Source organism: Saccopteryx leptura, chromosome 1 (genome assembly GCF_036850995.1).
Source record: "Saccopteryx leptura isolate mSacLep1 chromosome 1, mSacLep1_pri_phased_curated, whole genome shotgun sequence".
Lineage (NCBI taxonomy): Eukaryota > Metazoa > Chordata > Mammalia > Chiroptera > Emballonuridae > Saccopteryx > Saccopteryx leptura.
In genome coordinates this window covers 47986573-48274930 of record NC_089503.1, presented here as the reverse complement: position 1 = coordinate 48274930, position 288358 = coordinate 47986573, and the positions used below count along the sequence as shown (strand labels likewise).

General features: G+C 40.5%; 2 protein-coding genes across 5 annotated transcripts; one reads left to right on the top strand and one right to left on the bottom strand.

The window, feature by feature from the left end:
* The first annotated feature begins 110892 nt into the window (after nucleotides 1-110892).
* On the top strand, nucleotides 110893-239869 carry USP47 (ubiquitin specific peptidase 47). 3 transcript variants are annotated; one of them, XM_066365610.1, is made up of 29 exons: nucleotides 110893-111833; nucleotides 140777-140836; nucleotides 149183-149386; nucleotides 152879-152992; nucleotides 155141-155279; nucleotides 162961-163057; nucleotides 166996-167141; nucleotides 167980-168059; nucleotides 170541-170690; nucleotides 185200-185295; nucleotides 185372-185524; nucleotides 203106-203261; nucleotides 205789-205920; nucleotides 206345-206421; nucleotides 206963-207018; nucleotides 209404-209516; nucleotides 210126-210230; nucleotides 214150-214357; nucleotides 217477-217592; nucleotides 220525-220644; nucleotides 223500-224277; nucleotides 229106-229281; nucleotides 229620-229700; nucleotides 230959-231074; nucleotides 231423-231541; nucleotides 233497-233627; nucleotides 235115-235162; nucleotides 235253-235383; nucleotides 236616-239869. In XM_066365610.1, the coding sequence occupies exons 1-29, from the start codon at nucleotides 111795-111797 to the stop codon at nucleotides 236788-236790; spliced, it is 4116 nt and encodes a 1371-aa protein (XP_066221707.1). In that variant the 5' UTR covers nucleotides 110893-111794; the 3' UTR covers nucleotides 236791-239869. The 3 variants fall into 3 exon arrangements, with proteins under 3 accessions (XP_066221707.1, XP_066221700.1, XP_066221716.1); XM_066365603.1 differs by having other exon boundaries at nucleotides 110897-111833; nucleotides 203094-203261; XM_066365619.1 differs by lacking the exon at nucleotides 140777-140836 and having other exon boundaries at nucleotides 110901-111833; nucleotides 203094-203261.
* A 3323-nt stretch (nucleotides 239870-243192) lies between these two features.
* On the bottom strand, nucleotides 243193-287671 carry DKK3 (dickkopf WNT signaling pathway inhibitor 3). 2 transcript variants are annotated; one of them, XM_066365549.1, is made up of 8 exons: nucleotides 287515-287671; nucleotides 286680-286924; nucleotides 280126-280263; nucleotides 275909-275992; nucleotides 248117-248209; nucleotides 246779-246923; nucleotides 245850-246006; nucleotides 243193-244693 (listed from the first exon to the last, which is right to left on the bottom strand). In XM_066365549.1, exons 2-8 carry the CDS (start codon nucleotides 286890-286892, stop codon nucleotides 244477-244479), a joined length of 1047 nt encoding a protein of 348 aa, XP_066221646.1. In that variant the 5' UTR covers nucleotides 286893-286924; nucleotides 287515-287671; the 3' UTR covers nucleotides 243193-244476. The 2 variants fall into 2 exon arrangements, with proteins under 2 accessions (XP_066221646.1, XP_066221639.1); XM_066365542.1 differs by lacking the exon at nucleotides 287515-287671 and adding an exon at nucleotides 287058-287186.
* Nucleotides 287672-288358: the final 687 nt, after the last annotated feature.

Below are 288358 nucleotides of genomic sequence, written 5' to 3'. Positions count from 1 at the left end.
TGCCGGAGGGGAAGAGAGAGACAGAGAGGAAGGAGAGGGGGAGGGGTGGAGAAGCAAATGGGTGCTTCTCCTGTGGCCCAGGTCGGGAATCAAACCCAGGACTTCCACATGCTTGGCTGACGCTCTACCACTGAGCCAACCAGCCAGGGCTCTGACTTAATGATTTTTAACTTTTAAATCTGTCCATGAGTTAACTATATCAAGGCATACAATGAGAAGAAATGAGGAGGTAGGCTCAAGATCAGAAAGTGGTGAGTGAATAGGCAAGACCAGAGCTGAATATCTTGTGTAACAGTCGAGTGAGCACTGGATCAGAGCCAGACAATGGGACAGTCACAGAGCTGAGCACCTGTGAGAGAACAAGATGCATCAGATCCTCAGCTGATTAGATTTGTCAGCTCTATCAGAACTAATTAGGTTACAGGTTCTAATGCATGCTAACCAAACTTACAGGATACTGACTAATAAACCAAATGCTGAGCCATTAATTTTCAAGGAAATATGTAAATGACCTTCCCTGGACAGTGTGAGAGATAAGCTGACAATATCTTAGTCTCTGGCTCTCAATTTTTCTAGATCCTCTGAAACATTCTCTGTGAGCAATGCCAAACACAAACATATGCTAGTGTGGCTGGTTAGGCTAGAGCTCTTTCTAGCCATCACATTCTAGACAGACCTTCCTGAGACTACTTTGAATTTCACAGCAGTTACATCCATCCAGTCTTACTGTTGTTCAATTAGTACTTATTGATGCTGCCTGACCAGACAGTGACACAGTGGATAAGAGCATTGGCCTGGGATGCTGAGAACCCAGATTCAAAACCCTGAGGTCGCCAGCTTATCTGGCTTGATCGTGGGCTCATAGACATGACTCCATGGTCACTGGCTTGAAGCCCAAGGTCACTGGCTTGAGTCCAAGGTTGCTAGCTTGAGCAAGGGGTCACTCGTTCTGCTGGAGCCCCCCAGTCAAGACACATATGAGAAAGCAATCGATGAACAACTAAGATGCCGCAACAAAGAATTGATGCTTCTCATATCTCTCCCTTCCTGTCTGTCTGTCTGTCTCTCTCTCTCTTGCTAAAAACAAAACAAAACAAAAACAAAACTTATTGATGCCTACTATATGCCCAGCAATGTGCTAGCAGCTGGAGCTATAACTGGTAAATGAGAGTGATGTGACCTCAGTTCTTGTGAAATTTACATTAGTATGGGAAACAGACTACTAACAGGGAAACAAAACCACAACATTGAGTATGAGGGGTATGAGGCATCGGGTGCTGTAAGAAAGGGTAATGAAGGCTTCCTTAGGGTGAAAATATGAGTTTTAACCTGAGATCTGAAGAAGCCAAACTTACAAAGAGAGATGAAGAACATGGGGCAGAGCCCGGGATCCCTGGCAAAGGTAAGGCGTGTGCAAAGCCTCTGAGCTGGGTAAGAATTTGGTGGGAAAGATGGTCAAAGTTACTGGAGTATAATGAGAAAGGGGAGGAAGACTTGTACAAGATGAAATTGGGGGTAGATCACACAGAGATTTGTGTGCAATAATAAGGAGTTTGGGTTTTATTTGTAGTGAAATAGGAGTCATGAAAGAATTTTGAGAAGTAGGGTGATGTGATATGAGTTGAGTATTTTTTAAAAATCACTCTATTAGAGTTAGGGTGCATTGTGACTTCAGGCATGGATGGTGTTGTTTTAGATGAAGGGAAGTCAATTGAATTGAGAGATATTCAGGAAGAATTGACAGGCTTACTGCTAGATTGGATATGGAGGAAGAAAAAAGATACATATGACTCCCAGGTTTCCAGTAGTTGGTGGGACTATCAATAATAAGAGAAAGACAAATCATCTACAAGGAAAGGTTTCTTCTATGGAGGTCAATAATTTATGCTCACAAAACTCTGTTACTAGAGACCCCCCCCCAAAGAATCTCTAGACCTATTCAAATCAATGGGAAAAGGTCAAAAAGAGTAGCTGACAATCATGATCCTCCTAAAAAATAAACACAACACACATCAGCTCAGATAACAAAGTCAAGGACAATCTCTCTCCCCTTTTAACCTCCTTCATACGGTGAAGCAATGCAGCACTGTTTTAATTTACCATCTCAGTTAAATCATAATATGAAGGTCACTCCTTAGACACTCAGACACAACATTATTAAATCCTATCCACTTATCATTATTATTGTTGCTGTTATTAAAATTTTTATAGGTGTCTCTGAAGACCTTTTGAATGAACTAAAAATTCAGAGAAAATTAAATCTTATTTTTATGAAAATAAATGTTCTAGTTCTTCTGCAAGAACTAGAATTGAATCAATTAACAATTTTCAACAGATATTTTTTACTTCACCACCATTTATTGTTTACTTTGTGCTAAGCTCTATTTGAGCATCACAATTGCTCCATTGAATTTTTAAAGCCTTTAATAGTGAGCAGTATGAAGACTATGTAGCACACTAAAACATTCTTAGGATAAACAGCAGGGTACTATGATTCTGATTTGACATTAAACTGAAAATCTAGCTACAAAATGATACCAGTCAAGTGTGTGGTGTCTTGAACTGGGGGAGGCTACAAAAGTGAACGCGTGAAAAAGCATCAAGCTGTACAGATACAGGCCCTTCGCAGCATAAATGTAACACCTCCACAACAAGTTCACGATGCCTGGGTTATGATGACCATTTTGCACATTTTTTCATAAATACAAACAAGAATTTATTTTCTTTAAATTTTATTCAGAAAATTAAATTTAACAGGGTGACATCGATCAATAAGAGTACATAGGTTTCAGGTAAACATTTCTATGGCATTTGAACTGTTGATTGTGTTGTATACCCATCACCAAAGTCAAATCATTTTCTATCACCTTATAATTGTTCCTCTTTACACTCTTCCCCACCTCCCCTCACCCTCACCTCCTTGCCTTGGTAACCACTTCACTTTTATCTGTGTCCATGAGTCTCAGTTTTATATCCCACCTATGTGTAAAATCATACAGTTCTTAGCTTTCTCTGATTTACTCATTTCAGTCAGTATAATGTTCTCAATGTCCACCCATGTTGTCGTAAATGTCACTATGTCATCATTTCTTATGGCTGAGTAGAATTCCATTGCATGTATGTACCACATCTTCTTTATCCAATCCTCTGTAGAGGGACAATTTGTTTCCATGTCTTGGCCACTGTGAATAATGCTGTGATGAACATGGGGGTGCATGTGTCTTTATGTACCAATGTTTTCAAGTTTTGGGGGTAGATATCCAGTAGAGGGATTGATGGGTCATATGGTAATTCTATTCTTAATTTTTTTATGGAACCACCCTACTTTCTTCCATATGGTTGTACTAATTTGCATTCCCACGAGCAGTGAATGAGGGTTCTTTTTTATCCACAGCCTCTCCAACAGATGTTATTACCTGTCTTGTTGATAATAGCCAATCTAACAGGTGCAAGGTGGTATCTCATTATAGTTTTGATTTGCATTTCTTGAATAGCTAGTGAAGATGAGCATCTTTTCATATATCTGTTGACCATTTGTATGTCCTCTTGGGAGAAGTGTCTGTTCAGGTCCTCTCCTATTTTTTAAAATTTATTTTGTTTAGAGAGGAGGAAGAGGGAGTAAGAAGGGAGAAGGAGCAGGAAGCATCAACTCCCATATGTGCCTTGACCAGGCAAGCCCAGGGTTTCGAACTGGCGACCTCAGCATTCCAGGTCGATGTTTTATTCACTGCACCACCCCAAGTCTGGTTCTTCATTTTTAAATTGCATTATTTATTTGTTTGTTACTGAACGTTGTGAGTTCTTTAGATATTTTGGATATTAACCCCTAATCAGAGCTGTTGTGTGCAAATATAATCTCTCATTTAGTTGGCTACCTTTTTGTTTTGTTGTCAGTTTCTTTTGCTCTACAAAAGCCTTTTAGTTTGATATAGTCCCATTTGAACAAGAATTGCTAAAAACCATGGGCAAAGAAAAAAAATCTGTGTTGGCTGTTGGATAATAGAAGATTCTTTTGGCCCTTTCCTATATGTGATTTGGGAAAATATATTATCTAAGAAGTTAAGGAAGAGTAGAATATAAGCTGATTAAAAATAAATCAGGCCCTGGCCGGTTGGCTCAGCGGTAGAGCGTCAGCCTAGCGTGCGGAGGACCCGGGTTCGATTCCCGGCCAGGGCACACAGGAGAAGCGCCCATTTGCTTCTCCACCCCTCCGCCGCGCTTTCCTCTCTGTCTCTCTCTTCCCCTCCCGCAGCCAAGGCTCCATTGGAGCAAAGATGGCCCGGGCGCTGGGGATGGCTCTGTGGCCTCTGCCTCAGGCGCTAGAGTGGCTCTGGTCGCAACATGGCGACCCCCAGGATGGGCAGATTATCGCCCCCTGGTGGGCAGAGCGTAGCCCTTGGTGGGCGTGCCGGGTGGATCCCGGTCGGGCGCCTGCGGGAGTCTGTCTGACTGTCTCTCCCCGTTTCCAGCTTCAGAAAAAAAAAAATGAAAAAAATAAATAAATAAATAAATAAATCAGTACCTTCCCCTTTCAATGTAGACTGAAAGCACAAAAGAGAAATTCACTATTTATTGTTTGATCTGGATCATCTTCCTCCCCTTCCCAGCTCTACGTATTGAGGTTCCCACCCGCTGGTCAGAAAGGAAACTGGGAGCCCCAGCCCTACAAGGCAACTAAGGCATGATGCTGCTGCCCATGGTCCCTGTTCCTGGAAAGCTTCCAGCAAGACAAAGACAACTTTGTGCCCACTGGGCTCCCACTGCTGTGTGCCCCCTCCCCATCATTCTGGATGATTTTGGCTGCAAGTTACAGAAAATACAACCAAATGGCTTGAAGATTGGAAAAGTTCATTACATCATATATCTGGAATTCCAGGTAGGGTGGGCTCCAATGCACTACAATCAGCAACTCAGTGATGTCAGCAAGGGCTCAGAGGTTCTTTCCATAAATCTGCTTTCCCATGGCTGTCCGCTCACCCCCAGTCTGTAGCAGTAGTAGTCAGACACAAGTAGTTAGAGACCACAGTCAGAGAGCAAGTTCTCGGTTCATATTCAGCAAAATAGTGATATTGTTTCCTTTGGGGTTCTCTCCTTAAGAGGAAGGTTATTTTTCTCCAAAAGCCCCCATTGGATTTCTCATGTCTCTGAAACAGACAGCACTGAATCACATGACCATCACATGACCACTTTAATATTAATCCCCAGAAAATAGGATGATAAAATTACCGTGAACAACTCTGACTAATCATTTGGATTATGGCTGATATGGGGTGTCAACCCTAATATCTTTGATACCCCTCATACATTTTACCTGTTAAAATATATCTTAAATGTGCCCACCTCACTGGTTTTCAAGTTACCACAATCTCTTGCCTGGACTATAGCAAAAGCCTTCTAACTATTCAAGCCACAAGTTCCTGATGGGTAAGGACCACCATTGCATACCCAGCTCAATCAAGGAACCAGAGTCAAGCTGCCTAATAAAGTGCAGAAATTAGAAGTCAGGACAGGGAGAGAAAAATGAGCCAGACATAGAAGGAAGATTTATTCTGGTGTTGAACCATTCTTTGCATGTGACACTGCACCAAGATTAGACTGTGTGGTACTTTGGCTTAGATATGGGTTTAAATGTGAGTCTCAGAACTAAATGTACTTAGTAATTAGTTTCTCCCGGAAATGCCAAGTTTAAATCTCAGAGAAAACCACCAGCCAAAGTGAAAAAAAAAAAAAAAGAAAAGATATCTTTCATTCATCCAATACATTCTTGAGAACTCGCTCTCTCCGAGGCAACGTGCTCGACACAGGGGACACAATGGCGAATGAGACTAAACCGTCCCTGCTCTCTCCGAGCTCTCAGCGGAGCAGGAAAGGCAGTCATTAAACAATTAATTACAGACTAATTATTTAATTGCAGTTTTGAAAAACGTTGTTAATAGAGAGATATAGGCAACTGAGACCATAGAACGGTTTGAGGTGAGAGGTGTGAAATCAGAAAATGCTTCCCCAAGGAAGTGACATTTAAACTGAACGGAGTCTGGCGCAAAGGAAAAGTAAGGACACACATGCAAGGGAGAGGAAACTGTACACAAAGACTCGGGAATGAAACAGGGAAGGACTGAAAGACAGTGTATCCAGAACAGAGAGAGGAAAGAGGAGCAGGACAAGAGGAGCTGGGGGAGCAAGGGCAGCGGGAATGGTGAGCAGGGTAGACCAGAGGACCTATGCACTAGAGGTTTAAGCAAGTGGTATGATCAGAAGCCAGGCGATGACATGACAAGTAATGGGGAAGACACCCTCAGAAACAAAGGGTAAATAAGGTGTTTCCAGAATTCTAGGAGAAATGAGAGCCTCTTGCCAGCAAATGGAGCTCCTATTAATCTGTTTATATTTGTCTAGTTTCCCTTCCCACCTGGCTGTCATAACACAGTCACCATAAAGCCACAGATCTCAGTAAGTTGCATAGTGTTCTCTTTATGGTGCCCTTAGGGCTGAGGTAGCCCATGTGCAGGCTCGAGATGTTCCCTGGTACCTGGGAAATGGGTCTCCCCCTGGTCCTGGCCCTGTAACCAGCCTCCTTCTTACCCTCAGCTTTTGCATTCTAAACAGGAGCCTTGTCCATTCCTCCAGCTTGGCCTGTGCAGAGGGGTTAATGTGCCCGTTAATTTTCCCCATGAGGTAATATGCACAATGAGGCACAAATGAGAAGCAAGACGTGAACACTGTCTCCAGCTGAGAAATCAATTCATACTTTAAATTACTCTCGGTGACACAAGTAACACCGGGTTTCTATTTTCATTCATCCTGATTTGTAGAAAGTTGTCCTCCAGAAGCACGCAGCCCCCAAGAGTGCCCTGGGAGGTTTCGCTGCTGCACCCCAGTGGCCCACAAGGAGGAAAGCCAGAATTGACAGCAGGGCATCCCCACGGTGGGCAGGCAGCATGTACCACCCAGCATGGGTGACAAGGCCTTCTGGGCCTATGCTACTGCTCAGCGTCAGCCGCAGCGTCAGCCAGCCAAGCTCTGGCAGGCTAACACCTGGGGTTCGGAGGCCACGCTCCTCTCCTCATCACCTGATATCTCAGCTGATTAACTGTCTGAATTATTCATCCATTTCACACACATTTACATGAGTATCAGATACTCTGCTTGGTTCAGAGAAGAGAAAAAGATTTTTTAAAAGACCCCCACACACACATACATTACATTGGAGATTAGAGTAATAAAAGCAATCCGTGTGTAAATCCCAGCTCTTCCGTTTAATAGAAAGGTAACCCTAGGCCAGCTATATAGCACCTCCCTGTGCTTTGGGTTCCTTACTTGTGAAATGGAGACAATATTTTTCAAAATGGTTATAAGCGTACATGTATATAAGTAGAATTAAGATTCCAAGCCCCTGCTTGTCACTGTATCACACAAAATACATTTCATGGATTGTCACCAAATGTGGAGACAATTACTGGGATGATCTTATGTAAAATGTCAGCTATGAGAAAAGGTCATATATTGTATAACTCCATTTATAAGAAATACTCAGAAAAGAAGAAGTAAAACTATCATTATTTGCTGATGACATGATACTGTACATAGAAAACCCTAAAGTTTCAGTCAAAAAACTACTGGACCTGATAAAAGAATTTAGCAAGGTGGCCGAATATAAAATCAATATTCAGAAACCAGAGGCATTTTTATATACCAACAATGAACAGTCTGAAAGAGAAACGAAGAAAACAATCACCTTCACTATTGCAACAAAAAAAAATAAAGTACCTAGGAGTAAATTTAACTAAGGAGGTTACAGACTTGTACTCAGAAAATTATAAAACATTGATAAAAGAAATCAAGGAAGATACAAACAAGTGGAAGCATATACCGTGCTCATGGTTAGGAAGAATAAACATCATTAAAATGTCTACATTACCCAAAGCAATCTATAAATTCAATGCAATTCCTATTAAAATACCAATGACATACTTCAAAGATATAGAACACATATTCCAAAAATTTATATGGAACCAAAAAAGAACACGAATAGCCTCAGCAATCTTGAAAAAGAAGAATAAAGTGGGTTGTATCACACTTCCGGATATCAAGTTATACAAGGCCATTGTACTCCAAACAAAATTGGACAGCTACCTGCAAAAACATGAAACTAGATCACCAACTTACACCATTCACAAAAATAAACTCAAAAATGGATAAAAGACTTAAATGTAAGCCAGGAAACCATAAGCATCTTAGAAGTAAACATAGGCAGTAAACTCTCTGACATCTCTCGCAGCAATATATTTGCTGATTTATCTCCACAGACAAGTGAAATAAAGGACAGGATGAACAAATGGGACTATATCAAACTAAAAAGGTTTTGCACAGCTAAAGACAATATAAACAAAATAAAAAGACAAACCACACAATGGGAGAACATATTCGACAATACGTCTGATAAGGGGTGAATAACCAAAATTAATAAAGAACTTGTAAAACTCAACACCAGGAAGATAAACAATCCCATCAAAAAATGGGCAAAAGACAGGCGCTGGGGATGGCTCCTTGGCCTCTGCCCCAGGTGCTAGAGTGGCTCTGGTCGCGACAGAGCGACGCCCCGGAGGGGCAGAGCATCGCCCCCTGGTGGGCGTGCCGGGTGGATCCCGGTCGGGCGCATGCGGGAGTCTGTCTGACTGTCTCTCCCCGTTTCCAGCTTCAGAAAAATACAAAAAAAAAAATGGGCAAAAGAAATGAATAGACACTTCACCAAAGAGGACATACAGATGGCCAGTAGGCAGATGAAAAAATGTTCAACATCACTAATCATTAGAGAAATGAAAATTAAAACCACAATGAGATACCACCTCACATCAGTCAGAATGTCACTCATTAACAAAACAACACAGAATAAGTGCTGGCGAGGATGTGGAGAAAAGGGAACCCTCCTGCACTGCTGGTGGGAATGCAGACTGGTGCAGCCACTGTGAAAAACAGTATGGAGATTCCTTAAAACATTAAAAATAGAACTGCCTTTTGACCCAGCCATCCCACTTTTAGGAATATATCCTAAGAACACCAAATCACTGATTCAAAAGAAGAAATGCACCCCCATATTTATGGCAGCATTGTTTACAATAGCCAAGATCTGGAAACAGCCCAAATATCCATTAGCGGCCGAGTAGATTAAAAAGCAGTGGTACATATACATAATGGAATACTATGCGGCCATGAAAAACGAAATCTTACCTCTTATAACAACATGGATGGACCTGGAAACTATTATGTTGAGTGAAATAAGCCAGGCAGAGAAAGAAAAATATCATATGACCTCACTCGTTTGAGGAATCCAGTGAACAATGTGAACTGAGGAATGGAATAGAGACAGAAGCGAGATCAAAGGGACCAGAGGGAAAGCGAACAGAGGGAAAGGGATGAGAGGATGGGATCAGAGAAGGGAAAGAGATTGGTGAAATTATATATACATAACACAGTGTTATATAGAGAGCAGAAAAAGCAAATCCTGGAGGGAAGGGGGAGGACGTTGGGGGGAGGAGGGCAAGGGATGTTGAGGGGAACACGGGAGTGAGGGGGATGTATTCAGCGGGACACTTGAATCTATGTAAACACAATAAATTAAAAACAATACTCCAAGTAGGCAAATCCATAGAGACAGAAAGAAGACTAGTAGTTGCAAGGGGCTAAGTAAGTGGGGGAATGGGAAGTAACTGGAATGGTTACAGGATTTCTTTGAGTGATGAAAATGTTCTGGAGTTAGATCACAGTAATGGTCATACAACTATCTGAATATTCTAAAACCACTAAATTGCATACTTTAAAGGGATGAAGTTTACGGTATATGGATTGTACATTAATGAAGCTATTATTTTAAATATGTGTGAATGCCATGTGACATATGTAAACTTCACTTTGGAAATATCTCAGAAAGAAATATATGTAACATGAATCAAGATGATATGGATGGAAAAAAGACACTGAATTTTAACACGATGCAGAGTAAGAATTACAGGTAAGAGGGCTTGCAGGTGTTGGGATGCGATCACGATGCTTCACGAAGAGACAGCCCATCTCCAGTTGGACTGGCCCCATTTCAAATGTCAGTAGCCACCTGTGACTAATGCTATCATTATTGGATAGCACAGTCTTCGAAGGAAGACCAAAAAGGAAGGAAGGAAAGAAGGAAAGACACTCTCAGTAATTGACACCTCCTGCAGACTGGCCATGCTACACAACACTACCTCGTTCCACCTCACCAACGCCCTGCAAGGGTCATGGCTCTAGCTCCATTTTGATGTTTGCGCAAACTGAGGCTTAAAGAGGTTAAGCACACTTCAGGAAAAAGGAGTTTTGTTTTTAAAAAGAGAAGAGGGAACAACTAAGATTAAAAAGGGGGTGGGAGGGTATAATGCCAGTGGCCGAGGCCAGGCAAGTTCACATTGCATTTGGGCAGATGGTAGAGGAACTATGGAGCCAGAAAGCATCCGGCCATATCCATTTATTGGAGCCTCACAGAGAGAGGCAAGAAAATAAACAAAGGAAAACCACTTTTCACAGTGGAGGACAAGAAGTCAGGAAAATTGCCCCTCACGGTGGTGGCTAAGGGAATTAGGGAACTACACCTCTCAGTGGCGGGAGACTGATCTGGGAGAATTGCCCCCAAGGGAAAGCACCCATAGCTTTTCATAGAAACACACGTGGCTTTCTGCCACATGCTCATGCGCTAATCGTGCAACGTGTTTGCAGCCAGGAAGCCAGCAAACAAGCCTAACACAGCTGTTTTTCCCACAGAGTGGAATGATGATCAAAGGAATGTCCCAGAGGATGTATGTGGAAGGTCACTTAAGAATGACAAAATCCCACAGGATAGAAGATATATTTTACACACAATGGCAAAAGAAGTAGGGTTAGTTTCACCTTGTTGTATTCTCCCTGTCAGAACCATAGGGTGGCTGCTCTATTATCAGCTGTGGGGTCAACTTGAACATGAGCATCCACAGAAATGTCTCTCATCTCAGCAGAAGCTGAGATCCCAGCTGCAGTGGTTTGTAAGGATGCCAGAAAGCAGCCCTACCCTTGCCATTCACTTGGCACCTCCCAGCTGCCTTTTCCCCAGACATTACTCCATGCCACACCCCCAGAGCAGCAACAGTCCTGACCTCTTTCTCCTCCCCGGCTCCCTTGTGCAGCCCTTTCTTTCTCTTTGCCTTTTCATCACCTGCTTCCTCTTCTCTCTGGGTCTTTATTTCCAAGCCTCTTTCCTCTCCATCTTCATAAATAATCCAGCCGAGGCACTTCCAGCAGCTCCTCTTTCATAAGTGGGCCTCTCTGAGATGCCTCCTCCCTGAATCATTCATCACATAAGGTAACTGGGAGAGAGGGTGGTCCAGCTCCCACTGCTTCTCCTGTGGCATTTTCCCCTAGACATCACACAGGCGTGTGTCAGACAGATACTACTGGAGCTCTATCCGTCACACTATTGCCTCTGCCCCAGTGACCAACTCCGCAGGCTCCCCTACTTGCAGGGAGACACTGCTCTCCCTAACTTCTTAAGATACTTTTTTACAACATGAGGAATAGGAAAGATGGAATAAAGCTGATTTCTAGTTTAGTTTCCAACTTGCAATACACCCCAACCAGCATTAAGTTAGGCAGCCACGAGTCTGAGTCCTTCCTCTGCCACTTCTTAGCAATGTAGCCTTGAGCAAGTTACTTAACACGCTTCCCCTACCCCAAAAGCTTGGTTGCCTCATGTTTTAAAGTTAAAATTCTTTTAAAGAATGGAGAGATAAAAAAATGAATTAATAAAAGAACAGCTTGTGCAGTTGCACAAATGATTAAAAGACATAAGGCTCCCTGTAATGCCGGTGGCCGAGGCCAGGCAGGTTCACCTTGGATTTGGGCAGGGAGGAGGAAGTTGGGACTGCAATGATTTTGTGGTTCAACGAACCCAGATATTCAACCATGCCCAGAACCTACTATACCATTTCTATTATATGGTAAAGACTTAATGCTTTCTCCCTGAGGTTGGGAAACAGATAAAGATGTCCACTTTCATCATTGTTTTAAAAAGAAAAAAACTCCACTTTACTGAGAAGGAATTGACATACAAAAAGGTATCTATATTAAATGATACAACTTGATCGGTTTGGAAATAAGTACTCACACGTGAAACCAGCACCACCATCACTGCCATCAACATATCCATGACCTTCAAAAATGTCCTATTGTCCTCTTTATTTGTGTGTGTGTGTGTGTGTGTGTGTGAGATAAGAATACTTAAGATCTACTTCCTTAGCAAACCTGTAAGTATATAATACAGTGTTATTAGCTATAGCCATTGTACTATACTATTCATCTTGTAATCTGCAACTTTGTACCCTTTGACTAATACCTCCCTGTTCTTCCCTCCTCATTTCTGGCAATTCCCGTTCTATTCTGTATTCCTATGAATTTGACTGCCTCAGATTCCTCATTTTATCCTGTGTCTAGCGTATTTCACTTAGCATAACATCCTCCAGGTTCATCCACATTGTTTCAAATAGCAGGATTTCATTCTTTTTTAAAGATAAATAATATTCCATTATATGTATAAACCACATTTCCTTTATCGATTTATCCACTGATGGACATTTAGCCTGCTTCCATGTCTTGGCTATTGTGAGTAATTCTGCAATGAACATGGGAGTTCAGATACCTCTTTGAGATCCTGATTGCAATTTCTTTGGATAAATACCTAACAGTGGGATTGCTGTATTACATGGTATTCTCTTTCTTTATATTTTGAAGAAACGTCATACTGCTTGGCATAGTAGCTGCACTAATTTATATTCCTACTAACAATGTGTAATGATTTCTTTTTCTCCACATCCTCATATTTGGGTTTATATATATAAATATATAATAGCCATCCTAACAGGTATAAGATGATATCTCATTGTGATTTTGATCTGCATTTTCTTGATGTCTAGTGATGTAAGCCCTTTTCATATACCTGTTGGCCATTTGTATGTCTTCTTTGGAGAAATCTCTATTCAGTTTTTTCCCCTATTTTTTTAAAATCAGTTTATTTCTTTTTCTGCTACTGAGTTGCAGAAATTCCTTATACATTCTGGATAGTAATTTCTTGTCAGCTATATGGTTTGCAAATATTTTCTCCCATTCCATAGGATGCTTTATTATTTTGTAGATTTTTCCTTTGCTCTGCAGAAGCTTTTTAGTTTGATGTAATCTCATTTGTCCATTTTTTTTTCCTTTGGCTGCCTGTGCTTTTGATGTCATGAACAAGAAATCATTCCTTAGGCCAATATCATGAAGCTTTTTCCTTAAGTGTCCTTCTAGAAGTTTTACAGTTTCAGTTCTTACACTTAAGTCTTTAATCTATTTTGAGTTGATTTTTTAAAAATTTTCCATTGATTTGAGAAAGTTAGAGAGGGAGAGAGGGGAAAGAGAAAGAGAAGCATCAGCTTGTTCCACTTAGCTGTTCCATATAGTTGTGCACTCACTGGTTGCCCCTCATATGTGCCTTGATCAGGAACCGAACCTTTGACCTTAGCACAGCAGGATGACACTCTATCCACTGAGTCACTGGCTAGGGCCCATTTTGAGTTGATTTCTGTGTCCAGGGTAAGAGAAGAGTCCAATTTCATTCTTTTGCATGTGGACATCCAGTTTTCCCAAGATCAGCAATTGAAGAGACTATCCTTTCCCTATTGTGTACTCTTTGCACCTTTGTTGAAGATCAGTTGACTTGTATCTGCATGGGTTTATTTCTGGGCCTTCCGTTCTGCTCCATTGGTCTGCATGTCTATGCCAGTACCATAATATATTGATTACTACAGTTTTGTAACATATTTTGAAATCAGAAAGTGTGATGTTTCCAGCTTTGTTTGTTCTTGCTTGCTTTTTTTAAATTACTTTAGCTATTCAGGGTCTTTGTGGTTTCATATTAATGTTACAATTGTTTTTTATATTTCTAGAAAAAGTGCCATTGAGATTTTCATAGGGATTGCATTGAATCCATAGATTATTTTGGGTAGTATAGATATTTTAACAATATTCTTTCAACCCATAGACACAGGATGTTTTCTATTGATTTGTGTCTTCTTTAATTATTTTCATTTTACAAGTCTTTCACCTCCTTGATTAAGTTTATTCCTGAGTATTTTTTTTATACTATTGTTTTCTTAATTTCTCTTTTAGTTAATTTATTGTTGGTGTGTAGAAACACATCTGATTTTTTTCAGTCTTTGGTGCTAATAGGTCAGGTTTCCTACAACCAGAAAGGATAGAGAATGGCAGAAGTCATGAGTACTCCTGTCACATAAACCCAGCAGGTTCCAACGCATCAAGCTGGCCCAGGGAAGAAGATAGGAAGCATATTCACAAAGGACATCTGCCCATCCTGATGGGATGCAGCAGGATCGTGTGTGTTTGTTTTTCTTTGTCCCTGCAACCCTTGCCAACCCACAAGTCTCCATCTCCTGTTCCTAAAACTCGTCAGGCAACTAATATCACTCTCCCCTGTACCTGCAGTATATATCCTTCCTTGAGGGTCTCTATCTTCTGTGCCTGCATCTAATATCAGACCTCAAATGTCTCATTCTATGTACAGTATCTGCATCCTAGTCCATCCCTCAAGTGTGTCTTCCTTGAGCTCCCACCTATACCAGCTCATGTTTGTCTATATTCTGTGTGCCTCCAGTCCATCAGTGTCTTCACTTCCTGTTCCTCTAGCTGCTGTCTGAATTTATGTGTTTCCTACCCTGTGTGTGAAGCCCATGTGCACCTCAAGTGTCTATCCACTGTGTTTCACTTGGTTGTGGTTCACCTATTAAAAGACGTCTTGGTCCTTCCAGGTTTTGCCCATTGTTAACAAATCTGCCTTATACATGATCTTAGTGGTTTTTAATTGGTATATTTCACACCATCTGGGTAAATGCATGGGGCACAATCACTGTACCATATGGTGACACTGTGCTTAACATCACAAGAATCTGGCAATAAGTTTCCCATTATAATTTTTATAGTCTTGCATTTTATATTTAAGGCAATGAGTAATTTTGAGGTAATTTATGTCTAAGGTGCAAAGTTCATATCTTTGTTCATTTATTTCCTTATGGTTACCCATTTGTACTCTCATTTGTTGATGATGACTAAACACTAAAAAGATTGTATTTTCTGTGTTGATGTGTCTTTATTCTTTTGACTAAGATCAAGTTGTCTGTATTTAAATAGTTCCATTCATAGAGTCTCTATTTTGTTCCAGTTATCTATGTGTCAATTCATTTTAAAATAGCATATTCTTTTGATAATTGTAGTGTTATAATAAATCAAATTGGCAAGTGTGAGTTCATTGACTCATTCTTCATCAGTTTTGTCTAGACTACTCAAAGTTTAAAATGAGTTTGTCAATAGCTACAAAATAAATTGCTAAGATTTTTATTGGGATTCACTGACTCTTTAAATCAATTTTAAAAGAATTGACATCTTAATAATACTGTGCCTTTTGATCATGAACAAGAAATAAATCCCAATTGATTTATTTTTCTTTCACTGCTTTCAAGAGTGTTTTATATTTTTCTTTTTTAAGACAATTTTTATTCAATTTACTTAAACTAAAAATATTTCTCTCACCTCCCACCCTCACTACCACCTCTTGCAACCACCAATCTGTTCTCTGTATCTATAAGCATTTTTTTAGAATACACACACATAAAGGATATTATACAGTATTTGCTTTTCTCAGTCTCTTATTTCATTTAACATAATGCCCTTGAGGCATTCAAGTTATCGCAAGTGGCAAGATTTCATTCCTTTTTTCGGATGAATAATATTTTACTGTACATATATATGCCACAATTTCTTTTTCCATTCATCTTTCAATAGACACTTAGATTGTTTACATATCTTAGGTATTATAAATAATGCTGCAATGAACATGGGGTGTGGATATCTTTTTAAATTAGTGTTTTTGTGCTCTTCAGATAAATACTCAGAAGTGGAATTGCATGATCATATGGCAGTTCTATTTTTAATTTTTTGAAAAACTTCTATACTATATTCCAAACTGACTGTACCAATTTACATTCCACCAAAAGTGCACAAGATTTCCTTTTTTCCTACATCCTCATAACACTTGTTATCTCTTCTCTTTTTGATAATAACCATTCTAACAGGTACAAAGTGATATTTGATTGTGGTTTTGATTTGCATTTCCCTCATTACTAATGATGTTGAGCATATTTCATGTACCTTTTGGCTGTTTATATGTCTTCTTTGGAAAAATGTCTATTCAGATCGTCTGCTCATTTTTTATTTAAAATGTTTGAGGTTTGTTTTGCTATTAAGTTGTATGAGTTTTTTTGTATATTTGGGGTATTAGCCCCTTACCAGACATATGATTTGAAATTATTTTCTCCCATTCAGTAGGTTGCCTTTTCATTTTGTTGATGGTTTCCTTTACTTTGCAGAAGCTTTTTAGCTTATATAGTCACACCTGTTTATTTTTGCTTTAGCTGTCAGATTTTTTAAATCATCATCAAGACCTATGTCAAGAGCTAACCACCATATTTTCTTCTAGGAATTGTATAGTTTCAGGTTTCACATTCAAGTCTTTAATTCATTTTGAGTCCATTTTTGTGTATGGTGTAAAATGGTAGTCTAGTTCTATTCTTTTGCATGTGAATGTTCAATTTCCCCAAAACCATTTATTGAAGAGCCTATCCTTTCCACGTTATATAGTCTTGGCTCCTATGTCATGAATTAATTGACCATAGGTGTGTGGGCTTATTTCTGGGCTCTCTGTTCTGTTCCATTGATCTATGTATGTGTCTGTTTGCCAGTAGTATACTGTTTTAATTACTATAGCTTTGTAATATAGTTTGAAATCAGGGCATGATGCTTCCAGTTTTGTTTTTCTTTCTCAAATGGCTTTGGCTATCCACAGTCTTTTGTGGTTCCATACAAATTTTAAGACTGTTTGTTTTATTTCTGTGAAAAATACCATTGAAACTTTGATAGTATTGAATTTGTTTATCACTTTGGGTAATATGACCATTTTAATAATATTAATTCTTCTAATCCGTGATAATGGAAGGAATGCCTTTCCATTTATTTGTCTTCTTCAGTTTCTTTTATTAATGTCTTGTAGTCGTCAACATACAGGTCTTTCACCTACTTAGTTAAATTTATTCCTAGGTATTTTATTTCATTTGATGCAATTATAAATAAGATTGTTTTCTTAATATCTCTTTCAGATAGTTTGTTAGTAGAGTAAAAATATGAAGATTCAGTATTTTCTGTTTTGTAATTTTTTTCCCAGTTTTATTGAGAAATAAGGTATATATCACGATGGTTTGATATACACATATTATGTAATGATTACTATAAGTTTAGTTAAAATCTATCATATAAAAAAAGAAAAAAATTTCTTTTATATTGAGAACTCTTAGAATCTATATTCTTAACAACTTTTTTATCTATCATACAGCAATGCTAACTATAGTCACCATACTGTACATTACATTACTAGTACTTATAATCAGAAGTTTTACCTTTGACCACATTTTTTCAACTATCCCTTCCCCCACCTCTGCTTCTGGTAACCACAGATCTCTCTTTTTCTATGAGTTTGGCATTTGTTTTGTAGTGTTTTTGTTCCTCTCTTTCTCTCTTTTTGTCTTCTCTTGTGTCTTAGTTAACATTTCAATACATTTGATATTGTCATTTGATGCTTAATGTAGATATAGTGATAAACTTTGATTCTTTTATTTTTGTCATTTTTCTATCTATTATACATTTTTTCTTTGTGGTTACCATGAGACTTGCATAAAACTTCTTATAGTTAAAATAGTCTATTTTCAGCTGATAACAATTTAACTTCAGTCACATACAAAAACTCTAAACTTTTACTTCCCCACTACAAACACTTTATGTTACTAATGTCAGAATCGACTCTTTTTATTGTATATTAATTAATTAATTTTTATGGCTATAGTTGTTTTTAATATTTTTGTCTTTAACTTTAATCCTGGGGTTCAAAGTGGTTTACTCACCACCATTACAGTATTATACTATTTCATATTTGTCTATATTGTGTATCTGCTAACAATTTTTTGTGATTATAGTCATATTTACCTTTATCCATGCAATTTCATCTTCATATATTTTCCTGTTCTGTTTAGCATATTATCATTTCAACTTGAACAACTCCCTTTAGCAATTCTTGTAAGGTAGGTCTAGTCATAATGAACTCTTTCAGTTTTTGTTTGTCAAGAAAAGACTTTATTTCTACTTCATTTTTAAAAAACAGTTTTGTCAACTATAATATTCTTGGTTGGCAGTTTTATTATTCTTTTAGCACTTTGAATGTATCTTTTCACTCCTTCCCAAGCCTGTAAGATTTCTACTGAGAAATTTACCAATATCCTTATGGGAGTTCCCTTATATGTGATGAGTCACTTTTGTCTTGTCACTTTGTCTTTGTCTGTTCCAGTCAAGATGGCAGCATAGATATACATGGTACTCAGAACCTCCCACAATCACATCAAAGTTACACTAAATGACAGAGCTTCCAACATTCAGAATTCCTGACATCTAGCTGAGTAGAAGTCCTACAACTAAGGATATAAGGAAGACACATTTAAATTTGCTAGAGGGGTGGAGATGCAGAATAAGCTGGTCCCACACCTATGTGTGGCAGTTAAAATTGGGAAGAGGTCTCCCTGAAGGAACAGAGGGTCCCAGCCCCCCCATAGGAACCCCCAGCCCCGGGTTCCAGTGCTGAGAAGAGAAGACTCCATAACTCTGGCTGTAAAAACTGTCAGGAACTGTGGCTGAGTGAGAGGGAGGATTGCTGAAGTCCCAGGCATTTTTCTTAAAGGACTCACACACAGACTTACTCAGACTCACTAGGTCTGAGTTCCAGCACTGAGGCAACAACTCACAAGACAGCAGGAACATATGAAGAGGAACTGAATTGTCTGGCTTGAGGTGAAGACTGGAGGGAAAACTTTCTCCCAAACAAAAGTGTTGGCAGAGGCCATTGTTTCACAGAGCTGGCAGGCAGGTGCCATATCTGAGTCCCCATCAACCTGGATAACATTGTTAGACCTGTTATAGAGATTTCCTGAGACTCTACTCCACCCAACTTTTGGGTTCACCTAAGCCCCTGGTCGGCTAACTGTGGCTCACAAGCCACATGAGGCTATTTGGCCCCTTGAGTGTGGCTCTTCCACAAAATACCACGTGCGGGCACTACCTCGATAAGGAATGTACCTACTTGTATAGTTTAAGTTTAAAATATTTAGCTCTCAAAAGAAATTTCAATTGTTGTACTGTTGATATTTGGCTCTGTTGACTAATGAATTTGCCAACCATTGACCTAAGCCATTTATAGTGGATTTTTTATACAAAGAGCCTCTTGTATCTCATGCTTCAGACTTTCTTAAAATCTCTCAAACAAGCAGAATTTGGCCTGTGCATAGCCATTACCTCTTGCTAAATGGTTCCAGACCAGGAACTAGTGACAGCCAGCCTCAGTTAACAGCTTCACTTCTCCTACGTACCTTCAAGCCCAGAACAAGTAGCAGCCATCTGTAGATTGCTCTGTAGCTCATGCCAGGTGACCCCAGGCAGAGCACATGAAGTAGTGGACATCTCCTGGGAGGCTCCAGAGCCAGTGCACAAGTGGACAGCTTCAAACCACACTGGATTACAACCTAAGCACTTCCACAAGTAACGTACTCAAGAGGCAGACTTGGTGGGTCCCAAAGCCCCACTAAAGTAAGTCCTGCTTTGTGGGGTTGGCCCCTGGACAGCAGTTTCTCCACTGTAGTTGCAGCTGGTCTTCATAACCAATTGGCCAATTTTACTGTGGATGATTTTTAAATCAATGATTCTTTAGGGAGACAAGAGCTGGAACCTCCTGTTTTACCTTATTGATTACATCACTTCTTTTCTCACCATTTTTATTCAACAAAGTACTGTAAACTTTATTCAGCATAATAAGGTAAGAAAAGAATGTAAAAAGGAAAAATAAAAGTATGCAGACTGGAAAGAAAAAAAAATAATGTGTCTTTATTTTCAGATGTCATCATGGTTTGTATAGAAGATATCAAAAAATATACAAAAGGCCCTGGCCGGTTGGCTCAGCGGTAGAGCGTTGGCCTAGCGTGCGGAGGACCCGGGTTCGATTCCCGGCCAGGGCACATAGGAGAAGCGCCCATTTGCTTCTCCACCCCTCCGCCGCGCTTTCCTCTCTGTCTCTCTCTTCCCCTCCCGCAGCCAAGGCTCCATTGGAGCAAAGATGGCCCGGGCGCTGGGGATGGCTCCTCGGCCTCTGCCCCAGGCGCTAGAGTGGCTCTGGTCGCAATATGGCGACGCCCAGGATGGGCAGAGCATCGCCCCCTGGTGGGCAGAGCGCCGCCCCCTGGTGGGCGTGCCGGGTGGATCCCGGTCGGGCGCATGCGGGAGTCTGTCTGACTGTCTCTCCCTGTTTCCAGCTTCAGAAAAATGGAAAAAAAAAAAAAAAAAAAAAAATATATACAAAAAAATAAATTCTAGAACTAAATAAGTAAGTTCAGAAAGGTCACAGGGTAAAAGATAAAAATATAAAAATCAATTATATTTCTCCCAGACAAGAAAAAAATTTTTTTTAAAAGTTCATCACCACTAAACTAGCATTATAAGAAATGTTAAAGGGACATCTTTAAGAAGACGGGAAAAAAATTTAAAAATATGAAAAATAAAATGGCAATAGCTACATATCTAGCAATAAATACTTTAAATATAAATGGATCAAATGTTCCAATCAAAAGACACAGGGTGGCTGAACTGAGAAGAAAACAAGAGTTACATATGCCACCCACAAAAGACCCACTTTAGATGGAAAGACACATCAGATTGAAGGTTATAAATGGAAAAATATATTGCGTGGAAATGAAAAAAAAGTTGGTGTAGCAATACTGATATCAGACAAAATAGACTTTAAAATAAATTCTATAACAGGAAACAAAGAGGGACATTTCATATACAGTAGCCAAGATATAAAAGCAACCTAAGTGTTTAGTAACAGATGATTGGATTACAAAAAAGCGGTTCACACATACAATAGAATATTATTCAGCATAGAAAGTATGAAATCTTACCATTTGCAACAATAAGGAAAGACTTAGAGGATATTAAATTATGCAAAGTGAAGTAAGACAGACAGAGAAGACAAACTCCATATAATTTTACTTATATGTAAAATCTAAAAAACAAAGTATTGACCAATCAAAAAATAAATTGTTTTTTGTACAAGAAATGAAAACACTGAACATAAAATTAAAAATAAAGTACCATCTGCAACCATTAATAAGTAAAATAAAATACTTCAGTATAAAACATATATAATGTCTGTATGCTGAAGACTATAAAACTCTAAAAAAGAGATATAAATAAATGGAGAAACTATGCTCACATATTTTAAAACTCAACACAGTAAAAAGGTCAATTCTCCATAAAATTATATGTAGGTTTAATGAGTTCCTATCATAATCTCAGCAAGGTTTTTGAAGACATAGACAAGCTTATTCTAAAATGTATATGAGCCTGACCTGTGGTGGCGCAGTGGATAAAGCGTCGACCTGGAAATGCTGAGGTCGCCAGTTTGAAACCCTGGGCTTGCCTGGTCAAGGCATATATGGGAGTTGATGCTTCCAGCTCCTCCCCACTCTCTCTCTCTCTCCTCTCTCCCTCTCTGTCTCTCTCCTCTCTAAAAATGAATAAATAAAATAAAAAAATTTAAAATGTATATGAAAGGGCAAAGACCCTGGAATGACTCAAACAGTTTAGAGAAATAGGAATAAAGGAGAAGAAATCATTCTAACCAATTTTAATATTTCTTATATAGTGACCATAATCAAGACTTTGTACTATTGACAGAGAAAAAGACACAGATATCCATGGAACAAAATAAAAACCTGGAAATAGACCCACAGAAATCTATCCAATTGATTTTCAAGAGGTAGAAAAGCAACTCAATGGAAAAAGGATGGTTTTTTCAACAAATCATGCTGTAACAACTGGTTACTCATAGGAAAAACACAAACAAACAAACAAAAAAAATCATTTCCGCTTAAACCACTCACCTTAGACAGAAAACAGTTCTGAATGGATCACAAATTGGAAGCAAAATGTAAAACTATAAAACTTTTAGCATAAAACATAGAAGAACATCTTTAGGACCTATGTTTTTCTCAAAGTTTTTTAGTTTTAACATATGATTGAATAACTGGAAGAATATAAGTGGAACAATACTATCAAGTAGCCATTGCTTCCCTTCTGTGTTCCAACTTTCATGAGACATTGTTGCCTGTAGCCCACCTTAACTAGAAACATACTAGAAAGGGAATTCTGGGAAACTATATTTCAGCCTAGCTTTTGATGTATTAACTCAACTAGCCTAATATATATATATATATATATATATATATATATATGAGGAAAATCTGTGTTGAAACCATATAATACCTCACCATACCACACAACATACTAAATAAATCAATTCTGAATGCATTATATAGCTAAATGTAAAGAAAAAGGCAGTATATCTCTTAGGAGAGACCATAGTGAAATATCTTTATGACCCTGAGATTGTCAAATATTTTTTAAACAAAAAACACATTACTACTCATCAAGAAAAGGACTGATAATTTAACTACACTAAAATTTGAAAATTCTATTTATAAAAAGACAAGACATAGACAGGAGAGTTAAGGGTATAAAAGCAATCCTCAGGCTGGCAAAATATATCTGTAATATGGATATGTAACCTACAAAGAACTGTATCAAGAATATATAGAGGGCCCTGGCGAGTTGGCTTAAAGGTAGAGTGTCGGCCCAGCTTGTGGATGTCCTGCATTCAATTCCTAGTCAGGGCACATAGGAGAAGCATTCATCTGTTTCTCCACCCTCCTTCTTCCCTCTTCTCCCCCTCCCCTGCAGCCATGGCTCAAATGATTTGAGCAAGTTGTCCCCGGGTGCTGAGGATGGCTCCATGGTCTCACCTCAGGTGCTAAAATAGCTCAGTTGCCAAGCAACAGAGTAGCAACCCCAGATGGGCAGGACATCGCATCACCCCATAGGGGTCTTGCTGGTGGATCCCAGTTGGGGTGCATGTGGTAGTCCGTCTCTGCCTCCATGCTTCTCACTTAATTTGAAAAGAAAAGAAAAGAAAAGAAAAGAGAAGAAAAGAAAAGAAAAGAAAAGAAAAGAAAAGAAAAGAAAAGAAAAGAAAAGAAAAAAGTATAGAGGTTCAAAACCCTGGGTTTGCCTGGTCAAGACACATATGGGAGTTGATGCTTCCTGCTCCTCCCCCCCTTCTCTCTCTCTCTCTCCTCTCTCTCTCTAAAAATAAATAAATAAAATATTTTTTAAAAGGTTTTTAAAAAACTATGTAGAGAAAATGTCTTTTAAAAAGTGGTGGTACAGTGAACAGAGCATTGACCTGGGATGCTAAGGTCCCAGATTCAAAACTCCAAGGTCACCAGCTTCAGCACAGGGTCCCTGGCTTGAGCATGGGATCATTGTGATCCCATGACCACTGGTTTGAGCCAAAAGGTTGCTGACCTGATCTCAGAGTTGCTGGCTTGAGCAAGGGGTCACTGGATCGGCTGGAGCCCCCACCATGGTCAAGGCATGTATAAGAAGTGATCAGTAAACAACTAAAGTGCTGCAACTCTAAGTTGATAATTCTCATCTCTCTTCTTTACTCTCCCTCTCTCTCACTCTTTCCTCTCTCTCTTTCTCACTAAAAAAATAAAAAGAAGAAAAAGGCAGATATTTAAATAGAAAAGGAAGATTTTTCAAATCTCCAATGAGCATATAAAAAGATGTTCTTCAAGAAAATGCCAGTTACCCTGATTTATCAATGTCACTGCATTAAAATTAATAAAAATAAGATTAAAAAAGTTAAAAAAAAAAAAGAAAATGCCAGTTAAAACCACAATTATATACCAAGGTACACCCAAAAGAATGGCTAAGATATAAAAGAAAAACAGTATCAAATGTTGTCAAGGGTATGGAGCAACTGGAATTTTCACCTTCCTGCTGCAGGATGTACAAATTTATACAACTACTGTAGAAAACTGGCAATGGCTACAAAATGTAAGTGTATTCATAACCCATGACTCTGTAATTTCATCAAATGGTAGAAATAATCTAAATGCTCGTCAATAATAGAAAGGATAAATAAATTGCAGTATATCATACAACAGGATATAGCAATGAAAATGAGTGAACACACTTGCTATATGCAGCATCATTATCAACTCTCACAACATAAAACTGAATAAAAGTAGCAAGACACAAAGAATATTGGGTGATTCTATTTCCACAATTAGGGTCAAAACATTTGAAAATCTATGTTAAATTCAAAGTTATGTGTTTATCTAAGAAGAGGGGAAATAATGACTGGAAGGTGGCACTGGGTGTCTTCAGAGATGTGCTAACGTTCTATTTTTTAACCTGGTTAGTGTTTACATGAGTGTGTTTCCTTGGTGAAAATTCACTGAACTCACTTAAACTTATGTGCTTCCTACATGAATTACCTTTCAACAAAAATCATATTAAAAAGTTAAATTTAAAATAGTGATGATCAGGAAAGACTAGACACAAAAGCAGGAAGAAACTTAGATATAGATTGCCCAGGGAGGATGTCAGGAAATACCAACCCCCCAGGGGGTCAGATGTCAGGAAGTGAGGACCTCATCATGTGTGAGTGCCAGACACCGTGCCAGGGAAGAAAGCCAAGACACCAGACCAAGAAGAGGTGAAGCTAGAGGATCCTGAAAATACAGTTGCTGAAATATAAGATCAGAAGCTGAAAGGGAAGGAAGTGGTACCCAGGTGATCATTTAATACAAGCATTATTGAGCAATGAGATGATCTGAAATGGTGATTTGTTTTAACCATTCATATTTGTCATATTTTTAGTTTTGCTGTGCGGTACTTGTTTCTGAACTAACACAGATCACCTTGCAACCTTAGACTATAGAACTTGACTTCTATCTGGCAATTCCCAAAGGATTTTAGTGGAGAAGGGGAAAGAACTTGTCACCATGATAAATACTAAACATTCAAAACCGACCTTTTTCTGTCTCTCCTTGGTCTTTGAAAAACTGGGAATGTTTATAATACAATCATAAAGTAAAAATAAAGTCATTCATCAAGAAACCTCATATATTTTCTTTATGTCTGAAGGTTGTTAAATCCTAATTATCCTGAACTATTTTCACACTGCTGAGCAGCCTCCACTTATGAAGTCAGTAATTAATATTCAGTTTGCCTAGAGCTTTCAGATTTGCATGTTAATTATTGATTTCTTAATCACCAGGATGAGTATTTGAGAGCTTTAGAGAACACTGACATTTGAGTAAATGTTACAGAGCGATTGTCCCTGTAGATTGGGGTTTTTAAGAAAATATTTTGCAATCTTTTATTTTCAGATTTCCTCTCCACCTGTAGCTCTGATTCTTTTCCTGAGGCATCTGCTCAGCTTGGCGTTGCTGTTATTGATAGGATTGCTAGGATGAATCTGGAAAGGGATGGCATTATCCCTTATGCTCTCAGCCTGACCATCTCTCTGCTAATGTCATTCTCTCCAGCAGGCGAGAGGAGGAACACTGGCAACACGAGCAGAGTAGACGCAGACAAAGTGGGACTAGCTTGGCTAGACATTGAAGAAGTGACCTGGCTGTAATGGTTGATCTAGTTGACATCTGGATTATGTAAAGCACAGAATTCAGAGACTCTGGTTGGGAAATTGAGAAAATTGATGGCAGGAAGTTCTGATGGCAAGTGACACTTGATGCTCAGGGAGCAGCAACAGCATTAAGTTGTGTCCAGTCAAGTCTTTCATAGCAGGACTCCCACCAATCATGAAAGAATCCAAGAAACAGGTCTATCCAGTGCCCAGAAAAAAAGGAACTGACAAGAACTGAACATGTGATCATGAACTTAATTAACTGGGCTGGTGTTCATATCAGAGCTCTGGAGGCCCTGGCCGGTTGGCTCAGCGGTAGAGCGTCGGCCTGGCGTGCGGGGGACCCGGGTTCTATTCCCGGCCAGGGCACACAGGAGAAGCGCCCATTTGCTTCTCCACCCCCACCCCCCCCTTCCTCTCTGTCTCTCTCTTCCCCTCCCGCAGCCAAGGCTCCATTGGAGCAAAGATGGCCCGGGCACTGGGGATGGCTCCTTGGCCTCTGCCCCAGGCGCTAGAGTGGCTCTGGTCGCGGCAGAGCGACGCTCTGGAGGGGCAGAGCGTCGCCCCCTGGTGGGCGTGCCGGGTGGATCCCGGTTGGGCGCATGCGGGAGTCTGTCTGACTGTCTCTCCCCGTTTCCAGCTTCGGAAATAAAAAAAAAGAGAGAGAGAAAGAGAGCTCTGGACTGAGTGGAACTTAAAGTGTCTTCTGACCATGATCTTTTCAAAGTTGCAGTAAAAACAACACACACACACACACACACACACACACACACAGAGGCTCATCAATATGGGGCAGCTCACAGAGTATTTCATGACTGAGGGTCTGGAAAAAAAGACCATATGCCAAGTCCATCCAAGCCATGCTTGAATCAATCAAGAGGAGACTAGTCAAAAGCCAGGAGATGTGGTTGGCCAAATGCTGGAAAAAAGGGGTAGAAGAAAAATCATTCCAGTGATCTAAAAGGTTGAATAGCAAACAGGCAAAGAGAGATGTGTGAATATGGAGTGGGGCAGCTTAGAAACTAGTCTTGAAAATATAACTACTAAATCCTTTTACTTGCTTTTTGACTCCCTACTGCCCAAATAGTAAACAGGTATCAAAATGAAAGTCTTCCACTAGGCAAGTGTTAAGGGTTAGGATTGGAAATGTTGTGGCTTAGGTACTCACTCTCCAGGCACCAATCACCCTTGAATAGCTGTTCTACAACAAGTTGCTAATGAACTTCATCAAGCATGGGGTTAATACAATACAAATTTCATTCCTGCTGTCAGGATTGGCTAATTAACGGAGTAGGCCTAAAGTCAAAAAGCTACCCCGAGCAGCTTACCTTCCCTAGAAGTGCAGGGCCTTCTCCACATTGACACCACAGGAAGTGGTAGAGGGGAAGGAACAGGAGCCTTCTCTCACTAAAACATAGTCCTCGATTGAATCAATAATGAGAACTATATCTGCTTTTAATAGGTAAAGTCACAGACGGAGCTGGACAAGATGAGAGGAATGAGGTTTGACAGAAGGCTACTATGAAATTGCAGGCTCCTAAGTTGTGCTAACCACTACATTGATTCTATTGAGTGAGTTGATCCAAAAAGGACATTTCCTGACAAGAAATTTAACCAACAGAATAGTGTATAAATATCAATGGCCTATATATCTTTAAGTACCCCAAATTACCTTAAGGTGGTTTTCAACAGATTGGTTGACCATTCTTCCACCATATGAGAGAAATGTGTTTGGGACACTCAATTATAGCTGGTATTTTTTAAATTACCACAGATAGTAAACATTAATCCACTTTTTAAGCAACTTTTTGCAACATTTCAACTGGGACATTGTGCCTGCAATTATCCTATAGTATGAAGCAACTCAAAATAGAAGTCAGGTGTTTGGCCACGTGCACATCCGTTATCACCTTTCTATTCAATTCCATCCTTTTCCTAAAACATTTCTGCGTGGCTTCAAAGTGACCCAACAGAACTTGAGGTAGTGGTCACTTTAAGATGGCTTCCCAACAGCTTAATTATGACCCTCTCCTGACTTAACTGCAGTGGTAAATTGTATCAATAGCTGCAAATCTTCATTCTCCCTGAACCCATTCCCTTTCAGTGTGATGTTCCAATTCCTCCTACTAAAAATGCAAAGAATATTCCTGTGCCCACCTCAACTCTACTTCCAACTTGGGTTCTATCATGTGACTTGCTTTACCAAAGTGAATGTGAGTGGGCATGAGTGAACAAATATTTGAAATGAGCTTTTTCTGGTCTTGGCTCAGAGGATCTTCTGGGTCTCTGACACACTCTCAGCTAACTCCCACCTCCATTTCAGGACTGTAAGAAAAACTCAAGTGCTTTCCCATACTTCTTGGGACAACAGGGACTCTGTAGAGTTGCTAAGGTCCTCTCTGCCCCTGGTATTCATCTTTTATTTTCCTGCTCCCACACCATGGCAGCATGGGGATTACCAAAAAGTTGCCATCTTCCAAGATTCCACTGACTCTCAGATCCCCGATATTTTCTTCAGGTTATGGCCCCTTCAAAACCAATCTGGAGCCTGACCAGGTGGTGGCACAGTGGATAGAGAGTCAGACTGGGGCACAGAGGACCCAGGTTCGAAACCCCGAGGTCACTAGCTTGAGCGCAGGCTCACCCAGCTTGAGTACAGGGTCATTGGCTTAAGCAAAGGGTCCCTCTGCTGTAGCCTCCCAGTCAAGGCACGTATGAGAAAGCAATCAATGAACAACTAAAGTGCCACAATGAAGAATTGATGCTTCTCATCTCTCTCTCTTCCTGTCTGTCCCTATCTGTCCCTCTCTCTGACTCTCTCTCTGTCTCTGTCAAAAAAAAAAAAAAAATAGAAAACCAATTTGGAGCTCACACTGAGGAAACCATCCTCAGTGGCCCTCACCTGCACATACTCCCTTCTTTTACTCCAAACTCTTTTCTCTCTTCAAGTGCATAGAGTTTTCTTTTTCTTCTATTAGTAGAAATAGGGATAAAAGGAAACTGGCTAGTCAAATATACTCCCAAACCAATTTCTTTTTTCATAAGTAAGAAGTGAGGAGAAAGAGAAACAGACTCCCACATGCACCCTGACTGGGATCCACTCAACAAGCCCACTATGGGGCGATGCTCTGCCCATCTGGGGCCATTGCTCTGTTGCTTGGCAACCAAGCTATTTTTAGCACCTGAGGCGAGGCCATGGAGCGATCCTCAGCATCCGAGGCCAACTTGCTCCAAGAGAGCCATGGCTACAGGAGGGGAAGAGAGAGATAAAGAGAGAATAGGAAGAAGGGGAAGAGTTGAGAAGCAGATGGTCACTTCTCCTGTGTGCCCTGACTGGGAAATGAACCCAGGACATCCACACACTAGGCTAATGCTCTACCACTGAGCAAACCGGCCAGGGCCCTCCCAAACCAATTTCTATGTTAAAATAATTCATTCTGTTTTTGATATTCTTTTCATTTCTGCAATGGCCTCTTTTCCCTGAAAGCAAAAGTCTAGTTTGAATGATGGAAGGGTAATACAACAAATAAGGAAACTGAGGCAGCAACAACACCAGCATAAACCAATTACTATTTTCATTTGTTCATTTGTACATCAAATTGATAAGTGCCAAATCACAGACAGGTTCAGCTAAACAGACAAGCATCAAACCAAAGACAAAAGCTCAAGAGCATCAAGTCATAGACATCAAAGTAGGACAAAGTTAGTAGAAACCTCAAGCCATAGAGATGGTAAGAAAGAAGAACCCCCTGCTGTGGCAGGGGCATAGGACTCAGGGGAAGGAAAATTGGGGTTCATTGTGCAAGTGCAAGAGCAGGCCACATGGATAACACTGTGGCCATGGCTGGCTATTTTGACATACTCATGCTTTAACTGTGCTGTGAACACCTTTTATCTTTCTTAATGCAGCTGTGTTCATAAACCACTGCCTAAGGAATAGTAAACAATCTGCTTTTCTCCCCCACATGGAATATCAACCAGTGCTCACTGCTTTTTTCAGTTTTGCCAACTTCACGTGTCTCACAGATGCTTTGGTCATGTAAGTATAGGTACAAATATTGCTATCCCACCACTCTCATCTCATTCAACCCTTTAACAGAACCATCCTGATATTTTGAGGGTTTTGATGATTAGAACCAAGCATTTCATGGATAAAGCGTCGACCTGGAATGCTGAGGTCGCCGGTTCGAAACCCTGGGCTTGCCTGGTCAAGGCACATATGGGAGTTGATGCTTCCAGCTCCTCCCCCCTTCTCTCTCTCTTTCTCTCTCTCTCTCCCTCTCTCTCTCCTCTCTAAAATGAATAAATAAATAAAAAATTAAAAAGAACCAAGCATTTCAAATGTTAATGTATTTATCAGTCCTATGTCAATATGATAAAAAAAAATGGAAGCAAAGCCATATCCAAGCTTATGAGGCCCAACACATAAAAGGATACAATATGACCCCTTCCCCCTCCAAGCCATCCTTTTATAGTAGTGGAGGCTCTTCCTTCTTTTGTCTCCTCTCCCCAAATTTGTCCTTAAGTCCTTGTCCGCTTTTCCTAACGTGGGTCCAACGACCAGCATCTCCACTCCCAGTAGAGTCAGATGCCTCTTCCCTGTGCTCCATGAAACATCATGCATCTTTTTTGTCACTACTTCCAATTATTTTAATACTCCCTATTTACGAGCCTCACTGGACTGTGAACTTCCAGACGAGGTCATTTTTGTCCCTTCCCTAACTCATTCATCACTGCATGCCCAGGCTGGAGGTCATGTGTGTAAGTGTACAGGGGCGAGTGTACATCTCTCCTGGGGAAAGGGAGTAGGAGAAGGGGATGGGAGGTGTCTAATCTGCATATGCACCCCAGAACCAGCCTAGCACAGGGACTGGCATAGATTAGACTTTAGAACTCGATAGCGGTAGTCAAAACACACTTGAAAGTAATTGCAATATTACTGATCCAGTCCAAAATCCTGGACCACGATTTTGGGGACCTCCCTGGTAGAGCTGTAAAAATCTCCTAGTGATACTCTGCTCTTGACCTTTACCCATGTCCCTGACCACGAACTAAACCTCCCATGTACTCACGTGGTTCCAGTATTGACCCAGACTTGTTCTGCTCAGCCATGAGTCTCAAAAGCCTAGAAGAAATAGCTGGAGAAAAAAGAAGAATTTAAGTACAAAACACCCATCAGAAACAAACTGTGGTAGACTAAACATCCTCCATCTAAAAGATGATGCGCAAGCACTTTGAGCGCCTTCAGCTGTGAAGCAGGTGCGAGGTGCCGTCTGGGTCTAGGATGATCATTATTTCCGCTGTCTGGCCCACTGAAGACAGAATCCACGACCCCCGTGCATCTTTTCTTCCATCTTTGACATATATTATTCTATGAATATTTGATGTTTCAATCTGTGTACTTTGGGAAGAATGGTGGTGATTACAAAAGAGTACTTTCTGTTCTCCTGGGCATGTGATGAATAGCTGGTTTCCAAGCCCGCCTCCAGGAGGAGGAAGCCGAGGGGGCAGTACGCTAGCTCGGAGCCATGCTCACGCCGTACCACTTTTGAAAGGCAGGCTAAATCCTTTCAAGATAGAAAGCAGTGGGTTTTCCTCTTCCCCATTTCAGCAATTATCCCTTGGCTGTTTTGTTTCACATGGATGTAGAGTGGTTATTTGGGATTAAAGGAGCAATTGAACTTGTTTCAAAAATCAGTTTGAGATTTCTCACCTCCCTGGCAAACATGTTATTACTGCCTTTGCAAAGGGGTATTTACCTGCCTGTCAGAAAAGTACCTTGTTTTGGTTTTGTGTGAAATCCTCTTTTACTTCCGAAGACCCGTCTGCGGAATAAAATGGGTGCTTCTGACAGACGTGTCCCCAGGGGAGGCGCGAGTCTTCACCCTGCCCGGGCGGGTCCTGGCCTAAAGCAGCTCCATTTTGTTGATGAAATGCAGTGATGGCCCTGTGTGCTTTAAACACAGAACTCCACGTATTTTTTTCATTTCCAAGGTCTCTGAGGATGCCCTCGGTCACGTGCTAAATAAGAGATTCCTTCCCTGAACATGCCCTTTAGTTGTTTGGGTTTTTTTCCAGAAGGAAGTACTTGGCATTGAAAACAGAAGAGAGTTTTCACTCTGTTGCTGCGGAGTCCCTAGGACGTGGGTCTCTCCTGTCCCTTCAAAAGGCTCAATGTGGGTGTCACATCGTCCTCGCGTGAGTCACCCAGGATTCAGGCTACCATCTCCTGCACTTAGCGACAAGCCTGAAAGTGTGTGTGTTGTCAAGAGCCAGCTCTAACATTAGTGTCAGTACCTGTCTAGAGCTCTGGACTTTCAGACCTCTTTTATCGTCCTTACCTCTTTTAAGTATTTTAACGATCTGAAGAGCTAGATGCTTTCCCACTCTCCAGATCAGAAAATGAAGGCTGGTAAAGACAAGGGTGTCCTTGTCGAAGTCGAAGAACTGTGTGGATGACCTAACCCAGCTCTCCTGAGTAGATACCCGAGACTTCTTCTACTGCCAAATAAAAACCATTACCAATTAGACTAAAAGTTATGAAACTGGGGATTGGACGCAGGTGTGCCATGCCCACAGTTCCTGGGGGGGGGGGGGAGGCTCTAAGATGCAGGCAGGGCTGGGGACAGCTGCACTCCTCCACACAGCCCTCCTCCAGGCTCTGGCCCTGTGTGGGATGAGAATGGAAGAAATGACTTTTCCCCCAGGAATAAATCGTGTATATGAATGTGTGGCACTGGGCGTGTCACACTTGGGGGAAGGTAAAGGGAGGAGGTATCTAACCTATATCGGTACCTCAGGAACTCTGAGAAGTCAAGGTAGCAGGGACTCCCCCCCTTCCTTAAGTATTTTAGGCTCACTAAGAGAAACAGTGAAAGAGTTTTAGAGAAAGGTGGTCAGACCATAGCCACACATTTAAGACAGTCTTTGAATAGTGTACATTTATTTTATTTCAGAGTTTCTCAACTTCTGCACCATTTTATCTGAGACTTGAAAGTCCTTATTGTGGTGGCTGCCCATTGTATTGTAACATGTCTGGCAGGATCCCTGTCTTCAACTCATTAATGCCAATAGTAACCCCTCTCCCCTAGTTGTGACAGCCAAAAATGTCTCCAAGATAGGCTCAAATGACTCCAGAGAAACAAATTATCCATCTCCAATGGACAACTACTGCTCTATTTCATTGTATTTAATGAACACTTCTCTGTCTCCCTTAACTGAGGGCTACCTGAAGATAGGAGTTATGCTGTACTTACCTCTTCAATTCTCAAATCAGGCAGACACAGTAGAGGCCTTTCAATTCACAGTGACCACTTAAATTGACGTGTCGTTCCCATGAGTGATCCTCTGAGGGTTTGTTCTTCACAGTCCTGGTCCCTTGGCTGTAGTTTATTAAAGAAATGACGGATACCTAATTCAAACTCAATGAATCAGATCCTCTCTCCTGTTGGAACTGAGACTGATAGACTGACTGACTCTATATCAGCATGGGCTAGTCTTTCGCATTGATTAGTTGGGAGCCTTTTGTGATCAGCCTCTTGTGCCTACCACATGAATCAAGACACAGAGAAAGCCAATCTTCCAAGAAATGAGAAGAAAAACATGTTCCAGCGGAAACTAGGGACCAGATGAGAGCATCTCTGGGTCCATGATGGTTTTTCAGTCACATTCCGATGATATTTTCCAGTCCCTTCCTCAGGCTTGGCTGTATTCCTGTACTGAGTTCTAGGAAACATCTCTCCATCTTTTTGACAGACTTCCTTTTGTTATGTAAAACAGCTTAAGTTCAATTTTGATACTTGTAATCAATGAAACCGTAGTAATTCAGGGTATCTGGCACTGAGTTGATATCCAAAAGTTTTTATTTAATTAATTGGTTAATTAATTAATGGGCCAGCAGCCAAAAACAACTAAGTAGTGAGAGCAGCAGGGCGCTGCAAAAGCAGGAGGGATAGACTCATCCCTCAAGACAGTGCCCAGCCCCCCCTGGAAGCAGAGGCAGGCCCAGACACTGGGAGTGGCACTGGGTGGCACAGTGAGATGGGCAGTGATAACACCTGAGAGGGTGTTGACAAGAATCTAGTCCTCTGGGATTCTAATTCAAACCACTGAGTCTTTCCAAGTTGGGCCCAACCTGGGGTAATAAGGCTCCAACTAGCCTGTAGGAAATCTATTTATTCAGCTAAAGCAGCTAGCTGTTCCTAAAGCATTTCAGGGAAACCCCCAATTCTTAACCATATTCACCACAGTGCAACTTGGTTCCCAGCTCCCAGGAGGAGCCAAGGTTACTTGTGGATGCCAGTCTGCAGCAGACTGGAATTCAAGGAAAGTTCTCCCAGCTCTCCCCCTGGGCACACCAGGATGCATTTAGTTCTAAAAGGCAAAGGACATATAGAGAGGGGACCAGGCTGAGGTCTTAAGTGACCTAAGGCAAGCTAAATCCACCCCTGCATGAGCAGACAGAAGAGGCACAGAAGTCCCTGGCCTCCTAAAAGACGAGCAGATTGACCTGGGTGGAGGGACCAGTTCCAGGTGTAACCAGGAAGTCTCTGTCTCATTAAGTAACAGTGGCTACTGATTGTGGCATCAAATAAATGAAGTCAAAACCACAACAGTGACTTATGAAAAAGTGCTCAACATGACTAATTATGAAAATGTGACTCAAAGCCACAATGAGATACCACCTCAAATTCATTAGGATGACTACTATCAAAAAGAAAAGAAACAAACAAAAAGAAAGAAACAAGATAGAAAGAGAGAGAGAATAAGTGTTGGTGAGGATGTGGAGAAATTGAAACCCTTGTACAGTGTTGGTGAGAAAATAAAATGGTGCAGCCACTGAGGAAAACAGTAGCAGTTCCTCAAAAAATTAAGAATGGGTAAAAAAATTAAGAATGGAATTACCATGTGATCCAGCAATTCTACTTCTGGGTATCTACTAAAAAGAATTGAAAGCAGAGCCTCAAAGAGATAGCTGTACACTCATATTCAGAGCAGCATTTCTCACACAGCCAAAAGGTGCAAACAACCCAAATGTCTATTGGCAGATGAATAGGAAACAACGGCGGCGTAGACACACAATGGAATATCATCCCACCTTCAACAGGAAGGAAATTCTGGTACATACTACTAAATAAATGAACCTTGAGGACATTTTGTTAAACGAAATAAACCAGTAAAAAACAAACCCCGCAGATGCTGTATGCTGCTTCCTATGTGAGCTACCTAGAATAGTCAGATTCATAGAACGAGAAAGTAGATCGTGGCTGCAGGGCTGAGGGAGGCGGGAATGAAGAGCTGTTGTTTAAAGGATATAGTTTCAGTTTTTCAAGATGAAAAGAGTTCTGGAGATTGGTTGCACAACAGTGTGAATGTAACTGAACATTACTGAACAGTACACTTATAACAGTTAAGATGATCAATTTTATGTGTATTTTACCACAATTAAAAACAAAAACAAAAACAACTATGATGGCTGAGAGAGTCGCCACATGCCAAGGCTGAAGAAAGCAGATGACCTGCATGTGCTCCCAGAGCAGATGGCTCTCTGCGAATGGCTCACAGCATAAGGCAAACAACTGCCAGCTCAGACTTGCAGGCAAGGGACTTTTCTGCCTGGGTAGTTGTTCATAGAGTACAATGTTTCCCTGTAAAACCTCCAAGGCACCTGCACAGCAGTGTCTGTGTCCATTCTTGCTAATCTTTTATACCACCTGGGGCTGTCTGGGGAAGCGTGATACAAAGGCAACCCAAACAGGGTACACAGTCTTCTATGTCAGCCTTGTGAGTGTGGGCTCTCCTTGCTACCAGAGGGTCATAGGAAGTGGGGTCATAGAGCAGAGGACAGGTAGATAAGAACGTGGGTACTGTTAATGCTGGAGACCACTGAGATTGCAGGGTATCAAGGTACACGTTACCACTGTTGTATGTTTTGGTTGTGAACGTTACCTTTGGTGGCTTTGAAAGAGTAACCTATAGCAGTGGTCCCCAACCCCCTAGCCGTGGACCAGTACCAGTCCATGGGCCATTTGGTACCGGTCCACAGAGAAAGAATAAACAACTTACATTATTTCTGATTTATTTATATTTAAGTCTGAAAGATATTTTATTTTTTTTAAATGACCAGATTCCCTCTGTTACATCCGTCTAAGACTCACTCTTAACGCTTGTTTCGGTCACATGATACATTTATCCATCCCACCCTAAAGGCCGGTCCGTGAAAATATTTTCTGACATTAAACCGGTCCGTGGCCCAAAAAAGGTTGGGGACCACTGCTCTAGGGTGCCCCCTACAGGCTTCCTTTCCCTACCAAGGTAGTTCTTGTTTCACCCAAACTCCCATTTCCCATTTCTGTTCTCAGATAACCATCAGAACCTGATGTCTCCTTAAGATCCCAGGTCTGTGAGCTCCCATCACTTACCTGCAGACCCCAAAGGAGGGGTCAGGTTGTGGGAACTCTGATAAGGGATTATTGGGGATAAAGAGGCATTCAGAAATCTCCTGGAACAGAGTCACCTATCCAACCAGTGTAAGAGGACAGCCCTTTAGCTAGAACAACAACTCAAAATCCTTCTACTGACAGGCCAAAGTGATCAATGTTTCCTGAATTCCCCTTCTCCCATCCTCCTTCATCCAAGACAGCACTCGTGGGTGATAAGTTGCTTATTTGTACAGTAGTGCCTCCCAGTTTTATTGCAAATTAAACATTATAAACAAACAATAGATGTCTCTAGAGTAAATATACAGCTTTCAGACCCCTCATAAATTCTTCAAGAGGAGCTCCGAGCAGTTTATAACATCCATATAATTTTGAGTGAGTTGCAGCCTTGTGTGTGATGTTAGGGAGAAGACTGCCCACTTAGCACAGCAGTTAGAGTGAGACTCTCCACTCTCCCATGTGGCTGTGAACTTATTCAGGGTTGGGGCATGGTGAAGTTCCAGTCCCACACTGGCCCATCCTCAGCTTCTGTCCATGCCTTTTGATTTCTTGTAAGATTCTCTTTCTCTGACAAGCTCAGAATTCACCCCTGTTCACCAAATATCAGAATTCTGGAATTAGGGAAATTGTATCCACTCACCCACAGTGAGCACACACAATAAGGCCATATGTCTGATGTGGGGAGACCAAGACCCAGGGAGGCAGAGAAGCTTAGCAGTAAGCAGCAGAGCCAAGACTAGAACACAGATCCTCCGACTCCTAGCTCAGGGCTCTTCTTCATGCACTGAGGGATCCAGGAGCCCAACTTAAATGAAAGGGCTTTTAAGTGCTAGGAATACTCAAAACTCTGGGCAATCGTGTGCCGTAAAGGGCAGAAGATCAGAAGAAGGAGCAAAAAGGAGAGTTGTGGGAGATCGAGTCAGAGTGCCAAAACCAAAATCAAGAGCAAAGCGGAAGGAACAGAACGAGACCAGTGTGTGGCCAGATTGTCATTCCCGATGGAAGACACAGGAGACATACAGGCGTGCAGGGCTGGCCACGAGCAGGGAGATGGACAGGAAGCTCAGAGATTTCCAGTACTGAACTTGGGAACACATTCAGACCTAGAACATTCCTCTTTTCCATGGGATAGGATTAGTGCCCTTTAAGAATCTCTACGCACAGTCAACTCTTTGTCAACAGGGTCACCATTCAAGCAGGTCCTAGGCTCAGGTGGGAGACTTCCATCTTAGGAGACTCTAAGAAAAGGCCCCATCACACATAGCAAATGGAAACTTGGGGTCTCCAGTAGGCTTCATGTAACCCTGACAGGGACTGTGTCCAACAGAGGTATGTGCTTGGATATTAGCTCTTGCCTTACCATATGCAAATGAAGAAACTGAGGCTCAAAGAGGTCAGTTTACTGAAAAAGACACAGCTGGTATCCAGAAGACTCCTTATTTACTCTGGCCTTCAGATTCCCGTTCCATGGTTCCGCCACTCCACCAGCTTCCCCTAATCTCCCTAATCTTCCTGCCTCCCTAAACAAGTGTTAGAGGGGACAATGTTTTCTTAATTCAACTTTAATTTTTGAGGATGTTGTCAGTGTCGTGAGACCCTTTGAGATCATGGTCAACACTCTAAAAAGTTCTCTCTCTCTCTCTCTCTCTCTCTCTCCCTCCCTCCCTCTCTCTCTCGTGCATCGAGCCCAAGGAGGGGTGACAGAAAAGAAAGAGTGGTAGAGAGCAGCAGGTCAAGGTGAACTAGTGGTGGCTCCATGCATCGCGGTTCCCTAGCCCTTCCCCCGCTTCTTGTGGGTCGTCTCCTGTGGAAGGTAGGAAGCACCATGAAGACAGCTGCTTTTTCTCTTTCTATTCCCTTCCTGGGTATCCCCATTTGACGCTAGTCAGTTAAGGCTATCTTTCCTAAAGAAAATCATCTTTAACACTGAAAAATTGTTTTTAAAAATAAAAATAAAAAAGTGAGGAGGAATCTAAATGTCCAACAAGAGGGGAAGAATCAAGGAAATTACATTGTAATCTTTAGTTAGGATATTATGTAGCCTTTAAATATAATATTTCTGAAGTTTGTAACATGGGAAAACATGCAGTCTTCAGTAACAAGAACTGTAAGAGCATAGAGGGAATGCTGGATAGAAGTGTACTTAACTACCCACCATTGGTTGTCTGAGGAACATACTATGGGACATTACCATGGGCTGAATATTTATGTCCCCCCACAATTCACATGTTAAGATCCTAAAACCCCAGGTGATAATAACAATAGGTGGACCCTTTGGAAAGTGATTAGGTCATGAGAATAAAGCCTTCAGTAATGGGATTAGTGTCCTTATTAAAGAGACCGCAGAGAGCTCTCTCAACCCTTCTGCCATGCTAGGACACAGCAAGAAGACTGCTGTCTATGAATCAGGAAGCCTGCTCTCACCAGACACCAAATCAGCTGACCCCTTGATCTTGGATTTTCCCGCCTCCTAAACTATGAGAGATCAGTGTTTGTTATTTAATCTACCCTGCCCACAGAATTCTGTTATAGCAGCTCAGTTATATTTTTCTCTACTTTCTATTTCTCTAGTTTTCGATTCTTAGAGTGAATATAACTTTAATTTTAAAAATGTAAACTTTATTTTTTATTTATTTATTTATTTATTTTGTATTTTTCTGAAGCCAGAAACGGGGAGAGACAGTCAGACAGACTCCCGCATGTGCCCGACTGGAATCCACCCAGCTCGCCCACCAGGGGCGACGCTCTGCCCACCAGGGGGCGATGCTCTGCCCCTCTGGGGCATCGCTCTGCCGTGACCAGAGCCACTCTAGCGCCTGGGGCAGAGGCCAAGGAGCCATCCCCAGCGCCCGGGCCATCTTTGCTCCAATGGAGCCTTGGCTGCGGGAGGGGAAGAGAGAGACAGAGAGGAAGGAGGGGGGGGGGTGGAGAAGCAAATGGGCGCTTCTCCTATGTGCCCTGGCCGGGAATCGAACCCGAGTCCCCCCCACGCCAGACCGTCGCTCTACAGCTGAGCCAACCGGCCAGGGCCTAAACTTTATTTTTTTAAAAAAGTGTCTTTCCAAACGTTGCCAAAAATTTAGAGAAAATAGAGTTGGTGGTTAAGACTCAGTCTCAAGTAGACTTGTTGGAGTCCCAGGGTTTGTTGTTATTTCATCCCTCTGTGCCTCTATTGCCTCCTTTGTACAGTTTGGATAAAAGTAATACCTATGTCTCAATGTCATTGTGAGGGTTAAATGGGATAAAGTATGAAAAGCACCTTTCCCAAAACCTGGCACATAATTGCTTCTTAAGTGTTAGCAATTATTACTATTGTCATTGTTGCTACTGTTGCTAAATTCAGTTGGTGGTGGTCAAGAGCACATACAGGATAGGATCAAGAACAGCCTAGGTCCTCCCTCTGGGTAGACTGAACCCCAAAGATACTCAATGAAAATGGCAGTGCTAGAAGGAGCTTTGAGCTTTTCAATTCTTAAAGAATTGAAAATACACTGCAGTCTGCTGTGAAAGCTCCTATGCAAAAGACATTAGTCTGTTAGCTGAGCCACCATTCTGCTTCACTGAGAGTTTTTCTAGCTCTAGACCCTCTCAGGACAGAACTGCACTCTCTGAGAGGCTCACTGTGTATAAATGTTCCTAAGGAGAAGGATTCTTAAGTCATTTTCTAGATTCATGTGTGTTCTTTTGATTAAAACTTAAATTCTTGCATTATAAGGAACATTCCTGCTGCCAAGAGCATCCATCAGTAAATGATGAGAGATTGGACAGGATAATAATAGAATTCCAAAGAGCAAGTGACTTTCTCTGAAGAACATGACTATTTTGTGTCCAAGAAGTTCTTTTAGCTTCTTGGCAATAAAGATAGGTATCTGCAAAACCATCAGTAATTTTTCCAAAATGACAGATTTCTTTAGAATAAATGCCCTTTATCCAGGTCCATAAAACCTTATCTGACCACATTTTAGCCATCACATCTCTGGAGCGAGAATTGTATTGTTCACTTATAGACAGTCTGGGGTTATTAGGTACTTCGAAGGCACTCTATGTGGGGTGGACCCCCCTTGCTGCTTACAGACAGACCTTAAGCTGAAACTGGTATCCACAGTGAAGAGGAATCAGGGGGTTGCTAACAATAACACAGCTTAGCAATGCTAGTGGGGACCTACGGGACTGAAAGTTACTGTTTGCAAGATATGTTGATGAAATACTGTTGGTTTAAAATAACTACGAATCCACTGAGCTCAGTGCTTTCTGCCATTGTTTAAGCTTAAGGATGACAGGCTCAGTCCAAGTTAGTATGCCTTCCTTCAGAGAGATCTAGAACAGGCCTGACCTGTGGTGGCGCAGTGGATAAAGCGTCAACCTGGAAATGCTGAGGTCGCCGGTTCGAAACCCTGGGCTTGCTTGGTCAAGGCACATATGGGAGTTGATGCTTCCTGCTCCTCCCCCTTCTCTCTCTCTGTCTCTCCTCTCTCTCCCTCTCTCTCTCTCTCTCTCTCTCTCTCTCTCTCTTTCTCTCTCTCTGTCTCTCCCTCTCCTCTCTAAAATGAATAAATAAATAAAAAAAAAAGATCTAGAACACTTTGTGCATATGTCCATGAGGGGCACTCCAACCCATGATTAGGATGATCAGTCCTTGTGGGGAAACTGAGGAAGCTCAGTGACTGAGAACACGGACTGGATATATCAACTCAATGTTTCATTTCCATGTGTCAGTGTCTCCTGATACACATTGCTACACTTTCACCCATTTCCAATGCTAGTGGAAAAAAAATGCTTACAGAGAGTAAAATCCATTTTATGGAGTGCAGGTTTTAATGAAAACAGAGATGTATTTACCCCCCCCCCCCATATATCCTCTGCCTTTTGGCAATAAAATTTGACTGCATCTGAAGGAGATTTTCATAGTTCTATAAAGAAAGGCAGCTTATAGCATGAAAAGCTTATAGCTTTTCAGAGAAAAAAGAAAAATTGAAGCCGAGGGTGGTTAAAAAAATATTTCCCATATCCCTTCCACAAAATGAACTCTCTTATCCATGCCCAGAGTCTTTGAGATTTGTAGTAGAAAATCCTCCCCGTATTTGACAATTTCATTTCCACGGTGACTGACACATTTCAAAAGCGCAGTGAATGACTTTCCTCCGGATTTCTTTCCAGCAGTATTGTTATTATTGCCATCCCTGTTAGGTCAGGCACTTGTTTTGCCTAAAACAACAAACCATCAAAAACTCACAGCCTTCAAGGTTCTCCCTAAGTTATCAGTACACCTATGACGGATTTTATTATTTTTGCATTATTGTTTCTATCAGACTAGGTCTCTCCAGAAATCTGAAAAACTCCCTTTACCTTTGTGAACACGAAAGCATTCCAGGGCTCCATATATTTCCCCCAGACAAATGAAAACATTATTACCTGGAGAATTCAGACCCAGTGTTGCTTTCTCTGAATTAACAGGAAGATTCATTCTGCACTGCCTTCATTCTTCCCTCCAGCTATGAGCAAGTCTACCATTCTGGATGGGAGACTTCGAGGCAATACATGGGGGCTCTCTGTAATGTGGGTCAGCCAGCAGAGGAAGAACTACTATTGTGGGCAATACTGTGAGCATCTGAGGGTAGGAACTAAGGGCTTATTTGTTCTCTACCCTTCAGCACCTAGTAAAGGGTCCTTGAATCCATCTCTACTGAATAGGCTGGTTCCAGCAAGAGCAACCAGATGGTCCAAGACTCAGGTTCCAACAGATATAATTTATTCTGCACTGACTTAGGTAAAGCAAGGCCAAGCAAAGGTGCTTTTCATACTTTATCCCATTTAACCCTCACAATGACATTGAGACATAGGTATTACTTCTATCCAAACTGTACGAAGGAGGCAATAGAGGCACAGAGGGATGAAATAACAACAAACCCTGGGACTCAAACAAGTCTACTTGAGGTGTGATGGGTAGGGGAGAGAGTGCTGGGGTGTGATGGGTAGGGGAGAGAGTGCTGGGGTGTGATGGGTAGGGGAGAGAGTGCTGGGGTGTGATGGGTAGGGGAGAGAGTGCTTGGGTGTGATGGGTAGGGGAGAGAGTGCTGGGGTGTGATGGGTAGGGGAGAGAGTGCTGGGGTGTGATGGGTAGGGGAGAGAGTGCTTGGGTGTGATGGGTAGGGGAGAGAGTGCTGGGGTGTGATGGGTAGGGGAGAGAGTGCTGGGGTGTGATGGGTAGGGGAGAGAGTGGAGGGGGTGACGGTGTACTGAAGTGAAAGAATTTGGCATTGGGAGAGATGCATACAGACAGGTGATGACAATTCTAGTGATCCATCCACTCCTAGAAGGGCTTCAGTTAGTAATGTGGGAAAGGGCATTTCAGGAAGGAGATTTCAGTACCTCTCCACCACCATCCTCAACACGGAGGGAAGAAACTGAACTAGGTATAAGTCCCAACCTCAGAGTAGAGTTTAAGTCAGTCCCCAGTCCTGGAGAGAGATGATATCAAGGCATGATATCCAGGTGATACAAGGCACAGGTTGAGACAAATGCCCACTCTGGCAAAGTCTAATACTAAATCAGGAAGTCCCAGTATCAGGCAGCTCTCAAACAAACAGAGCTCATCCTTGCCACTCAAATATCAAGTCTCGGCATGTGACTTAACTCCAGGGGCCCTCATTGATGCATGTCAGGCTACTCCACGTAAGCTGTGTCCTAGCCAGGAATGGCTAGAAGATTAATGAGGCCCTGGGCCTATAGGTAAGAGGAACTGAGGGAGGCAAAGACACAGCAATGGAAAACCTGCAGTCCCTCCTCAACTGGCTTCTAATGAGGCTTCAGAAACATGGTAGCTCAGGCTTGAAATAAACTAAAACAGTATTCTAGCAGAATTATTATTAAAAGATGACCTCGGCCTGATTGCTTTTCTTTGTTATTTAATGGGAAAGAGCAAGTTGTACAATATCTTTCTCAAGGCAGCAAATCTAAGTTCTGGACTCCTTAAGTGACATGAGGCCTGGGAAGGTTGGTGAGTAGGCTGGATGTGTCTTGCTTTGGGGAATCTTGCCCACTGTTGGCTGTACTCCCTCAGAGTAACAAGGCAACCAGATGGTTTTACCAAGGCTGCAAAGGCAGGAAAGCTGGCCAGGTTCCCTAAATTAGTGCTCTGGGGCAAGCTATGTTGGTGGCTTCTGGGAGTCAGTGAGGAGAGGAAAAGAGAAAGACAGTACTCTCAGTGACCACGGCTCAGAGAGTAGGAAAGAGAAGTCACAATGGAAAGAGGAAAGGAGACTTATTTATTCAAGATCCAACGTGTCTGGGGATTAATGATGGATGGGCCTCTTGTGGTCAACTGGAGTCTAAAAAGGGACACAGACTACCCTTCTCTTCTCCCACCATCATCCAACTCCACGTTTTTTAAGATTATATTCTATACCCATTGTATCAGTCAGGGTTCAATTAGGGAAAGAGACTCCTCCAGGTTTTCCAAATAGGGACAATTGTAATATAGGGAATTAGACGTATGCTCAAGGATTGAAAGGACATGAAGAACAGAGAACAGGGTAGCAGCTGCTGGAATCAAGAAGCAACCAGAGCAGGGAAGTGGCTGCCAACAGTCTCCGCGGTCCCCAGCTCACAGCAAGTGATAAGGGAGATTGCCCAACGGTGCTGCAAACCCTAGGAACTGCAGAGAGCTACCGTCGCAGCCCCGGCAGCAGATGGTTCACAGGCACTCACCCCGAATCTTCTACAACCTCTCCTTTGCCCCCTTCTCATCAGTCACAGTAGTGCCTGTGAGAAATGGCTTCTCCTGCTCTGCCCTACTTCAACCTGGGCATGAGTTTACAGAATCTAACACAGAGCCATCCTGGAGAGAAACTCTGGGAACTGCACTTGCAGACTTCTCTGTAGTGATGAAGACAGACTGTAGAAGCAGACAGAGGGGATAATGGCATTAACAACTATCTGGCACCCTCACCGATAATGAGGGTTTTGCCAGTGTTTTTAATCCTTGGCATGTAACCTGTAGATCTGAAGTGTGTTTGTGGTTCCGTTTGGCATCTACCTCCTTCCTCAGGCTTGCGCTGAGTACTGCAAAATAGTAGGGGTTGCTAGCTTGTTGATTCACTCATTTTCTGAATAGCTGCTGAGCCCTTACTACGGGCAGACGCTGGTCTAGGTGCGGAGAACCCTGGTGACAAGACAGATGAGGGCCCCGCCCTCAGTGGCTTAGGTGCTAGCACAAGATAGTAATAAAGTAAACAAACTGAACAAGGCAATTTATTTTTCTTAACAGCTTTGTTGAGGCATATTTTACAAATCATAAAATTCACCCATTTTAAGTGTGCAATTCAATGACTTTTAGTAGATTTACTGAGTGGTGCAACAATCACCATGCATCATTTTTAGAAAATTTTCATTGCTGCTATAAGATACCTCATATCTGGCCCTGGCTGGTTGGCTCAGTGGTAGAGCGTCGGCCTGGTGTGCAGAAGTCCCGGGTTCGATTCCCGGCCAGGGCACACAGCAGAAGCGCCCATCTGCTTCTCCACCTCTCCCCCTCTCCTTCCTCTCTGTCTCTCTCTTCCCCTCCCACAGCGAGGCTCCATTGGAGCAAAGATGGCCTGGGCGCTGGGATGGCTCCTCGGCCTCTGCCCCAGGCGCTAGAGTGGCTCTGGTCGTGATGGAGCGACGCCCCAGAGGGGCAGAGCATCGCCCCCTGGTGGGCAGAGCGTCGCCCCCTGGTGGGCATGCCAGGTGGATCCCGGTCGGGCGCATGCAGGAGTCTGTCTGACTGTCTCTCCGGTTTGGCTTCAGAAAAATACAGGAAAAAAAAAAAAAGATACCTCATATCCATTTACGGTTAATCCCAGCCCCAGGCCACCACAAATCTTTTCTGCCTGTACACATTGGCCTTTTCTGCACATTTCATTTAAATACAATCGTGCCAATCACTTCAATTTGATATAAACACAACTTAACTAAATCATTTAAATGTGATAGAGTAACTGGAGCAGGAGAGGGGTTAACCTTAATTTGGATGGTGGGAGAAAGCGTTCTTGAAAAAAAAAACTAACATTTGACTTGAAATATACCTTTTCATGTATATCAGTTATATATTGTCAAGAGCAAGAGGTAGAGATGGTCCCTAGCCAGTTAGCTCAGTGGTAGAGCATTGGCCCAGCATGTGCAAGTCCCAGGTTCAGTTCCCGGTCATGTTGGCCCTGGGCGCTGAGGATGGCTCCATGACCTCACCTCAGGTGCTAAGTAGCTCAGTTGCTGAGCAACGGAGCAGAGGACCCAGATGGGCAGAGCATCGCCTGGTAAGGAGCTTGCCAGGTGGATCCCGGTTGGGGTGCGTGAGGCAATCTGTCTCTCTGCCTCACACCTTTCACTTAAAAAATAAAAAGAGGTAGAGACTATTAATTGGTACATAGAGTAAATACATTAAAATACACCAATACAAAAATAAAACAAAATACACAAATATGCTAAAATAGTGGTTTGGAAATGGGGTGCAAGTTCCATTACCTTCACAATAATCATCTCATGGCAACAGTCATGCCCCCAGAGGGTGTGGTGTGGAGGCCTGTGGGCTTTTGGAATGGCAGATTCGGGTGGAGAGAACTTGGGCAGAGGATGGCGATCAGGAAGGAAGGAATCAAGGGCTCTGTTTTCTCACTAAAGAACAGAGTCCTCAAATGCCAATGACAAACGTGGCCCAGCACCTACCAGAACACTCCAACGTAAGGAGAGATGGAACCAAACGACAGCATCTGCCTCCACTCCTCCTCTGTCCCAGGAGCTCAGTCAGGGTGCAGCAAGCTCTCAGTCCTCAGAGCAGTATGGGGCAGACAAGAGTTAAGGCTTTGGAACCAGTTTTTTCAATCCTAGTTTCTGTATTCCCTTGCAATGTGATTTGAATTGCTGTTTCCTCGTCTGCAAAATGGGAATATAAATTCTTATCCTGACAGACCATTCTGAGGATCAAATGTGATGATAAAGGTAAGCATTCCTCCCAGTGCCTAACACATTGTAAGGCCTCAATAAATTATGTGCTTTATTATTTTGAAGTGAGGAGCAGTGGGCTAAAAACCCAGGTAGGAAAGGGAAGCCTGAGGTTATATACTATTTGGTACATTAATTTTGACTGATTTAACTACTTCAGCCACCACACTTACTTACAAAGACAGATCCCAGTCCTGCTTCCAGGTAGAACGAAGTAAAATGACTTGTCTCTCAGAAGCAGCCAGGGACAGGTGAGACTGAACTGAGTCTGCAAACACAGGAGCTTAGAGCACAAGGTGACCATGAGATTGAGAACCCTCAGCCTACCCAGAGAATGCACTAACATCTTGGGGAGTCTACAGGATATCTACTGAGATGGACTGGGGGCTGGAGCCACCTTATCTTAAGGGTAAGAAACCTAAAAGATATAAGGGTTAAAGCTATGATTATTGCTGCTGCTGCTGCTGTTGTTATTTGTTATTATCATTCTCCCACTTTAGCCCAATTTGGCAGGTGAGTAAACTAACCAATAAGAGCAAGGCAGAAAGGGAGATGGGAAGTTTAGAAAGCTGTGCACCATGAAGAGCTAAAAAATAAATTTGTGGGAGAGGGGTAGTCAAGACCAAGAGGTCCCATGACCTGGGGAGCCTGAGGCATAGTCATCACATCACCACCACCTCTCCAAATTCCCCTTCAGGGCTTTTTATAAAAACAGAGATAAAAACCCTAACAGGGTTGTCCTTAGCTAGGAAAACCCACAAACAGGATGAAAACAGTACCTGCAGTCTCTTGGGTCACTGCTTGCACACTCTCATCTCAGAATTCTGGTCAGCAAACAATTCAAATTAAATATATGGAACTATCCATCACTTAGCCCCAGGGCTTTGAAAAGGTGTTATTAATTAGTACTGACTAATGAAAAGCCAGCCACCACTATCTTTCTCCTCCATCTTCCAAGGGGGCTGATTTTACTTGTTTTCCAAATCTGGAGAAAAGACTTTTGAGGAGCCCTGCCATGTTAAGATTGTACCCAATTGTGTCTAGCCCCAAAGGAAAATAACAATGGGCTCGTATGAGAGGGGAGATAATGAGAAGAGGCTCCATGATTACTAGACAAAGAACTGTGTGTTAACCTCTTTCAAGAGCAAAGCCTCAGCAGTCATCAGAACCAGGTATAAATCCTGGTTCTGCATATTAAGCAAGTGCCTTAATTTCTCTGTGCCTTGATTTCCTTCTCTACAAAGAGACTGATAGCAAGCAGTCCCTATGTCATAAGGTCATAATGAGCATTGAGAGATAATTAATGCAAATTACTTTGTAGAGTACCTACCACATTGTCGGTGCAATAAGAGTTGGTTATTCCTACTGCTAGATATATATTCAAACATAATCGGTTGTCATGCGCTGTGCTGAGAGCTGGAGTACGGGCACACCTGGTGCGGTGGTTTGGGGAGAACAAACATCTAAATTTCAATCCTGGCTCTGCCTTTTATTAGTTGTTACAATTACTTAATTCCCTTAAGCTTTGTGAGCCTCAGTTTTTTTATCCAGAAAATGGAAGTACTAGTATATATCCCAGTATTGTTATGAAGATTAAATAGAATAAGGTCTTTAAAAAGCACCTTGAAGATACAAGAGGAAACATTGTTAATCATGTGGATTACCTGGGCATTTTGCTTCTCTTCTTCTCCTCATTCGGTCCACTCCTTTTAGGTCTATTATCTTTACTATCTTGGTACCAACCAAGAGTGAGGGAAGGGAAAGAGGGCAAATTGACACAAATCTCAGTCCATTTTTATCAGGTATTGGTAATCCTATAGTATCTCTGATAAGAGGAAAAGGTGAAGGGTGAAGATGTGATTGATCATACACAGGACCTAGAGAGGTAGTATGTTTCTACTTTCCAGGGTAAATATGGGTTTGTACAAAGAGATCAGATTTTCGAATCAGATTGGTGTTACAACTCTTTTCTTCTTTTCTTTTCTTTTTTCTTAGTTTGAATGCAGTGGTTAACAGAGGAAAGGACATGTAGGGGAGGGTGAGAGAAGGTTGAGGAAGGGTGGAAAGAAGGACTAATATAAGGTGACAGAAATGATTTGACATTAGGTGATGGATATTATACAACATAATTGACTAATCAAATGATGGAGTGATATTTGTCTGAAATCTATGTACACTTATTTTTTTATTTAATTAATTGTGTTTACATAGATTATAGGGTCTCCCCATCTTAGAAAATCTGTATTCCACTACCTTTATACCTGTGCGATCATGGGTGAATTACTTAACCTCTCTGAGCTTCAACTTCATCTATACAAGAAGAGTAAATATACCTCACATGTAGAGTTGTTAGGTTTAAATATAAAATAGGTAAAACAGTATCTGGACAGATGAGGTGTTCAATAAGTGGCAATCATCCTAAATTGAAATGTTTATTTCAAGTCGTTCAAGTCCTAAATATGGTAGTAATTTTTTAGCACTACCAAGGTCTTTTTACAAAATACAGTAAAGTTCCAACCAGTTGACAGACTCAAATGCAACTTCTCGTTATTCCCTCCTTCCCTTCAGACCCATGCTTCTTGCCCCTTCAGACACTGCAATATAATTCATCACATCACTAGATCACACATTATAGCTCTTTGTGGCATCTCCCAAGCTTCTTGCTTTCAAACTAGCAGTTTTGTCTTTCACAGCAGCATGTATCTACAGGATTAATCACTCTCCAGCACCAGGGTTCTGTCAAAAAAGGTATACTGTGTACACACAAGCACTCTGCACGGCACCTGAGATACAGAATTGTGGAATGAACAGCTCCTGGCCCTCGAGGGAGACAGAACTGTTCCCATCAGCAGTGCCATGGACCAGGATTCCAATGGCGTAATACCCAAAGCCTTGTTAGAATCAACACTGTACAGCCAGAGTAGGTGACCTTTAGGTTGGGCTTTGGAGGATGGGGAAGAGTTTGACAGATTGTCAAGGGCAGGAAAGGAGTGATATGTGCAAAGGCATGGAGATAGGAATAGTGAGAAGTTTGGATTGACTGGAACATGGAAAGTTGGGAATGTGGTAGGGGAAGGGATTACAGAAACAGTATAGGAAAAGATAAAGATATGAACTAGAACAGTGGTACTGAAGGTAAAGAGGAAGAAAAATATATGACATATCTGAGTCATAATATATGACTGATGATGTTGCATCATCAGTTCTTCGCAACCAAAGACATTGGCAGAGGGATGAGGAGGAGTGCCTAAGAGATCTCTCAGGTGTCTTGCCTGGAGGACTGCATGGGGGGTGGGTCCACTGATTGACATGGAGCAGGAAGAAGAGGTGGGGGCGTAAGTTTTCAGCTTAGCCTGGCATTTGTTGAATTTGAGATGCATGTGGGGACCTTCAAGGCCAAGGTAAGTTCCCAAACAGAGGTATATGTCCAATGTGTAACTCTGTTGGAGCTCTGGGGACCATCCTGGTTTGAATGTACATCCTTCTCTCTGATAAGTGGTCATGTTCAGTAGACCTGCAGGTGTGCCTGGACCAGACAGAGGGTTTGAGAAGTCATTTTCACGAATGCAACTGCTTAAGTTGGAGGTAGAAAAGGCACTCCTTGCCCTGGCCAGTTGGCTCAGTGGTAGAGTATCAGCCCAGCTTGTGGATGTCCTGGATTTGATTCCCAGTCAGGGCACACAGAAAAAGCAACCATCGGCTTCTCTACCCCTTTCCTTTCTCTCTGTCTCTCTCTCTTTCCCCTCCCACACCATGGCTAGATTGGTTTGAGTGCATTGGCCTTGAGCACTGAGGATGGCTTCTGGAGCCTCTGCCTCAGGCACTAAAAATAGCTCAGTTGTGAGCATGGCCCCAGATGGGCAGAGCATCAGCACCAGATGGAAGTTGCCAGGTGGATTCGGTCAGGGCACATGTGGAAGTCTATCTTCCCTCCTCTCACTCAGAAAAGAAGGGGGAGGGAGGCACTCCTTGGACCCCATAGCTCCCAGCAGAGAGAAGAGCTTGTGGTACAGCTCCTGGGTTGACTCTTGGCACTACTCTTTTCTTCCCTCCTCATCTTTTCTATCATGTTCATATCTTCCTTGCTTTCATCTCCTCTTGTTCCTCCTTTGCAGATTCTAGTGAATGCTTGATGAATCCTGGCTTAGCGAATAAGCTAAAACTTCCACTTACAAAACAAGCTCTTGCTTTTATCTTCCTCTGTGGATTTGGTTTTGCTAGAATCAAAGTAACATTAGCACAATTTGTTTGGATTAGAATGAAGACTTCTAATCCACTCCTTTGCAGTATTCTGTATTTTAATAACTTTAATAATTACTGCTTCCTTTTTCTAATTAAGAGCTTAGAGACAGAAACCTTGGAGAGGGGCCAAAACGGTGGTGTTTGGTGTTGTAGAGGATGGGAAGAAATGTTTGCATAGCAAAATTAGTACTTAGAGCCAGTAAGAAGCACCTGAATATCAATTCTGCAAGCGTTTATTGTGCCCCACTGTGGACAAGCTTGGAGATTCTGATGTAGCAGAAGATTCCTCCTTCCTGTTTGGGGTCTAGCTAGGATGCCCCAGGTTGCACTCTGACAACAATAGCATAAATTCCATAACAACAGACTCCTGGGAATGGCCTAGGCGTCCCTGCAGCATAAGAAAAGTACAGGTTTCCTCAGTTCTACCTCAGTGTTCCAGCTTCAGGGATGGGCACTGGTGGTTGAGCAGAAGTTCCTTTGGGGGAGTTGCCTTCACACCACAAATGTGGCTTCAAGCTCCAGTAGCAACTCTGTATTTTAGGGTGTGTCCTCTCCACCAGAAGCTAACCTAAAGGGCCCAGCAGGACCCTCAAGCTGACCATTTCCTCACCTCCCGGCATGGCATGGGTATGGAAGACGTGACGAAAGCTCTATCTTCTGGGCACGAGGGAAGCCTGAAACTTGGCTGCAGAGAACCTCTGGAGGGGCAAAGAGCCCCTCCCTTGAGGAGCAGGCAGGAGCTTAGAGGAGAAGATAGGTCTTCTGCTCCCACGCCAACCCAGCCCAGACACAGTCCTCACACAGCATGTCTGTTCTGTTTGAAGCTCGGCACAAGAATGAGCTGGTCTGGGCTGGGGTCTCCTACCTCTTGGACCAAGAATTACTATCCTCTTCCTTCTTGGGGCTTGTCTTCAAGAATTAAGTAGCTTTTATTTTGAATTCTCATACACAAGATTTCGTTACGCCCCTTTCCCTCGATCATACTGCATCTCCTCATTTAAGAGAATCTATTGTTAATGATTCCAAGGGGCCTGTGCCTTTCTCAGGGAGACCCTCCCAAGAATTCCACTTTCACTCTTCTAAGGAATGCCAGCCTCAGGGAGTCAGAGATGGCTTCCTGCATCCCTCCCACTAAGGAAGAGAAAAAATGCACAGATTCAATCCTTAGTAGGCCACCCCTCTGATAGGGTCTTGAAACCCTAGAGATAAGTCTGATGCCAGCTTTGCCTCAAAAACATAAACAAAAGAATCATTGTCTAAGGGAAGAATCTGACTTGGGCTATAACACTTCTATAAGACAAAACAGACTATGTGCTAAATACAGGTTCAAAAAAAGCCCTCATTAATTCTAACTCCGTGGATTTGGGAGTTTCTCAAAGGAGGTATTTGATCTGGTTCTTTGAGGATAAGAAGGGTTTAACATTTGGACATCAAGGGAAATGGCATTCCAGGATGGGATTGTAAAATGAACCAGCCAGAGAAGCTTGAAGATGCAAGACTTTACAGCTGAAAAATAAATTTTAAATTTTTTAAAAAAGAAAATGCAAGTTCTATTTAGAGAACAATGGGAGACCCAGTACTAATAAAGAAAAGTGCTCCCCTGGCTGGTTGGCTCAGCGGTAGAGCGTCGGACTAGCGTGCGGAGGACTCGGGTTCGATTCCGGCCAGGGCACATAGGAGAAGTGCCCATTTGCTTCTCCACCCCTCCGCCGCGCCTTCCTCTCTGTCTCTCTCTTCCCCTCCCGCAGCCAAGGCTCCATTGGAGCAAAGATGGCCCGGGCGCTGGGGATGGCTCTGTGGCCTCTGCCCCAGGCGCTAGAGTGGCTCTGGTCGCAACATGGCGACACCCAGGATGGGCAGAGCATCGCCCCCTGGTGGGCAGAGCGTCGCCCCCTGGTGGGCGTGCCGGGTGGATCCCGGTCGGGCGCATGCGGGAGTCTGTCTGACTGTCTCTCCCTGTTTCCAGCTTCAGAAAAATGCAAAAGAAAAAGAAAAGTGCTCACACTGAGCAGGGCAGGACACGAAGCTGGAATGTATGATGACATCCCCCACAGGCCTTGAGTGCTGTGGGAAGAAGCTTCTTCATTCTCGAGGTGTTGGGAAAGCAGCGGGTCAGGTTTCTTCAGAGAGGAGTGAGCCAACCCTTCCTCAGATGAATGAGCTTTCGGAGGATCACTGCTCATCCATGTGAAGGATGGAGAAATTAAAACAGGCCACCAGCTTAAGAGCTACTGCTACCTGCCTGGAAATGAGAGACAAAACCAGCCAAAGAAGAAATGGCTCAGAGAGAATCCGTAGGTTTCTGCAACTGACTGGCTAAGATATCACTGTCTGAGTATATCTTTGATCTTCTCACCAGAGTCAAGCCACATGAAGGCAGGCACCATGTCTTTTCATCTATGTAGTGTTTAACACAGGTGGCTCTCATCAAAGAAGTCATAATCTGGAGGCGTTAGGTGGGCTTCAAGGGAATCTGCAAGTCTCCCCAAAATTATATGCAGAATTTTGTGCCTGTACATATGTACACCTTTCTGTTGGAGAGGGTCTGTATCTTTTATCACACCCTCAAAGGGCTCTGTGACCTCAAAAATGGTTAAGAACAACTATTCTAGAAATTCATCACCTTCATAAATGTTTCTGACTCTCGGTTTCTGTTTTCATTCCTTCTCTGCATCCCAGTCCGATGCTCTATCCACTGCACCACCGCCTGGTCAGGCTTCATTCCTTCTCTAAGTACCAACTTCCTATTTAAAACGGGGGAGCGTGGTCAAAAACATCAAATGGGTGCTGTGAACATTATTATATTTTATTTGTAGTAAAAACACAAGATGTAAATTCAGTTATGAGTCTAAGGTATGCTGAAACTCTGAAAGGCATTTTTACTGTCCATACCTGACCTCATTCTCTGATAACACATACCTTTTCAGAACCTACTCTCTAAGAGCTGACGCTTCTAGGAGGAGGGGAATCCATTTTAATTAGAACTTAATGCTTCTGCAGCAAGGGCCTTTGAAGAAGCACCTTTCTGAGAATGCCAACTTGCACCTTGTAATTGCAGCCAGATAATTAGGACAGAACTCTCACCTGCTGCCCATTCCATTTCCACATAGGTGGCAGGGGACAGATGTGGTATTTCTGGGAGACTGACATTTTCACCAAACATTGAAAGAGATCATATTGTACAAGCCCAGGCTGAAGAAGGGGTTTGTGCCACTTGTGAATGCCAAAGTAGTAAGGGAGTCACAGTTTGGATGCCAAACTATTAGATTTTCTGTAATAGGCCAGTGGTTTATGGGGACTACACAAGAGTATTTAAAAGTGAAATTGTACTGGTCTGTGGTGGCACAGTGGATGGGGTATCAACCTGGAACACTGAGGTCGCTGGTTCGAAATCCTGGGCCGGCCTGGTCAAGGCACATACAACAAGCAAGCAATGAACAACTAAAGTGAAGCAACTATGAATTGATAGTTCCTGCTCCCCCACTCTATCAGATCAATAAATAAAATGCTTTAAAAATAAAAACAATAAAAATAAAAATGGGACTTGACTGGAGAATCTAGAACATATGTCCCCTAGAAGAAGAAAATAGCCTCTGACCTCAAGAAAATATGGAGTCGCCTAACCTGTGGTGGCGCAGTAGATAAAGCATCGACCTGGAACGTTGAGGTCACCGCTTTGAAAGCCCGGGGTTACCCGGTCAAGGCACTTAGGAGAAGCAACTATTATGAGTTGATGCTTCCCTCTTCTCCACCCACCTTTCTCTCTGTGTGTCTCTCCTCTCTCTAAAATCAATCAATAAAATTTTTTTAAAATAAAAATAAAATTAGTTAGAAAATGTGCAGTCTAGTTGGAGAGGTAAGATACACACAAAGGAAAAAAGAACTTACTCGACCAAGGTCCAAGGAAGTGTATGATGCTCAGTGCAAGGTAAATTATTTACATAAGGGAAACAGGAATTATAGGAATTCAGACAGAAGGGCTGCTGCTATGGAAGGAGGTGCACAAAAGAAGGGGCATGAAAGAGGGCCAAAGGTGTGGAACTAGCATGCTGTGTACCACACACGCTCACATTTCCCTCATAGCTTGTCCTCCAACAGCTAGGAGTGTCTGCCGTGACCAGATACTTGACCCAGTCATTCTGCACATACAGGGTGGGGCAAAAGTAGGTTTGCTGTTGTTTATATGGAAAATAATGAGATAATTAATAAATAATAATACAAGAATAAAGTCTGTTTCGCGTCTTCACAATCATAAACCTACCTCTGCCCCACGCTGTATTATCTATCAATCCTCACCACTGTATGTGAGGTATGGATTATTATTCTCACTTCATGAATACGGAACTGAAGATCTGAAGGAATAAATAACTTTCCTAGGACCCATAACTATTAAGTGACTGAGCCAGAATGAAAACCCAGTTCTGTCTAACTCCAAATATTAAATTCCTTTCACACCACACAGTGTCCCTAAAAAACTATTATGCTGAATGAAAGAAGCCAGATACAAAAGGTCACATATTGTGGGGCTCCATTTATATGCAACATCCACAATTGTAAATCTATTGAGACAGAAATGCAGTGGCTGCCAGGGGTGGGGGGGAGAGGAGAATTTCAAGAGAATTCCCTCAGACAGCGAGGTGCCTGAGTCAAGCAAAGCTGCCTAATAAGCCAACATTTTCTTCCTGACTCAAGTGAAGGATCTGGATAAAGGTGTGCGCCTCTGTCCCTAGTTGACAGTGAGAATCCCTGGCACCGTCACCCGCGTTTATTAATCACAATAGAAAGCGCTGTCCAAGATGGTCCAAAATGCTCCTGAGAGTATTTATGAGGGGTGAAGGCCACCCCTGTATTCAAAAGACACAAAATTCTATTTAATCATTTTCAAATAACTCCACAGACCCATAATATATAATTTTTTGTGGTCATTTTTTGGTTGCTCAGGAGGAACTGAATCTCTGGGACTCTGAAACACAGAGCATGATCTCTTAGCTAAGGAGGGTGACTGGCCAGCCACCCAGCATCCCTTCTGACTGGGCATTGTTCTTGCATTGAGGAGGGCAGAAATTCATGAACAGTGTAAGGGGTCACTTGAGATATTTAATTCATCTGTTCTGCCTTTTATGTGAACAATTATAGGTAACATGAAAATGGGAACTTACCAAGCCCTCAGAACATACCCATAGGCAAGGGTCAGTCATCCAAGCAGCAGTAATCCTGGACACAGACCTTATTTTAAGGCTTCATTCTCCTCTTTTCTTCTGTTTGTCTTCACCGTGAGCTACTCTCAAAAGCATTTGTACCTTTTTTTTTTTTTTTTTTTTTTTTAGTGAAAGAGACAGACAGGAGCAGACAGACAGGAAGGGAGAGAGATGAGAAGCATCAGTTCTTCATTGTAGCACCTTAGCTGTTCATTGATTGCTTTCTCATATGTGCCTTGAATGGGGGGCTCCAGCCAAGCCAGCAACCCCTTGCTCAAGCCAACAACCTTTAGGCTCAAGCCAGTGATCATAGGGTCATGTCTATGATCCCACGCTCAAGCAGACGACTCTGTGCTCAAGCTGATCAGCCCACACTCAAGCCAGCGACCTTGGGGTTTCGAACCTGGCTCCTCAGCATCCCAGGCCGACACTCTATCCACTGTGCCACCATCTGGTCAGACAGTTATCTGTACTACTGACATTGGCTTTTGTTTATTGGGAGTTTCACACAGCAAGCTGACTCTAAAATACTTGCAGCCTTTCTGGAAGCAAGAAGGAGGAGATGAGTGTGAGTGGACTCTATGCCTGCTCTACCTTCCTCATCACCACAGCTCCCTCAGGCAGCCCTGGCGGAGAGGATATGTTTGCCCTGGTGGGCCTGCAGCTCAGTTTCCCCCACAGCATGGGTTCTGTTTCTGTTCCTGGAAGATTTCCCCTGAGAGAGCCTGGGATACAAGAATCAAACTCTTTAGCCGCCCATCCATACCCATTATTGGGGTCACAGAAGTGCCCAGAAAGGTGTGCTTCCTGGGGATCAGCACAGTTTTGCATGAGGCCAACTATGATGCAGAAAGTTACATTCTGTGTAGAGTCCAGTAGGAGTTCTATTGAGTGTCCGATTCAGTGGCACACATAGAATTCCATCCTGTGCCTAGTGTAAGCCCTTAACAGGTGCTCTATACAATGACCACTTGAGCTTAATGACGTATAATGTGCTCTATCATGGAAAAAGCCAGTGAATGACCTCAGCCATCCCAAACAGTAGTATCTGGTCAACAGCTCTATGCCAGAAGTGTTCTGAGCTGTGCCCAGTGAGAAGCCTAACATGGTACTAAGTATATAAATGAATAATGCCCAATGAGTGCCCATTTGATGACCTGTGTGGCACCCAATGAAAGGCCTTCAAAAAGAGTCACACAACTAGGAAGCTTTTCTCCTCCACAATTCCCTGAGACTGGCTCTCTAGCCTCATGATAACTCCCCATGGCCAGCCTCCCACAGGCCCTTGAGGTCTTTAAAAAGCCACATAATATTATTTTAGCAACTCAGCCTGAGTGGTGGTGGAGCAATTGGTCGACCATCAACCCAGAACACCTAGGTCACCAGTTCAAAACCCAAGACCAGGGTTGCCAGTTCAATCCCAAGGTCGCCGATTCAATCCCCAGTTAAGAAACATATGAGAAGCAATCATGCACGACTAAGTGGAACAACGAGTTGATGCTTCTCTCTCTTTCTCTCTCTTTCTCTCTCTCCCTTCCCCCTTTAAATAAATAAATATTAAAAAAAAAACAAAACAAGAAACTTGTTCTTGAAGACAAGCCAAGAAAATATAAAACCCCAAATACCAAAGTAACAAACTTTTGTTTTGAGGGTTTTTTTTACATTGCTTTTAAAATAACATGCAATAAATACTCATAAAACAGAACAACAGCAAACAATTAATACAGAAATCTATAAAGTATAAAGTGAAATTCCCTGTTCCCTCCCATTTCCTATCAACCCTTCTTCCTAGAATTAGCCACAGCACAGTTCATTTGGTTCGTGTCTTTTCAGATATGTTCTATGCACTACATAAACATACTACATACACAATTTTTTTACTCATACAGGGTAATACTAATTCATTCTTCTGAAGCATGTTTTTTTTAATGTAATACAATGTGGTCGCCTTTCCATGTCTGTATATGTGTGTGTGGTTACTTCATCATCCTTGATTAATGCATTTTATTCCAGTACAGACATACTATTATTTATTTAAACCAGCCCTCTATTGGTAACATTTAGATGATTTTTGCCTTTTCATTACCACAAACAACATAGCAATAACATCCTTTAAATTTTGATAATATTGTAAAATCACCTTCCAAAAAGATGATAACAATCTACACCTCTTGATGACAAACACAATAAAAATCTTCTCGTTGTTTTTGAAAAGCCATCAATCAACTCCACTTTAAAATTCTGGAGGTAGGAAGCTCCTAATGCAAGTTTCAGGTTCGGAATGGGAGTACCCAGGCCCTGGCTAATTGCCTCAGTGGTATAGTGTCAGCCTGGCATGTGGATGTGCCAGGTTCGATTCCTGGTCAGGGCACACAGGAGAAGAGATCATTTGCTTCTCCACCCCTCCCCCTTCTCCTTCTTTCTCTTCCCTTCCCACAGCCACAGCTCAATTGGTTCAAGCACATTGGCCCCAGGTGCTCAGGATGGTTCCATATAACCTCTGTTTAGGTGCTAAAAATAGCTCAGTTGCAAGCGCAGCCTCAGATGGGCAGAGCATTGGCCCCAGAGTGGGGTCGCCAGATGGATCCCCATCGGGGCACATGCGGGAGTCTGTCTCTCTACCTCCCCTCCTCTCACTTGGAATAAGAAGATGAAAGAAAAAGAATGGGAGTGCCCATTCTCACTAGGCTTGGGTATAGTTTCTGTGTTTTGTAACACATGAACTGGAATCCAGTCTTTGGCACTCTCTCTCAGCCCAGGTGTCGAACATCTCCCAGCTGCCAGCAATAAAGACCTGTCCTCAGCATACAGGAGGCAGGCTTGGCTCACGTGGCCATCAGGGCTGCAATGCTTCCGCTGCACAGGCCTGTCTCTGGAGATCCCCTGAGTGATGGGGCCTCCCTAAGTGAGCACAGAACCAGAAGCCAGCTCTAATTCCCACAAAAGTCATTCCCTCTGCCTGACAGGCTTCTGATCAGGTCCCTGGCTCCCCCCTCAGTTCCCCACCTGAAATGGAGCCCAAATAATGAGGGCTCTTCCGGTCTTCTTGCTCCTCTCTGCCCTTGCTCACAGCCCTGCATCCTCTAGCTCCACCCTGCCTTACCCCCAGCATCTCCATCACCGATAGTCACTGTGAGAGTCTTGAGATGACACTGCCTTCTCACTTCTTTTTTTATTGTCTGGACTGGATCAGAATTCACTGCATCCTCTAGAATCAGGGATGTGGACAACTGACCACTCTGACTGCTATCATAGTTGTCATACCTCCTTCTACCAGTCAGCCTGTGTTCCCCTTTCTCCTCCAGTGTCTTGGCCTCCCCTCACATTTCATTCATTTAAAAAATATGTATTATATGTTATGCACATTTTCTATCAAATTGAAAAATTCCTGAAATAAATTACATGTGCATCAAGCTCTGTATTTCTATTGTAATATAGATGGCAAGTTACTGAAATTTTATGACTATATTACCATAGACTAGCTAGTTCAGTCTTTTTGCTGGAAGAAGTGCACTCCTAGACAATTACCATCACAGTACTCTATCCCGTCCCATTGATATTGTATAAGTACAGCCAACATGTGTTAGGTACTCAGCAAGTATTGATTTAATGTGTGCATGTGTTAATAATGCTCGCCAAAACAATCCTACAAGGTAAGTACTATTGTCATCCCTAGTTTATCAGTGAGGATTTGAGGCTAAATAATTTACCTAAATTCACCTAAGCTGTAATTAACAGAGCCAGTATCCAAATCTAGGTATCTGCTACCAGAGCCTACACTCATAACCACTACGGCATTCTGCCCCTCCATTGCAGTTTTCTGCATCAGATCCTTGGGCAGAAGCCAGAAAAATTCATCAATGGCAGGTTCAGGAAAGCCTGAAAGATGAAGGGTCCAGGACCTAACATGAGAATAACAGCTCTGGGTTCTGGCCAATGGAGCCTTTAGTATAAGGCTCAATGATCTACAGCTGTGGGCGGCCTTTGTCTAGAATGTTCCAGTGATATGATGAGAGAGTAGTAAGAGGTCAGTGCAAAGGACACAGAGCTCTCAGTTCTGTCCTGCTGCCACGAGTCCTACTGATGAGAGATGGCCATTTAGATTTATTCTTCTTCCAACCCCAGTCATCTCCAAGCTTATCTTCATGGTGGTTAAGAGCTCACTGTGAGAATTGCAGGCAAGGACTCTGCATCAGAATCTATGTCCATCCAAACCTTGGTTCCACTGCATCATAGATGGGTGACTGTGGGAATAAGTTACTAAATGTATCTGTGTCTCAATTTCCTAGTGCATAATATGGCAGAAATAATAGTATCTTTCCCAGAGAGTTGTGTGAATTTATGTAAGGGAGTTCATATAAAGTATTTTTAAAGTACCAATAAATGTGAACTATTTTAATATCATCTGAAAGGCTGGCTGACCATTTGGGAGCAGCTGAAGTAGTGAACATAAACCACAACCAAAAGATTTGTTCTTGCCTGACCTGTGGTGGCGCAGTGGATAAAGTGTCGACCTGGAAATGCTGAGGTCGCCAGTTCGAAACTCTGGGCTTGCCTGGTCAAGGCACATATGGGAGTTGATGCTTCCTGCTCCTCCCCCCTTCTCTCTCTCTCTCTCTCTCTCCCCTCTCTATAATGAATAAATAAAATCTTTAAAAAAAAAAAAGATTTATTCTTGTACAGGTGCGGTACAAGCTGCACTCAGAGTGGGGAGAGATAGGAGTAGCTTCAGGACTTACCTAGTCTCTGAGCCCACCTCTGGGCTCCTCTGCATGAAAGGGGATTGGTTTTGTTCACATACAAATCCATGGGGACTCCAGAAAACCATAGCCTAGGGGAGCAGGAAGAAACGTCAGCTGTCTGCAGTCAGCCAGTCCGTCCCCTGCTTCACAGCTGAAGAATGAGTTACTTGCACAGGGTCACACACAAAGAGTAGCCTTAAAACTGCTCAGTACCCAACACTGCCTCTGCTGGAAGAAATTAAGAATTCTGCTGCTTGATCTAACTTATTTAGCAAATTGTTTAACAGATTTAAACCATTTATACAAAATCATGAGATAAATCTCTTTTCAGCAAACACAATCTGACACAGTATGAAATAGCCAAGGGTAGGTCTGTCTTGCAAACATCTTGCAGCCTTAATTACCAAATAGCTCAAATGATGGCTAGCCCCTCACATTTATCACAAAAAGAAACTTCTCAGATAACTTATCTGTGAACAATAAGAAATAAGGGAAAGGGAAATCTGCTCTTGTCACAGGAATTGCTGTATTAAAAAAAAAAAGAAAGAAAAAGACATCAAATTTCCCCACCAATTCTGCAGACTGTGAACCTAGTGTCCCTCCATAGTTGCACCAATCTCTTCAGCACCAGCTCTGGGGCACAACCCATTGGCCAGTATCTGGGGCAAATGTCCTCTACAAGGATGGCTTTCTCTGTCCCAGAATACGGTCCAAGTTTCTCAAGAACATTAATCAGACAAAATGTTCACAGAATTGAGACAGCAACATGACAGCAAGGCTGTTGATGACGGGTGTGATTCCAGGAAAAGAGTCAAAGATCTAGCAGTTCATTCCAGACCCAGCGGTACTTCTTAGAAACAGTACAACCTCAGAAAAATTCCTATAGCTTTCTAAAACTCAATCTCCTCCTCTTTAAAATGGGAGAGATAGCTGCCTACATCACAGGGTGTGAGGATTAAACAAGAAGTATTGAGGAAATTCACAGCACAATGGCTGGCACATAGTAAAACTTTAAATACTCTTTTTTTTTTTTTTTTTTTTTTTTTTTTTGGTATTTTTCTGAAGCTGGAAACGGGGAGACAGTCAGACAGATTCCCGCATGCGCCTGACCGGGATCCACCCGGCACGCCCACCAGGGGGCGATGCTCTGCCCCTCCGGGGCGTCGCTCTGTTGTGACCAGAGCCACTCTAGCGCCTGGGGCAGAGGCCAAGGAGCCATCCCCAGCGCCCAGGCCATCGTTGCTCCAATGGAGCCTTGGCTGCGGGAGGGGAAGAGAGAGACAGAGAGGAAGGAGGGGGGGTGGAGAAGCAGATGGGTGCTTCTCCTGTGTGCCCTGGCCGGGAATCGAACCTGGGACTTTTGCACGCCAGGCCGATGCTCTACCACTGAGCCAACCGGCCAGAGCCAAAACCTTAAATACTTTTTAAGTTGAAAGTGTATGGCAAATAATTTCCTTCCTTCTGAAACTGATCTGGAGTAATCTGCTCCTTCTCTCATTCATACACAAATAAGGAAGAAATTCAGCTTCTCCTAGGCTCAACAGGGCCAATCTTTGTTCTAATGCTGCCACCTGCTGCTGGACAGCCAACATCCCAGGCTGCTATTTCAAGGGGATGCACTGAAGGAAATGGGGGCGACTACCTGGGGTCTATCAAAACAAATCCCTCCCCAGTACACTTCCCTTTGACTCCATCCTTCAGGTCTGTACCAAGCACACACCTGACTGATCTGATCTTGGGATACAGACAAATTTCCTTGGCAAGAGGACAAGACAGAAGACAACATTTTCCTTCTAGGTCACATTTTCCAGCATTGGGAACATAAGGACAGCCAGGAGTTGAACTGCATGAGGTCAAAAAGTAGTATGCATCCTGCAGACATGGTTTGCTGAAACTACATGATATTGGCCCATACCATGTTTCATTAAAATTCAATTACCTACCAATGCTTAAACATCAGATTTCACCTTGACAAATGCAGGTTTTAAAATTGTTGAAAAAACTAAAGATACGGCAACATACGACCCACATTCCTTTGTGACAGCAGTTAGCTAGAGCTGAGTAGTAGAAGTCCCATTAGCCTGGGCAGACCCGCTCGAGTCTGACACCACTAATCCCTACTGGATATTCCACTTGGCCTGCCTCCCTTAGTAAGGTTACCTTGCTAACCCCTGACTCCGGCTCTACACAAACTGTTGTCTCACTAAATCCCAACCACAGAGTCTTACACAGGGTAGGATGGCCAAATAGAGTATTAACACCTTCCAGCAATAATATTAATTAGTAATTACCTCGCACTCAGTCGGTGCCAAGTCTACATAAGAACATTTTGTCCCTAACTTCTGACCTCAAAAGGTATTTTCATCTTATTGTGCATTTAGATCTTACATCATAGCTTTATGCATTTGTTGTCCTCTGGGCCAAAAACCATAAAATCAGTAACATATCTAATTCATAACAAATATTACTTGCAGAAATAATCTGTACAAAGTAGAATTTGCAATGGCAAAAGCTTCAAATACTAAAATTTATTTTAAAATAACATAAAAACAAATCTTCTAGGTAATATTGAATATAGCAAAATTTGAACTCAAAATTTTATATAAAACAATAGAATCTACACAAAATTTTGATCTGATAGCTTGACCCAAAAGAATTGTACTTGCTAAAAATAATCGCCAAAGGGAAAACTCACAAAAGCAAAAGTTGTAGTCAGTAAAACTTGACAGGAGAAAAATTTTAATTAGTTGAGTCTGTCAAAAATTGCATATGGAAAAACTGACCTTAATAAAAAAAAAATTAGTGAAATAAAAATTTTGGGGGGAAAAAGAGGGAAATGTTATTAAAGTTATTAAAGAAACTGTATTGAGTTTTACTAACTGCACTTCTCTCAATACCACAAAAAACCCGTATGGATAACCCAGCATGTATGCTTCCATATATTTGTCTGTATTTACATAAGCACACATACCTACACTCACATGGGCAGAGGCTTCTCCTTGTCTTATAAAAATGGAGCCATATTACATACAGTTCCAGGCATCTTGTTTTTCTCACCTAAGGATATCTTACAGAAATCCTTTCAAATCAGAATGGGTTCATTTGTCTAAAAGAAAGTCTAGGCGAAGGATTGCTAGTTTGAAGGAAAAATGTTTTTTATTTTTAAAAGAAGTTGTCAGGTCCCCTTCTAAAGAACTGAAATAATTCACATTTCCTTTGGCAAAAGATGCAAATAACCTGTTTCTTTGTATCCCCCCAGCAGCTGGCATTACTCCTTCTCTCACCAAACTGGTAGAGGTCATGATTAAGTATTACTTTAATTCACATTTATCTAACTCGCGATAAATTTGAGTACCTTTTGCTGGCAATTAAATTTGCTCTTCCACAAAATGCCTGTTTATACAACTTGGCCATTTTTGATTGGGTAGTTTGCCTTTATTTGTCATGTGTAAAGAATTCTTGGTATATTTTCTTCACAAATCTTGTCACCTGAATTACCATTATTTTTTCCAAATCAGTCCTTTATTTATTGATTTTGCCTATGATATCCCTGCCATACAACAATGTAAATTTTTATATAGTTAAATATGATTAAACTTCTGGCTAAAAGTGTCTCTCCCCATCATTTCCAATTCTTAGAAAATCTAGGAATATAGTCTTTCAATGTATCTTACAGTTTTTTTTTTTTGTTTTTTTTTTGTTTTTTTTTTATTATATATATAATTTTATTTTTTTAATGGGGTGACATCAATAAATCAGGATACATATATTCAAAGATAACAATTCCAGGTTATCTTGTCGTTCAATTATGTTGCATACCCACCACCCAAAGTCAGATTGTCCTCTGTCACCTTCTATCCTGTTTTCTTTGTGCCCCTCCCCACCCCCTATCCCTCTCCCATTCCCCCCTCCCCCCCCCCCCGTAACCACCACACTCTTATAAATGTCTCTTAGTTTCACTATTATGTCCCACCTACGTATGGAATAATACAGTTCCTGTTTTTTTCTGATTTACTTATTTCGCTTCGTATCATGTTATCAAGATCCCACCATTTTGCTGTAAATGTTCCGATGTCATCATTTCTTATGGCTGAGTAGTGTTCCATAGTGTATATGTGCCACATCTTCTTTATCCAGTCATCTATTGATGGGCTTTTTGGTTGTTTCCATGTCCTGGCCACTGTGAACAATGCTGCAATAAACATGGGGCTGCATGTGTCTTTATGTATCAATGTTTCTGAGTTTTGGGGAAATATACCCAGTAGAGGGATTGCTGGGTCATAAGGTAGTTCTATTTTCAGTTTTTTGAGGAACCACCATACTTTCTTCCATAATGGTTGTACTACTTTACATTCCCACCAACAGTGTATGAGGGTTCCTTTTTCTCCACAGCCTCTCCAACATTTGCTGTTACCTGACTTGCTAATAACAGCTAATCGAACAGGTGTGAGGTGGTATCTCATTGCCGTTTTGATTTGCATTTCTCTAATAGCTAAAGAAGATGAGCATCTTTTCATATATCTGTTGGCCATTTGTATTTCTTCCTGGGAGAAGTGTCTATTCATATCCTCTTCCCATTTTTTTATTGGATTGTTTGTTTGTTTGTTGTTGAGTTTTATGAGTTCTTTGTATATTTTGGATATTAGGCCCTTATCTGAGCTGTCGTTTGAAAAAATCATTTCCCATTTAGTTGGCTTTCTGTTTATTTTGTTATCAGTTTCTCTTGCTGAGCAAAAACTTCTTAGTCTGATGTAGTCCCATTCATTAATTTTTGCCTTCACTTCTCTTGCCATTGGAGTCAAATTCATAAAATGCTCTTTAAAACCCAGGTCCCTGAGTTGAGTACCTATGTCTTCTTCTATGTACTTAATTGTTTCAGGTCTTATGTTTAGATCTTTGATCCATTTTGAGTTAATTTTTGTACAGGGGGAGAGACTGTAGTCCAGTTTCATTCTTTTGCATGTGGCTTTCCAGTTTTCCCAGCACCATTTATTGAAGAGGCTTTCTTTTCTCCATTGTGTGTTGTTGGCCCCTTTATCAAAAATTATTTGACTATATATATGTGGTTTTATTTCTGGACTTTCTATTCTGTTCCATTGGTCTGAGTGTCTATTTTTCTGCCAATACCATGCTGTTTTGATTGTCGTGGCCCTATAATAGAGTTTGAAGTCAGGTATTGAAATGCCCCCAGCTTCATTCTTTTTCTTTAGGATTTCTTTGGCTATTCGGGGTTTTTTATAGTTCCATATAAATCTGATGATTTTTTGCTCTATTTCTTTAAAAAATGTCATTGGAAGTTTGATGGGAATTGCATTAAATTTGTATATTGCTTTGGGTAATATAGCCATCTTGATTATATTTATTCTTCCTAGCCAAGAACAAGGTATATTCTTCCATCTCATTATATCTTTTTCGATTTCCCTTAACAATGGTTTATAGTTTTCATTATATAAGTCCTTTACATTCTTTGTTATGTTTATTCCTAAGTATTTTATTTTTTTTGTTGCAATCGTGAAGGGGATTGTTCTTTTGAGTTCCTTCTCAGTTGTTTCATTGTTGGCATATAGAAAGGCTATTGACTTCTGTATGTTAATTTTGTATCCTGCGACCTTACTGTATTGGCTTATTGTTTCTAGTAGTCTTTTTGTGGATTCTTTGGGGTTTTCGATGTATAGTATCATATCATCTGCAAAAAGTGATACCTTTACTTCTTCTTTTCCGATATGGATGCCTTTTATTTCTTTGTCTTGTCTGATTGCTCTGGCTAGAACTTCTAGTACCACATTAAATAAGAGTGGAGAGAGTGGACAACCCTGTCTTGTTCCTGATTTAAGGGGGAAAGCCTTCAGTTTAGTGCCATTTAATATGATGTTAGCTGATGGTTTATCATATATGGCCTTTATCATGTTGAGATATTTTCCTTCTACACCCATTTTGTTGAGAGTCTTAAACATAAAATTGTGTTGTATTTTATCGAAAGCCTTTTCTGCGTCTATTGATAAGATCATGTGGTTTTTGTTCTTTGTTTTGTTGATATGGTGTATTACATTAACCGTTTTACGTATGTTGAACCATCCTTGAGATTCTGGGATGAATCCCACTTGATCATGATGTATTATTTTTTTAATATGTTGTTGTATTCGATTTGCTAGTATTTTGTTTAGTATTTTAGCATCTGTATTCATTAGAGATATTGGTCTGTAGTTTTCTTTTTTTGTGCCATCCTTGCCTGGTTTTGGTATGAGGGTTATGTTGGCTTCGTAAAATGTGTTTGGAAGTATTGCTTCTTCTTCAATTTTTTGGAAGACTTTGAGTAGAATAGGAACCAAGTCTTCTTTGAATGTTTGATAAAATTCGCTGGTATAGCCGTCAGGGCCTGGACTTTTATTTTTGGGGAGGTTTTTAATGGTTTTTTCTATTTCTTCTCTACTGATAGGTCTGTTTAGGCTTTCTGCTTCTTCTTGACTCAGTCTAGGAAGGTTGTATTTTTCTAGGAATTTATCCATTTCTTCTAGGTTGTTGAATTTAGTGGCATAAAGTTTTTCATAGTATTCTACAATAATTCTTTGTATATCTACGGTGTCCGTGGTGATTTCTCCTCTTTCATTTTGGATTTTGTTTATATGAGTTCTTTCTCTTTTTTCCTTGGTAAGTCTTGCCAAGGGTTTGTCAATTTTGTTGATCTTTTCAAAGAACCAGCTCCTTGTTCTATTAATTTTTTCTATAGTTTTTCTGTTCTCTAATTCATTTATTTCTGCTCTGATTTTTATTATCTCCTTTCTTCGGCTGGTTTTGGGTTGTCTTTGTTCTTCTTTTTCTAGTTCCTTAAGGTGGGAAGTTAAGTGGTTCACTTGGGCTCTCTCTTGTTTGTTCATATATGCCTGAAGTGATATGAACTTCCCTCTTATCACTGCTTTTGCTGCATCCCATAGATTCTGATATGTCGTATTGTCATTTTCATTAGTCTGTATATATCTTTTGATCTCTGCACTTATTTCTTCTTTGACCCATTCATTTTTTAAAAGTATGTTGTTTAGTTTCCACATTTTTGTGGGATTTTTTTCCTCTTTTTTGCAGTTGAATTCTAGTTTCAAGGCTTTATGATCAGAAAATATGCTTGGTACAACTTCAATTTTTCTGAATTTGCTGATGTTGTTTTTGTGGCCCAACATATGGTCAATTCTTGAGAATGATCCATGTACACTGGAGAAAAATGTATACTCAGTCACTTTGGGATGAAATGTCCTGTAGATGTCTATCATATCCAGGTGCTCTAGTGTTTTGTTTAAGGCCACTATGTCTTTGTTGATTCTCTGTTTGGATGACCGATCTAGAGCCGTCAGCGGTGTATTGAGGTCTCCAAGTATGATTGTGTTTTTGTCAGTTTTTGTTTTAAGATCAATAAGTAGCTGTCTTATATATTTTGGTGCTCCTTGGTTTGGTGCATATATATTAAGAATTGTTATGTCTTCTTGATTCAGTGTCCCCTTAGCCATTATGAAATGGCCATTTTTGTCTCTGAGTACTTTTCCTGTCTTGTAGTCAGCATTATCCGATATGAGTATTGCTACACCTGCTTTTTTTTGGATGTTATTTGCTTGGAGTATTGTTTTCCAACCTTTCACCTTGAATTTGTTTTTATCCTTGTTACTTAGATGAGTTTCCTGTAGGCAGCATACAGTTGGATTTTCTTTTTTAATCCATTCTGCTACTCTGTGCCTTTTTATTGGTGAGTTTAATCCGTTTACATTTAGTGTAATTATTGATACTTGTGGGTTCCCTATTGCCATTTTATATCTTGCTTTCTGTTAGTTTTGTGTCTTGTTTGATCCTTCTCTTTTGTTTTTCTATCTTTTGTTTTTATTTGGTTGTATTCCATACATCTTTCCACTGTTGCTATCTTTTTTATCTCATGTGCTTCTGTGGTGGTTTTTTCAATGGTGGTTACCTTTGAATAATGAAAAGGGTCCCTACCCTGTTCATTGTAGCGAACTATTTTGTGAGTACTTTTGCACTCCATCGTCCTTTGCTACTGTTAATCTCCATCTTCTCCCCCTCTTTCTTTTTGTTGTTGTCACAGTTTAAATTTGGTTTTATTGTGTTCTTCTTGGAGCTTTTACTTGTGGCTCTGTTTTTTTTTGTTCTTTGTATCTGATTGGAGAACCCCCTTTAGTAATTCCTGGAGTGGGGGTTTTCTGATGATAAATTCCCTCATCTTTTCTGTATCTGTGAATGTTTTTATTTCTCCTTCATATTTGAAGGATAGCTTTGATGGGTATAGTATTCGTGGCTGAAAGTTCCTCTCTTTCAGGACTTTAAATATTGGGATCCATTCTCTTCTAGCTTGTAGAGTTTCTGCTGAGAAATCTGATGATAATCTAATGGGCCTTCCTTTATATGTTGTATTCTTCTTTTCCCTGGCTGCCTTGAGAATTTTTTCTTTGCTGTTGGTTTGTGTCAATTTCATTATGATATGCCTTGGAGTAGGTTTGTTGGGGTTAAGAAAACTTGGAGTTCTGTTTGCTTCTTGAACTTGAGGCTTTAGTTCTTTCCACAGGCTTGGGAAGTTCTCATCTATTATTTGTTTGAGTATGTTCTCCATTCCATTTTCTCTCTCTTCTCCCTCTGATATACCTATTATTCTTATGTTATTCTTTTTGATGGAGTCAGATAATTCTTGTAGGGCTATCTCATTTTTTTTAATTTTTGAGTCTCTTTCTTCTTCTCTCTGTTGTGCCTCAAGTTGCTTGTCTTCTATTTCACTAATCCTCTCTTCTATCTGACCTGTTCTATTAGCTAAGCTTGTTACTTCGTTTTTCAGCTCGTGAATTGAGTTTTTCATCTCTGTTTGATTTGTTTTTATAGTTTCAATTTCCTTGGACATATATTCTTTGTGTTCATTGAGTTGTTTTCTGAGCTCCCTAAATTGCCTTTCTGTGTTTTCTTGTATATCTCGGAGGATTTTTAGGATTTCTATCTTGAATTCTCTGTCATTTAGCTCCAAGGTTTCCAATATATTAAATTTTTTCTCCATAGATTTTTCCTCATCTAGCTGTGTTACCTCTCTTTCTTTTGTATCCATGATATTCGATTTTCTCTTCCTTAATGGCATCTGAGGGTGGTTTTGTTGATAGTATTAATGAGATTTAATAAAGAATAAAAAGTTTAAAAAAATAAAAAATAAAAAAAAATCGAAAAAAAGTTGTTGTTTTTTTAAAAAAAAATTAATAATGAAATAAAGAAAAATAAAATAAAAGAAAAATTAAAAAAAAAAAAAAAAAAAAAAAAAAAGGAAATTATTCCCCCCCTCCTTTTTTCCTCTCCTCTCCTCTCCCCTCTTTCTTGATAAAATCTTGTGGTGGACTGTGAATTATAACAAACAATGCCTGTGATGGAGGGCCTGAATTGGGGAAAAGTAATAAAGGGGCAAACAAACAAACAAAAAAAAAAAAAAAAAGAAAAAAGAAGAAAAAAAAAGAGCGTATGGACCCACAAAAAGCAAATAAGAAAAAAATTTGGGTCAAGAATAATATGATTTGCTTTTAGGTGTTGGTTGTCTAAGAGTTATGATGAGAGGATTAAGAGGAAAAAGGAAAAATGGGGGGACAAATTAAAAAATTACTATTTTATTTAGTGGAACAAGAACTAGATAATATGGAGAGCCAGGGATGGGAGCACTGCTAGTGAGTTAAAAAGGTGAAGTAAAAACCCCCCAGAATGCCACAAACATAAGTTTGAGTCCCAGATAAGATAATTTGTTTGTTATTGAGGTTTGAGTGAGAGGAGATGTAAAGGAGAAAGGAAGAAACTAATATAGAGGGAGAAAAGAAAGAGAGAGAGAGAGAAAAAAAAGAGGGAACCACTAAAAGAAGAAAAAAGAAAGGAGAGAGAGAGAGAGAGTTAAGGGTTTTGGAGTGCAACCCTCATAGAGAGAAAGGAAGAGAAGAGAAAAGATAATGGGAGATGTAACACTTATGGGTAGTGTAGTTCAAGGAGAAGAGAGAGTAAGACCGGTAGAGAGTTAATCGGCCAAATTGGAGGAGGAAAAAAAAAGTATCAAGAATGAAGATAAGAGAAACAAACGAACAAATATAATAAAATGGGATAGGTTATAAAGTCTGCAGATTATTCTTGATTTTGAGAGGTTATCTTCTTGCTTTTTCTTTTCTCTCCCTCTTCCTGGTCGGTGACTCTGTACCCCGGGTTTTGCCCCTTTGCCACGCTCAGGTGGAGGTTTGCAGTTGATAAGTCTCTATGGCAATGTCATGTATTGTGCTTTAGTCTCGTTGGCAGTCTAGGCTATTAGCATTTATAGGCTCCGACAGTGAGAGAGTCCGTGTTCCTAGAGCCTTTCTCCTAGTCTTTCCTTCCTCAATTAGTAGCCTGATAATCCAGCTATGGGGTTGCTGCTGCCTCTGCCTGGATAGTAAGAGGCTCAAAGAGCTGGCAACTCCCCACTCTATTTCCACTCAGCACAGGGCTCTGGGTAAGGCTCAGTCAGTCAGAGCTGCTAGCATAATCAGGCGGGCTTTCCGGCCATTCAAAGACCTCTGGCTCTGCCACTCTGTCCGGTAACACAAGCGGGTGCCCACTTCCGGGGCTCTTGGAGGAAACTCACTCACTGGCTGCGCGCGCAGACCAGGATATCCGGCCAGCAGTCTCACACTCTGAGTGAAACCCCCAACCGCAGGGAAAAGTTGCAGCGTTGGAATTGAGTCTCGCTCCGTCCCCGTGCGCGGCTTTTGCAAGGCGCTGGGGCGGCCCGAGATTCCGCTTTGGCCCACACAAAGGCCCCTGACTCTGCTCCTCTGTGCGATGACACGGGTGCGCACTGCCGAGGCACTCGGAGGAATCGCTCACTCCTTATCTGCGCGCGCAAACCAGGATATGAGGCCGGCCGCGATTCCCTCTGAGTGAAACCCCCTCCAGCACGGAAAATCTCCACCGTTGGAATTAGTTCTCACTCCCTCCCGTGCGTGGCTTTCCCAGGGCGCTGGGGCTGCCCAGAGACTCTGCCCTCGGCCCACAGAAAGGCCTCTGACCCTGCCTCTCCGTGGGGCAACACGGGCACTGACTCCCGGGGCCTAGGAAGAAATCTCTCGCCCACTAACTGCGCACCAGCCAGGAGACCGGGTAAAATGGCCGCGCCGCTTGTCTTTCTTTGTTTGGGTTTGGCGCGAGTATTAGCTTGTATTGCCCGGGTTGCCACAGGATCAGATTTTCCTCGGCTTGGATCTCCGTGCCACAGCCTGGTTCGGCCGTTTGTATTCACCCCTTTTGCCCGCCTCAGTTTCTATATTCACAGTTACCAGAGAAAGCCACCCTGTTTAGGTTAGTGAGGAAGGCGGAGCATTTCTTACTCCCTATTTCCTTCGGGGTTTGGTTATATATTTAGCCAATTTTTCACTCAATCATACCTTTGGGTGTATTGCGAAGCATCTGGAAGCTCCAAGTATAGGTTTTTCTGTTTCTGGTTGAAGATCTTGTTGAGTTTTGGGGGAGATTTATCGGTATCGCTTTCTACCCCGCCATTACTCTGACGTCATCTCGTATCTTACAGTTTTTAAAACTATCTTTAATTTATTTTAAATACACATAAGACAAAGACCCTTGTTTTTCTTCCAAATGAATATCCAGTTTTGCCAGAACCATTCATTATAAATACATCCTTTTCCCACTAAACTACCAACTTTAATATAAAAGGTACTTATATATTGCAGGATCTATTTCCAGAGTCTTTATTCTATTCTACTAATCTAGTTACCTAAGCAATATAATATTTAATTTACAGTATGTTCTGACATCTTGTAAACTTTCTCTCACTAGTCTTTCTATCATATTTTTCTAGGTCATTTTAGGCATTTATTTTTCTATATAAACTTTGACATCATTTTATAATTCCCCCCCAAAAAAAACCCACTGGTATGCTAATAAAAATAAAATAAAATTTATATACTAATTTAGAGAGTTAGAAATTTTAATGTTAAGTCTTCCCATCCAAACATATGGTATTTCTATTTGTTTGTATCTTGTTTTATGTTCTTCTATATGACACATGACTTCTAATGAATTATTTGCTTCACATAAATATTCTGTCTTTCTTGTTAAATTTCTTCTTGTTTTATAACTTTGTTATTCTTTTGGGGTGTTTTGGGGGGGTTTTTTGACAGAGACAGAGAGAGTCAGGGAGAGGGACAGATAAGGACAGAAGACAGACAGGAAGGAAGAGAGATGAGAAGTATCAACCCCCCATTGCGGCACCTTAGTTGTTCATTGATTGTGTTCTCATATGTGCCTTGACCTGGGGGCTATAGCAGAGCGAGTGACCCCTTGCTGAAGCCAGGAATTTTGGGCTCACGCCAGAGATCTTGGGCTCAAGCCAGGGACCTTGGGCTTCAAGCCAACGACCTTTGGGCCCAAGCCAGACACCATGGGGTCATGTCTCTGATCCCATGCTCAAGCCAATAAGCCTGCTCTCAGGCCGGCTACCTCGGGGTTTCGAACCAGGTCCTTCACGTCCCAGTTCAATGCTCTATACACTACACCACTGCCTGGTCAGGCTAACTTTGTTATTAATTACGTTCTTGTTAATATTTCCATCTGTCACTATTTATTTTTATAATAGATTAAAACTGCTAACTTTTGTATATTTATGTTACAACTAAATATCTAGCCAAATTATTTTATTAACTCTAAGAAGGTTTTTACTATAGCTTCTTGGATTTATGTACATAATCATATGATCAGAAAAAGAGATTATTTTTCTTCTTTTTCAAAGTATTTTTTACCAATTATTTAACTTATTCATTATATTTACACAATGCTCCAAGAAAATGTTAAATATTAACAGTGAGTAGGCATTTCTGATGAAACTAAGCATTCTTATCTAGTTCTTGGTTTGATTTAAATAGTTTTACTATTTTATCATTTAGGATAATATTTGCGGTTAATTTTTGAAAATAATATTTACTTTATTGAGAGGTTTTATTAGGAATAGTTGCTAAACTTAATCAAATGTTTTTAAATTGATACATCAATTTCTTTTCCTTTAATTTATTAATGAATTATGTTGATCAATTTCCACTACTGTACTTTTTGTTCTTGGAATAAACTGTATTTGTTTTACCACTCTTAGATATATTACTAGAATCTATTTGCTGATATTTTAGAAATTTTGCATCTATATTAATTACTATGTGTTGATTGTCCATGATCTAGACTAGTTTATAAAATATTTGAACTATCTATTCAATTTTTTTAATTTTTTAGGTGAGAGGAGGGGAGAAAGTGAGGCACTCACACATGTGCCCAACTGGGATCTACTCCACAACCCTGTCTGAGACCAATGCTCCAGTACCGAGGTATTTATTTTTAGCGCCGGAGGCTGATGCGTTCAGCACCAAGGCCCATGGTGGAACCAAACTGAGCCACTGGCTATTGGAGGGAAGGAAGAGGGAGAGGAAAGGGGACAAAAGCAGATAGTTGCTTCTTCTGTGTGCCCTGACCGGAATCGAAACTGGGACATCCATACACCAGGCCAGTGCTCTGTCCACTGAGCCGCCGGCCAGAGCTCTATTCTTTAAAAATGAGATGAAAACTCAGTTATTAATCTGTCTAATCATGTTGTCTTCTTCAATCATAGCTTTCTTTTATTTTATTTTATTTAGAAAATTAACAGGGTGACATTAATCAATAAGTGTACATAGGTTTCAGGTGAACATTTCTATAGCATTTGAACTGTTGATTATGTTGTATACCCATCATCCAAAGTCAAATCATTTTCCGTCACCTTATACATATTTGTCCCTCTTCACACCCTTCCTCCCACTCTCTGCCTCCTCTCCATTCACTTAAGTCCCCTTCCCGCTCCCCCACATGCCCTTAAGCCTCCCCCACATTCCCTTGCCCTGGTAACCACTTCACTTTTATCTATGTCCATAAGTCTCAGTTTAATCACCTTTTCAACATCTTGAATGGAAACTGGTACATTCATATTTTCCACTTCAGCCTATTTCTTTTGAGGATTTATATTTTTCTGGGAAATTAACTGTTATTTCTGTTGTCAAATGTATTGCCATAGAGGTGCATGTATTTTAATTATTTTAATCCACACTGGCCAGTTGGCTCAGCAGTAGAGCATTGGCTTGGCATGTTTAAATCCCAGATTCAATTCCTGGTCAGGACACACATGACAAGTGACCATCTACTGCTCCACCACCCCCTCCTCCCCTCCTACAGCCATGCCTGGAATGAGCAAGTTGACCCCAGGTGCTGAGAATGGCTCCATGGCATCGCCTCAGGCACTAAGAATGGCTCAGTTGCCGAGAAACAAAGCATAGCCCTATAAGGGACTTGCCAGGTAGATCTCAGTCAGAGCACATGCAGGAGTCTGTCTCTGCTTCCCCACCTCTCAATTAAAAAAAAAAAAATTAATCCTTACCATTTCCATTTTTATATACTTTTTGCTCTACCTCTTGAACCAGGGACTTAAAACCTAGTCTTTCTATCTCTAGCCCCAGTCCTCATGTCATTGTCCCATAATACACTTCAAAAGGCTAAATCTGTAAATGCAAATCATTGCAGCTGATTAGATTGAAAAGATTAGTCAATTACAGAAATCAGATTTTTACAAAGTTTTAATCATTCTCATTTTTGCTTCAAATAACTATCATGGCATAAGCAGAATCAGCAATAATATATTCATGCTTAGTAAAATCTTGGGGAATTTGAGTTGTCTTCATTTGACAAGCAGATTCATTGTTTCCTTCATCCTAAAACTGGTTTTGACCAGTACCAATAATTTCCATGAAAGAAAAAAAACCTCTTTATCTGAGACTATAAATACTATTCAATTCTTGAAAATGGTATTCAAACTAACATGAGATTCCATTCAGTTTAATAAAATACTACCTAATTAGGAATAAGCTTCGTATCTCTAGAGACATACTAATATCATTAAAAAGAACATATGGCTGAGAAAGTTGTATGTACATTTATAATTATGCTCCCTTCTGAATATGAAAGACTAATTAAAATTATTACTATCTTTAAAGCTTTTTCTCAAAGGAAATGTTCTTCATTCTAAGCTACGTATACTCTTTAGAAAAAAATATATTTTAAAAGAAATCCTGAAATTCTACAAATTGTATCCAAAGGAGGACTCCTGTCTTCCTTATTATATTTCTGTAACATAACATCAATCAGTGTGGCTTGCATGTGCTTGCTTACTTTTTCTCTGTGATAATTTTTTAACAAATTTTTTTCATGATCCAATTGAAGAGATAAACCAATTCTTTATATACATCAGGCAAAAAAAAAGGAGGGGGAGGACTATCTTGGGCCAGGCAGGAAGGTGCAGAAAACTCCATCCTTTGGACTTAGCTTAGACACAAATTATCACTCATCTATCCATTTCTCTTTGTCATCAATATCAGCATCTTTTCTGCCCTCATGGTCAATATACTGTACTTCAATTTGTCCCATGCTATTTTGTTTCCCTTCCAACTCAGAGTTCCACTATCTTACTTCTCTTGCTCTGAGCATAATCTGATCTCTGCTGAAACTGTTCCTTCAAAAGCCACCTTTCTTGTTATAAGTTGAACTGTGTCCCTACCACATTCCTGTCTTGGTCCTAAACCCCCATACCTCAGCAGATGATCTTATTTAGAAATAAAGTTGTTGCCTGACCTATGGTGGCGCAGTGGATAAAGTGTTGACCTGGCAATGCTGAGGTTGCCAGTTCGAAACCCTGGGCTTGCCTGGTCAAGGCACATATGGGAGTTGATGCTTCCAGCTCCTCCCCCCCCCTCTGTCTGTCTCTCCACTCTCTCTCTCTCCCTCTGTCTCTCCCTCTCCTCTCTAAAAAATAAATAAATTTTAAAAAATAGAAATAAAGTTGTTGCAAATATAATTAGTTAAAATGAAGTCATACTGGAGTAGGATGGGCCCCTAATCCAATATGATTTGTGACCTCATAAAAAGAGAAAATTTGGACATGCACACAGGAAGAACACCATGTGATGACAAAGACAGAGATTGGGCTGCTGTGGCTACAAGCCAAAGAATGCCAAGACTGCCAGAAAACCACCAGAAGCCAGGAAGGAGGCACAAACAGATTCTTCCTCGTATCTTCAGAAGGAATCAACCCTGCCACCTCGATCGTCTAGGCCCCAGAATTGTGAAATTACACATTTCTATTGCTTAAGCCACCTACTTTGTAGTACTCTGCTATGGAAGCCCTAACAAACTAATATATTCCCCTTCCAAATTTAATGGTATTTTCCTTATACTCATCTACACTAACTTCTTACTTTGACTGGTAACAGTAGCCACCAGCCCTTGCTGGATATCACCCCCTCCTCTGAACTCCTTTTACATTTAATTTATATTAGTCTTGAATCATCACTTTCCACTCTATTTCAGTCCCTTCCAGGACCATGAGTTCCCAGAGGGCAGGAACCATGATTCATCTTAGAACTTGTCACATCACTTAATGCAGTATCTAGCATATGGTAGGTATTCAGGGGGTTGGCTTAATTTTTCAAGTCTCTACGCAAATTATTGTATTAGCCAAACTGCTTGTTAGACTATTTGAAATTCACAGAGCTCAGAGCAGCTAAACTTTGAAAGTAGATTCAAATCACCAAAACCACCAGGAGACCTGGTTCACTTGGGTCTCATTCTCAACCAGTAAAGGTGGTCATTATGCATAGCAACCCTGCCTTTTGTTCCTATGGAGCGCTCCAGGCTAGACTACTTCACTTACACCAAAAGCCCTTTCTCAACATTCCCACCCCACCCTGAAAGGTCAGAACATGTCATCACCCTTCTTTATGTCTCAGTTTATTAGATGCTAGGTAGATGACTAAACCCTTTGCAGTGATAACAAAATAACTGGGGCCAAAGTACTTTGAACTTGACGAGATTCTTTCACCCCAGTGTTATAACTATTCCCATGTCCAAAAGCCACCACTAGGAGGCTCCGGTATGTCTCTGAAACCAGGCTCTTCAGATTGGAGAAAAAATTCCAAAGGGAAAGATTGGAGAAAAACTTCAAATTCTTGATTTCTAATCCCAAAACAGAAAAATGCAGAGCAATAGCTAACTATTCACCTGTGTGTACAGCCAGGGCGGCATCCTAAAGCCTGATGAAAAATAAATCCTTATCTTGTCCCTGCATATTTGAGATTCCTGGTCTGGCAGTTATGTGGATACTGAGGTTTCCAAGCAAGACGGAGAATGAGCTAAATGAAAGGATCAGAGAATTGAAGCTGATAGTTTGAATTTTGAACCAGATCTGGTTACTCTCCCCCAAAGCAAGCAGGTATAGAAACTACCAGAAATTCTATACTAGCTCCATGATAGTATTATTTATTGTTGCTGTTAATACTAACATTGCCAATAAAGATAGGTACGATTTGTTGAAGACATGCTATATATACTGGGCATTGTACTAGATTTTCTGTATATGATATCATTTAACCCTCATGCTGCTTCTATGAAGAATTATGATTATTAGGAAACTAAGGTTCAGAAGAATAAATAATGTCCCAAGGTCATACAGCTTCTAAGTGATAGGCATTCCAAAGCATAGTAGAAAAAAGAGCAAATACATGAAGATGAGGAAAGGCAGGGTACTCACAGGGACCCACAAGCAGTTGGGTATGAACAGAGCATGGAGAGCGAGCACAGAAGGGGGAGTTGCCCTTAGATGCCAAGTTAGGCAAATGATTTTACCTTCCAGATTATTTGGAAGCATAATGACCACCTTTACTGGTTGAGAATGAGACTCAAGTGAACCAGGTCTCCTAGTGGTTTTGGTGATTTGAATCTACTTTCAAAGTTTAGCTGCTCTGAGCTCTGTGAATTTCAAATAGTCTAACAAGCAGTTTGCTTAGAGACTTGAAAAATTAAGCCAACCCACTGAATACCTACCATATGCTAGATACTTTTTTAAGCAAGAAACTAAGGTGGAGAATGGAATGGGAGGGAAAGGATAAAAGGCAGACAGACCAGCTGTAACACTAGTAATAATACTGGAAAAACATGATGACACCTTTGCCTGCTCCATCTCTTTGATGATGGAGGAAAAGTGTTGGGCTAGAGAAATATACTTAGAAGATAAAATCAACAGGTCTAGGGGGAATATTGCATAAGGTTTTAGCTGACGTCTCCAACCTCTTCTACTGTGCCTCAGGCCCACATATCTAATAGCCCATGAGTATTATGTCAAATGATGCAGAGGAAACAGGAGAATAAACAAAACAATATTTCTGATCATCTTCTAGTTGGGATATACCAGTGGTTGGCAAACTCATTAGCCAAATATCAACAGTACAACGATTGAAATTTCTTTTGAGAGCCAAATTTTTTAAACTTAAACTATATAGGTAAGTACATTGTGATTAACTTAATTAGGGTACTCCTAAGCTGGCCAAAGAGCTGCACTCAAGGGGTCAAAGGGCCAAAGAGCCGCATGTGGCTTGTGAGCCATGGTTTGCTGACCACTGGGATAGACCATAGCCAATAAACAAGAAAAATGCCCAGTACATATGTGTTATGCAGACAGATTAAGGTGATATGATAGGGTTTGGCCTCCATTAGAATGAGTGGTCAAAAAACCTCTTGGAGGGCATGCCATTTAAGCTCCCAAGTCCATGTGAAAATCAAGAGAAAGAACTGTCTTATTGGGTTGGGAGGCTCCAAAGCAGGCCAGTGCAGATGGAACAGAATGGGCAGAGGAGGAAAGGGAACAAAGTAAGATCAGAGAGTTAGACAGCAACCAGATTGCACAGGTCTTTGTAAGGTTAAAGAAACTTAAATTTTATTTGAAGTATAATGGGAAGATGATGGAAGGTTGTACTCAAGGGAGTGATCTGTATGAATTTAAGTAGCTAAGTGATCACTCTGGCTTCTATACAGAAAATGTAGGCAGGACAAAGGTGAAAGTAGGAAAACTTTTGTCAAGAAAGGGGAATGGATTGAGGATTTGTTGTATTACATTGAATGTGGAAGGTGAGAAGGAAAGACTCAGGGATGACTATTTTTTGGCTTTGAAAAAAATGATGAGGAGGACTGTGGAGGCAGTTTGGCAGGGAAAAATCAAGAGCTTAGTTTTAGACATGTTGAGTTTGAGACGCTTATTAGAGACCCGAGGGAATGTGCCAGCTTGACAGTTGGAAAATACAAGTCTGAAATTCAGGAGAGAGTCTGAAGACAGAATGCACACTTCAGAATGATCAGCCTATAGATGGTATTCAAAGCTATAGAACTGTCTTAGTGAAAAAGAAAAAGCAGAGAAGAGGCCAAGGTCTAAGCTCAGAGACACTCAAATACTTAGAAGTCAGAAGAAAGCAGAAGTGTTGGGGAAGGAGATTGAGATGGAGCAGCCAAAAGTGAGAAAAAGCCAAAAAGAGTATGGCATCCCCAAAACTAATAGAAGCAAGTAGTCAAGAAAGGATAAGGAAAAAAATAAATAAATAAAAATAAAAAAGAAAGGATAAGGGACCAATTGTGTCAGTGCTGCTAACAGTTCAAGTTATAAGAGTACAGAGACCTACTCTTTGGATTTTACAAGATGTATGCTACTGATGCATTTGACAAGAGATCTAAGGGTCTCAGGAGAACAGGAAGCACAAAGATCAATTAGGTCAAATGAAAGGAAGAAATGGAGTAAGCAAATGGCCTCAATATCCTCAGGAAAAAAATCACATGGTTGCTATTTCACCAAGGCTCTTTAGGAATATTAGTATCATGCTCACTTTTTTTCTTCTTTTTTCCTTTTTTTTTTTTTTTTTTTTTTTTACAGAGACAGAGAGAGAGTCAGACAGAAGGATAGATAGGGACAGACAGACAGGTATGGAGAGATATGAGAAGCATCAATCATTAGTTTTTTGTTGCGACACCTTAGTTGTTTATTGATTGCTTTCTCATATGTGCCTTGACTCGGGGGTTACAGCAGACCAAGTAATCCCTTGCTTGAGCCAGCAACCTTGGGTCCAGGCTGGTGAGTTTTGCTCAAACCAGATGAGCCCGCACTCGAGCTGACAACCTTGGGGTCTTGAACCTGGGTCCTCCACATCCCAGTTCGATGCTCTATCTTCTGAGCCACCACCTGGTCAGGCTCATGCTCACTTTTTAAGGTGAATATTTTTATCTGAATGTATTTTATCTCATCTTTTTTTTTCAACTTGATGCAAACACATTTTCCCTCCAGCTATAATTGCTAAGTACTATAGTTATAATACCTGAGACCACATTTTTTTTTCCTGAGACTTCATTATTGTCTTCCATAAGACTCACAGTCTCCAGACATTTTTTAGCATCAAATGAACTCCATCACTAGCATCCAGCATGTTACAAAATATACTCCCAGTCCCTTTTACATTTTTTTAATTTTCTTTTCTTTTTTTGTGTGACAGAAACAGAGACAGAGAGAGGGACGAACAGGAAGGAAGGAGGAGAGATGAGAAGCATTAATTTTTTGTTGCAGCTCTTTAGTTGTTTATTGATTGCTTTCTCTTACGTGACTTGACCAGGGGGCTACAGCAGACTGAGTGACTCCTTGCTCAAGCCAGTGACCTTGAGCTTCAAGCCAGCAACCTTGGGCTTCAAGCCAGCGGCCATGAGGTCATGCCTATGATCCCATGCTCAAGCCAGCAACCCCGCACTCAAGCTGGTGAGCCTGCGCTCAAGCTGGATGAGCCTGCGCTCAAGCCAGCGACCTCAAGGTTTCGAACATGGGTCCTCCACGTCCCAGTCCAATGCTCTATCCACTGCACCACTGCCTGGTCAGGCCTCCCAGATCCTTTTAGCCATAACATGCTTCTTCCCATCAAATTCAAATCAGAGGCTATTCATCCAAATGTACTATTTCTCTTTCTGAAGAGCAAGTAGGTAGCCATGGCTGAAGAACAAAAAAAATCTGAGTAGCCTTCTCTTTTGTCCACATGGCTCCCAGTTCTCTTAGAAATTTTATTTTATTTTATCTTATTTTCTCTCTCTTAGAGGATTTTAAGTTGCTCTGACTGAAGCAGCTGTACTTGTGAACTGTTTCTCCACTTAAAGATCTCTGCCCGGTTCCTGCAGAATTATAAAGTGGTGATGCCTTTCCCCACTCCCATCCCTGACATGCTCAGGAGTTGCTGAAGAAAAATATCTACAGTGACTGCTGTGTCTCCTGGGAACAAGTCCCAATTTTTTTTTATGTCATTTGAGTTGGAAAACTCTTAACTGTGATCAAAACTGCTGCCTATTTTCTTAGGGTTTGAGAAGCCCTCTTATCTTTCAGGCCCTCCGCCCAAAATTCATCCTCTGAGTTCCATGTTTCCAATTCCAGCACAGATGGGCTGGCTGACAAAGGAAGCTCTATGCTATGAGGACAGCTGTTTATTTCAGAGACAGCAACTCCTAATACAAGGCCAACAATGATTTTCTTGTGGGCCTTTTTCTGCTTTCAGAACCTGCTAGAAGCCTATCATGAAAACAGTCCGAGGCAGTTTTAAGATCTTCATTGCAATGATCTCCAGAAGTACTAGCTACCTGATGTTCACTGTCTTCATCTTTGATAGACAAACGTATATAAACATTTGCACAGCTTTTTGGCCTTGTCTTTGTCTTTGTTTCACTCTTCTGGGGGAGAGATGAGGTTTCTGTAAAACCTATTAGACCTTATGTCTGACAATGAGACCTGGCTAAGACCTTTTTTTTTTTTTTTTTTTTTTTTTTTTTTTTTTTGTATTTTTCTGAAGTGAGAAGCAGGAAGGCGAGAGACAGACTTCTGCATGTACCCAACCAGGATCCACCTGGTAAGCCCACTAGGGGGCAATAATCTGCCCATCTGGGGCTTTGCTCCATTGCAATTGAAGCCATTCTAGCATCTGAGGCGGAGGCCATGGAGCCATCCTCAGTGCCAGGGCCAACTTTGCTCCAGTGGAGCCTTGGCTGTGGGAGAGGAAGAGAGAAATGGAGAAAAACGAGAGGGGTAAGGGTGGAGAAGCAAAAAGGCACTTCTCCTGTGTGCCCTGGCCAGGAATCAAACCTGGGACTTCCACATGCTGGGCCGACATTCTAACACTGAGCCAACCAGCCAGGGCTTGACTAAGGCTTTTTAAATATGTTTTCTCTTCTTTCCTTTTTCAATAATTGCTAAGAATTAAAATGAAAACTATTTGATACTGATAAATATCAACTTTGATGGGTTGGATAAGTGCCTAGATCCTTTTTTGTCATGTTTAAAATGTTTCTTTTAAGCATCTTTTTTTTCTTTTAATAAGACAAAGTATTGGAAATGTTTGAGATTTTTTAAATTCACATTTTCTGAATATAATATCATATCTTCATTTTCTGTTTTCTTTTTTTGAGAGAGACAGGAAGGGTGAGAAGCATCAACTCATATTTGCTTTCACTTTAGTTGTGCACTAATTGTTTCATATACGTGCCTTGACCGAGCGTGAGCCAATGTCCCCAGCTAGCAGCCTTGGGCTTTTCATGCCAGTGACCTTTGGGCTCCAGATCGAGAGCTTTGCGATCATGTGTATGATTCCCTACTCAAGCCAAAGACCTTGTGCTAATGAGCCCATGCTCAGAGCCAGCAACCTCGGAGTTTCAAACCGCGACCTCAGGATTCCAGGTCGACACTTTACCCAGTGTGCCACCATCATTTTCTTTGCAGCTGAAACATGTTAATGATCCATAGAAACCTTCTATTTCTTATTTGATTTTCTGGCTTATCTTTTTTTTTTTTTTTTTTTTTTTGATGATGACTTATTTGGAATTTTTTGTTATAGCCAACAGCATTTTCTCACTGGTGCTCATCTGGTTACAACGGATGATAATTAAAATATGACAAACAACAGTAAGCTCTATTCATCCATATAATAAACATGTATATGGTTTTCACATGCACACACCTCCACACTACATGTTACCCAAGAGGTTTGTTGGAAAAAGGCAGATACAGGTCCTTGAAAAGAGATAAATCAAGCTAGTATATGAGCAAGTACATCATAGGTAGTTGGCCTGAAGATGGTTATATCTAAAAGTAAATCTGTAATATTAACACATAGTACACATTACAATAATTTGATTGCAAATAAGTATTATTTGATATGTCTAGCAGCACTGTAAGATGATTCAGCTGCAGCCAGTCATGACTTGATATACTTTAGGTAGAAATGGTTATTTTCCTAAGCATTTGCTCCCCAAAGTGCAGACTGTGATTTTAATTTTTAAGCAGAAAATAAGTTTCTGTTGCCAAGTTGCCAACTTTATGAAGTATGAAGTTTAGAGAAGAAAGTGTTTCTACTATTTGATAAAGTGTATCAAAGTGGTACATGATGTTTTGAGTAAGAAAGTTAAAGATCCATGCCCTAGCCGGCTGGCTCAGCAGTAAAGCATTGGCCCGGCATGTATAAGTCCCAGGTTTGATTCCCAGCCCGGGCACACAGAAGAAGCACCTATCTGCTTCTCCACCCTTCCCCCTCTCCTTTATCTCTGTCTCTCTCTTCCTCTCCCGCAGCAAGGCTTCATTGGACCAAAGTTGGCCCCGGCGCTGAGGACGGCTCCATGGCCTCTGCCTCAGGAGCTAGAATGGCTCCAGTTGCAATGGAGCAATGAATGGCCCAGATGGGCAGAGCATCGCCCCCTAGTGGGCATGCAGGGTGGATACCGGTCGGGCACATGCAGGAGTCTGTCTCTCTGCCTCCCCGCTTCTCACTTCAGAAAAAAAATTTTAATAGTTTAAAAAAATAAAAGAAAGTTAGGATCCATGATGAAACTTCATCTGAGACCATGCATCTAGGAGAAAAGCTATTTTAAAACTACAGACACATCAAGTCACAAAATAGGTGCCAATTTACACTAACAGCTTTAGCCACCTAATAGTAGTATCATAAAACCAATAAGCCATGTTTGGCTGGTAAGGTACTAGTAAATATCTACAGAAACTTTCCCCTAAGAATTGCATATTATCCATAATAGTCGTTTACACTGTGTAGTATGTTTCTACTTTAAAAATGTTTTTACATCTCATACCAGTAAATGAAAAAGGAAGTTACAGGGTGTGCCAGATGCAGCTATAGTGTAAAACAAGAGGGGAAATGTGTGGACCATTAGGCTGCGGCTACACGCCGGGCAGCTTTGTCTTTGGGACACTGTATTATGTGAAGATAAACCCCAGATTATGAAGCTGGGCTCCAATAAAAACATTATCAAATAAGGCTGGCAAAACTCACTAAAAGTCAAGACAAGAGAAGTACATTGGATATATGAATCAAACCTCTATGCACTGACCTGCACAATAACAGGGAAGGATTAAAAATAGAACACAAATCTAGATGCCACTGGTTAATTAAAAATGCTTGTCATTTCATCTTTAAGTCTGCCACTCCAACTCCTCAGAGTTGACAACAAGCAAATAGAGAGTGGCTTCCAGAGAGGACATAGTAGGAAGGAGGGAGAAAAAGCGATGCCCAGCATGCGCACTGAGCCACTAAGCCACACGGCATCCCTCCGTACAAAGGTACACAGAACTGATCCCAGAAAGGAATAAACAAACAAAAACCTGGGCAGTGGGCTGAGGCAGCCTTCCTTTCAGAGTGTCCTCTTTCTTGGACTCTTTCTCACCTTGACTACTACCCTCCTCTTTACAGTTCTTTAGTTACCCCACCTGAACCCCAACCAAACTCCCTAACCCCAACCCCACTCCCAGAGTTTGGAAATAGGAAAAGATCTTCAGTGATTCAGTTGAGGTTAGATAGTCTTAACAGAATCAGTTGTCTGGAAGTAACCTTACAAGTCTTTTTTCTCTAATTCTCATCCTTTGCCTCAATTCTAAAATAATCCCACACACAGCATCCAGCCTCTGAGTCAGTACCTCCCCTGATTGTAAATCAAGGCCTCCTGGGGCAGCTCATTCTATTTCTGAACTGTTCTAATCATTAAAAGGTTTTCAGTCATATTAGCCAAAATTAGCCCCCTACAATTTCTCCGTACTTACAAAACATAAAGTAAGGCCTTTTCCTCTTGGCAGCCTTTTACATTGTTTGAAGGCAGCTGTCACCTTCCTACTGAGTACTATATCCCTGCAGTTCATATATGCTTAACTGCTCCTTATATGACATGATTTATAGGCTTCTAACAATCTTGCTCACCCACTCTTGAACATGTTGCAGCTCAATAAAATCCCTCTTCAAAAGCATTGCCCAGAATGGAACACAATATTGCAAGAATAGCCCAAATACAGAATGAAAGCCATTGTCTACCATTAAAAGAATTGCAAGCAACAAGGATCATATGAACAAGAGAAGGGTTTCTAGTGTTGTTATCAGAGGGTTTTTGTTTCTTTTCCTTGCGGGGGTGAGGGTGGGAGGGAGAGTCACATCTTGACTCACTCATGCTTTTCATTCTGTGGTTCTAGAATTAAATTAAAAAACACAAATGAGAATCGGCTGTATGCAAGGCTCTCTGCTAGGGAAAAACATATGAGTAAGATACAGCCTTGAAGAGTCTACATACTCTTGTTCATCCCTTGCCCGGTCCCCTTCATGGGAATCATAATTACACAGGGTCTTTGATAAAGTAGGTTTGTATTAGTCATCTGTGTTAGAACACTTGGTAGGGCTTTGGGGACCCTCAGGAAGATGTGCTTGACCCGGCCCCAGAACAGCTGGCTGTTCAAGTCTGTGTCCTCATGTGTTTACATCAGGGTCCACTGACAGCAGCACCACACCAGCCTGGCTCTTATACAGTCTGCATCCTCTTGTCAATCTGAGAGCCTCCTCTGCCTTCCTCCTCCCAGATCCCGGGATACTACATACACATTGAGTATTCATTCTCCCAAATGACAAAGACTCTGAAAGGAAAGGTGGGCTTCACAGTAACTGCTAACTGATGATAGCTTTTGAATACAGGGCTTCTCTATCTACCACATGTCCAGAGCTCCTTGCATTCTCTTAGCGGTAATTGTTGGCTGCAGAAGGGATGGGAGGTTGCAGCTGCCACCTGTGACTACGGATACACAAGCTGAGGCTATTCGGTTACCCCCAACTGGCTTTTATAGAATATAGAACTGAGAAGTCATGGAGATCAGTCTACAGTGGACAAAATGAGGTAAACCCAGAAAGTTAACTGACTCATCTGAAGTAACAGAGGGACACTAGTGATAGAGCGTGGACTAGCTTTTTTTTTTTATTACAGTTTGCATGGACTATCTTGATTCCCAGCTGAGCGCCCCTTTTTCTAAAGCAGTGGTCCCCAACCCCAGGCCATGGACCGGTACCAGTCTGTGGGCCATTTGGTACTGGTCCGCAGAGAAAGAATAAATAACTTACATTATTTCTGTTTTATTTATATTTAAGTCTGAACGATGTTTTATTTTTTTTAAATGACCAGATTCCCTCTGTTACATCTGTCTAAGACTCACTCTGGACGCTTGTCTCGGTCACGTGATACATTTATCCGTCCCACCCTAAAGGCCTATCGGTGGAAATATTTTCTGACATTAAACCGGTTCGTGGCCCAAAAAAGGTTGGGGACCACTGTTCTAAAGGACATCTTTAACAGCCAAATATTTTCTGTGTATTTGAAGAAGGGGCCTGGGAGCGAAAGTGACTCTATCTCTTCCACTCAGTATTTCAATAAAGAAGTTTCCTGCAAACTAAACTCCTGCCACATTTAGTGTACAAGCTATGCCCCTTCATTGCTAACTGAGCATCAAAGCTGTGCCAGGTGCTGGGCTCCCACACCTTCCCCCAGCAGAGAGCGAGGAACCGCAGCGCAGAACCTGCCCGTCTGGGATTGCCGGCTCTCCCGGCCCGGCTCGCCAGCCCCAGGACAGGGGGAAGGGCACAGCGGTAGGGCTGGGTCGGCCACCGGCGGCGGGGCCGGTCCTGTTTATCCCGCTGCTTTCCGGGAAGAAAGAAGAGCACAACGTTCCGATGACCCCTCGGGACTCTGATTCTACTGCGGGCGCGACCGCAGGGAACTGGCCTCAGAGCCAAGCCTTCTGCTCCGCGGAGGAAGGAGACCCAGGCAGCGGCCGCTGCGCTTGACTGCTGGGGCCAAAGGACCACGCGCCACGCCCTGTCTCCGGGCCCCGCTTAGCTCGGTTGCGAGGCCTCGCATTCTCCGGTTCACCCTGCCGGCTGCACTTCCACCGCCTGCGCCGCTTTCACCCCTTCCTCTTACTCCGCAGGCCGCAGCTCTCCGGTGCTGACCCGACCCCTCCCTCGCAGGGACACCGCAGGCACCTCCCTCTCCTCCCTCTTTCGGCCCAGGGAAGACCCACTCAGAGAGCCCCCACCATTCGTGAGTAATGACTTACAGGAAGTCAAATTCTGCCCTGAAAGGTCTTGTTGTGAGCCCCTCAGGTTAAGATATGTGTATCTCCCCAGGAGTGAACTATTAAACATAATAACAGAGCTAACGGGAACCTAATAGCTGCCAGTCTTTGTTCTAAGTTACCAGTAGTATGCTCATTTTACAAACTAGGAGCCTGAGGCACCGGGTGGTTACAAAGACCTATGGGTAAAACAGCGATGGTATGTCCATACAATGGAATACTACTGAGCAGTATAAAGGAACAAACTACTGATACGCTCAGTAACATGGACGAATCTTGAAAACATCATGCTAAGGGAAAGAAGCCAGACACAAAAGAGTATGCTCAATGATTTCATTAATATGAAACTCTGAAAGAGGCAAACCAATAGCAACAAAAAACAGATCAGTGGTTGCCTGTGGCCAGAAATGAGCAGGAAGGACAGTATAGGGGTGATGGAAGTGTTCCAAAACTTTATTGTGACGGTGGTTGCACAACTCTGTACATCTACCCAAATTCATCAAGCTGTACAATTAAAATGAGTGATTTTTGTTGTATGTTAAGTGTACCTCAAAAACTGCCAAAAGGGAGGGGGAGAAAATTAAGCAGGACAAGAGAACCTTGGATAATAGAAGGATGAGGATACAGGGAAGGTGGGGAGGAGTAGAGACGTGTGAGAACTAAGAAAGAAAGACAGCACAGAAGCCAGTGGAGAAACGAGTCCTGGTGTGTTGTAGGTGCCAAATAAGTTCTTGTTGACTGAATGAACAGCAGTGTCCAGAGAGAGGAAGTGGACAACATTTCACAGAAAGGTTGTGGAGGACAAAAGCTCTGAAGAGGCTGCTGAGAGTTGAGATGAAATTAGGGGCCGCAGCCTCCATAGAAAAAGTCACTTTTTCTCAGCTTCAGTGTTCTGAGACCTTCCAAGGAGTGAGATGTTTGAGCTTGCTGTGCTCTCAACAGATAATCTGCCCTAGAGTTGTCAACCATAATACGTACAACATAAATAAAAACAATGGGATATTAGGTTTGTTTGTGACTGTCCTGTTTACAAAAACCATCCTAGTTTTTAAATTATTAAAAAATGCTTATTTAATAATGTTCTATTATATTACAATATTTTGAAATATTTTTAATACTGCTTGACCAATAGCTTGAAAAGAAAACTAATGAGCCTGACCTGTGGTGGCGCAGTGGATAAAGCGTCGACCTGGAACTGCTGAGGTCGCCGGTTCGAAACCCTGGGCTTGCCTGGTCAAGGCACATATGGGAGTTGATGCTTCCAGCTCCTCCCCCCTGTCTCTCTCTCTCCTCTCTCTCTCTCTCTCTCTCTCTCTTCTCTCTAAAAATGAATAAATAAACTAAAAAAAAATTTTTTTTAATGAATAAATAAAATTTAAAAAAAAACAAAAAACTGATGATTGATGCTTCTCATCTCTCTCCGTTCCTGTCTGTCTGTCCCTATCTATAAAAAAATAAAAATAAAAAAAAACAACAAAAAAAAACCTAATGATTATCTGTTTCATATTCTAATCTTTCAAGATATAGCCTCAAGGTCTTAGAAGAGTGACAAGCATTGAAGATATGTCCTCTGCGGTGTGAAGTTTCTGACACTGGTTTACATGGATATGATTAGCAGTGTGCTGTGGTATTCAGCGAAGCCAGCCCACAGGGTAGGCTTTCCAAACCCCACGCTCTGGCTTGCAGGACCTGAGTCATGATGACTGATGGAAGAAGGTGTTGCCCATAAGCTAAGGGCTGGTGGGCTGATTAACGGTCTCAGCATGAAGCTCTGGGCCTCTAACCCTGACAGATCATTAGCTCCCAGAAAATGTACAGCCTTTGGAGGCTGTGGTTATTATTACAAACTAATAAATACATGAAATCATAAAACAGAGCAAATGGTTTTTTTATGTGCTGGGGATATTTAAAAACTAAGCTACATATTTCCTTGAATACAGAGTCCTGTTTGTAGCATAAATTCTGCCTTAGCTTCACAAAGCAGGAGCAGGGACCATTAGAAGAGTCATACTTCACCGTTAATGTTGCATTAAATTTAACCACTGCAGTCATGGTTAAGAAGATATTTTTATTATAGTCTGGTATTGTCAGGACCTTGCAACTTAACTTGTTCAACATTCAAATTAATTATACTCATATTGATTTTTTTACTTGAAGGATATGCATGTCTTAAGGTTGATAAAACTTAATCCTAAAGGTTATTTAAATGTTAGAAAAAATAAAATCCTCAGACACAGAGTAATACATAGTATATGGGAAAAATAATAAGCCCTCATTGGAAGAAAGCATTATTCAGCCACTGTTTCTTTGTTGTTAAGTAGAATATGTTCCAGTGAAAAATATAGTACCACTACAAACTGATAGTATGTAAAAATGGAAACCAAAAACCTGTGCCTACTGAAATCATTGTCGATTTCTTTAATTTTTACTTTATATCATTTAATTCATATAAAATATGAATTGGCTAATAAAAAGAGACAAATACAGTAATGGGGAAAAAAACAAAAAAAGGGCAAACTGCAACCATTCAAATAATAGGGGCCACTTTAGTGACTAAGATGGGACCAGGGCTCTGGGCTCCTGGTAACAAGGCCCAAAGGGAAATTTGATAACCTGACATAATTGCCATCAGAAAGTACAAAATGTACAAGAGGTCCTCCAAGAAAACTATTAAAATTTAGAAACCTGTTAAACTTGAATTATGTCCCACTCTCATTGGCCATTAGACTGTGGCTCCTTAGTGACATTCTGCTATAAACTGAATTGTGTAACCCCTCCCCCCGAGTTAATATTTTGAAGCCCTAACTTCCAATGTGATTATATCTGGATATAGCCTGTAGTAAGTAATTAAGGTTAAATAAGATCATAAGACTAGGATCTAATTTCAAGGCACTGTGGTCTTATAAGAAGAGGAAAAGATTGATTTTTTTAAGTAAATTCAAAATTACCTTTGGATATCTTCTTTGGAGAATGGTCTTTTATTAGCAAATTTACTGTGCCTTTTATTAGTTTTTGAAGATTCCAATTGTGTTTAAAGTTTCATTTGATTGATGGTACTGTCATGCTTAAATACATAGAGTTAAACATGACTAAATCAAAACAGCCAAATATTTCAATTTTAATGAGACCTGAAAGCTCTAATTTAGCTTAATATCTTCAAAAAACAAAGTTAAGATGAATGTTATGCTGATTAGAGATATTCGTCTCTTATAAATATCAATACTGTCTAGTATTTCAAGATGAAAATTAGATAGTATTCTTAAAAAAAAAAGGGAAGCAGCTTGACCTGTGGTGGTGCAGTGGGTAAAGCATCCACCTGGAACACTGAGGTCACCAGTTCAAATCCCTGGGCTTGCCTGGTCAAAGCATACACAGGAAGCAACTACTATACTATGAGTAGATGCTTCCTGCTTCTCTCCCCTCTTTCTCTCCCTCTCTCTCTCTCTCTCTCTCTCTCTCTCTCTCTCTTGCTCTCTCATTCTCTCTCCCCCTCTCCAAAAATCAGTTATAAAAAAAGAAAAAAAATCAATAAATAAAAAAAGGAAAGCATTCCACCTCCCACTGAACTGAATCTTGATCACTAAGAATGAGTGAATAACAAAGGCCTCTTACCATTTATTCATTCATTTAGTCAGTTGACATTTACTATAACTTACAAGGGAGTGATTTAAGAAATGGTCTTCAATGTCATGTCTGCCTGGATTTAAATCTTCACTCCATCACTGACTAGACTTCTAAGCCTGTGTATTAGTCAATATGAGCCATAATCGAGTCCATTTGGGCTTTTATAATAAAATACCATAGACTGGGTGACTTATAAAAACCAAACATTTATTTCTTACAGTTCTGGAGACTGGGAAGTCCAACATCAAGGCACCAGCAGATTGAGTGTCTGGGAGAGCCTGATTCATAGACAACTGGCTGACTTATTGCAGTATGTTCACATGGCAGAAGGGGTCTCTTTCATAAGGGCACCAATGCCATTCATGTGTGCTCCCCTCTCATGACCTGATCACTTTCCAAGAGCCCTACCTCCAAATGCATCACATTGGGGATTAGGTTTCAACAAATGAATTTTGAGGGGGATATAGATATTCATTCTATAGTATATGGTAACAAATCAAAAGTAAAATCTTGAAGCATCAGGTTTATTTCTCACTCATGCTACATTTCTGTCCTCAGGGAGAAAAAGTTGTTCTCATATAAACACTTAGAAGTCCAGGGTGACGGAGATTGCAGCATCTTGTAGCTGTGCATGCATTTCAGCTTTCTGAGCACTGGAGGGTCTCATATCAGCAATTAAATGCTTGAGCGAGAAGCGACCTATAGCCCAGAAGTGACATATATCAATTCTACTTCTAGCTTATCGACCATTACCAGTCACAAGGCCATGTATCTACAAGACAGTGAGGAAAATGACCCTTTCACATATTTAGAAAGAGAGGAGATCTAGGAGGGGTGAGCACTGAAAGCCTCTATGACATCTTGGGCAAATTACTTAACCTTTTTTGTGTCTCCATTTCTTCATTTAGTAGAATAAAGATAATAAAAGTGTTCTTATAAAGTTATGGTGAGGATTAAGCTAATATACATAATGTACTTTGAACTGTGCTTAACACTGAATATTCAATGGATGCTATTATTATTTTGTACCAGTTATTATGCTAAGCAGTTGGGACAAAATGAGGAATTAAATAGCTCTCTTCACCCTAGGAGTTCACACATTAGTAGCAAATAGAAATATATAAGTAAACATTCTGCAGGAAATCTGATTAATATCACTCAAAAATTAAGTAATGACTCAGGAAGCAGAAAGGCAGAGCAATATGAGAAGATGGAACACAGGCTATGAAATCAGGCCCTTGGCTCTGTCGTTTATTGGCTGTGACTTAGACAAGTGATTTAATCTCTCTAAGCCTCAGTATCCTTCTCTGTAAAATAAGAATTTAAAAACATTCACAGTGGTTATGAGGTTTAAATATGAAGCAGCATAATGTGCAACATGTAGTTCGATGAATAGAAGTTATTATTTTGAAGATATTCTTAAACATTGTACACAAAAACTGTTTCTGCTGTTCTAGTCATCTCAAACCAATAAACAAGAACGAGCGCCTATGTACTACCCATATTCACTGGGGAATATAAATTTAGCTAGCTTATCTTTTTCAGGTCACATCACTTTAAAGTAATAAAAAAAAGTAAAAGTAAACAAAACAAACAAAAACCTACATGGTCCCAAGCAATATATTTCTTGATCTAGCCTGCCAGCTCTTCTGCCCCTACTCTAGCCAAAATCCCGCCCCACCCAGATTCTTCCCAGTCATTTCATAAGTCCCCAAAGGGCAACCTTGTGGTTTGTCCAAGATCTAGTCCTCTTTTTTTCCTCTCCATTCATCTTCCTGCATTGAGCAACCAGAGAGGGCTCTCCACCATCCACCAGCTCCACTGCCCACTCACAGAAATGCGTAAGGCGCGTGGGGTGCGGGAAGTGTCACGGTAGATAGCAGTCTAAGAAGTTGAAACAACATGGGCAAAAATCCTAGGGAAGAAAAAAGCTGACTCCTCTCAGAAACTGAAAGAATATGTCTGAAATGCAAAGATCTAGGACAGTGCCCAAGAGGAAGCTGGTGAGTAGGCAGGGGCCAGATCAGCAGGGGCCTTGTTGGCTTTGTTGAAGACTCTGGTCTTTACCTCATGAGCTATGGGAAATATGAAAAGATTGTGACCCAAAAAGTTACATGATTCTTTGTTTAAAGATTATTCTGACTGTTGTGTGTGAAAAGGATTGAAGGGAGGAAGTAGAATTAAGAACATATTTTATTAGTCTTAATTGAGAGACAATAGTTGTTGGCCTAGCTTGTGACAGTAAAGATGGAGAAAACTGGTCAGTTTTGAAATACTTTTAGGAGTTAGAATCGACAAACAACTAAGGCCTGAAAATTCAAACAACTATCACATATGAATTTAAGTTTAAATAGGGGAAAACAACATAGTAAGGTTCAGAAAGTTCTTATTTAGAAAGGGTTATAGAGGTTACTTTGAGATAGTAAATTTATGTAGAGACAAAAGGGTATGACAAGGTCAGATTTTATGCCTAAAACTTAAAATTCTGGGTTGTTGGATATATAATGTATATGTATATAATTTTGTTTTATATGAAATGTAACAGTTTACATCTGACACATTAGTTACACATATATTTATAAATATATGTGTATTATGAATATATGTGTATTCAAAATGTAACCTTAAGAACAATGATGAACACTGAGATGTTCACGTCATATTCCTGTGTGGAACATTGAGCTATACATATTAGGCTACTGGCCTGGTTAATTTGCTTGGGGAATAATGGAAATAGAGAATGTGTTTATGTTACATAATTGAAATTGTACCTACCTATTTAATGCTACTCTGTTTCTTCTTCCTCATTCCTGAGAGAAAAAGGACATTTAACAACCATTGGAAACCACTGGTTTCCAGAAAAGCCAGACACAAACAGAGCAGCTGGAGAGAAAAGTTTCTAGCTGTCCTCATTTCTGTCAACCTTCTGGAATCAGATTCTTTCCTGGCTCTTGAGAAGGTCTGAATAGTGAAAGATGAGTTGTGGCCATCTGGTACTTCTGGGGAGGCGCCACTGGATCATGAAGAAAACACTGGGCTAGGAGTTACGAAGTAGGGGTTCTAACTTCAGTTATAGACCTGGCGTCTTGGATTGCCTTGAGGAGATTACTCGAACAATCTGGACCTTGGTTTTTCAGCAGTGGAATTTGGACTAAATTTGGTCTGCTGTCACCATAATATACTATGATTCAAAGAGAGACTATGAAGCTTCCAACTAACATTTCACAGACAGTTTCTCTAAAAATTTAATTCATCTGACAAATGAGAACCCACTGTGTGTCAAATATTATCATATACATAGGCACACAACAGTGAAAAAAATAAAAAACAGACCAACATCCTCATGGTGATTATATTGTAATGGCTGTAGTGGCTCTATACGAGTTGTGGGTCATAAGGAATAGTATCTTTGTTTGTTAGGGTTTTTGTAGCATTAATGATGGAAAGTTTGTTCTTTCAATATTTATCACAGGCACTAGCTCCTTCTTCCAAGAAGCCGTTCCTCTGAAAACTCAAATAGGGCTAAGTTTTTCTCTAAATGTAAATTATACCACTTTGTGCCATGTGGTTTATTCATGAGGTGTATGTATATGTAAATTAATATTAAGTGAATTTAAGTAGTTGATACATATTGAAATTCTATGTTGTTGTTAGACATCTCAATCAGACCATAAACTCCTGTGGAAGTGACCTCTTCCCCGCAGGCCCCCAGCACAGTTCTGGGCCCCAGGAGGTGCTCAGTGCATCCCAGCCCACGACTGGGCTGTGGGAAAAGCTGGATCTGAAACCCCACCGCCCAGGAAGAGCTTTCGGAGCAGGATTGCCTACAGCTAAAATTCCATTCCTGGGCTCTTGCCAGTTTTCCTTTTCTCTGCCTGTCCTTTCATGCCCCCGCATTTGTTTCCCAGCCCAGGGCTTCACCTTGCTCACATCCTTCTTCCACAGCTGTCAGCTCCCCAAGGCCAGGGATCCAGTCTCAGCCATGCGCAGGCGCCTCCGGAGTGGGTGGGCACCTCCCAGGAAATACCCTAGAAATCCACTGAGGTGTGAGAAGAACTACTAGAATACTCACACACACACACACACACACACACACACACACACACACACACACACACACACACACTTGCTTTTTATTTAAAAAAAAAGATATTAAGATTAGTAACATTTTATATGTGGATTAACATCAGCATCAGCATTCCCATTCATGGTGCGTGTCTGATGGTTTCTTGGCCAGTACTTTACCCAAATTACTAGAAGGGAAGGGAGGAAGGGGAACTCCCACAGTAAAGAGGGGGTCACTGAGGGTTAAGCAAGGTAGATTTACAGATTATGTTATCTGGTTTTAACTAACTTACCCTCACAAAATAGAAAAGTGGCTTTAAAAGATTCCTACAATAAAACTACAGTCGTAATGCCGACAATATTAAACACTTACATAGCATGTACTGTATACCAGGCACTGTCCTAAGTGCTTCGTGTCCAGTAATTTATTTAAGCTTCACAAAAACCTTGTGAGGATGGTGCTGTCTTTATTCTCATTTTAAACCCGAGGAAACTGGAGCATGGAGAGTTTAAGTAGTAAGTTGCTAGTCAATGACAGAGCCTCAGTTCACCTCAGACAGTGCTCTTAAATTAACCACAATAAACCATTATAAGAACTAAGAAACAAGAAAATGGCAGGACCCCGCCCGGGTAGCTCAGTGGGTTGGATCATTGTTCTCATACACGAAGGTTGTGGGTTTGGTCCCTGGTCAGGACACATACAAGAATCAACCATTGAATACATAAGTAAGTGGAACAACAAATTGATCTTTCTCCCTTCCTCTTTCCCTAAAACCTATAATTTTTCTTTTAAAGAACAGAAAATGGCAGAGTGAACACTTTTCCTCCTCTTAGTACAACACTTGAATCAGATATCTTAAGAGGCTAAAAATCTGATCAGTGTGACAGTAAAACAGAATTTTATGAAGCTATAACAAAGGTATTTGAAATATGGCTTTTCATTCACTATCTTTTTTTTTTTTTTTCTTTTTACAGAGACAGAGAGAGAGTCAGAGAGAGGGATAGATAGATAGGGACAGACAGACAGGAATGGAGAGAGATGAGAAGCATCAATCATCAGTTTTTCGTTGCAACACCTTTCAGGGGTCTCAAACTCAACTCAGCATGTGGGCCCCAGAGCAAGATCACAGCTGTTCAGCGGGCCGCACTAGGTCCACAAAAGGCAACTGTTACGCAACACTTTTCTCACTGCAGTTGAAAACAAAAAAAAATCAGTACAACATTGTTCGGCGGGCCGCGAGTTTGAGACCCCTGCAGTTGTTCATTGATTGCTTTCTCATATGTGCCTTGACCGTGGGTCTACAGCAGACCAAGTAACCCCTTGCTCAATCCAGTGACCTTGGGTCCAAGCTGGTGAGCTTGGCTCAAACCAGATGAGCCTGTGCTCAAGCTGGCGACCTCAGGGTCTCGATCCTGGCTCCTCCGCATCCCCGTCTGATGCTCCATCCACTGCGCCACCGCCTGGTCAGGCTCATTCACTATCTTTAATGGTGAACTTTGCCTTAAATTGTTTAATTATGTCTTGGAATATTAGCCAATATTAGTAGGACATGTATTGAATATATAAGTAACTGAATCAGCATATGTATATTAGTGCTTTAGTAAATAAGCATCAGGTTAAAAAAAAAAAGACTGGAGACCACTACCTTAGAGATTAACAGACAGCTAAACAACTTTCTATACGTGTTTACAGACTTACACTCCAAATTGTTTATAGTGGTTATTTCCTGGGAGATGAGATTGTGCACACAAAACAGTTTGCATAAAATATCCACTTATTACCTATAGATTTGAATAATGTTGGAATTTACCAAACTACCATGAAACACTTTATAAGGAAAAAACAATTTTTTTTTCTTAAGTGAGAAGTTGGGAGGCAGAGAGACAGACTTCTGCATGCGCCCTAACTGGGATCTTCCTAACAAGCTCACTATGAGCCAATGCTCTATCTGGGGCCATTGCTCCATTGCTCAACAACCAAACTATAGTGCCTGAGGTGAGGTCATAGAGCCATCCTCAGCACCTGGGGCCAACTTGCTCCAATGAACCATGGCTGTGGGAGGAGAATAGAGAAATAGAGAGAGAGAGAGAGAGAGAGAGAGAGAGAGAGAGAGAGAGAAGGGAGAGGGGGGAGGGGTGGAGAAGCAGATGGTCGCTTCTCCTCTGTGCCCTGACCCAGAATCAAACTGGGACATCCACACACTGGGCCAATGCTCTACCACTGAGCCAACTGGCCAAGGACATTATAAGGAAAATTTAAAGAACAAAATTTATTTCTATATCTCTACTAACACTCCCAAAGTGACTGACTTCTTAGCATGGCATTTAGGGTCTTCCATGATGTTTGTAATCCTCTTCTCCATCTCTCAAAACCATCTCTCAAAATGTACCCTATTGTTTTGCCTTTCAGAAATGTCTTCTCACTGGTGTTTCTATTGGACTGTCCCACTCAGTTCAGTCTTTGGCCATTGCATCAGGCATGTGACTCAAACTGAGCCAATCATAAAGAGGTTTCTTTTTCTCACTGTAACACATCCTACCAATCATCTGAGGCTCAAATGTTTTGTCCTGACAGACCCCATTTCTCTACACACTCAGGACTTTAGATATATCTACTATATCTTTTTAACATATTTTAGTAATGGATAGGGCTGCCACATGTGATTGTCCAAGTTGTGCAATGCACACAGATGCCTAGCTAAGGGTGAGTGGAGGCTGAAGTCCAGCCCAAACACTGCTCACTTAAGCTATAAACCCTAGAGTATTTTTCCCAATTCACACATTGGATAGCACAGTCTTAACTATATCGTAAGCTCCCTAAGAGTAGAGAACATACTTGTTCATCATCAGGCACAGTTCCTGGCAACATGCCTTGTTAGAAGACTCTCAATAAATTTCTGTTGAATTGAATTTCAGAGTACATTTTCAGACAAAAAATTCTTACATGCTTCATCATTTAAGTCTTATTTCAGTTACCAGGAAATCAATGATCACACTGACTTTATACTCTCTTAAAAATCATTCACAATGTCAAACACCTTAGGGCAGTGGTTCTCAAAGTGTGTACCAGGTGCGCCCTATAAGATTTTCAGGTGCACCCTATGGTATTCCAGAGAAATATGGGCTTGTTGGGGACCAAAAAACCAACAGGGTTTTTGGGAGTTTAGATTTTTGGGGGACAGAGGTGTGGGGAATTGGCTCTAAACTGACAGTCTGCCCAACCCCCCACCCACTTCACTTGTCTGATTAGGTTGCAAAAGGCTGTTAAGCTGTGGTGCTGGATTGTTTACATTACACTACACCCCCCCCCCTCCCGTGTTCCCCGGAAAGACTGGAGGCAAGTTTCTTCTATTGTTTGGTGTAAAGTAAAGTACGGTGGGGGTTTTGGATTGATAATTAAACATAAGGAATTGTATCTTAAGCCTTTTGGATTTCTATAAAAGAAGAATATGTGGCAATATCTAAAAAAGCTTTAAACATTTTACTACAATTTTCAACATCCTATTTATGTGAATTAGGATTTTCTACCCTCAACACAATTAAGAATAAAAAGAGAAAAATTCTTCAATGTATTGATGAGGATATGAGAGTTTGCCTTTCAAAGATATGCCCCAACATTGAAGAAATCGCTAGGCTCATGTTTCTCATAAACACAAGAATGAAAAAACTTAACACATTCATGCCAGGACCTGCCAAATTTACTAAATCTTACTAAGAATGTATCTATATATAAAAAGATAACTATGTTTTCATTTTTATTTACAAATTCTAAAAAGCATAGGTCAAAAAATGTAACATAAAAATATTTTGTAATGTCAGAATAAACAATTTTGTCATATTTATTTCATTTAATTATCATAAAAGCACACTTGGATTTTATATATTTTTTCTTTAATATTTGACTTAATTATTAAAACATATTTCTCAGAAATTTGTATATAGTGTGCCTACAATTATTTGCAGGATTTTAAATGCACCTCGACTTCAAAAAGTTTGAAAACCTTAGGGCAGGGGTCTCAAACTCAACTCAGCATGTTGAGTTTGCAAGAGCAAGATCACAGCCGTTCCGCGGGCCGCACTAGGTCTACAAAAGGCAACTGTTACGCAACACTTTTCTCACTGCAGTTGAAAACAAAAAAAAAAATCAGTACAACAAGCACAATCGTACATGCAGTTTACTCAGTGTCACAAAACGACCAGAAACTGTAGTTTGCATCACAACTGCTGTTAACTAAGCTAATATCTAGCTAGGATGCTAGAGAAATGAAAAATACAAGTAGGCCCCTAGGCTTACTTAATTTTATCCAAAATATTTTGAACTTCGTGGATTAGTCTGCGGGCCGCGAGTTTGAGACCCCTGCCTTAGGGGTATTTAGTGGAGATTAATTTATTATGATAAATGACCCTTGCTCATTTTCCATTCTTTCCACCATATCTATTTCTTATCTATCTTATGATCTACTTTCTAAGTTTTATTTATTATATTTTAGTTTCCAGAGAACCTTGTAAAACTGTAGGACTCACACACCATACATTTTAAAATTTTTTGTAGTTAAATTAATAAGACATTAAATCTGGCTAGGAATTTATGATTCCTCATAAACAACTGTGCCAAATACACAGCAGGAATCTAATAAATGTTGATTACTGACAAAAATTGTGATGAGGATTGGGGTTCAACAGATATATTCTGACTACAATGAGTAAATGAGATAACAATTGAAGCTTCTGCATTTTTTGTAAAGCAAGAAAAAAGGATCTAATTATCTGTGCATGTAGAAAATTCTATCAACAACTAACATGTCAATTTGATTTTTTTTCTTCTAGAGGACTGATGTAAACTAATGAGAAAATAGCCTGACCAGGCAGTGGCGCAGTGGATAGAGCATCGAACTGTGATGCAGAGGACCCAGATTCGAGACCCCGAGGTGCCAGCTTGAACATGGGCTCATCTGGTTTGAGCAAAAGCTCACCAACTTGGACCCAAGGTCGCTGGATTGAGCAAGGGGTTACTCGGTCTGCTGAAGGCCCACGGTCAAGGCACATATGAGAAAGCAATCAATGAACAACTATGTGTCGCAATGAGCAACGAAAAACTAATGATTGATGCTTCTCATCTCTCCAATCCTGTCTGTCTGTCTCTGTCTATCCCTCTCTCTGACTCTCTCTCTGTCTCTGTTAAAAAAAAAAAAAAAACTAATGAGAAAATATTCCCTTACTCACTTGTCCTAGTCTAGAAAAGGTTTTAATAAACAAATTTTGATGATAAAGAAACTTCTTGCTGTATACAGAGAAAAGACAATGAAGAGGAAGAGAGAAATAACAACTACTATTTATCTTTTCAAAGAAATGTTCACTTTTAGGATACAGATTGTTATTCTTCCAGAAAAGAACAACTATAAGGATTAAATAACTAAATATCTAAAAAATGATAAAGAAGTGGGATGTTTAGTCTAGTGAAAATCATCAAATAATTTAAAGATTATTTGGAATGCTTAAAATGTAAGGAATCAAGCAGCAAGTCATGTGCGGAAATTTTAAAAGAAAGGCCCAGAGACTTTGAATCACCTAGATTTGTTAAAAATTAAAAGTGATTAGTCACTGCTTTCTTCCACTGAAAAAAAATTATACTTATCACATAAGAATCAAGGAAACTAAAAAATATTTTATGGAAATTTGTTCTATATATAAAATATATTCTACAGCATTTATATTATATATGATTTACCTATGATGAAAGACTTTGGAGTCAGAGTGCTTGGATTTGAATCCTAGCTCCACCATTTATTAGCTTTGTGATCCTGGTAAGTGACTTCTTTATTCCTGCTTCTTTTTCTATAAAATGTGGATAACGATTATATCCAAGTCAGAATGTTGTTGTGAGAAGTAATAAGATACTATATGTAAAGTATTTAACACAGGACCTGGACTTGGAATACTCAATAAAAATTTGTAATTGTTATTAGAGATATAATAGAGAACTTATGAATCAAAGCAGAAAATAAAAGACTATAAAGGTTTTCAAATATTGAACGGAACATCTACAATGTGTCAGTCATTGTGTTAATTGATGTTCATATCTTATTTTTTAAATTAGTTGATTTAAAATTAGTATATGAGACACACATGCCCTCTGGTAAAAGAATCAAAAGAATACAGCATAGTTTAAGGTCTAAGTGAAAAATAAAAGATAAAAAAAAAAAAAAAAGAAACGAAAAATAAAAGATCCCAGCTAACATTAACACTGACACTGACAACCTCTATTCTGGGGTCTCTAAGGAGATGACCACCATAAACTCTCTTTTTGGTGGTATAAGATCATATGCTGCTGGAGATTTCTATGTCCATAATAGAATTTACACATAGAACTCTCATCCTTTAGTACACAAATGCTATTTACCCTGCACCTGGCTTCTTTTCATTTATTATGTCTTGGTTTTCTTTCTATATCACTTTTTCATTTTGGAACATTTTGGACTTTCAGAAAGTTGTAATAAGAAGTTACATGAAATATGTAATATAAACATATTATATAACCAAAGTACATTTGTCAAAATAAGTAATTAATGTTGGCACAATAATATTAACTAAACTCTGAACTTTATTCATGTTTCAATAGTTTTTCAGCTATTGTCTTTTTTCTGTTCCTTCTAGAATCCAAGCCAGCATTCCATGCTGCATTTAGTCCATGTCAGTTTTTATGTTTCCACTTCACTCTACTTTAACAACTGCATAGTATTAGATAGTATGGGTATACGACAATTTACATAAGCCTACTGACATATTTTCATGTTGTTTCTGGTTTTTGGTTATTACAAACAATCCTGTAATGAACATTATTACATGTATTATCTTTATTTGTGCTTGTAGTATAATCTTAGAACTATTAGGTCAAAAGATGTGTAAATTTTATATATAATATTGATATACATATTGCCATATTGTGAGTTTATACTAACTCACAAAATTTAAATGAGTTATTTCCCCATAAGCCTTGCTAATCTGAGAGTGAAAATTGCATTTTGCTGTTTTGATTTGCCGTTCTGTGATGAAAAATAACATAGAGCATCTTTTCATGTATTTGTTGACAATTCATATTACATATTTTTATGAAGCACCAATTTATCTCCTTTAGCTTTCTTCTATTGGTTGTTCATCTCTTTCTTATTGATTTATAAGAGCTCTTTTTAAATTCAGGAAATTAGCCATTTGTCATATTTGTTGCAAACATCCTGCTAACTGGTATTTTGTCTTTTGAGTCTGTTTATATTAATATTTTGCTACACACAAGTTAAAATTTTTGTTACAATCTTTTTCTTTATACTCTGGTTTTGGTTCTTGTTCCATGACAATATTATTGCAAAATAGTCACCTTCGTAAACATTATTTTTCATCCCCACAATTCTATAAAGTAATTAGTACAATGAACACTTGATATTCTCAAGAAATATTGAGATGTCCTCAAATGCCAAATTTATAAATACTACTCTATTGCAATGATCTTACGAAATCATTTAAAAACATTAACACTGTGACTCCAACTTTGTTTTATTGGATTGTTCCTTATTTTGGACCTTGAAATTTGAGTGTTTGCAGAACCCTAGTGAAAGCTAAGATAAATCATGGTCAATTTGTCTTTGGTTGTCTTACGGTCTGATATTTGTGTTTCCCCCTTCTATATGTTTGCCAAAGCAGTCTCTGTTGATGTGAGCTTCTTTTTATGCTATTGAACACAATCTATAAACCCTTTCTTTTATGAACTCCTTCAGCTCAGAAAGAGGCAAGCATACCTATAGTAATGAATTGTTTTTTCTTTTTTGTTTATGTCAATAGAAAAATGCTATGCCAGGTCCTTGAACCAATCTTTCTTTGTGGTCTTAACTCCTAAATTTGGATCCTACCCCTGTTATTATTAACTGTATGGCCTTCCTTGTATCAATCTCTTAAATTCATTAAGCTTCAGTTTTCTTATCTGTAAAATGAAGGTACTAGTGGGTTAAGAATTCCACTAATGTGCTCACTCTATTGCTTCATAAAAATATTTGTACATGTTCCCAAGTTTCTCCTGGATTACATTTTCTTGAGTATCATGTTTCCCATTTTTATATCTTTTAAATGTTTACTAGGTTTTCTCCTAAATGGATGACTTTTTTTGTAGTGGTGGAAGCCCTCGCTGAAATAGTTTCCCAAATTGATTTTTCTTCTTTTCTTATTGATGGTGTCATTACAAATATAAGCCATTGACTAATTTTACATTCTATTCTAACTTAAGAGCCTTGCTTGTGGCTAAGATCCATCACTTTATTAACTTCTTCAATCTCATTGCTAAGAGTTGAATTTCTTTTCAGCATCATTTTCAAAAAAGAAAATATTTCTCAAGGAGATAATATGTAAGTGGAGAAGAGTAGGTACCAAAGAAACTCTATCAAAGTATAGCTCCTGGGTGATTAACAAGATTTATTCATTAGCTAAATGATTAGGGTTTTTTTTACAAATTTATTTAACAAATATTTTTTAAAATCTCCTATATGCCAAGAATTGTTAGGGCTGCATAGTGGAGCTCAGTCTAGTGCTAGGATAATTATCGCCAGTATATATTGACTGTTTAGTGTATGCTAGGCAGTGTGCTACAGGCTTCAAAGGTTCTATATCAATTCCTCACGTGTAAGAAAGGGATATTAATAGCAGCTAGGCATAGAGTTCTTGAAAGAATTGAATGAAATAACTGCAACTATTAAACTTCCAGGTTTTGTTTGGTGACATATGTGTGTGTGTATTTCTATTTATTTAACCATTCTTAACTGTTAAAGTTTGTGATTATTATTTTCTTTAATATTTAATATAAACTTATAAAGTGGATCTATTACCTTCATTTTACAGATAAGAAAACTGAAGCTTAATGAATTTAAGAGATTGATACAAGGAAGGCCATACAGTTAATAATAACAGAGGTAGGATCCAAATTTAGGTAACCAATTTTCAGCTTATTCTTTCAGCCACTCAGCTATACAGTCTCCTATATTCTGGCTAATGCATAAAATTTAAACTTACTCTTTAGCACAATTATAGAGGGCTACATACACATCATGGACTTTTCTGGTCAAAACTTCAAATGTTAAGTTGGTAAATGCCCAAGGTCTATTTTAAAACCCCCATTTTTTTTTTTTTTTTGTATTTTTCTGAAGTTGGAAATGAGGAGGCAGTCAGACTTCCGCATGCGCCCTACCGGGATCCACCCGGCATGCCCACCAGGGGGCGATGCTCTGCCCATCTGGGGTGTCGCTCTGTTGCAACCAGAGCCATTCTAGCGCCTGAGGCAGAGGCCATAGAGCCATCCCCAGCACCCGGGCCAGCTTTGCTTCAATGGAGCCTTGGCTGCAGGAGGGGAAGAGAGAGATAGAGAGAGGAAGGAGAGGGGGAGGGGTGGAGAAGCAGATAGGCGCACCTCCTGTGTGCCCCAGCCAGGAATCGAACCCGGGACTCCTACACGCCAGGCCGATGCTCTACCACTGAGCCAACCGGCCAGGGCCACGATCCCCATTTTTTAGTTGAGAAAAAAAGAGGTTCAGTGAAGTTTTATATGGAAAAATGTCAGAGCTTGAATCTCAAAACAGGTTAGTCAGAGTCCAAAGCCACATCACACCTTATTAAAATATAGTCATGGTCAAAATTCCTATTCACATTAATGAAATACACTCAACATTATTACTAATAGTTACAGTTTTGGTGGTGAACACTATCCCTAGCTCTTTAAACTGTACACTATGACTTTGACTACATGGCTTTTTAAAAATAGTTGAAAATGTAGAAATATTTCAAAAGGGTCTTGATATATAAAATAAAAGAAAGTGCTTTTATTACCATGAATATTTTTAAATATACATTTTATTTTAGGTACTTTTTAGATTTGCAGAAAAGTTGCTAAGATAGAACAGAGTCTGCATTTACCCCTCCCAGGTTTCCCTATGGTCGGCATCTTTGATGACCATTATTCAGTTGACAAAACTAAGAAGCGGACATTGAAATATTATTGGTAAGCAAATTATAGATTTTATTTGGATTTTTAGCAGTTTTTCCATTAATGTTCAATTTTTATTCCAGGATCCAATTTAGGGCACAACATAGCATTTAATCATCATGTTTCTCTAGTCTCCTCTGGTCTGTGACACTGTGACAATTTCTCTCTTTCATTGTTTCTCTTGAGCTTAACTGTCTTGAGGGATAGTAGCCAGAATCCTATAGAATGTCCCCCAATCTGGTTTTGTGTGATATATCTTTCATGTTGTGACTGGAATTATGTTATGAACATTTTAAAGTGAAGAGAAAAAGAAAAATGATGCAAAAAAGTTATAAGGAAAAGCAACAAGCCTCTGACTTAGACCCATGCTGGCATGTTAAAAATGTGAACCTCATCTTAAGTTCAACAAAAATTTATTAAGCACTTACTATGTGCCAGGCACTGTTCTAGGCACTGAGGGTGCACATTAAGAACAACCAGTCTAGATTGAATGGTTATGAAAGTCCTCTTTGAAGCAATAACATTTGAGAGGCACAAATGACAAGATAGAAATAGATAAGAGCAAAGATTTTGGGAAAGAACATTCAGGGAAAGGGAATTTTGCAAAGGCTTTGTAGCAGAGATAAACTTGATATATTTAAAAACTCTCAATTAAGACAGAGTGGCTGGGTCATTGTTGTAAGAGTGGTGGATGAGATCAGCAAGGCAGAGGGGCTAGATTACATTGGATTTTACAGGCTTTAGCTAGAAACATGGGCTTTAAGCTGAGTGGGATGGGAACTCTCCAAAAAGGGTCTTGATATATAAAATAAAAAGGTGTTTTTATCACTATGAATATTTTTAAATATACATTCTATTTTAGGTACATTTTATATTTGCAGAAAAGTTGCTAAGATAGAACAGAGTCCACATTTACCCCTCCCAGGTAAAGCATCTTTTATGACCATTTACTGTTGACAAAACTAAGAAGCAGACATTGAAACATTATTAGTAAGCAAATTACAGATTTTATTTGGATTTTACCAGTTTTTCCATTAGGTTTGAACCAAGAGGAGCACATAATCTGATATATACTGCTCACAAAAATTAGGGGGTATATTTTATTGCTTCATATTCATTTGGAAATATCTCCTAATTTTTGTTGAGCAGTATATTTTTAAAAGATACCGTGTGGAGTATGAGTTGTTGGCAGATACTAGTGGAAGCCAGGAATTCAGTTAAAAGACAATTACAATAGTCCAGGCAAGAACTGATGGTGATTGGAATGGGATGGGCAGCAGTGGACATAAAGAGAAGTGGTTGGACTGGGATATATTTCAGAGGAGGAAGTAACAGCACTTATTAACAAACTGAATATAAGATGAAGATTCTCAACTTTTTCGCTTGATAAACTGAATTGACAGTGCAATCTATTGAGATGGGGAGAACTGACAGCATATGTTGCAGGAGGAGGGTGGGGGAGGCTTAGAAATCAGATGTTTTGCACAGGTCGGTTTAAAATTGAGACGTTTAGAGTCATCAAAAAGGTAGATGAATGTACGAGTTTGGAGCTTATGGAGGAGATCAAGGCTGGAGTCAAAATCCATCTATAAAATAAACACACATATATGTAATTTCAGTAACTTCATTTACTAGGAAGAGTAGCCGTACACCTCTATTTGTTCATTTATTTATAAGTCAATTAATGCATTTATATTCTTATTCCAGAAATATTTATTGTATACCCATCAACCCATCAGGGCCCTTGTATAGTCATGCCAATGACCTCTAAAGAGAAGAGTGTGTAACCAAAGAAGGCAAGTCATGGGAAGAAAATATTAGACAAAAAAATTTAAGTCTTACAAATATTTAATATATAGATTTACACTGGCATCTCACTTTTAATAAATGAAAAGTGTGAGTTATACAATTTGGAGAATAATTCAAGGATTTATTTTTTTTCAATATTTTGTGATTTATTCTAGTTTATGTGTTCTGTGCTAAGTAGATTTACCAGGTACATTATTATTTCATTGAACTAACCTCCACTAAAAATGAAAGTAGCTAGAAAAGATTTCTGGAAAGAAAACGTAAGTTGGAATCAATAATACTAACATATGCACAAAGACAAAAGTAGAGATGACATGTCTACTTCTAGCATGAGCTCAATAGAAGTCATCTTATTAAATAGTAGGGAAAACATTTTGAAATCAGAGATTTGGAAACATTTCCATTACATTTTCATGCAAAAAATAAATGTATGTATGTTACCTAAGGGCAGTATTACTGTGAGGGAAGTGAGGCATTCACTTTGGTTGCACAATATAAGGAAGTCCTTAAAACTCAGTAATTAAGATAATTATCTTAATGGAACATTTTAAAAAGCCAAAATTAATGCAAAAATCTGTGATGAACAAAATATCAAAATTTTAAATAAAGACAAGGTTAGTACCTTTAAAAAAACTTACACATGTACATTAACACCTGAAGACAAAATTTTCTAACCTACTTAAAAATCCTCCAAGAAATGATTCCAGAGAATTTTGAACCTTTTTGTTAAAAATACCAAAAATGCAACATCTTCTGGCTGACTACAGGGAAAATAGAAAGTTACTAGTTGAATTTTGTAAAGCCAGGAGCCAAGGCCACCATCAGAGCTGCCTGGCCCGTGAAGGTTTGCATTAGATTCGGACAGATGGTAATGAAACAATGGAGCCAAGAACTGGTGGGCCATCATCTTTAATCCAGGCTTGCACCCGCTGGGCAAGAAATAATGTTGGTCAAATAAGTTTTTAATATGATGTATATGTTTGCTCGCTTATACTTTGCATTGGGTGTGGGGGACAGGCTGTAAGCAGGCAAGGTGATTATAGCCTAAGGCTTAGTTTTAAGACTAAGCTTTCCCCCACACCCTTGACTGTTGCATGATGTGGGGTGGTGCACTCTCATGAGGAATCCCATTATGCCTCAGATAAGTGGCTTTGTATCAGAGACCTCCTTGTTTGTATATTGGATTAAAGGTTTTGGTTTCTACACTGTAAAGTGGGGCAGACCGGGAGCTTGCTCTCTCTGTTCCTGAGATTAGCATTAGAGAGGATAGCAGAAAAAGGCCATATGGAGGAGACCAGGAGAAGCAGCCAAGATGGTGGAGTGCTGAAGGAGAAGCCAGTCTGTGCAGAGTTTGTGCAGGGAGAAGGAGATGGGGAACAGAGGTGAATAAGGCTGGTGAGCTAGAAACATTTGATTCTAGGAAACTCGGATAACTCAGTAGCTTTGTGAGAAAGAGTGGGTTTTGGAGCTCAGTGTGTGTTTTTACTTGCCCGCCGGGTACAAGCTAGGATTAAAGATAATGGCCCACCAGTTCTTGGCTCCATTGTTTCATTACCGTCTGTCCAAATCCAATGTGAACCTGCACGTGCCATGCGGCTGTGATGGTGGCTGTGGCTACTGGCTTTACAAATACATACAATGGGAAAACACTTCCTTTTCCATTCACGGCTCCCAAAACCACTGACTTATCTGAGTTTCTTAAAATCAAAGGATTCTAGCTCACCAGACTTATTCACCTCTGTTCCCCATCTCCTTCCTTCTCCCTGCACAAACTGGCTCCTTCCTCAGCACTCCACCATCTTGGCTGCTTCTCCTGGCCTCCTCCATGTGGCCTTCCTCTGCTCTCCTCTCTAATGCTAATCTCAGGAACTGAGAGAGAGCAAGCTCCCAGTCTGCCCCACTTTATAGTGTAGAAACCAAAACCTTTAATCCAATATACAAACAAGGAAGTCTCTGATACAAAGTCACTTATCTGAGGCATAATGGGATTCCTCATGAGAGTGCACCACCCACATCAAAAAGGGTGGGAAAGGTTTAGTCCCAATATAATCACACCCGTCCCAAGCAAGAAGGGCAACCAATACCATTACCTGGGTGATGGGCTTCCACGTGGGCAGCGCCATCTTTAACAAAGTGAGCATAATATGTTTTATCTGCCCAACAAATTTCAACAAAGATTTTTCAAGGTTGGTGGATGGAAGTGATAAATATACAAACATATTAGTAAAAGCAGCCAAAGATATACTTCTTCCATAGGATCTGCATATCTTTGCGAGTTATCTTTTTTAGCCTATGACAGCCATTAAAACGAAGTACAGAAATAACCTGAAGGTTGATCAGAAATTTTAATAACTGTAAGGTATTTTTCCCCGCCGAGAAAGAAGGAAGGGGCTGGAGCCACGATGTGTGGAATAATAAAAGGCTTTATTGAGTACAGCGCGCATCCCGCCCGGCGAGGTTCCCTGGCCCCGAGAAAAGATGGAGGTCAGGGAAGTTGCAAGGTGTGACCCGTGTGAGAGATATTTAAAGGGTCCCTAGGGTGGTCGAGCTAATATGACGTGGCAAAATTTCACTGGCTGACGGAGGTGTCGCTCTTTTTCAAAGGGCTCTTGGGAAGTTTCTTTTGGCGCACTTGGTTGTGGGCGGTCCTAGCCAAAGTTTCCGGGAGGGCCTGAGTTCCCCATTATCTGCCGACCTTACAATAACTTTCACAAGATACTAAGGAATTTTAAAAACACTGAAACCTAGTCAATCATATTGCTTTCACTAAATATTTTTACTAAGAGTAACAAGGGTTTTTATACCATTTGTAAGGCCAGTGGCCACCGCCATGGCCATGCAGATGCAGTTTCCCACTGGATCTGGGCAGAAGTCTGATAAGGAACTATGCAGCCAGAAAATGGTGGGCCATTCTGTTTATTCAAGTCTCATAACAGCTGACCAGCCAACAGGCAGGGCTCTCAAGCCCTTCACCACTCCCTCCCTCTTTCTCCACTCTATGCTGGGGAAAACCCCCCTCCTCCAGCAAACAATCGCCCCTCCCAAGCAGGAAGGTAATCTGCAATTTTGCAATCTGCCGCCTGAGGGCAAGCACCGGCAGCCTTCCATAGACTATACACATATGACACTGCCCCAATACAATGCAAAATACAGTAAAGCAAGCAAATCTAACTCACTTCTTTCATACTTCAAACACATTGGTTTGCCCAATACCAATAATATAAAAATTATACAAAATCACTTTTATTGTTACTTTAAATGTTTATTTCATCTTTATCTTATCCTTTTTATATTAAAAATGTTCTATATCATGTTCAACAGCACGTGTATAATTTACATAAGTATACAGACTTTTATTTCTTTTTTGGTAATAGAGTGCAATCAAAAAAGTTTGGAGAGCACAGGCACAGGTAGTTAATGCTGTGGGTGTTAGGTACATGGCAGGATTATATAATATTATCTCAGCGTGCTGTTTAAATCATTGTATCCGTGGAAGTCTTTATGAAGGACACCCCACTGGGTCTTCAAAAAGGTTTTTAAAATTGAATTTATTGGGGTGACACTGATAAGTGAAAGGAAAGTTTTGAGGAATGAGTAGGATTTGGAAAAAAAAAACTTGCAGAGTTTGGGTGTAAAATGGAGCACAATGCTTAATGCTAGAGGAGATTAAAGCCCTCTAACATTTTAAAAGAATCATAGGTTCAAACTGCAGCCGTACTTCTTGAAGCCATCTCAGTCCCAGACTTGAACCTGTTGGAGAAGGAAGTACCTTTAAAGGCGTCAGGGAAATGCAGTTCTAATGTTGGTGTACGTGGGGGGAGATGTAACACCATTCCTCTGAGGCAAAGGCTGCTGCCTCCCCGGAGCAGATGGGCCCTGATACCCCTCCAGCCGCGGCCGTCCGGAGAATGGGAAGAGGGGCATAGAAAACGCAGCTCTTTCGGGCTGGGGCCGTGTTTGAGGGCGGAGCCCGTATTGCAGTCTCCACCAGGAAGAGGCCGGGGGTACGTGAGGAGTTGATGAAGTTGCGACGCCTTTCTAACCGGAAGGGAGAGCGGTATTGGTGGTAGGGTCGGGACCGGAGCTGGAAGCTCCCTGGCGGGCAGGGAGTACGAAGAGCCCGAGATCGCGTGGAGGACCCTGAGGCCTGGTCTTGTCCCTACCGGCAGAGGGAGTCCCGAGATGGACAGTGTAGAATCCCTCTAACGAAAAGCTTTCCATAGCCCTCAAACAACTTGGAACCCCCCCCAGGCCAATATTATCTGAAGTAATTAACTGCGAGCGACAGCTGTCCCAGCGTCCTGGGCACCGGGCTGGGAGCCCGACGGCCCGAATTCTCGCGAGAGCGGACGCCGCCATTTTTCCATTGATTGCAGCGGGCTGGGGGAGGGGCCGACAACCGAGGCGACGGCGGTGGCGGAGCGGTGGGTCGGTGTTTGCGCGCTGGTGTCTGAGGCCCAAGCTCAGGCCTCCGCGATTGCTGGAGCGCAGGCGGTGGAGAGAATGACTGCCGCTGCTCTTCTCTCCTGAGAGGGAGCCGCCGCCACCTCCCCCCTCCCCCGGCAGGGCGGAGAGGAGCGGCCGCAGTCTGAGCGATGGTGCCCGGCGAAGAGAACCAACTGGTCCCGAAAGAGGTGAGGGGCCAGCGGAGGAGGCTAGGCCCGAGGCCTGCGGCCACTGGAGGCAGCGCAGGCCTGGGCGAGGGGCAGGCTGCGGGCCCAGCTCTTGTGTGGGCCGGGGTGTCGTGCGAGGAGGAGGTGTGCGGCGGGGGTGGGGGGGGCGGGGTGGGTGCGGCGAGCAGTGGGGAACCCACCTGGATCTAGGGGGTCGGGGAAGCAGAGATCACCCCCTTCGCGTTTGTGGGGCTGGACAAAATAAAGGAGCGGAGTGGGAGGAATTAGGTCCCGCTTTGGGGGCAGAAGGTGGCCTTTGAATTACTTATTTTAACATGTCGAGCCAAGGTAATTTCAAAGAAAAGATTGTGGGAACAGCTCTTGGTGGGCTTGACAGGGTGACGGCGCTTCTGGGTTTGACAGGGGCGGTGTGTAACTTTCAGGGCTGGTGAAATCTACACCCAACTTGAGATCGGTGGGAGGGCAGAGTCAACTGGGAAGACTCGAGAGCTGCTGGTGCTCGGTAGTGCCGCTGGCCCGCCTCGGTCGGGCCTACGGACGGTCGTTGAAAGTAGTAAATGTAACTTTCACGGAAAGGTGAGAGTGAGCTCAGCATTACCATATGGAGAGCTGAACTACTTTTTGTTAAGTTGGGTGGCGTGTGCCAGTTGGGGTGACTTCTTAAATTCTTAAAAGCAAGTGATATGAGAAGGCTCGACTTCTTGGCTTCTCTTGAATAGTAGAAGATTAATGGTAGAACCCAGCACTGGCCAGTGAATTTCAATATATTAATAGTATCTCGGTTGGATTTATAAATATTTTCAGCATATACAAATGTGTATTTTTAACTGGTTGATCTTCAGGCTAATGCTTTGGGATTTTTATTTCTCATGTACCTTGAATGGAGGCAGGTGTCTGTTGAAATTAGCTATGTAGTAGGATCTTGATATTTATGAGTGAAGTTCATTAAAAATTATTAATTTTTTTTTTTTTTGCCTTTTTTAGTTGCTTTGTCACTATTTAAAGCAAGCTCTAGTGTATTGGAGTTATGTGTCTATGGATATATTTTTCCAGTGCTGATAGTTGTTTTGCAACAATTTAAAAAATTCAGTCACATGTCAGTCTTCATAATCCATCACCTGTGCAAAGTATATAAACAGAAGAATTTATCAGAAGTCTTGTCCTGGGAGCTTTTAAAGATGCTAAGATAGAGAATACTGGAAGTGATAGGTGCTATAAGAAAGATATAAACATGCATTTACTTTAGAGCTACAACATTTTGCTGGTTTTCATTCTCACAAAAAGCAAAAATTATTAATTTTTTTGACTGTTAGAATATATAATATAGAAGAAAAGCCAACATTAGATGTATTTCTTAAATCATTTGATTCATAGAAAATATGAAAACCGACACTGTAATGCTTTCTTTTTCTTTTTTTTTACCTTTTGGATTTTGAAGATAAAATGCCTCTCCTTTAAAAATAACTCCCTAACCTGAGGCTTCTAGTTCACCAACTTTATTTTTCCTACTTTTTCTGGACTATATTCCTTTATTTTCTGTTTTATGGGCTCATCTTCAGTCTTTTCCTCTGGTTCATCTCATGATTTCTGGAAGCTTGCACAGTAGTCTCAAATCTTAAGACTGTCCTTTAAGTTCTTGCCTTTCTTTTTAGCTTTCTTTCTTCCCTTCCCTTCCCTTCCCTTCCTTTCCCTTCCCTTTCCTTCCCTTTCTCTCTCTCTTTCTCCCTCTCTCTCTCTCTCTTTCTCTTTTTTTGATAGCCATACTCCTTGATTCTTATTGTTTGCTTGTTTTTCTTTAATTTTCTTTTGCATTTGATAGTTAAACAGACTATTCTTTGATTTTCGTAATACTGTACTTTTCTGTTCCTTTTTTTCTTACCTGTTTGTCCTATCTGCCCACTCATTTAGTCAGTGCCTTTCTCTTCTGTGTTCTCAACTATCACTTTTGTCTGGTGTTTGTCATCTCCTCTCTGGTCTTTTTAGGTAGGAGTAGGATCATACAGTGCCAAAGCTGAGAGAGAGCACAGTGATCATCTAGTAACTTATACCCCTTCACTTTACAGATGAGAAAATTACAGCCAGAGGATTATCTGACTTGTTCAGGGTCAGATAATGAGTAAATGACAGAGGTAGGACTAGAACCAACAATCTCCTTGATTATACTCTGTTTTACAGGTTCCTCCAAGTAACAAAGAGGCTCTTTAAGAACAGTTGTAACTCTCTAGGTACATTTACTCTGTGAAAAGAAGTTACAAAATTTAATTTTTTTCTTTCATTTTAGTGGCTTCTCATCAACAATTTTTGTTTGTTTGTTTGTTCTTTTTGTTGTTTTGAGGACCTTTGTATAGGGAACCCCTGATAGATTTAGATTTTGGTTAGGTATATCCATTCATGCATGTTGAGTGAGTAATATTTTATTCTGGTCCCTGAAGCTCAAGGACAAATATATATAAATATTTATATATCTGGCTCCCAGTCTTTGTATGGCCCATGAGTTAAGAATGATTTTTATATTTTCAAGTTGAAAAAATCAAAATAAAGCTCTGTAAGACACAGATACAAAATTCAAATTTCAGTATTAATAAGTAAAGTTTTATTGGCATGCAGCCATGCCCACCATTTATTTACCATTGTCTGTGTATTTATCATTGGCTACAGCAGAGTTCAGTAGTTGCGACAGTTGCTGTATTCATGATAAATTTGAAACTACTTAGCTTGCCATTCAAGGCCTAGTACAGTTTGACTCTGGCCACAGCCTACCCTTTCAGCTCAGCTCTTCCCCTGTGAAATAAGTTTGTCAAACAGGTTTCCAGCTTTTCATTTCTATTTCTGCTATCCTCTCTTTCCTACTTCTCTCCACCTGTTCAGAACTTTCATGCACATTTTTTCCCACAAGTCTCATATCTTATTCTAAAAAGCCCTTTCTGAGCATTTTAATCTTTGATATTTCTCTTTCTTAGAAAACCTTAAATATGAATATAGTTCATTTGGCAATGAACAAATAGTGCTTTGTGACATTTGTTATGATATCAAACTGTAATATACATTTTTTATATTATCAATTTCTTGGCAGCGGAGATCTTTATGTGTTTCTCTTTCTCTGTTGTTTGTGCATATTATAGGTCTAGGAGAGTGTCCTTCCTGGAGCAGAGATTCAGTAATATTTATTGATTGGTTATAGAATGGTGTGGAAAATAGAATTCTAATTGTTGGCCCCCTGCTTGGATGTTTTCCACAGAATCCTTGACAAGCTGTTTTCCAGCCTTTACTTGAATACCTTTAAGACAAATCTCTCATAATATTTTTGGCTCGGAATAGATCTGTTAAGTTTTTGAGTTGGGAGAAGTTTATATCTCTATTGCAGCCATCTTTTGATAGTTGCCTCTGGATAACGTTCAGAGAAATCTTCAAATCATTTTCCGTAGGATGCCTTTTTCTCATTGATGAAGGTGGAGGAGGAGAGCAGAAGGTCAAACCCTCTGTTGTGTACACCAGTGGTCCCCAACCTTTTTTGGGCCATGGACTGGTTTAATGTCAGAAAATATTTTCACGGACCGGCCTTTAGGGTGGGACAGATAAATGCATAAAATAAAATTATGCGACCGGTGTAAAAACTGTGGTATTTTTAAATATAATTGTCGAACTTCTGAGACAAGTGTCAAGAGTGAGTCTTAGAGGGATGTGACAGAGGGAATCTGGTCATTTTTAAAACATAAAACATCATTCAGACTTAAATAGAAATAAAATGGAAATAATGTAAGTTATTTATTCTTTCTCTGCAGACCGCTACCAAATGGCCCACAGACCGGCACCGGTCCGCGGCCCAGGGGTTGGGACTACTTGTGTACACAGTCTGAGCATCTCAGTTCTTTCACTGTTTCTCAGTTGCTCTCTTTTAGACATTTTTCAGTGTTTTTAGCATTCCTCCTAAATTGTTGTGCCCAGAGAAGAGCATAGAAAGTATAGTCTCTTCATTTTGGTTAATAATAAAGCTTTTCACCTCACTTTTTCATTTCACCATGTACCGGTAGGTATGTCTTTGAATTGCTGTATAAAGATATTGGCTTTGAGATATCTTGCTTTTAATATCTTCACAGTTTGTAGTTATTGCTTTGTTGTTTTTATTACTTATTATTCTGTTTCATTTAGGGATTTATAACATTAATAGTTATTAAGTGTTACTGTGCATATTATTGTACTCTGCCATATAGGGACAATTTAGAAGAAACAGAAAATATTCATTCTTTCCTCAAATATCTTATAATATAATTAAGAATAGAGTGCACATTGATTCATGCTTTTAAAATAATACTTTCACTGCAACACTAAAGTGGTGTCCAACGAATATATAAATGTAGAGAAGATGAGAAAATGAAAGAAAAAGAATGCAGTTTCATATCTGTTGGTTTTCTTCTGCCTCTCTTTCCCATTCAGTAAACACTACTTCTGAGTGGAACTAATGATAATGGTAGTAATAATCAATATTTATTAAGCATGTATTGTGTCAGATACTGATATGTGCTTTTCTTTTTAAAGATTTTATTGATTCCTTTTAGAGAGGAGAGAGAGAAAGAGAGAAGGGTAGGGGGAGGAGCAGGAAGCATCAATTCCCGTATGCGCTTTGACCAGGCAAGCCGGGGGTTTTGAACCAGCAACCTCAGGGTTCCTCCAGGTTGATACTTTATCCACTGTGCCACCACAGGTCAGGCCACTGTTATATGCTTTATGTGTACTGTATTAACTCATTTGAGCTTCATAATGTCTTCACAACTATGTAAGGGCGATTGATGTTGAGAACCCCCGAGACATTAAAACAACTGGTTTTTCATCTCTGTTGTCTGTTTCTGTTTTGTAATTCCGTCAATGTCAGTTATGGAGCATGTTAAGTGAATATTTTAATTTTCCTAATTATATTACCTGAGAAAATGTCCCGTGGTGATTATCAATGTTTTTGATGGTTCTTTTAAAATTAACTTTTTTTTTCTTAAAATTGGGGTGTTGATTCTCCTTTATGAGTAAGAGTTGTTAAGTATGTTAGGTAACTCAATTTGGTGGTTTACATAAATTGGAATGTTTGATAAAAATTATTAGTATTTCAGATATCATTGGAAATACTCATTTAATAAAGTAAAACCAACTGAATGCAGCATTGTATATGATTTCAATTTTGTCAAGGAAAATAAATAATTTAGGGTTATATGCATTGAAAGCTTTAAAAAGAATACTCTAAAATGTTAACAATTGCTGTTTCTGGATTATTGGTCTATGTTTAGATTTTCTTCTTTATGTATTTCAACAATTAGCCATGTATATCTATTACTAAAAAAATTTGGATTATCTATAAACTGCAGTTTTTGAGTATTTATATACAGTTGTAGTATTCTTTATGCTTATGGTTTTTATTTTCCCCATGTCTTCATGGTCTGTGTATTTGCCAAGGAGTAATCTGATCCACTTTTATTGGCTTTGACTTTTGATTGTAGTTGACACATTTATAGCTCCATGTCTGACCTCTCTTCTAGATTCAGATTTCTACCTGCATACTGGATATTTTTACTTGGTTGTACTGTACTAGCTATAAATTAAATGTGAGTAGTATCAACCTTATCTGTCTTCTCTTTCCTCACATCCTCCTCCCAAAATAATTCTTTCTCTGTATTCTCTTGTTAATGTCATCACCATCTATTTATATCCTTAAGTTAACATTTTTTTGGCCTCCTCCTTTTTCCTTTTTCTCCTATATACTGTAGTTGGTTCATCACTTGGAAAATATCTCTTGTACCCTTCCTTGTATTTCTATTAATGGCTGTGCTTCTGTTTTCTCATTCAGATGTAGTTCTAATGGTCCCTGCTTCTAAGTTGTTCCCTTTCCTAGCCCTCCTCCTCACAACTTCCAGAATTACTTTCTAAAACATGAGATTAGAATTTACCTGCTTTAAAGTTTATAATTATTACCTTATTTTGCAAATCAAATAATAGGTGCTATTTATAAACACTACTTATGTGCCAGAAACTGTGCTAAATAATTTACATACATCATTTAATTTCTTTAACAGCCCTTTGAGACAGCTTTTTTTTGTTATTTATCTTGTATATGAAGAAAGTAAAACAGAGAGGTTAAGCATCTTGCTTAAAGTTGTATAGCTGTTTGATTTTAAGTTCATATGGCCTTACCTAGTTAGGAAAGTGCTTCATAATCTAGCCCTAATTGATTATTAAAAATTAAATTATCAGTTTTACATGTACACATTTAAAAGTTGAATAGCTCTGTAAAACTATGTAACAAAAATGGTAGTCCCCTGCATATTCTTTCTCCCCTTGATTTCAGGATCTCCAGAGGCAACTATTTTCAACTCATTCTTTTGGTACTTATCTCCGTATCTGAAAGTATGCTTTCAGGTTTCCTTCTTGATTTTTCAGTTTAAGAGATTATCTACTGACTTCCCACAATGGAAGAAATGGCTTACCACTATCCCCAATCATGCAGAGATGCACTTCTCAATCCTGCCCAGTCCTCCCAATATATCATATTGCAAGTTGTTTAGATACATCAGTCTTCAATGTTTATATCAATGGGACTGTAAACTAATCATAGTTGAGCCATGTAGTTTACAGTGATTATTTTCCTGTCTTATAACCTGGGTTAATATACTTAAAAAAATTTTTTTTGCCTAGTTTGCTATGTACTTATTTATGCAGCCAAGTGATTTTCCACTGGGGACAACTTAGAGGACGCTTGGCAACCTTAGGTAGGTGGAGAGAGGGTAGGGAGCATGCTATTGATATCTAGTGAGTAGAAGTTAGTCATGCTGCTAAATATCACCCCACTTTGCACAGAATAGCCACCACAACAAAGAACTGTGTGCCTCAAAATGTCAATAGTGTGACTGTTGAGAAACCCCGATTTAATTCTAAGTCTCAAGAGTATAAAATCTCTTACTGTGTCCAAACCTACCAGTTTTTTTTGTTGTTGTTGTCTTAGATTTGCCCTTACTGTCATCTTAGTTCCTTTCAGGTGTTGGAGCTCCTGGTTCTGTATCTGATGCCTTCATCTTTTTTTGCTTGCTTTTACATTTTTTGGAGGACCACTTTTAAGAGCTTTCTGGATAGGATGTGATTTTTTTCAAGACCTCACTGAAAATGTCGTTTCTATCTCCTTGCTTTATAAGATAGTTTCTCAGGGCAGAGAATTCTCCATCAGAAAGAATTTTCTCTCAATTTTGAAAGCATTTGTTCATTATCTTGTTTTTCATTTTCATTTCTTTTTATTTTCTCTGGAAGCTTAGGTATTCTTTCTCTAGAGTTAGGAAATGTCTGTAGTTTATGCTTTGGAATGGGTCTGGTTTGGTTGTTTTTTTTTAATCCATTTCTGCTGGGTTCAGGGTAGTTTTATCTAATCTGGAATGTATCTCATCAGTTCTGAGAAATTTCCTTAAATATTTGTTTTCTTTTCTCTCGAATTCCTGTTGTTTAGGTAGTGGGCCTACAAGTAGTTTCTCTAATTTGTCTGTTTTCATCTATTTTCCATTTCTTGTTTTGCTTTCTGGGCAATTTTTCTCAACTTTATCTTCCAGTTCTACTATGGTTTTATTTCTCCAATCGTGTTTATAATTTTCAAGCACTGTATTTTTTTTCTGGAAGAAGTTTTTAATTATATCTTATTTTTGTTTTATGGATGCAATGTTTTATCTTTATTAGGAAATTATTGGTAGTTTTCTTCTCTGCATAGTTTCTTTTTTGCCCAAATTTCCTTTGTTTGTTTGCTTTGAACTTTGTCTTTCCTATTAGGTGTCTTCTTTAGATGTTTGGTGCTCCTTAAAAGTCAACACTTATTTAAAAGAGGTACCTTAAAAAGCTGAATGGACCCAGGTTAGATTCCCGGCCAGGGCACACAGGAGAAGCGCCCATCTGCTTCTCTACCCCTCCCCCTCTCCTTCCTCTCTGTCTCTCTCTTCCCCTCCCGCAGCGAGGCTCCATTGGAGCAAAGATGGCCCCGGGTGCTGGGGATGGCTCCTTGGCCTCTGCCCCAGGCGCTAGAGTGGCTCTGGGCGTCGCCCCTGGAGGGGCAGAGCGTCGCCCCCTGGTGGGCGTGCCGGGTGGATCCCGGTTGGGCGCATGCGGTAGTCTGTCTGACTGTCTATCCCCGTTTCCAGCTTCAGGAAAAAAAAAAAAGCTGAATGGACACAGACAACAGTATGGTGGTTACCAGAGGAAAGGGGGGTGGAAAAGTAGTAAAGGGTAAAGGGAGTCAAATGTATGGTTGGTGACAGAAAATTTGACTTTGGCTGGTGAGCACACAATGCAATATACAGATTCTATATCATAGAATTAAATACTTGAAACCTATATATCTTATTAACCAATGTCACCCTAATAAATTTAATTTAAAAAATAAGCTGAATGGAAACTCTTCCAGTAGGTGATTATGGTTTTCCCTGTAGGTTCATATTTCTGGATAGTTTCTTTGCAGACTTCTGGTGACACATTTTTTCTCTGGTGCTGCATTGCTTTCCCAGAATAAGGTGTTCGATCTTTTACCTGAAGAGAACAAGGTTGGGAGCTGAGTAGGAAGAGAGGATGTGTGTTTCATCATTAAGTATGCAAGTTCACTTTCATTTAATTTCTCCAGTTTTCAATATAGCCCCCCTCACATTCATTTAAGCCTGGTGTCTTCTAGTCCAGAGATGTCCTGTTTTATGTTCTCCAGATTGCTTGGTCTTTTTCCAGGAAGGGTCAAAGAGTAGAAGAGAGGTTCTGGGGTTATTTTAAGCAGATTTCAGTCTAGTCTAGTGTGAACTCCACCCTTACTCCAGAGTATCTGAAACTGCCGATTCCTGAGTGTTTTAGGTTCAATTTTTTTTATAGAAGAGTACAAAAAGAATACAGAAGCTAGCCAAGGGGCACTGTTTCTGGTTGGCTTCTGTGGTTATTCTTTCTTTTAGAGCTCTCTGTACTTTGTGGCACCAAATAATACTTGATCTCATCTTTTATCTTCCCTGCCCCAACCCTGGAATCAACCACTTTTCCAAGGAGTTTAGGGGTCTTTTGGTGTAAATGTAAATGTGATATAAACCAGGTGTCTTTGGTTTTCCTCTAGGCTTATTGTAGGATTCACCTTTCTCAGGTATAATAGTCATTACCTCTTGTTCTGCTTTTCCACTTTGAAAATGGATTTTTGGTTTCTTATGGATTAGTAATGCTTTATAAATTTTCTTTACTCTTGTTTCAGATATATTTGGGCATCAGAGCTAAATGCTTGTATTCATCCTATTGTCTTTAACCAGAAATTTCTAACTTAATATTTTTGTGTCCTGCTCCAAGCCAGTTTTGTTTTAGCCACATTTTACTACATTAATTACTGTTCACAAATACGCTGTATACCTTCTGTTGGGCAGATAAAATATATTATGCTCATTTTGTTAAAGATAGCACTGCCCATGTGGAAGCCCATCACCCAGGTGATAATATTAATTGCCCTTCTTGCTTGGGATGGGAGTGATTATGTTAATATGTGTTGGGGGAGGGCTTTCACTCCAAAAGGTTTTAAAACAGGGGTCTCAAACATGCGTCCTGCCGAACAATTTTGTGCGGCCCACAGACTAATCCACGAAGTTCAAAATATTTTGGATAAAATTAAGTAAGCCTAGGGGCCTACTTGTATTTTTCATTTCTCTAGCATCCTAGCTAGATATTAGCTTAGTTAACAGCAGTTGTGATGCAAACTACAGTTTTTGGTCGTTTTGTGACACTGAGTAAATTGCATGTACGATTGTAATTGTACTGATTTTTTTTTGTTTTCAACTGCAGTGAGAAAAGTGTTGCGTAACAGTTGCCTTTTGTAGACCGAGTGCGGCCCGCTGAAGGGCTGTGATCTTGCTCTGTGGCCCACATGCTGAGTTGAGTTTGAGACCCCTGTTTTAAAAGGAAGGGAGATCATGTTGTTGTTCAGGGAGACAAGTGATTACATTCTAGGAGGAGCCCATACTAGAGGAAAGCTGAGAAAAGCCACGTGGAGGAGAGGAGAGGCAGCCAAGATGGCAGAATGCTGAAGGAGAAGCCAGTTTGTGTAGAGAGAAGGAGATGGGGAACAGAGGTGAATGAGGCTAGTGAGCTAGAAACCTTTGATTCTAGGAAACTCGGATAAGTCAGTAGCTTTGTGAGCACTGAATGAGTGGATTTTGGAGCCCAGTGTGTGTTTTTACTTACCCGCTGAGTGCAAGCTAGGATTAAAGGTAGTGGCCCACCAGTTCTTGGCTCCCTTGTTTCATTACCATCTGTCCAAATCTAATGCGAACGTGCATGATGGGCCAGGCGGCTTTGTTGGATGGCCGTGGCTACTGGCCTTACATCTTTCTTTGTCACTTATTCCTTTGCTCTGAGTGAATAATGGGAATTTGTTTTTATCATTTGATTTTTAAGGATTTTAAAGTGGATGAACTTTGATTATACGTGAATACTTCTATTTAAGTACTTAAATGTGTAGGATTATTGCCTCTCTTTTATTTTCCGTTTTTTGGATAGTCACATAAACTTTTTGTATCTTAGTGCCCAGGTGCTGTAACTTTTTGCCAAAATGAAGGATAGAGTATTAGTACATTGCCAGAGTACTCATGTCCATCATAGCCCAAATTGGAAAGAAAAGGTTGTATCAAATATAGGAGGTTGTGAAAACACCTCATTAAACATAGATTTAAATTCCTATTGTAAATTGAGGTTCTAGAAGACATCTACTTTTAAATCTGGTTCATCGGTATTAAGGATCTTCTTCAATTCAGGCACCATATTTAGGTGTCATGATACGTAAAGGAATGTTCTGTGAAATTGATTACACAGCAGAGTATAAAGTGTTTTGCCCAGGTATTGCTGGCTTAAAATTTAATTTTGCATAAAAATTCTCTATTGTAAAAAAAAGTATGACAAAATAATGTGATCTTTTACATCAAGGTTTTTAAATGTCACATGTATTTTTGACCCTGGTATTTTATTGTTGTAATATAAGTAAACAGATATCTCTTCTCTGCCCTACTGAATACTTTCTTCTATTCGAAGGCGTGGGAACAGTAAGAATTGCCTATTTTTATTTTTTGTTAATGGAGCCAAACTGAACCATATATATTGAATGTAGCCATGGATATGAACATTTTGATTTACATAAAACTGACGCTACAACCCACTTTTGAGAGATTACTATTTTTATGAAAATTACTGAGATATATGTCTTGAAGTTAGCTGATTTTAAAAAAAATTACTCTTAAAATCCTATCTAACTAGCAATATTCAGGCCTTTACAAGAAACCTTTCCTCATTCTCCTCTTTCAACCTGATTGCATTTTCCTTGGCCTGAAATCCCATGGCACTATAGTTTTTGGCATTTGAAAAATTATACCCCTTTATTATAAGTTACTTTTTACTTATATTAATGCTTTTATTAAATAAGAAGTTCTTTAAAGTTAAGATAGCCAGATTGCCTGTGTTCAAATACCAGCTTTGTGACCTTGGTCAAGTTACTTAACTTCTCAGTACTTTAGTTAAATGAGATATTAACTACCTCCTAGGGTTGTTGGGGAACATTAAAGTAATTAATACATATAAAGTGTCTCCCACATAATAAGCTCTGTAAATGTTAACTTATTATTACTGTGACTACCTTTATTCTGTTATTATCTTTGTCAGGGTTCAGAACAGGTCACCCCAAGATGTGCCTCTGTGCTATGAGGTTTGTTTTGAGCTAATGGCAACTTTAGCTGCAGGCTCAAGAGAAATTTCTGTCCTTCCCTTAACTACTATTGAATTAGGGCCCTTGACAATAATAAGGGATCAGCAGAAATAACCTCTTTTTGACTTATCTGGTAGGGCAGGGCAAACCACTAATTACCAAACATGTGCTCTCCCTGCAATGACCTTTTGAAGCCCCGAGGTGCCTTACCTTATCCCTAGCTCAAAATGTCATATATATGAACCTCTTATGCATGTGGTCTCTCTCTCATGTACGTGGGGCTTCCATATATATATGTGTGTGTTAAATTTGTTTATTTTCTCTTGCTAATCTTTTACGTATATTTGATTATTAGACTGGCCTAAAGAACCTGAGGGTAGAGGAAAATTCTTTTCTTCCCTCACACCTTTATTCTAGATTCTTCTTAGGGGCCAGTACAACATGGTTTTCATTGTTGTCTAAAAAATATTTATTGATTAAATGAAATCAAGTTATATTTCAATTATTAAATATGTTACTTGTTTGAAGTTATAGTTCTGATTATGACCTGTCAGCTAATCCTTATGTGTATAGCACAAATCCTAAACGATTGGCTTTAGGGGATTCTGTGAGAATGTAATATTTGAACTAGGTCACAAAGGGATGACTTGATTGCCAGGTTAAGAAGGAGGTCAGAGCTATTAGTTACAAGGAATAATATTTAAAACACAAACTTTGTAATGTATTTCAGAAAGAGGCAAAAGTTTAATGTAGATGGATGGGGGACCTGGAGTTGAGTGAGAGAAGTTAATTCTGGCATGTTGTATCTTAAAATTCTGGAGAATTTCTATACCTATCAGGGGTTTGGATTTTTATTATGTAGACATTAGGGGGCAAGGAAATGTTTTTTTCCCCAGAAGTAAACAGATTTTTTCATAATGTTATAAAGTTTAATTGCTGAAATTTGTTTATTGAAGCATTTTATTTACATGAATGTTTTATGTCCTGGATTAATATTGAAAATTTATATACAAATGAAAATGGAGAAAGGGGGAATTTGCTAATAATACTTTATTCTCTCACTTATTTTCTTATTCATTTGCAATCATATAATTAGGTCGTTTTTTGTTTTTAAGTATAAACTTTTTCCCATCACAGTGCACCTTAAACACATTTCTACCTATTGTTGTGCTGGCAGGATGTCATTTGGCGTAATTGTTACATATTTGAAATGAATAATATAGGCTTACTAGATAGGATACATACACTGTGGGAGGGGATCTCTGTTTGGAAGTCCTAAGCGTTTTCTCACACTTGATGCTGGAAGGGAAGTTTGCAAGTGTACTTAATGATTTTCATGGACAGCCACAGTACTAACCTTGTGATGATGTGATTCCTTTGCCTTTTCAGAGTGACGTTTGTAGCTGGTTGCTTCCCAAGTGATTTATCACCGGTCTATTTGCAGGCATTCATGTTGGTAGGAGCTATAATATAGAAAGTGATTTTCTCATGGAATACATAAACTAAATTACTAAAATTCTGTAGCACAAAAATATATTTGACAAAAAATAGGTATAATTTTGATTCATTCACATGGATGGCTGTTGTTGTGTTGGCTGTTGTCGTTTTAACATTTGACAATCTAAGGGAAAATAGGTCAGTGCCTCTGACTAAATAGTCAGGCATTGCATGTTTTAAAAATTCTTGTGGTACACGAGCGTGCTGCAGCACACTGGTTGAAAAATCACTGGTATAGAGAATTCCCTGTTTATCTCCCTTTTTTTGACAGAAGCTTGCAGGCTATATAGGTAGACCTGTGTGTGCTAGAGAGTGATGACTCTGGTGATGGGAGCAGCAGCTTCTGAGAACACCACAAGGAACATTTTTTCTGTTTGTTTTTGTTTTTGCATTTTTCTGAAGTGAGAAGTGGGGAGGCAGAGAGACAGACTCCTGCATGTGCCCAACTGGGATCCAACTGGCAAGCCCAATAGGGGGTGATGCTTTGCCCATCTGGTGCGATGCTCCATTGGAACCAGAGCCATTCTAGCATCTGAGGTGGAAGCCATGGAGCCATCCTCAGTGCCAGAGCCAACTTTGCTCCAGTGGAGCCTTTGGCTGCTGGACAGGAAGAGAGAGATAGAGAGATAGGAGAGGGGGAGGGGTGGAGAAGCAGATGGACGCTTCTCCTGTGTGCCCTGGCTGGGAATCGAACCCAGGACATCCATATGCCGGGTGAACACACTACCACTGAGCCAACTGGCCAGGGCCTGGAATGTTTTTAATTAAGGGATTTACAAAATCTTCCCAAGGATATCCCCAATGCTCCAAGTAAAATTAACTTTAATAAGTATCTAAGAGGAGCTCTTGATTTCAACCTCAGTTCCAGATTGGATTATAAAGTAGAATTTTTGTATGAATCATGAAAAAGAGGTATTGCTTTAGTAAATATAAATAAACTATGAATTTATATACATTTATTTTATAAATATAAAATGTCTACCCTCTTATGAGTCTGGGTGTTTTAATTTGATAGCCTTTAATTTTAGGTTTACATCAAGTTTTATGATATATTATTTTGTTTATTTTTAGTACTTTGAGGTAATGAAAGGAATTGGTAAAAAAATTTTAGATACCTAACAATGAAGTTTCTAATTAAGACATCTGCAAAATATTATTGCTTTAATTTTGACATTTTGAATTCATGTGTCTTGAAATATTTGCTATTACATTATTTACCATAAACATAATACAAATATAATTTTAAGAATTCTAAGAAAAATAGACATGACACAGACTGTTTCTATAGTTCATTAATATGATTTAACACTTATTATATAGTTCCTTCATTTTTAGGTGAGAAAACTATAAAGGCTGTAAAAGCTCAGTAACTTATTGAAGGTCTCAGGGAGTAGAAGAGCTATAATGAGATCTTTTTATAAAAGTCAGGTTTATTGAGATATAATTTATAGACAATAAAATTTGCCCTTTTAAAGTAGTATACAGTTTTATGAATTTTGACATATACATTGTATAACCACCGCCACAATAAAGATACAGAATTATCTCCATCACCTTAAAAACATTTTCTCATGTTCTTTGTAGTCAGCTCCTTCCTTCACATCCAGGCCCTGCAACCACTCTCATCTATTTTCTGCCCTTATATTTTTACCTTTTCCAGAATATCATGTAACTGGAATTCAAAGTATGTAGAATTTTGAGTCTGACTTCTTTCATTTGGCATAAAACTGAGATTCATCTATTTTGTTGCATTTATAAGTGGTGTTTTTATTGCTGAATGCCACAATTTGTTTATCCTTTCACCAGTTGGATGGGCATTTGAGTTTCCAGTTTTTGGTGATTCTGAATAAAGCTGCTGCAAATACTTCTGTACAGTTTTTTTGGGGTGGGCATGTCTTCATCATATGGTAAATGAGTGTTTAACTTTGTAAGAAACTGCCAAACCCTTTTCTTAAATGGCTGTACCCTTTTGCATTCCAATTATCAATGTATGAGCATTGTGGTTGCTGTATATCCTTGGTACTTGGCAATATTAGGGTTTTTTGGGGGGAGTTTTGTTTGATGATATAGAGCATCTTTTCATGTGCTTGAGCTTTTTTATTAAGCCTAATCTCGAAAACATGCCTTAGGAAAGTATTATGGTTAAAGTTTTGCTAGGCACTGATGGGAGAGAGAGAAGAAGATCTATTCTCAAGGATTTTATGATTTACATAGGAAAAATTGGTAATTGTGTAAAAGGTAGTGTGGCTCTAATTTTTGTAGGCTCTTTGAGAAAGAGGTTCACAGACTAACTGGTTTGGTTGAAAGAACAATGGTTTGGGAATTAGAAAACTCACTGGTTTGGCTTTGCCTTAGTTGCTTAATCTTTATGGGCTCTCTTGTCTGAAATGAGGGAGTAGGACCAGATAAGGTTTAGGATTTGTCCTTAAATTATAAATCTATTTGAACTTTGTTTAAAAAAAAGGGTGTTTTTTTTTTTAATTTATTGGTTTTCAGAGGGGGGGAAGGGAGAGAAAGAAAGATAAACATTGACTTGTTCCAGTTATTTATGCATTCATTGGTTGATTTTTGTATGTGCTCTGACCTGGGATCAAACCCACAACTTTGGTGTATCAGGACAATGTTTCAACCAACTTAGCTACCTGGCCAGGACTACATAAACTTTTTAGTGGTAGGTTTTTCTCTACTGTTTTTGGTAGTAGGTTTTTAAACTTTTTGAGAAGGTGTGCAATCAGAAAACAAAAGATATTTGCAGAATTTCGTATATTTGCAGAATATCCTATCTGTTGAAATTCTTATTACCCCAAAAAAGATTATCTTTTGAAATTTTAAATAATATAAATTATGTACAGTATAAATATTATAGTCAAGGATTATAGATTTCTTAAATCTATTATAAGGATAGTAACTGATAGTTCTATAATAATACCTTTTATATGATATATGATTTATAGAACATCTATATAGAACAGGGGTCCCCAAACTTTTTACACAGGGGGCCAGTTCACTGTCCCTCATTGGAGGGCCACCACATACACTGCTCCTCTCACTGACCACCAATGAAAGCAGTGCCCCTTCTGGAAGTGTGGTGGGGGCGGATAAATGGCCTCAGGGGGCTGCAGTTTGGGGACCCCGATATAGAGTGTTCTATATAGGATTATATAGAACATATAGAATCATATAGAACATCTATATGATTTATAGAACATTTTCAAGTTATTCCATTTTGATTTTCAGAAAAACTTTTTGTGGTACCCTGAGAATGTAGGTATAGGACATAGCTGAAAGAGAAAAGTAACCAGCCTCTCTTGACCTGAGATGAGAATCCTAGTCTAGATCTTTGCCTCTACAGTATATTGCTCTTTGTACTATAGTTTACTCCAATAGGAAATAAAGCCTTTAAATAGTTAATAGCAGTGCAAGGTATTCCATACTCTCCTTGTACTTTCTCAGCCCTCTCACTGACATCAGTCATTTCTATAAATACCTCTGGATCCTTTTTGTGGAGAATGGTATTCAGAAACCAAGATCTGGATGCTAGATGTGTTTATTGCTACAGGGATGTCATTACTTCTAGGTTCTCTTAATGGAAGGAGTTAGAAAATATGCATATACACATACATAAATGTGAAATCTGTTTTTATATCTATATTTCTACAAGTATTCATATATATATACTCAAATCATACAAAACCCCTTAAAAATAGGAAAATTTTTTGTCTTTTGGATTATAAGATAAAATAGGAAATGTTCACGCTTATGTTTTTACATTTACCCATAATATATTTTATACATATTATGTCTATAACAGACGAGTAGAAACCCGTTTTGCAGACAATTTTGCTACTTTTACAAATTTATGGTCATGAGTATTCTATTTAATTTTGATGTTTTTAAAAATTGTGGGCCCTGGCCGGTTGGCTCAGCGGTAGAGCGTCGGCCTAGCGTGCGGAGGACCCGGGTTCGATTCCCGGCCAGGGCACATAGGAGAAGCGCCCATTTGCTTCTCCACCCCTCCGCCGCGCCTTCCTCTCTGTCTCTCTCTTCCCCTCCCGCAGCCAAGGCTCCATTGGAGCAAAGATGGCCCGGGCGCTGGGGATGGCTCCTTGGCCTCTGCCCCAGGCGCTAGAGTGGCTCTGGTCGCAATATGGCGACGCCCAGGATGGGCAGAGTGGCTCTGGTCGCAATATGGCGACGCCCAGGATGGGCAGAGCATCGCCCCCTGGTGGGCAGAGCGTCGCCCCATGGTGGGCGTGCCGGGTGGATCCCAGTCGGGCGCATGCGGGAGTCTGTCTGACTGTCTCTCCCTGTTTCCAGCTTCAGAAAAAGGAAAAAAAAAACACAAAAAAAAACGTTAAAAAAAAAAAATTGTGGTAAAATACATTTAATGTAAAATTTACCATCTTAATTTTTAAGTGTACAGTTCAGTGATATTAAGTACATTTACATTGTTTTACTACTCACCATCATCCATTCACTGAAATCTTTTCATCTTGCAGAATAGTATCCTTAGCAATAACTTCCCATTTCCTTACCCACCCACTCCCAATCCCTGGCATTCACCATTCTACTTTCTGTCTCTTGAATTTGACAATTCATAATGCTTCTTTACGTGGAAGCATACAGTATTTGACCTTTTGTGCCAGGCTGATTTCACCTAGCATAATTTCCTCAAGGTTTATTAAGTTTGTAGCATGTACTATAAAATTGCCTTTTTAAGGCTTAATTTTTATATATGTGTGTACAAGATATATATAGGGTAACATTTTTGGAAAACTTGTAAGCTGAAATGATGTAAGTTGAATTTGACTTTGCAGCACAGATAGTGATGTAACAGGAGGTTATAGCCTTGACTAAGAGCTCATGATGTCTGCCTTTTTGTGGAAATAGCCCAAATATCATATTGAGTCAACTCTTAAGTTATTTTATACTGTAGGGTTTTGCAGTGTATGTACATCAGGACAATACTTTTAATTAGCATTTATACATTTTCATAAAATATAATAGTCATATTTCACTTTTAATACAAACTGGTTTCATAGCGTTTTTACCACTTGTGTGTAGAGAACTTCCTTTAGCCATTCCTTTAGGGTAGGTCTCTTAACAACAAATCTCTTCCTTCATTGAAAGTCTATTTCTTCTTTATTCCTGAAGAATATTTTTACTGGTTATAGAATTCTGAGATGACGATTCTTTTCTTTCAACACTTGTAAAATGTGTCGTATCTGTCTCTGTGATTTCTGAGGAGAAATCTGCTACATTTTAATTGTTTTGGCCTTACAGATAAGACTTTTCTTTCTCACTACTTTCAAAGTCTTTCCCTTTGACCGTAGTTTTCAAGGAGTTTGATTATGTGTCTTGGCAGGGATTTCTTTGGGTTTATTCTCTTGGGGTTCACTGATCTTTTAAATATATAGTTTTATGTCTTGTCAAATTTGAGAAGTTTTTATCCATTATTTTCTATTTCTTTATTTTATTCATTTTAGAGAGGAGAGAGAGAGGGAGAGAGAGAGAGAGAGAGAGAGAGAGAGGCAGGGGGGAGGAGCTGGAAGCATCAACTCCCATATGTGCCTTGACCAGGCAAGCTCAGGGTTTCGAACCAGCGACCTCAGCATTTCCAGGTCGACGCTTTATCCACTGCACCACCACAGGTCAGGCTATCCATTATTTTCTTGAGTGCTTTTCAGACCTGCCCTCTTTCTCCTTTCCTTCCAGGACTTAGATGACACAAATATTCCATCTTTTTTTTTATAACACAGCTGCTTAAGACTGATCTTTTTATAGTTTTATAGGTGCTTGAGATAGGTTTTTATTTTTTTAAGGTTTTTTTTCTTGATTGTTTAGTTGAAGATTTTTGTTATCTTTAGGGTCACTGATTCTTTCCCCTGCCATCTTCTTTCTGCCATTGTGCCCATCTAGTGAGTTTTAATTTTGGTTATTGTATTTTAGCTGGTGTTTTTGCTGAGACTTTTGTTGTTTTCACTTATTTCATGTGTGTTCATAATTGCTTGTTGGGTGTTTTTATGATGACCACTTTAAAATCTTTGTCAGATAATTTTAATATTTGTGTCATCTTTGTGTTGGCATCTGTTGATTGTCTTTTCTTATCCAAGTTGAGATTTTCTTTGTTCTTGGTCTGACAAGTGATTTTTTATTATATCCTGGACATTTTGGGTATTATATATATTATGAGACTCTGGGTCTTATTTAAATCTCCTGTTTTAACAGACCCCCCCCCCCACCTGATACCATGCTAACAAGGAAAAGATGGCACTCCCTTGTTACTTGGAGATCGGGTGGGAGTCCAGGTTCCTCATCCTACCTTTATTTACAGTCTGGGTTGAGAGGGGTGCCTTATTACTGCTGATTGAGGTTGAAGTTCATGCTCCCATTAAGCTTCTGTGGACACCTGCTTGGTTGGGAGGGTGTGGGACACTTTGTTATCCCCATATGGCCTCCAGTGATAGAAGTAAGGAGGCTCTCCTTACCACTCAGTTGTGGGGAAGGTCATCACTGCCCACTAGGTGTTCTCTGACATCACCCTGGGGAGAGTGGGGGGAAGGGAGTGCCTTGTTACATACAGACAGCCAAATTTGGAAATCTAGGCTTCTCTCAGACTTTAATGATAGTCATGTGGGCAGGGAGACAGTTTTTTTCCGTGGTGTTTGGCTGTGGTATAGTGTGGTTAGTATCTGAAAGTTTTCTGTATTATAAAGCTATCTTTTTTCTGTTCCTTTTGCTAGAGAAGGGCAATCCTTTCTTAATTTTTAATTTTTTTTTTAATTTTTAGAGTGAGAGAGACAGGACGGAAGAGAGATGAGAGACATCAACTTGTAGTTACAGAACTTAAGTTGTTCATTGATTGCTTCTTATATGTTCTTTGACGGGGGAAGAGAGGGCCCCAGCTAAGCCAGTGACCCTTTTCTCAAGCAGCTTCCTTAGGCTTGAAGCTAGCGGCCTCATGCTCAAGCTGGTGACCTCAGGCTTTCAAACTTGGGTCCTCAGCATCCCAGGTCAATACTCTGTTCACTGCGCCACCACCTGGTCAGACAAGTGCTAGATAGTTTAAAGAATAGAATATTGTGTGTGGCTCTAAGACTATTAGTGACAATAATTCTTTTTTAACCGCTATCTAAATGAATGGTGTTTTCTTTTAAATTTCATTTTAAGAGACTTTTGACCTTTTTTATGCCCTGTATTTTTCCAAGTATATATTAATAGAAGTAGAGGAATCCTAGAAGTTGAAATTTGTGATATCTTTAGTGTTTTTAATTATATTTTAATGTAGTAACCTCAGCTTATCTAAAATCTGTATGTTACTATCAGTTAACATATAAACCTGATCTTGATTATGTTACTTTTTATTGTTTGTTTTCTGTAGATACACCATTCTGCATGCTGTACACACTAAGAATGTAGTCCTTGACTTCTCCCCAGATTTTTTCCTGTGTACTGCTGCCTAGGAAAGTTGCTTTAATTTTCTTACTGTGCACTTAGTTGTTTTTTCTTTTTTGACCTAGTAAGAGTGGGCTTACATTTACAATTTTTTTTTCTTTTCTTTTTTTTTCTGAAGCTGAAAACAGGGAGAGATAGACAGACTCCCGCATGTGCCCGACCGGGATCCACCCCCCCCCACGCCCATCAGGGGGCGACGCTCTGCCCCTCGGGGGGGTTGCTCTGTTGCGACCAGAGCCACTCTAGCACCTGGGGCAGAAGCCAAGGAGCCATCCCCAGCGCCTGGGCCATCTTTGCTCCAATGGAGCCTCGCTGCGGGAGGGGAAGAGAGAGACAGAGAGGAAGGAGAGGGGGAGGGGTGGATAAGCAGATGGGCGCTTCTCCTGTGTGCCCTGGCTGGGAATCAAACCCAGAACTTCTGCACGCCAGGCCGACGCTCTACCACTGAGCCAACCGACCAGGGCCCATTTACAATTTTTTATTTTATATATGTTAACTAAATTTGCATGTTTCTTTTTTGTGTGACTTACATCTAAATTGTAAAAACAAATACATGTGCAATATCAAACATTTGGAAGTTCCAGAAAATCATAAAGAGAAAAAAAATCACCTCTAATTCTATCCTTGAAAGACCATACTGTTAACATTTTGATATAGTTTTTTTATTCTGTACATGTTTCCTTCTCCTCAATATAGACTTTTTTTTAAAGGCCACTATGTTTTTAGTCTTGTAATGCTAGTCTTATTTCTTAGCAACATACAGTAAATATTTTCTCTTGTCAATAAATGTTACATAGCATTTTTAAGGGCTGCATGGTACTCCACTGCATATATTTGCTTATTGCATTGTCCCTCTACAGTGTTGACGAGAATTAGAGACTAGTGTGTAGCCTTGTTTTGTTTCTATTCTTTTTTTTTGTTTTTGTTTTTTGTTTGTATTTTTCTGAAGCTGGAAACGGGGAGAGACAGTCAGACAGACTCCTGGATGCGCCCGACCGGGATCCACGGGGCATGCCCACCAGGGGCGATGCTCTGCCCCTCCGGGGCGTCGCTCTGCCGCGACCAGAGCCACTCTAGCGCCTGGGGCAGAGGCCAAGGAGCCATCCCTAGCGCTCGGGCCATCTTTGCTCCAATGGAGCCTCGCTGCGGGAGGGGAAGAGAGAGAGAGAGAGAAAGGAGGGGGGGGGGGAGGGGTGGAGAAGCAGATGGGCGCTTCTCCTATGTGCCCTGGCCGGGAATCGAACCTGGGTCCCCCGCACGCCAGGCCACTCTACCGCTGAGCCAACCGGCCAGGGCCTTGTTTCTATTCTTAAAGTGTATATTTATTCTAAAAGTGAGAGGTTTCAGCATTTTATTATGTTTGTAAAAGTTGTAAAATTTAGCCCTGGCCGGTTAGCTCAGTCAGTTAATTAAGATTGTTGTCATGAAACAATAGGGTTGTGGGTTCTGTCTCTGGTCAAGGCACAAATTGAAGCAACCAATGAGTGTACAACTGAGTAGAACAACAAATGAATGCTTTTCTTCCTCCTCCACTCTCTCTCCCTTCCTTTCTCTGTCTCTAAAAAAAAGAAAACAAAAATTAAGCCCTGGCTAGATAGCACAATTGGTTGGAGTGTTGTCTAGGAGCATGGAAGTTGCCAGTTGGATTCCCCGGTCAGGACACATACAGAAGCAGCTCCGTGTTCTTGTCTCTCTCTCCCAGCCCCTCTCTCAAAAAAAGAAGGGGAAAAAATGTAAAATTTTGTAGATACGCTTTATCAAGTTAAAGAAATACCTTTTTTATTTTGTTACGTGTTATCATGAAAAAGGTGTTCATGAAGTTACCATGAAAACTAGTCATGAAAAAATGTTTAATTTTTTTCAAATGCTGTTTTTGTATTTTATGTAGTGATATGATTTTCTCTCTTACTCGGTTAATGTGTTGCATTATACGAATTAATTTTTCCAATGTTAAATGAGCCTGGTTATAATCATTTATGCTTTAATACATTGATGGATTCAGTTTTCAAATTTTTTGTTTCAGATATTTTGCAGTTGTTTTCCTATGTAGTATTGGTTTATAACTTTCTTTCCTTTTTTTTTTCTTTTAGTTTTTTGTTTCTTTGTTTTTAGTTTTTTGCGGTTTAATATCATATATTAGCCTTATAATGTGATTTGGGAACATTCCTTGTGTTCTGTAACTGTCAACAATTTTTGTAAAACTTGAATGGTTTATCATTGGTATTGGTAAAATCTTTAGAAAAATCATCTAGGCCTGGATTTTTCTGTTGTTGAAAGATTTTTAACTACTAATTCAGTTTGTTTAATGACTTTAGGACAATTGAGGTTTTCTTTTCCTTTGTTTGATAAATCATATTTTTTCTGGGAGTTTATCCATTTCATTATGTTTTCAAATATATTGTCATAAATTTGCTTGTGACATTCTTTTATATGTTTTTGTTGTTATAGATATAATTATATTCCCTTTTCATAATATTTTTGTTCCTTTTTGGGGGATTGGTCTTACCAGTGGTTTGTTATTTAGGTTTTTGTTAATAGAAGCAGCTTTTTGCTTTGATAATTTTCTTCATAGTATTTTTGCTTTCTATGTCATTAATTTCTACTTTTACTTTTTTATTTCTTCTATTGCTTTATCAATGGGGTACAAAGTTTGTTGTTTTGTTTTCTGCCTCTGGGGACCAGCTACAGCTCCAAAAACCATTAACAGCAGAGAACTATTGTTTTAGTTTTAGGTTTTTAGAGATCTTTCAGAGTTTGACAGATCACTGTTCATCTTACCTTGCCCTATTCTGATGCAGGTTCACTTATTCTGCTGGGAAACTCCTTGCTTTTCTCCCAGTATGAGTTTTGAGATAAAATACTTTTATTTGGCTCTAAATATTTTCTAATATCCATTATTATTTCTTCTTTGACCCATAATTTAGTGTTTCCTAATTTTGTAGTTATATATGAAGTTTCTAGTCATCTTTTTGTCATTTATAGTTAATTTACTTGTATTATAATGAGAGAGTGTGTTGTGTTCACCAATTTTTTAAATTTGTTGAGACTTGCTTTATAGTAAAGACCAATATCAGGTTAGTTTTTATAAATGTTCTTTGTGTGCTTTAAAAAGGATATATACACATAATTGCAGTTGTTAAGTAGTCTTTTCATGTACCCATTAGATGTCTTGTTAATTTTGATGTCTCTTTCTTCTGTATCTTTGTTGAATTTGGTGTTACTCTTAATTTTGACCATTTTGACAGATGTGTGGTAATATCTCATTGTGGTTTTAATTTGCATTTCCCTATTGGCTAGTGATACTAAACGTCTTTTCATGTGCTTATTGAACACATGAATCTGTTATGTTCTTCATTGAAATATCTTTCATGATTTTTGCCTATGTCCTAATTGCATTGTTTACTTTTTTTTTAAAATATTTTATTTATTGATTTTTAGAGAGAGGGGAGAGAGAGAGAGAGATTGAAAGGGGAGGAGCAGGAAGCATCAACTCCCATATGTTCCTTGACCAGGCAAGCCCAGGGTTTTGAACCGGCAACCTCAGTGTTCCAGGTTGACGCTTTATCCCACTGCGCCACCACAGGCGCATTGTTTACTTTTTTATTGCTAGGTTTTAAAGAGTTCTTTCGGTATTCTAGGTACTAGTCCTTTTGTTCACTATGTGGTTTGAAATATTTTGTCTCAGTCCATAGCTTGTCTTTTCATCCTTAACAGGGTCTTCGCAAAGTATTCATTTTTACTTTTTTTTTTTAATAATTTTATTTTTAATGGGGCGACATCAATAAATCAGGATACATATATTCAAAGATAACAACTCCAGGTTATCTTGTCGTTCACTTATGTTGCATACCCATCACCCAAAGTCAGATTGTCCTCTGTCACCTTCTATCTAGTTTTCTTTGTGCCCCTCCCCCTTTCCCCCTCCCTCTCCCCCCTCGCCCGTAACCACCACACTCTTATCAGTGTCTCTTAGTTTCACTTTTATGTCCCACCTACGTATGGAATAATGCAGTTCCTGGTTTTTTCTGATTTACTTATTTCACTTTGTATAATGTTATCAAGATCCCGCCATTTTGCTGTAAATGATCCGATGTCATCATTTCTTATGGCTGAGTAGTATTCCATAGTGTATATGTGCCACGTCTTCTTTATCCAGTCATTTATTGATGGGCTTTTTGGTTGTTTCCATGTCCTGACCACTGTGAACAATGCTGCAATGAACATGGGGCTGCATGTGTCTTTACGTATCAATGTTTCTGAGTTTTGGGGGTATATACCCAGTAGAGGGATTGCTGGGTCATAAAGTAGTTCTATTTTCAGTTTTTTGATGAATCACCATACTTTCTTCCATAATGGTTGCACTACTTTACATTCCCACCAACAGTGTATGAGGGTTCCTTTTTCTCCACAGCCTCTCCAACATTTGCTATTACCTGTCTTGTTAATAATAGCTAATCTAACAGGTGTGAGGTGGTATCTCATTGCAGTTTTGATTTGCATTATCTAATAACTAAAGAAGATGAGCATCTTTTCATATATCTGTTGGCCATTTGTATTTCTTCCTGGGAGAAGTGTCTGTTCATGTCCTCTTCCCATTTTTTTATTGGATTGTTTGTTTGTTTGTTGTTGAGTTTTATGAGTTCTTTGTATATTTTGGATATTAGGCCCTTATCTGAGCTGTTGTTTGAAAATATCATTTCCCATTTAGTTGGCTGTCTTTTTATTTTGTTATCCGTTTCTTTTGCTGAGCAAAAACTTCTTAGTCTGATGTAGTCCCACTCATTAATTTTTGCCCTCACTTCTCCTGCCATTGGAGTCAAATTCATAAAATGCTTTTTAAAACCCAGGTCCACGAGTTTAGTACCTATGTCTTCTTCTATGCACTTAATTGTTTCAGGTCTTATGTTTAGATCTTTTTTTTTTTTTTTGTATTTTTCTGAAGCTGGAAATGGGGAGAGACAGTCAGACAGACTCCCACATGTGCCCGACCGGAATCCACCCGGCACGCCCACCAGGGGCGATGCTCTGCCCACCAGGGGGCGATGCTCTGCCCCTCTGGGGTGTCTCTCTGCCTCAACCAGAGCCACTCTAGCGCCTGGGGCAGAGGCCAAGGAGCCATCCCCAGCGCCCAGGCCATCTTTGCTCTAATGGAGCCTTGGCTGCGGGAGGGGAAGAGAGAGACAGAGAGGAAGGAGGGGGGGGGGTGGAGAAGCAAATGGGCGCTTCTCCTATGTGCCCTGGCCGGCAATCGAACCCGGGTCCCCCGCACGCCAGGCCGACGCTCTACCGCTGAGCCAACCGGCCAGGGAATGCTTAGATCTTTGATCCATTTTGAGTTAATTTTAGTACAGGGGGACAGACTGTAGTCCAGTTTCATTCTTTTGCATGTGGCTTTCCAGTTTTCCCAGCACCATTTATTGAAGAGGCTTTCTTTTCTCCATTGTGTGTTCTTGGCCCCTTTATCAAAAATTATTTGACTATATATATGTGGTTTTATTTCTGGGTTTTCTATTCTGTTCCATTGGTCTGAGTGTCTATTTTTCTGCCAATACCATGCTGTTTTGATTGTCGTGGCCCTATAACATAGTTTGAAGTCAGGTATTGTAATGCCCCCAGCTTCATTTTTTTTCTTTAGGATTGCTTTGGCTATTCGGGGTTTTTTATAGTTCCATATAAATCTGATGATTTTTTGCTCCATTTCTTTAAAAAATGTCATTGGAATTTTGATGGGAATTGCTCATTTTTACTTTTGATGAAGTCTAGTTTATTTATTTCTTGTTTTAAAGATCATGCTGTTGATTTTAAGTCTGAGAACTCTGCCTAGCCTTAGCTCTGGAGGATTCTCCCCTTTTTTCCTAATAACTTTATATATAGTTTTATATTTTTTTAAAAAGTCTATCTTTCGTCCATTGAGTTCCTTTTGTATTTAGTCAGAAATCAGTTGGGCATATTTGTGTGGAGATCTGTTGTTTTTCATTGATTTGTATATCTTTCCCTCTTACCAATGCCACATGATCTTGAATGTTGAAGGTATATATAAGTCTTGAAATTGGAGTCTTCTCACTTTATCCTTTTAGCTATTTTAGTTCCTTTGCCTTTTCATTTAAGTTTTAGAATAATCTTGCCTGTACCTTCAAAAATTTTTGCTGCAATTGTGATAGGCCTTGTATATCTTTTTGGGAAGAATTGACATCTATACTAGGTTGAGTCTTCCAGTGTAAAAACATATTATGTTTCTCTATGTATTTAGATTTTTTGTTATCCCATTGTGATCAGAGAACATAGTCTTTATGATCATTTCAGTCCTTTTAAATTTGTTGAAGTTTGTTTTATGGTCAGGATGTGGTCTGTCTTGATTATTTGTTCCATGAGCATTTGAAGAGAATGTATGTTTGGTCCTTGTTTGTTGGAATGTTTTAAATTTTGATTAGATCCTGTTGGTTGATGGTATTGTTGGGTTTTTCTGTGCCCTTACTGATATTCCTCACATAGTTTCTTCACATTCATATGCTGATAAATACTCAGCTGAGCTCTCAAAAGAAGATCACTCTACAGATCTCTGGAGCTTGCTATTTGTGCAGCTTTCTTCTCTCCAGTACTCTGCCCTCTAAATTCTAGCTGAGTTGGCCCCCTTGAACTCATCTCTTGAACTTAGGGAGATTGCTGGACTCTACCAGGCTTCTCCCTCCCAGCTTGGAAGGTGGCTTATCTTGTTTGTTTCTTTCTCAGGGATAACTGTCCTGTGTTGCTTGCTGTTCAATATTTGAAAACTATTGCTTTATGTATTTTATCTAAATTTTTAGTTATTTAAGGTTGGAGGTAGAATCCAGTCTGTTATTTCATCTTGGTTCATAGTGGACTTTTTTCTAGATCGACAATTGTTGGGACAATAAGTTTGTGATCTGTATTTTCTGGTTTTGCTCACTTTGTTAAAGATGGCTGCTGTTCATGTGATGATGCTCTCACGTGTACAGCTAATTACCTTCTTGCTTGGGAAGGGGCTTGGTTATGCTAATGTGTGCTGGGGGAGGGCTTTTGCACCAAAAGGTTTTAAAAGGAGGATCTAGGAGGCCATTTTGAAAGAGAGACCACGTTGTTGGAGAGGAGAGAGTGACATGGTGGTAGAGGAGGCAGGCAGCCAAGATGGAGGCCTGCAGAGAGGAGGAGATGGGGAACAGAGGTGAATAAGGCTGGTGGGGCCTTTGATTTTAGAAAAAACCGGAAAGATTCTCCTGGTTGTGGAACAGGAGAACATGTGAGTGGGTTTTGGTGTCCCATGTGTTTGTTTTTACTCATTGGCGGTACTAGTCTAGAATAAAGGAAAATGGCCCACCAGTTCTTGGCTCTGCAGTTTCATTACAGTCTGTCCAGATCAAATGCGAACCTGCAGGGGCCAGGCGGCTGTGATGGTGGCTGCGGCTACTGGCCTTACAACAATAAATAAGTAAAATATAAACAAATGTATTAGGTAGTTATAAGTACTATGTGGAAACCTGAAGCAAGGAAGAGAAATGAATACCAAGAGGATTGTACTTTTATTTAAGATGGTGAGAGAAGGACTAGATGGAGAAATTGACTATTATTCTGATTATCTTGTATTATATAACAGTATGCTCCCGAATTCAGTGAATTTTGCTCACAGATGTTAATTTAAACAAAGTTGGATGAGGGCAGTTTGCTTCTGCTCTGCTAGGCGTCAGCTGGAGCAGCCGAAAGGCTGGGGCTGGAATCATCTGATACTTGCTCTCACACATGTATGGTGGCTGATGCTGGTTGCCAGCTATGATCTCACTTAGGCTGTAGCTGAAACATCTACAAATGACCTGTCCATGTGGTTACTTGGCTCCCTCCCACACAGCATAGTGGCCAGGTTTTCATCACTAGTTGAGATGATGATAACTAAATTTATTGTGGTAAAAATACAATATTGTATATCAATTATATCAATAAAACTGGGGAAAATATGTGACTTAGAACATTTGATTTATATACAGTTCTTAAGTTACTACTTTTTGTTAAAATGTGGTTGTTTTTTATGTCAGTATTATTCTTTATAACTATAGCACAGATTTTCAGTAACCTAATGAGAATAATTGAGGCCTAAGATAAAAATTATAAATGTAAGTTATGAATACAATTCTAGATGATATAATAATACTTTACTACATACTTTTGCAAGAAAAAAATGTCCAAGTTAATTGTTCTCATTTTACTGTCTTATCTCTGTATTTTAAAACAATGATTTGTAATTCGTTTTGTTCTTTGTATACTATAGGATGTGTTTTGGAGATGCAGACAAAATATCTTTGATGAAATGAAGAAGAAATTTTTACAGGTAGACTGCTGATGTAATTGCTTTAGTTTGATAATCAGCAGAGCAAGTAACAGCATGTTAGTATTTTTATTTAATAACACGGCATGTATTAAGTTTTATGCTTGTTTGACAATTTCATTTCTACCCAATTTTAATAAGAAAGTTACCTTAAATGAATATGTGTCTGGGCCCTGGCCCGTTGGCTCAGCGGTAGAGCGTCGGCCTGGCGTGCGGGGGACCCGGGATCGATTCCCGGCCAGGGCACATAGGAGAAGCGCCCATTTGCTTCTCTACCCCCACCCCCTCCTTCCTCTCTGTCTCTCTCTTCCCCTCCCGCAGCCAAGGCTCCATTGGAGCAAAGATGGCCCGGGCGCTGGGGATGGCTCCTTGGCCTCTGCCCCAGGCGCTAGAGTGGCTCTGGTCGCTGCAGAGCGACGCCCCGGAGGGGCAGAGCATCGCCCCCTGGTGGGCAGAGCGTCGCCCCTGGTGGGCGTGCTGGGTGGATTCCGGTCAGGCATATGCGGGAGTCTGTCTGACTGTCTCTCCCCATTTCCAGCTTCAGAAAAATACAAAGAAAAAAAAAATGAATATGTGTCTGATAGTCCCTTGTTTTTTTACAAGTGAATGAGGGGGAACCCTTTGTTTTGACTTTCAGGTATATTAGTTGTCTGTTTCTTTTATAGACATTTTTATTTTCTGAAATATTAATAGTTCTGGGAAATTAATCATTTAATAATGTACCGAGTCAAAATCCAGAAATCTCATTTGAAGAATTAAGTAAAACAAAACTTCTGGCAGTCTATTATACACTACCACCCTAAGCTTTCCTGTGCTGTATCATCTCATTCTAACCTTTACTTAATACCTCATTTTCTCAGGTCCCTTTAGCTCCAAGTTTTTTTCCCAGTGTTCTTCCTTTAGTCTCTCCTGCCCTCTCCACGTTACTTGTGGCAAACGACCGCTTAGAAACAGATCACATTACATTCGAGTTTGCTGAGAGGGTTGGAGTGGAGTGGAAAGAGGAACTTAAAAATAAAATAATCTTTTTCCCCATATAAGCTAGGATCCCCATCATTGCCCCAGGAATTGTTACTTGTTGAAGTAAAAATAAAGTCTGAATGAGGCCTATAAATTTAATAAATTTCAATCAGCAAAAAGTATTCACACCAGCAATTCATTTTTAACGCATTACAGTGTATTAAACATGAACTGTGGCTCTCTGGAAGGGTATTGTGTTAAGGTCTAATTTATTAGCTCGTAGCAGCTCCTATATCAAGATATAGATCGCTTGGACTTACATGTGTATGTGTTTGTGTATTTTTAAGTTTGCAACCATAATACTATTCTTTGTAATGACATTAAAAGGAAGAAAGTTTTTAGAGCAAATGAACTGTCTATTAAATTTGTGGGTAAAAAGTTTCCTTCTTAATGTTTTAAAATTCTTGGCCTGACCTGTGGTGGTGCAGTGGATAAAGCGTCGACCTGGAAATGCTGAGGTCGCCGGTTCGAAACCCTGGGCTTGCCCGGTCAAGGCACATATGGGAGTTGATGCTTCCAGCTCCTCCCCCTTCTCTTTCTCTGTTTCTCTCTCTCCCTCTCTCTTTCCTCTCTAAAAAAAAAAAAAAAAATGTTTTAAAATTCTTAATTCTCTTAGAAAAATCTGAACCTTGATAACTGAATTTTATAAGATATTGTTTTCTACATGTTAATGCCTTTCTGAATATATACCATGAATTATACGCCTTGTTTTCTGTTTTTTTAATAAGAAACACTGAGGAAGTATTTTTTATGAAACAAAAATTATAATGTTGCCCTGGCTGGTTGGCTCAGTGGTAGAGCGTCGGCCTGGCGTGCATGAGTCCCGGGTTCAATTCCTGGCCAGGGCATATAGGAGAAGCGCCCATCTGCTTCTCCACCCCTCCCCCTCTCCTTCCTCTCTGTCTCTCTCTTCCCCTCCCGCAGCGGAGGCTCCATTGGAGCAAAAGATGGCCTGGGCGCTGGGGATGGCTCCTTGGCCTCTGCCCCAGGCGCTAGAGTGGCCCTGGTCGCGACAGAGCGACCCCACGGATAGGCAGAGCATCACCCCCTGGTGGGCGTGCCAGGTGGATCCTGTTCGGGCGCATGCTGGAGTCTGACTGCCTTCCCGTTTCCAGCTTCAGAAAAAAAAAAAAAAAAAAAAAAAAAATTATAATGTTAACTAAAGAGAACTCAGATTTGAAATTAGAACTATTAGAAATGCCAAGAAAAAGTGCCAAAAATAACTCAAAAGCCAAACATGCCTTTAGCAGTCATATTTTCAATTAAAAATCCCAATATTTTTTGCCTTTTGTAAATAAGACTGTGATTTTATTATTTTTCATTTGATTTTTCAAGGACTCTTTCTTCAGACTTTACTAGGATATCTAGCTTTGTTTCTGCACTTGCTTAGCATATGAACTGTTAATATCTATTGACTTTCCCCTTATTCTCACAAGTGTAATATTGCTATGAGTTGTTAATAAAATAAGTAGTTTTATGCTTTACACCTTTTTTTTTGTACTTGGCTAGATTTTCTGTGCAGAAAACTTTATGCCTTTCAAATAGCTCAGCTAAGATATATAAAATATTTTCCCTAGTAGAGCATGCTTTAGACTTGTTTAAAACTGCATTTTCTTTCTTACCTGTCATCTCTTATTCATCATAGGACTCTTTTAACTCAAAAATAATGCTCCCTTTCATAAATTACATTTTGTCCTCAAATATCTTACCTTAATGTTGAGTGCAATACTTATACGGGGACATCCTCCTCCCTAACCCTCTTAACACCTTCCCAACTAGAGCTCGCTTGTGCTTGAATTTAGGTGTGTTTTTCTTACTATTGCTATGGAACAGCATACCCCAAAATTTAGTACTTGAAAACAGCTAGTTTATTTGCTTACAATTCTGTGAGATTGGCTTTGGGCAAAGGCTCAGCTGGTCCGTTGTTTGGCTCCACATGGCATCATCTGGGATCATTACTTGGCTGCATTTGGTTGGTGGCTAGCTTTAGATGGAATATGCAAGAAGGCATTTTTCTCATATCAGGCATCACAGTGCTCCACTAGAATGGCCACTTTCTGCATGGATTGTTAGGGCTTCCTCACAGCATGGTTGTCCCAGGGTAACTGCATTATAAGAGGGAATGTTCCAAGATGTGCAAAAGCAGAACTTGCTGATTTCTTAAGGTCCCACACAGTATCACTTCGGTCACATTCTGTTGGTCCCAGCTGGTTATAAGGCCAACCCATGTTTATGGGAAGAGGAATAAAAGAGTGGCAAAGAATTTTTAGCTATCTTTTAATTTACCTCGATGATAATTGCTTTTTTTTCATTGAGCTTAAGTAGGATCAATTAGGGGCAGAACTCCAAAGAAATAAAGAAAGATAGCTACTTTGTTTTCCCAATTCTACCAAGTACCTTTTAACATTTATTATTATTTTTTCTACATTTAAATGTTTTGGAAATCTGCATGTTTAATATAACATTGTAGAGTTGGTTTTTTCTTTGAAATGCTGTTACAAAATTATTGGTACACCTTACTGACTGTATCTTTTAATTGAAAAACATTTTAATTCATTTTCAAATTGGGAGGTTGGAGTTAGGGAGGACAGAGAATTCACCTCAGTGTGATTAGTGCTGGCAATAGTGGTATCAGAAATTTGGATGCAGTCCATAGATGATAACCACATATTAAATTAGATTAGAAATAAAGAATGAACCAGAAGATTGGGCTTTAAAGAGGAGCAGAGATTTTTGTTTGTTTAAATTATTCTAGAATTTAACCCTTTAAGTAGTGAGTTTTTTTCATGTTCGCTAACACCCGGGAGTGAGTTTTTTTTTCAAAAAATGAAATTAGTTACAGTTACAGTTTTATAAACTTAATTAAAATCATGTTTTATAACCAATTTATGGAAACAAGAAGAACATACATTTGCCTTTTTTTTAATGTTGCCTTACACATGTACGATCGAACTCTGTATGGCCAGGAGGCACTAGGATGTATATGAATGTTCATATTACTCAAAGGGTTTTAAGAGTAAAATGTGATTGACTCAAGAATTCTGCTTATAGAAATTTTAAGAAAACAGAAAAGTGCACAAAGTGTTAGGGAAGATATTCATCACAAAATTATCTCTAAAGTGTAATAAATCCTAGGCTAAGAGTCAGAATAGAATTAATGAATCAGATTATACCTCACAGAAATTAGGGTATATTTCAAAATGAGTATGAAGCTATAAAATATCCCCTAATTTTTATGAGCAGTGTATTATTCCATGTAATAATATATTGTTCAACTATTATAATGAGTTTAAAAGGTTTGATGGGGTAAAATTACATGGTATGTTATAAGTAAAGAAAAATGTTTAAAACAGCATATCAGGTCTACAGGAAAGTTCTGTCTGTTTCTATCACAAGTTTCGACACGTAAGCACATGTTTATTTGGCGCATGTGTGCCTCTCTATTTTTATCACTTAATGTATACATATTGACGTAGCAAATTAAAACAAAGTTGATTCACGTTAGTCTTATGTGTGAAGCAATAGTGTACCCATGGCTACTGATAAAGTTCATTTATGCCATTGTATTGTATACGAATTTCAACAAGGAAGAAATGCTACAGAAGCATGTAGAAATTTATTGAAAGTGTTTGGTGAAGGTACAGTTTCTGATAGGACATGCAGAAGATGGTTCGAAAAATTCGAAACAGGTGATTTCGACCTTTCTGATAAGCCACGTTCTGGGCAACCATCTTTGATCGATGATGATGTTGTTAAGACCATGTTGGAGCAAGATCCTTTTCTGACAACATCAGAGGTCGCAGAAAGGCTTAATTCAGCTCAGCAAACCATTTCGGACCATATTCGGAAGATAGGATTGGTGTGGAAATATTCAAGATGGGTGCCACATGAATTAAGTCAGAAGAATTTGGATGATCGAGTCGTCATATGCACATCTCTGCTTGCTTGGAACAAAATCGAGCCCTTCTTGAACCAGATGATAACTGGGGATGAAAAGTGGATTTCCTACGAAAACATCGTAAGGAAAAGGGCATATTGTGAACCCGGAAAACCCAGCCCTTCCACCTCTAAACCAAATGTGACTCTGAATAAGAGAATGTTGTGTATATGGTGGGACATTCGAGGACCAATACATTATGAGCTTTTAAAACCGAACGAAAAGCTCAATTCGGAGAAGTATTGTCAGCAACTGGATAATTTAAAGACAGCAGTCCAAGAAAAGAGGCCGGCGATGTTCAATAGGAAGAACATCATACTGCATCATGATAATGCCAGGCCACATGCTGCTTTGGGGACTCATCAAAAAATTGCAGAAGTAGGCTGGGAAATTCTGTTGCATCCACCATATTCCCCGGACTTAGCACCCTCTGACTATCACTTGTTTTTGTCCTTACAAAATTTTTTGAAGGGCAAAAAATTCAAAAATGAAGAAGATATCAAACAAGCACTGGTTCAATTTTTCGCATCAAAGGATAAAACATTTTTCAAAAATGGGATATACAAATTGCCCTCAAGCTGGCAAGAAATCATTAATAATAATGGCAATTATATTATTTAATAAAGTTTATTGACAATAAGAAAAATTTGTATTTTGTTTTAATCAAAAAACGGACAGAACTTTCCGGTAGACCGTATATATATATTTCCTAACCCAGTGTTTAGAATGTTTATGTGTGTGCGTGCGTGCGTATAGGAAAACTATTTGGAAGGATATACACCAAAATGTTAATATATGGTTATCTCTGTGTTATGGGATTACAGGTGATTTTCACTTTTTTCTTTATATTTTGCAATTTTTTAAAAAGAAATGCACAGAGAAGAAAGCTTTTGCCATTTAAAAAAGAATAAAAGGCACACATGGAATTAAATTTGTGTTTACTGTTGTACATTTAAATCTTCAAATGAGGTTTAGTTGGTGATCATTTCCCCACTTTTTTTTTTTTTTAAGTGAGAGGCGGGGAAGCAGAGACAGACTCCTGCATGCACCACAACTGGGATCCACCCAGCAAGCCCCCTACCAGGCAATGCTCTGTCCATCTGGGCTGCTGTTCCATTGCTCAGCAACTGAGCTATTTTAGTGCCTGAGGCAAGGCTATGGAGCCATCCTCAGTAACCGGGGCTTACTTTGCTTGAACCACTGGAGCCATGGCTACAGGAGGAAGGGAGGGAGGGAGAGGGAGAGAGAGAGAGAGAGAGAGAGATGGGGGGGGGGGGGCGGTGGAGAAGCAGATGGTCGCTTCTCCTGTGTGCCCTAACTGGGAATTGAGTCTGGGACTTCCACATGCTGAGCCAATGTTCTACCATTGAGCCAACTGGCCAGGGCCCCCACATTTTTGGATGAAAGATGAGGAGGCTGTAGTACCTGGACCTTATATTCATGTATTTAGGGGAAGAAGGAGGAACTGTTGCTGTCTGACCATTAGATGTTGCCACATCACCATTATTATATATAATGCTATGTCAGCCCTTTTCCTGAATTCCTAGTTAGTGTCATCTTCTTTGGAGGATCAACTCCAACCTATCTGAAGCTTTAAAAAGCTGGCCACCTGGTGTTTTATATATGGAAAACTTGAACCTACTTCTGAAGTATACCTTTGAAACTGTAAAAATGTATCTTTTATAGTTGAAATTTAGTTCTTCACTCTTTTGTTGTAAACCAATTTTTGAAAAGGTCCACTTTGTGTTTCTCAGTTTGGGATTAAAATGTATAAAACAATTCATTATGTTCAATATGACACCTTAAGTTTATAGGCAAGGCTTTTTTTTTTTTAATTTCTGAGAAGTATATCAGTAATGCTCTTTTTTTGTCACCTGAATATTTTTATAGAAATGCATTCTCCTTTTGTTTTTAAATGGGTTATTGATGATAATTAAGTATTTTGATTTGTCTAAAATATAGTACCTAGCCAATATGTCTTAAACATTATATATACATTTATAACAATTTATTTCTGTTCTAAACTAATTGGATTAGATTTAACTTCAGTCATCTCTTGCAAGCCCAAAATTGTATATGGCAGAAACAAATTATATTTGTATCACCACTTCAAACAAGCAGGCAAATCATGTCTATTCTATCTTCAGTACTAATTAATGATAATTATTCTAACTTAAAATGGATAATATAGAAGTAACAAAAGGTTATATTAAAAGAAAAGAAATGTTATTGCTTACTTTACTAGTCTGTACAGTTTATATTTCTGAAAAGGCTATCATGGGGATGCTGAGAGGTTCTCCAGTTAAATGACTGCTGCACTTGACTTTGATGGAAGGCAAAAGATTTAGATGATCACAGTTGCATAATATTATTCTGGATTGAAGGAAGATAACATTAGAAGTTAACTTTCTAAGGAAGCAGTTGCCATCATCTTGGTGTAAGATTCTGATTGCTGCAGGCAGAAATAAAGAGATAAGAATTTGGTGATTGTGTGAGGTGAATAGGAGTAAGGAGACAGGAAAGATGTTCAGCCCTCTGACTTTACCAGCTGGTGATGAAGGTGCCATTCATTGTGTTGGCCAGTATAGCAGGAGGGAAAGAACTTCCACAAGTATCTGATTTAACCTATTACTCCTGTGGAAAGTGATAAAGAAAAATGGTGTCCTTCAGTAGCTTGAGAGGGGATATAGCTTCTTTGAGAACATGTCCTTTAATTTTTTTTTTGTCTTGATAATTACTGAGAAATAAGAAAGGAGAATTTGTGACCCTAACTTTTTTCTGCATTGGTAATTGAAAAGTTTTTATTTTTCTTGCTTTTCAAAACATTCTTTCTACTGGCTGATTTCTTTGGATTAGCTTGTCAGCTCCCAGAACTTTGATAATGGGCTTTTTGGATTTCTGGTCCTGAGGCATGGTTTGCCTATGTCCCTTAGTTATGGATTTTGAAATATTAGACAATCCTCACTGCATTTCTACACAATTCTGTTTCTGTTTCTTCAGGAGATTCAGACATGCTTGGTTTGACTGTGCTAGCAAGGTGATGGCACATTTTTAAGGATCAGATTTTGTTATTTTCAACTGAAAATTGCTAAGGTATACTGTCTTTGTGGCTTGTTGACCACTGATTTACAAGCCTTGAAAGGTGAAAGCAAATATCCATAAGAATTGACTGTTGATTATTAAATATGCCCCCAGTTTTTCCAAAACAAACAAATGCGGTGCTTTGTATGTTTGACATATCTATTAAAATGTTCCAGGCATAACAAAACAGCAATACTAGCACAAATAACATTTTGTAGGATTTTTAAAACATTTAATTATAAAAAATGTAACTAATCATAATTGCTTTTCTTTAAAGATAAATTATATATATATATATTTTTAAATTTCAGATAGAAAATGCTGCTGAAGAACCTAGAGTCTTATGTATAATACAAGATACTACTAACTCAAAGACAGTGAATGAACGGATCACTTTAAATTTACCAGCATCTACTCCACTGAGAAAGCTCTTTGAAGATGTGGCCAACAAAGTAGGCTACATAAATGGAACCTTTGATTTGGTGTGGGGAAATGGAGTCAATACTGCTGATATGGTAAAACCCTAGACTTAAAGTATCTTCTCTTAAGTGGCTAATAATATTATAGTCATTATTATTGTTGTTATAAGTGAATATATAAAATATTGGAACCCTTTTTAATATAAGCAAAACTGTAATATTAAGAGTCTCAAGAATTATGTCCCTCGTCATTCCTTTGCCCTCATTCACTAGTTGCTTATCCTAAAGTTTGCACCACCAGTTATTTTTAATTCATGTAAGATGACTTATCATATTGTGTCAACTACCAAAAATTTTCAATATTTACTAAATGGAATGATGTTCTTCTTGTATTCTTAAATGAAAAAATGTATGATATAAAATTATATGTATTTTATAATTAATTTTTGGAAAAGAAGAAAAAAGTGTATACAGAAAGAGAAATGAGTGGAAGGATATACACATCAATTTTAACAGAGATTCTGTGCCAGGTAGAGCAGTAGGTCCCTGATCAGGAAGATTGGTGGTACCATGACTTCCACTTCGAGTATTTTATAGTCTACTTGTAGAGACAGATGTATCAAAAAACAATTACACTTACATGTTTTAAGTACTATATTATAAATTTGCCTTGAGTGCAAAGAAGGGGCATTGATCAATTTTGCATGGGAGAGTGGTGGAGGAGACTGTTGAGTTAGCTGTAACTGCAGTATTAGACTGTTTATACAGTCTTTTTCTGTCTCTCAGTACAGATTCACTCTGCATACTACTGTTAAAATTATCTTCAGTCACCTTAAATCACAGTATTTGTGCCACCTTTCAGTTCAGAAATCTTTGGTGACTGCTCACTACCTACCATTAAAAATCAGATTTCCTAGGTTAGCATTCAAGACAAGCTACAATTGATCCTTTATCTTTGTAATCTTAACTCCCAGATACTGTACTACTTTATTTTCTTAACTTGAATTTCCATACTTTTCTATATCCATGCTTTTGTTTATAATGCCTCTTTATGTCCTATGTTATTGCTGCTATTAAGTTTTCCAGGAAGATCTCTCTAATGGCAAATGAAAAAAATGTGTATTTGGATGGCATAGTTTTGATTGGCCCTATGAAAGAACCCAAGGTGTTTGATGTTGCCTGATACCCCTTTAAAATTCATGTTATATTTTAAAATATAGAACTAGTAATAAAATTAGTCAACTTTTTCCTCTGAAATCAGTACAAATTGGTAGACCAACAAAGTATACAAAGAGAAACAATATTTTATCTGAAACTTTGAATACTCCCTGTTATATCACCATGTAATTTCTAGTATTGCCTCTTTTTTAGTTTATATAGTTTCTATACTCTCATATATGTCTACCCAAGTCCTATTTATATTCCACTTTTATTTATTTTATTTTTTTGAGAGAAAGACAGAGACAGACATGAAGGGAGAAAGAAGAGAAGCATCAACTTGTAGTTGTGCCTCTTTTAGTTCATTGATTGCTTCTCATATGTGCCTTGACCTGGGCGCTCAAACCACACCAGTGACCACTTGGTCAAGCCAGCAACCTTGGGCTTTAAGCTAGCTACCTTTGGGCTCAAGCCAGCCACCTTTGGGCTCAAGCCAGTGACCATGGGGTCATGTCTATAATCCCATGCTCAAGCCAGTGACTCCACACTCAAGCTAGTGAGCCCCAGTGATCTCGGTGATTTGAGCTTGAGTCTTTAGCATCCCAGCTCGACATTTTATCCACCGTGCCACCACTGGTCAGGTTATATTTCACTTTTAAGAAGCCTTACCTGATGTTTCCTCATGCAACTTGAAAAGTAATCTCTTTCTCTTTGTTCTCTTATTTCAATTTTTATTCTTCTGTGCCAATTATCATAGTCTCCTTTTATTATAGTTGTTATTCATGTCATTCCATTCGGTAGAGTGTATTTTGATGGCTACGACCTCATAATATTAATTTTGTATTCTCTGTAGATATTTTCCTTAGGTACTCAAAAAGTGTTTATTAAATTAACATCTACATACCTTCACATAGCTCTGTGTCAGGATTACTGTTTCTCTTCGGCTCTGGCTATTCTTAAGTACTCATTTCTATATTTTTATTTGCCTACAGTATATTTCTATAATTAAACTTTAACCTGCTTATTGTAGAATGCTGAATGTGTGCTTCTCTGAAAACCTATCGCTCTTAGCTATTCACCACTTTGTACACATAGACACATTTATTGAGGTGAAACCCCTGTGTATTCGAGTTATATCATCTGATCTTTTATTTCCTGCCAGAGAATGTAAAGGATCCAGTGATACTTTTCCTCGTCCTGTGTGGCTTCTCTTAGCTTCATGTTTTCTATCTCCATTTTTTTTCTCATGGATTTCTAGAGCCAAAGATAAGAAATAGATTATATATTTTATTTGCTTAACAATTACTTTGCTCTTACTAGGCTCTATACAAATAGAACCTCAATCTTCATAACCACTTTATAAGGTAGGTGCTGTTACAGCCTTGTATTACAGCTGAGGCAACTGAGTGATTGGAAAGTTGAGTAACTAACTTGCCAAAAGTCACATAAATATCAAGTTGAAAAATTACTTCTTAATTATTTTGTCCTTAATACCTTTACTTTTACACTTGGTCTTTCATAAAATGTTACTTTCCTAAGAAATAGAGGCTTTTTTATTAAATAAGCCCTTCTAAGGAGACATTCTTCATATCTTTAAAACATTTCTTAATGTAACAAAAATGTTTTAAAACAAAAGAATGTGGTATTCATTCCATTCTGCACTTTTGTGGGTGAGGAGGGCCTGAAGCATACAGAGCTTCACCTCTTGTTCACCAATTAGAATGTATCAGAATGATAGCTAAGGTTGAAATCACCCTAACAAAAAAAGAGTTAAGGAAAGACTAAATATTTTAGGTATTTAATTTTCAAAGGAGTGATCACTTTTATCCCCCTGAGATTGTCTGGATCCTGGCAGTGGACTTAAAATTGGTATAATGATACCTATTTTACTAGGACAGGCTTTTCCTTAAGGGGTCTTTCTTAAGATTCAAATTTTGTTATATTACATAATTATTTTGGGTTGTTTAATTTGTTGCTTATCTGAGAATTCTCAGTATATTCATATGTAAAACATGTCTTCAGTTTTTAGTTACATAAAATTATCTTTAATTTTCATGAAAAACTATTAGATACTATATTGCATATTTAGAGAACATAAAACACAGATGTTTATAATTATTTTTTTGTGTAGTACTTTACATTAGTTCTTAACCTTTACTTTTTCTCTTTTCAGTGTTTTAGACGTTGGGGAAGGGGAACGTCTGGGACACCTGTCAGTGTGTGCACGGTGTCTGGGCTTCACCGTCCCAGTGCACAAGTAGATGAGTTCATTCCAAGTGTAGATCAATAGAATTCACCAGGATCTTTGTTTAAAAAGATTACTTTAGCCCAATAATTGTAGATATATGTCTATTTGCATATTGCTTGTTTTATTTTATTTTCACAGTTAATGTTTTTCATTATCTGAGATATTTTACTTTATGCCCATAGCCTCCACTAGATCACACCAGTGACAAGTCTCTTCTTGATGCTAATTTTGAGCCAGGAAAGAAGAACTTTCTGCATTTGACAGATAAAGATGGTGAACAGCCTCAAATATTGATGGTAAACTATTTAGAAACCCTGAAATTCTTAATTTTTATGCAGTGTCACCTACTACTTGGGAAGCAGTTTTCCAAAAGAAGGAGGAGAGATGTGTTTTGTAATTTATGTATAATAAATTATATTTCTGTTTTATATTGGTTGGTTATAAGTATATGCTCATATGGTAACACTGGGCATCCATAGCACTGTTGTTTGTGTAAATAATCTGTTGCCATGCTGAGAATAACCATCTTCAAGACCACTACCACAATAGGGATGAGGGTGGTCTAGGATAAGTAAAAATGCCACAGAGATCTCGTACTGTGTTTCAGTGGCTTTTCCTTTGGTTAAGTATTCATGTGTTTACTATAAATTTTTTTTTTTTTTTTTTTTGTATTTTTCTGAAGCTGGAAACGGGGAGAGACAGTCAGACAGACTCCCACATGCGCCCGACCGGGATCCACCCGGCACGCCCACCAGGGGCAATGCTCTGCCCACCAGGGGGCGATGCTCTGCCCCTCCGGGGCGTCACTCTGCAGCGACCAGAGCCACTCTAGCGCCTGGGGCAGAGGCCAAGGAGCCATCCCCAGCGCTCGGGCCATCTTTGCTCCAATGGAGCCTTGGCTGCGGGAGGGGAAGAGAGAGACAGAGAGGAAGGAGGGGGGGAGGGGTGGAGAAGCAAATGGGCGCTTCTCCTATGTGCCCTGGCTGGGAATTGAACCCAGGTCCCCCGCACGCCAGGCCGACGCTCTACCGCTGAGCCAACTGGCCAGGGCCAACTATAAATTTTTGACGATTTTTCCCAAGGTTTTATAGTATTTTGGAGAAGGGACAGACCCCACCCCAGAATTCTCTACTCTGCCATTTTTTTGCTCTCACTGCCCCCCCCCCCTTGGGGGAATGACTGGTTTGTAAATTATATGATACGTTTCTCTTTTTTTTAGATTTTATTTATTCATTTTAGAGAGGAGAGAGAGAGAGAGAACTAGAGAGGAAAAGAGAGAGAGAGGGAAAGAGAGAGAGAGAGAGAGAAGAGGGGAGGAGCAGAAGCTCCTTGACCAGGCAAGCCCAGGGTTTCAAACAGGTGACCACAGCGTTCCAGGTCAGTTCTTTATCTACTGCACCATCGCAGGTCAGGCGGTTTCTATTCTTTTAGTATTTACTCCGATTCTTATTTTGATATGATTCCCTGTCTGGTCTAGTGACTTTAGAGATGAATTAACCCAGTAACTTCCAATTTGAGGGACATTCATTAGATAGATAGATAGATAGATAGATAGATAGATAGATAGACTGAGAAAACCTGTTCTGATTTAACTTTGCTATTTTATGAACTGATGAATGGAAGGCTCAGAGAGTTTTTAGACTTTCAGAACCATTTTCTGCAATGAAACTTGACTTAGGAAAAGTTCTATTTGATGCTTTTCATTTAGAAGTCTATTGTAAATTAAAATGCCTCTCTGGACAGTAGGTAATAATTAAAGACAGTTGCATCTGTACGGAAGCATTATCAGAATACGGTCTCTGAACTGCTTTAATCTCATTTTTATGATATAAGATGATTTTGTTTAGTCTGACATTGAAATCAGCTAAAAATGTAGGAATATCTGGATTCACAATTTGGGGGTTTATGTTTTAAAATGCTTAATAACTACTCTTCAGCTCTTTCTTTATTGTTTGCACTGATTTTATATCCCTTAGTTCTTTTTGACATTTTTCTCATTAATGGGGGGATTTCTTATGGATGCCATAGGAAACGATCCATTTTATTCAATCCTTATTCCCAGCTTGTCAGACCTACTTGGCAGGGATGATGTAAAAATGAGTGATAAACTGTCATCAAGGAGTTCACAATGGTATTTTTGATTTATTAGTACTAAAAAAGGACTCCTTTTTCTTGTGTAAGTGAAATTTGAAAGAAATTTAGAGAAAACTGAGAAAGTAAGAACTTTGGAAGGACATGAACAACTCTGATGTGTTTTTATCAGGCGTCTTTTAAACCTCCTACAGGAAATGCCAAAGGTATACACTCCTTTAAATGTCTTGATGGTAACAGTTATAGTAGTAATGCCTCATCTTTTTTCCTTTGCCTCAACAATTAGTATGACTTCTTTTCATTCTTTCAGCAACAGTTACCATTTAGTAACTGTTGGTTATGCTGCATTTTAGGAGGATTCCAGTGCTGGGGATGACAGTGTCCATGACAGATTTATAGGTCCACTTCCAAGAGAAGGTTCTGTGGGCTCTACCAGTGATTATGTCAGCCAGAGCTACTCCTACTCATCTATTTTGAATAAATCAGAAACTGGTAAGATTTGTCACTCTTGTATTTTCATAAGCTATAGGGCATTAGCCCAGAGTAATATTAGCAATCTTTAGCCTAATTCCCTCATTTTGTGGATGAGAAAACTGAGACCCAGAGCAGGATCAGTAGCTAACAGAAGCAAAGTTAAAACAAAAATGTGGTTTTCCTTTCAGCACATGGTTGTTTTTACTATATTATTACTGCCACTATTTAGTAATAAAGTAAAAAAATACTGCGTTTGTATTTTGAAGGAATTTTTTTTAAGTTTATATTTTGAATTTTAATCTTAAATTTTTGATATTGACTTCCTCTGGAAAGGAATGTCTCTTATCTCCCTTTGGATTAGAATAGGTTATGAGTGACACTTCCATTTTGAAGCAGATAGGCCAGGCTTAATTTATTAGACCTACTGTGTTATCTTTTAGTTTAATCAAATCATATATTTGACATTGATCATGTAATTTAAAAATTCTGTTAACTGTTTTCTAAACATGATTGAACCTAGATTTTTTTAATTTTTTTCTATTTGTTGAGCTAGTGAATTGCCTTTTTTGTATACAAAGAATATTCCATATTATGTGATGGGTTACTTGCCTAAAAACATAATTTAGATACTTTTACATATTTTATGTTAAAACTAAATCTTTGCAGCCAATAGTATTATTCATATTAAAAGAAATAGATCCTGCGGTACAGAGAAGCCTTTGATTTCGCAGCTAGTTAATGCTAGGTATGTATGGCTTTCGAATCTTTAGTCTTAGAACTTCAAAACAGAGAAGATTTGAAGAATTATATGCTAATACCTGGTATAAAAATAAAACTTGAGTTACATTGCACATTTTGTTTGATTGTGATCTATAATTATCCATTTACTGCATTTTGTAAGTAAAATGTAAACTGATTTTCTTATAGCTAATCATTTGTGCAGGTTTAAAGGTATATTTGTTCTGGAAATTGCAGTTAAAGCTGGTCATGTTGGTATTCAGGATCATTTATATCAGTAGAATTTTTGCAGCAAACTACCAAAAATAAAGGGAATGAAAAATTATCTTCTGTTTTGGATGATAGGTAACAATAAGTCATTTTTCTCATTACAGTGTCTAATGAGAAAAATTTGAGAATCAAATATTTCTTTCTTTTTTTTACTTTTTTTATTTTTGTATTTTTCTGAAGTGAGAAGCAGGGAGGCAGAGACAGACTCCCACATGTGCCCAGCCAGCATCCACCTGGCAAGCCTAGTAGAGGGTGATGCTCTATCCATCTGGAATGTTGCTGTGTTGCAACTGGAGCCATTCTAGCGCCTGAGGCAGAGGCCGGGGAGCCATCCTCAGTGCCCGGGCCAACTTTGCTCCAATGGAGCCTTGGCTGCGGGAGGAGTAGATAGGAGAGGGGGAAGGACGGAGAAGCAGATGAGCTCTTCTCCTGTGTGCCCTGGCTGAGAATCAAACCTGGGACATCCACACCCTGGGCTGACACTCTACCACTGAGCCAACCAGCTGGGCCCTCAATACTTACTTCTTAAAAATTCATTTTGGCCCTGGCTGATTTGCTTCGTGGTAGAACATCAGCCTGATATGTGGATGTCCTGGGTTTAATTCCCAGTCAGGGCACACAGGAGAAGAGCCATATGCTTCTATCCCCTTCCTTCCCCTCTTTTCTCTATTTCTCCTCCCCCTCTCTTCTCCTCCTGATTGGTTTGAGCAAGTTGGCCCTGGTGCTGAGGATGGCTCTGTGGAACCTCACCTCTGGAGCTAAAATATAAAATAGCTCAGTTCCTGATCACTGCCCTAGATGGCCAGAGCATCGCCAGTAGGGGCTTTGCTAGGGTTGGTCCCGTTGGGGGTGCTTGTGGGAATTTGTCTCCCTTCCTCTCACTTAAAAAAAAAATCATTTGGGGATATGTGTTAAAAATGTAGGTTCCAAAGCAGTACTGGTTTAGCTGCTCTGGAGCAGGCTGGATAAATTTCAGTTTATCTTAAATAAGCATCCCAAATTATTTTGAGATAGTTGGAACATTGAGAAAGATCTAGATTTAACAAGTCAGGATTCTTAAAATAATTTGTTTTTTATTCTGACAACCCAGTTCAGCGTTTATGCAGCAAGTATTTATAAAATTCCTACTTGTGTGCTTTGTTTTTATTATATGGCTCTTTGATGCCCATAAATTCCCAAAGATGAACACATACATTAAAAATGTTTTTTCTCTGATTATACAAATGTAGTAACACATTCATTGTCATATTGCAAATGAAAAAAGTGAAAATTACCGGTAGTAATACTATAGAAACTACTTTTAAGTGATTTGTTTCTTCTTATCTTAACTCTCCTCTATATGTATGCTTTTTTTAAGAATATAGTATAATCATAGTATGGGCAGATTTTTAATCTATATTTTCTACTTAATACTATATGGGGAGTATTTTTTAATACTATTAAGTGGTATTTTAATACGGAGTTGAAAGTCAGAATGGCTGAAAATTAGTGTTTTTGTATATGGCTTATATATTTAAATTGTTACTGGTTTTGTAGTAAACATTCTTGCACATAAGTCTTTACTTTCATCTATGATTATTTCCTTAAGGTAAATTTTCAGAAATAGAATTACTAATTTGTAATTTATTTTTAAAAAGTTTAGAGGCCTTTGATATACATTGCCATGTAATCATAATCTTGATTTCCAATTATTGTTCCTCACATACCTCTGCTCCACTCCTTTTTCCTACCTGTATATTTTTTTTCCAGTATTCTGGGGTACTGCCTTTGTTAATTGAAATAGTATATAAGTATCCTAAGGAGTTGTGCTTCAAAACTTACTTTGATCACTAGGTGGGTATATAAAAAAGCTGTGGTACATAGAGGCAGGGGAACATTACTTGGCCGTATAAAAGAAATGGATGGACCTAGAGCATATTGTGCTAAGACTAGTAAGTCAGTCAGAAAAAGACAAATATTAATGATTTCACTTATATGTGCAATCTAAAGAGCAAAATAAATAAACAAAATAGAAATATACTCTTAGATACAGAGAACAGACTAATGGTTGCCAGAAGGTAGGGAGATTGGGGGACTGAGTGGAAAAGGTGAAGGGATTAAGAAGTACGAATTGGTAGTTACAAAGTAGTCATGGGGATGTAAAGTACAGCATAGAAAATACAGTGTGTCTGTAATGTCGTGGTGCACTTTTGACCGATCACAGGAAAGCAACAAAAGACGATAGAAATTTGAAATCTGCACCAAATAAAAGGAAAACCCTCCCAGTTTCTGTAGGATAATGTGGCAGCATGTGTGCATGCGCAGATGATGACGTAACACTGTGTATACAGTGGAGCAGCCCACAGCCATGCCAGTCAAGATGTGCACGGTACAGAGGAAAGTTCAGTGTGTTCTGTGGCTTGCTAAATTCGAATCCTGACCAAAGTGCAGCGTGAATATTGGCGCATTTATAATGAAGCGCCATCACATAGGAATAACATTACTCGGTGGGATAAGCAGTTGAAGGAAACCGGCAGTTTGGTGGAGAATCCCTGTTCTGGTAGGCCATCAGTCAGTGACGAGTCTGTAGAGGCTATACGGGATAGCTACCTAAGGAGCCCTAAAAAATCTGTGCATGAGCCCACATCGAACTGCACTGAATAGATATGAAACTGGGAGAGTTTTTCTTTTATTTGGTGCAGATTTCACATTTCTATCGTCTTTTGTTGCTTTCCTGTAACCAGTCAAAAGTGCACCATGACTTTACGGACACACTGTATAGTCAATAATATTGTAATAACTATAAATGGTGACAGATGGGTACTGGAAATATTGGGAAGAACACTTTGTAAAGTATATGGTTGTCTAACCACTATGCTATATACACTGAAATTAATACAAAACAATATTGCATGCAAACTGTACTTGAAAAATAAATTTTAAATTTAAAACTAATTTTGTTAGTGACTGTTTAATTTGTATTTTCCTTAAGTTATTATACATCTTGGCACTGTGTACAAAATGTTTTAATTGAAAAATGCTCTTATGATTTTACCTTAAGGTTCTAGGAATACATTTCTCTATAGTGCAATGGGCTTGGGGACTTAACATATTCTTTCCTGTCTCCTTTGCCTGCCAGCTCTCTCTGGTAGTTAGCTGTTGTTGATAGATAATGATGGGGAGGTGGGGAGGTATGAATTTTGAGGTGTAAGGAGAGAATTGAAGGTTGATGTGGACCCGGAGGAGGTGATTAGAAATTCTGTGACTGGGGTGTTACATTATTTAAATGCCTATTTGTTCTTGGCCAGTTTCTTTAACAATTCTTTTATCTACTCAAAGAGTTTGCCTCATTGATGCTCTATCCACAGAACCACCCAGCCAGAGAGCTTGCCTCTTTATTGCTCTTTTATTGCCTGTTGGTTATGTTCATGATTTCTTTCTGCATGTATTCTCTACAGCCATGTTTTTCAACTGCTGGTGTACTAACTGCTGCTGGTCTGCCAGAAATTTCATGTTAGTCTGCGAAATAATTAACCGCCCTGATGTTGTATGAAAATTACAACATATATTCTTATATTCTCCTCCCTTACTGGCTTATAATGCTTAACAATATTTATTCACGCCTATTTCAGATACAGGACCCACTTGATAATAGTTGTCATTGTTGATTTAGATAATACACAATGACAAAAGATTTCTATTAATTCAGTAGCACTTTAAACTTATTAGTCTCACTAAAACTTATATTTTTTAAGAAAACAGTAATACATTTATGTGAGACACTCTTCATTCTGGCAAAATGAATGACAGCAAAAGTGAATTGCTATTACCCCTCCTTCCCCTAAACCTCTCCCTTATCACTTTTTTCTTTTTTTTTAAGCCCAAAGAAGGGAAACAGGGTCACAAATACATAATACATGATTGATGTATGGGTACACAAAGGACAATAGTAGTATTTTTACTTATTTATTTTTATTTTATTTATTTTATTTTTTTATTCTTTTCCAAGTGAGAAGAGGGGAGATACAGAGACAGTCTCCTGCATGCGCCCAGGCTGGGATCCACCCAGCAACCCTTATATTCTGCCCACCTGTGGCCATGCTCGCAACTGAGCTATTTTCAGCGCTTGAGGTGGAGGAGGCTCCCTGGAGTCATCCTCAGTGGCTGGGGCCGATATGCTTGAACCAATTAAATCATTGCTGTTGGAGGAGAAGAGAGAGAGAGAGAAGGAGAGAAAGAGAAATGGGGGGAAAGTGGAGAAGCAGATGGTCACTTCTTCTGTGCCCTGACTGGGAATTGAACCTGGTACATCCACACACTGGGCTGACACTCAATAGTAGTATTTTTAAAACTGTAGGTAGGGTGATTGTTCTTGAATGTTTAGGAATTGGGGAAGGAGATGGAGAAGAAGAGAAATCCCAGGCAGCGTTAGCTGGGAAGAAGATGCACAATAACGTGGTCTCCTGGCTAGAGCACTGTTGTTTGTGGGGAAAAATCTGTATATATGAATAAAAATGAAATTATGCTTTTCATTATTAATAATCAGGCACATCCCCTCATGTGCACCTGCTGCTTATAGACTCAACCCCTGGTCTGATGAGGAAGAAATATCAGTAAATGTATAATTACAGATTAGCGAGATAAAGTCTCTAATGTATATAAAGGACAGAATGTTATGAAAACAACTCAGTTGGGGGGTGGTTAGTAATTCAAGCAAATTATAATTATAAAAAATATAAAGTAAAATATATAAACACAGTGTTCTTAAAATAAAGATGAAAGCCTTTAGAAATCAAAGCTTGAACCTTAGTCCATAATGAAAGGTGGGTAGCTACTTGGTCTCTCAGAATTATACAGGTTCAGATAGTGTGGAATCTATTCCTCTTACACAACTGACCAAAATTTATCATTCACATTTTTTAGTCCTTTCTTCACCTTCTTTGGTGATATAGTTGTGCACAGGGCCTTCCTTTTATTTTCCTTTTTTTTTTTTTTTTTAAGCGAGAGACAGACAGAGATAGGGACAGACAGGAAGGGAGAGAGATGAGAAGCATCAATTCTTTGTTGTGTCACCGTAGTTGTTTATTGATTTCTCATATATGCCTTGGCCAAGGGGCTACAGCTGAGCCAGCGACCTTGAGCTCAAGCTGGTGAGCCCATGCTAAGGCCGGCGACCTTGGGGTTTCGAACCTGGGTCCTCCGCATCCCAGGCTGACGCTCTATCTACTGCGCCACTGCCTGGACAGACGTGCCTGCATTTCTTATGACATTTTTTTATAATTGTTGGAAAATTGAAAAGGTATTTTGAAAGCTTTAGTGAACACCTTTAGCATTTTTTGAGAAAGGATTTAAAAGAATTTTTGAGACTATCTGAGTCATTCAGTATAATTATAAGTAAATAAGTTATTAATCAAGGTGTTTACCACATTTTATTCAAATAATGAGGGATAACTAAAATGATGAGATGTTTTTTGTTGTTTATATTTCATAAACTGGGCTGTAGTCTACTTCAGAGAGGAGTTTCAAAAATGTGTTCTCCACAGTGGTAGCCATATCCAGTTAGATATATAAAGCTAAGTACTTTTATTATTTTTTTTGAAAAGTACTTGTGAACTTCTGAGGACACAGGCCTCCCCAACACTCTTAAATTCTCCTCGCTTAAATTTTTTTTTTTTCATTTTTTTCATTTTTCTGAAGCTGGAAACAGGGAGAGACAGTCAGACAGACTCCCGCATGCCCCCGACCGGGATCCACCTGGCACGCCCACCAGGGGGCAACGCTCTGCCCACCAGGGGGCGATGCTCTGCCCATCCTGGGCGTCGCTCTTTTGCCACCAGAGCCACTCTAGCGCCTGAGGCAGAGGCCACAGAGCCATCCCCAGCGCCCGGGCCATTTTTGCTCCAATGGAGCCTTGGCTGCGGGAGGGGAAGAGAGAGACAGAGGAAAGTGCGGCGGAGGGGTGGAGAAGCAAATGGGCGCTTCTCCTGTGTGCCCTGGTCAGGAATCGAACCCGGGTCCTCCGCACGCTAGGCCGATGCTCTACTGCTGAGCCAACCGGCCAGGGCCTCCTCGCTTAAATTTTAAGTTCATATACATTTCTCCTTTTTTTCCTTCTTCTCCTTCTCTCCCTCTAATCTTTCCTGCTTCCATCTCTGACTTCTCATTTTATAGTCACTCTTTGCATAGTATGCTGATCTATAAAGTCTCGTACTGGATGGGCCAGTTAAAATAAAGGAAGTCGTTCTGAGTTTATATAAAGAATTTATCTCATATATTATTAATTCTTGGTAGAAATTGTGTTATTGGGCCTGATGACAGGGCTAACTGGTTCAGTTCAGTCATCCTACATTGGGTGTGTGGGATCAAGTGAATATGTTTATGCCTTTCAATTTTAAACTGCAACTTTTAGATTTGGTGAATAAAGAGTATTTTTATGTCAATTAAACATAATGTATTATATCTCTTACAATTTTATTAAATGCTACATAATACCCATATGTATCTCTGGGCATATAACAAGATATCCTGACTTTCTGAGAAGAAGGTTTATATAGTATATATACTACTTAGGTGCTGTTGAAAAAATAGGAGTAATTTCCAACTAAGAAACCTGAACCTCTCAATTTATACTGTATATTAAGTTTTTAAGTTATTTTTTTCTTATTTTTAAAATATAAATGCTGATTCATGTAAATTTGTTCTTTTTTTAAAGGATATGTGGGATTAGTAAACCAAGCAATGACTTGCTATTTGAATAGCCTTTTGCAAACACTTTTTATGACTCCTGAATTTAGGAATGCATTATATAAGTAAGTATTTTAAAATTTATATGAATAAAGATGATCAAAAATTAAAATACAGTTTTTAATGAATAAAATCTAATTCATATTCTTACAGTTATTTGTAAAGTATGGAGTATTGCTCACTTCATAAGTCGTACCAGAATAGTATATGAGAAAACCATTTTATGAGAGATTGGTATATGAAAATTTTGTGGGGAAAGAGAATTAGAAGTGCATAGACAGCAAAAGATAAAATTGATAAGATTTACCTTAGGAATAAATTATTGTTTATATACTTCCCTTAGAGCTTTAACACCTTTATGAAGAAATACGTTACTTGCTTTTTGAGGTCATCTGTATAGCTAAACCACTTCTCCTTTCTCTTTGTTTCTAATTAATACATAATACACCTGTTCTGTGTTTTGTGTTTGTTTCTAAAAGACTGTACATACATCGCATAAATATATTTTAAAATGCTTTATGAAGAAAGTCCATATGTAAATAAAACCTAATGTCAGGCACTTGTTTTATGAGTGCCTTTGGTAATATACAATACACTCTTGCCTTGTATTTTTCCTTCAAGTTTTACATAACTTTTATTTTTTGAAAACATTTTAAAGTAGATATAAATGATTTCTTTTCTTTTTGATGTTACTTTTGACTAACATCTTTGAAATTACTATAAATATGTATTTAAAATATTTTGGGAACTTTTAATATTGGTTGTATTGTTTAAACATTATATTACCCTTACATTCATATGTAAGCTCAATTTACTTATAAAAATTGTCATCTTTTTTATTCAGCAAGTGTTTGTTACCCAGTAGTGTTTATATGCTAGGCACTTGATGGATAGAGATGGAGTTAGAAATAAGATATTTGGTTTTGACTAAGTTACAGATCTCTCCACAATAGCAACATATGTGTATATGAAATAGTTTAAATAACATTTAAGGACAGCCAAATGCCCTGAGAGTTTAGAGAGAAGAGAGAGTAATAAAACTTGGAAAAGTAGCTTAGATAGAAAGTAGAATTTGAGGTCATGGGCTAGGTAAGGTTTGGCCCAGTTGGGAAGATAGAGACATTACATATGGGGGGACTTTCAAGAGCAAAAATGAGTAGCAGTAAGTAGTACCTGAACGTTGTTATTAATTTATATATCAGACACTGTAATGAACACTTTCCATGTAGACTCATATAATTCTTAATGGTAACTGTATGAATTATACAGTGTTATTCACATTTTACAAAGGAGGTAACTGAAGGCACAGAGAAATTAAGTACTTTGCCAGAGGCTACTATGCTAGATAAGTGATGCAGCTCAGTAGATGTCAGTATTCATTTCCCGATTCTGCCTGTATTACAGCTAATGCCAATAAGTATAATTTGTTATAGGGGCCCCAAGAGGTAGCATAATTGGAGTTTTGTCAGAGTACTAGATGTTGAGGTTAATAGATGGAGTCTAGACCCTGCTTTGAAAACTAGAACAAATTGAACAGTCTAGGGTGATGTGCCTGCTTTGCCAAGTAATGCATAGGAATGGGGATCCCAGGAACTGATTAACCATGAGTCCTAATCCTTGAAAGCGGTATGTAAATATATAGCTCTGTGAAAGAGACTAAGAGCACAGCCAGGTCTAGTCATTCAGCAAATATATATTGAGTACTTACTGTGTGTTAAGCACTCTTTTAGGCAGAGATTACAGTGGTGAATAAAACAGTCACCTTCTTCAAGCTTCCATAAGTCAGCTTATAGAAATGAGTCCATTTTACATAGTCATATATGCTATGAAGAAAATAAAGCAGGGCATTGTGGAAAGAGTAACTGTCAGGAGATTTGGTAGTCAGGGTGTACCTAAGGAACTGCCATTATCAATAAACTGCCAATCCTGTGAAGATCTGGAGAAAGAACAGTCAAGACACACAGAACGGCAAGTGCAAAGACTTTAATTTAAGGAACAAAAATCCATTGTGACTGGAGCTCAATGATCGAGAAGAGGAAGTTAAACATAAAGTTAGAAAGGAAGGCTGAATGCCATGGGGATTGTGAAAATAGAGTGATGCTTATGGGTAGTTGGGAAACAAAGCCTGAGAGCCTGATGATGTTTCATAATGTAGAGCCAAGGAAAGGATGGCTTGTTAAAAAAGCCCAATCTCACTGCACACAGACAGGGTAGCACTAGCGTGAAAGGATGGGGTTCTGTTTCTTGTTATCTGATAGCCAGCAGACACTCTACCACTTTAGATGTGGAGGCATGTAAGTGATGTGTTAAATACATGGTTTTAGGAAAGTTATATTGCAGCATACAGAATTGATTTGGAAGATAGGGAACCCTGGAGGAATCTGTTATTAAGCCAGGTACAGATATACGAGGGTCAGAACAAAGTTGGTAGCAGTGATTATATTTCAGATTGAAAAGTGATATATAACTTAGTGACAAATTTTATTTAGGAGTAAAGGAAAAGGAAGAATCAAACATGGCACCAAAGTTTCTAATTTAGGTGACTGGTATAACAGCAAGTACCAACAAGATTTAAAACCTTTTTATGGTTCTTTGTACCAGGACTAAAGGACAGGTGAGAATTCAGTTTTATATTATAGTAATTTATCCCCAGTAGTGAATTTTACTGGCAAGAAATTTAAGCATTCTGTATTTTGACTTCACTGTTTCTTTACAGCTACAGGGAGAATTTTAGATCCCATAATGTCACGTATAGGTTCTTTCTATTGAGAAAAGCAAGAATAAAAAAGAGCTAGGAATTGAATATACAAGAGTGAATAATGAGTAGAAGTATTTGCATGGAAGCTCTGAGAATAAAAATGTGAAATGTATTTCACTGACATCTGCAAGACAGAAGGGAGCTTTGGTGTGTGAAAAAAGTACAGGATCAGACAGCTGTAACTTCTAAGCCGTAAAATAAGAAAAGTATTGAATACTTTAACAGAGGGCCATACCAAAAGCAGAAAATATTTTTATTATATTTATAAATTGCATTACAGGAAAGTTAACGTTCTAGCCTTCTTTGAAACTAAAAAGATTCTACTGAGGAAGATAGCTTAAGATAAAGAGAATCAATAAATATTATCCTTATTTAATTTTGTCTTTGCCATTTATTTTATTGTATATAAATTATTTTAAAGACTTTAGTGGGTACATTACAAACTTTAATCCCACCCATCTTATTTTTTCAATGAGATCCTTAAGTTCTTTGGTTAGGATTTGCTTGTTATTGAGACAGTCCTATAGTTAGGGGTAGACTAATGTTTATCAAAAGTATATGAGAGTAATTATCATATCCAGCTTATTTTATTAACATATTCTCTTTTTAAAACATTTATTATGGAAAATTTCATACATTAAAAAATAGTGAAATACTATAATGAATTTGTCTGAACCTGTCACCCATCTTGAAATATTGTCAACTTATAATCAGTCATTTTTATCTATAATCCTCCATTTTGACTTTTTTGAAATATACCCCAGAGGTATATTTTTTGAAATATGGCGCCTGAGGCAGAGGCCACAGAGCCATCCTCAGCGCCCAAGCCAACTTTGCTCCAATGGAGCCTTGGCTGCGGGAGGGGAAGAGAGAGACAGAGAAGAAGGAGAGAGGGAGGGGTGGAAAAACAGATAGGCGCTTCTCCTGTGTGCCCTGGCCGGGAATTGAACCCAGGACTCCTGCACTCCAGGCTGACGCTCTACCACTGAGCCAACCGGCCAGGGCCAACAGTTACTTTTAAATGTGCTTTTTCATTCATTCATATTGCTCTCTTATGCCTTTTCTTATTAAAATCTAAATTTCTTCTGAATTTATGAATTGGAGAATGAATAATCTTTCATTAGATATTAATAACTAGTTAATATTCAAACTATGTATAGGATTTTACATTGTTTTTATTTTAATGTTATGCTTTAAAGAATAAAAATATTTGATAAATAACTTTCAATTATTTTATTTCAATAGGTGGGAATTTGAAGAATCTGAAGAAGATCCAGTGACAAGTATCCCATACCAATTACAAAGGCTTTTTGTTTTGTTACAAACCAGCAAAAAGAGAGCAATTGAAACCACTGACGTTACAAGGAGCTTTGGATGGGATAGTAGTGAGGGTACTAATTCTCTTGTAATGATAAGTATTTCTAATATTCAAAGGAATTCTGGCAGACAGCATTATAAACAAATAACAAAATAACAAATCAAGAACTTAATTAACTTTAAACATTTTCATTGCTTTTTGTTGGGACTTAAAAATAACTTAATTTTAAAATGTAAGCTCTGGGGAGTAAATTTTTGATCAATCATAAATTTCCTATGAAATACATTTTTGTTTTACTCTATATGTACTTAAACTAAAAATTTTTTAGGTTTATCATCTTAGATTTTTTTTTGAAACTCTGTAGGGAAAAATAACAAAAATAGCAAATATTGTATATAGCAGTAGCCCCCAACCCCCGGGCCGTGGACCAGTACCGGTCCGCAAAGAAAGAATAAATAATTTACATTATTTCCACTTTATTTATATTTAAGTCTGAATGATGTTTTATTTTTTAAAAATGACCAGATTCCCTCTGTTACATCCGTCTAAGACTCACTCTTGACGTTTGTCTTGGTCACGTGATACATTTATCTGTCCCACCCTAAAGGCCAGTCCGTGAAAATATTTTCTGACATTAAACCAGTCCGTGGCCCAAAAAAGGTTGGGGACCACTGGTATATAACACCAGCATACCTGTATGTTGTTCGTAAATGCTGAGATCTCTCTCTTTTCCTATGCTTGCCTCTTCATGACTAATATGTATTTTGTGTTCCTTTTAAATTTAGCATTATTTTGTATAGATTTTTTCATGTTTCTGACATTTGTTTTTAAACAACAAATTAACATTTTATTACACTAAATTTATTGCTATTTTTTATTGCTATTTTTAATTAAATTTTCTCTTAAAATAGCTTGGCAGCAGCATGATGTACAAGAACTGTGCAGAGTCATGTTTGATGCTTTGGAACAGAAATGGAAACAAACAGAACAGGTAATTCATCCTTCTCAAAAGTTTATGGGAGTGTTTTCTAATAAATCAATCATTACCTTAATGTGACTTGTATTCTATTAGAATGTTTTAGCTTGATTATAGTTTACTCATGAAAGGACTAAATGGGGAATTGAAAATACTAGATTCTCAGTTGACCATTAACTGAGTCATAAAAATCCTCATTAAACCAACATAGACCTCAGTTTCCTCATCCTTGAAATAAGGAAATTGGGCTCTGTTACTAGATGTTTCTTTTTAGCTAAAAAATATGTGGTGTGTTTGTGTGTGTGTGTCTGTGTTTTGTAGGATTTGGGGGATGATTCTTGAATAGTATTTCAAGATATTTACTAAGTAAATTATGTGCCTTATAATTTGTAGAACATTACAAAGTATATTCATCAAGCATTACCTCTATTTTGACCAGTGAAGTATAGTCATATGCTTTTGATGGTTAGGGTCCTTGTTTTTCTGACCCTATTTTTATTATCCAGTGGGAGGAGAAACAGATTAAAGATGGAAATACATTAGCCAAGTCATTGGGATGAGGAATAAGGCTGAATTGGATGAGACTCGTGATTTAAGATTCAGAACAGGCCCTGGCCGGTAGGCTCAGCGGTGGCCTGGCGCGCGGGGAACCCGGGTTTGATTCCCGGCCAGGGCACATAGGAGAAGCACCCATTTGCTTCTCCACCCCCCCCCCCTTCCTCTCTGTCTCTCTCTTCCCCTCCCGCAGTCAAGGCTCCATTGGAGCAAAGATGGCCCGGGCGCTGGGGATGGCTCCTTGGCCTCTGCCCCAGGTGCTAGAGTGGCTCTGGTCACGGCAGAGCGACGCCCCGGAGGGGCAGAGCATCGCCCCCTGGTGGGCAGAGCTTCGCCCCTGGTGGGCGTGCCGGGTGGATCCCGGTCGGGCGCATGTGGGAGTCTGTCTGACTGTCCCTCCTCGTTTCCAGCTTCAGGAAAAATACAAAAAAAAAAAAAAGATTCAGAACAGAGGGTTTATACTGGGTGTAGTGATAGAGGATCATAGGGTTTAAAAAAGGGAAGAATGGTGGGCAGGGCATCTGGACAGTAGCCTGGAGGGTCTGTTGTTTGATTGGAATTATTTTGATGGCTTGGACCGGAGTTTTTTAAAATGTAGATTGTGTTCCATTCTTGGGTTATGAAATCAGTTTAGTGAATCTATACCAGCATTTAAAAAAGAAAAAAAATGAAATAGAACAGAAAAGTATAAGAGAGTACCATATAAGTAAGGGGAAGTATTGTTATTATGTAACTTTTGTTACACTTATAAGTACCAGGTTGCAATGCAAATTATTTTCTTTCTGTGGTATGTTATCAAAACAATATGAAAAAACACTGGATTGAACAATTAGAATTCATACAGAAGGCTAAATCAAATATGACTGGGGCAGGTGAATGAAGAAAGCTTCATTAAATATTGGAATAGATAATGATGGTAGATCCTAGTTTGAAGGCTTATAAGTCCTAGACATTTGAAGAGATATAAATTTATGAATGAGGTAAACTGTAATGTGCATTTTTCTTGTTTATTCTTAAAAAATTTGGAAAAAAATAAGTTCATCTGGTGATATACTTTCTCTACCTAGTCCTGTGGGATTGTATTTTAGTAATTTATATATATGGTGTAATGGCCTGTTTCTTCTTTATAAGTCTGAGTTACCCTTATTGTTACATCACTCTATGGGTTAACACTTCATTAAGATCATCTGGGACAAGTGTGCTGCGTTCCAGAGTTTGGGTACAAGAATACTGAGGCAAACATTCACATGGAGGGTCCTTACTTCAGGAGTTATGTGCTTTCTTTGGGGCAGAACAGCTCCAGTTGGCTAAGTTTGGGGATTAAGTGAGAGATCCATTCTTTTAGGTGAAGATATTTTAAGGGAGATGGAGTTTAAGATTTTTTATTTTTATTTTCTATACATTTTTAAAACGTTAAAATCTTCTTAAAATTGTTTTATATATGTTACTAAATGCTAAAAGGTTTTGAGCTAACATATGATTTGAGAAATCAGAATATATTATTGTGAGAGTGGTGATATGCATATGTAAAGCTATAAAAACAGCCAGTTATTTAACTGTGTAATAATTAACATGCTTAAAGTTATAGATTAAGATGGTACTTTCAACCTAATGAAAAGATATGAGGCTTAATAGTATCATAAATTGGTGACTGATTTCAACAGAACCTTTTTTAATAGTGGGTTTTTTTAATATATGAGAATTGAAGTAGATAATTTTTGTACATTGATTTTTCAATTAGTGCTAATCTAATTCAATTGATTTTTAGTTTTTATCAAACTTTGATTTTTTAATAGAATTTTAGACAAATGTTAAAGTTTTTTAAGATTTTAGTAAGAATTCATATCCTTTTGAAATTCATTTTTAAAAGCATGAATTGTTTTCACATTTTAAAAATTATTGTTAAGGAACATTTTAAAGTGTAAATGTTCTTATTTTTAGGCTGATCTTATAAATGAACTGTATCAAGGCAAACTGAAGGACTACGTGAGATGTCTGGAATGTGGTTATGAGGGCTGGAGAATCGACACATATCTTGATATTCCATTGGTCATCCGCCCTTATGGGTCCAGCCAAGCATTTGCTAGTGTGGTGTGTACCTTTCCGCTGACTGCTTGTGTATCCATACACAGAATACATAATAGCACAGTGGTATAATCTATCATAAGGTAAGTATCATCCTAGATACACCTTCTTGGGTTGTTAGTCATTCCTGCATTTAAACTAGCAAAATCTAGAAGATTTTTGACCCTTCAGTGAGTCCTAATAGTGCATGTATAAGAGGGAAGGTGAATGCATATGTACTGCCTCATGGCTCAGTATTTTATTCTTTCTAATAGGTGAATAGACTATTTCACTTTGTTTTTGTTTTGTTTTGTTTTTTACTTCTAAACAGTCTGTTCTAGAAATACTGTTTTGTGGCCTTTTTTGCGTTAGGGAGTACATTTTGTTTTGGGGACATTTTCCATACTTTTTTTTTTTGTATTTTTCTGAAGCTGGAAACAGGGAGAGACAGATAGACTCCCGCATGTGCCAGACCGGGATCCACCCGGCACGCCCACCAGGGGGCGATGCCCTGCCTCTCTGGGGCGTTGCCCCGCCGACCAGAGCCACTCTAGCGCCTGGGGCAGAGGCCAAGGAGCCATCCCCAGCGCCCGGGCCATCTTTGCTCCAATGGAACCTTGGCTGCAGGAGGGGAGAGAGAGACAGAGAGGAAGGAGAGGGGGAGGGGTGGAGAAGCAGATGGGCGCTTCTCTTGTGTGCCCTGGCCAGGAATTGAACCTGGGACTCCCGCACGCCAGGCCAACGCTCTACCACTGAGCCAACCGGCCAGGGCCCATACATTTTTAAAACTGGAAAAATAACCTTTGATTTTATGATAAACAGAGGCCACATTTTAAAAGGAGCATCTCTATTCTAAAATTTAATTTAAATGTATGCATTGTAGAAGCACAGATAATTTGAAGAATTAGAGCAATTTATGATTAATTTATATATTGAGTATCTAAGTGGGAGATTGTTTTCCTAGTGATCCTGTTATTCATTTCTTAATTGCTTTTTGGTAATTTTATTATTGCCTTTATCCTTATGTGTGTTTAGTTATATGGGAAGAGCTAAGTTGATATTTAAAACCAAGAGTATTCAGAAACATTTATTTAGAACCTACTATGAGCCAGGGGAAAATTTCAGAGCTGAGACATCTTAAAAAGTAGAATTTCATCATGGTATTATTTGGCTCTTAACTTTTGCTGACAGCTGATGGTAGCTCATAGCTAAAATTATTTTTCTAAAGCTGCTCCATACTTTATCTTCCAAAATAGTGCTTCTGTGTGGTTTAGTCCTCTGGTCTCTAGGACAATTGATTCCCTCTGCTTTTTTCTCCTACTTTTATATGGCTCTTAGAAAATAATCAGAAAGAAGTTATGGAATCCATTAAGTGAAATCCAAAGTAAAAGAGAAGATCAGGCCTCCTCTCTTTCCTCCACTGTTTTTCAGTCTGCTTCCTAAATTTGAAATATTTTGTGAAGTGCTTAATAGTATCTGTTGTAAACTGCCATTCTAGGTATATGAGATTGGCTGTGGTTTGAGAAACTTTTGTTTCTCACTTTTGTTTTGCTTTACTTTATTTTGGCAGTTTAAGTTATAAGTGGCACACTGAAAAACCATTGGTTTTTCAGACAGTTAACACTTGTCTTTCAATGTTTTATTTTCTAACTCATTTTTAAATATTGACGTTTCTTTAGCAAAATATACTAGGGAAATATTTGATAGGTCCAAGTGATAATAGAATATTTTTTCTACTTTGTTTACGAAAGTATTTTTTATAAAGGATTTTTCATGTATAAGTTTAGTTTTTTTATATATTAATTGAATGTTGAGGAAGATAGTTTTTGTGTTTCAATGCAATGTTATATGTGAGTGTTCAGTCAATATAATTGCTTAGCTAATTTTTTTGTCCTGACTTACTCACCTACTGAATTACTACCACTCTCTTAAGTGCATTATAGACACAGCAGCAGAGCAATTTGGAGAATATTTTTAGAGAAGTGAAAAATGTCACATTTCTAAGTGAAATTCTCCAAAGGTATTATCCTCCATTTATACATTGATAGTGGTGGTGGTGGTGGTGAAGATGGTGGTGAGTCAGTGGAAATTGGAAGTTACAGCTATGAGGCAGTATGTGAGCAGGTTTATAACACACATGCGCTAATAGGGCTTGCAGAAGGCAACTTAAAACTTCCTAGACTTTGCTGGAATCTCTTGAGGGAAATAATAGCAGGTGAAACTACCCAAGATAGGAGTTCTAAGGAGGATACTACCTTCAGAGAACTTTATTTAGAGGTAAGTGATTTCCCACTATTTTCTGAATTTGAAACCTATAACCTACACTTCTTAATCCACAGAAATCATCACACAGCATCTAAAATTAATTTTATATCACTGCTTGCCATTGTGTATTTTGTTAATTTTGTGTGTTTTTTAAAAAGTTGATATAAATGTGGATTGTAAAAATTAAGTTAAAAGGAACATTATGAAATCTCATTTAGTCTATATATAATATTTGGACTTGGTTTGAGTTGAACTCTTTTTAATTTTATTTTCCTACTTTTAATTTTGGATTCTAGTATTTTTGTCTTCTTGTATATATATATATGTACACACACAATATTAATGGCTATATGTTCTGTTTATTGTATGTTCTGTTCAGTGAGCCACCATTTTATAAATATGTATATACAGTGAGGTTGAATAACACCTGATGTTTAATTTCAGACAGTTAAGGTTGAGGTTCTGTTAAAGTGTTTTTTTTTTCTTTATTTAACTTTCATCTAAAACATCCAATTTCTGGAGTTGTTTTATTTCCATGTTCAAAGATTAAAATATGAATAAATGAACACTTAGCTAATTTAGCCTTAAAACATCTATAATAATTGGCCCTGGCCTGTTTGCTCAATGGATAGAGTATCGGTCTGGTATATGGATGTCCTGGGTTTGATTCCCAGTCAGGGCACACAAGAGAAGCAACCATCTGCTTTTTCCCCCCTTCCCTTACCCCTCTTCTTTTTCTCCTCTTGCAGCCAATGGGAGCATCAGCCCTGGGCACTGAGGATAGCCCAGTTGATCCAAGTGTGGCAGGCTCAGGCACTAAGAATAGATTGGTTGATTTGAGCATCAGCCCCAGATGGGGGTTGTTGGGTGGATTCCAGATGGGGAGCATGCAGGAGTCTGTCTCACCATCTCCCCTCCTTTTACTTAAAAAAAAAAATCTATAATCAATTATATGATAGTTTTCATCATGATTAATAGAAGACTTTTTTAGTATATGTGCTGCCAAGGCGAGCACTAGAAGACTTTTTTAAAATGAGTATTAGAAATTACCTATAGTTTTAAAACTTTCTATCATAATATTTTCTTATTGAATTATTTTTTAATTATTATAGCTATATTTACTTAGTTTCTGGTCTTCATTTAACCTGGTCAAATAAGGCATCAGTATTTAAGGGCTCCTTTGCCAATCTCTACCTCTCACATTGAATTCTGTTCAACCTAGTCTCCAACAGGATTTAACAGATGTTTGAGAGAGGGCTTCTTTGATTAAATTTGGGAAACTGTAACTATAATCTTCTTTGTGAAGTTCATAGTATGTATTTTATTTAAAATGCCCTAAGGATTCATGTAGTAGAGAAATTTGTTTAATTTATTTAACCTAGCATTGTCTTTCTCTGTGGGACATCTTTAATATTTTAAAGGACATTTGGATTCTGAGGAACAGATTTTGGGAAGCACTGCATTAGATTTAGGTGATTTAAGGACTATTTCTACTTTGTTACATTAACATTTATGTCCTTGGGAGGTTGAAGGAGAGTGAGAATATTGAAATATATGTTTCAGTTTACTGTTGTTTTATATATATTTTTATTACACCTAAAAAATTAGTATCAGCTGAAACATTGCTTGTATTAGTCTTTTTAAAAAATTTGTTCTTAATGATTTATTAGGTAATTGGAACCTTTTATTTTCACTGATTTGAGCTGTCTATGTAAAACCAGTCTTTCTGAATTTTGTAACCAAAGAAATGTTGAATCTGCATATTGCCAGGCATATTTGAAAGCATATTATAAGGAGATAGTCCTAAATAATATATTCTAATGACACATAAAAAGTAGAAACATAATTTATATTGATTAATTATGAAAGCCTTTTTCACAAACTAAATGAAAAACTGGAAAAAAAAGCCTCATGTTTGATGTTAACAGAGGGGATGCTTTTCTACTTAACAGTAAAATTTTAAACACTGTGTTTTATGGGTATCTTTTGTCATGTAACATATTTATTGAGTTGCCTACTCTGGCAGGCACTGTTCTAGGCCATTATCTAGTAGGATACTTTTATGCTGTTATTAGGTAAGTGCATTTCAATATCTGTTTATTATGACAAAAATGTGTTAAACAATCTGAAATGAGTTTGCTGTATAGTTCTATATAGTGTCTTTGAAAAGATTAGATTATGTAAAAGTCTTTCTTTCATAAGTAAACATAGTTTAATGGCTAGTTTAAAGTTTTGAATAGTAAATTGTTAAATTTATAAGTATTTATGAAATCATAAGCTTTTCAAGTGTTTACTGTAAGCAAGTTTATACCATAAGACATACACCCAGATTTAACAGGTGATTTGGACATTTTTATATGGCTGGCTCAGAGTGGTCCAAATCTGTAAGCATTACATAAAGATAAATTGCTTCAGACTCCACCCTCGGTTTTCCAGGAATTTTGGTTTTTTGGACATAGTGGGAACCAGTTTAAAAAGTGGCAACTTCTGCTTTCAGGAAAATGGGGTAGATGTACAATTTCACTATTCCCTCCGCTGAAACAACTGAAAAATCTTGAACATTGTATGTAAAACAGACATATGAAGATTCTGAATGGTGGTGAAAAGCCATAAAGATCAGGCACCTCAGGATTCAAGGAATGACATGGTGATGGACTCCTTGAGTTTTCTTTTCCCATAATATATCCCATACTTGGGGCTGGAGAAATTGACAACCTGGAAACAACAACAGACACAGACTAAAAAGCCTGCTTTTTCTAATCAAAAGACCAGGAAAAGGACATTCTAGTAAGGCCCAAAGCTTTTATACTATAACTGCCCTGCTTCAGCCAAACTCGACAGAAAGACCTTGCTTGGCCCCTGCCGCCAATCATGCAAGCCAGGTCCTAAATTTCCACCTTCATCAATTTGAACAGTTCTCCAACCCCACACTAGGGTGATTTCAGAGAAGGCTGAGTAGCCAACCAGGAGTTTATTCTGTGCGAGGCAGTAACAAACCTCAATGCCATTCTCCTGTTTTCTTGGTTCACTGTCACTAGAGACCAAAGGGGAGCTTGGCCTTCAACTTCCATCTGACAGTATGGAGGTGCTCCTTCCACTCCCCACTGGAGTGATGCCCGGTGGAAGAGAATCAGGATTTTTACCACCTCTCCTCACAGCCAAGGTGATATTAGCAGAGGCTGACTAAGCAGCCAGAATCTGGACCCTTGCCCAATAGTAATGAGGAGCTCTTCCCCACCTCAGATGTCAACTGATGCCCAGTGTGAAACCTAGACTTCTGCTTCTACCTGACAGCAATGAGACAGGGATCTTTTCCCCAGCTAAAGCAGTGTCAAAGGAACTAGCTAAACCAGGAGATTTAAATAGGATCCAGAATGCCCCAAATGTTCAGGTTTCAATAAAAAAATAAACCACTCTACATACTAAGAACCAAGAAATCTTCATTTTGAATGAAAGAAGAGACAATCAATAGACATAAACACTGATGTTAGACTTATCTGACAAATATTTTAAAGTAACCACCATAGAACTACTTCAACAAGAGATCCCAGACCCACTTGAAACAAATGAGAATACAGAAAGTCTCCAGGAAGAAGTAGCAGATATAAAGAAAAATGAAATAACAGAAAACTCAATGGGTAGACTCAGCAGCAGAATGGAGGAGAGTGGAAAGCATCAGTGAAACTCACTTGAAGATAGAACAATGGAAACTTTCTCACCCAATCTAAACAGCAGAGAGAAATAGACCAGAAAAATAAAAAAGTTCCTCAGAGACTGATGGGGTTGTGTAGCAAAATATCTAACATTTTGTGCCACTGCAGTTCTAAAATGAGAGAAAAAAGGCAGGGCTGAAAATACTCAAAGATAGAATGGCTGAACTACCCAAAGTCGGCAAAAAGCATAAACCTACAGATCCAAGAAGCTGAGCAAACCTCAGATAGGATAATACAAAAGAATTCTACACCAAGTTCAAGTATAGTCAAACTTCTGAAAACTAAAGATAAAGAAAATACCTAGAAAGCATCCAGTGAGAAGGCACCCTTTCTTATAGGGGAAAACCATTCTGATTTTTCATAAGTAGATTTGTCATCAAAAACTATGGAGGCCAGAGGGAAGTGGACAATTTTCAGGTGGGTGTTGAAAGAAAGAACTGTCAAGTAGAGCCTTAGATCCAGTGAAAATATTCTTCAGGAATGAAGGGGAAATCAGACATTCTTGGAAGAGAGAGAGCACTAAGAGAATTTGTCACCAGCAAACCTAACTTTAAAGAATGGCTACTAAAGAAATTACTCTAAACAGAAAGGGCATGATAAAAGGTATCTTGGAACATTAGAAATGAAAAAACATGTTAAGCAAAAATTTGGATAAATAGAATTGGCTTTTCTTCTCCTTCTTTCATAAATTATGTGTAAGAGTTGAACCAAAATTATCACACTGATGTGATTCTAAATATGTACAGGAAATGTTTGAGACTGTTACATGTGGGAGAGGGTGAGAAGACATAAAGGTAGGTAAGGTTTTTTCTCTTCTTCACTTGAACTAGTAAAAGGATGGCACCATTATATATATGTATAATGCCTAGAAAACTACTTTATAGAGGTACATTCAAAACAGTATAGATAAATCAAAATAGAATTCAAAAAATATTTAAATAATCCACAGGAAGTCAGGAGAAACAATCTAAAATAGAGAACTTAGTTATGTATGAATGGTCTAATTATACCAACTAAAAGGTAGAGATTAGTATATTATATAAATATTTTAAAAAATGACCCAGTAGAATGCAGTCTACAATAATCTCTGTTCAAATATATTGGTATTGGCAAGAGGGGGGCATTATGTAATTGTAAAAGGATCAGTCTATAAAGAAGACAGCAATCCTAAATTTGCGCCTGACCTGTGGTGGCGCAGTGGATAAAGCGTCGACCTGGAAATGCTGAGGTCGCCGGTTCAAAACCCTGGGCTTGCCTGGTCAAGGCACATATGGGAGTTGATGCTTCCAGCTCCTCCCCCCTTCTCTCTCTCTGTATCTCTCTCTCCCTCTCTCTCTCCTCTCTAAAAATGAATAAATAAAATTAAAAAAAAAAAAAGAAGACAGCAATCCTAAATTTGTATGTACCAAATAATAGAGCTGCAAAATATATGAAGCAAAAACTGCTCAAACGAAAAAAATTGACAAATCTACAATTATAGTTGGGGACTTTAATGCCCCTTTCTCAATAATTGATAGAACCTCTAGACAGCAAAGATACAATACTCTATAATATTATAAACCAACAGAGTCTAATCAACACTTACAAAATGCTGCACTCTGTGATGAGTCTTACCTTAATACTAAACCAGACAAAGACAGTTCAAGCAAAACAAACAAAAGTTATGTCTAAGCCAGTGTTCTTAACGAATATAGATAGGAAAATCCTTACCAAAATGTTAGCAGATAGAGTAAGTAATATAAGAATTGTATACCATGGCCGGCCCTGCCCAATTCACTCAGTGATAGAGCGTCGGCCTGGTGTGTGGAAGTTCCGGGTTCGATTCCCGGCCAGAGCACACAGGAAAAGCGCCCATCTGCTTCTCCACCCCTCCCCCTCTCCTTCCTCTCTGTCTCTCTCTTCCCCTCCTGCAGGAAGGCTCCATTGGAGCAAAGTTGGCTCAGGCACTGAGGATGGCTCCATGGCCTCTGCCTCAGGCACTAGAATGACTCAGATTGCAGCAAAGCAGCACCCCAGATGGGCAGAGCATCTCCCCCTAGTGGGTGTGCCGGTGGATCCAGGTCGTGTGCATGCCTGCCTCCCTCCCCCCCCTCACTTTGGAAAAATACAAACAAAAAAAAATTTGTATACCATGGCCAAGTAGACTTCATTCCAGGGATTCAAGGCTGATCACTATTTTTAAAAATCAATGAGTTAATCTACCAAAAGAGGAAAAGTTGCATGATCCTGTTAATTGACTCAGAAAAAGCAGTAAATTCAATAAACACTCCTGATAAAACTCAGAAAACTAGGATAGGGTAATTTTCACAACTTGATAAACATTTTAGAAACCTACAGCTCACCCCTTTAAATGTAATTTTTAAAAAAACCAAAACCCTGCAGCTAACACAGTACTTCACAGTAGAGACTGAATGTTTCCACTTCAAATGTCAAGAATGTCTGCTCTCTACATTCTTAATTCAATATAGTACTGGAAGTCCTAGCCAACACAGTAAGGCAAGAAGAGGAAATGAAAAGCATACCAATTAGAGGAAGAAATTAAATTGTTCCCAGCCCTGTTTTTAGATAATTTTTTATGTAAAAAATTCCTAGATAAAATAAGTGAGTTTAGCAAGGTAGCAGCTTATAAAATAAACTTAGAAAAATCGATTGTATTTCAAAATATTAGCAAAGAACATGTGGAAAGTGAAATTAAAAGTATAGTACCAATTTATAGTTATGGAAAACAATCTTAGGTGTAAATCCAACAAAGATACACTATTAGACCTGTGTTAGAAACTACAGACTCTGAACAGAATACTTACAAAAACGGAGAGACATGCTGTGCTCATTGATCAGAAGATTCAGCATAGTAAAGATGTACATTCTTCCCCAAATTAGTTTGAATGCGCTTTCTTTCAAAATGTGGCAAGATTTTTGATGATATAGTCAAGTTCATTCTAAAATTTATGTAGAAGGCAAAGGAACTAAAATAGCTAGAATTTTGGAAAAGAAGAGTGAAGTTGGAGAAATCTATCCACCTGATTTCAAGACTTGTATAGCTATAGTGGTACTGGTGGAAGGATAGACAAAATAGATTAGTGGAACACAATGGAAAACACAATTAGATTCAACATACTTGATTTTTGAGAAAGACACAAAAGTGGTTAAATGGAGGAAGGATGTTCTTTTCAAATATGGTGTTGGAACAGTTGGGCATCCATATGTACAAAGAACATCTACTTAACCCTTTGAGTAGTACGAACGTTCATGTATGTCCTTGTGCCCCCTGACTGTCCAGAGTACAATAGTACAAAAATTTTTATTTAAAAAATGTGTAAGGCGCCTGACCGGGCGGTGATGCAGTGGATGGAGCGTCGGACTGGGACATGGAGGATCCTGGTTCGAGACCCCGAGGTTGCCAGCTTGAGCGCAGGCTCATCTGGTTTGAGCGGGCTCGCTGGCTTGAGCCCAAGGTCGCTGGCTGGAGCAAGGGGTCGCTCGGTCTGCTGTGGCCCCGCGGTCAAGGCACATGTGAGAGATCAATCAATGAACAACTAAGGAGCAGCAACGAAGAATTGATGTTTCTCATCTCTCTCCCTTCCTATCTGTCTGTCCCTCTCTCTGGCTCTCTCTCTGGCTCTGCCGCAAAAATAAAATAAAAATAAATTTAAAAAAAAATTAAAAAAAATATGTGTAAGGCAACATTAAAAAATGGCAAATGTATGTTCTTCTTGTTTCCATAAATTAGTTATCAAACAAACATGATTTTAAGTTAATAAAACTGGAACTGGAACTAATTTTATTTTTTGAAAAACAACTCACTCCCGGGGCTCAGCGAGCATAAAAAAACAAACAAACAAAAAAACTACTCAGCCTGACCTGTGGTGGCGCAGTGGATAAAACTTCGACCTGGAACGCTGAGGTCACTGGTTCAAAACCCTGGGCTTGCCTGGTCAAGGCACATATGGGAGTTGATGCTTTCTGCTCCTCCCTTTCTCTCTCTCTCTCTCTCTCTCTCTCTCTCTCTCTCTCCCTTCTCTAAAATGAATAAATAAATAAAGTTTTAAAAAAATATACTCAAAGGGTTAATCCTCACATCATGTACTGGAATTGACTCAAAATAGATCATAGATTTAAAGTATGAAGTAACAAACTTTAGAAATATAAACAATAAAGAAGTCTTCCAGACCTAGGGTGAAGCAATGAGTTCTTAGATTTGATACCAAAGTGCAGTCTAACCTGACTGGTGGTGGCTCAGTGGATAGAGAGTCTGCCTGGGTTGCTGAGGTTCCAGGTTCAAAATCCCAAGGTTGCTGTTTGAGCACGGGCTCGTCTGGCTTGAATGCAGGCTCACCAGCTTGAGTGTGGGGTCACCAGCTTGAGTATGGGATCAGTGACATGATCCTAAGGTCACTGGCTCGATCAAGGGGTCACTGGCTTGGCTGGAGCCCCCTGGTCAAGGCATGAATGAGAAGCAACCAGTGAACAACTAAGGTGCCGTGACTGTGAGTTGATGCTTCTCATCTCTCTCCCTTCCTGTCTTAAAAAAAAAAAATGCAATTCATAAAGGAAAAATCGAGAAGTCAGAACTCAAAATTAAAACTTTGGTCTTTGAAAGGTCATAGAAAGAGGATAAAAATAGAAGCTGAATATACTTGCAAACCACATTTCTAACCAATTTATAAGATATATAAAGACGTCTCAAACACAGTAGCAATAAAAACCTCTAGTAATCCATTTTGACAATTGGCAAAATACATAAACATTTCATTAATAAGGATATACAGATGTTAAAGACAGGAAAAGATGTTTGATGTCACTAGGGAAATACAAATTTAAACCACAATGAGGATATCATTCTCAACCAACAAAATGACTAAAATGAAAAATAATGACAGCATTAAAACCTTGTGACAGTGTGGACCAACTCACATATTTGGTGGGAATGAGAAATGTCACAGATAGTTTCTTATAAAACTAAACACATAATTACCATAAACTTCAGCAATTGTACTCTTGGTTATTTATCCCAGGGAAGTGAAAACTTGTGTTCACACAAAACCTGTACACAAATGATCATAGCATCTTTATCTTAATATTCCAAAGCTGGAATCAGCCCAGTTGTCCTTCAACAAGTGAGTGATTAACAAACTTGTACATACAAATCATAGAATACTACTCAGTAATAAAAAGGAACAAATTATCAAGAAACCTAAAAGAAGAAAGTACAGGCCAAGGATTTAATATCCAGCTAAGTGTTTCTTCAATTAGCATTGTGATACAAAACCAATTTTGAACATTGAAGAACTCATTGAATGTTATAATCATGAGCCCTTCCTGTGGAGTTTATTAGAGAATGACCTCCATCCAACAGCAGGATCATTGGGGAAACTCCAGCAAAGGACTGTGTGTATTTGATTTATTGAATTGTAGAAATAAGGACTAAATTTTCAGAGTGTGGGGACATGGGTAGAAGAATAATATGAAATATTAGACAAAGGACAAAAATACTAAGAAAACAAAGGGAAAGGAGAATAAGATCATAGACTGTTGAATAGGTGGCAAGTACCATTTAGAATTGGCAGACTGAAAACTACAAGCATGAGTAAGAAAAAAGGGAAAAAATAAAAGGATGAAGGGCAATAACAAAAGTATAAATGCACTACACCAAAATTACTGATCTTTCTAAATAACCAAAATATAAAGAAGCAAACATATTACATATAGAAAAGAACATAGTAAATGTTACTTAATACAATTATAATAGACAATGGTGACCAAGACGAAACAGCAGTGATATCAAATATGAATGGGCTTAAATTTTCTGATAAAAGAAAAAGATTTTCAAGTTGGCTCATAAAAGCAAACATTATGTTAGAATTTGGTTTAAGCAAGGCCTGACCTGTGGTGGCGCAGTGGATAAAATATTGACCTTGAATGTTGAGGTCACCATTTTGAAACCCTTGACTTGTTGGTCAAGGCATATATAAGAGAAGTAGATACTACAAGTTGATGCTTCCTGCTTCTCCCCCAAGTTTCTTTTCTCTATATCCCCTCTCTCTAGAATAAAGTAGAATCGTTCTTTAAAATCTTTTTTATTTTTATTTTTCTGAAGTGAGAAGTGGGGAGGCAGAGAGAAAGACTCCCATATGCACCCAACCAGGATCCACCCGGCAAGCCCACTAGGGGGCGACGCTCTGCCCATCTGGGCCATTACTCTTTTGCAACCAGAGCAATTCTAGCACCTGAGGCGGAGGCCACAGAGCTATCCTCAGTGCCCGGGCCAACTTTGCTCCAATGGAGCCTTGGCTGTGGGAGGGGAAGAGGGAGATAGACAGAAAGGAAAAGGGAAGGGATGGAGAAGCAGAAGGGCTATTCTCCTGTGTGCCCTGGCCGGGAATTGAACCTGGGACTTACACACAACGGGCCAACGGTCTACCACTGAGCCAACCAGCCAGGGCCCTTTTACAGATTTCTTATTAGCTTGAAAAGGGAAGAATAACTGTATAGTAGAAAACTGGAGAATATCCTGACTGTGATTAAAGTGAATGCCACTAATAAGGAGTACAGGAGCATGATGGCCTGCAACTGTGATACACTTAAAAGGAAATACCATTGTAGTCTAGAAAGGAATGCATAATCATGATCTAATCATGAGGAAAATCAGAGAAGCCCAAATTATGGAACATTGTATAAAATAAATGGCCTCTACAAAAATGTATTAATGCCATGAAAGAAAGGCTTTGGGATGTTAAAGAAAAAAAGGAATCTGAAGAGGTAGCCAGCTGGTGCAATCTGACCCTGAATTTCCTTCTATATTGGAAGGGCAGAAATGCTGTTACAGACATTTTTAGAATTAGAATGTGGATGGACAGAAGCACTTTCTCAATATTAAATTTTTCTGAGTTTGATAACTAATGTTTAAGAATATTCTTGTTCTTAAAAGGTCACATTGAAGTAAGTATTAAGAGGAAAAGCATAAAATATACATGTATATGGGTGGGATAATGATAAAGCAAAGGTAGCAAAATGTTAACCTTGGTGAGTCTAATTAAATAGCTAATGGGAATTTTCTGTTCTTTAAACTTTTCTCAGGGTTAAAAAAATACATATGTAAGCTCTGGGCATAAACTGTAAGCCAGAGACCAATATACATACACCTTAGCCTAGCATGATAGAATTTGAGTAAGATAATTTTTCACTCTTCCTCCTCCCCTAACCCACCCTCCGATTCTTTATTTGTTTCAGATATTGAATATTTTAATTGGTAATTTTTCAAATTACCTCCATTTGGAAAACAACGAATTTGATGTTCTGTGTTTAGCTATATATGTGATTTTTCTGAAAGTTTATTTTACTCTTTTTAAAGAATCTATTTTTTATGCTTAAAATATACTTTAGAGAAAAAAATCCTTTTCTAAATGTGTCCTTTTCTGTGACTTCCAGTAAAATGCTTGGTCATGTGGAAAACCCCTGGGTCTCCCCATCTTTGATCTTCTTGTATTTTTGAGAACAAATAGAGGATGGATGAAGTTAGAAATATTTTGAATATATTTTCATATCTTTAATCTCTTTTCAATGAACTATGTCAAACTTTGTGCATGGTAGTTTTTTTAAGCTTTGGCAGCTATTTTACGACTAAGTCCATTTTGTCAGATCAATCTCATCTGTCTTTTGAGGAACAACAGAAATATTTGAAAATACTTCTTAATGATTCCACTTCTTTTTTATTATATCAAATAAATGTGTGTTGTCAATAGTTCTACTTAGACTGTATGGAGAAGAGATGACATCAAATGAAATTTGAGATTATGAAACATATGTTGTATTAACTAAAATTTGTTTTTTCAATTGTAAAAAATTATTAATTAAAAATTAACTTAATGCCCATTAATTCTTCAACAGTATTCATACTAAATGTTTTGCTTCTGTCCTAAGGCTGTATGGAGAAAAGAGAACCACATGGTACACTAGGTGAACAAGCCAGGAGCTCTCATTATACATTTCAAATGGAGCAGTATCTGACATGCAGTGAGAAGAATGCACATTGATTTTCAACCTTTATACTAGTGCAGTGGTGGATAACTGGTTGAATCTAAATATAGTCATTAAGTATAATTATTAGATTTTTAAGTGTATGGATACTGTGAATTCTTCAGAGTTCTGTGTTATTTACTGTACAGTTTAAAAACATCTTTTACAAGAAGATTGAAATGATGCATGCAACTGCTTTTCTAAGAAGTATGGAATTACTTTTTAATCTAAAGTCTGAGGATTTTTATTAGATATTTAGGCAAACACCACTATGCAAAGTCAGTAAAATCTAGGTAAAATAACTGATGTGCAATACTAGGAAAGGCGGATCTCATACAGTATGAAATAAGTAATTACCTTTTTGCTCAGTTTTTATAATAACATTTTGTTGATTTTGTGTATTTTCCTTTTTGCATTTTGAGTTCCTAATTTTCTAGGCATTCTATTGTAAGTATTTTGGTAATTGCAATGTTTTTATATTCAGAACTTTGTCATTAATATTATAATACTAAGTAATTATGAAACAAATTTTTTCTCTCTAGGAAGAAGCACTGCATGCATTTATTCAGCCAGAGATCCTGGATGGCCCAAATCAATATTTTTGTGAACGTTGTAAAAAGAAATGTGATGCACGAAAGGTAGATGCCAGATAGAAATTAATACTTAAATACCTGAGATAATAGTCAGTATTTAATAGGTCCCTCTTTTTTTTAGGGTCTTCGGTTTTTGCATTTTCCTTATCTGCTGACCTTACAATTGAAAAGGTTTGATTTTGATTATACAACCATGCACAGGATTAAATTGAATGATCGGATGGCATTTCCCGAAGAGCTAGATATGAGTACGTTTATTGATGTTGAAGACGAGGTAAATGTTTTTGTATTTTCTTCTTGTAAGATGTTTATCATTAATCCATTTGGTTAGTTGTGTTTAAAAGAACTATTTTGGGTAACTTAACACTGATGTTTAGACTATGTTCTTCATGGAAGCCTTTACTTATTTTCTGATCCCAAGTTCTATAAAAAGAGCTAATTTTGCATAAGCTTTTCCAGTCTGCCAAATTATATTTCGAATATCCTTGCTTGATCAGAGTAACTTATATTATTTGAAAAGACAAAAAAAGACCTAAAACTCTGGAATTATTTCTTTAATTTGAGAGATAATCTTACGTTTCATAACTTTCTCAGTTATTGAAACAGACCAGTCTAGAAGTGGGCTTCACTTGTACATAAAAAGCATAGAACAAATATATATGAGTGAATGAATGAGCAAACTGGATAGGATCGCCTTGATTTCTTATATTTCTCTTAGTGTCTTTTTCAAGGATTAAAGTGTGTGGGTTATTCTCATTTAAAGTTTGCCTGCTCTTCAGTTGACTAGATTAGAAAGCTTAGAAAAGAAATGTATTTTGTCAGTTTCTATTTTCTTTTTTTCTTTTTTTTATTTAGACAATTAAATTTAACAGGGTGACATTGGTCAACTAGAGCACATATACAGTTTGTCCATAAAGTCATGGTGCACTTTTTACCAGTCACAGGAAAGCAACGAAAGATGATGGAAATGTGAAATCTGCACCAAATAAAAGGAAAACTCTCCCAGTTTCATACCTATTCAGTGCAGTTCGATGTGGGCTCACGCACAGATTTTTTAGGGCTCCTTAGATAGCTATCCCATATAGCCTCTACAGACTCGTCACTGACTGATAGCCTACTAGAACGGGGTTTCTCCACCAAACTGCCAGTTTCCTTCAACTGCTTATCCCACCGAGTAATGTTATTCCTATGTGGTGGCGCTTTGTTATAAACGCACCGAAATTCATGTTGCACTTTGGTCAGGATTCGAATTGAGCGAGACACAGAACACACTGAACTTTCCTCTGTACCGTGCACATCTCGACTGGCATGGCCGTGGGCTGCTCCGCTGTATACACTGTGTTACGCCATCATCTGCGCATGCGCACATGCTGCCACATCATCCTACAGAAACTGGGAGAGTTTTCCTTTTATTTGGTGCAGATTTCAAATTTCTATCGTCTTTTGTTGCTTTCCTGTGATCGGTCAAAAGCGCACCATGACTTTACAAACACACTGTATTTAGAGAAAACATCTCCACATCATTTGGACAGTTGATCATGCCTTATACCCATCATCCAAAGTTAAATCATTCTTCTTCACCCTATATTTGTTTCTTTAAGCCCCTCCCCCTCCTCCAACCCCCTCCCTCTCTCCCCTTCCCCTCCCCCCGGCAACCACTGTACTTTTATCTGTGTCCATGAGTCTCAATTTTGTGTCCCACCTATGTATGGAATCATATAGTTCTTAGCTTTTTCTGATTTATTTCACTCAGTATAATGTTATCAAGGTCCATCCATGTTGTCGTAAATGGCACTGTGTCATTTCTTATGGCTGAGTAGTATTTATTCCATTGTATATGTGTACCAAATCTTCTTGATCCAATTCTCTATTGAAGGGCATTTTGGCTGTTTCCATGTCTTGGCCACTGTGAACAATGCTGCGATGAACATGGGTCTGCATGTGTCTTTACGTACCCGTGTTTTCGAGTTTTGCGGGTATACACACAGTAGAGGGATTGCTGGATCATATGGTAGTTCTACAGTGGTACCTTGAGATACGAGCAGTCCAACATACAATTTTTTAAGATATGAGCTGCGACTCGGTCCATCCATATTTTTGTTCGAGATCTGAGCAAAATTCTGAGATATGAGTCGTGATTCTGGAAGCTGCCGCTAGTTGGCGCATTGGCGCACGGGTCCAGTATTGGCAGCACAACACCCAACATATCGTTCTTTCTCACATGTTACCCTCAGAATCAAGTCTAATCTCATGCTCTGTACTCGTTCTTGAATCATTCTTGTATTTTTTTACTAACTTTTTGTGTGCTATCATGGGGCCTAAGAAAGTGAGTGTAAAGGACAGTGGTGAGAAGAAGAAGAGAATGATGTCGATAGAAGTAAAGCAAGAAAGAATAAAAAAACAGCGTGGTGTACGTGTGATTGAACTGGCAAGGCTGTATGACCACAATACATCTACAATTTGTACTATCCTTAACAAAAGGATGCCATCAAAAGTGCAAATTCAGCAAAAGGAACTACAATTCTGTCCCAGTCAAGGACAAATATCCATGAAGAAATGGAGAAGCTTCTGCTGGTGTGGGTGAAAAAGAAAGAACCCACAGGAGATACAGTGACAGAGACTGTAATATGTGAAAAGGCACGTATTATTTACTATGACTTGAAGAAGAAAGAACCATCAACCTCAAAAGAGGCAGCAGAAGATATGTTTTAGGCAAGTCATGGCTAATTTGAAAATTTCAAGAAGAGATCTGGCATCCACTTGGTGGTGAGGCATGGTGAAGCTGTGAGTGCTGATGTTAAGACAGCTGAGGAGTACATTGCATGTTTTGCTGCGCTTATCGCAAAGGAGGGCTACATCCCCCAACAGTATTCAACTGTGACAAAACAGGATTGTTTTGGAAAAAAAATGCCCCAGAGGACTTTCATCACCACAGAGGAGAAGAAGCTGCCAGGCCATAAACCCATGAAGGACCATCTGACCCTTGCATTGTGTGCAAATTCTAGCAGTGACTGTAAAGTAAAGCCACTGCTAGTGTATCATTCCTAAAATCCTCAAGCCTTGAAGACTCACAAGATTCTTAAAGAAAAACTGCAGGTTATGTGGCGTGCCAATGCTAGGGCATGGGTTACGCAGTAGTTTTTTTGTTTTTTTTTTTCCCTGAAGTTGGAAACGGGGAGGCAGTCAGACAGACTCCCGCATGCGCCTGACTGGGATCCACCCGGCATACCCACCAGGGGGCGATGCTCTGCCCATCTGGGGCATTGCTCTGTTGCAACCAGAGCCATTCTAGCGCCTGAGGCAGAGGCCATGAAGCCATCCTCAGCACCTGGGCCAACTTTTTGCTTCAATGGAGCCTTGGCTGTGGGAGGGGAAGAGAGAGACAGAGAGGAAGGAGAGGGGGAGGGGTGGAGAAGCAGATGGGCGCTTCTCCTGTGTGCCCCGGCCAGGAATCGAACCTGGGACTCCTGTACGCCAGGCCGATGCTCTGCCACTGAGCCAACCAGCCAGGGCCACACAGTATTTTTTTATTGAATGGGTAAATCTAGTCTTTGGTCCTGCAGTGAAGAAATATCTTCAAGAAAATAAACTCCCGGTGAAAGCATTACTAATCCTTGATAATGCTCTAGTCCACCCACCTGGTCTTGAAGATGACATTCTCTATGAGATCAAATTTGTGAAAGTCCTCTACCTCCCACCCAACACGACTTCAATCTTGCAACCTATGGATCAGCCGGTCATTTCCAATTTAAAACGCTTTACACAAAGCACTTGTTCTGTCGCTGCTTTGAGGTGACTGAGCATACAATTTTAACCCTTCGAGAGTTTTGGAAAGATCATTACGACATCGTGATATGTTTACGCATTATTGACTTGGCATGGCAAGAGGTTACAAGAAGTACCTTGAACTCAGCATGGAACGAGTTATGGCCTGATGTTGTTGCAGACAGGGACTTCAAAGGATTTGAATCAGACTGAGACCGAGGTAGAAGCATTGGAGGAGATTGTGTCCCTCAGAAAGTCAATGGGTCTGGAGGTAGATGACAGTGATATAAACGAGCTCATCGAGGAACATGAGGAGGAACTCTCAACTGAAGAGTTGAAGGAGCTACAGGTGATGCAACATATGGAGCTTCTGCAAGAGATTAGTAGTGAGGAGGAGGTAGAGTCGGAGGAAGTGATTTCTACAAGTGAAATTAAAGACATGCTGGCAATGTGGGAGAAGCTTTCAAGTTTCATTGAAAAGAAACACCCAGAAAAAGTTTCAACTGGTCATGCTTCAGCACTTTTTAATGACCCTTGTTTGTCACATTTCCATAACATTTTAAAAGGCAGGCAAAAGGAAACCTCTTTGGATAGATTTTTATTCAAAAGTCCTGCAAGTGAAAGTGATGAAAATGTAGCCAAAAAGGCAAAAACAGGTGATGATTAAATGAAAAATACATAATGTTAAACTTAGGTTAAGTTTAAAGTTAAGAAAGTGAATTTTTTTACAATTAAGTTTTTGTGGTTTTATTTTAAGTAAAGAAAGTGCAGTTTTAGTTTTGTTTAAAGAAAATGCAGTTTTAGTTTAGTGTTAAGAAAGTGCAGTTTTAGTTTACATGTCTACAGTGCCTGCATCCCTTCCACCCTCCCTCCTCCTCCACCATTCACCTCTGTTAGCTGCACTTGTCTGTCTCCAAGGTAAGAATACAGTACTAAATACCAGGTTTTTCTTTTATTTTATATATTTTGTTATGCATTGGTAAAGTATACATGTGTGTTTCTTAATTAAAAACGTCTTTTTTCATAATTTAGGATGGTTTGGGGATGTTTTACAGGGCTGGGACGGATTAAATTTATTTCAGTTATTTTAAATGGGAGAAGTTTGTTTGAGTTCACTGACTTAAGAGCTCGGTTACAGAACAAATTAAACTCATATCTTAAGGTACCACTGTATTCTTAATTTTTTGAGGAACCACCATACTTTCTTCCATAATGATTGTACTAATTTACATTCCCACCAACAGTGAATAAGGGTTCCTTCTTCTCCGCAACCTCTCCAACTCTTGTTATTACCTGTCTTGTTGATAATAGCTAATCTAACAGTTATGAAGTGGTATCTCATTGTAGTTGTGATGTACATTTCTCTAATAGCTAGTGAAGATGAACATTTTTTCATATATCTATTGGCCATTAGCCGATGGTTTGTTGTAAATGGCCTTTTTTATGTTCAGTTATTTTCCTTCTATACCCATTTTGTTGAGTGTTTTAAACATAAAAGGATGTTATATTTTATCAACTGCCTTTTCTGCATCTATTGATAGGCTCATAGGGTTTTTGTTCTTTGTTTTGTTTATAAGGTGTATTATATTAATCCTTTTACGTATGTTGAACCATCCTTATGTTTCTTTGATGAATCTCACTTGATCATGATGAATTACTTTTTTAATGTGTTGTTGTATTTGATTTGCTAGTATTTTGTTTAGGATTTTTGCATCTGTAGTTATTAGAGATACTGGTCTGTAATTTTCTTTTTTTGTGTTGTCCTTGCCAGGTTTTGGTATGAGGGTTATGTTGGCCTCATATAATATGTTTGGATGTTTTGTTTCTTCTTCAGTTTTTTGGAAGACTTTGAAAAGGATATAAACCAGATCTTTTTTGAATGTTTGGTAGAATTCACTAGTATACACATCTGGCCCCGGACTTTTATTTTGGGAGAGGTTTTTGATAGTTGTTTCTATTTCCTGCCTGCTTATCGTTCTATTTAGGCTTTCTACTTCTTTGTGATTCAGTCTAGGAAAATTGTTGTTGTTGTAAGAGTTTATCCATTTACTCTAGATTATTGAATTTGGTGCCGTATAGTTTTTCATAGTATTGTACAATAATCCTTTGTATATCTATGATATCTGTGGTAATTTCTCCTCTTTCATTTTGGATTTTATTTATATGAGTTCTTTCTCTTTTTTCCTTAGTGAGTCTTGCCTGGGGTTTGTCAGTTTTGTTGATCTTTTCAAAGAACCAACTCTTTGTTGTATTAATCTTTTCTATAGTTTTTCTGTTCTCTATTTCATTTATTTCTACTATACTTTTAATTTTTTCCTTTCTTCTGCTGGTTTTGGGTTGCCTTTGTTCCTTTCTAGTTCCTTAAGATGTGATGTTAGGTTATTTACTTGGATTCTCTCTTGTTTTTTCATATAAGCTTGTAATGATATGAACTTCCCTCTTATTACTGCCTTCGCTGTATCCCAGAGATTCTGATATGTCGTGTTGTCATTTTTGTTTGTATATATCTTTTGAACTCCTTTTATTTCTTCTTTGACCCAGTCATTTTTTAGAAGCATGTTGTTTAATTTTACATTTTTGTGGGTTTGTTTACTTTTTTAATTGGTTTTAATTTATTGTGTTTACAAAGATTCTAGTGTTGCCCTGAATGCATCCCTCCTCCCCCGAATTGCCCTCAACCTCACCCTTGCCCCCTTTCCCATAGCACCCTCCCCCCTCCCCTTCAGGATTATTTCATCCTATCATCCCCTTTCCCTCTGTCCTCTTTTCCTCTGGTCCCTTTGATCCCACCTCTATCTTTATTTTGTTCCTCAGTTCACATTGTTCATTGGATTCCTCAAATGAGTGAGGTCATATGGTATTTTTCTTTCTCTGCTTGGCTTATTTCACTTAACATAATAGTTTCCAAGTCCATCCATGTTGTCGCAAAAGGTAAGATTTCCTTCTTTTTCATAGCCCCATAGTATTCCATTGTATATATGTACCACTGCTTTTTAATCCACTCGTCCACTGATGGGCACTTGGGCTGTTTCCAGATCTTGGCTATTGAAAACAATGCTGCCATAAATATGGGAATTCACATTTCTTCTTTTGAATTAGTGATATGGTGTTCTTGGGATATATTCCTAAAAGTGGGATGGCTGGGTCAAAAGGCAGTTCTGTTTTCAGTTTTTTGAGGAATCTTCATACTGTTTTCCACAGTGGCTACACACCAGTCTGCATTCCCACCAGCGGTGCAGGAGGGTTCCCTTTTCTCCGCATCCTCGCCAGCACTTATTCTGTGCTTTTTGTTTATGAGCGCTATTCTGACTGGTGTGAAGTGATATCTCATTGTGGATTTAATTTGCATTCCTCTAATGATTAGTGATGTTGAACATTTTTTCATCTGCCTACTGGCCATCTGTATGTCCTCTTTGGAGAAGTGTCTATTCATTTCTTTTGCCCATTTTTTATTTTGGATTGTTTATCTTCCTGGTGTTGAGTTTTACAAGTTCTTTATAAATTTTGGTTATTAACCACTTATCAGATGTATTGTCGAATATGTTCTCTCATTGTGTGGTTTTTCTTTTCATTCTGTTAATATTGTCTTTAGCTGTGCAAAAGCTTTCTAGTGTGATATAGTCCCATTTGTTTATCCTGTCTTTTATTTCACTTACCCCTGGAAATAAATCGGCAAATGTATTGCTGCGAGAGATGTCAGAGAGCTTACTGCCTATGTTTTCTTTTAAGATGCTTATGGTTTCACGACTTACATTTAAGTCTTTTATCCATTTTGAGTTTATTTTTGTGAATGGTGTAAGTTGGTGGTCTAGTTTCATTTTTTTGCAGGTAGATGTCCAATTTTCCCAACAGCATTTGTTGAAGAGGCTGTCTTTACTCCATGTATGCTCTTACCTCCTTTGTCAAATATCAGTTGTCCATAAAGGTATGGGTTTATTTCTGGGTTCTCTGTTCTGTTCCATTGATCTGTATTCCTGTTCTTATGCCAGTACCAAGCTGTTTTGAGTACAGTGGCCTTGTAGTATAACTTGATATCAGGAAGTGTGATACCACCCACTTTATTCTTCTTTTTCAAGATTGCTGAGGCTATTCGTGTTCTTTTTTGGTTCCATATAAATTTTTGGAATATGTGTTCTATATCTTTGAAGTATGTCATTGGTATTTTAATTGGTATCGCACTGAATTTATAAATTGCTTTGGGTAATGTAGACATTTTAATGATGGTATTCTTCCTATCCATGAACACGGTATATGCTTCCACTTGTTTGTATCTTCCTTGATTTTTTTTATCAATGTTTTATAATTTTCCGAGTTCAAGTCTTTAATCTCCTTGGTTAAATTTACTCCTAGGTACTTTATTCTTTTTATTGTAATAGTGAAGGGGATTGCTTCCTTAATTTCTCTTTCAGACAGTTCATTGTTCGTGTATAAAAATGCCTCTGATTTCTGAGTATTAATTTTATATCCTGCCACCTTGCTGAATTAATTATCAGGTCCAGTGGTTTTTGATGGAGACTTTAGGGCAGGGGTCCCCAAACTATGGCCTGCGGGCCGCATGCGGCCCCCTGAGGCCATTTATCCGGCCCCCGCCGCACTTCTGGAAGAAGCACCTCTTTCATTGGTGGTCATTGAGAGGAGCACATTGACCATCTCATTAGCCAAAAGCAAACCCATAGTTCCCATTGAAATACTGGTCAGTTTGTTGATTTAAATTTACTTGTTCTTTATTTTAAATATTGTATTTGTTCCTGTTTTGTTTTTTTACTTTAAAATAAGATATATGCAGTGCGCATAGGGATTTGTTCATAGTTTTTTTATAGTCCGGCCCTCCAACGGTCTGAGGGACAGTGAACTGGCCCCCTGTGTAAAAAGTTTGGGGACCCCTGCTTTAGGGTTTTCTACATACAGTATCATATCATCAGCAAATAATGGTAGTTTTACTTCTTTTCCAATTTGGAGGGATGCCTTTTATTTCTTCTTCTTGTTTTATTGCTGTGGCTAGGACTTTCAGAACTATATTGAATAAGAGTGGTGAAAGGGGGCACCCCTCCCTTATTCCTGATCTTAAGAGGATTGCTTTTAATTTTTGCCCATTGAGTATAATGTTGGCTGTGGGTTTGTCATAGATGGCCTTTATGATCTTGAGGTATGTTCCCTGTATTCCCACTTTGCTGAGAGTTTTGATCATAAATGGGTGCTGGATTTTTTCAAATGCTTTTTCTGCATCTATTGATTTTATCATATGGTTTTTCTCCTTTTGTTTATATGATGAATCACATTGATTTGCAAATATTGTACCAGCCTTGCCTCCCCAGAATAAATCCTATTTGATCATGATGTATGATTTTTTTCATGTATTGCTAGATCCGGTTTGCTAATATTTTGTTGAGAATTTTAACATCTAAATACATCAGAGATACTGGCCTATAATTTTCTTTTTTTGTGTTGTCTTTGCCTGGTTTTGGAATCACAATTATGCTCGCCTGATAAAAGGAGCTTGGATGTCTTCCCTCCTTTTGAAGTTTTTGAAATAGCTTGAAAGGGATAGGAGTTAGTTCCTCTTTGACTATTTGGTAGAATTCACCTGTGAAGCCATCTGGCCCAGAGCTTTTGTTTGTTGGGAGTTTTTTTTATAACTGTTTCTATCTCATTTGTTGTAATCGGTCTGTTTAGGTTTTCTGATTTTGCCTAATTTATTTTTGAAAGATTGTATGTTTCAAGGAATTTGTCCATTTCACCTAGGTTGTCTAATTTTTTGGCATACAGTTCTTCATAGTATTTTCTTACAATATTTTGTGTTTCTGTTGTGTCAGTTGTTATTTCTGCACTCTCATTTCTAATTTTATTTATTTGAGTCCTCTCTCTTTTTTTCTTGATGAGTCTATTTAAAGGTTCATTGGTCTTGTTTATCTTTTCAGAGAACCAGCTCTTGGTTTCATTGATCCTCTTTATTGTTTTTTTAGCCTCTATGTCATTTATTCCCACTCTGATTTTTATTATTTCCTTCCATCTACTTCCTCTGGGCTTTACTTGCTGTTCTAGTTCTAGTTCTTTTAGATGCAGGGGTAAGTTGTTTATTTGAACTTTTTCTAGCTTCTTGAGGTATGCCTGTAATCCTATGAACTTCCCTCTGAGGACTGCTTTTACTGTGTCCCATAAATTTTAAGTTGTTGTATGCTCATTTTCTTTCGTTTCTAAGAATTTTTTTATTTCTTCTTTGATCTCATTGTTTACCCATTCTTTATTTAATAACATGCTATTTAGTTTCCAAGTGTTTGAGTATTTTTCAGTTTTTCTGTTGTAGTTGATTTCTAGTTTCATGCCATTGTAATCAGAGAAGATGCTTGATATGATTTCAATCTTCTTAAATTTGTTGAGACCCGTTTTGTGCCCTAATATGTGGTCTATCCCAGAGAATTTACCATGAGCACTTGAAAAAAATGTATATTCTGCTGCTTTAGGGTGAAAGGTTCTGAAGGTATCTATTAAATCCAGTTGATCTAGTATGTCCTTTAAGTCTGCTGTTGTCTTTTTTAATTTTCTTTCTTGAGGCTCTATCTAGTGATGTTATTGAGGTATTGAAATCCCCTACTATTATCATATTGTTGTTGATCTTGCCCTTTATGTCCATCAAAGTCTGCTTTATATATTTAGGTGCTCCTATATTAGGTGCATAGATATCTATAATGGTTATATCTTCCTGTTGGATTACTCCCTTTATCAGTGACCTTCTTTATCTCTTACTATAGCCTTTGTTTTAAAGTCCGTTTTGTCTGATATAAGTATTGCTACTCAGCTTCTTTTCATTTCCATTTGAATGAAACACTTTTTTCCAACCTTTTGCTTTCCATCTGTGTGTATCTTTGGTTTTGAGGTGTATCTCTTGTAAACAGCATATGTATGGGTCCTGTTTTCTTATCCATGCAGCTACCCTATGTCTTTTGATTGGATCGTTTAATCTATTTACGTTTAAGGTTGTTATTGATATGTAGTTGTTAATTGCCATTTTATTCTTTAAATCTACATTCCTCTTTTACTATATTTTTCCCCTTTTGTTCTGTTTACAACAGGCCTCTTAACATTTCTTGCAGCATTGGTTTGGTTGTAATGAATTCCTTGAGTTTTTTTTTTGTCTGGGAATCTTTTTATTTCTCCTTCGATTTTAAATGATAGCCTTGCTAGATATTGAAGTCTTAGTTGTAGGCTCTTGTTCTGCATTACTTTGAATAGTTCTTGCCATTCCTTTCTGGCCTCAAGTGTTTCTGTTGAGAAGTCGGATGTCATCCTTATGGGGGCTCCTTTATGGGTGATTGACTTTTTTTTTCCTTGCAGCTCTTAGTATTTTTTGTTTTTATCTCTTAGCTTTGGTATTTTAATTATGATGTGTCTTGGTGTAAGTTTCTTTGGGTTTCTCTTTAATAGAAATGTCTTGCTTCTTGAACTTGTATGACCTTTTCCTGCATCAATTTAGGGAAGTTTTCAGGTATGATATCTTCAAACAGGCTCTCTATCCCTTATTCTTTCTCTTCTTCTTCAGGAACCCCTATGATGTAGATGTTGTTTCTCTTCATGTTGTCACAGAGCTCTCTTAGAGTTTCCTCAGACATTTTTAGCCTTTTTTTTTTTTGCTGCTCTTCTTCCATGCTTTCGTTTATCGTCTTCTAAATCACTGATTCAGTCCTCTGCTTCATCCAGCCTGGTTTTAATTCCTTCTAATGTAGTGTTTATTTCTGATATTGTAGTTGTCATTTCTGACTGGTTTTTCTTTATTATTTCAATGTCCTTTTTGATGCTTGTTACCTCTTTATTTAGGTGCTCATTGTGTTCATCCATTGTTGTTCTACGATCTTTGAGCATTTTAATAATCATTATTTTAAACTCTGCATCCAGTATTTTTGTTATTTCTATCTCACTCAGTTCTTTCTCTGGGGATTTCTCTTGTTGAGTCATTTGTATTGCATTTCTCTGTCTTCCCATTTTGTCTGTGTATACACTCCTTGTTGGGGTGTGTTGTTTGTAAAGCTAGCTAAATCTAGGGTAGGTATTGTCTGCCTCCAATTTTCAGTTGTGTTATTTCTAGGTCTTCTTGGGTTGGCCTTGGCTGTTGTTTGTAATCCGCTGTTGGCTACTTATCTACTATCACTGTTCTTTTTTGCTGTTTGTGTTGGCGTTTTCTATGTCTTAGCTGGGTCAGGTGTGAGGAATCCTTCCTTAGGCTTCCATGTTAACAAGGGTTGTTAGGTCTTAAACTGGTGCTTTCTGTATCTGGCCGCTGAATGTGCCTGCCCTGTACCTCCCTGTCTGGGGCCTGGTGCAGATCAGTGAAGGTCACTGCCTGTGACTGGCTCTTACCAACCTTTTTGGATCTACAGGTGATCCAGATCTTGGGGCTGCCTCTGCTGGGCCCAGGTGCCACTGTAAATATCAGCTGTACTCCTAGACTTTCTTTTATCTACTCTTGGCCGGGGGCAAGTTTCTTTAAAAGTTCAAGTTCCCCTGAGATCCGCTTTCTGTTGCCTCTTATTGCTGGCTACTTGTTGGGCTCAGTACTATAATTCAGTGATTAGGTACGGTATTGGATGTGGCCTGCTCCTTAGCCTCAGTTGTCATTCGATCCAGACTTTTTATTTATTTTATTTTGTTTTTTTCTTCTTTTTCAGCACTCAGTAGGGTTATTCACAGGGGTCCAGTAGGTGTGGCCCCTGTGTTCCTGTTGTGTGGTCTGTCCACCAGCCCGCTGCCGCTGTTGCTCCCCGTTTGGGGTCAGGTGCTGCTGGTGTCAGCCCGCCTCCGCGGCCTCTGTTGCCCCAGGCGGACTCATGCATGCCTATGCACACCAGCTTGGACTGCTTCCAAGGCTGCCCCAGCCTCTGCTGCTGCTGAGGGCAGGCCTGTGCCGTGGGCAAGTTTGTGCATGGGCTTGGGCCTCCGTAGTGTCCACTGTGGCTTCCGCCTCCGCCCACTCGGACTGCTTCCGGGGCTTCCTCAGCCTCCGCTGCCGCTGAGGGCTGGTCTGCGGCGCGCGCACGCGGGAGTGGGGGGCGTTGCACATCCGCTCAGACCTCCTTAGCAGCTGCTGCATCTCCCACCTCTGCGGCCGGACCTGCTCACTCCCACTCGGATTACCCCCAAGGTCACCCAGCTTCCACTGCTTCTGTCGGTGCACCTGTGCCACAGGCAGGGTTGCGCGCCGGCTCGGACCTCCACAGTGGCCGCCAAGACTTCTGCCCCCTCCTACTTCTTTTTTGCAGTTGAATTTTAGTTTCAAAGCTTTGTGATCAGAGAATATGCTTGGTATAATTCCAATCTTTCTGAAGTTGTTGAAGTTAGTTTTGTGGCAGAGCATATATGATCTATTCTTGATATATGCCATGTACACTGGAAAAAATAATGTATACTCTGACATTTTGGGATGAAATGTCCTGTAGATGTCTATTATGTCCATTTGTTCTCGTGTTTCATTTAAAACCATTATTTCTTTATTGATTTGCTTTTTGGATGAATGATCTGAAGCCATTAATGGTGTATTGTGGTCTCCAAGTATGATTATATTTTTTTTCAGTTTGTTCTTTTAATTCGGTTAGTAGATGTCTTATATATTTTGGTGCCCCCTGGTTTGGTGCATATCTAATATATTAAGAAGTGTTATGTCTTCTACATACAATGTCCCCTTTATCATTATGAAATGTCCATCTTTGTCTCTGGTTACCTTTGTTGTCTTGTAGTCAGCGTTGTCAGATATGAGTATGGCTATACCTGCTTTTCTTTGGATATTATTTGCTTGGAGAATCATTTTCTAACCTTTCACTTTGAATCTATTTTTATCATTGTAGCTTAGATGTGTTTCTTCAAGGCAGCATATTGTTGACTTTTGCTTCTTGATCCAATCTGCTACTCTGTGCCTCTTTATTGGTGAGTTCAGTCCATTTACATTTAGTGTGATTATTGATACTTGAGGATTTCTTATTGCCATTTTATATGCTGCTTTCTGATAGCTTTGTGTCTTGTTTGGTTCTTTTTTGTTTTTCTGTTATTTGTTTTTGTTTGGTGGTATTCCATACTACTATCTTCTGTTTCTTCTTTTTATAAGCTATATGTTTCAGTAGTGATATTATCAGGGGTGTTTACCATTAGGTTATTAAAAGAAAAATTATCGTATTTATTAGAGTCCATTATCTCATGTTGCTTCTGCACTCCATCCTCCTTTGCTACTGCTGCTGCTGTTCTTTATCAAACTCTCCCCTTTTATATTATTGTTGTCACAGATTATCCTTGTTTTTATTGTGGGTTTGTTAACATTTTTACTTGTAGTTTTGTTTTGTTTTGTTCTTTGTATCTGGTCAGATCACCCCCTTTAGTATTTCGTGTAGTGAGGGTTTTCTGGTGATAAATTCCCTCAGCTTCTATATGTCTGTTAATGTTTTCATTTCCCCTTCATATTTGAAAGATAGCTTTGAAGGATATAGTATTATTGGCTGGTAGTTCTCTCTTTCAGTACTTTAAATGTTGAAATCCACTCTCTTCTGGCTTGTATAGTTTCTGCTGAGAAATCTGATGATAGCCTAACGGGCCTTCCTTTATATGTTATGTTCTTCTTTTCCCTGGCTGCCTTGAAGATTCTTTGTCATTGATTTGTGATAATTTCATTACGATGTGCCTTGTAGTAGGTATGTTTGGGTTGATGTAACTCGGCATTCTGTTTGTTTCTTGGATTCGAGGCTCTAACTTTCCGCAGGCTTGGGAAGTTCTCGTTGATTATTTGTTTCAATATGTTCTCCATTCCCTTTTCCCTCTCTTTTTCTTCTAATATAACCATTATTCTTATATTGCTCTTTCTGATGAAATCAGACTATTCTTGTAGGGATTTTTCATTGTTTTAAATTTGTGAGTCTCTTCTCTCTGTGGTATTTCTAGTTACCTGTCTTCAATGTCACCGATTCTCTCCTCTATCTGTTCTAATAGCTAAGCTTGTTACCTCATTTTTCAGTTTGTATAGTGAGTTTTTCATCCTTGTTTTGTTTTTTATCATTCCAGTTTTCTTAGTGAAGTATTTTTTTTTGTTGTTTTTTGAGCTCACTAAATTGCCTTTCATTGTTTTCTTGTATCTTATTGAGTATTTTTAGAACTTCAATTTTGAATTTTCTGTCATTAAGCTCCAAGGCTTCCATGTAATTGAGATTTTTTTCCTGGAGATTTTTCATCATCTATCTGAGCTACATCTCTGTCTTGTATATTCATATTTGATTTCTTTTTCCTTGATGCCATTTGTGGGTGGTATTGTTAATAACCCTAACAAGAGATAACTGAAAAATAAAAAATAAAGAAAGTAGAAAAAAATACAGTGAAAAAATGAAATATCTATAAATAATGATAACTATGACAAAAACTACAGATAATAAAAAGCAGAAACTGAAAAAAAATTTTTTTAAATGCAGTAAAAAACAAGCAAAATGCCACAAAAAGAAGTATGAGTCTAAAATATAATAATTTGATGAAAAATGACATTCAGATGAGAAGGGGAAAAAAGGGAGAAAAAAAGGAAAAGAAAAAAGTGATAGAAGAAGGGAAGAGATTAAAAAAAGAAGAGAAAGTGTCAGAAATGAAACCCTTGCAAAAATCAAGAATAAAAAGTATAACATCTAAGGATAATGAAGTTCACGTAGGGAAAGGAGAAGGAAGAAAAAGAAAAGCAGAAAAAGAAAAAAGAGGAAAAAATATTTTCTTCCAGTTTTGAGTGGTAACTTACTCCTTTTTTCCAGTAGGCAGTGCTGTACTACAAGGTTTGCCTCTGCAAGATTCTTGGGTGGAAATCTGCTGAGGCGTAGCTGTCGTAATGATGCAGGCAGGGCCGTCACGTTGGTTGGAGAGGCTTGTCAGCGCTTTGCAATTTTATGGCTCTAGCAGTGGCCAACCGGGAGTCCTCCAGAGCCCTCCCCTATGCCCCAACAGAGCAGGGGATCATGCACCCAGGCACCCACATCTCGCAGGAGAGAGTAGCCTGGAAACCCAGCTGATGTTGGTCCGCTACTGCCACTGTTCACACAGCAAGGGGAGCAATACTGGTCGGGGAGTCTGGGGTAACACAATCCAGTCCCTCCTCTGATACCACTCTAAGCACACAAAGCATAGCCCTTGGCAGGGCAGGGACTGCTTGCCACAAGCCATCTGAATTTTGGGAGCAGTTGGGCAGAGATCGCAGATCAGGGAATTCCCGCCTACACACGCTATCTGCCCGGCAAGCCAGTGCGGAGCTTCAGAGTGGGTGGCAGCACAGATCCCAGATCAAGGACGTCTGGCGCCACAAGGCTAAATAAACTCTACTGGTCGGGTGGACAGACCAAGCGTGCCCCTGTGCCCCATGGGCCCGATCTCTACAAACTATTCACACACAGTTCTGGGAGCACGCCATGGGCTTTGTGTGCGCCCAGTGCCTGCAGTCATGATTGCTGCAGACACCGGGAAATTGCCTTGCTCCCATTCTTGGTTGTTGCACCTATCTCTCAGCTTCTTCCCCCCAGACTCTCCTCTTCTCCCAGCTCCCGCTGTGAGACAACGTGTGCCAGCAGTGCCTCCCTCCCTTAGGTCCATGAGGACAGAGAAAGACTCAGTCCGCTGGCATTCTTTTTCTTCTGTGAGCAGATTCTATCTTAGACCCACCTTCTTGCGCAGTCATACCTTTGTCTATCTGATGTGTGTATATTTCAGGTTCATTTGAGGTTTTTTTTCTCCGCGTATAGTTGTAGAATTTGTTGAAATTTCAAGGGGAAAGATCGGGAGTATGTCCCACGCCGCCATTTCTCTGACGTCACTCTCCAGTTTCTATTTTCTAATTAGTTTGTTTTAATTAAAACATTATTTAAATAGTTTGAGAATAGGACTTGGAACAGGTAAAACTCATCAATTTCTTCCACTCATTGACCTCTTTGAATTCTCTGGTTTCATTCTCCTTATCCAGTAAAAGATTCATAATGTCCCACAATATTTTTTTTGAAAACTCTTTAATGTTTTATTATGGGGAATATTTATAACTATTTAACATAGTTAGAATGATAAATCTTTATTATTCTCAAAACTGTTCTGAAGCATTCTTTCTGATTGAAATTGATTAGTATAGTTATAAAAATGCCTTTTCAGAGAAGCTTAAATATGATTTTAAATATTCATCAAATTTTATTTATTGCTGTTAAGTACTAAGAGCAGTCTTTCTGAGCCTCATCTTCCTTGTCTGCAGAGTAAGGATAATAATTGGTTGTCTTACAGCTTTTATAAGAAGGGAGAGCCTTAGATAAAGTAGATGTTCATGGAATGATACCTAAGACCAGGTAACATTTTGAAAGGTTTAATTTAAAATAATATCTCAAACACTTGTGCTTAACAAAAGTACCCAAAGTATTGCTCAACTTTCAAAGGAGACATAATCACTGTAGGATTCCGATTGAGAGATCATTATTACTTCAGTCTTCTGTATGTTTCTAATACATTTCTTGTAAAGGGAATCTTTTCTAAGGGAAGAAAATCTAAATATAGGTTTGACAGGAACAGTTAGGAAGTTCTAAGTCCATTTGTGGGGGAGAAGAAAAGAGATGTTCTGACAAAGGAGTTTCAGGAATGATCTCTTTGGACTTTGTATAGATATCTGAAGTTGTTTTTTGCCTCCATTTTTCCTTAACAACTAAAGGGATGAAGATTATACGTTAGATGCAGCCCCTACAGCAAAGTTCTTGGCAAAAAAAATTGGTGCTTATTTTATATTGCTTGGTTAATTCAAGAATGTCTATGCAATACCTTAGAGAATAATTCTTAAATTACTTAAATAAAAACATTTTTAGATATGTGTGTAAAATATTAAAGGAAAAGGGGGTAAGAGTTGTTTTAGGATTTCTAAGCAGTACATTAATATGAATGCTTTTAAAATGTAGTTTGTTGGTTTCATATTTTTAAAGTCACTTTTTAAGAACTAAAATAAAATATTTTCATTAATAATAAGGTATGTGAAAAAGAAGCACGTGGAGTTTTACCTGAGTATATATTTTTCCTTTAATTAGTGTGTAATTGTAAGATGCTTATGTTTTATTAAGAAATCTCCTCAGACAGAAAGTTGCACTGACAGTGGAGCGGAGAATGAAGGCAGTTGTCACAGTGATCAAATGAGCAATGACTTCTCCAATGATGATGGTGTTGATGAGGGGATCTGCCTTGAAAGCAATAGTGGAACTGAAAAGATTTCAAAACCTGGTCTTGAAAAGGTACCTTCTATAGTTTGTGGGTTTTAGTTGAAAGAGAGAACAATGTAATCTCTGAGCTGATATATATATAGCTGTGTGACCGATAAAGTTCTCTTTTAATTTTTGAAAATTAAAACTTTTTAAGGTATTGTTTTCTTATGCATTTATGTAACTATAATTAAACTTATGAAAAACTACTTAAAGATGGCATTAATTTCTAGAAGACTGAACTGTGATTATGTAGGCAATGTAGGTGATGGTGTGGAAGGGGTCCTAGTAATCAGGACTTCTGCCTTTTAAGTTGCAGCAAGACTACATATTATATCTTAGAGTTTTTTCATATAGCCAAATGAAAACATTAGATTTTTTGGTTTTTATAATTCTGTCTATAGAACCCTATATAAAACAGTTAGTAATAGGACTGATCTTGTTACGCTGAGGGAAAGATAAAGCCCTCGGTCTGCTTCCTCTTCCCATCCCCACCTCTCACTCCCACCCGCAACCCCATGACAGCCCTTAGGACTTCAGAAAATGTTCGAGTTCCATGGATTATAATTTTAAAACTACAAAACTGGATGATCTCTAGGAGAAAATCTTTTTTGTCACTGTGTCAGTGATTTTTAACATTTTATCAAACTGTTTCTTTCTCATTTATATAATCTGCTTTATTGAGGGGAGAATTACAGGTCGAATATCTTGAGCATGGTGTGAAATGAATCACTAGCATGAAGACTGATTGCTAGCTCAGTCTTAGAGTCATATTGCATATACATGCTTTTTTAGGCAATATTTGAGAATGGAATTTCACTTGCATAGGTCTGTTTTAGACCAATACCAATATTATCACCATCATCATCCTTTACCTTTTAAAATGATCTATTTATTTCAGGGAAAATAGATGAGTGTAAATTACTATGAAATGAATAATGTAGAGGATACATTATAACTTAGTATAAAGAATATTACATTCAAGCAAGGGTTGATACACTGCCTTAAGAGCAAAATCCAACCCTCTGCCTGTTTTTCTGCATAGACCAGAGGTTCTCAACCTGTGGGTCGCGACCCCGGCAGGGATCCAACGACCAAAACACAGGGTCGCGACCCATAGGTTGAGAACCGCTGGCATAGACAATTATGTCCTTTTTACCCTGGTCTTACTAGGTAGGGCTTTCCTTACAATGTTGAATAGGTGTGGTGGGAGAGAATATGCTAGCCTTGTTTCTAGTCTCACGAAGGACATGTTCAGTCTCTCATCTTTCAGTATGATGTTGACTATAGGTGTTTTGTGGATGTTCTTTATCAGATTGAGAAGGTTCTCCTCTTCGCAGTTTGTTGAGTTTTAAACTTGAATGGGTATTGGGTTTTGTCAGATGCTTTTTCTGGGTCAATTGATAGGATCATATAATTTTTCTTCTTTAACCTGGATTACATAGATCAGCCAGTTTCAAATGGTGTACTGGTACGAATTTTTTAAACGTCCACTACCTTGACTATTTAGGCAGGGACCCTGACCTCTCTTTCCTTAGATTGTCAGATAAAAATATGACTATAACTAACACAACAATAGCTGTCCATTGTGAATGAATCAGAATTATGCCTTTTTTTTTGTTGTTGTTCAGATTGGCAAAATATATTTTTTAGTGTGCTATAGGATTTTGTTAATTAATTTATGTGTGCCAAGAGATGAAAAAGGTTGAAAATTGCTGACATAGATTGATTTTCTAAAGTTGAACCAGCTCTGCATACCTAAAAGATGAAATCGGTAGATCACTGTATTATAGATATTACATAAATACAATAATTGTTCCATATTGTTATCTGCTTTAGTTCCTTTGTAAAGGAAATAGAATATACATATATTTTTTTATAGAAAAAAAAAGAGAGGAAGGGAGAGAGAGAGAGATGAGAAGCATCAACTCAGTTGTGTCACTTTTAGTTCTTTGATTGCTCATAGGTGCCTTGATGGGGGGGAGCACTCCAGCCCAACCAGTGACCCTTTGTTCAAGCCAGCGACCTTGGGACCTTGGGATCATGTTGATGATCCTGTGCTCTAGCCAACGACCTGCACTCAAGCTGGTGACCTCGGGCGTTTCAAACCTGGGACCTCAGTGTCCCAGGTGGGTGCTCTTATCTACTGTGCCAGCACCAATCAGGCAGAAATAGGATCTTATTTGAATAAAAAAGTTATTTGATATTTTTTTATTTTAACTGCACATCTTAGAATAGTCTTATAATTGGCATTTCTAAAATTTTAGACTATTTTCTTTTTTACACAAACCAATAAATTACATTTTAGATATGCATAGCTTTAGAGATTATATCATAATTAAAATGTGAAGGGGAATACACTTACTAAAAAACTTGTGATATATAAAATTATATGGTTACTTGCCATTTTAATTATCTTAGAGGAAAGTTAACCTACCATAAGTGTATAAGACAACTAACATGATATACTTCACTATATATTAATAGCAAATAGGAAATATATAAATAAGGGTTTTGTGTTTTTCCTCTTCTTGAGTTACCTTTATTTTTTTCCCCTTAGAATTCCTTGATCTATGAGCTCTTCTCCGTTATGGTTCATTCAGGGAGTGCTGCTGGTGGTCATTATTATGCTTGTATAAAGTCATTCAGTGATGATCAGTGGTACAGCTTCAATGATCAACATGTCAGCAGGGTAAGGAGTGTTTATTGTTTTTTTTAAGATTATAATTATAAAAAAAAGAGAAGGGATGTTTCGATAACAGGGTTTATTGAAATGGGAGAGTGTGTCCAGTGAAGCATTTTAAGACACATACCAAATTAGTGTTTTATTATTGCTTTCAGTAAATTTCTTGCTTTGTTATTATTACTGTTATTTCTTAGTTTGGTTTGTTTGGGGTTAACTGAGTGTTTCCAGAGAGACTCCCAATTTTCCCCTTGTCCTGAGCCTTCATGTAGGATGATTAGGAGCACTAATTCTGATTGGTCACTAGTGGCCACTAATTATGATTGTTATCTGGGTGATCCATTTAACTCTGAGTTTAGAAGTTGGGTTACATATTGATGTAAAGGTAATGGTGTTGCAGATTTTTATCAAAATTAAATAATTAATTTTTTAGATAACACAAGAGGACATTAAGAAAACACATGGTGGATCTTCAGGAAGCAGAGGGTATTACTCCAGTGCTTTTGCAAGGTAAATAACTGTGATTTTTAGTGTCTGCAAATTAATTATAGCTTCTCAACATTTTTCACCATTTAAAGGTTTAACCCAGAGGTTGGCAAACTACAACCCATCGGCCAAATCCACTGTTTAGAAATAGAGTTTTATTGAAACACCACCATATTCATTTGTTTAAATATTGTATGTTGATCTATTCCACCACAGCAGCAGAGTTAGGTAATTGCAACACAGATCATACTTTTACTATCTGGCCCTTTCCCAAGTAATTATTGCTGACTCCTGACTTAACTATAGTAATCATTCTAGGACATAGATTTTTTTAAGATTCCTATGTTACTAAGAGGAGGTACAGAATATTCTCATAAATGTATCAGTAAAAGCAAAGTAGATTTTTTTTCTAGAATGTTTTAAATTTTAACCTGTTTGAAAACAGTTTCATGATTTTTTAATTGTTTGAAACAACAAAAAACATTTTAAATAAATATTTGATGCTAGAAAATAGAATCTTTACAGTCTACTTTTGTCTCCATTAATCTTTTTGTATGTCTACTAGCTCCACAAATGCATATATGCTGATATATAGACTGAAGGACCCAGCAAGAAATGCAAGTATGTTAACATGTAATTATTTGATTCTAATCTGCAGTATAAACTAATTTCTTTTGCAAGTTTTGCAAACCCAGATAACCACTCTGTGTGTGTGTGTGTGTGTGTGTGTGTGTGTGTGTGTGTGTGTGTGTGTGTGTGACAGAGACACAGAGAGAGGGACCAAGAGGGACAGGCAGGCAGGAAGAGAGACAGATGAGAAACATCAGTTCTTCATTGCAGCTCCTTAGTTGTTCATTGATTGCTTTCTCATATGTGCCTTGACCGGGGGTGAGTGACGCCTTGCTCAAGCCAGCAACCTTGGGCTTCAAGCCAGCAACGTTTGGGCTTCAGGCCACCGACCATGGGTTCATGTCTGTGATCCCACACTCAAGCTGGCGACCTCCAGGTTTTAAACCTGGGTCCTCTGCTTCCCAGTCTGACACTCTATCCCCTGTCCTACTGTCTGGTCAGGCTCAGATAACCACTTTTAACTGATAGAACAATTAGGGGTTTTTTTATGCATTGAATAATTAATTATAAAGACTAATGAGATAATACCAACTGGTAAAAACACTTGAGAAAAAAAATGAAGTTTTTAAATATATTATGGAACAAAACTTACTCTGGATTAAGTAAACCAGTTATTATTTGCAGTAAGACTGTATTATGTGCAGTTTGGTTTAGTGATGACGATAACCTCTAGACCTGTGCAACAGTCATAACTCACCAGCTGCATGTTCCAGACCAAGTTATTTAATTTTTCTTACATTCCACATGTGTAAAGTAGGAAAAAAATTATAGTATTTTTTAGGGTTGTTATAAAAATTAAATGAGGTAATATAGTAAAAACTCAAATTTAGCTATTGGGTTTTTTTCCTATTATAATTGTTTTGGGTATTTAGTATCTAAATATGTTGGGGACCCTAGATGAAGTTAACTTCCCACTTACCACTCTGGAAATTTCTTCAGAACTAGAATTAAATATCTTTGCTGTTTGCCTAAAAAGCAAGTAAAGTTTTATGAGTCTAGTATGCCTTTTTTATTATATTTTAATTTTACTAACAACTCCCTAAAATAATTCTGTATACAAAGTATGTGCGGTTGTCTTTTTTGTTGTTGTTGTTTTTAATTATTACATTCCAAAAGTTGCAGCTCCTTCCTGTTTTTACTTGCTATCTCTGAATTTGTATCACAAATAGGTAGAGGTGTGTGCTTGTGCCTGAACATAGTTATATATGCACAGATGCTGTGTTTGCTTGTATTCTTTTCATATTGAAAATAATATACTCATTATTACTGATTTTAACGTATGTTCTTTATTTGGAAACTACCATACTAGGAATAAATCGATTTTAAGCTACATTTTATTACATTTTTGTAAGCTTTCATTAGATTGTGAAGTCACTTGACACAGGACTTAGGACTTATTTATCTTTTCTGCAGCAGCACAGTCCAGGGTCTTTTATAGTGGCTATTCAATAATTTACTTATAGAATTAATGAAAAGAAAGGTAATTATAACAAGAAGTCATTTTAAAACAAAGATTTCAGAGTAGATGTAATCATTTGATATAACCTAAAAAGGAACTTGTGTAGTGTCAGAGGTACTGAAGGCAGACCCAGGATTTAGTTCACAGGCCTCTTTGGCACCCAGCATTCCAGATATTTCCACTAGAGCAGAATACTCGGCTTTCCTTTATTTACTCCCTAGCTCTAGATTTGTGATGAAGCACCAGAGGGCGCTCTGTGTACATCATGGAATATTTTTAGAATTAGTATTTCTGAGATCAGTAGATTTTGTAAATATAAATTGTTCTCATTTAATGCTTGATAATCACTGGCTTTATTAAGCAGTGTCATCTTATAATGTCACTTTTAATACTTTGAGTTATATATGAAATTCTTTGATAAAAAGACAGCTTTGAGAACAAAAACAGTAGCAACAGCAACAGCATTTATTATATTTTAGTATATCCCGGGTAATAACTATGGGGTAGGTGTTGGTAAAAGCTAAAGAAACCAAACTAGAGAAGGAAACTTGCCCAGACTCACTTAATTTTATGGTGATAATGTGATTTGAAATTAGAAATAGTTTTATTTCTGGGTTGCAAAGAAGCTTTTTTATTCTAAAAACCCTAATCTACATAGAGGTGTCCTGGAACAAACAGCTATTATGGATAAAGACGACTTGTTAAAATAGGAGACATACCTTGTGTTATTATTAACTACCTCTTTACCCTTGTCTGGAAGGAGCTCATGTTTCAAGTTGAGAGATTTATGTAATTACAATATATTTTGATGAGAGCTTTAGTAGAGTTATATGTACAGTGTGAATGTAGTAGAACAGATTAAATAAAGGAAGTTCAATTTCAGTGACACTGTCTTACCCTGTTTTTATTATTAATAGAATTTCTAGAAGTAGATGAATATCCAGAACATATTAAAAATTTGGTGCAGAGAGAAAGAGAATTGGAAGAACAAGAAAAGAGGCAACGAGAAATTGAGCGCAACACATGCAAGGTTAGGTTTCATGATTTTACTTTTAATTGTAAAGTGCTACTGATGTTTGCTTAACTGCAGTTCTCATAGCTAACTAATTGGGCTGATTCTGTAGATACTTATACTATCATGTTCATTAAGCAGTATAACCAACCATATTATTGAGGTAAGATATGATTTTATAGTATGCATTAGAGAGCACTAAGATGTAGTGATAATACTTAGTGCTGGTGAGGTTACAATAAGATGAACATTGTCACATTCTGCTACAAAAAGAATAAATGTGTATAAAAATTTTTTTGCCTAGATATTGAGTGGAATTTATCAAGAACTTTATGCAAATTTATATTATTTTATATATATAATTAAGGAAATATTTACTAATGAGAAAACTTTTACCACAGGGACATTTATCACACTATTTTCCAAACTAGGGGTAAATTGGAAAAAACCTGAATGTATATCACTAGAGGCATTTGATTATATAAATTACGATATATGCTTAAAAAGAAATATACTTGTTAAAATTGATGATATAGTTTTTTAACTATTAAGAAAAAGGTGCTGTCTATAGAAGTATTAAGCTTTGACTTAAGATCTGCTAAATTGATGATATTTTACAATTTCTAGATAAAATTATTCTGTTTGCATCCTGTTAAACAAGTAATGATGGAAAATAAACTGGAAGTTCATAAGGATAAAACATTAAAGGAAGCAGTAGAAATGGCTTACAAGGTATGTTTAATTGTTAGCATTTAATTACTGATATCTTAGATGTAACACTATTAAGATATTTTCAAGTTTTTATTAGTAGTAATATAAGTACTTGTAATAACAGTGATAGCCCATTTAAATCATTTATCTTTTAAAAGGATGGTTTATATACCTCTTCTTTGAAACATAGTTGGTTTTGTGAAATTTCTCAAAAAATATTTTATCTGTTTACATGCATTTAACATATTTTTGAGTGTCTATTATATGAGACATTAGAGGCACTAGAGTGAATAAGACAACATGAGATGTTAGAGATACCAGAGTGAACAAGACATGCTCCCTGACCTCACTGTGTTTATAATCCATTGGGGATAAAAACAAACAAAAAACATTTAAACAGTAAAGTTTGCAAATGTTTTACTGTTTAGATGCTGTAAAGCAAACCAGTAGTTGATTGGGATTATTTATTTTGAGACTTTCACCCTGAGAAGGAGACAGCTATGTGAAAAGTTGGGGAAGAATATTTTAAGTAGAGGTGACTGCATGTGTAAAGACTGAATTGAGGAAGTACTAGCATGACCAGGAAACTGAAAGAAGGGGCATTATGTTGGATTGTCTTGAATCAGAATAGAGAAGCATAAAATGAAATTAGAGACTTGCAAGAATACAAGTTGGCATTTTCTAAGAATAGTGGTAAGGTGTTAGTGGGTTTTGAAAGGCAAATAGAATATGAAGCATTCTTTAACCAGATTATTCTGTCATTTGTGCGACTTGACAAATATTTTTGCTGTTTTCTATAAACAATATCATTGACTAAAATTAAACAGTCATTACCTAGAGAAAAAAACTGCATACTACATTACTTTATAATTATATTATAATTATAATAGAACCAACGAGGGAACTGGAAATAATACACAGAAACCTGACATTGTTTCTCAAAGTGTGATTCAGCACAACCTGCACCAGGATTGCATTCCTATTAAAAAAACTAATTCCTGCCTGACCTGTGGTGGTGCAGTAGATAAAGCGTCAACCTGGAAACGCTGAGGTTGCCGGTTCAAAACCCTGGGCTTGCCTGGTCAAGGCACATATGGGAGTTGATGCTTTCTGCTCCTCCCCCCTTCTCTCTCTCTCTTCCTCCCTCCCTCCCTCCCTCCCTCCCCCTCTCTTTATAATGAATAAATAAAATCTTTATAAAAAACTAATTCCTGCCAAATGAATTTGAGTTTCTGTGTTGGTGCCCAGGATTATGCATTTTAAGCAAGTACCTTTGGTGATTTTTAAGCATACTGAAGTTTGAGACCCACTTTGTATTAGGTACCTGGTTCTTTGTAGACATCAGTATTAAAAATTGATATGTGACTGTTTTAATTAACGTCAATGTTCCTCACTAAACTGTTAGCACTTACAATGGCAAGAGTGTTCTGGTTTTGTTCACAATTGCATTTTCATTACTTTAGACTGGTATATAGGAGAGTCAAAAATCACATGGTTATGTAAATGAGTAAGTAAATGAACAAACAATAAAATTGATGAATGGATGGCTTTGAATTCACCTTATTAAAGTAAAAATCCTTTAAATATGCAGGTACCATTTTTGCAAAACCATAGTGCAATCAGATTAGACTAAAATAGAGAAAATGTCTTAAAACAGTTTTACGCAGTAAGGTCAATCAGTGATAGCAAGCAGTAAGGGAGCTTATATTCCATCAGTTTTTAATTCAGGAAGAAAAAAATATTGTCTTTAAAATAGGAAGTAACAGTTTACAAACATAAAGAGTTAAGCAAACAGAACAGAGAAATAAATCAGTCTTATGTCCCAAAAATAGAGTTCATCTTTGAAGATGAGAGTGAGGGTGAGTAGAGGTCAGTGAAGTTGAGTAGAGGACATGTTTTTCTTTCTTTTTTTTTTTTTTTTTTTAAATTTTATTCATTTTAGAGAGGAGAGAGAGACAGAGAGGGAGAGAGAGAGAGAGGAGAGAGAGACAGAGAGAGAAGGTGGGGAGGAGCTGGAAGCATCAACTCCCATATGTGCCTTGACCAGGCAAGCCCAGGGTTTCGAACCAGCGACCTCAGCATTTCCAGGTCGACGCTTTATCCACTGCGCCACCACAGGTCAGGCCATGTTTTTCTTTCAAGTCACAATTGCAAAACTTAAAAAAGGTTTCTTTTTTTTTTCCCTTGTCAAGTGAGAGGCAAGGAGGCAGGGAGACAGATTCCTGCATGCGCTCTGCTATCCACCTGGCAAGCCCTGTCTGGGGCTGATGCTCTGCCCATCTGGGGCCGTTTCTCCATTGTTCAGCAACTGAGCTATTTTAGTGCCTGAGGCAAGGCCTTGGAGCCATCCTCAGCGCCTCGGGGTCAACTAGAGAAAAAAAGAGAGAGAGAGAGAGAGAGAGAAGGGAAAGGAGTGAAGAAGCAGGTGGTCACTTCTCCTGTGTGCCTTGACCAGGAATTAAACCCAGGAGTTCTATACACCTGGCTGATGCTCTACTGCTGAGCTAACCGGCCACAGCCAAATGAGGTTTCTGTGTTGCATCCAGGGCATACTATATACTAGTGACTTGGGAGAGGGAGAAATTTTATGATAGGAATTTCTATTCCCTGAACTGTAGGTATCCTGGAGGCTAGTATTGAAGGGAGGTGGTCCAAAGAGGAATGGGCAGCACTTGGGAGACACAGATGCTACTGCTTGTATGGTAGCTCTATGAGGCATGCTGTCCTCCTGTACTTAGGGAGTTACCAGTTCTCCAAAGTGGATTAAAAAAAAAACAAAAGATGCATGTTCTAGTTCAGGCGTGGCCAACAGTTTTTGCCCCCAGGCCAGATTAGAAAGAAAACTTTTTTCACAGGCCGGACGAAATATTAAATTTAAAAAATGTTAAATACAAAAACAATTAGTTTAAGTAAACAAATTTTTATTATGTAATTTGTTTATGAATAAACATGAGTGAAAAAATTTTAATATACAATATTATTTTAATAAAAATTTATTTTAATAAAAATATAATTACATACCATTTAAATATCAAAACTGTATCGCAATCAATCAAAACAATATTTAATTAATAGAATGAGCTTGAAGGGGTTATATCACAAATAAAAAAATTATTTTGTTTTACAAACAGCCTGGACACATTTTCAGTTATCAACTGCAGCTATTGTCTATGCTACAGTGCCACTTGATTCAGCAAACTTGACCACAAAAATAACAAATTGTTTGACCTTGCGTGTGCACTGGCAAACTCTGCCTAAAAGAATGTGGGTTTCACATTGCTGCCGCTAAACGTCAAACAGTTCATATCGAGTACAGACGAGTACAAAAGTTTTAAATCTTTATAATGGAATTTAAAAAAAAAAAAAAAGTATCGCAAATCCATTCAATCAATTATTGGAAGTTAACCCTAGATTAGTCACATGCGGAATTCTTTTCCGCTTATCACTATCTTCTTAAATATCTTGATTTCCAGTAATCAAGGATGCTTCCACTTCTGAGTAGCTGAGATTTTAAAGTAGCAGAGAATATTAAAAATTTAACCACAGGCTGCATAAACTCATTAACCAGTCCGCGGGCCATATGTTGGCCATGCCTGTTCTAGTTGGTAATTTTCCCTTTATGTTTCTAGCTTAGTGGTCCATCTAAAGTTTAGAATGTTAACTTTTTTTTAAACAAAAAATGTCCTTAAAACATGTTAGTGCATAGGCTGTGTGATTTGAGGGATAATGAAATATGGTTATTTAAAAATAGCATTTAAGTTGTGCTTTTAACTTGGATTTCTTTGAAAACTTTTTTGCAAATCATAAACATGGAGATTTTATTGTTTGTTAGGACCTGTTAAGAGATGTTCTAAATGAGAACTCTAAATGTGAGTGCAGTTACACAACAGACTAAAAAAATTATGTTTTTTCTTTTTTCTTGGTGGTGGTTTTATTTTAGATGATGGATTTAGAAGAGGTGATACCCATGGATTGTTGTCGCCTTGTTAAATATGATGAGTTCCATGATTATCTTGAACGATCGTACGAAGGAGAAGAAGATACACCAATGGGACTTCTACTAGGTGGAGTCAAGTCAACATATATGTTTGATCTGCTTTTGGAGACAAGAAAACCTGATCAGGTTTTTCAGTCTTATAAACCTGGGGGTAAGGAATTTTACCGTATTTTGAGTAGTACTGGACTTAAAATTTTCATTGTATTTTGTTGATGGAAATGAATTTAATTATAATTATTCATGTTCTTAAAATACTGTAAATGTTCTTCGGATAGTTTCTATAGGTTGGTAAGTAGTCAGTATCAGGCTTGTAATTAAATTCTTGACTACTTTCAAAGACCTATACACAAAATTTAATAACAACAAAATGTCTAGTTTACAGTGTTTAGTGGGATTTCTCTTCTTCGGTATTGAATAATCTTCCCTTTCCTTCCCCATTTATAAAGAAGACCCTGGAACAAAAAAATGTGTATTCTCCTAAAGACTTAGAATCTGTTTTTCAGAGTCTCCTTGAAAAAGATGGTTTAGCCTGACCGGTGGTGGCACAGTGGATAAAGCGTCACCCTGAAATGCTAAGGTTGCTGGTTTGAAACCCTGGGCTTGCCTGTTCAAGGCACATATGGGAGTTGATGTTTCCTGCTCCTCTCCCGCTTCTTTCTCTCTCTTCCTCCTCTCTAAAAAGATTTTTTTTTTTAAACTATCACTAGAAAAAGGTGGTTTCATGCCTGACCAAGCAGTGATGCAGTGGGTTGAGCATCGGCCTAGGGCACAGAGGACGCAGGTTTGAAACTTCGAGGTCACCAGCTTGAGCATGGGGTCACTGACTTGTGAGTGTGGGATCATAGATGTGACCCCATGCTTGCTGGCTTGAGCAAGGAGTCACTGGCTCAAGCTGGAGCCCCACTCCTTCGCCCCATCAAGGCACATATGAGAAAGCAATCAGTGAACAGCTAAGGTGCTGCAACTATGAGTTGATGCTTCTCATCTCTCTTCTCTTCCTTCCTGTCTGTCCCTGTCTGTCTCCCTCTCAAAACAAAGGAAAAAGTGGTTTTATAACCCATTATTGCCAGCATATTTAATTTTTCCCCATTCTCCATTTCTATAGGTCTCAGGGACTTCAGCTTTTTTTGTTTTTATTGAATCTGTCACATTTCTCAGTATGGAAGCATTTTTGGGTTTTTTTTTTCAATTTGAAACTGATCTGGAAAGCAAAATACCATGCCCCTAGCTTTACCCAGTCATTCCTAAAGACAGTTGTTACATGTCCAAAATTTTTTAGACATGTAACAAAATTTTTACTATATTTATATTATAACAAATAGGGCAAAATCAAAATGTTTTAATTTTTTCCCCCAATTTCTTACTGTTGTTTTCTTGACCCTAATTCCCTTGTGTTGATTGTTAATCAGAAATCACGTTTATGTTCTTTTATTCCAAAAAGCTGAATTAACAAAAATTTCTTCTCTTTCAAATTCTGTTCCTCTATGGACTCTGTACACCTCCTTTTTAATGAAGACTCCTCTTTCCAAAGTAGATGAAGTGTGGTATTCTTTCAAGGGCTCCCTCAGTCAGACTGCCCTATTTGTAAAGCATTTCTTTGGAGCAATTTTTGCAGATTATTTTTGAGCTAGGTAGTAGCAACTACAGTCACAGAATAACATGAGCCGGCAATGAAACCATTTCTTTTTAAAATAAGAGTTTATTTGAACCAACCTTGATGTCAGGGAGCAAGATCTCAAATGCTCTTGATAAAACATTTTTTGTTGTTGTTGTTATTGTTTTTAAAGATAGGGACAGACAGGAAGGGAGGGAGATGAGAAGCATCAATTCTTCGTTATGGCACCTTAGTTGTTCATTGATTGCTTTCATATATGTGCTTGACTGGGAGCTCCAACCGAGCCAGTGACCTCTTGCTTAAGCCAGCAACCCTGTGCTCAGCCAGATGAGCCCATACTCAAGCCAGCAACTGTGGGGTTTCAAACCTGGGTCCTTTGCATCCCAAGCTGACACTCAATCCATTGTGTTACCACCTGGTCAGGCTAAAAACTACTTTTTGTATTTTTCTGAAGTGAGAAGCAGGGAGGCAGAGACAGACTTCCGCATGCGCCTGACTGGGATCCACCCGGCATGCCCATTTAGGGGGCGATGCTCTGTTGCAACCAGAGCCATTCTGGTGCCTGAGTCGGAGGCCATGCAGCCATCCTCAGTGCCTGGGCCAACTCTGTTCCAATGGAGCCTTGGCTGCGGGAGGGGAAGAGAGAGACAGAAAGAGAGAGAGGGAAGGGTGGAGAAGCAGTAGGGGGCTTCTCCTGTGTTCCCTGGTCGGGAATCGAACCCAGAACTTCCACACGCTGGGCCAACGCTCTACCACTGAGCCAACCGGCCAGGGCTAAAACTACTTTTTAGAAAGAGAACTCTGTGTATGTGAATTGTAAAACTTATAAATAATTGCATTTATTCATTAATAATCAAGACTTTAGGAGAATATTTTGTCAGATTTAGATTAGCAACACAGAAAAAAACTGAGGATTGACATATACAGTACTACATATGAGATTAAACTACTTAAGCTAGATAATAACTTAAATGTAGTGATTGAAAAACATTTATTTTTCTGATAACTGAAAGTTTAGTTATATATGATCTCTTGAAAACAGAAGTGGAGTTGGTGTTAAATTGTAATATGAAGATTTTAAGTGAAAAAACAAAACTTTCAAAACAAAACAGTTTTTCTGTTGAAATTTTTAGTAGGATACAGAAAATACTCTTTTGAGGAAAGTCTTTGATTATAAACAAGGTCTTGAATGGTTTAATAAGGGTTCAAAAGCAAGGAGGGCTGCTATGTCCCCCTTTACTGTTTGTTTTGCACTCTGTAGTTATTTATATGTATTTAGTGTTGTGGTTTGGGTATGTATTTTGGAACTCTGGATATATATTTTTAATATGCTTAATAAATTTGACAGGGGTGTTATGTTTTATAGGGAAACAAAGATGTATTTTTTTAAAGTCCCATTTCTGCTTTTGTCATTTTTAAAAAAGAGATCTAGAACTTTTTTGATTAGGCCCATTTCTATATCTTTATGTTTGTAATGTGACACATTGTGAAAGAAGTTTTAACATGTGTTATACATGTATAACATACCTCATTTTGATAATTAGAAAAAATGTTATCTTTCCCATCTATTAGAAAAATATTAAGAGTGTATAGCTCATGTGAAAAAGTTTTAAAAATAACCTGCAGTTATGTTTCTTTTTTTTCAAATGTGACAGAAGTGATGGTGAAAGTACATGTTGTTGATCTAAAGGCAGAATCTGTAGCTGCTCCTATTACTGTTCGTGCTTATTTAAATCAAACAGTTACAGAGTTCAAACAACTTATTTCAAAGGTAAGCTTTAAAATTGGTTAGTGAATATTTTTGAGTGCTTGCTCTGTACACAGCATTGTGTGATATAGCAATAAGATATAGGTATCAATATTTACTCTGAGTCAGTATTTACAGCTAGGAGACAACTATAACTAGAAGAGAGGAACACTTCAAATAGAAGAAACAGATTGACTAAAGCAGGGGTCCCCAAACTACGGCCCACGGGCCGCATGTGGCCCCTTGAGGTCATTTATCCGGCCCCCGCTACACTTCCGGAAAGGGCACCTCTTTCATTGGTGGTCAGTGAGAGGAGCACAGGATGCATCCTGTGGTCCTGGAGTACTGCATGTGGCAGCGCAGCAAAGCTCGGCATCACTCACGTACAGTACTACTTCTGGTGACGCAGGACACATGCGTCACGGCTCCGGAAGCGCATCATATCACTTGTTACGGCTACCAGTGACAAATATGGAACTGGACATTGACCATCTCAGTAGCCAAAAGCAGGCCCATAGTTCCCATTGAAATACTGGTCAGTTTGTTGATTTAAATTTACTTGTTCTTTATTTTAAATATTATATTTGTTCCCGTTTTGTTTTTTTACTTTAAAATAAGATATGTGCAGTGTGCATAGGGATTTGTTCATAGTTTTTTTTTATAGTCCGGCCCTCCAACGGTCTGAGGGACAGTGAACTGGCCCCCTGTGTAAAAAGTTTGGGGACCCCTGAACTAAAGTATCAAGAAAGTGTAAGGCAAGTTTATAACACAATGATGTGTGTGTTTGGCTGGATCATTGTAAAATACGTGCCTGGAAATGTAAGTTCAGTTATTTTGTGGCAGGTTTTTAAATAGTAAACAAAAATTTGGGCTCTATTTGTCGTAGACAGTAGGACGTATATTTTGTTTGTTTTTCTAAGTACATTGGTTTGATACGCTGTACTATACAGTGGTATACACTACTAGACTAGTGTTCCAGATAGAGAGAGGTGTCAGGAATGTAGGTGAGGAGGTTGTTGAAATAATTCAGATGAAGGCATATGCCTAGAAATACGAAGAGGTGTGGATTGTAAAACTGATTATAAAAGGATAATCTGTAGGATTTGTGATTGGAAATGTTGGTGTAAGGCAGGAGCACAGATGACCTGAGGAGTTTCAAACTTGAGTAACCACAAACGTGGTGATATAATAGAAGTAAAAGAATAAGGTTAGGAAGCAGATTTGACAGGAAAGGTGATAGATTAAATATTGGCCATATTATATGTAAGCTAATGATATATGCTCATTCAGACTTTCTGAGCTAGAAAACATAATGATGAAAACATTCACATTTTCTTGAAAAAAAAAGAAAAGAAAACTAGTTCATTGAGGAGAAATAATTAATCTTTCTGTACTCAAATGAACATTGAGTATACAAATAGGCAAAATTTTGCAGTGTCCCTAAACCCCAGGTTAAGATCTCTTGGTGTAGTGGAAATTGTACAGCAATCACAAGTCAGTAAGTTCAGTCCAGTTTTCAGTTATTCATCTTATGGTAATTTTGTCTTTTCTGTCCCCTGAGGTTTTAGTGCATCTTTTAACAGGTAGTATTAATAAAACAAAAAATTGCTCTGTGAAAAAAATTGTGTAAAGTATTATATAGAAGCTGGGTTTTAATTATTATGCTAAAAAATGACTTCTAACATTTTTGCCAAAGTAACAATTAGAGGAAACAAATCATATTATGAAGCCATATTTTATGATTAAATTGCTCATTAAAAAAAAAACTACATTACTCTAATTGCTCAGTATAGAATATTCAAGAAACACGTGACATTCCCTTCCCTGAAGAAGCTAATAATTTTCTTGTCAAAAAATATGTCTGTAGAGAATAAAGCAGTAATAAAACATTGTGCCTGGAAGTAACAGTGTTTAAGCTAGGCTTCCTAGGAATTAGTTATCATTAGTTGTATTGAAAACCAGTTATATATTTTTAAATGTAATTATTTAAATCTGTTATTTTATGTGAAATTCATAAAATAACACCAAAAATTAAGGACATGGAATTCTAGAATAACTTTAAATTTTTTTGTGTGTGTGTGTAGAATAACTTTAAATTTTGCCTACTAATTTAATCTCATTTTACACAGAAGAAAATTGATGTAGTAAAAATATTAATTATTCACAGAATTCAAAAGAACCCATGAAAAGTCAAGAAGTTATACAAAAAAAGGTTGATGTTTGACATCAGCTCCCAAAAAGTCAATTATTTTATCTCTTTGAATCATATTTGTTCATTTACTTTGCAAGTTTGAGAGAAATAGAATTTTTGGTGAAAAATCATTACCTTTTTTTTTTTTTCCTTTTGTATTTTTCTGAAGCTGGAAACGGGGAGGCAGTCTCCCGCATGCGCCAGACCGGGATCCACCTGGCATGCCCACCAGGGGGCTATGCTCTGCCCATCCCGGGTGTCACTCTGTTGTGACCAGAGCCACTGTAGCACCTGAGGCAGAGGCCATGGAGCCATCCCCAGCGCCTGGGCCATCTTTGCTCCAATGGAGCCTCGGCTGTGGGAGGGGAAGAGAGAGACAGAGAGGAAGGAGAGGGAGAGGGGTGGAGAAGCAGATGCGCACTTCTCCTGTGTGCCCTGGCTGGGAATAGAATCTGGGACTTTCGCACGCCAGGCCGACGCTCTACCACTGAACAAATCGGCCAGGGCCAAAAGTCATTACCTTTAAAATAGTTTCAGAGCATATGTATATACTTTGTTCTCCTAATTTATAGCATTATTAATGAATGAGACTAATAATTTTTCTAGAGATTCTTTAAAATTTTTTAAACCTCTACTAATATTATTTTCCTCTTAATTTTCTTTCTGTGGTTTTTAAGAACTCAGCATTGTCTTATTTTCTTATATTCCCAAGTCAAGCAGAAATATTCCTGAAAGTGCTTCTTTATTAAATTACTTTTATTATAGGCTATCCATTTACCTGCTGAAACAATGAGAATAGTGCTGGAACGCTGCTACAATGATTTGCGTCTTCTCACTGTGCCCAGTAAAACCCTGAAAGCTGAAGGCTTTTTAAGAAGTAACAAGGTATTTCTTATTTTTTCATTACTATTTTCTGTGCTGGTAAATAGCAAATGAAATTAAATTTAACATTGTAAGCTCAGCTATCCACCCTTTAGATTCTCACATCCTCCCAATAATTAACCTTGGTGTAGTCAGGTCAGATCTGGCTTTTCTCTGGCCTATGACTTAGTCTTGCTGGTCCTCCTCATTGCTTTATTCAAGCCCCAGATTAGCCCTGCCTTTTCAATGAAGCCTTTATAACGATTTCTATCCACAATGATTATGTCCTCTAAATTTTATTCATTCTTGAGCTTCTCCCATAAAGTAGTACTTCATGGTGAAAGTCGGAGGCATGCCTAGTTTAGAGAAAATTATCATATTGGCTTCACCCAACCTTATTCTTTTTGTCTACTCATTTATCTGTTAGAAAAGAGAAAGTTCATGTTGATGTTTTTGTTTTATCTCTTGATATCATCATGTGTTTCATTATTTATCATTTTTCCTGTGTGTTCCTGACACCATTAATTTACTCTGGATAAATTACACTAAAAAATGTCCTTGTTTGTTATCTTTTATATATTGCTTTTTACAGTCTCATTCATCTTCATTGTCTTTTATCTTATTTAACTATTTTTAGTATTGTTTATTAATCCAATGTGTAATTTTTATTTTCCTCTATTTTTTTTTTTATTCAGTAAGAGGGGAGGCAGAGACAGACACCCCTTCATGTGCCCTGACTGGGATCCACCCATCAAGCCCACTAGGGGGCATTGCTCTGTCCATCTGGGGTGTTGCTCTGTTGCTCAGCAACCAAGCTCTTATTAGTGCCTGAGGCAGAGGCTGTGGAGCCATCCTCAGCACCCAGAGCCTACTCATTACAGTAGATCTATGGCTACAGAAGGGGAAGACAGAGAGAGAGAAGCAAGAGGTGGAGGGGTGGAGAAGGAGATGGGTGCGTCAGTGTGCCCTGACCGGGAATTGAACCTGGAACACCCACACACCAGGCCAATGCTCTACCACTGAGCCAACCAGCCAGGGCCATCTCTGTTTTCTTTTTAATACTTTTCAGTGGTATATTTGTTTATAATATTAAAATCTCTAATCTACCTTAATACTGGTTTAGGTTACGGAGTGAAAGAGATATATTTTTTCTTTAAATGGTTAACTGTTAGTCCTGATGTGTAACATTTATTGAATAATAGTTTTGTTTTTATTCAAAACTCAAAGCACTATTCATAATTGCCAAATCTGTGTATATGCATTTCAATTTTTAAGCTTTATTATAGAAAGTTTAAAGTATAAATAGAAGTGAAGAGAATATTGTAATGACCCCCCCATGTATTTATTCATCACCTAGCTTCTATCATATCAACTTGTGTTTCATCTGTATTCAAGCACCTACTTCCCCCAGATTATTTGAAAAACATCCCCAGCGTAAAATAATTTCATCTATAATCTGAATATATATCTGTAAAAGTGAGAAATCTTTTTAAAAACATTAATAATAATTACATTATTACAACTAGGAAAATGAACAGAAATGCCTTAATATCAACCAATATCTCGTCAGTGTTCAAATTTCCCTAATGTTCTTAAAATTTTTTTCTAATAGGATTTGTTTGTTCAAATCAGTATCCAAATAAAGCCCATACTGTATCACTCAAGTCTTTTTTTTTAATTTAAGTAAGAGGAGAGGAGATAGACTCCTGCATGTGCCTTGGTGAGGATACACCTGACAACCCCTACTGGGGTGATGCTCTGCCTACCTAGAGCCGTGCTCATAACCATGCTATTTTTAGCTCCTGAGGTGGAGGCTCTATGGAGCCATCCTCAGTGCCCAGGCCTTTGTGCTCGAATCAGTCAAGCCATGGCTGCAGGAGTGGAAGAGAGAGAAGGTAGAGGGCAAGAAGCAAATGGACACTTCTCTTGTATATTCTGACCAGGAATCGAACCTGAGACATTCACATGCTAAGTCAATGCTTTATCACTGAGCCAACCAGCCAGGGCCTCTCAAGTCTTTTTTTTTTTTTTTTTTTTTTTGTATTTTTCTGAAGCTGGAAACGGGGAGAGACAGTCAGACAGACTCCCGCATGTGCCCGACCGGGATCCACCCGGCACACCCATGGGGGGGGGGGCGCTCTGCCCACCAGGGGGCGATGCTCTGCCATGACCAGAGCCACTCTAGCGCCTGGGGCAGAGGCTAAGGAGCCATCCCCAGTGCCCGGGCCATCTCTGCTCCAATGGAGCCTCCGCTGCAGGAGGGGAAGAGAGAGACAGAGAGGAAAGAGGGGGGGTGGAGAAGCAAATGGGCGCCTCTCCTATGTGCCCTGGCCGGGAATTGAACCCGGGTCCCCCCGCACGCCAGGCCGACGCTCTACCACTGAGCCAACCAGCCAGGGCCTCTCAAGTCTATTTTAATATAAAGATTCCCCTGCATGTTTTTTGTTTGTTTCCTGATAGTTAATTTGCTATAGAATCAACTCATTTGTCCATTAGATTTTTTTTCTATAATCTGGATGTTGGTCTTGCGTTCCCACAATGTCTTTATATGTGTTTCTCAATCTATATTCGTACTAAGCTTTGATTTCCTAAAGAGGAGGATGTGGATACAGAAATTTTCTGAAAATGGACAACCCATAAGATATCTGCATGTGTGTGTGTTCTATTTTAGCACCGTTTTATGGCTAATTATAAACATATGAACATAATATTTCTTTTATATAGTCTCCAAAAACAATGAATGTGCCCTTTAGAAACATTACAGCCTGAAATTTATAACTTAATATGTACTGTCTGGTATTGACATGATATTATCCTTAGAATGAATGAGAATGTCACTGAAATTAGTGATGCAGTATAACTCTTTGATTTATATTTAGGTGTTTGTTGAAAGTTCTGAGACTTTGGATTACCAGATGGCCTTTACAGACTCTCATTTATGGAAACTCCTGGATCGGCATGCAAATACAATCAGATTATTTGTTTTGTTACCTGAACAATCCCCAGGATCTTATTCCAAAAGGACAGCATACCAAAAAGCTGGAGGTGATTCTGGCAATGTGGATGATGATTGTGAAAGAGTCAAAGGACCTGTGGGGAGCCTGAAGTCTGTGGAAGCTATTCTAGAAGAGAGCACGGAGAAACTCAAAAGCCTGTCACTACAGCAGCAGCAAGATGGAGATAATGGGGACAGCAGCAAAAGTACTGAGACAAGTGACTTTGAAAACATTGAATCACCTCTTAATGAGAGAGACTCTTCAGCATTAGTGGATAATAGAGAACTTGAACACCACATTCAGACTTCTGATCCTGAAAATTTTCAGTCTGAAGAACGATCAGACTCAGATGTGAATAATGACAGGAGTACAAGTTCAGTGGACAGTGATATTCTTAGCTCCAGTCATAGCAGTGACACTTTGTGCAATGCAGATAATGCTCAAATGCCTTTGGCTAATGGACTTGACTCTCATAGCATCACGAGTAGTAGAAGAACTAAAGCAAATGAAGGAAAAAAAGAGACATGGGATACAGCAGAAGAAGACTCTGGAACTGATAGTGAATATGATGAGAGTGGCAAGAGTAGGGGAGAAATACAGTACATGTATTTCAAAGCAGAATCGTATGCTGCAGATGAAGGTTCTGGGGAAGGACATAAATGTATGTACTTGAAAACAGCTTGAAACAGCATCACTTATTGTCATTTTATTTAAATTTTTAGTGAAAAAAGAATCAGCTAAGAATTAAGTACTTTGTTCTAAGACCACCTGTAACTTCCTGGAATATAAGACTATTCTCTATATCGCCTTAGCTTTTATTTTCAATGCAGTTACTGTGAACAGTGTTCATAGACCTGTGCAACACATTAGACCTATGATAGTAACGATCTCAAAACTTTGGTGAGATACATTATTTTAAAAAAAGAATATTTTAAAAATGAAATAATTATGATAAAAGTACTAAGTAAAAAAAAAAAAAAAAAAATTAAGAAATACCGTATTTCCCCATGTAGAAGACGCACCCTTTTCCAAAAAATTTGGGATCTAAAAACTGGGTGCATCTTATACAGTGATTGTAGGTTATTTTACTTGCATTTCCCGCTTTCTTGCATGGATGAGGAGTTATATGCATTTTATGATGAATATAATGAGTTTAATAACTTTATGTAATACATTTTTTTTCAATTTCTGGGCCCCAAAATTTTTATGTGTCTTATACATGGGGAAATATGGTAGTTTTAAAAGTAAATAATATTAAAAAAAAAACAAACACATACTTTAGAAAATGCTACATTCAGTGCCCAAAAAAACATTTTTGTTTGTGTATCCTGATCTCGCTTTTCTTCATCCCCCAATGCAGTGCAAACAACTCCCTCCCACACCCCTGAAAAGTGCATACCTGGCAGAAGAAGGAAAGGTGCTTTTGCATTTTAAACTAATTAGGTCCAAATAACAGTGGAAATGTAACATTTATACATACATCTTGAAGAAACTGAAATGAGAAAATGTGAATTGGTGGGCCAAAATGGAGAAAGAGAAACTCTATAATAATGTTTCAGATTTCTATGGAGGTTATTTTTTTTATCCACTTCATAAGCTCATTAACTCACATTATGTTATTTAGGTCTCAGTAGCTGTGTGAATTTGATGTTGGTGGATGCTTTTCACTGATGAAGAAACTGGCTCAAATAGGTTAAATAATTTGCCTGAGGTCACATAGCTAGTGGGTCACACTTCTGGGATCAAACTCAGGTTTTCTGATTGCTGCTTCCACCACATAACTGCTACCACTCTTTATTCCTTTCCTTATAGCATCAGACAAGATAATTAGCCAGTAGCTACTGTGCTTTCTTACCATTCTCAACCCGTAGGGAGCATTATAGAAATTAAAAGTCGCTCCTTTTTGCCTGACCTGCAGTGGCACTGTGGATAAAGCATCGACCTGGAATGCTGAGGTTGCCTACCAATCCGAGACACTGGGCTTGCCCAGTCAAGGGATGCAGAGAAGCAAGTTGATGCTTCCCATGCCCCCCACCCACCCACCACTACTTTGTTTCTCTCTCTAAAATCCATCAATAAATAAATGAAAGTAGCTCCTTTTTAGAAAAAGGTTAGACATTTTTTAAGTGGTTTGTTTTAAAATAGTGTCTTGAAAATTTGCATGTAGCCTCAACTTTAAGAAGGATTTAGTGGGAATACTTAGAATTATAGTCTGAAGAATATCATTTCCATTTTAGAATGGTTAGTGAAATCTTTTAAAAGGAGAGTGTTGGCCTTTTTAACCTTTTTGGAAAATTCATAGTGGGCTACTTTACTAGCATTCATTGAAATAATAAACATGATGACGAAGAGAAGCCATTTACTACAATTTATGTAGGCTTCTAGAAGCCATAAAGAAGGCTAGTTTGAAAAAGTGAAAACTGCAAAATGCCTTTTCATGTTTAGAGAACTGGCTTGGAGAGAGGGAAGTAGGGTTTATAGCAGCAGTTTCAGGAGTCTGTAGTAAGTCTGATTTATCTCAGTTTCTCAGTGACCTGAGAGTAGGTGCCTGGGGAACGTGGATGGTGAATAATAAATAATACAGGTACTTCAGAGTGATGAAATGGCAAGGTAAAATAGCTACAAAGAATTTGAAACCGTCCTGACCAAGCGGTGGTGCAGTGGATAGAGCATCAGACTGAGATGCGAGGACCCAGGTTCGAGACCCCGAGGTCGCCAGCTTGTGAGCGTGGGCTCATCTGGTTTGAGCAAAAAGCTCACCAGCTTGGACCCAAGGTCGCTGGCTCGAGCAAGGGGTTACTCGGTCTGCTGTAGCCCCATGGTCAAGGCACATATGAGAGCAATCAGTGAACAACTAAGGTGTCGCAATGGAAAACTGATGATTGATGCTTCTCATCTCTCTCTCTGTTCCTGTCTGTCTGTTCCTATCTATCCCTCTCTCTGACTCTGTCTTTTTAAAAAAAAAAAGAATTTGAAACTGAATAGTGACACTCTGTGTATAGTATAGGCAATTCATTTAGGTAATAACCGAACTGCCCTTAAAATAGTGGTCTTTAAGTTATCTGCTATAATTTAGGAATTGTTACAGGGAGTAATTATATAGCTTTTTCTGAAAATGCTGTTCCAGTTGGACCTACTGTAGCTTGCAGGCACTTGGGTATAAACAGGAGGTAAAAGTAATGAAAATGTAGTGCATTTGCACAGAAATTCCTTTGTATAATTTTGGTTACCACTTTACTCAAGAAATACATAAAAGAAAGGAAAAAAAGAGGGAAACCCTAAAGATAGTTATTCTGCAAAGAGACTGAATTCTTCATTTTGAAGAGGTAGATAAGAAGAATGGTGGGATACTGAGTAAGATTGGTATAATGAACCCACAGGAAAACTGAGGCTCTGAGAGATTGGATGGCCTCCCTATATCTATAGCCATTTATCAGACTAAAGTGCAAAACTGAAATTCAGCCATTAGGCTTCTGCTTTCTAATCAAGTAATTGTTTTCATTGCACACTTCTCTCAAGAAATTTAGTATCTTCCTGAATAGTGTAAATAGAGGCTTGTTTTCTAAAAGTTGGGTTATTAATATTTAGGGCACTCCTTAAAGCTTAGAAATGGATTATTTTTAATCCTGTTTGTATTTCATCTAATTGATACTTGTGACATTTTCTATAGTGATTTTTATTTAATAACCAGGAAAACAGTAAATGAACATTCATTTTCAGAAAAATCCATCCCCCAAATTAGGATGACCTGGGGACATAAACCAGCTGTGTTATTAGGGTCTCATCCTTGACTTTTGATGTACCGTATTTTTTGCTCCATATGACGCATGGACATTTTCCCCTCCACTTTTTTGGGGAAAAAGTGTGTCTTATGGAGCGAAAAATACGGTATTTTATTAAATATCTTAACACATCATTTGGTTCAGATTTTTTTTTCTTATTTTCCTTCTTAAAACCCTGGATGTATCTTATGGTCAGGTGTGTCTTATGGAGCAAAAAAATATGGTAAATTTCTCAGAAGACCAAGGCCTAGCCTAGAGAGAGCCTTAGGGCTGCAGGGAACTGTGGGCCTCCCGCGGTGCACATTAAGCTGTAATGTGCACCGCCTGTAACAAGAGAAAGAGACAGATGTGGGAAGACTATAAACACCAGAATAAATATTGAACTATCCCAGAAGTTTGTTCATGAGTGGCTCAAAATAAAGGACAAAAGATTAAAACAATAGGTATTAGAAAAAAATGAAAGTCCCTAAAGATAATTCATTACAGTGCCAAGAAAGTGTAAATTGAAGCTCAGAGGAGGTGGGAGTTTCTGATCCACTTAGATACTGTTTCTGTTACAGTCCAACCATGTCTTGATACGTTTGTTTGTTTGTTTTCTAGTGGAAATCCCAGAACTAGATTTACTAATAAAATTTGAGGCAATTACTATATACTTGGCACTGTACTAAAAGCATAATAACTATATTACCTCACAGAATTCAATGCGATATTCTGAGGTGTAGGTACTTTTACTATCTCCATTTTTCAATTGAAGAAAGGGAGGTGTGGAGGCTGGCAGCTTGCTCCATGTCTAGGAAGCACAAGAGATAGGGTTGGAATCTAGCCAGAGCCTGTGCTTTACTGGCAGAACTAGGAATGTATGTATTTGAAAAGAGTTCCTAGAAGTTTTGTTTTATTTTGTTTGTGAAGACAGAGAGGGACAGACAGTGGAAGGGAGAGAATTGAGAAGCATCAATTCTTCATTGTGGCACCTTAGTTCAGTTGTTCATTGATTGCTTTCTCATATGTGCCTTGACTAAGGGGCTACAGCAGAGCAAGTGACCCTTTGCTTAAGCCGGTGACCTTGGGCTCAAGCCAGCGACCTTGGGCTCAAGCCAATGACCTTTGGGCCCAAATTACTGACCATGGGATCATGTCTGATCCCATGCTCAAGCCAGCGACCCTGTGCTCAAGCTGGCGACCTTGGGGTTTCAAACCTGAGTCCTCCGCATCCCAGTCTGAAGCTCTATCAGGCAGGCCCTGGAAGTTTTTTTTTAAGTCAGCATCCAAAATAAATAAGCACTTAAATATCTCAGAACATTTATTTTTTTAGATTTTATTTACTGATTTTTAGAGAGAGGAGAGAGAGAGAAGGTGGAAGAGAACTGGGAAGCATCAACTCGAAGTTACTTCCTGTATGTGCCTTGACCAGGCAAGCCCAGGATTTTGAACTAGCGACCTCCACATTCCAGGTCAATGCTTTATCTATTACACCACCACAGATCAGGCTCTTAGCACATTTAAAGCCGTCAGATTATACCTATCATATACTCAGTGTCCATATATTTTGTCCATCTAATGTATATTAGCTAAAAGTCAAGTAACTTTTTGAAAAGAGTAACTTATTTCCTGCTCACAGTAAAATAATAAGCATATGATGTTTTATTTATACTCTTAAGAAGTTTCCTCTACAGTTTTGTTTCTGTTTTGTTTCTTGTGTGTGCTTAGGGTTGATGGTGCATGTTGATAAAAGAATTACTCTGGCTGCCTTCAAACAACAGTTAGAGCCTTTTGTTGGAGTGTTGTCCTCTCACTTCAAGGTCTTTCGAGTATATGCCAGCAATCAAGAGTTTGAGAGCGTCCGACTGAATGAGACACTTTCGTCATTTTCAGATGACAATAAGGTTGATTAAAATAATTTTTGAACAATTAGTCTTTTAAGTGATAAATATGAGAACTTCTTGCACTACATCCAAGTAAGGTGACATAGATACCCTAAAAGGGTAATTTTTCTTTGATGTTTAGTGGTTATTTGTTGCTGTTCTTTCACTCATCTAACAGACACTTCTTAAATGTTAACTGTGTCAGTTACTGTTCTAGGTGCTGGGGAATCAGAGGTAAAAGATATACCTGTTCTTAATGAGCCAATTATCTTGAGAATTTTGGAAAACCACCTAAACAATGGGTGAGAATGGGTTGTTCTGCTGAGAATGTCATCTAAAAATTTTTTTTTAATTTATAGATTACAATTAGACTGGGGAGAGCACTTAAAAAAGGAGAATACAGAGTTAAAGTGTACCAGCTTCTAGTCAATGAACAAGAGGTAAGTAATGTACTTAAGAGCAAATTAAGGTAATCTTTGCATACAATGCAGAAATTTTATTACTAGTCTTTTTTTTTTAACCTCTCTAAAGCAGAGGTCAGCACACTTTTTCTAGGATATCCTTTAGCTGTGCAGGCCATACTGCCTCTGTTGTAACTACTCAGTGCTACTGTTACAGCACGAAAGCAGACAGAGACAGTACATAAAACCAGTGTGAGTGGCTATGTCCCACTGAAGTCTTGTTTATAAAAACAAGCAGGGAATGAGTGTGGCTCTCAGGTCATTTCTTATCATTCCCCTGCTCTAAAGCATTACTACAAATGCCAGGGTGAGGCAAAAAATTCCTGCTTTTAAAAGGGGATTTTCTGCTGCTTGTTTTCTGGGAAGATTATATAATATATTACAGGTGGATAGCAGTTGACCTACAGACTATATGGGTTCCTTTTATGTTCCGAGTATCATTTCACTACTTCACAAGCATTTATCTAGTGTTTGTCATGTGCGCTAAGTGCTTGGAAGTATTAACTCCTTTAATCCTCATCAATTAACTCTGTAATTACTATTTATTATTCCCATTTTATAGATGAAACTGAGGTACAGAGAAGTAACTTGCACAGAGTCATACGTCTTGTAAATGGTGGATTAAGTATCTAACCAGCCTGTTTTTTAGGGAGTAATCAATAAAATACTTAAGTTGTGGTGAATATCCAGAAGTATAGAGCAAAGATCCTATTTTCAGGATGTTTATAATATTTTGGGGGGGAAATAGACAAATGTGAAAAACGAATAGCCAATAAGGGGATAAATTTTTCATGAAATTCCTTCATTCTTTCAGCGATTTATTGGGCACCAATCATATCTCTTATACGTATGTGATCTATTACAGTCATTTTGACTTAGCTGTTTCTTCCAGGTATGGGGTTTGTGGATATTATGTCTGTTTTGAGACAGTGAGTATGCTTAGAGAATTAGTATGCATTTCCCTTATTTTAATTCATAAAAGTGATTCTTTTTAATTTTCAAAATTGTGATCGCTTTATTTAAAAAAGGAAAATAGGAATGTGTTATCTTAATCTTTATAAGGACTCTCTGTAAGGAAGACTCTCCAATTTATAGATGGGAAAACTGTGGAACCTTGGGAGATATCTTAGACATCTAAACTCAGGCCCATAATTGTCATAGTATAAAGTACAAATTAAATATCTTGTTAATCCTTATTTTAATATATAACTAAAGTTCTAATTATTTATGTTTCCAGCCATGCAAGTTTCTGCTAGATGCTGTGTTTGCTAAAGGAATGACAGTACGGCAATCAAAAGAGGAATTAATTCCTCAACTCAGGGAGCAGTGTGGTTTAGAGCTCAGTATTGACAGGTAAAGTAAAATTAGTGTCATCAGTGATTCAAAGAAAGACTGTGTGGCCAAATGATATAGATTGGATGATTTTCTAAACTGAAAGAATTAAAAATTCCTGTAGTATTCAGAATTCAAGTACTGCAAATTAGTTTAATGGAACCAAGCAAAAAACTAATATTGTATTTGAATTTCCTCTGTAGAATATTGCTAAATTTGAAGTATTAGAAGCATTTTATTTTTCCCTAGATTTTAATGAATAACCACTTAAGCATAATTCTTTTTTTTCTTGATATCAGATTTATGTCATTTTTTTAAATCAAGAATTTCAAATTATAGTACTTTAAAAATGTCTTATCACATTTGTAGGTTTCGTCTAAGGAAAAAAACATGGAAGAATCCTGGCACTGTCTTTTTGGATTATCATATTTATGAAGAAGATATTAATATTTCCAGCAACTGGGAGGTTTTTCTTGAAGTTCTTGATGGTATTACCAGTATTTGGGGGGATATCAGTTAGAAATACCCTAGAATTAATAGAAGTCTATAGGTTTTTAATCTAATAATGAGTTTCTTCCATCTTTTCTGTGGATCCCATTTGCCTTCTTACAGGGAAGTGGCCATTTCAAGGTTGTATTTTTAGTACTTTTTACAGAAAACTTCTAATATTTTCTTACACACAATAGCATACAGTATCATGTTTCCTTGTCTCCCCATAACTTGTCAATTCAGGATTTTAACCTTTTAAACTAAATTAGAAATTTAAAACAAATTAGACCTGAAATAGCCTGAAAAAGATAAAGAGTATTACTGAGCCCTCTGAAAACTATCACAATCATATGTAGAAACATTCTTCTCTCAGAGCCTGGGGACTTATAGGGAATAATCACTGTGTCTGGGTAGGCCAGGAAGAGATCATGAATAACATAGAAGTCATCCTTCTTAGGAAAGATTGAGTATGGATTAGCAGAAAATATACTGAAAGGTGGATACCTGAATCAGTATCATTCCAGTATATATTTTAGCATCAAATAGTTGAGTAAGAAGTAATTCATGAAATTAAATCTAAGAAGCATTTATTGATCTGTAATTTGCAAGACACTGTTAATATCTGGTGCTATAAAAGTGATTAAAAACTAGTGATTGTCCTCCAGATGTATATAGCCAGTGGGTGAACCAGAATTCAAAACTTATAATTCCAAAATGATAGGTACTAATGACCAAATCAGTATAATTTGTTCTGGTATATACCAGAAGATGGTGACAATTGAGTTGAGCTGGATTTTTTTTTTTTTTTTTTTTTTTTTTTTTTTAGTGAGAGACAGACAGGAAGGAAGAGGGATAAGATGCATCAGCTCGTAGTTACAGCACTTCAGTTGTTCATTGATTGCTTTCTCATACGTTAACATGCCTTGACTGAGGGGCTGTAGCCAAGCCCGTGACTCCTTGCTCAAGCCAGCGGCCTTGGGGTCATGTGTGTAATCTCATGCTCAAGCCAGTGACCCCATGCTCAAGCCAGCAACTTTGAGGTTTCAAACTTAGGACCTCAGCGTCCCAGGTCAATGTTATGTCTACCATGCCACCACATAAACCCAGGCAAACCTGGGTTTTGAAGAATCAATAACTTTGGGTGCAAATGTAAAGAGCAAGGATTTGTGATAGCTTGAGTGAGAAAAGGGGGTAAAGTGAAGACAATTTGATTATGATTTTAGACTGTGGACAATAGCCAATAGAGCAGGAAAGATTGGAAAATCCAGAAAAGAGAGTAATTGTTAGAACAGTGCACAGCGGAAGTCAGGAGAGAGTAAAATTAGGAATACTGGTAGAAAGAGAGCTTGCAGAAGAGTTAGGAATTATCTTTGAGACTAGAGGGAAGAGTAAATATTTAATTCTCAAAAACTCCTGGGCATAATTGGTTTTTTTTATGCCCATTTTATTTTATTTTTTAATTTTTTTAATTTTTCTGAAGTGAGTAGCGGAGAAGCAGAGAAACAGACTCCCACATGTGCCCAACCAGGATCCACCCGGCACGCCCACTAGGGGGCGATGCTCTGCCCATCTGGGGCATTGCTCCATTGCAGCTGGGGCCATTCTAGCGCCTGAGGTGGAGGCCGTGGAGCCATCCTGAGTGCCTGGGCCAACTTTGCTCCAATGGAGCCTTGGCTGCGGGAGGGGAAAAGACAGAGAGGAAAGAGAGGGGGAAGGATGGAGAAGCAGATGGTCACTTCTCCTGTGTTCCCTGGCCGGGAATCAAACCCGGGACTTCCACACGCCAGGCTGACGCTAAACCACTGAGCCAACTGTCCAGGGCCCTTTTATGTCCACTTTTTAAAAGTAACACTTAAAGTTTAAGTCTTTCTGTTTAGCCCAGGCAAAATACAAAATGTTGAATTATGAACTTCAAGAGATAATACAGTGATAGCCTAATCTTGCATGTTCATAGGGGTGGAGAAAATGAAATCCATGTCACAGCTGGCAGTTTTGTCACGACGGTGGAGGCCTTCAGAGATGAAGTTGGATCCCTTCCAGGAGGTGGTGTTGGAAAGCAGCAGTGTTGATGAGTTGCGAGAAAAGGTAAGTTCAGTTAGCCAAGTAAGCTAGTGTACGTTTCAGATTTTGCTCTGTGCTCACTAAGAAAAGCCTAAAAAGTGAATTCCAAATACTCAGGCAGCAACCTTTCCTTCTTTGTCTCTGTCACATTTTGTGACACCTTGACTCCATTTTAATTGTTGTTTAGGGGTCCTGAGGCCTTGAAAAATAACATTGGCTTCTCTGGTCATCACAGTGAAACCTTACTTTCTGTTACTTGGATCAGCTTTGTCCTAAGTAGTTAGGATTAGTTAGAAGTTACCAAAGTATATATTTTAAAAAACAAAACAAAACAAGTGAGGAAGGTAGAATTAAATAGAGAATCCAGATGAAGCTCTCTTTTGAATGTTTTATTTTAAAGGTAGGGATTCTAAGTATCTGAAGCAAGAGTGAATTACTTATAAATGGTACTAGGACAACTGGCATGTTAGAAAAAAATTTATTTTGATACTTCACACCAAACACAAAAATAAATTCTAAATGTATTAAATTCATATTAAAAATGTAATACAATGATAAATATTCTAGATGAAAATATTTTTATAATCCTGGACAGCGAAAGATAGTTTGTAAGCATACCAGAAGCTAAAAAAGAAAGACAAACTACATAAAAGTTAAAGCTTCTGTACAGCCAAAAACAATTATTTTTTAAAACAACCGATCAAGTTAAAAATAAAGGACAAAATATTTGAAACATATGTGAAACATGACGTCCATAATTTATAAGGAGCCACTACATTAATAAGGAAAAGATGAATAATATAATTTTAAAATAGGTAAAGAACATGAATAGGCAATTAGTTGAAGAAATACAAATTAAACAACAGCATTTTCACTTCTTAAATTGATGAAGATTTAGAAAATCAATACCTAAAGTCGTCAAGGTAACAGGCAATATCATACACCTTTGATCAGTGGTTAAATTGATAAGAAGTTTTCAGGGTTCAGTTTGCCATTTTCAACATTCCACATGTGCAATTCTATATCTAAGAACTCAATCCAGACAAGTAGTTGCAGAAGCATAGAAGGATATTCATGGAGGTGTCTAGTATAGCACTGTGACTGGGAAAAATTAAAAACAGGCTCAATGTCCATCAGTTGGAAATAAAGTAGTTCAGCTATTGAAGAGAGTGCGGTTGCTCCACACTCTGTTCTTATAACAGGATGATTATTTTCACAGAATAAAGGTATTATATAGAGATACTTTATAAATAAAGTTTGTGCATTTAGACATGTCTGCATATAGTTCATAGGGGCATAGGAAGAGGTCCTGAAGGGATGTACTGAATTGATATTTCTGGGACATGGCATTTGTGGAGTAGAGAATTTCACTTTCTGCTTTTTTCCTGAATTGTTATATCAAACATATATTACTTTTAAAAAAAAGCTATTTCTATGCTGGGTAAAAAGAAAGTAACTTTTTAAAGCAAATCTTTATTTTAAATGAACCTCTATAATGTTTCCTTTTACAGCTTTGTGAAATCAGTGGAATTCCTTTGGAAAATATTGAATTTGCCAAGGTAAAGCTCTGAGAATGTTTGCATCGGGTTACTAGTGCTCATTAAACGTGGTTAATGGCGTGGTTTATTCCTTCATTCTTTTTTCCTTAGGGTAGAGGAACTTTTCCCTGCGATATTTCTGTCCTTGACATTCATCAGGATTTGGACTGGAATCCTAAGGTTTCTACCCTGAATGTCTGGCCTCTTTATATCTGTGATGATGGTGCAGTCTTATTTTATAGGTAAACATGCATAATGTTTTATTTCTGGGGATAGAACATTTTTGTTTTGCATAAATGTCTTGTTTTCTATAAATACCTTTACTACTGTTATGATATAGAGCAGAGCTCTCAAACTCAACTCAGCTGTGGGCCGCAGAGCAAGATCACAGCCGTTCGGCAGGCCGCACTAGGTCTACAAAAGGCAACTGTTACACAACACTTTTCTCACTGCAGTTGAAAACAAAAAAAAATCAGTACAACAAGCACAATCGTACATGCAGTTTACTCAGTGTCACAAAACGACCAGAAACTGTAGTTCGCATCACAACTGCTGTTAACTAAGCTAATATCTAGCTAGGATGCTAGAGAAATGAAAAATACAAGTAGGCCCCTAGGCTTACTTAATTTTATCCAAAATATTTTGAACTTCGTGGATTAGTCTGGGGGCCGCACAAAATTGTTCGGCGGGCCGCATGCGCCCGCGGGCCACATGTTTGAGACCCCTGATATAGAGTCTATATTATAGACCATCCCTGACCAATAGAAATACAATGAGAGCCACACATTTCATTTTGAAATTTTCTAGTAGTCACATTTTACAAAGTAAAAAGAAACGGAATATTAATTTTAATAGAATATTTCTAATCCACTATGTCCAAAACATTGTGATTATAACATGTAATCAGTGTTTAAAAATCATTTATGAAGTATTTTACATTGTTTTTTTTTTAGTACTTCTTAGAAATATTATGTGTTTGTTACACTTTTAGCACATTTCAGTTCAGATCAGGCACCACCGATCAACAAGCGATCAGTAGGCACGTGTGGCTCCAGGCTAACATGTTGGACAACACAGATAGAGAGGAAAGAGAAGTCATTTTAGAGCCTGGAAGATACAGTTTTAAATTTAGCTTTGTTATTTACCTAACTCCTCTGTAAAGTGGTGACAGTGATGTCATCTTGCAAGATTTTATGAGAATTCGCTATTGCATTTTAAAAAACTGGTATAGTGCTAGTTTTTATGTTTTAGGTTCAATAAATGACAGCTATTATACTAATAACATTGAAATTATACCATTTTAGAAGCAATTGCTATGCTAATAAACACATTAGAAATCTACATCTTAGTATATGAGATTAATTTCAACGGTGACATCAGATTTCATTTTCTCGTTGAGGAGCTTTATAGCATCCAAGCATAAATTAATAGAGGCAGATGGCCTAATATTATGTTATTAATGTTTTAAATGTAGGGATAAAACAGAAGAATTAATGGAGTTGACGGATGAACAAAGAAATGAACTGATGAAAAAAGAAAGCAGTCGACTCCAGAAAACAGGACATCGTGTAACATACTCACCTCGGAAAGAGAAAGCACTAAAAATATATCTGGATGGAGCACCAAATAAAGATCTGACTCAAGACTGACTCTGCTAGTGTAGCATTTTCCCTGGGGGATTTTGGTTTTAATTAGATGGTTCACTGCTACTGTGTAGTGCCATTATGGCCGGACATGGTTAGGGGTAACCCCGCGACACCAGCACTGATTGGACTGCCCTTCACCAATCAGAAGCTCAGTGCCCAGTGGGCCACTGTTTTGACTTGGAATCATGTTGTGCACTATAGTCAAATGTACTGTAAAGTGAAAGGGATGTGCAAAAAAATAAAAACAAAAAGCAAAACCTGCTACTAGAAAAGGGGGAAGGGGAATGAGTAAACGTCTTTTTTGCGGACACATGTGCACATAGCCGCTAGTAAAACTAGCCTCGAACAGGATGCTGATAGCTTAATAATAAAAGCTGTGCAAAGGCCATGAATGAATGAATTTTCTGTTTATTTCACTGATGCACACATTACCTCATTGACAATTCCTAAGTAAATGCAACGTGTGTTGACTCTTGGAAAGCAGCAAAAATAGGAGCTGAAGAAAGAAATTCGTAGAACCAGCCATAACCCAGTAAAGAATTGTGAAATTGTGTTTTTTTGTTTCATTATTTGCGAAGTATATATAAAGAACATTATTCTGGAACATCAAAACGTTTCCCTTAGACCACTCACAGCAGATGACAACTCAAATTGCTGAACACTGTAATTATAACTGTACTTAAGTTATGGATGTAGAGAGTACGTTTCACTCGTTCAGTCAGCATGTAAATAAAAATGATCCTATTGAGTTATAATTGCAGTTCTATTTCCCATGGTGGTTCTTCCCACATATCATTCATGATGTACATTTGTGTACATTGAGAAGTATTGCAGCCTCTGTAAATGTGCTCCTCAGTGAAGTTCCTCAGTGCTGAGTCCCATACGATTGTATTTGCCCTTGTTAATGAGGTTTTTCTGTTCAGCTTCAATTTCATTTCTTTTTGTACATTATTTTTGAAAATATACTTCAAGTTTGAATCTTATAGAGCCCTTGTAAGTCCCACTTTAATTTTTGGAGTTGATTTGTAGTTACATGTAGTTTAACTTTGGGGAAATGTCTTAACATCGTGTTGAATAAACTTGCTAATAAGTCAGGTCATAGCACAGGCTGATGCAATCAACATGATTTCATTGCAAAGTCTTTTAGAGTCAGCAAGTTTTTGCTTTGCTAAATACAACTATTCAATGAACACAGTTATACGTAAATTTTGAAAATGCTGTTTAATTTATAAAAATCAATAAAAAGGGTTTTGGTAAAACTTTTTCATGCCAGATACTGTTTACAACAATGAACATGCCAATAAAACATTTGTTCATTCTGTTGTGTTATTTTAGTCATTAAACCTTTGTGGATGAAGAATGTGGGTTAAGAATAGATTTGTTTTCTTTATAACATTTTGTAATGTGTACTGAATTATTTCTATGATAAGGTATGTTTACAGTAGAGTTCTCATAAGAGATAAAAAGATGTTAATATTTAACTTTGGAGGATCCTGTCAATATAACAAAATCATTTTTTTTTCTTTTAAGATATAATTAGAAAATAATATTAGCTGATGTTGGCTCTGCAGTTTGAATATGATTGAGAATTCCTTAATATAGCTTAAAAGTCTCTTGGCATCCACAAGAAAAAAATGTTTTCTAAGGTATTTTTCTGGCTAATATTTATTCCATGTAAGTTGTATAGCATTCTGCTCAGTTTCAAGTACTGTTCTGAGTTTGTGTTCCTGGAATTGGTGGTGTTCTCAGGAAAACTGGAAGCATTGTGGTGAGTTGTCTTCTGAGGCCACAGATTTTCTGATGTAACATGACAGCTCTGGTTCTGACACAGGTGTACTGTGACTTTAGACATGGTGGTTAATACATTGGGTTTCCAACTTTAAGGACTGACTGCCTAGTGCAGAGGCGGCTGATTTGTAAACAAAATTGGCTGTGGGCTTGTTTGGTTTGGTTTCATTCAGTGTTCCTATAAAAGTAAATGGTAAAATTCTCATTCTGTGCCTTCTGCCCTCATCTTTGTTTTGTGTTTGCTACTTGTAATTGCAGGCATATTACAAATACCAAGAGTAAAGGAAATATATTTCGAAAGTTAAACCTGTTGCTTTTCAGTGCCTGATAGTGAAAACAAGGTTGCACTTTAGTTATTTCAGCAAAGGGGGTGGTGAACTTTTCAAAATGGACTTGTGATAGGAACAGGAATATATATGTAAGGGAGGTAAACGTGCAACAGCCCCCCTCAGATGCAGAGAGGCTCAAGTGAGCGCCTCGGAGGCCAAGCAGCACAGCACCAACTGGATCAAGTGCCCCAGCCGGGCGGGGCATGGAGCCTAGGAGTCACTCAGCTGCTGAATCTCCTGAGGCCAAGGCCGGCCACATGCGATAAACTGACCGGGCTCCCCACAGGTCGCACCAAGGTTATGAAGCACTTTTACTGTGGGCAGGTGGGCTTGTGTCAACCAGCATGCCCTGTGAGAACAAAGACATTTCTGAAGCATGTGCAATGAGTACCTTCTGGTCAAAGAAGGAAAAGTTACGGTTTCAGGATCATACCAGTCTATACAGAAGTTTGCTAGTTGAAGGTCCACTTCACAAACTTAAGTGAAAAGGATAGGGGTCATGATGAGAAAAATCAGTGGAGCCCTACAATAGAATGGTGATTTCTTATGTAATGGGAAGTACTTGAAAATTCTGAGAAAGCAGGGGTGAATGTCTGTCCCAGCTAGAAAATAGCCAAGTAGCGACTGGTTACCAGGCTGCACTGTTAGGAACAGCATTGTGACACATGTCTGGGACAACAGAGAAGGAGAGCTACAAACTTACCATATGGTCTAAGCTAAACAAGCGCACTAAATCTGGGAGTGACCTGTGAATGTATGGAATATAATAACATTTTTATTCCACTTCATTTGCTAGCATTTCCTTTTCAATAGGCTGCTGAAGTTCTCTCTTTGACGGTTGTCCTTTTGTTCAGCACTAAGACCCTAACCAGCTCTTTTGTGCTTGTGACTTGCAAACTGTAGTCTAGTCTAGAATAGAATCTGAATGAGCAATTTTTTTTCTAAATAAAATTATTCCATCTAAATTATGTGTAATTTTTGAAAAATCAATACTTTGGTCATTAGCAATCAAAAGGCTATACATTCTTAAATGCAAAATTGTGTATGTATAGTTTTCTAGAGGGTCCATAAAATGCTTTTTTTTTAAAATTTGGTTTATAAAGGAGTTTGTTGCCCAAATAAAGCTTGTAACCACCTTTGGGTATATGAAATCATGTTCCTTCAGTGTCGATCCCATGGGGAAAAGGGTTGCTCTGATCATGTGGTTAGAAACTTAATTTCCAAAACTTGGCTTTCAGAAAGGAGAACACTTGACAAAATCAAGAGCACATTAAAGCAAGTGTAACCATTTAGAAAAGAAGGCAGCAACCAGGAGCGGCCAGGTTAGGGAATAGGGAAAAAAACAACAACCGGGTCAGAATGCTCTGCTCCTTTTGTCCTCCAGCTAATTAAGAAGATGCCGGCCTGAGAATTCTGCCCCCAGGGATTATTGGACCCTATGGCCTAGCCTGAAAGGTGGGGACCATGCTCACACTGCTGTTTTTGCTCCAACCTGCCTCCTCCCCCAGTACAGAGGGCACACTTAGTTCTCAGCCTGTTTTATAATGCTTAAGTAACCCATTTGTTTAAGAAGTATCAACTGGAGATACAAACATCCACTAGTTCTATTTCTCCAGTGACTGTGCCAACCGTACTTGCTCTATTGAATGTAGCTTCCCACTGGACGGCGGCTGTCGTCAAGCTCTCAGTGCAATCTGTAACTGAAGTAAAGGCTTTGTTAAAACCTGATGTTATTAAAGTTTTAATCATTTGATTTAAAGCTCCACCACCACACACAGCTCTGGAGAGGGAAGGATAATGTGGTTGGTGCTCACTCCTCACCTGCTCTTCCTGCACCAGCTCTGGACTGCAGGAAGAGAAAGGAAGAGGGGTAAAAACATCCCCTTACATGCACAGCCTGTCTGTCATGGTGAGGTTACTGTCTGCTTTCCTCTGGTCTATAAAAATCACTGTGAACACTCCATCCCAGAAACTCGGGCAGCCTTCCTTTCACAAATTTATTGGGCTCAAACTAGGTCAAGTACATCCCTTGCTGTATGGGGGACTGGCTTTGCCAGCCCTGTGGTGGTGGGAGAAGGGCCAGAAAGAGGGCTGGGTACAGCTGTGGGTACCTGAAATAACAGCCTCTGCCCTGTCTTCCTCAGCAGGATCTCTGGACCGCAGAGGAAGGCGGTAAGAGTCAAGTACCAAACCCCACCTAACCCTTACCACATTTCACTTAGAGTTGTGAGTAAAGGAAATACATCATCTACTCTGTGGATTCCAGCTGAGTATTTTGCAAAGCCTCTCCTGTGCTTATATTTTTCTGGCTATGATGACAGAGTAAAGCAAAATAATATACCTGTACATAAGCTCCATGAGGGAGGAACCTAGTGTTATCTCATGGACACGATCTCCTTGGTACTTAATGTAGGGTCTGACATATAATCAGTGCTCAAATTTTTTGATTGAAATAATTTTTAGCCTCTTTTCCAAACACTTGCTCAAATTTACCTTGTCTTCCAGCCACTATGAGTTACTTGCAGTTTCCCCCACACACTTCCCTCCTTCTTGCTTCCTTCCCTCTGCCTGTGGCCCAAAATGCCTTTTCCTATTCCTTCTGGCCTCCTCCTGATCAACTCCTATCATCTTTGAGAACCAGTTCCCATTCTAGGTCTGCCAAGCCAAGTGCCCCTTTGAAGCATCATAATGTTCTGTTACACTATCGGGTTGACTGCTTACGATATGGCTGGGTTTAGTATCATATATTTCCATTAGGTTGTGATACCTTCATGGAGGGAACCCTACCTGGATCAATGTGGAGCCCCCAGAACATATCATAGCACTTGGTTCTGAGCAGGCTCTCTATAAATATCTGTTGAATAATCAGAATGTCGAGTGTTTCTGATGACTTTTTTTTTTTTTTTTTTTTTTTTGTATTTTTCCGAAGCTGGAAATGGGGAGAGACAGTCAGACAGACTCCCGCATGCGCCCGACCGGGATCCACCCGGCACGCCCACCAGAGGGCGACGCTCTGCCCACCAGGGGGCGATGCTCTGCCCCTCTGGGGTGTCGCTCTGTCGTGACAAGAGCCACTCTAGCACCTGGGGCAGAGGCCAAGGAGCCATCCCCAGCGCCCGGGCCATCTTTGCTCCAATGGAGCCTCGCTGCGGGAGGGGAAGAGAGAGACAGAGAGGAAGGAGAGGGGGAGGGGTGGAGAAGCAGATGGGCACTTCTCCTGTGTGCCCTGGCCGGGAATCGAACCCAGGACCCCTGCACGCCAGGCCGACGCTCTACCACTGAGCCAACCGGCCAGGGCTCTGATGACTTAACTGAATAGAGACAACTCTATATTTGATCTTAAAGTTATCACTTGATCCTGGCATACTATTATATATATACTTCATACTGTTTTGTTTGACTTCCAGCTCTTATCAATTAATCTTTTAGAGCCTCCATTTCTTCACCTGTTAAATGAAGAAAACACTCATGAATTCAATGAAGTGTAAATTGAGTTAGTATAGACGGCCTGCCACCCAGGCGACCTTAATATATAGTAGCTTTACTAAAAACTGTGATTCCACATGTAGGTGGGATACAAAATCGAGACTCATGGACATAGAAAAAAGTGCAGTGGTTACCGGGGGGAAGGGGATATGAAGGAGGGAGTTGAGGAAAAGGTATAAAGAGGGACCAATATTAGGGGACGGAGGATGATTTGACTTTGGGTGATGGGTATACAACATAATCAACTGTCTAAATGATGTGGAGATGTTTACTCAAAATCTACGTATTCTTGTTGATCAATGTCACCCTGTTAAACTTAATTTTCTAAAAAAAATTATATATATATATATATATATATATATATATGCTTTATTATTACATTCCCTGAAGATCTTACTGAGTTATAGGTCAGAACTGCGTTTGATTAAAGAAGGCTCCCAAGAAAAGTCATAAAAATTCCAGTTATTCTTTCAGAAGAGTGAAATATTGACACTCTTAAGATTAATTCCCATCCAAAAATGGTTAATATTTCTAAAATATATTGTTCTAAAAGGAGTGTGTTTTCATTGTCTGGAATATTTGCTTACATGGAAAGGGCTTTTTTTTTTTTTTTTTTTACAATGCAGGTCATTTCTATTTTATTTTTTCTGGATGAAAGGGATTTGGTATTTACTCAAAGTCAAAAGAAAATAACAAAGTCTAAGAACTACATAAGAGGAGTTTTAAGTGATTTATGCTTGATTTCTAAACGCAACATCTGTGTTTATACATAACTAAACCTCAAAGAAAGCATGCTTATACAGTCGTTTGCAACTTTAAAATTTAATGACTCTGGATGAATACACAGTGGAAACAGTCCATGACACCTGAAAATATAATCTGTGGAAAGCATACAGTCCATGCTCTCAGTCTGGATATTACAACCATATTTCATAGAGCCTTGCTTGGTCTGATTTTCTCCATGTGGCTGATAATGGTCTACAGTTGCTGGTAAGTGATTTTGCAAATTTCATATACACTCCTGGTCCTATCATTACCTAAGTACTGTTTCTGGCAAGTTAACTTAAATATTATGCTCCAGTCATGTACCTTCAAAGTTACTAATGTAGCTAACTGCCATAGGGGACAGTGTCAATACCACTTGTCCACCACTAGAATAATGGCCACCCCACACGGGGAGAACGCTGTTATTTCTAAGAGCAGAAGTTTACTCTTACAGAGACGGGTACATTAGATTGACCTTAATTCCAGCTCTGCCTCAGAAAAAGAAAAATCTCATTCTTCCTCTTTTTAGGGGATACTTTTGGTGGCACCAAGACTGGTGGGAAAAAAGTGGGGAGAGCACTGGGCTTGGAATCCTGCTCTAGTCTTCAGTCGCTGTGTGACTGGGGCAAGCGGCTTGGCGTCTCGGAGCCTCTGAGATGCGGACAGCTGGGGAGAACAGCACCCCCTTCACCAGGCGCTGGTGACAGCAGGACTTGATTGTGGATGTGAAACGGCTTACCTGGCACAGAGGTAGGAGCTGAGTGACTGCTGAAAAGCTGAATGCATGTAACCCGGAGAGAGCAGAACATTTCACCTGCAGCAGCTGAAGGCAGGCACGGCTTACCTAAGCCCATGCGAGGAACTGCATGAAAAATTCATCTGTTGCATTTTTGCCGGGTATACATTGGCAAAACAGGGCACTCTTCTCCACACGTGTAAGCATCAACATTTCCCCAAAACCCATCATGAGGAAATTCTGCATCCTTTTCCATCCCCTCCTGGGGGACATAGAACAAAATGAAATGTGCCATCTGCCAACCAGCAGAGGCAAAGTGGCCAGTAACTTGGCCCAGGTTTAGCAGCCTTGTTCTGCCTTCACCCCCACACGCCGTCCTTCCCCCGTCCTCAGAACCGGGATGCGTGGTGTGCTGTCCGGGGGAGCGGGGCAAGTGCACAGAACCTTGTTTTGTTTCAAGCCAGAGGGAGAATGTTCTGGGAAGAGGCCATGGAAAAAAGCCTGGCGAGCCAACACCTAGAGGACACAGCTGGGGAAATAAATTAGCTACTTCTATTGCACGTCTACCCGCACACAAGCCTGGGTCTAAATCTCGTCTCCCTCCAGCAGCTCAGAGGCGGCAGGCTCCCCGAGGGCCATTTCCACGGACAGGCTCCTCTCCAGGTTCTCCAGCTCCTGGCGCACCTCCTCAATGAAGCTGCTGTCTCCATAATCACTGGGGGCCTCTCTGGGTACCAGGCTCCCTCCGTCTTCGTCGCGGCTGCCCAGGAAGGTCGGCTTGCACACATACACCAGGCTGTGGCTGGGGAGAGACAAGGGCTGTGACTCGGCCGGCCGAGGGCCAGGTCTCCCTAGGGGGCAAAGCTGGGCCCTCCACACGGGGAGCCTGGGCATGAGACAGGCTCCATCTCATGCTGCCCCCGGTGGTCTCCCAGTCTCACCTACAAAACGCCTCCTCTAACATCTCTTTGACAGTCTCAACTCTCTGTCAACATCTTGCCTTAGCAAAGTACAGGAGGCTCACTTTTGGAGAATGTACTTGAGCGGCAGCCCCCCCCCCCTCCCCGTCTCTAGGGGATGTCTGTCTTCCTGTGACTGACTGACTCTCTTGCGCTGGGCTTCCCAGGTCACAGGGTCTGAGAATTTAGAGCCGCCCGCCCATCTCCTCCAGGCAGAGCAGCTCCTGACAGAGGGACGTAATGTCCCATGTGCCTGTGGGGAACCCTGGGCCTGTTTCCCTCCTACCTCTCCACTGCTCCTTCTTAGCTTGTCCTTTGTCATAATGGGCCTGGGCTCCCTTTAGTCCAGGGATAGTCAACCTTTTTATACCTACCGCCCACTTTTGTGTCTCTGTTAGTAGTAAAATTTTCTAACCGCCCACTGGTTCCACAGTAATGGTGATTTATAAAGTAGGGAAGTAACTTTACTTTATAAAATTTATAAAGCAGAGTTACAGCAAGTTAAAGCATATAATAATAATTACTTACCAAGTACTTTATATCGGATTTTCGCTAAGTTTGGCAGAATAAATCTTTATAAAACAACTTACTATAGTTAAATTTATCTTTTTATTTATACTTTGGTTGCTCCGCTACTGCCCACCATGAAAGCTGGAACGCCCACTAGTGGGCGGTAGGGACCAGGTTGACTACCCCTGCTCTAGTCCTTAGTGCCTCTCCCTCCACACCCTCACCCTCTCCCCAGAGCACCCACTCACAAGGATCCAACCACTCTCTAGATGAGCCCTAACTTGTACCCCTGGCCATACCTTCTCCCTAGCCTTAGTCCCATAGGTCTGATGGCAATTGAACCCCTCCATCTGCAAGACCCAAGGACACTTCAAATCAAACCTTTCCTAAACTGAAGCCACATTTTCCCCCTGCTCCTGCTCCTGAGTCCCCATGGGTAGCATTTCATCTCCTCTTGGCCCCTGACAAGGAAGACAGGTGGAGCCTCACCTGTGAGGCTGGCAGAGGAGGCCATTGGCACATGGGCATCGGTCCAAAGCTCCATCAGGCTCCAGCTCCCAGGTGATAAGGTCCAGAAGCCGGCTGGCAGGGTCATGGCAGAGCTCACCCTCCACAGGCAGGGGTGTGCAAACAGGGAACAGCAGACCTAGAACCGACCACACATCACCCCGGTGGCCCAGCCCCAAGGCGGGAACCAAGGGAGGGAGCAGAGAAATGGGATGCGGCCTCCCACTTTCCACCCTCATCCCCAATGTGGAGGTTAGGAGTAAAGAAGCAGAATGAGAGGAAACAAGAATGGCAGTATGGACTCAAGAGAAAATGAGCTGGGAGAGCTGGAGCAGTTATGGAGGACTGCCTGGAAGAGGTGGTCCTGTGCTGGGGTTTAATGTCAAAGGTCTGGAGAAATTAAGAGTGGAAGAAAGGTGTTCAAGGCTGGGGCACAGCATCAACAAAAGCCTGGGGTTGGGCTCAGGTTGGGCCAGTGAGGTTCCCAAAGGGGCCAAGGAGTAGTAGAGAGAAATAGAGAACAGGCCAGCTGGAGCTGGCCAAGGCTTGGCAGGTAGACCAGGGAGTCTAACTAAGTGACAGAATAAAAGTGGCTGCAGCGTCCAGGGGAGTGATAGCCAGAAAGCTTGTCCTTAAGAAAAACTGCAGGAGCAGCAGGTACCAGGTGGATCGGGGGGTGGGCAAGGTGGCTGAGGGTGAGGTTTTCAGAAACATTTGTGGGAGGGGAGGGCACCTGAGCTGACCTCACCCGGGAGGGGCATGAGCTTGGAGGATGGGGGCAGAAGGGGGCAGTTCGGTTCACAGGAAACAGGACAGGAGCCAGGTGTTAACTCAGCCCTGGGGAGCGAGGTAGAGTAAGATAGCGGAGCTCGGGACAGGGCTTACCCTGCACCCAGAAGCGAGCCACCCACCTCTCTGGAAGGCACAGCAGAGCCCGGGCTGGCAGTCCCTCTGGTTGTCACAGATGGTCCCATTGCTACCTTTGGTGGCTGTTTTGGTGCAGTGACCCCAGACACATAGCTGGTCTCCACAGCATTCACTGTCCCGGGTGCAGAGCTGCAGAGAGGTGGGAACACAGCAGCCCACCCGCTCGCACACTGGGGAGAGCCCATCCTCCACCAACCCCAGCTGGGAAAGCCTGGAGATGCCACAGCTAAGCTAACCCATGTTGTCCCACTGTACAGATGAAGACACTGAGGTCCTAGGTCAGTGTGGGGATTGCTATTCATGGAAGTCAGGGGAGCAGGGCTGGTGAGACAGACGCGAGGGGTCAGAACACTGGGGAAAATGGTTCTGGGGGGAATGCATGAGTCTGGGTCTTCCTACACAGCTTGAGATTTTGCCTTTAAAGGATGTGGTTGTCTCTGCAGTTCACCCACAGACTTATGCCTGCCTCCTTATTAGGTCCCTGGGTCAGGAAGAAAGGTGGCTTCGGGCCCACAGATGCAGGCAGCAATGTGAGTCTTCTAAGCTGATTACATGAAGGCCCAAGCCTGGGAAGGTCACGTGAATAGTCAGGCACGTGGGTGCAGTGGGCCTAGAGTCACACATGGGGAATGGCAGAGACTGAAGTGGGTCCCTGACCATGCTTAATGATGGCACCCAGCAGGACAGGCTGGGAGGCACACTTTTAGCTTCTAACCAGGGATGGAGCGGGATGGGGAGTCATAAGAAGCCCTCTATTTTTTACAAGCTTGTTATTGTGCTGAACTAGTGTCTTAAGGATGAAAAGGATCAAGAAAAGTCTGTGAGGCTGTATGGCTTTTTCCAAACACCTGCTGGGAGGCGGCAGAATCTCCAGTCCTGTTTCATACTTTCCTGAAAAATCTCCATCAGGGAAGAGTCTGGCTTGTTCCTGGCCCTCTTTCTGCCCTATCTGATGGGGCCGACTGGGAGAAAGATCCAGGGGGGTGGGCTGAGGGCCAGGAAGGTGAGACGCTGCCCTTTCCCTGCCTGGGGGTGCAGGGTCTGGCTGGCTAAGTCCACTGGGACCAAGGGACAGGGGTGGTGCCTCTCCCCCGTCATCCATGAGGCAGCAGCTCTGAAGGTGGCTTCCTGGTCACTCCAGGAGTCAGCCCCACTGGCTGTCATGGAGAGGCTCTTCCAAGCCGGGACGTGTGGCTGGGCTCCACAGGAGCTTCCAGGAAGCCCAGCTGAGAACGTGGGACTGCCGGCCTTCTCCCCCAGGGCTCTCTCTAGGCCCCCACAGCCCTGCAGCTGCAGCCCTGGAGGCCTCCGGGCACACTCACCGTCTGCTGGTCTCTGCACAGCTGGCAGGTGTACTGGAAGCTGGCAAACTGGCAGTACCTGCGGGGCCCGCAGTCCTCGTCAATGATGCATTCCTGGGGGAGGGGAAGGCGGCTCTGTCAGGTGAAGCAGGTCAGCAAGCCCGCCGTGCCCAGGGAGGGCAAAGCCCCGTTATACCCGTCTCAGCCCTGCAGGCTCGGGGTGCAGAGACAGCTTGCAGATGCCCTTCACTGCCCCTCCCCCAGCCCTGCCTGGCTCACTCATCAGCCCCCTGCCACCACCCCACCGCCCCGGCTGGCAGGGCCCTCCCTGGCACAGCGCAGCTAAGCTTCTGCCCTCTAGGATGCCACACCCAGTTCACACAGTTGCCTCTGTGTGCAGCCTTCCCTCACACCCAGGGTGGGGACACGGAGACCTCAGCCACTCTTCAGCACAGAGCAGATGGATTTAATAAATGGCTGAATGAGTTCCAGGCCGGGCGGCTGCACAGGACGGGCTGGAGTTCAGCAGAACCCTGCTGACGGCGAAGGAAAAGGGTGGCCTCGGGGAGCGCACCTCGGGGTCCTGGGTCTGAGGCTGACAGAGGCCGCTGCCCGCTTCCCAAAGGGGCGTGGGGTGGGCGGGGCGGGGCATTCCGCCAACCCCCAACCCCAGCCCAGGTGCTTTCTCAGCTGCCAGCCCCACTCGGCTGGAGAAATGGGGGAGAGAAAGAAGGAAAGGAATTTGTCCACCATGGAGCCCCAGAGAGAGGAGGTCACGGGAAGGTCACTGCAGGCCTGCTACAGTCACCGGGTCACTAGCAGGAGCAAGACTATGTCAGCTCAGACCCCTGGCAGCTGCAGAGGAAAAGAAGGGCAGATGAAGTGGGGACGTTGTCACAAGAACCACCACTGAGGACCCTGTCACGGGGCCAGCACAGGCTGGGCTCTATCTACATCAGGGGTCCCCAAACTACGGCTCGCGACGGCCTTTTTACCCGGCCCCCGTCGCACTTACGGGGATTCAGCTGGTTCCCTGATTCATTTCAATTGTAAGCACTCTGGCGCTTACAATTGAAATAATGCGCCCGCCTCTATACAGGGACTCTTTCCTGTATTGCGCTCGGCGCTCACTGTCCTACCTAGATGTTCGCGACGTTGTAGCGCCCGACGTGCGTATCTAGGCCTGACAGACTGAAGACCGAGGCGCCGGGTCCACAGCGCGGCAGCCGCACTAGGTAAGTATATTTTTTATTTATTTTTTAATTGGATTTTTTAAAAATTTACTTGTTCTTTATTTTAAGTATTGTATTTGTTCTTGTTTTGTTTTTTTTACTTTAAAATAAGATGTGTGCGGTGTGCATAGAGATTTTCATAGTTTTTTTAGTCTGGCCCTCCAACGGTCTGAGGGCCAGTGAACTGGCCCCCTGTGTGAAAAGTTTGGGGACCCCTGATCTACATCCTGGGCCACCTGTAAGCGCTCCAGCAGGCAGCAGGACGGATTACTATTCCCACACTGCTTGCTAAAGATGGAGGTTCCGAGAGGCCGCCACCCCCCCGACAGTGCAGTTAGTTCATGGTAGGTGGACTTCCCACCACTAGCCCTTGGGAGAAGGGGCTCAGATGCAGCTGGCAGAGACTGTGGATGAAAGACTCCCGGGACAGGGATTTTGGGGCCCTAGCAAACCTTCCAAGGTTCTAGGGAGGCAGGTCCCTCCCTCCCCACTATGACCAGGCATGCTCCGTCCTAAGAGCGGGTGTGGAACCGGACCTGGGAAGGCCTGGAGGACAGGCTCTGGCCCACTTGTTCCAGACTAGCCCCTGCCTGCTCTGTGAACTGAGGCAGCATCGCTCACAGGTATGGACAAGGAGCCTGCCACCAAGGCCTTCTGGACACCCTGGGGGCCAGAACATGCGGTTAGGCCGCCTGGCCAGGCGAACTCATTAGCTCTGTCATTGGGAAGGGGCTAGCATTTCAGGCTCAGGTCTGGGTGTACCCTGGCCAGACAGCAGGCCTGAGAGGGTGGCCATTTGGCCCAGGGAGGCTGCAGGCTTGGCTTCTGCACCAACAGCCCTAGTACCAACCCCAATAGGCACAGCTCAGAGTGTGGGTCCTGTACTGCTCACCAAACAAGGCCTGTCCCGCCAGGAAGACTGCCAGTGCCACTGGACGGCATCTTCCCAGGCCTCCTCTGAAGGGTGACGGGAAAGAGGCCAACTTGGAGATGATGGGACAAGTCACACCCTGCATCAGCCCCTGTGGTCACCAGGGGCCCAAGAGGAAACAAGGGCCAACACCCAGCATAACTAAAAAGCAATTTAAATCTCTACTGTAAATTCTTTTAAAATGTCTAAGAGAGCACATTGCCTAGCACCCTGCAAAGTGACCAGAAATTGCTCTCCTCTGTGTCTCCCCAGAGTTTGACTCATGTCAGCCCACTGATCACTGTGGCCAGCAGGGTCCTCCTCAAAAGGAGTCAGTGCTTATCCCTGTTCCCATGCCAGCAATCCAAAAACGTCAGCATGCTACTGTCACTGTTCTTATGCAAGAGAAAACTGAGGCTTGGCGAGGGGGAGGGGTGAAAGGGCTGCCCAAGTCAAAAGCTGAACTGGGGGCTGGGCACTCGGTCTGTTTGACCCCAGAGCCACAGACGAGCCTTGTCTCAGCCACCACACCCTCCCGGACACAGACTCAGCTCTGCCAGTTCAGCTGGAAGTGTCCTGATAGTTCTCCCCAAGTAGAACAGCACGAGAAGAGGAGGGGAGGGAGGGCCCAAAGACATCGAGTCTCTTCTCTGAACCCAGCCAAATTTTGAAGAACTGGGACAAATATGAGAAGGTCTTTGCCCTCAACGAATTTATAATTCAATTAAAAAAAAAACAACCCAAAAAACAGAAAGGCAATCCAGTAGAAAAAGGAGAGACAGGGTATGAACAGGCAATGCCCAGTAACAGAAGCTGCTTTGTTTCTCCACAGGGAAGATGTTTGACCTCACCAATAATCAAGAAAATGCAACTTAAAAGAGCAGGATACCATGTTTTTGTTTGCAATGAAAACAGTTATAAACGTTGATAATATCTGTGGTTGGCAGAATACTGTTTCCCCACCCCCACCCCACATCCACATCCTACTGGAACCTGTGGATGGATATGCCACGTTACGTGACAAAGGAGTATTAAAGTCACAGGTAAAATTAAGGTTGCTAATCAGCTGACGTGATGATAAGGAGAGCATCCTGGGTCATCCAGGTGTGCCCAATGTAATCATAAGGAGCTATGAAGATGAAACGGGGGCAGAAACAGAGTGGATGCCATGGGGAAAGACTCCACCAGTCCACCCAGACTTCGCCGACTCTGAAGATGGACGCGAGCCAGGGGCCGGGGAACAGAATCTCACTGAGAGCCTTAGGAAGGAGCTCAGCCCTGCCGACACTTTTGTTTTGGTCCAGTGAGGCTCCTGCCAGACTTCTGACTTACAGAACTGTAAAATAATGAATCTGTGTCCTTTTAAAACTACCAAATGTATGATAAGCTGGTACAGTAGCAATAGGAAACTAACGTAATTTCCAATGTTGGTAGGGGTTTGAGGAAATGGGTAGTGCCAGGCACTTTGGGGGGTAATTAAAATTAAACTAGATGTTTTTTGCAGGCAATTCATCAGCACCTATCAAACATTTAAATGCATGTATATTTTGACTCAGTAATTTCCCTTCCAGGTGACTATCCTCAGAAACTTTTTTCCATATATATATATATATATATATATATATATATATATATATATATATATATATATATATATATATATATATCTGAGTACCGGGGTGTTTAAGGCTACATTGTGATATCTCTAGTCCAGAAACAATGGAAATGCCCAACAAGAGGAAACTGATTAAACAGCTATATAGTCATTTTGTGGGGAAATGCCACCAGGTGGACAAGAAAAAGAAGGAGGGCGTGATCAGGCGGTGGTGCAGTGGATAGAGCGTCGGACTGGGATGCAGAGGACCCAGGTTCGAGACCCCGAGGTCGCCAGCTTGAGCGCGGGCTCATCTGGTTTGAGCAAAAAGCCCACCGGCTTGAGCCCAAGATCGCTGGCTCCAGCAAGGGGTTACTTGATCTGTTGAAGGCCCATGGTCAGGGCACATATGAAGGAGCAATCAATGAACAACTAAGGTGTTGCAATGCGCAATGAAAAACTAATGATTGATGCTTCTTGTCTCTCTCCGTTCCTGTCTGTCTATCCCTCTCTCTGACTCACTCTCTGTATCTGTAAAAAATAAATAAATAAATAAAGACAAACAAACAAACAAAAAAAAGAAAAAGAAGGAGGTAGTTCTTTGCATTGAGATGTTTATATCAGTAGGTGAAAGCACAAAATCCCGTTTTTGTAAAGCAGAATAACAACATGTACAATAAACTAATAAAGCACAGGGCCTGGCTGTGAGAGCCCAGCTATGAGCTGGAGCCCAGAGCGCCTGCGCAGTAGCTATGCCAAAAAAAAAAGGACATGACCCGGAAGTGGGAGTGCATGCGCAGTTGCTCCCACAGTTGTATAACCAGCTGCCTTATCTATAAAGGCAGAGGGAGGGTCGCGCATGCATGAATTCTTCTGCACCATATAAAACTGGCTTTGGGAAATAAAGTGTGTAGCCACTTCTGTAAACTTGCTCTCCCCCGTGTTGACCCCTTGTGCATTCTTTTCCCTCTGCACTACTGCACCTCCCAAGGAACCTCTTGACCCTGACACTTGGCACACAGGGGCACACGACAGATACGTGTTGAATGAATGCACCCTCTTGAACATTACTATGGCAGACAGGCTAACAAAATGCAGATATTAGCAAGGATTTGGGAACCAAAGCAAAAAACATACATTCCATTAATTTGACTTCTCATTTCCCAAGAATCCTGTCAACGTAGAATTTTCACTCTATGCTCTCTTTTCCAGATCTCTTATTTTAAAAAGTACAAGCTAAGACTTCTCTAGCATCAACCCTGTAAGACCCTGTTGTTTACAATTCTCCATCAAGAAAAATACACATTCATCCTTAGGAATATTTTTCTTTCCCTAAACCCGCTCCTACGCATGACAAAGCATTCCCTGCACTGCCACAGTGAAGCAATTAATTTTTTTTTCTAGGTATGGAAAATTTTTTTGTGGCATGGAACCTTGCCAAAGACTTTTCAAAAACTGAAATACAATAAAGCTACTGGTTTCCTTTGCTGACTGACTTGCAAGAGGTCTGGTAGGTGAGGTCAGTGTGACCCCTCCTTGAGAAAGGTCACTGCTTTTGTTCTGACAGTCTGCAGGCTTGTTTACTGTGGATGTGCACTCCCAGTAGCTTCTACAAAAGCTCCTTAAGAACTGTGATCAGCCTGACCAGGCAGTGGCGCAATGGATAGAGCACTGGCCTGGGACGCAGAGGACTCAGGTTTGAAACCCCAAGGTCGCCGGCTTGAGTTGGGGTCACTGGCTTGAGCCCAAAGCTCATTGGCTTGAGTCCAAGGTCACTGACACTTTGAGCAAGGGGTCACTCACTAGGCTGGAGTCTACCCCCCCCTCACCCCCCCCACCCCCGTCAAGGCATATATGAGAAAGCAATCAGTGAACAACTAAGCTGCTGCAATGAAGAATTGATGCTTCTCATCTCTCCTCTTCTCTCTCTCTCTCTCTCTCTCTCTCTCACTAAAAAGAAAAAAAAAATTGTGATCATACTGGAAACCTTAGACCCCCAAAGCATGAAGAAACCCCAGAGGCCAAAAGAGCACTTTTGAATCCTGGTTTTATCCTTTAATAGCCGTGTGACCTATTTCACTGGGCTGCTGTATGGCGTTAATGCTCTCTGGATGGTGGTCATAGCAACAGCAGCTGTGTATCTTTTATACCCATCCAATGTGTGATTCCCCTGGGGAGCACCCCTGCCAGGAGATCAGCTTGTCAGCAGAAAAGCAGGTTCAAACAATAGGGGTTAATGTTTCCGCCAGCAACTCTCCACCTCTGTCCCTGTCAACACTTGGAGATTTCACCAGTCCTGACTTATCTGTATCCAGAGAGTATCCCAGAGGAGTCAAGTTCCTGGGGGCAGAGTAGCTTCTCGTTATATGAAGACCAGGCTTTCCATACAGTAAGGCTTTGCCAGTAGGAGAAGGGTCCCATCTTTTCTGGTGGTAGAGACCTGGGAAACAGGTCAGGTCCTCTCACCTTAAACAGAACTGAATGAGTGGGAGGGGAGGACATGGGTGGGTGAGCTCTAAGCAGAGCCAGGCCGGAACTGAGAAATCCAGGATTTTATTCTTTTCAACAATTCTAGTTTCTCTAACCTGTGCTTACAGGTTATAGTCACACGTAGGCCAATGTTTTAAAGGAGCCTCAGCATCCCGCTGGGCATACGATGTCTGAAAAGGTGAGCTCTGAAGGAGGAGGCTGGGGAAGTCCTGGGTTTGCGGTACCTCTTAGACCATTAGGACTGGGAGGCAGGCTCCAGCAGGCTGCACTGAGATGGAATTAAGGACACTCACCAGGGCAGAGGGTAAGGTCACTTGAGTGCCCCAGAGCAGGAAGGAGGGGACGCCATGCTGAGCACCTACCCTTCAGAGCCTAGAACAGCAACCCATGACATTCTGACACAGAGACCCAGCAAGAGGGGCCACCAGTGCCTGCCACTTGTCACAAGTTCTCCTCAATCCCCTCAACATGGGATTTATTATCTATACTTCACAGCTGTGGAAGTTGAGATTCAAGGTGAAAAATCTGCCCAGAGTCACCCAGCTTAGAGGTGGAGCTGGGAGTCCAAGCCAGCCAGTCTGACTGTAAAGACAAGTTCTTTCCATCTCCCCCTGGGAAGATCATTCTCCTCTCCCTTCAGCACTAATCAGTTCCCTCAGGGGACAGGGCTTGCCTGAGATAATGCCCTAGGCCCCACACATTTCAGGAGACAAAAGACCAGAACTTGGAGCCAAGACCATGAGTGCTGGACATCTGGATCTCAAAGTCATTTAAGAACTGGCTTCAGCAACCCCTTTCTAGTCTCTGTTAGTCCAGTCACTTCCTGTCTGTCCCTGTTCCTCCCTCCCATCCTGATGGAGAAATCTGACAAACAGTCTGAGGCTGGCCATTAAGACCAAGCCATTCAGGGAATCAGGTCTTTGTTGTCCCCAGGAGAGAGCTATATTTAGAAAGCTCTGGGCAGAGCCCCAGGCACTGTGTCCCGAAGCTGGCGGCACCGAGGGGCTAGCCAGGAACGCACCACAGCTCTGGCAGAATGCTGGGCCTGGATGCGGCCCTGGTGCTTTGCCACTACTATGTCATAGTGGGAAATGTCGAAAGAGCTGTTCTGCAGCTTTGATTTTCCTGTTCGGAATTTATCAGAGGAGAGCAGCTCTGAGGAGGCGGGAAGAAGACCGTACATGACCCCTGGGAGGCTGTCTGCAGGTCCACCTGTGGGCAAGTCGGGCCAGGCTCCTCGGCGGCCCCCAGGCTGCCACGCCCTTCTCGCACTGGCTCGGCACTCTGCCCACACTGCTCAGGAATCCCAGACGGTCTGGTTCTCCTGAGGTCCAGAGGAGGAAGCCACGTGGGCACACCTCTCCAGGGCCAGGCTCCTCTGTGGCCCCCAGGCTGCCACGCTCCCCTTCTCGCACTGGCTCGGCACTCTGCCCACACTGCTCAGGAATCCCAGACGGTCTTGTTCTCCTGAGGTCCCGAGGAGGAAGCCACGTGGGCACACCTCTCCAGGGCCAGGCTCCTCTGTGGCCCCCAGGCTGCCACGCTCCCCTTCTCACACTGGCTCGGCACTCTGCCCACACTGCTCAGGAATCCCAGACGGTCTTGTTCTCCTGAGGTCCAGAGGAGGAAGCCACGTGGGCACACCTCTCCAGGGCCAGGCTCCTCGGTGGCCCCCAGGCTGCCACGCTCCCCTTCTCACACTGGCTCGGCACTCTGCCCACACTGCTCAGGAATCCCAGACGGTCTGGTTCTCCTGAGGTCCAGAGGAGGAAGCCACGTGGGCACACCTCTCCAGGGCCAGGCTCCTCGGTGGCCCCCAGGCTGCCACGCTCCCCTTCTTGCACTGGCTCGGCACTCTGCCCACACTGCTCAGGAATCCCAGACGGTCTGGTTCTCCTGAGGTCCAGAGGAGGAAGCCACGTGGGCACACCTCTCCAGGGCCAGGCTCCTCGGTGGCCCCCAGGCTGCCACGCTCCCCTTCTCGCACTGGCTCGGCACTCTGCCCACACTGCTCAGGAATCCCAGGCGGTCTGGTTCTCCTGAGGTCCAGAGGAGGAAGCCACGTGGGCACACCTCTCCAGGGCCAGCTGTCCCCAGCCTCCTCTCGAGCCCAAGGCTCTGGAATGAACATCCTCAGGGGAGGAGTGAGAGCACCGACTGGAACTCACTGGCCCTCAGAGCTTTGCACACTGCGGGCCGGGGCGGGGAAAGTGGCACTGAGGGCCCAGAGGCACCTACTGTGTGTCTGCGCCTGCTCGGGCTGTCGGCTCTCTGATCCTCACAGCCACCCACTGCATATCTCCCAGCATGGACTTTGCACAAAGTTGCCATTCACTAAAAGAACAAAAAAAGGAAATGAAGAGATGAAAAGATGAAGTACTGACCAATCTCCATTTTGCAGGTAAGGAAATTGAGGGTCAGAACCCAAGAGGGAGTTTAAAAAACTAAGATTTAAACCCAAGTCCATCAGACCCCCAAGCCAAGTCTGCTCCTTCCACTGCACCCTGTTGTCTCCAAATGCACAGTTAGGGGTTGAATTGTGTTCCCCCTTAAAGTCGTATGTTGAAATCCTACCTTTGGTACCTCAGAGAGTGATCTTATTAGGAGATAGGGTCAATGCAAATGTAATTGCTTAAGACGAGGTCCTCAGGATGGGTTCTAATCCAATATGCCTGGTGTCCTTCTAGAACAGGGAGATTTGGACACAGAGACAGATACATGTGGGAGGAAGACAATGGGACAATACGAAGAGAAGAGGGCCATCTGCAAGCCCAGGAAGGGGTCTGGCACACATCCTTGCCACACAGCCCTTAAAGGACCCAATGCTGCTAACACTTTGACTTTGAACTTCTAGCCTCCAGGTCTGAGAGACATCCATTTCTGTTGAGTACCCAGTTTGCGGCACTTTGTGACAGCAGCCCTCGTAATCTAGTCCCACCCCAGCCCCCACCCCAGCAGCACACAGCCCCAGCCCCCTCTGTTTTGGATTCTCCACCCGCTCCCAGCCTCTGCTCCTTGGCCTCCGTACCTCCCTGGGGGAGGTGACAGAAGGGAAGCCGGTGGGGAGCCACTGGAACATTCTGAAGGGTGTTGAACCCAGAAACCAGAACAAGGTGGGGGGAGGCAAGGGGGGGGGGAGGAAGGCAGTCACACAGAACTAACTACAAGGGGCCCAGACTGGCCATCTGACCAAGGAGGACAAGTGGGCATATAAGGGGCAAGGAAAACTCAACACAATTCAATTGTCTCTGGGTTCTTGGCACATTGGTATTCATCACCTCATCCTCACTGTCTTCCAAGGTGAGCAAGAGAAACCCCATTTTATAGACAAGGGAATGAGAGGCAGTGAGATGAAGTCGCTCACCAAGGTCATGGGCAAGGAGTGCCAGGGCTGGCACTTGCCAAACTCATCCAGTGCTCTAGGAGATACAGGTGACCCCGGGTGCTGGCGGCTGGGGTACCAGGAAGGGGACAGGAGGGGGCAGTGTGAGAGAGGCAGGAGAGGGGGGCTGCCAGCTCTGCCTCTGGGGAGGGTCCTGGAGGCGGACCCTGGTGCCCAGAGGGTTAAGAGGTGCTGAGCACAGCAGGAAGTCGCCCTTTCATTCACAATTCAAGTCGGGGCTTCAGGTTCCTCAGAGTCCTTTTTGACCTTTAAAGCAGGCCAATCACAAGAATCTATAAAAGACACACATGTCTGCACACAGCAGGGTGCCCGCAGCCCCTCCTGGACTCCGCACTGGAAACCTTCAGCCAGCTCAGGGCAGGCAGGGGCCCCAAACCTCACCACGGGTCTGGGCTGACCCACGATGTGGAGCTTGCCCTGTGGAAAAACCCAGGCAGAGGCCAGGAGCTGACGCCAGCTATTATTATCCTGAAGTCCCGATGTCTGCAAACGCCTGTGTCTCCTGGGGCTGCTCCAGCCAATTCTTTCCCCCCCAGTCACAGGGCCCTGGAAGAGGGGAATGCATCCTAGGGCTGGGCATTCCAGGTGAACAGACACTCACCCCCAACCGGTTTGTGCCAGGAGCACTGGGGAAATAGTCCGGTTTGTGCCAGGAGCACTGGGGAAATAGTCCGGGAGTTCCCCCCTCCTGCTGCTCCCTCCCCAGCATACGCAGCCCCCTCTCTCCACCAGCCTCCTGGGGAGACCGGCAGGGGTGGAATGGGGGTGTTCCAGAAAAGGGCCTGTTCCCTCCTCCGGGGATCCTGTCTGGCTGCCAGGCCACACTCACAGAACTTCCCAACGCTTTCCTTTAGTCTGAGTGACGTTGCCTTTGGCAAACTTACACCATATTTAACTCCAAAAGAAACTTCTTCGCGTGCCCAAGTCCTCTCCAACCAAATGAGTGTGCTGTTGCCCTTTGCAGTTCGAAGCAGTGGAGGGAGCCCATTTACCCTCTCCCTAACCAATGCTTCTGCAGGGCTCCCACCCCATTCCACAGGCAGACAGTGGGGGGACCACTGGGCATGGGTCGGATGTTCACCAAACATACTGGGGACCCAGTTAGCGCTCCGTATGCAGAGAACTGCTGTTCAAGTCATCAAGAGCCAGAGAGTAACTTCGGGTTCAAAAGCACCAACATTAGGGCACCAGGCCTGCAGCACCTCACAGTTGTGGAAGCAAAGAGGCTGGGCTCCAGGCTCCAGTCTCCCTCCTTCTCTGCCAGGCCCCCTGCTGCAGCCCAAGTTATCTTCCTACAACACAAAACTGATGACACATGGCCCTAATCTTCATTGTTCTGGAAGCCGCACCACAGCCGAGGGGCCCTGGAAAACACTGAGGTTAGACTAATTCCATCAGGATCTAAAGCAGGGGTCCCCAAACTTTTTACACAGGGGGCCAGTTCACTGACTCTCAGACCGTTGGAGGGCCGGACTATAAAAAAAACTATGAACAAATCCCTATGCACACTGCACATATCTTATTTTAAAGTAAAAAACCAAAACGGGAACAAATACAATATTTAAAATAAAGAACAAGTAAATTTAAATCGACAAACTGACCACTATTTCAATGGGACTATGCTCCTCTCACTGACCACCGATGAAAGAGGTGCCCCTTCCGGAAGTGCGGCGGGGGCGGATAAATGGCCTCAGGGGACTGCATGCCCATAGTTTGGGGACCCCTGATCTAAAGGAAGGAGACAGGCTGCCCTGCAGGCCCAGAGAATGGCCAGACTGCACCTGTGACACTGGCATAATAATGTGACAAGGGTGGACTGAGTAAAAAACCGGGTGTGCCACGGAGCTCTCTGCTCGGGCTGCGCCTGGTCGCCACGGCGGCCCTCAACACATCAGCCTCCCAAAGCGTAACAGTCACTCACTCAGCAACCTTTAGATAACCAACCTGGCTCCACACTTTGCATGGCATACAGTCCTTCATGCTCAATCTCCGACCTTCTTTCGAGTCCAATTTCCTGACCCACCGCAAGACCCAATCCCGGTCCCTGCTTCTAGAATGCCCTCACTGATTCATCTTTAAGGAGCAGCAAAAATGTCTGCTCAGTGAAGCCCTCCCTGACTCTCCCACTGGGCAACTAGCCCCTGTCTCCTTGGTGCCCCCACCCCCGGCCCTCAGTATCCTACCCAGTAAACAGAGAATGAAAATGGGAACGCGGTTGGCCTCAAAGGACCAACAGGCTCTTAAAAGACTTGTCGAGACTTATACTGGAAAAGCCAAGATTCAGCGAGGGGGACATTTTTCTCCCGGCAATCTCAGGCAGTCATCTAGAGCAAGGAGGCCAACCCCACATCCCTCTGCTTGGTGACCTTATGGCTTAGTGGCCGATTTCATGTGCTTCTTCATCTCCACTCTGGTCTCTCTGGCCCCGCCCACTCTACGGTCTCTTTGGCCTTCCTGGCTGCTCTTCGGGCCAAGCAGGTTTCATGCCCTTTTCCTCAGCTGCACAACGCCCCCTTCACTGTTTAGGGGTCTGGCAGGGCTAGCATTCCTAGGATCCTGGTGATCTTTCATGAAGTATCAGTCCCTGTTGATGTCGAGTCTCTGGGGTCACCTGCTGGAGGTGCCCCGGTGGTTCCCACTGATCTCTGACCCCAGCCTTGGCCCCCTGGTGCTGAAAGGGAGCCCCATGGGGAGGGTCTTCATGCTTTCTCTCTTTTAAAATAAAGGTTCTGGGCAATGAATGGCCGGCATCAGAAGCAACATCTTGGGGGGAGGGTTACAGTGGGCCGTTGTGGACCGTGCTGTCTGAGGGGCCAAGAGCACTGCTTTACAATGATGTGCCCGGGCCTGAAGGAGATTCTTTTGGGAACTGTGACCAGCCCTCCCAGGGGGAGAGGACAGACTCTCCCAGGGAGAGAGGGATCTGGGGTGTCACCGCCATAGGTCTCCTAGGAGACCACTCCGGGAAGTCATGATAGGAATGTCTATGGGAAGGCAGGTCTTGGCTCTTGTTTCTCACAAACATTTTGTCACTTGTCCAAAGGACTTTATCTGCTTTATCCTTCTGACTTCTCACCCACAAACCAGCCACCTTGGGCAAATCTCCACCATCCTCCTCCTCCTCCTCCTCCTCCTCCTCTTCTTCTGGTTGGGGGATGAACTAGCAGTCTGGCTAACAGCTTCACCTGCGTTCTGCCTCCCCTCGCCCCCAGTCCTGCCAGGCCTTGGCCACTCTGCAACACATGCAACCAGAATGGACACCCGCCTCGGTGCTGGCATCTGCCCCAGACAAATAGCATTCGGCCTTAGAGGACAGCAGAGCCGTTGCCATAACAGCAGTGTTCTGAGTCATGATGCTTCTGGACCAGGGAAGACCATGGCCTGTGCCTCGGGTTACCAACCAGGATGATGCTCCCACGTGACTACGGTGAATGGGGTCCAATCAGGGCCCTTATGAGGTGGCCACGGCTTTGTGTCTCCACCCTCAGAAATCTCCTTATGCAGGCCCTCACAAAATCACCTTGCTTCAAGCAACTAGCATTAATCCTAGTCACATTCACATCATTTACCTGCACCCAATAAGCCTGGTATTGTTCACACCATTGGCTGTGTGATTCCTTCATTCATCCAAGGGAAAGAATAATGCAGAAGATGAAAGGTAGAAAGGGGGTAAGTTTCAGGGTTAGAGTATAAGTGTCTGTTTATTCTTTCCAGTAATTACAAAAAGCTGCTGAGAATGTTCTGCTCAGCCAGGTATATTCAGGACCCTCTCTCTGTCGTTGGGATGGAATGTCTCCATATTTACTCGGCTGGTTCCTTGTTTACTCTTTCCTTAGGATTCAGTGAGCTTATCTGGCCTAACCCAACCCCTTCAAACTGTTTTTCCTTTGCCTTGCAAAGAGAAGATAATAAATGTATCATGTCCCTACTTACTTAGCACTTAGAGATGGTACAAGACCTAGTTTCCCAACGTCTGGTATTCTGAGACACAGTTCCTATGCACGCACACTGTACAACCCTGCGGTGTGATGAAGCCTAGCTCTTCCTTCTCTTCTCTGTCTGTCCCCTAGGCTTGGGGCTGGGCTCTTCAGTGGAGCAGGTGAAGTCTCTGGGGAAGAACAGGCTCGGGGTTGTGTGGCACGTGCTTCCTCCTGACACACCAGAAACCTCCAACTGGATGTCTCGTCTGCGTCCTCAAGCCAGGCCATTGGTGAAACAGGCCTCAGAGGGCGACCTCACACTTTCAGGTGAGGCCTCTGGCCTTCCTGTCCCTAACCTCTGCTGGAGTCCTAAGGAACGGGAATCTACAGGCTTCCCACCTGGCCACAAAGGTGTCAGAAACAGATCTGAGACCACCTGCACACGCCTACCTCTGAGATGGACCCTGATCCCAGTCTTGCTGGTGATCAGAATTAGTTTAAACTTTAGTTTCCTGTCATTAGGTCTTCATAGTCCTTAGGATTCAAACCACCTGAATGGTGGCCGGCAGTACCTGGGAAAGCCTGGGTTCAGATCCCACCTACAATGGTGGGGATTCCACTCCAGCGAATGCAACAGACAGGTTCCTTCAACAACCTCCCCTTTGTCTGAGAGGCCGTGTCTAAACCTGAATGACCAAGAGGCCCCAGTGTAGGCACTGGCCACTTCCCTTTTTAAAACAGGGGTCATAGCCTTTCTGTGCCATGGACTCCTATGGAAGCTACCTGAGGGCCCTAGGCCCCTGCTCAGAATAATGCATTTAGATAAAAGATGATTACACTGAAATACACTTATCAAAATATTTTTGAGATACAGTGTTTTATGCACTTTACTCACATGCTGAATAATAAGGTCTGACAGTGATCTTAATTTTTAAGAAGTGATGAGCGTCGGTGCTATTTAAAGACATTGGCAACTAAAGCAAGAGAATATGAAGATATCTGTGACTGCTCTTGGGAACAGAGGCACTGCTGGTAATGCTGTGGTCTGTTGCCTACTTTGAAGATTAGAAGAAGTGCTGCTTTAGTTTAACAGATAGTGAGAACAAGGGTGCGGCTCTTTCCCCGTGATTCTATCCAGGTGGAGAAGGTGGCTTTAAGGCACATCCAAGGTTAAGAGCTACTGCGTTAGTGCCCGCAACCTATCACCCTCTTCCAAAAATACGGCTCAAAGAATTCCTTCAATTTCCTTAAAAAAAAATAGGAAAAGAAGAAAGTTTAAATCAACACAAAACAAACACAATATTGTTTTCCCCCTTGCAGGAAAAAAAAGTCACTTTCCCAGCGCACTGCCAGGCCGCTGGGTGGGGGAAGCGGCTGGCATGGGCCCTGGGCCTCGAATGAGCTTCCAAGCCCCTTGGCCCCAGGCCTCCTTCCTGCCCTTATCAATGAGTCTCTTTCTCCCCCTAGCACCACCCACAAAATTCTACCACAGTGAGGACTAAAAAAGGTGCTTGAGGAATTGTTCAACCTTTCAAGTTGAACCATTTATGTTAATGAACCTGAAAAAAGCCTTAATATGTTTCAGGCATGGAAAAATAGGTTTTGACCTCATTTTGTTCACAAGCAGCCACGGCTTAGTCGCTTCACTTTGGTGGGATGGCCAGGCACACGGACAATGTCAGCAATGTGCAGTGGGGTAGGGGAGGCGGTCCAGGCACAGCCGAGACACCTCGGAGCCACCCATCATCACAATGGCTCCAGTGCTGCCCAGTGAGGTGCCAGCACCAAGAACCCACCCATCTCACCCTGTCTGCTCCAGCTCTCCAAGCCCAGACCTGGGCCACGGGCTACAGAAAGGACCCACACGCGCCTTGGTGATCTACCTAAGTTGCTTCCTTCCTTGGTTCTTGTCACTGGCTGTGGGAAAACAGCTGTATTGGGCTTGCTGGCTGGTTTGCCAGCTGCAAGCACTTTGCCTGATTAGTGCATGAGCACGTGGCAGCGCCGCATGTGGGCGGCCTAGGTAAGTCTAAGGGTGCTTTTCCCCAGCGGCCGTTCTCCCAGCTCACTCTCCCACCACTGCGAGGTGCGGATTTCCCGCTCCCTTGCCCTTCACTGCGAAAAGCAGGCTTTCCTTTGTTTATTCGCCCTTTTCCTTTTTTGTTCATTCTCTTGCCTATCTTTGCGAGCCTCTAATAAATGGGTATGGCCCGATGCTTTCCAGCTCCACAGTTCCTCTACCGCCTTGTGGGAATTCAATGAGAACCTGCCTGGCCTCAACCACCAGCATTACACTGGCCAAGCGTAGATGAGTCTTTTAATAACATTGGGCTGCAGTTATCTCATCTGTAAAATGGGGATGATAAACCCAAGCATATACCACAGCATTTGCCAGACAGTCAATGATTATTGGTGACTTTCCCATGTGACCCTTTTGTAAGGTCATGTTATACAGTAGGAGTGTAGGCTTTGGATGTCAGGCAGACTTATTTCCAGATCCCAACTCTGCCACTTACTAGCTGTGTGAACTTGGCAATCACTCTGGGCTTCCTTTTATTTAGAGCGGGGCTAGTACCCCGTTTGAGGTAGGTTTGTTAAGAGTTAAGGAAAGGAGCTTATATGACATGGTCACACGGTACCTGGCACGTAGTAGGTGCTCAATGAATATTAGTTCTCTTTCCTTCCTCTCACCTCCAAATCCTAGCAAAACTGTCGGGGGGAGGGAGCTGCTCCACTGAGACAGGCACACATGTGACTGACTACTGGCCTTTGATTTGGCCTTTCTGCTACAGGGTATGTGTTCTCTGGGGAGGGAGGCCCCCATAGACAGTCAGGAAAAACAGGATCCTGGAAGCATAGAAGAAGCAAAAAACAAACAAACAAACAAACAAAAAACTTGCGCATATGGGGCTGAGCCTAAGTCCTGCTGCTTCAGGGCTGGAGGAAGATGGAGCCTGCTGGCCTCTGCCCACCTCGAGCCATGGGGGACCCGCCAGCCTGGGGCGCAGGCCCTCCTCATCTTCCAGCCAGCGTGTGCTCCACCCTGACCACAACTCACGAGGTAGCGGGCTCTCTCTGCCTTTTGTCTCTGCTTCTTCTTCGGGGAGGCCCTGGATTACGAGATTGGAAAATTCAGGCTGTTTCCCTGTGGCTATATTTGCCACATCGTATCACTGAAATGTGCCAGTGGCCAACTTCTTCAGATACGAGCACACGCCACCCACTTAAAATACTCCTCTTTGATGGTTAGAACATCCGTCCCTCTTGATGGCAGCAGGTCTCATGCCCCATCATTGGGGAGAGCAAAAGCAGTGAGAGATTCCACAGTCTCCTAACCATCCTCCTGATACCCTCTCCTGGTGACCCCAAGGGGCTCTGTCACCCCTGGGAGGGAGCAATTACTGTGTTTCTTGGTTTTTCACTTGGGGCATACTTGGGGGAGGTGGGTGTTTAATGAGTTGATATAAATGACATGAACATAACCAGGTGGTGGAAGGCTGTGAAAGCCTCTTCAAAACCACCCAGATTGTGGCTATAAACTTTCATGACTTTTTCTATCCAAAATATATCTTTATATTGAAAAGGCCAAAATTTATACCTGAGTTTGTATTCCAGTTCTTTTATTCAAGATCTATCATAACTTTAACTTCTCTAAACTTCTGTCCTTATCTGTAAACTATTAACTTCTCAGTATTATTAGGACTAGAAAATAAACATGTAAAAACACCTGGTTTACAGCCCAACAAGTGACAGGTGTTCAGTAATGCAGATCAGCAAGTTTCAACCAGTGTGCCGCAAGAATTTTTAAAACATGCAATGCCTGACTATTTAGTCAGAGGCACTGACCTCTTTTCCCTTAGATGGTGAAATGAAAAATTGACAACAGGCAACACAACAATAGCCATTTGGTGTGAATAAATGAAAATTATACCTATTTTTTGTCAGATCAGCAAAAAATAATTTTTTTGGTGTGCCACAGAATTTTAGTAATTAGTTTATGTAACGATGTCATAAAAAAGGTTGAAAATCGCTAATGTAGATAAATAAATGAATGAGAGAGAACATGAGAAAATCATTTTTCAAGCAAATAAAACTCATACTTGCAGCTCTTTGCTGACTCTTCAGAGATTTCTGATTCTGTTTATATTCCCCTATTCACTCCCTGGTCATACAGTTCTCTAGTTTTTGTTTGTTTGTTTGTTTTTATTTATTCATTTTAGATAGGAGAGACAGAGGAGGGAGGGAGAAGCAGGAAGAATCAACTCCCATATGTTCCTTGACCAGGCAAGCCCAGGGTTTTGAACTGGTGACCTCAGCGTTCCAGGTCCACGCTTTATCCATTGTGCCACCACAGGCCAGGCACAATTTTCATTCATAAATTTGTTAATTCAACTACTGAGTGCCTACCTCATGTCAATACAGAGGTGAATACAACAAAGTCCCTGCCTTCCCAGGGCTCACACTCTTCTAGACAACTTCTCCTGGCCACCACTTTATGAACTTCTGGTTTTGCTCCCCGGGCCTCAGAAGACCCTTCTCCACTGGTCTTGACCATTTTTCTCAGCATCAGGCAGAACATCTTCCCTTTTACTAGTCTTATGAGATATCACAAAAATGGTGGCACCTTGATCCCACTTCCTGAACAGGGAACTTCAGGTTCACAGTGTATTAACTCCAATAACTGCATGATTTGGAGAAAATTACGCACCTTCCCATTTCTGTTTTTTAATCTGTAAAATGAAATAGATCTCAAATATAGTGCTCTTCCAGTTGATTATCTGCTTGAAGTGCTGTGTTGTCTCAAGTTCCGAGGCTCTATCTGGGCTCATCGGGAAAGAACTGCATTGATTAGTGATGTCTGCCACAGACATGGCAATGGGTGGATGGTAGTGTATGTGCTACATGTTTTTATCCCTGGTCTACAGGACCTCAAAAAAATTCTGTGGATTCTGCCATTTGTATTTGTGTCTCAGTGGCATATTGCTTTACCCTATCTTTGGCAGAAGGCCTGTCTTAACACATATCTTCTTCATGTGTGGTCTAACACCTTAGCCACTATTACTTGAGAAATTTTCTCATTTACTATGTTTTGAGCAGCAGTAACCTTACAACAAAATTAACATATTTACCAATTGATCACATTCATATTCAATAAATTAGTGCTTCCTGTTTTGGAATCAATAAGACCTAAGTGATTTGTTTTGTTGTTTTCTCTTAGTTCTGGCTCGCTACCTAGCTCTGTTGTATAACTTCTCTGAACCTAAGTTACCGGTACTTTATGTATAAAATGGGGTCAGTAGTGTATTTGCTGCACATGGTTGTCCTATGGATTATGTGAGGGGAAGCTTCAGATTCCAAGCACGGTGCCTGGCACACAGCAAGGGCCCCATAAATGGCCGCTCTTATCTTCATCATCATCTATTATTATTATTGTCATTATGACCACAAATTATTGTTGAGCAATTAATCACTTTGATGATGGGTTGGTCTGAGCTGTTACCAGGATTTACCCAGAAAATGAGGAACAAGCAGCTTTGCAGGGGGGGGGGGGGTAATTTGGTCACTTTCAGAGTCATAGTGGCCAAATGAGGGAATATTGTGGTCCTTGATATTATTTTAAAAACAAAACAAAATGGACTCACAAGCCTTGTGAGTTTTTCAGAATGATAGCAAAGTCAAGGACGGGCAGGGCCACACATCTTACAGCCAGATGCAAAGGCCCCATGGCGAGGCTGTCCCGGCTGGTCTGGAGGGGTCCCCAGGTTCTAATAGCAGTGGACAGCCACTGGCCCGCACAGGGGAGCTCTCCAGCCACAGGCTACTCAGGCACCACAGAAGCTAGCTTGTTCTGCAGCCACCAGCCTAATGAGATTTCAAGTTCAATCACTGTCACTTATCTGGCCTGCCTACTGGCACCGCACAAAAGCAGAGTGTTCCATTTCTAAGTAAAAGGGTCCAGATTCCAAGCCCTGAAGCCAGGCTTTTTGAAGGGCACAAAGGACTCAGGCCTTGGGCTTCACCAGGATTAAGCAAATTTCTGTCTCCACCAACGTATCTGCCAACCAAACCACGGCTTCCCGGCTCTCTGCTCTGCGGAGCGTGTGTTACGGAGCACGTTTCGCATTTCAGACGCAGGATGTGTTCCTTACTCGCATGTGTTTCTAACTCCTTGGCTAGGCTCTCGAAGCCCTTCCTGATCTCGTTTCTGCCTCTCCCCAGCCTCATTTGCTGCTCCCTCAAGCACACCCCAGCTCTGGAATTCTAAACTACACAGCGTTCCCCACGCATGTTTTTATTTCCACAGGCTTCCTTGACTGTGAACAGAACAGTCTTCTGCAAGGAATGCCCCTCGTGCCCACAACTAAGAATTCCTAGACATTATTTAAAATACACCTTAACTGCCACCTCTTCCAGGAAGCCTGCCAAAAAGTGTGAAGGATCCAAGCATTCACTTACAAGGTGACAAGTGAGCCTTCCACAGTTTCACAGATGCCAGCAGAAGACATGAGACTCCTGGGTCTGGGACAAAGGACGTTATTGCCGACAGCACAGAAACAGCAGGAGCTTCGTGTTTGTAGCAGTTGCCTCGCCCCCACCTCCCAGCCGGCAACACGGAGCGGCCCAGGTGCGGGCTGTGCCCGCAGCGGGGTGCACCCCAGCTGAGGAGTGTCAAGTTCAGAGAATCTGAACTGTTTCTAACGGATGGCCAGCAAACCGGCCCTCTGCCAAGACGCTGTGTAGTTTGTCTTCCAAGGCTGCTTGCTGGACAAAACATCCTTGAAAAGATAGTCTGGAACAAAAGGGCAATTATAGTAATGCCTCTGCTTATAAAATGAGCAGAAATGCCAGAGACCATGAAGGATCATCGGCCAACGAGTCTTCCTGGCTCCCTGATCCGGTGCCTGCACAGTGCTCCCACCACGCCCTGGACAACCTCTGCCTTAGGAAACAGGAGTAGACATTCTAATGGTCTGTTTCTTGGTGCACTACCGCCTGGGTGCTCTCTGATGTTGGGACTATCTTTTACATTTATCTGCCATACATATAGTAAATGCTCAATGAATGTGCACATAAAAGAATGGCTTGAGTAATTAATTTAGGGGATTTTGACAGCCATGGTTTGGGGTAATCAAATAATAGCAACAAGCGGCTGACGCTGACTGCTTACTCTTGCAGTCTAGGTGCTGTGTGGTGTTTTTACCTGGATTATTTTACTTTATCCTGATGACAACACTGTATGAAAGGTACTTTTATGAACCCCACTGTGCCTAAGAAGAAACTAAGGTCTTAGAGCAGTTAACAAACTTAGTCACATGGTTCACAAAGAACACTAGAGCCGCACTTTGAACTCATCTGCCTGTGAACTCAGCCACCGTACTGAGCGCTTCTCTGAACCAGGAGGCATCTGAGCCTCTGTGTGTGTGTGTGGGGGGGGTGTTCGTGGAGGTCAGGGAAGAAGGAAGAAGGAAGTGCCTGTCTCTGTATATTTACAGGGGTGGAGGCAGAAGCCTGCATGTCACCAGCACCTACTCCCTGGTGTGAGTCAGGCCGTAGGCCACCTCACATGGACACTGAACACCCACAGTTCCCACTGGGACTTCACACCTTCCTAATCTGCCCCGCACTGGGGCAGATGGTGTTTGGCTTGGGAACAGCCTGGAATGCAGAAATGACCTTTTACTCTGAAAAAGGAAGGAGAGGGGTTAAGATGAATCTGTGAAACGTCCTGTTTGCTACAATGATTCACAAACAGCAACTGCCTTGACCTTATTAATAATCAAAGAAATAGAAACCAAAAGAAGATCAAAATCCATCACCCACTATAACACACCCACTGTAGGTGAGGGTTGGTGAAACCCAGTTTCAGAAAACTGCACTAAGAATAAAAGTAATATAACCTTTCTAGAGGAAAAATTGGCAATCTCTCTCAAAATTTTAGATATGCACCTTTTGACTCAGCAATTTGATTTCCAAAATCAGCACAATAGAAGTACTTGCAAAATTGTTCAAAAATATAGATAGGTAGATAGATGTATGTAGCAAAACTGAATAATTCACAAGCTCTTTTTAAAAATTCCAAAAAGGCCTAACCTGTGGTGGCGCAGTGGATAAAGCATCAACCTGGAACGCTGAGGTTGCCAATTCAAAACCCTGGGCTTGCCTGGTCAAGGAACATATGGGAGTTGATGCTTACTGCTCCTCCTCCACTTCTCTTTCTCTCTCTCTTTCTGTCTCCTCTCTAAAATGAATAAAGTCTTAAACAAATTAAAAAAACACTTAGAAGTCTATAAAGGAAAAGGCTCTGCAAATTTCAATTCCTTCAGAGATATCTAGTATTAATGATTTAGTATATATTTTGCTAAGCTTTTTTATGTATACTTTTTTCTAAAAATGACTTTAATATACTGTATATATACAGTATATTTTATATACTTACTAGAGTATAGATATTGCTCTGCAATTGTTTTTTTTCCACTTAACATTTTATTGAAGAAATAGCCTTTTATACCAACTTATATGAAAACTACATGAAACTAATTTATTAACCCCACAATACTTTGATTTTGGATGTGGAATCATGTATATTTAATGACTTCCTTCTTGAATGACATTAAGGTTGAGGAGGGCATAATTTAATACAGCCAGGTTATGGCTCAAAAAGAAATGCCGACATCAACTTCATTTCCTTGGAGATTGTTTATCCATTTCTCAGAAGGATCCAGGGCTCTTTAATTTTCCCTGTAATTTTTTCCTGCTTGATTCAGGCACAAGGGCCTTATACTTGGCCAGAAATCACAGAGTCTACCAAAATAAAAATCTAGAAACACAATGTACCCAAATGTCTGTGCATGTGGAAATGCACATTCACACAAGACTATGTCATCACTCTCAGAACCACAAGGCTGCTGTTCTCTAGGGAAACCAGTATACATCCTGCCAACCTGAGGCCTGTCCTGGAACTGGTCAGCATGTGACCATCAGCTTTTCTTGCCGTTCATCATTGCCCATCCTTTCTTCCGTTCGTCACCCTAACACCCAAACCAGACACATCCGACTTGCAAGGACAGCAGGTGAGTCAACCTTGTGGTTAGGAACACAGAGCTGGTGAAGTGCATTACTCAGAGGGTGAGGCAGGGTTCTGGAGAACTTAGCCCAGGGCTGCAAACATGAGTGGGAAGAGGCCTAGGAGTCCTTACACACATCTTAGCTTCTAGACGCCTGCATTCTCTTAGCCACAGGTTGCTGGGAACCATGGAAGAAACCAATTGGAACCCACTTTTAATCACTTTTCAATAATAATGAACCTTATACAAAGAGCGGCTATAAACCTTGCCTTACTAGCTACTCACTCAATTTTGTGAACCAGCAGGGATTATGAACCCCTTTGGTAAATGAAGAGACTGACTCAAAAAGGACAGAGCTGGATAAAGCGTCGACCTGGAAATGCTGAGGTTGCCGGTTCGAAACCCTGGGCTTGCCTGGTCAAGGCACATAAGGGAGTTGATGCTTCCAGCTCCTCCCCCCTTCTCTCTCTCTGTCTCTCCTCTCTGTCTCTCCCTCTCCTCTCTAAAAAAAAAAATGAATAATAAAAAAAAAAAATTAAAAAAAAAAAAAAAAGGACAGAGCTGTAAGGTCAGGGAAGGGTTGGACCGCCCTGCTCAGCAGGGCACCCCAGGAGGCAGGGACGTCTGGGAGCTGAGTTTCTCTAACAGACCCAGGCCCATGCCCTCTCCTAGTGCATTTCTGTTCAAATAAACCCTAATGACTTGTTATCATGGGTCCTCCCCTCTGCCGTTCCATTAAGTTGATAACAGCAACTCCAGCATCAGGAATCAGGGAGTAGGGAACAAACCCCGCACCCACCTGTGCTTATTTCATGATGCATGGGCAAACTGAAGGCATGGGAGAACCTGAGACCTCATGGGGAAGGCTGTCATTCAACACCCTTGCTCCTCCCACACTCCTGTTTGGTCTGCCTGGGCTTAGAGGTGACAAGATGCTTACTCTTCAATGGGAAACCAATAAACAAGTCCTGGGAAGTTCAGCCACAGTTTACCTCCCCATTTCTTCAAATCTTCAACCAAAAATAAGAGACAAGCATCCTCACAGCAAAGAAGACATTTGTTTCACACTTGTAGAGAATTCTATTGTCACTGTTCTCCATCCACGGTGTCAGATCAAAAAGGTACTTTCACCCCAATCATTCTCTGGGACAGAGAAGTCACCAGGTCACTCAAATTGCTACTATCTGCATGATTTTGGTAGTGAAATTTGTCTCCCTGGGGCCTTGAAAGTCTTGACTAAGATCTAGGAGTTGGTCGTAATGTAATTGAAGCTATAGGTTGAAACGAAGTATGTTCAGTAGGAAAAACAAACAGACCTATTCTTTTATGTCATATTCTAATGTAAAAAATAGAAAAGACGCCCTGGCCACATAGCTCAGTTGGTTAGAGCATCGTCCTGATACTCCAGGGTTGCAGGTTTGATCGTGGGTTGGGGCACATACAAATATCAACCAATAAATGCATAAATAAGTGGAACAACAAATCAATATTTCTCTCCCTCTCAAATCAATCAATATCAAAAAAATAAACAAGAGACAACATATGCATGACACACTAAGCTCCGTAACTGTGAGCTGTATTGTAATTAGAGGATGTGTCCCTTCAAAATGGTGCCTTGGCTAACTGAGCCAGATTCTTTATATTTGGGGACATGGTACTAGAAATAAAAAGGTCCCCATTGATGCATAATGATTTGTCTGTTCTCTAGCTTCCAATACACTGCTCTCCTCCTAACCTCACCCTGCACAAAAACAGCACCACATCCGTCAGCCACCCACTGGCTGTGAAGGGAGACAGGCCGAGGGCTCCACACAAAAGCCTCACAGAAAGACGTCAGGCCACATCACCATCGCCAAAGCACTCAGGTGAAATAACAAGCCTCAATGTCCTTTTCCCCTTTCTCATTTGAATGTAAAAACAGACCAATACCTTGCACATACTGTGCTAAGTTTTCTAGACAGGCATATAGTATTACTGTCGGTAACTTTCCATGGGCCTCCTCGGGTTACCATACATATTAATACCCATACCAGCATTTGAAGAAAGGAAAACAGGGGGTGCTTGGTGATTATGTTTAATTGAATTCATCTGGGAATTTTAAATCCTGGAAATTTAGCCCCTGTTTACAGTAACCGAAGATTGGAACAGCATAAGATTTCTGTCATTTCGAATGGCAAATCTCCCTTTTCCGTTTAAAAGGTTTCTTCAGCATGTAATGCATTTAGAACCAACTGTAAAAATCATTACATTATAAAACTATGGAATGGGACAGTGGTGACAATATGTGACCCTTCACATTTCTTTAAAGGCGATTGAGTCTTTAAGCTTCCTATATGGACAAAGGGACTCCGTGTCTCTGTAAAGATGATGCTTGAACCCTTATTCAGTTGAGTTAGGACCATGGTAACTCACAAACCAAAGAGCAACAGGATGGAAGAATTCTGAAAGCATCTGAAACTAGATTTTTGCTTCTCCAACTTTTAGCAAGCCAACCTGGCAACAAGGGTCTGTGGTAAGATACATGTCTCCATTTCTGACCATGACATCCCTGTCACAGGTGGCTTGAAAAGTCTCCAGTCTGTTCCCTAAAGACCCCTGGTGCTCTCCCTATACTGGCCAGTCAAGCATCAGATGCCCCAGTCTCCCTTCTAGCCAGCCAAACTGGAATTTACTCTCAAAGAGAAACTTAAGGAGTTAGTATCTTAAAGGCCTAAGCAGAAATCAAGAAAAACTTAGGGTGTCTCTACCTTCTGGGTTTCTGGGATCCATCTCTCTCTGTGAACCTCCTGCATTCTCAGGACCGTTTCTACAGGGCTCTGATCATGCACTGCACAAGGTGCTGCCTGTACAATCCCCTTCACACAATGGACAGAGGGCGTGGAGTACAAAGGCCTGGGGATCCTGGGCCTCCCAGCTGAGCCTGAGGTACGAATACACAGACACACAGGCCATGCACACTCAAGAAAGCCGGCACAGACTCACTGGCTGCAGCACACAGGCGCTGGCTCTCTGACCCAAGTATGCTCTTTGAATCTTTGACATCTTGTTTCTCACCTGCACATCATGATCAGAGCCTTGGTTCCCCCATCACAAGGCTCAAAACCTGACAGTCATCTCACTTGGGTGGGCACGGGGGAGAGCAGGGGGGGAGGGGGAGGATTTGAAAGTTGCAGGTCATGTGTGCACTTGAACCTCCAGCAGGTGTGAGTATGCTTACAGCCGGCCTGCTGGGCTCTGGAAAGCTCCCTGGAGCAAACTTCTATCATTGTGCAATCATATACTTCTTTTAACCTGAGGACAATGGTTTTTTCTTTCTAATTCATAGCCCTGAGTTCTTTCCCCTGCCCTTTCCATTCCACGGTTCTGCTCAGGCCCTCCTTCCCTCCCGGGGCCTCAGAGACTTAAACCTGGACTATCCTGAGCTTTTCCCTCAGGGTACCAGGACTGTCAGGCCCTCCTTCCCTCCTGGGGCCTCAGAGACTTAAATATGGACTATCCTGAGCTTTTCCCTCAGGGTACCAGGACTGTCAGGCCCTCCTTCCCTCCTGGGGCCTCAGAGACTTAAACCTGGACTATCCGGAGCTTTTCCCTCAGGGTACCAGGACTGTCAGGCCCTCCTTCCCTCCTGGGGCCTCAGAGACTTAAATATGGACTATCCTGAGCTTTTCCCTCAGGGTACCAGGACTGTCAGGCCCTCCTTCCCTCCTGGGGCCTCAGAGACTTAAACCTGGACTATCTGGAGCTTTTCCCTCAGGGTACCAGGACTGTCAGGCCCTCTTTCCCTCCTGGGGCCTCAGAGACTTAAACCTGGACTATCCGGAGCTTTTCCCTCAGGGTACCAGGACTGTATCTTACCACTGGTTTGTGTTTTGTTTTTGTTTTTTTGCTTCCCTCTCTCTCCCACCTTTGAAAGCTGGCTTCTCTTCCCTCCTGATCTTAGTCAATCCTGTCTTTGTTCTAAAGGCTTCTGTCCTCTCATAGTTGGGAGAGATGGTGACAATCATTGTCTTGCTTAAAGAATGGGAAAACCAAGGTTACTCAGCTCGTAGGTGACAAATTCATGCTTCTAGCTTCCACCACTTGAGCTGTTCTCATTTTACCACACAGCTTGCCCCACCCCACCTCCAAGTCCTTTCAATGGTGGGTCACTAGCATCACAACAGCCAACTGGACCCCTCCTCCCGGCCTGCAGAAAGTGTCTTTGAGTATTGTGCCAAAAACAAGCAAAGAAGAACCCAGAACCCATTGACTACCAGCCATGTCAACACCACCACACTGGTTCTCTCTGGAGATGAGGCCAACAGTGGCAAGCAAACATCCTCGATCCCCTTGGAAGGCCAGAAATACGTTCTGCACCTCAGGGAAAGAGCTCATAGTCCAGAAGTTTGCATAAGGTGCCTGGGTACAAGGAAGCTGGTCCTTGTGGTCTCCACAAAAGATACGTACTGTTACTGTGGCCAGTGTCACCAGGCAGTCACTTGGTCCATGCCTCGTCAGGCATCTACATCTTAAGCCAGCTACTTCTCTGAGAAGATACGCTGCAGGTGAGTCACCGTTAGCCTGGGAGTCTGGAGACCAGTGACTCCGACTGGGTCACTGTACCCAGGTCTTCTTCCTGTGAGATGATGCCCCTTCCAACTTTAGGACTCTATAATTTTATGTTCAAAATCTGCCTTTGGATGAAACAACAGGCACCTAAGTAGCAGGTAGAATCACAAGGGGGCCAGAGCATGAAGATGGGGTGGGAGGACACCCTTTTCCCTTTAAGCCATGGCTTCTGCTTAAGGTTTTCTCGCTCTCAGAACGCCTCATCTGGGCTGAAATTAATATATAAGACATAGGCCAGACCAGAGGCTTTAGGACATTTCAAGATTAGATGCACCAGGTCTTGTGACCAGAGTCCCTAATCAATGTACCTGGCACTTCCTTGTTTCCCTTTCACGGCTGAGATGGAGCCATGCAAATGACAATTGGATTTAATTTCTCTGTTATTTCTGATGCAAAGCGCACAAAGGTAGAGCCTGTTCCCAGGCCGCACTGGTCTAGCAGGAATTAGACAATCTTGGCAGAAATGAGGCAGGAGAGGTGCCTGAGAGTCAGCTCCTTCCTGCCCGTGGTTTGAATCCTGGGTTACCCTTGGCCGGGTGCACAAAGGTGCTTGTGCTTGGGGCTGTGAGCACGGGGCAGATGACAACTCACGTGGCTCCTTCTGCCTTCTTCATCTCCCACGGACGTAATCACTGTCTCAGAGAAGACCATTTGTCCAGTCTGGTTGTTGGTGATCTACAAGAGAGTGGGCACGGTGAATGTGAAATAGGAGGGATTCTGGGAAGCTCCCACAACTCTTTTTTCCCATTTTCTGATCCAGGGGCATCCATTAAGGTGGACAGACTGCCCACGACCCCTTTCTGCCTGAGTTCCACTAGCAGCCCTCGGAGGAAGAGCTTCCCCTCCAAGCAGTGATAATAGATACAACAGAGCCAACCTCACAGGGTTGCTATGTGAAGGGATGAGGTGGTCTGCGTAAACCACTCAACACAGAACCTGTCACCTAGCAAATATTCCATGTTAGGTATCTTTATCGTTCTTGGGGCTCATCACTTGAAACTCAAGGTAAACTTTCTTTTCAGCAGTTACAAGTCTGGGTGTCTAACTGAACATCTTTCATGAGAAGCAAGCAGGTTTTAGCTACAGCTGTTCCACTCCTGATTTTGGTGAACTGTTTCGTTTCATCGAGAAAGTCCTTTTTAAAAAAATTGTATTGATTAATTTTTCGAGAGAGGAGAGAGAGAGAAAGAGAGAGAGAGAGAAGGGGGGGGAGACAGGAAGCATCAACTCATAATATATAATTGCTTCCTGTATGTGCCTTGACCAGGCAAGCCTCAGGTTTCAAACCAGCAGCCTCAGTGTTTCAGGTTGACGCTTTATCCACTGTGCCACCGCAGTCAGGCAAGAAAGTACTGAAACTTAGCTCAATGAAGGACATACACAGATCAAAGGAAGATATCCTGGGATTCACAAAGGTATCCCTCCCGACCGATGGAGGTGTCTCTCAGATCAACAAAGGTGGCAGTTCGATCAATAAAGGACACTTTCAGATCAATGAAGTACACAGATCAACGAAGGCAGAGCTCAGATCAATGAAATCAGAGTCTCCGGAGATGGACGCATGCAGTTCTAGTTTGTGAAGCTGCCCAGTGGAGTACACTGTACAGCCATGTATGAGAACCAGAGCAAAACTCTGAAAACTACCCAATTATACAAAACCTCTGAGGATTGGGCTCAGGTTGGTAAATTTTACAGGCTCCCCAGGTAATTCTGATGCATGCTGAGAATGTAACACCAGTGGTATACACCTCGCCCTCCCGACCCATCCCAGAGATTACAGTCAAATGAGGGGAAAAGATGACTTGTGTGTGAAACTGCTGAGCAGAATAAGGAAGTCCATGTCTGAAAGTTAAAAAGTGAATAAAAGACAGAGTCATAAGAAAATATAAATACTAAATGTTCAATGACAAAAATAATTTGTGTTTAAAAAAAAGAAAGGAAATACTTAATAAAAGGAGAATCTTGGCCCAGTATTCCTCTATCTGTTGTCTGCCTCTGGTTCTGTGACCAGGGACAGGCATGTCAGAGCCGAGCCTCAGAATTCTGATGTGGAGCCCAGGTCATTCCTGCCCCATTAAAGGCCACGTCTAGTGTTTTGGTTGATGGTAAAGAACAGAAGAGCTTCTGACCCAAAGCTAGATCTGTGACCGCTGAGCCTTGCCACAGCTGCCAACAACTGTCTAGTATGTAACCTGAAACTAGTCATTCCCCTTCTTTGATTCCCAACTTTCTCATTTCTAGGTGATCTTTCAAGTTCCTGCCAGCTCCAATATCACAGGAACCTGCAGCTAGAACAAAGTGGAAACTTTTAGCCTAATTAATGGTGGTGAATCAAATTCCATTTCTAAGGAGATAAGAATCATGTCTTCATCAACATACTTTAAAATTTTTACCTAAATGATTCCTCTCCTGCCTGACCAGGCAGTGGTGCAATGGATAGAGCATCGAACTGGGACTCAGAGGACTCGGGTTTGAGACCCCAAGGTTGCCAGCTTGAGCGCAGGCTCATCTGGTTTGAGCAAGGCTCGCCAGCCTGAGCCCAAGGTCGCTGGCTCAACCAAGGGGTCACTCAGTCTGCTGTAGCCCCCCAGTCAAGGCACATATGAGAAAGCAATCAATGAACAACTAAGGTGCCACAATGAAGAACTGATTCTTCTCATCTGTCTCCCTTCCTGTCTGTCTGTCCCTATCTGTCCCTCTCTCTGATCTTGCTGTCTCTGTCACAAAAATTAAAAAATTAATTAATTAAATAAATAAACAATTCCTCTCCCCAGCAAAGAGGTGATGTCTTCTCCTTGTATGCTAATTTTTTTATAAGATTAATCAATGTTGTATTCTTCAAAAACTCTACAGTCTTGTACATATAGGTTGCAGGACTTCTCAGAGCCTTTATTATACTAATGTGCAGTTGTGTATCTATAGAAGGAGAATATATACAATGTTTCCAAATATGTTTCAGCACCACTGAGCCTCTTTTTCATGAAGCATTGTACAGGACAGGGACTACTATGCTGTGCTGTTAACATCACTTTACCATAATAACAACAGTAATATTAAAAACAACTAGCTGTTGCATAGCACCTTTATAGTTTACAATGAACTTTCACATACTTTAGGGTATTTGACCATCACAATACTGTAATGTAGAACCTGATGTTCCCATTTTATAAATGTGGTCATTGAGGGTCAGAGCATTTAAATTTTTTCAAAATCACACTAGTTACTGGGAGGACTCACACTTAAAATATTCTGACATCTTCAAGAAGCAACTTGAAGAAGCGGCTGAACCTGTTAGCTAATTATTGTCAGAAAGGATGAGTTAATATTGGTTTTGACAGGAATAAAAAAATCACTTTTGAAAACACTCTCCAGTCTTCAGATGAGAAACGCTAAAGGAGTCTGTCTGCTCAGCAGGTGACTCATTCATTTATCTGGGGGAGGGGCACCATCTGGAGCTGGGCCCATCAGTGTGCAGCGGGAGGGGAGCCACACACAAAGGCTACTTTATAGTCGAGGCAATGGCCCATGAAAATTGGCCCCTTTGTGCTGTATGACACACAAATGCTATTGTTTCTACCAAGTCATTACCTGAGCACTTCAACAAAAGTAAGGCTCTTTTGTGACAGCTGTTCTGGCCTTGCTTATAGGAGTTGAGGTGAGATCAGAGGTCAAGCTTCTTAACGGTCACAACAGCATGTCAACTCTACAGCCTCTGACCACGTCCTGAATATTTGTGCAGCAGACTCTCCTCCAGATAACACAGGCTTACAGAGCTTGCTCTCAAGTCCTGTCAAACTCACTCTGGAGATCTCACCCCCCAGGAGGAGGCTTATGCTCTGTTCCTTCATATACGCAGTGTTTTTTTTCCTTCCTTCCTTCCTTCCTTCCTTCCTTCCTTCCTTCCTTCCTTCCTTCCTTCCTTCCTTCCTTCCTCCCTCCCTCCCTCCCTCCCTCCCTCCCTCCCTCCCTTCCTTCCTTCCTTCCTTCCTTCCTTCCTTCCTTCCTTCCTCTCACCCCCCAGGAGGAGGCTTATGCTCTGTCCCTTCATATATGCAGTGTTTTTTTTCCTTCCTTCCTTCCTTCCTTCCTTCCTTCCTTCCTTCCTTCCTTCCTTCCTTCCTTCCTTCCTTCCTTCCTTCCTCCCTCCCTCCCTCCCTCCCTCCCTCTCTCCCCCCCTTCCTCTCTCCCCCCTCCCTCCCTTCCTTCCTTCCCAGTGTTTTCTTACTCAGCTCAGATCTGGAATGAACCTGCTCGCTTTTTGTGCAAGATATTTGACCAAGAGACATGTGATATGTGGGAAAAGCTCTGCTGTAGAATTTTGAATGGAAAATCAGCAAACAAGATGTTTAATGTGTGGCAGTAGAGGCTTTCCCTTCTGAAGACAGAGCATGTCACATTTGACTTCCTGCTAAGGAAACAGTGTGCTTGCCGTAACATGGACTCCAGAACTCTAGTTCAACTCTACTGAAGCATACACAAAAACCTGCGAGATCAAGTCCTCAAATTCAATACTAGCAAAGTATTCCTCTGTAGACCCTTGTTTGCTTGCTTTTTTCAAGTAATAAAAGCCCCTGAACATTCCTTTACAATTGGACTGGCAGGAAGCCTCGAGTTAAATTTATTGCTTAAATGCAAAAGCAACTTAGGTTTTTGATACAGATCTCTCCCTTTTAAACAGCTCTCACTCCCTCTGGTTGTTAATCTGTATTGTACCATCGTCATTTGTATTTTTGGCTTGTATATCATTTGTTCTCAGATGGGACTGGGAGCTACAGAGAGGAGGAAGCGCTGGCCACGATGGCCCTTACCTTGTGAATTTCTCGGTGCACATGGATGGTGCTGTTTCCAACCTTGGTTTCTGTGTTGGTCTCATTGTGATAACTGGGAGGTAAGTTTGCCAGGTTCACTTCTGATGAAGTTTTAGCCGCAGCTTCTTCTGCTTCCATCTATTAAATCAATGAATGAACAACTGTTTTCTCTTGATACAAGTCACAGTCCATTAAAAAAAAAAAGAACCATGGAGATGTAAATACAGCATAGGGAATCTAGTCAATAATATTGTAATAACTACATATGGTGCCAGGTGGGTATGGAAATACAGGGGAACACTCTGCAATGTATATGATCGTCTAACCACTGTGCTGTACACTTGAAACTAATACAAAATAATATTGAATGTAAACTGTAATTGAAAATAATTTTTAAAAAAAGAACCAGGGCTCTTTTTTTTCTTTGCAATTACAAATATTGGCAATAATGATAGGTAGCTTTAATTGCTCTCCCACTAGGACAAGACACTGTACTAAATGTTTTGCATATATTATATCCATAAATCTCACAACTTCCCTATGAGGTGCGTGTTCATGTCCCTGTTTTATAAACGGGGCAGTTGAGGCTCAGGGAGACTAGATAATTTCCGAGACTCGATGAAGGGCAGAGTGGGGATTGGAGCATGTTCCCATTGGACAGTCTTGGCCCCTGTACAGATGTTGCTGGTGTCCTGCCCATCTCCCATCTTCCCTAACCTGGAAGTCACCTGAATTTCATTTCTTTAAGTGTTAATAACCAACGCTGTCTCTCTTTGAGGGTATCTCTGGTCGCCAAAGTGTGTTCAGTCCGCGCAGGCCCCAAGTGCTAGGGAGTTTACACCCCAGGAGCAATCCTCAACCAGTCAGGGACAGATTAGGGGGGTAAGTACTCCAGCTCCCTCCCCCACCATGGGACAGCCTCTGAGGACCCCTCGTGGCACTGCGCCTTAGTTGTTGCTCCGGAGCAGTAACTTGTTCATTAGTGCAGTCTTGATTGTTTTTCTTCTCTTCCATGTCGGTTTCTCACTTCCTCCTAGTGTTTCTGGGATCACTTCCAAAGTAAGTTATTTGCTCCCAAACCCCTGTTGCAAGGTGTGGTGGTGGAGGTGGTGGAGGTGGTGGTGGTGGTGGTGGTAGAGGACCCAAACTAAGGCAGCTCCTGGCCTACCCCCTGCAGGTAGGGCTACAGTTCTGTCTCCTTCCCCACTCTACCCCTTGGATATAAGAGGGCCCTTCATAGGGGGTCAGCTGATGCACATCTGCACTCAATTTCCCCCCCACCCCAGATTTATCACCCCACCCCAGCCCTGATGAGTGGGCAGCTGACAACATGACCCATTCAGAGCTGACTGGGCTTGGAGGGAGGCCACATCATGGAATGATTGAGCCAATCAGATACTCTCTAGGAATTAAAAGTGAGAGACACAAAGAGAAGTTCTAGCTGGTGGTTGGCAATTTTCTAACACTGCTGTCTTCGACTTTGGGCTATTTTCATTCCTATAAATGAATCCTCAAAAATCTTTCCCTTTAAAGAAAAACCACTGACCTCTATCTCCTTAGGAACTAGATGAGACCTCTCTTCCGACCTCTCTTCCAACCAGACTTACTGGGCTGGGATGGACATGGGAAAAGGATTTCTATGTCTCTAAAACACTGAACTAGAAGTGTAAAGAAATTCTATAGGCACAAAGGCTCGAACAATTAAGTGAGGACTTGGTGGGTGACTGCTGTGTTTGCCTGAGACAACTGCTGAGATATTTAAAGTTGATCACTGGCTCCATCATCATCATCCACATTGACATCACAATAGCCTCCACGCTTGGGCATCAGCAGTGTGTGAGCCATCGCACCAGATACCTGCCATGCCTCCTTGAATATTGATCCTGTGAAAAAGGGGTTTTTACCCTCATTTTTCAGATGAAGAAAACAAGGTTGAGAGAAGTTAATGTGTAGTAAGTGGCAAAGCTTGAATTGGAACTCAGGTCAGCCTGACTGCAAACTACATACTTCCCCAGCACATGATTCTACCGGAGTGGCTTATGCTTTTACTGAGGAGAAAGGAGAGCCCCACACAAACCAGTCTGAGCATAGATAACATGATGGTCTCTAGAAGCAAGTCAGGGGTTCAAAGAAGAGAGAAAGAAGGCTTTCTTTCAGAAGCAGGAGGTGGCATGACTGGGTTGGTCTAAAAAACAGGTAGGATTTAAACAGAGGGAACCTAAAGATGGCAAAGCTGTGGCAGTCTGAGCAAGAACGGCGTGTGTTGAGGGCTAGAGCAGAGGGTCCATGCTGGGCACAGGGTAAAACAGTAATGATGGAGTGGAGAAAGTTCAGCAGGTAGATCCAGGGAGCAGTTCTAAAGCAGAGAGCGTTATCCTGGTTTTCAACCAGGAGGGTACAGCAGTCATGCACCAAACTTTAAATATATGGCTCCCTTATTGAACCTGCCACATTAGAACTTCTGAAGGTGGGACCTCAGATGTCTGAGGATGATTCTGAGGTACTTCCTTCCTCCCACTTGCTGCCAGGTAAGAACCTCTACTCCAGGCAATAATGGGGAGTTGCAGCAAGTTCTAAAGACTAGTCGGGAAATCACATACAGCCCAGAAAAGGAAGAGAAGAACCAGGTAGAGGACTGGCTAGAACCAGGTCTGGGGTAGAAAGTTATATCCGAAGAGGGGAATTTTAGGTGGTGAAAGTTTTAAATGTGTCTAGAAGGACTAAGTCACTGAGAGCTGGCCCAGCCTCTTCAGAGGGGAGTACAGTAGAAAGCGCCAGGCTTCTGGAGTCAGGCAAGGTGGAGCCAAGTCCCAGTTTGGCCACAGAGCAGCGGAGTGACTTTGTACAAGATACCAAAAGCCTCCTAAACCTCAGCTTTCTTTCTCGGAAAATGGGGAGATGATCCAGCTTGGCTGCGCAGATGTGAGAACTAGGATCACAAAATCCAAGTGCTTGGTACAGCATTGTACCATCAAGCAAAGGTGTAATAGATAGCTACTTTCACAGCATTGCCCTTCAAAGAAGCAGTTTTGGAAGCTAGTTTGCCAGGGAATGTTTAGGTAGACGTGGAAAGAGCAGGTATCTGTCACACATTTGAAGAGTTTGCTCGCAGATGGAGAAAAAAAATGGAATGGAGTTAAGTTAGGAAACAGGACGGGCAAGAAAAGAACTTCATATATATATATATATATACATATATATGCTTGTAAGTGAGAGAGCCTGGGATGATTAGTGGTGGAAAAGACAGAGCTGGAAAAGGCTAGGAGACTGCAGATGCGGCAGAGGCGACTGTCCAGAAGGAGACGAGAGTGTTCTAATGCTTTTAAAATTCCCATGGGAATCTGAATCCTCCAGTTTGGCTTTCAAATAATTGACAAGTTCCCAAACCTAGAGTTTGCTTTGGGCTGAGCAGATAGTCTTTTCATAAAACCTCCCTCTCAACCAGTGGTTATTCAACAGAATGAGCTAACAGTTCTTTTATGGTGGCCATGAACTAGAAGTACAGTTTACAATGGAAATTTCAACCACAACTATTACTGCCACTAGCAAGAAAAACTTCAGCCTGAAGCCATAGGACTTGTTTCATAGAGGAGGAATGTGAATGTTATTTAATATGGCATGTATGGTTGGTTGAATCTGTGTGTCTGTTACAGGGGTACAGTAAGAAAAACTGGAGAGATGAATGCAGGCTTGGTATTGGGGTTTTTCCTAGGAACATTCTAAAACATGCCAGTTGCAGATGAGGCAATGAGTGTATGGGTGGTGGTGGTGGGAGGGACTGAAGTGGTTTTATCCCCAAAGTACATTTCACAAAGAATAATAAGACAGGAAAACAGGAACAGCCTGGATTGAACTATCGGAAGATTTGACTCCCCCAATAATGATCCTATGAATAGCGTTAACTTCATCTTTCCCCTTTGGAGAAATCAACAGCTGGACTCAGCTGGAATATTTAAAATGTCAGAAAGTTACTTGGTAAGTTCATGATTCAACTATATAAACAATTAATCCGTCTGGCCCAGTCCTTTTTGGTTCTTACCCAGGACAACAAGTAAACAGCAACTGTTCTGTGTTTATGAGCTTCTGACAGTCTCTTAAAAAAACAACATCAATAGTCACAGTCTATCAAGAATCTATTATATGTTGGACACGGGTGGTTCTTTGTTATTATTCATACTAGTACCATTAATATGATGATAATAGCCATTATTTATTTATAACAAACAATCTCTGTTAAATCTTACAACAACCTCATCAAGAGCTCTTATATTACCCTAATTATACTTAACCCCATTTTAGATGGTCAGATAACTTGCTTTACTTGCACATTCTCATTTAATTCTCTCCTTTACCCTAAGGGGTGGGCACTTTCTCCATCCCAGAGCCTGGATGCCGGCCTCTAGTAAGTGACAGAGCTGGGATCTAAGTAAGGTTGGTCCCCATGGCCTGTTCTCCTGCCACCCAGGTATTCAGCTTCTCTCTCAACCTGCCCCACTGCTAGTGAGGACACTCTGGAAAACACCCATTGAGTAGGCTATCAGTGGCAGTCAGTGTCTTTCCTTGGTGGCAAACTTCAGTTTGCCCATCAGCACAAGTCAAGCAGAGCCACATCTAGAGGGAGGAAGACTGGGGCCCAGGCAGAGCTAAAGTAGACAATGCATTACAGTGGACCCTAAACTGCCCTGATCAATGAAGAGTGATGGTAACCAGGAGTTACCATCAGAGGACCATGCTGGCTGGATAAGTTCACATGGAAAAAATATGGCGGTGACCTAGTCAGTTTCACTGAGAATCTACATGCAGGGGGAAAGTCCTGGAATACAGAAGGATCACAAGCCCAATTTAATTTGAAGGTGCAAAATTAAAAAACAGGGGGGCCTATCTGATCCTCCCACTCTTTTTCATTGTTCCATGCCATGATACTCATGCTTTCCCACAGGAAACAAAGTCCACAAGTTTTGGAATGTGGCCCATGCAGTGAATGTTCAGGTACAGCTAGCTGCTCCTGCAACTGCCTCCATATCCAGTGTCCCCTTCACTGAAAACTCTGGGTTGACTATTATGGAAGGAAGGGGATATATCCCCAAACTACACAGGGGTGAGGGGAGAAAACAACTTCTCCTGGTAGACCAGAGTTAACACTGGATTTGCCCAAATAGATGTGAAGACACCTGACACATCACCCTAGACGTCTGGTCTCTTGCTAACTCCTTCTCTCCAAAGACAGGCTGCAGCCAGAACTGGGCCCAACAGTGACTATGCCCCAGAGCTGGGCCAGCTGCAAGTGCCTTCTGGCCTGCCAGCCCAGGCAATGTTGTGCACCTGCCAAAAAGGATGCCTCCATAGTGTTTGGACCTGGGAGATAATGGAAGAAAGAAGCCAAACAAAGTTTTGCCTAGGTACCTGATATTTGATATCAACGGCTGCTATATTGGCCCTGGCCAGTGGCTCAGTGGCTAGAGCATCAACCTGGCGACATCCTGGGTTCGATTCCTGGCCAGGGCACACAAGAGAGGGGACCATCTGCTTCTCTCCCTCTCCCCCTTTTCTCTCTTTTCCTATCCTACAGCCAGTGGCTTGATTGGTTTGAGTGTCAGCCCTGGGCACTGAGGATAGCTCAGTTGATCCCAGCATATCAGCCTCAGAAGTTGATTTGAGCATTGTCCCAGACAGGGATTGCTGGGTGGATCCCAGGAGGGGCACATGTGGGAATCTGTCTATTTCCCCTCCTCTAGCTTAAAAAACAACCACCAGAAACAGGTGCTATATATTATATGCCAAGTGCCCCCACATATGGCATTTAATTCCCACAGGAAACTGAGGAGTGAGATGTTAAGAGATTTTGTCCATTGTCACGGTGCTAGGGGTAACAGAGGGCCTTGAGCCCAGAACTGATTTCAAAGCAATCATGGAGTGAAGGTGGGGTTTCTTTGCACATTACCCCTCATCCTCCCACCCACCACCCTTTGATGATTTACACTGCAGGGCTCAGGATTCTAATGTTCCTTCTCTAACCCACATGGCATAGGGGAAAGCCCAGAGAAATGACTAGCAAAGCTCAGAGTTCTTGGTCCCTATGTGATATCCTGTGTCTTGGGAAGATGGCACATGCTCAAAGCCCAATGGACAAGCTAGAACTTGACACACCTGGGGCTTCCTCAGACTTTCTGCAAAACGCAATGTTGTAATACCAGGGGCCTTGCAAACATCCGCTTACAGCAGTGGAAGCCCAACTGTACACCTGAAGAAAATTGGGTAATGGCGGGCAGGCTGCGGACAGGTGGTGACCAGGGCTGGCTGCCCGTGAGTGGGTCCAGCTGGAGGCTTTCGGTGGACAGCCTCAGATCCAGATCTGCTGGCAGGAAGTCAGGCAAGGTGGGAGTTGGGGATCACCCCGAGCTGTCCCTAGATCACTTGAAATTTGCTGCTGGCCCTACCCAGCCCCTTGGCGGCACCGAGGACCCTGGCTATCACTCGGAGCACTGTTTCCTCCCGCCACCCAGTCTCCCCCAGCCCGAGCCTTGCGCTTCCTGGAGCCTTCAGGGCGCACCCACCTCCTCTACGGCGCTGCGCAGTTTGTGCTGCGTGTCCTCCATCAGTTCCTCCACCTCACGGAACATCTCGTTTAGGGTGGCCTCCTCCTGCGGGTAGCTGAGAGCCGGGCCGGGCTCGACGGGAGCCGAAGTCGCTGTCGGAGCCGGGACGGGAGTCGTGGGGACCGCCGCCGCCAGCAGCAGGCACAGCAGGGTGCCCTGGAGCCGCCGCATCTCCGCTCTGCGCCCAACGCCGCTGCCTCCGCCTGTGTCCCGGAAAGCAGTCGGAGTGGGCCGACCACCCCCTCGCCAACCTCGCCGCGCCGCCCCGCCCCGCCCCGCCGCCTGGGATACTCCGAGTCCCGGCCCGCCCCCGGCGCTCCTCTTCCCCGCACCCACCTCCGGATGGAACGATTCCGAATCCCCTCAGGACGTAGCTCCTTCGGACCAAGAAGCAAGCCCTGGATCCAGCCCCGCACCCCCACGCTCTGATCCCCGTGGTACCCCTGCCCTCATCCTCGTGCACAGGCTGCTGAGTTCTGTCCCCGCCCCTAGAGATGGGCCCGTCCCCGGAGCAGCGGAGCCCGGGTCCCCTGTGCTAATAGCCCCCAGCTCGCCCCACCTCCTGGGTTCAGCGGTTTCGAGCCCTGCCCCTCTCCTTGACCAGGGCAGAGCGCAGCTCTAGTGCCACGATCCCACTCCCACCGCAACCTTACCCCAGCCCCATCTGGGTGGTCAAAACGCAGGTCAGCACACTCCCCTCCGGGTGGAACCTGAGTCGAGCTCCGGGCCCTTGACCCACCCAGGCGAGAGCAAGCAGAGCCATCCCCCGTCCCTGCCGCCGCCCCTCACCCACCGGAATGGACAGAGCTGTGCTCGGGGTTGGACCTGCCGGGCTTCGCCGGGAGGTCTCCGCGGTTCTGCTGGAGCTGGAGCGGCGCGGCGGGCGGGCCGCGGTGCAGGAGCGCGGTGGGGATGCCGCAGCGCTGGTACCCGAGCGAGCACGCTGCGCGCCCCGCCCGCCGGCGGGCCCGGCCCCAGCCCAGCCGAAGGGGCCGCGCCTAGCACGCAGCCATTGGCCAGCCCCGGCGCCCGCACCTCACGCCCCAGGCCTGCCTCCTCTGCCTTCGCGATACCCTCTAAGGAAGATGCCCCTACCCTGAATCCCCGTGGCTCCACGGGGTCCACTGTCATCTATGGCTTGGATTCTTGCAACAGCGTACGGAAGGGGAACAGGGAGGGGGTGTTCCTGCGTCCCGCCTGGCCCTCTCCAAGCCACCCTCCACTCGGCGTGTAGCCCTACAGGACGAAATCCCAGCCCCTCAGTCTGGTGGTCAAGGCCCGTCAAAAGCTGACCTTTATCTGTCTGCCGTGGTTGACAGCGTACTCCAGACAAGAAAACCCACTAGTAGCTCCCGGAATAGGTCAGGAGAATGTCAGCCAGCCTGTCGAGGGCGGCATAGCCGGGCTGCCTGGGTGAATCCTAGCTCTGCTCTTTAGGACCTCATCTGTTCCTCCAAGTTACCAGATCTGTCTGAGCTCCAGTGAGCCCAAATGTAAAATGGAGGCTATAGTGGTAAGGGGACCTCATCGTTAACAAGCAGAACGTGTGTGGGAAATGTGCGGCACGCGTGGGTTATAAGTGTTAACTTCATAATGGGAACAGAACTGTCTTAATCACAGCAGTCTCTCCATCACCT

Excerpts from the sequence above, each read along its gene's own strand:
- USP47 (XM_066365603.1), top strand. The coding sequence starts at position 111,795 with ATGGTGCCCGGCGAAGAGAACCAACTGGTCCCGAAAGAG. Across the intron at positions 185,525-203,093 it reads TTATTGATGTTGAAGACGAG|AAATCTCCTCAGACAGAAAG; the intron begins GTAAATGTTTTT and ends TGTTTTATTAAG. Across the intron at positions 231,075-231,422 it reads TTAGAGCTCAGTATTGACAG|GTTTCGTCTAAGGAAAAAAA; the intron begins GTAAAGTAAAAT and ends TCACATTTGTAG.
- DKK3 (XM_066365549.1), bottom strand. The coding sequence starts at position 286,892 with ATGCGGCGGCTCCAGGGCACCCTGCTGTGCCTGCTGCTGGCGGCGGCG. Across the intron at positions 248,210-275,908 it reads AAGAAGGCAGAAGGAGCCAC|GAATGCATCATTGACGAGGA; the intron begins GTGAGTTGTCAT and ends CCCCTCCCCCAG. Across the intron at positions 246,007-246,778 it reads CTGCTGTGCCTTCCAGAGAG|GTCTGCTGTTCCCTGTTTGC; the intron begins GTGGGTGGCTCG and ends GGTCGGTTCTAG.